We start from the raw sequence: 272,048 nt of genomic DNA on the forward strand, positions 1-272,048 counted from the left end.
CCATCACTGTAGTATAAGCAGTTGTTTGACTTGTTGTGGAGAGTTATTGGATTAAAAAATACCATAATCATCAACCTGGGGTGTCAATTTCAGCCCTCCTTTGGGGAAAGGGACTGCCTTGTTATTTCTTTTGTTATCTCCTTAATAGGTGACAGTGGGGTCCTCCATGCGTGGAAGCCTGTGAGTGGTTTGTAGAGCAGCTGCCTCTCACACAGGAAGGCCCAAGATTGTTGCAATATGGTGCAATTCTGGTAACCTCTGTGGATCTTTGTCACACACAAGATTCTGTCTAATAAACAGAAAGACATAGCCTGGATGTCCACTCGTATGTCTCCCCACTCGGGTTTTCATGTACAGACATGACCTGACTTTGAACTGAACGCTGCCCTCACGGATGCACTGACTCTGAACATATCCATCATTTGTTCTAGAAGTGCTTTGTAGCTAGACGGGTCTGGGGCCTTGTTGTTTTCTCTGTCTCCTTGAACAGGTTGCTGCCAAGATACTCCATGACTGTTGAAAGCATCCTCTACAGCCATCAGGAAACAGTTAAAACCATCAAGCTCCAGCGCCTGTGGAGGGTGATCAGTACCATCAAGTAGGTCCTGTGGGAGACCATGAACATCAAGGTCTAGCAAAAGTCATTGGTAGATATGATCACTCTCCAGAGGAGGATCCAGATGGTGTTTTGGTGGACATGCATTAAAAATAAAACCCTGGCGAAACAGAAATGGGGGGTGGACCACTGGAAAGAACTGATCTATTAGCCCATCCCCTTGAGAAGGACACCATTTCATTACCAGAACTTACCCAGCATACAGTGAATTTTTTTTACCTTGGATAGGGTTCTTTGTTTGGTTCCGCATTGGTTTTCGCTGTTCTTGTTGTTTTGTGAAAGTTTGTCATTTTAGATATGGTGAAGTTTTTAAAATGTGTGCTTTTCATGTCTATAACCTTGAACTTTTAAGGAGGATGTCTTTTATTGTTCTGAAACTTGTAACCAATAAAAACAGTGTATCTTTGCAAGCAAATACTGCACTTTATTGAGGCTAAAACAATGTCTTTCACTGAAAAAAAAAAACAAAACAAAAAAACAAACGGTAGTTCTAAACTGAAAGCTACAATAATTCAAATTCCATACTTTAACGTCTCAAATGTTGTCACTATATTTTTGTAAGGTGAAGTTCTGGCAACCACAGCAGCCAGTGTTTTACAGAATTATTATTATTATTATTATTATTATTATTATTTTACAGTGTAGATAAAACAATGTATTGTATTACAAGAAGCTGTAATACAACATATAAACATCTAAAACCTTGGTGTTGCATTTCCAAAAAATTTCCATTCAAAGTATCTGGGTTGTGCCCCAAAATGGATGTCTGATTGATATAGCTCATAAAAATAGGTGTTAAGATTACAAGCTATTCTCCAGTTCAATGAAAAATGTCTTTCTGATTGCTCCAAGTACTCAGGGTTAGGTAACTGATGAGATCTGTTAGGGCACACCAGATACTGGAAGGTTCATATTCAGTGCCCAGAGTGCCACATAGCTCGCTCTCTGATTCCAAAACTGAACCCAACCTTAAGGGACAGATTGCTGAAGGGCAGAATCACAAATCATTCCCCTGCCCTCGTAGTGTGGGCTCCATTGATAATACCGGTAGCCTTGACCTACATATACTTGCTTTTGTAAGTCACACAACCCTCATGAGAGCATCTGATGTCAGCGGACTGAGAAACTGAAACAACTTCTGATGGTTAACGCCACAATATGTATACACCGCAATGTTTTTACTCTTTTATTCAGATTATCCATGTTAGAGGTTGCAAAGCTATTTTAATGCCTCTGGATGAACTGGGATTGATTAAAAAAACTAGTAGTATTACTTAGTAGTATCTGTCGTAGAAGTAGTAATAGTAGCAGCAGCAGTACTGTTAGCACTGGAACGATTATGATTACAGATGCTCTGAATGGCCTGCTCTAATATTACGTTTTTCATATACAATAATATGTGTTCCAGGCTTTGAAGGTGAAAATACACCAAAAGACAGACAAGAAATGAACTCCTTCAGATGGTACTTCAACACTTTAACTTTATAAGAAAAGTAGAGTAAATAGTATAGCAGTTTTTTAAATGCAAAAAATAACAGTACACCGACGGCATCTGAACACTCAGTGATGCAGTTTTAGTTAATTCGCTGTATTTTATGTGAGAGGTCATATCACTTTCCTGCCTCCTTTCTACTTGTGTGCGGATACTCCAAGAGATTACCCTTGGCAAATGGTAAAATGTAAAATGAACCATAGTGCATTTTCAAAAATCATTTTGCTTATGCTTTGATTTGAGTCACGGTGTGTACAAGAGGCTGTTTGAAGTACTATAGAGAGCTTTCCCAAATACATTACATTACATTACAGGCATTTGGCAGACGCTCTTATCCAGAGCGACGTACAACAAAGTGTATAACCATAACCAGGAACAAATATGACGAAACCCCTAGAGAGAAGTACCGGTCCAAGTGCAGGGAACAACCGCATAGTTCAACTTGGACCCTGAAGGTTAAACTGATTAACACTAAACAACGAGAACGGCAACAACGCAGTCTATGGAAAAAATACAAGCAGTAGTTAAGACAGTTAATGCACCTAAGTCACCTACGAAACAGCTGCCTAGTTACAACCCTAAGCTTACAGTCATTTACAGGGGGGTAGGGAGGGATGGGGAGAGGTGCAGCCTGAAGAGGTGAGTCTTCAGTCGTCGTTTGAAATGGGTCAGTGTCTCAGCTGTTCTGACCTCCACAGGGAGGTCATTCCACCATCGTGGGGCCAGAACAGACAGGAGACGTGTTCTGGAAGTGCAGGTGCGAAGAGGGGGAGGTGCTAGGCGTCCTGAGGTAGCAGATCGGAGGGATCTGGCTGGCATGTAGGGTTTGAATATCTTGTGGAGGTATGCTGGGACTGATCCCTTGACTGCCTGGTATGCTAGGACCAATGTTTTAAATTTGAAGCGAGCTATAACAGGCAGCCAGTGGAGGGTAGTGAGCAGGGGAGTGACGTGGGAGTGTCTGGGGAGGTTGAAGACCAGACGAGCCGCAGCATTCTGAATGAGAATGCTGAAGTGCACCTATGGTTAAAAGATTTTACTGATAGGGTCACACAACTCTTGCATTGTGTTGTCCCTTCCTGACAATATAATGTAAACTATATTTTTGGTTAACTTGCATTAGACAAAATATGACCATTTTCTGCTCTGCGGTCTCTGTCCGTGGACTTGGAGTGTGAGAAAGGGGGTATGGGGCTCCCAGTACCCTAGATGCCTTGATTGACAGGGCAGTATGTCATTGACAGCTCTTGCCATCATGTGGTCAGTCTCCACAACTCCCCTTGGGTGAGATTCAAATACTCACTAGAAAAGAGTATGAGTTACCCTGCACACTCGAAAAAATCTGATTGGCTGGGTTAATCCCTTATATTCCTTGCCAACCTTCACTCTCCAGGTCATTGCTGCATAACCAGGAGTTCCCTTGGTAAAAATAAGGGTAATAATATGACAATTGAAATAAAATATAGTGCTTCATTTAGCTTCATTTTACTGTCTACATGAAAGGGAAAAATACACAGATATGCTTCAGAGGATTTAGTTTTCTTTCACAACATAGCAATAATGGTGAAATGCATGTATATACGTGATCCCCGAAAAGCTTAGATCAAGAATGTACCTATCACCATGTTTTATTAACCTAGATACAGCCTGAAGGTGGGCTGCTTGTATTTTACTGTATCCTTCATGCCACACATCAGATAAACAGCAATCTATGGACTATCAGAAATAAGCCCATAGGTCCATATTATGCATTTGCAGATTTGTAAAACAGCATTTTTCTATAATAAATGAACGGCACACTGTTATTCTTTGTTATTTACTAATATACTTCCTTTTGCCTGTGATCACTAGAAATGAGTAACAGTGAAAACTGCACTTTCATGTATTTCTTTATTTTCATGACAGGAGGAAATTTGGTGCCTGTCATTCTGCCTTAGGAGTGCATGTCTGTCATGCACTCCTAAAGCAGAATACTGGGCTTGGTTGGTTGCCACTGTAAAGAAGAAGCTTTTTTCTGTAATAAAAGAGGAGAGCTTGTGTCTCTTTGCATTTGTTTTATTCAAATTGTTCTCTGCAACCAGAATGACAATTTGACAAGCTAACTGGCAGTTTATAAAATCGCCTTCAGAGGAAAGGGACTAATCTCCCAGGTCTTTTATCTAAAACCATGCCTTTGTCATCTTTTTTATTTTTCATTCTCACAAGAAAAAAAAGTAAACAACGTATTGAAGTATCCATGGCAGTTACTCTGTCACAGTGGTACAGTACATAGAATCAATGATAAGCTGTTCTTTTTTCTGTACTAAATTGCAAGTTTCATTATCTGAAACCCATTTCACATCCTTTAATGTATGTATATTGTGATAAATAACACTTTGTCAGTGTAAGATTTAAAATGTTTCTCAAAATATTTTTGGTAGCTAACACAAAAATGTAAAATTTCAGGAAGGCATACTATGTAATTTAAGCAGCAAATACAATCAACATGATGTCAGCTTACCTTTTGGTGATGATGAGGCACTGTCAGTTCCAGCTAGGAACACTGAATTATATATTTGAAAAATAAAATTCTTAAAAGCCAAATACCAAGAGAGCTTTAACTATTTTTCAGCAGAATACTGGCTGCCTGTTATCATAACGCTCAATTGAGAGCACCATAAAAAATGCAAAGCTGGCAATTGCAAGAGAGCCAGGAGCAGGATTATCAATTCTCTTTATGGTGCTTTTGATTTGATTTTAATATTCATATCCACTTCTGAATATGTGCAGAGAAACACAAGCACAAGGGCTCAAATCCACAGCTAAGCTGGTGTTATTTCTAGATTTCTCTCGATGTTTACAGTGGTAACAGTATAAACAAGTGGGTTAGATCATTAAGGTAACTGGTATAACACAAAATGTAAGTGCCTTTCACACTTAGTATGTTAGTGAAATTTAAAATGGGGTTAAAAGCTAGCCATAATTTTTGCTCCCACAGTTCTCAAAATCATTCAAATGTCCTTGTTCATCTTTCTTACCATTTAATTCAACAAATGTTAAAAATGAAACCACAGATTTTATTGTTTAGTTGTGTCAAAGAACAAAGGAGTCTCATATAAAATGCAAAATTATTTGTAATATGGATACACATGAAGAATATGGTACAAATACATGAATGCATAAATGCTGCCGAAATGTTTTATTCAATAAGCCTTGAACGGTACAACAGTTCAGGGCATAATGCACCCAGCTGAATACAGTGGGTACATTCAGCTGGGTACATTATTCAAAGTGCTAGGAAATCAGGGTAGACAGAACACAACACACAGGTAGCCTAGGCCTAAGGAGCAGAGGATGTAACAAACTATATATATTTATGCAACTGATATAACTGACCAGAAGGCAGAATGATGAACAAACTACACTATGGGATGGTGAATCCCTTGGACCTAGAGCTGTAGCACCAATACTACAATAGCTTAGGAAGCACATCATACTAAAGTAACCCCTTCAACACCCCACAACTAAGAAACTGAAGATGTAAATGAACTAAGTAAAGCACTAAATGATTCCATAACCAAATTGTCAGGACCAGGAACAGTATAAAACATCCAGGAGGAATAAGGACAGAAAGATGTTGAGCCAAAAAATCCCATTCCTGTGGCACCCAGAAACTACAAAGGGACGGTAAGCTGAGCATAGCATTAAAAGAGTCATAATGCCAAATGGCTAAGGAGGTTTAAACAAATGATATCATTACCAAATGGTGAACTGACCAAAAGGCAAAACTATGAACACTAAGCAATGAGCCTTGAAGGACAATGGAACTAAGATGATGAACCATTCAAATCCGTAGCTGTTGCGCCATGTGCTATCGTGCTATCACAGCTGCTTAAACTGATCGATGCACACAATCAGCCTGGAGCATAGAAGCAAAGGAAGAAATGAGCCAGACAGTGGTTGTACAGATGCTGAACCGAGAACAGTGGACTAAGGTGTGAGAGTCACTCTCTGGACCGCTCTACCCCTGCTCTCAGGGGTGATGGAAGCAACCCAAATGGGCAGGCACACGCACAGCAGGGTCATCACATCTTTGCCTAAAGGTGCGTCGTCTCCTCCAGGGAGAAGAACAATGGTCACTCCTCTGAAGTGAAAAGATCAATTACTGCTGTTGCAAAACAATCCCAGATGGGCTGAACCACCTCCGGGTGAAACCATCACTCTCTGGTTCTGCCTGCCAGAAGTGCATAGCCTTTAGAAAATGTAAATGCAAGTGCGCACAGTCTAGTAAGTTGTAGGCAACCTTACAAAGAAGTGGGAAGCCCTGTGTGCCCAGTCTGTTCACATAAGCTACTTCCACTTTGCCGTCTGTTCTCACCAGCACATGGTGACTGCAGATGTGGAAGAAAACGACAGTGCCAGGTGGACAGTCTTCAAGCCTAGCATATTTATGAGCTGTGAAGCCCAGGGGCTCTGCCAGCGGCTGCTGACCCCCTGCCTTCCTGGACAGCACGCCAGCCTGCCAGAGACATCTGTGGTTATCAGTTGGTGTTGCAAAACTGAGCCAGGGGGCTTCGTGGAAAAATGTTCTTTTTGCATTCCCACCAGTGAATAGCTATAACAGCCTCCATGACAGCCCCACAAGTTCCAGGGTCCCTTATGGGCAAAGGCTCATGGAAAAGATGTTAGACTAGGCGCATGAACGGTAACCCCAAGGGAACCAGCTGCAGTCACGCAGCCAAGGAGGAAGACATCTGCTGCTGAATCTCTGCATCAGGGTGGAAATGGAACAGGCTAGGAGCCCCACTGAAGGCTGAGACATGGCTAATGTTCAAGAACCCAGGAGTAGGTCTTAAGTGCGCTCTCTGTAATGGAGGCAAATTGGCCTTCTCCACGTTCAGCTGCAGTCCTAGGTGCTGTAGGTTATCTGTGACCCAAGTGATGTGCAACTGACATACTGCCTCGAAGGGCACGCGTGTCAGCCAGCAGTTCATGGAATTGAGGACTCTCAGTTTAGATGTAGTGAGGACAGTGCCACCTCTATGCACTTGGTACATGGGTGAAAAGTTTTTTTAAAAAGTCCAGGGTATGGATAATTGCCAATTTTCATACTGATTTTTGAAATGCATAGATCTTGAGAAGTGCAACCGTCTAGAGGGATCCGGGGGCATACCCTTCTGGGAACACATTTTTTCAAAGAGCAGCTGTGAAATAGTCAGTTCTGGTTCATTTTAAGGGGAAAATGCTACAGATTACTGATCAATAACGCTGGGTGTCACCAAAAATATTGGTTGAAGTCACAGAGCAGTCATGGCGAAGTTGTTAAAAAAAAAAAACAGAAAACTTATTTTTGAAAAAATGTTAATATATTAAGATTTAATGTGCAGCAGTGGGAAATTATTTAAATGTTGTTATTTAATTATTGAAGTGTTTTAAAGTTTCAAAAAATCAATGAGTAGTTGACAGCTGCTGTGAACAGCCCGCAAGTGAAATAGGAGAGTCAGTATAAATGTAACAGTTTTGGATTTTGCTCATCTACTCTAAACTATTTAGCCAAGCACAATTAAATTTAATTACCACCTTGGGACAATATAGCCAAAACTCAAAGCAAACTTGATTATTATCAGGTCTTTTACCATGTCATATAGATTTAGTATCTCCTTCACTGTCAGTGATGCAAAACGAAGACAGATTCTTACAGCCTTATAAACAGTCATGGCTTCCAAATGACGAAAGGCTGTTTTGTCAGTGTGAGACCAGTGGGATGGAGACAAAGATGCATTTTCTCCTACATTGTGAAAAGCATAAAGAACTGAAAGAAAAATATTTTCTAAAATTTGAAATAGCTCTCTTTGAATTCATAGAAATGACTGACGTACAGAGATTATCAATCTAACGGGGGGAGGGAACCACAGCACCACTGACTGCACAGTATGTGGCAAGGTGCTGCTGTCGTTTCCTTACTGTCCATTTATAAAATAGGATAGTTCCCACCCTGGATGCTGAATGATCAATACAGGGTCCCAGCTGTGCTATAATGTACAATATAGTACCAGCCGTGATGCAACACACCTCACACACACCTTACACAACACAGCCTTGGGTTTATCATGCCGCTTCAAAACAGATCTCAGACTCTGGAAGACTCATTCTTAGAGACATCAGAGGCAAAACTGATTTTGGAGACAGCTCACTCCGTATCATATGAGATCTGTCTCCAAAATCAGTTTGTGTTGGTGTGGTCTGAAACCGCATGATAAACCCAAGGCTGTGTATGACCAAAAGATAACAAGCCTTCTGTGGCCACAGGCTTTTCATCTTGGGCTCCGAGATATTTGGACCAGGGACAGAAGAAAGATGAAGGGGTTTTCTCACTGTACACCATTTCATGTGCACATTTTCCCTAGCTTCTGTCTCAATCCATAAATTATTCTGCAACGCATCAAGCTAAATCTATGGCAACAAAGACATGAGCAGAGACAGCGGTAAAAGAATGCATTGAATGTGGTGAAAGGGGCAGAAAAACCAACATGAATTTGAAATTGGTGAATTTTCTTGCGTTATGCAACTTCATGCTTGACAACGGCACAATGACTGGCATGTACTCGCCAGTGGGAATAGGGGAGAATCATGTTTTTATTCCTGGAGTGCTGCTGAGGCTGTTCAAGGATTTATCGTATACGGAGAAAAAGCAATTTGTGAGGTTCAGGTGAGAGTGCCTCTCGGCATTGGTATCCAGGAAACTGAAGCAAGAATTTGGGATTGCAGTGGAATCGATGGGCGATGTGGGAAGAAACAAGTGCACTGTGCTCATCTTCCTAATCTATTAGAGCGAGACACAATGCACCTTTAAGATGGAAAGGGCATTAAGGAGATGAAGACTCAATGGAGCTGGAAATACCGAGACTCACACACTGATGTGGCATCCACTCCCACTGCATAAAATAAGAACACATACATATACTACAGGATTCTCTGTGGCAGTGTATTAATGTTTACAGAGTACTAATGTTCAGCATTCATTTATTCAATGTTTAGTAGCTAATACAAAACTCTCTCAAAAGGACAAAATGATTTAATCAAAGAAACCATTATTCACTAAGACTTTGATAATATGGTGTGACAATGAAAACATAATTCCAGCCAGATTTATTATGTGAGTATATTTTTATGTACCAAGCAGAGGCCTGAAGATGAATCGTACCACAAAAGGATGAAATAAATTATGTTAATCACAATGTATGTTTCTGATGCAGCTTTAATTGAACAAAAAAAAGCAGGAAAAAAAACTGCCCAAGGACAAAAGCCTGTTGCCACCATGATTGGTTCAACACAGTGTGTTTTAACTGGTGCTCAGGGAAAGGGTGTCTGTGTCATTTCAATCCTCAACAAAGTCTAAAGCCAGAGCTGCCAAAGCACTGGGGATTCTGAAGTTTCAGGCGCAAGCTCTGAACGCCAGGAAGGAACGAGAAAAGGCTTTTATCAAATGCATGCTAGAATAACGGTCAATTACATTTCTCTCAGTTTGTATGTCAGTAAAAATACTAAATACAGAAGTCAACAAATAAGACAGAATGCCAACTTCCCTATTACATGTCAAACAAAGAACCCCCACATACATTAGTTATACACTATTTCCAACATGTACAAAAACAACCATTCTATTAAAGTTTACAGTATCTGTGAACTACATACATCAAAGTGTGAAAATGCTAACATCTCAAAAAAGAAAATGGATCATGATTTTTGAGTGTGACATTTCTCAACTCCCTGTAGACTTAATTTAGCCAAGTTTGACAAATGAGAAAATTCTATAACTGCGTTTTTAGCTTCTTGGTGCCAAGGCGGTTCTATCCAATTGTGAAACTGCCAAAAGAAGTTCGAAACAATTGGGTGCAGAAAAATCAAGCATACGTGTCCGGTCTTTAAATGCAGAAGTTTATAAGTGGTTATTTATTTTTCAGTGAAATAGTCCTGTCTCCATTAATCAATGGTAACTTGTTTTTGCACGGTGAAGAGACTTTTATTGTCCAGTAAACAGCACTTGATTTATGCTGGCGTTTCTTTAAAAAGGTAATAACTTTGCTTGGTTTTGATCCACCAATTTACCATCTTTCCTTGCCAATGAGTGCGTGGGGAGCAAACAGGAAGATATTGTTTTTGTTTGTAACACAATTGGAATGCAAGTACACTGTGTAAATGCTGAACTGCTTTTCTTTGTCTGAGAAAAGCATGCTGCCCATTATTATTATTGTATCCCTTTGTTCACTCGAATGAGCAGCATGGAGACTAAACTCACTCCCGTTACTGTGATCATCATCACCTTCAGTGTGAGACTGTCTGGGACATGTTCTAAAGGAACGGCCATTTTAGGGTTTGGTAAGTCACTGATGGTAATAATGACTGAGGAGAGAGAGCCTGCTCCAAAATCTTTTAATTGCCGATACCTTTTTTAAAACAATAATTTTTTTCTCAGGGATGTATGCCACAGTGCCAGCCCTACTGACCTCACTTTTTTATAACATGACACTGCAGCAACACAACATGAAAAATCTGATACAAACAGTGTAGTAAGTGAATGACAGAGGATACGTGCACCTCGTGCAATAGCTCACATACACAGAGAACAAATTCAGCCCATGAATAATGGATCTGTGGGTATTTCTGTCATCTATACCATCCATCTACACTGGAAACATCTGATACACAAGAGAGCAGTGAGAGACAACAGCCCGTGCCGACAGTGAATTATTAAAATGTATTCACATCTCCTGTTGAATCAGATGGAAGCTGTCCGCGACACATCCATGATTTATAATAACGTGTCATGTTGCACAGAACAGTTCTTTACTCCGAATACTCGCCGGTGCCGCTGATCTTCTCAAAGCCTGACACTGAGTCAAAAAGAAATGTAATAAACAATAAGACAAAAAAAAGCAATAACCTCTCCCTGATTAAGTTCGCTTTGATAAGGGTCTATGGATCATTCGTTACGCGCTGCCTGTAGGAAGCTCTCTGAGATGGAGACGCGCGGAGCGTTGTTCTTCCGAGCGACGCTGATTGGGCGACTGCATATTCTCCAGCAGCGCTTCAGATTAAGATGAGGGGCGCAGACAAGCGCCTGAGGGAACATGTCAGTACGCGTGCAGAGGCATAAGGCCACACCTCTTTGCTTGTACAGGGACAGGGTGTGACATGTTCGCGCCGAGAAGCAAACACAGGCTCAGGGTTCACTATCAGACTACTGAGAGACAGTCATGACCCATTTCCTTCAGCCCCACCTTCCCCCAGCACTAGCAAGGTACTTACTGGCAAATCATCAATCTGATTTTAATTTTATTAAACAGACAAAGACGGGAATCCCAGAAACATCCTAAACTAAAAGTAGTATAGCTGGCCAGCCGATATTTTATTTTTAATAATTCTGCATTTTTATCATCTTACAATCAGGACATGTGACAAATCACACAGACCTTTACCACCCAAATATATAGTGAATGCATATTCCATCAATAAATTCCAAATATTGTATAGCCTATATAAAACAGGATGATAGTTATCCTTATAGTATTTTAAAACAACCAATTCAGAGAAAAATATAATCATGTCCTTTTTTGATAATGGTTTGTATCAAACTTTTGTCAACTCTTGACAACAGTTTGTTTCAAACTTTCTTGAAAGATTACCAGACATTGACCCACTATCTGTTACTTAGTTACAGTTTGCTAGAAATACGTTTTTTCTTTCCTTATTTGTTCACTCAGCATCGTACATTGTGTGCATCTCCTGAGCCTTATGACTGCAGAAGCTTTGGTGAAGCAGGTGCAAGAACACTGAAGCTGTTAAAAGAAATTCCACACATCAAAGCAATACGGAAGGACAGCAAATCTGAACACTTAAAGACCTGTGGAAGCCGCACAAAATGGCCTTCAAACAGAAACAGAAATATTACAGCATTCTCCAAATCACTTGCAACTATGCCACTTGACGTTCCACTCATCGTTTTAGCCATTTTATTTCACTTGTCATGTAATGCCTCCTGTCCAGCGGCACTCTGACACGTCTGCTGTCGCCCTCTGGTGGTGAGGCCCGGGGGTGAGCCCCGGGGGGGGGGGGGGGGTCAGGCCATGGTCTGGCGGCTGAAGAGGTCGAGGGTGACGGAGCTGAGGAAGGCAGGGATGCTGTTCTGGTGGAAAAGGTGCAGGTCCACCAGCTCCCGCAGGGTGCGCGAGAAGTCCGTCTCCAGGAGCTGCATGTTCCCCCCCGCCGGGCCGCTGGCCTGGGGAAAGACGCAGAGGCGTTATCTCCACACCCACACTCCCCGCGGCCGTGCTGCAGAAAAGCGCTTTCCTCTGAGCGCCAGTCCAGGGAGGCCTGGCAGCGAGAGATGGGCAGCTGCATGCACAACAGGCCCACTACGGGTGCATACAAACCCCAATACCCTATTCACAAATACACAGATAATGCACTGCAATATGCACACATACACACACACAACAGGCCCACTATGGGTGCATACAAACCCCAATACCCTATTTGCCAATACACAGATAATGCACTGCAATGCACCATACACCACCACAGGCCACTATGGTGCACAACCCCAATACCCTATTTGCCAATACACAGATAATGCACTGCAATGTGCACACACAATTTTTCTTCCTGAAGTTCAGAAACGACATTAGGAAGATATTAGGCAGAGATTAGTGGAAAAGTGAGCATCAGACAAAAAAAAGAAACAACGCTAATTTGTTGGCAGATGTGTTAGAAAGGATTTCTACATACACTGACAGATGCATGTACGAAATAAGCGGCAGACGAACAAACTCCACCCCCAACTCCCTGTTGACAGTTTGTCAGCACCTCAAACACCTCCATACCCCACCCCTCCCCAAACAACTAGTTCAATCACAGACAGAGATCAGTTTGTTGGCTGAACAGACACAGATAGAGATACAGATACAGATAGCGTAGCCTGCGCATCCCTAGCGCCCAATACAATGGTTCCATTGAGCTGAACAAGGCCACTGAAAGACTTGCTCTGCTGCTCAAGTTCCAGCCAACTTCATTTCTCCGGCCCGGCAAACGGATATATATGGCCTCGGAGCAAAAGGGAGAAAAGTTGAGCGGCGCAGCGGCCATGGGATCTATTGTTTGCTAAAGATTACGCCTTAAAGCTCAAACTAATCCGTGGGGTGAAAGAAGTCGAGTAAACAATTCAATGGCATTGATTTCAACCCTGCAACTACAAAGGCAATCGCACACGGTGTGGGTATCACACACCCTTAGTTACGCCATGCGATATATAAAACAAAATGCAACTGTTGATGAAGTATCTGCTGGGATATAAAAAGTAAACTGTCATGGAGAATAGAAGGTGAAGTGCTGGAACTACCGAAGGATAACAGCCACAATGCTATCCAAAATGCACTGAATATTCATTGCAGGATTAAAGTAGTAGCCTTGATTCAGGCTTTATATTGTTCTTTGGCAAATAACATTGATTGAGCTACTGGAGGTTTCTGTAAGCAAGAAATGCCCAGTGAATCTAAAGTCCGTGTTCAATTTCCAAAGTTTTACACTTTCCAAAAACTCCATCAAGGGAGGGGCAGAACAAACCCTGTTCGCTGCAGAATAGTTCGCAGTTTGACTACTGGAGCCGAATCTCAGAGAATAATGGCGACTTAAAAACAATTTTAGAGCTACAAACCCATAACTGGTTTTATGTCCCCACTAGTGTCAGCTAATCTGGGGATAATAAGCGGATTGGTATATAAACTCTGTGGTTTTCCATCCAGTTTTATTATAGTCCTTTTAAAAATAACATTACTGCAACACAGTGTAATGTGCAGCGCTGTAAAACACACAAAATACTCACAGAGCAATGTCGGCCGAAGAGCTCATTAGATGGTTGAAATTGCCAAGAATTCTATCACATCAATCTAGTCAATGTGCTACCACAAAACTCTGGAAAGCCAACCACAGATGGCGGTTAAACAGCAAATCAATTATTCAGAGACACCATTTTTTAACAGGAAGGAAACAGCCACTAGCTCGAACATAAAACAATACCCACGAGGGATACCTATTTTGACATTTGAGAATGACAGGTTGATATGATCCATATACCATACAGAAGCAGAACAACGTGATTTTGTCATCTCACAATCTGATAGACATTTGCCATTCAAATTACTCTAGGCCAGGGCATATTTACTGATGAAACCCTAATTTTTTCAATAAATCTTAACTGGGCAGCTTTGATAAAAATCCTGAAAGTCATAATATCAGTATGTGTTGCATAACATCCAAGTCAAAAAGCAAAAGGTGACAACCTAGAGAGGTTACGGTTTAGTAAATGTAGCAAAATCCAACTTTATTGGAACAGAAGATACTTTTCCTTCACGAAACAACAGCCTCATCATAAAAAGGCGAAGATTAAGAGAAACAGTGCACCCTTTTACTTAAAAAAAAATCACCACAGAATATAGATAATGGGCCTCACATACAACGGTGTATAAAATTGGAGCCAATGCTTTACAAATAACTTCAGAAATACAGACGGAAAGGAAAAAATTCAGCAAATGTAGCTTTGTTCTCCCGACTCTCACCGCCCTTTACACCAAGAATAAAAAAGCATTATCCATTTAAAAAGTGCTTTATATTTTTAGCCAGGACCTGCTAGTGGATCATTAGGGCTGCACGGAGGTTATGGTTGCACGGTATAATTTTTTCATACCCCAGCCCAGTGTGCGCCCTAAATAATACCCCGGTATGTGGTATTACTGGTATTTTTCATAAATCACAGGTTATGCTTGCGACGAATGGACGGCGGTTGGCTCTATTCGTGATGATGGTATCTTTTTCCATCACTAAGCAGTCCTCACAGCATAAAAAGGTAACTCCGCTGATCTCACTTACTCAAAGGCTTACCGGTACATCCTTTATCCAGGGAGCGCTCTTCAAGCAAGACAGAAAATTGCAATGTGAGCTCATAACATGCGGCCTATATCCCGTCTTGCTTGATAACACATCAGCACTCTTTAGAATGGATGGAGAGCTTCATCTAAATGCAAAATGGCTTAAAAATAATTAAATAAATAACCTGGGCTGCTTGGGTGATCGCCTCTTAGACAACAACCCTCGAGCCAGTTCGCCATTTTTCAGGCTACTGTATCACTTGCCGTGCGGAAGATGACACCGACATCTGAAATCCCACAAAACTTCCTGTATTGTTATTCTAATCATTAAGTTTTCATTCGATTGTGTTTTTCAATGGGGGAATGAATGCGGTACACCTGGTGTTGAAAATTCATATCATTAAAAAAACATATATGGCATACCATTTCTATACCGCTCAACCCTAATGGAGGAATGGAGTCTGCTGGGGTAAATCTCAGAGGATTAATTAACTGAGTGCAGTTGGCAAAGTGGAGAATTTTCCATGTGCTTATTAGAACATTGGCGGATGACGAGGGGAGCTGTCACTCGTTTGCAGGACTCCCAGACTTGCTTGGAGATTTAGACATCAGGGGCGTCGGGGGGGATCCTGACAGACAGGTGGTGATGGGAGCTCAGCTGGAGAGCTGGGATTGAATTCTACAGTGACTACCTGCCTCTTCCACTCCGCCGTGTCCGCTGGCTCCCCGCTGCATCGCTCAGCCACTCCTGACAGCTTGGTTGGGATTCGGCGGCAACACAGGAAGCGCTCGTTCCTCATTCAGAACATACAGCACTGTGTGCAACACGAGACGCGAAAATCCACAGGGCCCCATAACGGCTCTGCTTAAAAGAATGCTTCTTGTTTAATCAATACTTTGGGCAAATTGCTAGAGAGACCCACAATAACATAAATTTAAAAAAAAATCCAAAATGGCAACTAAAAACCTTTCTGAAGCAGAAAGTATTGCATCAAAACTCACGACTGCACAATTTTGGTAAAAGCTAATTTGTTGTTGGTAATAATGTCAGAAAGTTCCGGAGAAAAAGTCAAGTTCCCTTGCAGGTGCAGCCCTATACGGCCATGGCCTCATGGCGACTCTTCTGTGCCGAAAGACACCTTATCTGACAAATCGAGCTGCTCCAAGCCTGACGGTTAGGATAATATTCAGATATTTTAATTAGGTAAAAAATGCATTACACCATAATTGCACCTTAAATCTGAGAGTTAGCTTTCATCTCTCTTCTTATCTGAGCACAGTCACACTAGGTTCTAGGTTTATTTGCTGGCTTTCATTGGAAAAGGTACACCTCAAGGCATATGAGCATTTAGTGTAATAGGAAGGAGTGCCATCCTCACTAAATGAGATTCATTACTGAGAATTACCGCGATTGCTTTCCAGAGGACAACATTAATGCATTAATACCAGAACTTCCTGAGAAAGCGTAGATTTTACACTCGAAGCTATTTCTGATACGCGTTACACTCAGAACAAACACAGTCCTTCCCACACTGTAGTCATTTACTCTCTACACACTGGGATGCTGTGGCAGAGACCAATATGGCAGCATGCAACAGTCTCTTCAGCACAAAAGCATTAAGATCCACAACAAGCTAAGAGCCTGTTCAGATTTACCAACAGCATTTGGACGCCAATGTGAAAAAGAAGCAGATCTGAGGCATCTGAATTCTTGCCCCCTTTAGCGCACGCTCCTTGTGATAGTTACATTAGTGATATGTACCCAACGCTAGCATGCTGCTGCTAAAACATCAAATACTGTATCTGTAGAAACTGATTGCTCCAAAAAAAATGAGCTAATATCAAGGGAGGATGGGAACTCAGCAGGGGGTTCCATCAAACAGCAGCCATTAGATGCAGTATGCGCTTCAGAGGACACATGCTAGCCTGTGTACTCCACAAACTGAGGGAGGATGCTGAAATGATAAGACATGACAACACATGACCACTGGGCTTTCTAACTTGGGGAACAGAGGAAAAAATGGGGAAAAACACGGCTAATATACTACACTTTAACGGCTGTGCAATTGCCTCCAAGGAGTGACATATCACCATTGAGCCTGAAGTTGCCATCTCTGACATTTAGCCTTTCCTTTCTAGGAGTATAAAGTGATCAAGTAGTATCGCCTGGCCAAAAAAAAACATAAAGTGGAGCAAGCACACAAAATCATTTTGGCTGCAATTCCTCCATTCTTCGGGGTTTTGAAGGTCAATTTGTTAAGCGGACACTTCTTATTTAGCACTTTAACACGGCACAGAGTACAATAATCAACAAGTGCAAAGGGGCCAGGGGGAGGTTCTATATTCAGGAAAATCTCACAACACAACACGAAAATGGCTAACAACAAAATTAATTTCACCTGACCAGCTCTGCGGAATGGAGGCGCCTTTTCAATTCGGCAGTGTATTTGAGGGCGGATAACTGCAGGTCAAAACATAAACTATGTAATTATGTCTAGGGCAGCAAGCAAAGGCATTGCTGTGAGAATCAAAAACAGTTTCTTAACATTCTCCTGACCTAAGTCACGCACCATAAAACAACAGCCCAGAATTGTAATTCTAATGGTAAAAAACCTGTAAAAGAATATAGTCTAGTACTGCAGGTAGAATGTTTTTCCCTTTAAGGTATCTGGATATAATGTATTGGTCTGGTTTTTTCCACCAAGCCATTATCAACGTTTCCTTGAGAACGATATTTCTAATCATTCTAAAATCTAGATTCTAACAAAAGTGCATTTTAGGTGGGAAAATAGAAGCAAAAGGCCCAGCTATCGCAGGGGACTGGGGAGAGCTGATAAAGATGCAAACTCTGAATGCTTCTGGCCTTAAAGGAGAGATAAACCAAGCCCTTTCTGAAACCATCTCATGCATCAGCTTCATACAGAATTTAATCTATCCAGGCTCTGGTTTTCTGAAGGAATTCCAGCTGGAAGGTTCCCGATCTTTTGGGTGAGCCGGGGGCAAACGGCCTTTTACACAGCCTGTTCAGTGCACTGCAGATTTGACATGGCCGGTGACTGGGAAACCTCCAGCCCACCTCCGACCAAACAGCCTCTCCCGCTGAATGCCACTGCTCACACACCCACACAAAGCAGGCCGTGTGCTCTTTCAAAACCGGCGGAGTACGGTGAAAGGAAGTGGTCGTGCTCGCAAGCCGGTCAGCAGGCACGGCGGCCCGGGGAGGTTTTGATGTGTATGAATCATCAATCACAGAAAAACACTTTGATTAAAATGCCCACCGAGGGAGTCTGTAGGCACAGTCCGGCTCTCGGCGCTAATTTCCATTCGTTAGCACGGTTCCCTCAACACACAGGCCCTGCCAATAGCGTAGCATCGCAGGAGAGCGATACACCTCCAGCCACTGGCATCACAACTGCATCCGCTGGACTGATTTCACTTTGGCAGCGGTAATATGTGCATTTCTATCCTGTCTAATTCCTGGGGGTGAGTAATTCGGTGGCGGCGGCCATTTGACTCCATTAAGGCTGCGATTGGGTTTGATGCGCCGTTGTGAGCGCTAACGGGCTGCTAAAGACTGTCCTGGAGGAGGAGGAGGAGGAGGAGGAGGGTCTCCTGCTGTACTCCGACTCGTCGGTTTCCTGGGCTGAATTGTGCACGCATCCAACTCCATTACTCTCCATTTTATAGTGCTAACTGCATCCTCCAGCATTACCCATAAAAATCATAATAGTGATAATATGAATTCAACTTGCATTATCTTCAAATACCCCATTGTAAAAATGGAAAGTCAGTTGTTCAGTGTCCTTTGTTTGATACAAAGTTCCATGCAAAGTTTCAAGTACTTTTGAACATGACATGACTATTGAATCACTGAATATCCATTTCAAGCTGAGGATGCCTGGCAAGTGTTTTTTTTTTCTGGGATTGCCTTACCAAATTAACGGTCATTTACCTTATGGGCAACAGAATGTTGGTAGCCAAAGGGCTGCTATCTAACAAATATAAACAATTATAAAATCATCACTGACATGCTCAATTCTTTTTTTAGTCTGACCATTCAGTAGCTTTTACCCATCACAGCTACCCTGCGTTACCAGACATATCCTCACTGATCACATATTGGACCTGTATAAGTTAGTTAGCCATGGAATATGGAGTCCTGACCACAGTCCCTTTTTTGTACAAATATTTGTACTTGCCATCTCTCTCTGGTACACACATTACAGGTATATCATTACACAGAACTGTATCTAGTACACAGAACTGTGAAAATAAACATATTTTCATAGTTCTGCGTGACACCAAAACATAAACAGGATGTCTGGACTCTGTGTATTCTTACCAATATTTCACTGTGACAGCAAGAGATCCTGAGCAAGTTAACCCAGAACAGAGAAGAGCAAGTAAACCTGCAGTCTTTTTCATGGTCTTTTGAACCGGATAAGTGCAGTAGCAGTGGAAATGTCCAAGCATTCAGCTTCAGCACCAGCCTCTACACAGTGTCCCCACAGAGGCTCACCACCGTGGAGGGTTATGAGGTACAGCACACACACATCTGAGCACAAAGAGGACAAGCAGCCGCCAGGGGGGACAGGCCAAATACCCCCCCCCCCCCCCAGAACAGCAGGACCAGCGCAGGCAGCCCAAATCCAGTCCCCAGCAGAGACTGGAGTCCGTGATGACTTAGCGGAGCAGCTGCTGTGGGGACGGTGATCAGGCGGACCGCCCTTCTGGAGCGAGCGACAGAGCGCTCCACTGCATCCGTCCCCTCCAGACCCCGGCCCCCACGACGCGCTTCTAGACGGGCGACGCCACGAGAGACACGAGCTCTGCCAGTGTAACCCACTACCGACCCGGCCGTCACGCAGGAGCTACCAGCACACCCTTCTGCCCCTGCAGCTGCCAGTCTGTCCCGCCTCCACCGCCTGTCAGTCACGCACTTCACCTTACACCCTCAATACAAGCACTCAAGCACTAACCCCGGACTGCGCTCATGTTGTTGTGTGTGTCATTAGAATATAAACGGGATGTCTGGACCCTGTGTATTCTTACCAATACCCCACTGTGTCAGCAAGAGATCCTGAACCAGTGCAGGTTAACCCAGAATGGGGAACAGCAACTAAACCAACAGTCTTTTTTTTACAGACCATAATGTTTTAATCTCATGAAACATACATGTGTTGCAATAATATTATTGTTGTTCTTATTACACACAAGACACACATTTCCGTATTCACAACTGCAAAAACGAAATGACTGAAACAATCTACATCTACGCAAGACACCATGGAAAAGCAATGGCAGCATTAGCATAATGCATCTGGCTAAGGAAACGTCCAGAGGGAATGCCACTCCGCAGAAACGGATAGCTGCCTTGCCTTTTCCGACGCACGGACATGTCACGCGCGTGCAAGAGACGCAGGCGGGGCCTCACGCACAGCCACATGTCAATCGCAGCGTCCTCCGTCCGAAGAGATGACAGCGCCAACAGAACGTTTCGCCGCGTGATCATTCCTGATCCTCTCATAGCGGGGCCGCTGAGCAGTGCAATGCCAGCTTGAGTTAGGGCAGGGACGGCCCCAGACCTGTCCCTGGACATCTGCAGCATACCTGCTCTCCGCTCTGGCTTGGGGGAGATTCCAGCCTCACAAAGCATTCAAGCAATACCCAAAAAATACAGACATACCACAACATGCACACATATGTACGGTATTAATACATACGGAGGCCATTTTGTGAATAAGGGGATCCAGGATTCTTTTAATACCTGACATTTGTTTCACTACCAGTACATTATACTGTACAATGGCAGTGTAGCAGTCTGCTGCAATTTACATTAGCTTTCATTTATTTGTAAACCTGCAGGTTTTTAGCTGGCTTATCTGCCCACGATGGTACAAAAAAGCATGAGAGCACAAAAAATGGTAAAAAAAACTTCAATGTCCTTCATAAACTAGGGAAGAAGAAGTTAGCAAGATGGTATTTTAGTTGCCTTACATCTTAAATTTGTAACATATGATATGGTGGATGTTTAAAAATTCATATGTAATAAATTATATTCAATAATGCTTTTAAATACGTTTAATTAAAGTTGTTCATTTTGAAAGTGGTGAGAAGTCAGCATATTAAACTAATTACCACGCTGCATTCTAACAATATGCGCTACATATAAACAATATTACTCCAAGGAAGGCGATAGCAGAAGGCTTCAACTGGAGCCAATTCACCACCCTTAGGCAAGTGTGTATATTCAGAAAACTGCTTGCCATGATTATTTATGATACATACATAAATGCATACATAAATCCATACAAACAAACACACACACACACACACACACACACACACGCAGCAGACTGATACCCGACATCATCACGGGGGGACCAGTGTCCTAAGATCTCTTTTTGCCTGCAGTCACGTAACTCTGCAGGCTGGACTGATCTGAAAAATGCCTTTGGTCATAAGGTCTGCTGAGCAACAAATAATAAATCAGCCTTGCACTCAATCTTCTATAAAAAAAAAATAAAAAAAACACTCTTGTTCACAGCAAATATTTTACAATAGGACAAAAAATGACTTTTTGAATATCACCTAGCCATGAAAATTAAGCCTAGGGATATGGGATAAGTAATTATTGTCCAGCAATTTACAGTTAACTGTTTGTGTTAGGGAACTACGCTGCACTGTGAATCTATCGCTCAATCTACAATATCATTCATGTAAAAAGCACATATTGTATAGTGAAGGGCTCCCTTTATCCATGGGGTGGCAGTGCGAAGTGCTGGTGAAAAATAAAACAGAACACCTTCCAGGCCCCATTCTAGACTGTTTTTGGGGGGCAGTGACAAATTATGGTTTGTTTGCCGACTAATAGGCATAGTGTTTTCATGGGTGTTTTATAGGTCTAACTAGGCTATACAGCGTATACAAACACCATTGTTCCTCCTTTAAATGTGAAGCTAAGCTACTCTAAAGACACACAGATCTATCATTTTCTTTTTAGTTTTAACCTGATCTCCGCCCCCTCAGAAGACAGCTTTAAACAGTACAACAGTGTTACTCTCTATATACATGTGAAGATAAAGTACTAGGCAACACCATTTTATGTTTCAATTTCAAACCAACCTCCAGTCTTCTACCCCCGACACCATTTTGGAGGACAACTTTATTAATGTCAAATTATACCTATAACTATCAATTATCTTGCAGTGCCAAAACAGCCCGTGCCATGATGACCCTGTTTTTGTACATCTCTCTCTCTCTCTCTCTCTCAAAACCAGACAAAAGCACATAAATGTGGCATGGTTTGGCATGGCCACTCACACTGTAGCAGGCCAAGCCAAGTCTACAATGCAATTCATTCACAAAATGCCAGTGTGCTCCCAAAGAAAAAAGACTACAACAAGATCTGCAGTATGACACGAACAAACATAGAAAAGCTCCCATTTCAACTACACAAAGAAAAACACTGACGCATTTGTTAGAAAGTACCCTTTTCACAAGCTTCTACCTCAACACATTTTTTCACCCATGAGATGTGTTCCTCTCCAGCATTTCTCCTCCCTCACAGCAGGACCTCCAATCACTTACAGACCAGCGGTGAGAAGAACTCTTAGGCCTCAGACCAGAAGCATTAATCAACTTTCCTCACAGCTGGAACAGCACAGGAGGAGGAGGAGGAAGACAACAAGCAGAAAACCAGCCTGCGCTGAAACATTCCTCTCGCTCGAAAGCAACATCATATAACATTTGGTATCTCCTCCAGAACAGCAACATCTAACACAGATAAGAAGACTACGGCGACTGAAGTCGATTGAAGTCGGCAACAATTACACAGTTACAATTACTGTACGTACAGCTGAACAGCATGTGTTTTCCTCTGAAGATGAAAACGGTACTGCCAGCAAACAGGGATACGACGATGTAGGCACAGCAGTTCAAACAGACAGCAAACAAGACACGGTCACAATTTGTAGAATATAAGCAGCGACAGTGGAGACAAGTGATGCGTGACACTAACAACACACAAAAATCATTTCACATCGTTTGGTCAATGTATGCGCAGGGAACTGGAACAAACCCAGCTACAGACAGAGTCTCTAGGTAACGTCCTCAATGCCTCCATTAAACTGCAACCATGTACCAGGGGGCCATTAATTACCCCATTGTGGCCATTACCTAAAAACAATGTCCTCGCCTCAGGGCACCACTGCTTAATTAAACTCCTCAATATCCTCTGCTTGGCATTTATATTAGAATGGCCATTTCTGAAGGTTCTAATAAAATATTTTCTGTGGGAAGGGATGAAAACATTGTTATTGCCCCAGTCTGTTCTGTTCAAATTTAATCATTTGTTGGCCTTGGCTAAACTGAGATCAGCAGAGGTTTTGGAAAATGCTGCAGCCATCTACTGGTCATCTGAATTTCTGTTAACATGTTATACTGTTATATATTATGAATGGGTTTATTGGTGTTAGCACAACATCCAAGGTATTTTTAATGAAATAAAATAAAACAATTAAACATATAAATATAGAAAAAAAAGCTATTTCGACCAAGATTCACTGAATGAATATTCAACTTTTATTGAGATATACCCTAAGACATGGGAAGAACTTGGTAGCGTGACTTCTGAGAGATCAAAAAGGTTATCTTTGATTTGCATCAATTTATCATTCAGAAAGGTACACAATCAAATATTTTTAAAAAAGGTCAGCAAAGTTCTTTCAAGAGCATTTATTCAAAATATGACCTTATCAGTGCTTGTATGCATATTTTAGAGCAAAAATGTGTTATTAACAACTTTTGACCTTTGAAAAACAACAGGTTTCTTTTCCCGTGTAGTAAAATATTCTCCGCCTGTCAACAGAAAAACAGACATGGACGGGGGGGGGGGGGTTAACTGACAGCACCAAAGGCTCAACCGGGAGAGGGAAATTGCCACTGGCTTTACTTTGGCCACTGAGCTGTGAAATGTTTTCAAAGCTGCCACAGTTGAGGTGCCAGGGTGCTAAGAAGTCACCTGGAACCTTTCACAGATAATGCCGTATGGGAGGGCATGGCAACTCAGGGCGCTGACCCCCATCTGCTGACAGGTCTTACAGCAGGAAGCACACTCATCACCCAGACCCACTTCCTTACTGTACGTTTTATATGGAAAATACTCCGGCCATCAAGAACAGAAGACAAACAACACCTGCGCCAAATTGGAAATACCTCAAGGATGAAAATACAGTATCTGAAACTGTCAACAATTAATAAACAGTAATTATATTCTGAGGGGTTCAAAGTTCACATTTCAAATGGTGCAGGCTAAACTGTACGAAACACAAAACCCCTGAGAGGTACTGCAATCTCAATCTTGCAAATGAACACTTGGTGGGCTTCAAGGTGATAATACCTTTTTATTACAGAGTGCCCAATGACCCTGGTGAATTCCTCTTGTCTGGGAACTTTTCCCACAGTCTTAATGGGGATATGAAATAAAATCTCCTTGCGAGGTGACAGAGCTATCAGGTGAGTGGAGATGCAGGATTATGAGGGGTCAGAGTGCCGGCGTCCCGCACTAAGCACATCAAATTAATGAAAATCAATTCCACCTCTACAGCATTATAAAGGTCCAGGTCACCTCTGCAAGGTATTGAGACTGAATGGTGTTGTCCTGAATACAGACAAACTTTCTTTGAAATCATTCAGGAGACAGCTATTTTTTCCAGTCTTGGAACCAGAATAATTACCAAACAAGTTACCACTGTTTTATTTTAATCAGATATGTGAGGGTACACTGTTTTACCATAACACAATAATACTATTAAAATTCTGAATTTAGTTGGTGATAGTCAGGTGTAAAAAAAAATACACACTTTGCTTTACATGCCTCATTTGAGCCAGCAGGTATCGTAGTTGTGCTTTATGGACTGTCACCAAACTCTTTCTAATTTACTCCTTGATTATGAAAACTTTAAAAAAGCAAGTTGTGTGAAAAATAACTTCGCCCAACAGATGTTGAATAACAAGCAAAATAAACAGCCTGTATTTTCAAATAAGACACACTCTTTACTCGATACTCGATTGTTTTAATTGCACATGCAGAAAGTCTTCTGAAAACGGCAGCCTGTCTTTTGGCAGGTTCACTCCAATCTCTTCACAGACGGAAAACAGCACATTTATTTTAAAGAAGCTTGGATATTAAATGTGAACAACTATTCTTCTTCTTCATTGTTTCGTGTTATTGGAGTTAATAAATTTCATTTAATTTATAAACAGGATAGATAAGTCATGTGCAACAAACTAATAAACGGATAACGATAGCGCTTCTTCCCTAAGCTGGCATTAAGATTTCATTTAGCGGCAGGACCTTTTAAAATGCAAAAAGGTGAGCGACGCAGAGGAATCGATTGATCAAGGCAGAGCTGATTAGACATAGAAACACGGTGATGCTCAATATTACGCCTAGAGGGGAAAGATGGATTGTTAATCAGCACTCACTGAAAAATGCCGTTCTTATTGTATTTCTAAATGTCAGTGTTAAAGTTAGCCCCCGCAATCCTCAGCACAAGCTCTAATTACACGCCATGTTTATTTAAATGTCAGTTGTATCCATTAATCTCTATTCCCTTGCCGCCAAAAAAAATTCAATATTAAAAACACACACGAGCTGCAAGCTGAAAACAGGCAGAAATCGCGCGAGAGAAAAGAAATCGCAAGCGGAGCCGCTTCGACTCCTTGGGCTCCGGCCCTAACCGGTCAATCCGACAGCTCCCCCGGGCAATACGGGGAGCGGGGCTCCAGACGCCGCAGACGCCAAGACAAAGCCCGGTCTGGGGGAAGGCAGGCGAGCCTGTCTAATGACTGCGGCTGTCACGGTCCCACACTGGCGGACGGGGAAGACAGACGCTGACTGATTGGACGTGCCGCCAAGACACGCTTAAGAGATCCCCTCATTAAGACGCGAGCGCAGAGCCCGAGCCGGGCCCCCGGCAGGAGCAGGGGAGACGGGCGGGGCCACGCGGCCTGCCGGGCGCGGGCGGGAGCGCGAACACACAGCTAAACGCACGGCGAGCGGGAGCGGGCTCCAGCCACTCGCGCTCGTTAAGACACCAAAGAAGGAGCCAATCAAAGAGCCCGGACGCGACAGATAACGGGAAAATAGGAGGGGGACGTGCCCACGCAGGTCACGTGACTTTCAGCCTGGGAACTTTTCCTTCTGGCGATAACGAGGCCCCCTCCTTCTTCTTTCTCATTCTCCCTTTCATTTTTTCTCTCCGAGCAAAGACTCTTCTGATCACAGCTAAGGACAAAAACGTGTGGGGGGAAAAAACAATCAATCGTTCCATTCTCCAGGAAGATAAAAAGCTGTCGCGCTTTAATTATTTCTTCCTTGTAGCTGCATGAATTTGCTTACCACTTGATATAGAAGGAAGAGCTTCACTGTGAACACTTTGAACAGATAAACTGCTTTGATTTTCTAGCTCAACAAAATAACTTGGTGGCACCAGCAGCTTTGTTATACAGTCTGCATCCACGCATGAGTATGTGCTTTTGTTATTGTTATTGTGCTGTGCTGCAGAGGTTTGGAGTAACGCCTGACATAAACTCCCCATAAATACCGGGCATAAAAAAAAAAATCACTTGAACAGCTGGCATATAAATATAAAACACTGCAGCCTGAGAGGCAGAACGCGACGTCTGACAAGACCAGAGCCGGTGTGATAAACTACTGTGCAATTATGTGTGCTCCTGGTCACTCTCGCCACAAGATGCTCACACTGAACAATGCCAATCAGAACAAGGCATGGGGGAATTCATAAGTCAGTGCTTTCCCTGCTACTGCACTGTAGGTATATGTATGTGCACTTCTTCAGTGAATACAGCTCTCCATACTGTTACACCGCTTCCTGTGGAATATCGTCGACCTCAAAGCTAATAATTTGCACGTCATAAGGAAACAGAATCGTTATGCATTTCATTGCTAAGGCACAAATGTGATTTGTTTGTCCATTTTCATAACCCTTCTGGTTTGCTGGCATGGAGCCATCTTAGCGGAAGAGTAAAGAAACAGCTGAGGGGTCACAGAGCCCAGTGAAGAAGTCAATCGAGTCACCGTGATTGAGGAATGCACATCTGAACTTTATCTATGCCATTAATAAATCAGGCTTAATCGAAGTTTAGTAAATCATACTGTGTCACAGGTAATTACCACCGGCCAAGGTTGTTCGGCAATAAAAAATCCATTCTATTGCATTAGACTGGAGTAAAAACATATGAATAACATATGATGCACAGAAGAAGAAATTATGTGTGTAAATCATTTGAAAAAAAAAATGTAAAAAGAAAACATTTTCAAAATGTTTATTTAACCCTACCTTTACAGCTATGGGCAATGGGCAGGCAGTGTGTGGAAAATGATAGCCTTACCACTAGATTATTCTACCGTGCCGCAACAAATTGGACAGCAGCTCAGCTGCCCAAACTTCAGAATAGCAAATACCACAGCTCACGTTGCAGAGATTGGACTTGTGCTTGACCCTAGCTGATGCTTTTCAGATTCAACCTGAAAAAGAATGACAATCTGCTACCCAAGATTGCCTAGGCACCCTGTTACAGATTGTGTGTTTTCCAGCGTATGGACACTATACAGTAGACACAATTTAAATAGGCAGATGTACATCCTTTAACACAAACCACAAAACACGGTGCGATCAGAGGTCAGAGTGACGCCATCGTTCACAGACGTACAGGCCGCAGTGGACTGGTGCTCAGCGCGATTAGCAGTAGGCTGCAGCGTTCCCCAGACCTTGTGTGAGAGCAATCAGGGACGGCAGGCTTCATTACCATTTCCCCATCAGGCAGAAATCAATGATTTTGAGGATACTTCACCTGGAAAAGGACATTTTACCACTTTGGTGTGTTTTGTGATAATCGATCGAGCAGTGCTATCCCGCCCCTGATTTCTCCCTTCCCTGGAGGCCTGAGGTTCTGATCATGGATCTGCTTTATCTATGCAGCCAAGCCATCCCTCTCATCTACAAGTGCTCATCTTTCCTTTAATCGTCCTGCACATCCTAGACCTGCGTCAAATTTTTACAATGAGAGCTGGTTATGTGCATTGTCTACAGCAAGATTTAAAAAACTCCCAATGACGCACAATGCAGAATCACATTGGATGACATCACCCAATACCCAAGATTCCACATTAAGCAAGCTGCATGAAGAGTAATAAAAAAACTGTTCCTATAGGGGCAGTTGGTGCATGACCTTTGTCCAGAATTCTGCAGTTCAACAGGATATTGTTTTGAAGGCCCAATAAATTCCGCCCTAAAAACAGAATTGACTGGTCTAAGGACCGGAATGCCACTAAAGTAAGAAGTTTTGAATAATGAGAAGCAGATTGAGATCTACGACTGTGCGATGGAGAGCGGTCTCTGCTTCAGCAAGAGAAGGGCGTGGGGACTATGAAGGACCACACAAATGCACACGGACACGGAATCAACTAAGTAATCCCTCCTGCTGGCCAACTCTGTAGATGTGAGCGACTTTGCAAAACAAGTACTTCATTTTACCATGACAAATAAGCCAGCATATGGAAGCGGACAACTTCACGGAACAAAGACCACGAGAAATCGAGCCATTTCGACAAAAAGCACAATCCGTGAATCTATCATGGCGTGACTCATCATAAAGGCTGGCGTTCCACAGCTCCCCGACACTCAGAGCAGAACAGCCCGAGCAGGAAACCCATCACACAAGACATGTCTGGCGATGCCAATTTAGTCCTATTCAACGCTCATTTCGTGTTATTTGTTTTACCCTCTCCAGCTAAATTGATACTGAAGCGAATAGATCGACTGTTCTGTCAGATAAGGTGTTCTGTTTTGCAATGTGCAGTGACTGTTGCACAGCGCTAATCAACCTTAACACATCCATCACACAACACTGTTGTGAAAACAACCTGTCTCATAAATCAAGAGTATATTGGGAAATACAGAGTACTGGAGATTGCAAAAAAGGTTCCTAAAAGGTTGCATTTGAGATCATTTCTTTGTGTCTATAATGATATTGCTATCGACATGCAATGCTTGCATGTATTTTCTTTCACAACTGCAACGGAATTCATTATAAGACTAAATAAGCTTGTTGGCTGCTTGTGACAGTCACGCTAATGGGTGTTAAAAATGATACAAGTGCTTCATTACAATGCAAAGGGTAACAGCAAAGTGTCCATTTTTTCTCTGTAACTGTGTGATACACAATTACAGTATGATTTGCATTCAAAATCTTTGGTGGAGAATCTGACTGTTCAAGATCCAATAAGATGTTCCTCTGTCCATACCTATTTCCATAAGCACAGTGTGACCGGCTCCAGGTTTGCTCAAACTTACCATTGCCCTTCTCACAATTCGTTTTGTCAGGCGCTTTCTAAATTTGCTTTGTCATTGAGGGCCGAGGACTGGCAGTTGAGGTTTTCACCCAGGATGAGGTTTATCCCCCGGATGAATGGACAGGCAATCCTGCTCGTACCGCTGCTTTAAGTGTTCTTTCTGACCTTTTCGCCTGCTGCCTCTTAATCTTCCTCCGCTAAGGAATCCACCACATAAAACAGACGTTTTCAGTCACCCCGACCAAGTGAACCAATCGCACTCCTGTCTTCGCTCTGGGGGGGTGGTGTCACATTTCGTAACTGACTTTTATGCTCTTCTGAACTCCGTGACATTCCGGACAACATAAACTCCCTCAGAAACCCAAGCCTATTAATAAGACATTGGTCAACAGTAACTGAGTTTAATGCAATAGAAGAAAACAGTGTGGTCTCAGCGGAAACTCAAAGCCCGAAACAGCCACAAAGCACAATTCTGAACTGACGAGGCTAAACTGCACTCTTGCTAGCCGGAGGGTGACATTCTAACCCCGACTTAAGGGCTGATTTTACCTTCTAAAATGAACCCATATGCTGTTTTGATCTCTGCTGACCTCACAGTCATGTATCCTGTCAAAGTTTGCCTGGATACAGGTCCTTCGCCTGAGTTTGATTTTTGAAAATGACGTGTTTATGTATTTGTCTTTGCTTGGCAGGCAGCCTTTTCCTGGAAGACTTTCAGAGTGACTTACGGAGACGAAACATTTAATCTTCTCTCTGGCTCAGAAGCCACTGTCGCCGAAACAGTCCTCCATGCAAAGTTCCAAGCAAAATGCCAGGGGCAGACAGCGCCCAGCACAGAGCAGACGCCAAAAACAACTGGAGAAAGCCTTTTCAAGTTCACGCAAACCTCTTTAATGTCTTTGTGACCGCATATCTTTTCATTTCCAAGAGGAAATCAATCCATACCAGACCATGTGCATGTTTTGGTATAAAATGGCACTGCAATCATTTTTTATCTTAAAAGTGTTTTAAGCCCAAATTAATTGAGTCCCTAACTAAAAGCTAGGGACTCAATTTCAGAGATCCAAAACCATCTGCTGGTATCAGACGAGTGTTTGGGTAATCCGTAGAGATGACCATTGCCCATTTACTTTTCCATTGTTTCAAAAAAAGCAATATGCTCATAAACAATAAACAGATGTACCAACTTGAAATAATCTTGCAAGTAATGTTGTCTTTAAGGGATTAAGTGCTGCCAAAAAGGAATAATGGGCCACATTTGCCAAGAAACTGCCTGATGGTCACAGCTGCCCAGTCATTCTCCTGTCATAATTTTGCAATGCTCCAGAAAAATCCACTATTGCCATCGAATAATATCTACACTCAAAATAATACAATTTTAAATGAATCGTTATTTAGTGGAGTACTGCTTTGAATTTGAGTGGTCCTTCAAAGGAGCACAATGTTATTTGGGCGAACTGGCCCTTGAAGTCAGGGGATACATTTACAGGGGAAACACAGAACTCTCATCTCCCAGGAAATGACACTGTCATGCATTACAGAGCCCATCCAGATGATCAAAAACTTTATAAGAAACAAAAGGGCAACCTCTGCTCTATCCCTCCTGCCATGGGTAGTGACACTGGCCTGTCACATGGGTCAAAGGCTTTCGGACCTGGCCAATGCACCGCCCTCTTGCAAATGGGACAAACCAGCACAATGCCCAAACAAAGCCATCAAGGCACAGGGTCTGAAAAACTGTCATTGTGACTTACAATTTCAGTCTAGTGAGGGAAGCTTAAATATACTGCATTGCTATGACATACAGTGGAAATTAATGGGAATTAGCACGTGTTGCAGTTCCCATAGGCCCTCATTTTAAAATAGAAACACAGCGTGAAAAAGAAGTCATGAAAGAAGGCATGATCAGGATGAGTCAAATACTTTTTCTTGAAGAAGTTTGCTTGGGTAACTTGAGCAATTAAATTCAAATCAATAATAAAAAGCGTACTCTTTTCAGTTCTTCATTTGAATATATGCCCAAAGCCCCTTTACTCCCATGTGAGTGAACATATCTCCAAAACACAGAATAACTGCTACAGAATACAAAACATGTCTTTTATGCCTGCTACCTCAGGAACGTGGAAGGGCTGCCCAGCCTGAGCTGTTTAACACCACTCTACACTAAGCCAGGGTCTTCCTGGAGCGCGTATCATGGGGGGCACCCAACAACACACAGATTTCCACAGCGCTGCGATAAAAATGAAAACAAGAGAAAGAAACCCTGGGCAATAAGACTATCGGTTTTCCCCCACCCGCAGACAGACAACACAGGGCAGGAAGGAGGTAGCATTCAGGCGATCAAACGCGCTCCTCGTTCAGCCTGTTGGCTCCTCCGAGGGGAGACGCAGCCCCCCCCCCCCAGTGCTTGTGAGGAGCCCCGGCCCCCCAGGCACGCTTCACCTGGAGCACACGCAGCCAATGCCCCCCCGCCAGCCGTCTCTCTTTTCAGTCTGACAGTGAAATCCTCCCAGAATTTCGGGCGGGTAATGAAAGACAGAGCTTGAAACCAGAGCAGGATGAGAGAAGAAATTCTGCCATTTGAACAGCACCCTCGGACCAAGACAGTCCAAAAATTCTTAAGGGATATCTGCATGATATTTAATACTTTTTACATGCACTTTTTTCTGCATATTTCAACGTTTTTTTGTATTACACTGCAGGGAATGTTTACAGGGTCAACAACAGATCCAATAATTTTTCTGAAATAAAAATGTTTATGCATTTTCACTACACCCCAGAATGGAATTTCTACATATGAAATGGTACAGCAATATGGAATACAAAGGTGGTATTGTTTTTTTTTTTTAAACTGCATGATCTAGGAAAACAATTGAATGGAATGATTGCTGCTCCTAAACTCAATATGAACATTTGTTTATGAATATTAGTTTTGGTCCAACAAAACCGTACCAAAAACACCGTAGGCAGTGGCCTTTTTATGCTTTCCTATGCTTTACTTTTCCTCGAGACGCGAGATGACAGATTTTTTCTCTCTCCGGAAAAAGTTCTGCCATTTAGTCCTGCAAAATGTGGCCTGGGAGGACAATTGTAAATGCCAGTCGAGGCAATAAAACACTCAAACCAGAACTATAAAAAGAGGAAAACTTTATGCACTTCAACGCAATCCAAAATTTGGAGACATTTTAACCTTTACATTCGGCACTGGCTTTGCAGGGCACATCACATCAAATTTTTTGTCTTAAGTAATAAAGTATTCCTTATCCAAACCTCCAATTAACTTGGTTCTGACAGAACATTTTAATATAAGGTACCTGAAAAACATCTGTACACAGACACCTAAAGCTCTCAGTCAAAACTTAAGCACAGGTTCCAGAGTGTCTTCTACCTGCAAACGCATAACAACATTTTAACCCAGAGAAAGCTAGGAGTGAAAAAGAGAGAGCCACATCCTTCCATTACTGACACCTATAAACCGGATCTGCCGGATTACACCTCCTGTTTTATGCGTTCCCCTCTTCGGAATGACCAATCATATTTTATCCACTAGCGCTCATTACCGCAGCCCCCTGTGTTCTACTCCGAAGCGGGTGTTTCAGCCATTGCTTCTCATCACAGTGTTTCCAAGCCAGTCTCGCACAGACGTGAGTCAGAGGAAGACGCTTCACGGGCAGCTCAACGGAGGGCTTGCAGGCGACAAATTGGCCAGGGAGAGGGTGCTGGTATGTGATGAGACACTTTCATTCCAGCCAACTGAAACCCTCCCATCTCTGGGTGACACCCTTCCAGGCTGTTGGCCACAGTTGGGGCTGGCAAGGCATGGATTTTCCGCCTGGTCGCTGGGCCCATCCATACGCTAGAACAGCGCCCTTACAGGATAAGCTGCCCAGTGGCCTCAGCCGCCCTCTTAAAAGGCCTTTCAGTGAGACGGCCCACTTTATGGGATCATCAGGATGCCAGCACTGACTGCGGACGGCAGCTCCACAGGGAAGTGTGTAACTGAGCGTAGTTTCTCCTTCAGTTGCGCTGGCAGGCGTGCCCCTGTCTCGTCACACGGGCACAACTCCTCTGGTCGATAGGGCGCAGCATGCAGCCTAACCGTGCCAGCAGTGAGACGGGCGTGTGCGCACGACTGACCGCTACGTATCGAGAGAAATCTGGATTTAAAAAAACTACAGCCAAGGCCTAAGGTCAGAGTGGGGAAAATACCAAGGTATTACTCTGCTTGTTGCTGGAATCCTCTTGCAATGTCATGCAGACATTTGAAGCCCGAAGTATTAAACATTAACATGTGGCATTATTGACTTTCTGTACTATTCCACAAACTAAGCTTAATTTAAAAAAAAAGTGGGAACGCTATATGTCATAGAACAGATTAAGATTAAGATTTTGAAGAGATGTACTTAGCTGCCAACCGAGCATTGATTTGACATCCTGTGTGGAGCTTTAGATATAAAACGATGAAAATGCTACTGATAAATATCAACTGAGAATACAGAAAATATTACAGCTCTAGAGTCACTACAGCTGAAGTATTACAATGCTCTCTTTTGAGAAACTGAAAGCATTTGCAGCCCCATTGTGCCATTTCCTAACAAGGGGATCACAAGTGAGCTTCAGTAAAATGTGTACCAGTGGGCGAATTCTAGAGAGTAAAATGTGTTCCTGAGGATGTTGAAGATCACTGAATATTTAGTGATGAAATTTCTTTCAGTCTGGGCCTGCCTAGAATTTAGTACTGGACAATAAGCTGTCTGAATCTAAGCTATACTTGCAATACTAAATCTGCCTTGCATTATTAAGTATTCAATACTAAAACATTGTACTCTCTGTGAATGTGCAGTGGCACTCAATATTCACAAGAACAGAGGGAAAAATCTACAGTACATGTACAGCAAATACAGTTATGGCAAGATTATTGCCAAATCCTCCAAAAAATAAAGCTAAACATTAAAACTGAGAAAATTTCATTCTTTTCCCCACAAATCAGCACCTTAATATCCTGCCACATAAATTATTCTTTCAATAGTTGGCCTGTTATTAGACTCAGACTTTCATCTGTAGAGGATCTCCTGCAGTCATAAGAAATGAAAGCTCTTAGCACTCCAAAATTAAAGAATAAATCTGATCCTACTTTTAAAGGGTAGTTCACTTTCTGGGTTTAAAAAAATATTATATCGTATTTTTTTTATTGGCCCATACAGGTTCTATATGCATTGAAGGATATTTCACATATTTACAGAAGCTTCTGATGACCTGCTAGCTTTGCAGTGGCTGTTAGTGGGGCAATTGGAGGTTTGCGGTCTTAAGCAAGAAAACTTCAACTAACACCAAAACAGCTTGTACAGTTATGTAATGTTTCCAGAGACTGCACATATGAACACATTAATATTACAGCATTTATTCACAATTATAAACATAAATATCCGTTTTTATATTGTGCCGGTACTTCATTCCTTGAGTGCAGCAGTATCAGGTTGCATGCACTGTAGGGAATAGGTCCAACAGAAAATAAGATTGAGTAGAATTTCTTGCATTTAATCCCAGTACGAGCTGCTTTGGAGTTAATTGCAGTGTATTTTCTTACTTCAGACTACGAGCCCCCAAACGCACCTATGCCAGCCATTGTAAAGCAGGCAAGTTGTCAGAAACTACAGAACTTCCAGAAATATCTAAAATATCCTACATTGCACACAAAAACTGCCAATTGAAAACCCATACTAAAAACAAAAATTTTGTTATAAGAAAACTTACAAAAAACAGGCATATTTCTCGGTAGTTCCACCATTCACTCTCTTTTTTGTAAATGGATAGAAGCCATTATTACAAAATGGGAAAAAAAAAAATTTCATGCAGACTGTAAAAATGATGAAACGCTGAACACATTAGCAGCAGAAAGTGCTTCTGAGAGAAAGAACGTTCACATGCACACGAGGGTCCGCTGGGATTGTCGTTCAGAGGAAGAGCTGTGTCTGTTTCACACTGTGTACGATCTGAGACGCGCACTACAGCCTCATTTTATGCTCTTCCCAAGCAGCGTTATATTGTACCCGCTCACAAAATCCAAGAGCATGGGTCTGCTTTATGAGCCAAGGCTGTGTATGATGATCTTAGGAAGCGTACACTATAGCATGCACTTTGAATCACACATTCAAGCAAGCCTTAATTTGTTCTCTGCTCACTCATAAGCATGAGCACCGCTGCCAGCGTGAAGAAAGCAAAGCAGTTAAACAGGGGCATATAAACACGCGGGACTTGCTCATATTTTACCTCGGAGGCGAGGACGAAATGCCCCGGTAGTCTGACCAGTCCTCTGCCCCGCCCCACTGAACAACAGATGCCGGTGATTTCTTACTTAACCAAAGGTCCGCAAAGCAGCAGGTCCAGATTAAAACAACTTGTCATTCCAACGATCCTTAGAGCCCTGCCTACAGTGCCTACAGCTTAAGCAGTCCCGGGCAGGACTTAGTAAAGCACATCCCACAATTAACACCCGGCTCGCTCGACCGGCAGCACAACTCACTGCTGAGAAAGGGCCGCCTTCTATTGACTGGGAGGGAAAGCTAGAAGAATATATGAATAATCCGAGGAATGCAAATGAAAACGTTCCAATTTAAATGCAGATTTTGACATTTTGTTAAGGAATAAGCCGGCGATGCGCCAGGGGTGAACCGAGTCTTAATAACGGCGTTCGAGGAACTAGACACGTCCACCGGACTTTCATTCCACGTCGCCGTTTCATTTATTTATGTTTAGGGGGCCTTCAGAGACACGCGATGTGTGAAGCGCCGTCTTCCCACGCGGAGGGAAAATATCATGGGGAAGAGCAGAAAATAAACAAACACAGTCACTCTAAAGGTAGTCTTCTGAAGTGTTTTTGGAACAGATGGCATCGTTTGTAATGCATCATCACTATAACGAGAGAGGAAGAGTGTCAAATTCCCCAGCCCTGCGGTTACACTTCACAGAAACCTCCGGCTGAATGCTACTCAGTCAGCATTCACATAACTGCATTTCAATAATTCACAGATGGAATAAACACACAGATCAAAGATGACTTCAATGATAAAATAATTAAAAAAATATACTCAGATACATTGAATCATAAGTAGAACTTGAATGGTAATTTCTTTCAATTCAAATGTTTGCTGAACTCAGAAGATACTTCACAAGAATTACGGTGATTATTTCAAGCATCAGAACTGATTTTTTGCAGGGATAGTGGGAAAGTAAATTCCAGCCAGTCAATTCAACCCTATTTAACATTCTTTTTAATTTTTTAGCTGCGACCGCAGCTCTATAGCTCTGTCTGTCAGTCTGTTGGTCGGTTGGTCCACAAAAGTGTCCCACCTCGTAGCGGCCACAGTTTTCGCCCCAGGAGGCTGAAATTTGGCATGGACATCGGTCATGACCGAAGGTAGAGATGAGTAACTTTCAGGCCGATTGACCAAGAGGGGGCGTGGCAATGGGCGTGGCCTATCACAAAAAGGCGCATAACTCCCGAATGGATTCACAGGTTTGCACAAGATTTTGTGGAAAGGTTGGTCATGAGCCAAAGAAGAGGTCACGTGTTTGTGTGAGGGTGTGTGCGTGGATGCATGCACACATGGATGCATGCGCATGTGCATTTGCAGCTATTGCGGATTCGTGCTTGTTTAAATGCTCAGTTTCATCTCCGGAGAATAAGGCCCCCACAATCTAAATGGAAAAAGTATCTACATTCTCCATTTTAATTAAATGCTCCCAAAGGAAACATGATGGCACAGGTAATGGCTACACAGTAAGCTATAGTTAAATGTATTTTTTCTAATTGTTAATACTGTATGCAACATAAATATTCAATACAATTACTTCAAGCCCTCTTTGATCAGCTGGAAGACAAAGGGCAGATTCACACTGCATTCATAATGGAAGACCACTTTAAGACTGCTGAGGCTAATATGCATAAGCTGTCCTTACAAGGAGTCAGCCACTCAACATTTGCCCCGTGACTTACAGCTAAAAGCACTTAACAGCTCAACAAAGAAACGACAGCACCAAAATTATTAAACATTAAACAAGTGAAACATGGCCACAGACTGAACTTGGCTTCATCCATGGAGTTTCTAAGATTGTTATGGAGTCAAGATTCCACTGCCGCCACCTCACAACCGCTACCTCATAACCTTGTACAGCACATTTCCATTTGTCTGATCACGAGACACAAGTTATGAAGACTGAATAGACTGTCATTTCATTAAAATATTTATTAAGAGATTTTTTTTAAAAATGTTATAATGTACATTCTGTGCAAAGGACACTTCTGGGAACAGGGACTGAGAAGGCAAGACCAATGAACTCTGCTCTGAAGATAAACACTACTTTCAGTTACTCATAGCTTGTCCTGCTACACATGTGACTAGATGGGTGACGCAGATTAAGTTAAAATAAAAGACCAAAATATTCGAAAATATTACAATTTTGGCCCATTTAAAAAAAAAAATGTAACCAAGATGCTGACGCATTTTGAACACCAAGTCCTTTGTCGAAAGCATTACAGAGTTATCAACATGCGTTAAAGAAATTCATTTCAGTTCATTGCAAGGTGAAGCAACAATTGAATACCTGAGCTGCTTACGCATGAAACTTGTTCTAAAATTAATTTTTCAGTGGAAACATCTGCTTAACACCCACCACAGCTTAGAGTTGCTATGCATGTACGTATCACAAGTCAAGACTGTGATCTGATGCTAGCTAACAGTCAACTCAAGAAATGACTGGCATCTATTGTGAAAATGAGCAAAAATGCCATTAAAAAAAAACACATACGTGTCATATTTTGGGCTCAAACATATGGGGGAGCTGCATGCTGTTATTTTAATACAGTAACTTATAAAACATGTTTTATTGAGTAGTAGGCCTACACGTTTTCCTGTAAAACCTGGATTTCAAAATTATTGACACGCCTATGATTAATATTTGGTGAAGCCTCCCCTGAAGGGGATAACCCCACTGAGCCTCTTCCTGTAATGTCTGTCTGACAAGGGTGCAGAACACATTTCAAGATCCTTGATATTCTTAGGTTTGCGTTTGTGGACTGCCCCCTTCAATTCAGACTGCAGGTTTTCAATAGGGTTAAAGTCCAGAGACTTGACGGCCATTGCAAAAATATGTTTGATTTTATTTTGAATATTCTTTAGGGGTGCTAATAATATTAACCAGAACTTGTTCCTGAAAAAAGTACTATTACCAAAAATAAATAAAAAATTAAAAATATAAGAATAAATTAAATAGTTCCCCAAATGTCTGCACAGAAAGTTAGAATCATTATGTGTACTGTGTATTTTATACAATAATTACAAAACATTTTGCCCATTTTCATGAAGGATGCCACTAATTATTGAGTTGACAGTAACTGCATTTTAGAGTAATCACTCTCAGTCATCAAGGTAAGGTTTCATGCTCATTATGCAGCATATCTAAATGCAAACTGGAGGGCACGCTGTAGCGGTGCATGGAAAATTATGCCGTTATAAAAATAACATCTTCCTCCACATATCAGTTACCCTTGGCAACCACGGCTACATGGACGGTGCCGTACGTTACCTCAGAACTCAAATTAACCGCTGGCCAAATGAAGGATGCTCATTTTGAACGGCCTGTGGATACACTCTGAGAGTGAGGACGTAACCAATGTGTCCTCCGGCCAATCACAATACATCCCTGGTGTCTTTCTTTATTCCTGCTTGAGAAAACTGTCCTCTAAATATCCGTGGACAAAATCACAATTCTGAACAACAGACTCAAAAGGTATTGTTGGCTCCCGGAGTCTGTCCTTCTGAGACTCTTCGTAAACGGGGACTTCACAGTGAATGAGACAGCCGACCAGTTCACTTACAATACAGCCCCGAAGGCTGAATGATATCCAGTTCAGCTGCAATTACAGGCTAATCAGTTCAAGCATTAGGAGTGTCAATGACAAATAAACACGATGCAGATTCGTTCTTCGTTCCAACAGTCAGTAAATATCTCTGAGGGATTCAGTGGCCTGTATCATTGCTTAACTAGTTTTCGTTCTTAATCCTCAGAAATACAGCATATCATGCATTAAATGCACATTGGTTCAATCTAACCCTACCGAATGTGGACCGGGCAAGCTGACAGAAGTGAAATGGCAGTTAACATGTGTTGAGCTGGAAAAAGGCTAGGGATCGACAGCTCCTGCTGTGTAAACACTCCTTTCAGAAAAAGGAAACAGCTGTAATTCTCTGACTGCAAGCTTCAAAATACAAGCGAGGAAATGCCACCTCCGTGTGACGCTCAAATTGGGGGGCGGTGGGTGGGTTGGGACGGAGCTGCGCTACTGCATGCAAGATGAAACGGAGGGCAGCGGGGTCCGCAGTGATTGGTCAACCTCGCCTCTGCCCAAAGCAATGTGTGTAGGCCTTCTCTCAGTACCTGTCCTCATGCAAAACTGTGCGGTGTCAGAGAGGACAAAACTGAAGGAGGGGGGGGCACAACAAGTAGGACATCAGGGAGGAAACTTAAGAGCCACATGTCCTTATTTCCCCGGTCACTCTGCCACAAATAACACAAAATCCGACATATCAGGCTGTCACACGTGACACACACACAGCATCCGCAAATCATCAAGTTTTGCATGCTGAGGTGAACCCGTCAACAGCTGTGATTTAAGCCAGCTTTACTAACCACAGAGGCTAACACCCACAAATAGACCCGAGAGTGAGAGACTTGCATCTGTCACTTAGCACTCAGAAGATCAATACCAAGCACAGCATTTCACTCCGTTTTCAATACATCTGAGCTACTCTATTCATTTTTAATGCCTCAGACAAAAATCCTATTAGGAGCTGACATCCAGCGTGAAAACAAGGGACATTATTGATATGTTCATTGACAAAAAGCAAATCTACCCTCTGAGATGGTGGGGGGGGGAGGGAGGAGTATTGGTAGCAAAGATGATTGGTTTTCTTGCATTAAAAAACTGTGAGGCTCTAAACGAATCCATCAATTAGTAACAAGAGGGATAAGGACATGCCTGGACACCCACAGGAACGCAGAAACTGACCATTTGCATAAATCTTGAACCCTCTTCAGAGCTGGGGATCTAAATGCTTTCTGCCACAGATGAGATCTCTCAGAAACGCAGGCCGGCGAGATAATCCATCTGGCCGCGGTCCAGAAAGCGCCCCGTCTTAGCGAGGCGTTTCGGGGGGGTGGTGGGGGAGGGGGCGCAATTGCGGCTGGTGGCGGTAGTCGCACGGTTGCGTGCAAACGCATTTCCATACCGTAATGTACAATCACGTAACGGCCCATCGGCTGGCTTTAGGGCTTTACACTGCACCATACGCCTGGCCGTGGTGGAACGGTCAGCATGGAAAGGGCGCACGGATTTTATTACAACACACAATACGCTCGCACAAACACACATGGCTTCAAGTGCCAAGCGGCTCTTCTCTATTCCGGTCCCCTGCTTGGTGGTGCCGAGCAATCAGCCCTGTAGGCTACTGGGGGTGTGGTGCGGAATCTCTAATGAAAACGGACAGGTCCGAGGCGACATTCGCCACCGCCCGGACTCAAATCCCGTCGTTCATTCAGACTTCCTTCCCCTCCTCTGATGAGAGGGCAGCGGAGGGTGTTATTGTGGGAAGAGATGCAGATCTTTGTAATGGCTCCACGGCACCCTTGTGTGTGCCTTGTGAGTGGGAGTCGCTGATGTCAAAGATTTTCACTCCACAAATTTGCACTCATGGCAACATCCCAGCTGATCTCACATCAGTAATTTTCTGGGAATAATAACAGTGTTTGAGAGCCTGAACGGGGTTTTAAAGCCATGCTTTTCATGGGGATATCACAGCAATTCGCAACCCAATTGCCAGGGCTAGTGTCTCTCGCGCTGTTATTAGGGAAATGGTGTCGGCATTCTGTGTCTGAAGAATGCATTGTTGAGAATCAGGAACAAAGGAGAAAAAAACTAAACTTTTACAGGGGAATTAAGAGTTCCCTTCCTGAGTTTTTGGACACAGCCCCCCCCCCCCCCAAACACACACACACACACACACTCTCACACACACACACCTATTTCCCACCCACCTCTGTGGCATGTGTGTGAACAGACCCAACCCCTGTAGATATTCATGCAGTCAGAAGCCTTCACACTCCCTGCACACAGGACAGAGAATCATCTTACAAACAGCGGTTTGCAAATTCCTCAATGACCTCCTCCCCCACCAGACGATCTGTAACTTTCCCCCCTCTGGCTAATCTAACGTGCTCAGCCAACCTTGCTGTCTTCTACACTCACCGGCTTATTTACGGACTCATTTTCAGAGCACAATCCTCTGTGCGCCCTGCCTCCTTTTTGATGTGCAAGGGAAGACAAATGCCTAACAACACTGGCTTATCCTGACAAATGGTTCTCAAAGCACCACGTGTTGGACATACAGATCGGGAGGCAGGCGACTGCTCCTTAAACGCCAGCGCCGGTCGGTGACTGACAAAGCCGTTCCCCCGCGGTTTGGGAGCAGGGCTGGCGGATGATGGGGAGGCCACAGCTCACGTGTTTCGCACATACGCAAGAGAAATAAGCCCTGTGCCCTTTGAGGCTGGAGACTCGAAGGCTGTTGGAACAGCTGCTGCCATCTTGGCTCTGATCCACCTGCTTGAAGGGAACACTGGGCTCCAAAATGGGTGTGCTCTGGCCTCCCTATTGTATTCCCTGCACACAAATGACTGTATCTCTCACTACCAGTCTGTTAAGATGTTCAAGTTTGCTGATGACACCACATTAGTGGGTCTGATATCTAACAATGATGAAACAGCCTATAGGAGTGAGGTTTCATCCCTGGTGGACCGGTGTCAAACCAACAACTTTGAGTTAAATGTTTCCAAAATCAAGGAACTAGTAGTGGACTTCTGTAAGAGCCATAGTGTCCATCTACCCTTGGTCAATAACAGTCAGGAGATTCAACAGGTGGAGAACAACAAATTATTGGGTATGACAATCTCCTCCTCTTTGAAGTGGAAGGTCAAGACTACAATTACCCCTGAAGAAAGCTCAGCAGAGATTTTTTTTTCCCTGACAACTGACAAAGTTTTCATATCCAGAGAGGGTACGGTGCAATTTTATCAAGCAGGAATTGAGAGTATCCTTACCTTACCGCAATAACTGTGTGGTATGAAAACACTTCCACATGAGACAGAGCACAGTTGGACAAAGTGCCGCGTACTGAATCTAAAATCACAGGTTACAATCTTCCATCCCAGACCAAAAACTATTACATCAGGCTACAAAGCAGGGACGTTAGATTTTAAGGGATTAAGCTCACCTAGCTAATCTCCTTCTCTTAAAAGACCGAGAAGCACCCAGTCCAAAACATCCAGGTTCTGTAACAGCACCTATCCAAAATTTGTCCACTTTAATACCTAAATGCTAGAAGTGTTCATTATTTGATTAGAGGACTTGTGCACTGTATTCTAGTTATCTGATGCTGCAGACAGCACCCCAGGGGAACACAGGTCTTTTTATTCTAATTTATTTATTCAATCAGTTTCATGGTTACAGGGTTTTTATCATTTGTCTCTTATTTTGTGTGTTGCTGGGTTTACTGTTAGTGTATTGTTAATGAGCTCACCAAATCAAATTTCAGTCAACCTCGTTGGTATGGCAATAAAGTATTGCCATACCATACCAACTTGAAGGCTGCGCTCTCTATTCTCCGACCAAAGTACGACAGCTGCAGACACGATCGCCACTCGCAGTATCACAAGGATTGTGAACGTATAGCATGAGTTCACCATTTGGAAACTCGTAGTATTAAAATAATTTTTAACGCGCTTACACTCTTGGCAGGCCGTCCTCTGAACTAGCGGATTCATAACAGTCGGTTATTGGCGACGGCCTGATAAACCCTTGCTATATTTTGTGAGGTGTAAAATTTGTCAATCACTTGTGCCTCTGGATCACTGCAGGGTGATCTGGATGATCGGCCTTCTTACACTGTCGAAACTTTGTGGTTCAGCCTCTTGATAAAACAGACCCACACTGAACGGTGCTACACTTGCAGCTCAACGTGCTTGGCAGACAGAGCTTCATCATCTCCACCCACACTCACTTAGTGAAGCCTCTGCAGTGGGCTTTCTGAAGGACATCTGATGTGCTCAGGAGTGAGCTCAGCTGTGTCTGCTCTGCCCGTGTCTTACGATTTAAACAGCCAAAGGTGGGCTCTGCTTGTGCTTGTGCCCGTAAGTTCAGACCCTTCAAGACAGCCCAGCTTGCCTTTCACAGAATGCGTAAGACATGAAAACCCTGAGCTTAACTTTCTACATCAAAACGTTTTAAACATTAACGTGCGAAAAGAATGACTCAAAACAAATAATGATAATCACCTTGTATGTGCAATTTCATAATTATTCTAGTCCCAGTCAATGTTATGCTTTTGTTACATTTAATAAGCGCAATTTTTCTAACATTGTACTGCACATACGGATCAGCTGTAATGAGCTGGAAATAACGAGACCTGCAAGTTCAGATTACACAAGCACTTTCATTTGGAGCTTAATTAAAATTTTGTTCTGCATGTTATTATTCCTGCATTGTGTTGGATTACTACCCCCCGCTTATGTGACTGTGTTTCTTAGAGGAACATGAAGCACAGCTACCAGAATCAGGACCACTATCAAAATCAGCAGTTATGCTTGAGCCACCACTGGAAATCAGCCCAAGAAGATCTGACTGACTACATACAGACTCTGGGTAATTTTAGTACAATAAATGCCCCACATTAAATAGGTATTTCTTTTTTTGTGTGTGTCTGCAGAGCGAAGTTCTAATTAACACCTTTCGGTATTTTTGGGGGATCTGAGGCATTCCACTCATAAATATCCCGAAGGCTCTGACAGCACATTTGTCAGTTTCAAAAGCCTGCTCGGATTAAGACACTGTCTGGATGTCTCGTCTTCGTGAACCTCGGGGCCATCTCAAAGTGGTCTCCCTATTAATATTTACTGGTACAAAAAGACAAGGGCCCACACAAGGCTTTTCGACTGGTCCTCCAATGGGACGGCTGACATATGCTCAACACTGAGTCAAATGAGGGGTGGTATAAAAACTGTCACAAGGCATTAGACTCAAAGCCACTCTGCTTACTCCTGACAGTCCCACATGACAGTTTGCCAGGGTGGAAGATACTGACACTTATGGTGTAGTTCTGTGTTTGTTTATTTAAGTGGCAAAAGCTCTATTTTCAGCTGTGGGATATACCGAAGAGATATTGCATACAAGCTCTATCAAAGAATAATTTACTGCAATAGTGGCAGATAGAGTAAGTCTGTTGCCCCACAAAATCTGTCTAATGTACTACTCTGTCTAAGTGACTCTGCAGAGTATTGAAACGGCTTGCACCCCTCACACCAAAAAAATTGTTCTAGCAAACGGAGAAAAGCTCTGTCAGTACCCCACACACTCAGTAGCTACTTCATCAGCTACACCTATCTAGTACTGGGTAGGACTCCCTTTTGCACAGTCTACACTTTTTTAAATGGATAAAGCTATAAAATGACAATGGTTGAATGCACTATGCAGAAATTAAGATACAATGTACTAGTAGTACTACTACTACTACTAATACTGAAAACTCCACTGCTTTAGAGTCACAGCTGCTGATGCAATGCAGACTGGAGCAAGGGATTTACAATTATAAAACAACGAACTGCTAAAGCTGCAATGTAAAAAGAAATTATGAAACTAAAACAGTCAATAAACTTGCATTTTCTATCAAGTGGGCTATTTTATAGCCCATACAGAGCACTACATAGTGTTTGAGCAGTGTTCGTGGAGTACTCAATCAGTTGTACCCATCCCTACATTTCAGCTGGCTCGCCAATAAGATAAGCCACAAACACTTAGCAACATATTTATCGATAAATTGAACTTGGCACAAGACATGCACTCTGACTGGTTTCCTTTTGCTCCTGCTACTTATTGTGAATGCACATTTACAAATCTGACAAACTCTGAGACACTTTCATTTGTGAGATTTTAGCATATGACTTCACCATTGCCACAACGGAAAATGCAACAAAGCAACCCAACACAATTTCAAGCTTAAATACTTGAATCCAACAATAGCTTTCCAGTCACCTTGGGTTCCTGTGAGATGTGCAAGGCCATTTATTCCATATACCCTGCACTGAATCAGCATGAGACACATTTCTCTCAATTTTTTGCAGGTCTCCCGTTGTTCTGCAGTCTTATTATTCCACTTAGCCATTTATAACAATATCTCAAAATTTGTGTTTTTATGAAAGAGGGTAGACGGCTGTGAACAGCTCTGTGTATGAGGTGTCAGCAGACTGGTTGGGTGGGTTGTAGGTTCCTCGTACTTTGCTCCAGGGCAAACACCTCAGAAGCAGGGAGACCCTGCTTCTTCTGTACAGTAATTGCTTCAACACCCTCCACCCCCAAACAGACAACACCAGAAGGAGACTCACATCATCGCTGAGGAAAACTGCAGCCTCTGCTGGGACAAATCTAGCATCTGCACAAGCTAACAACCCACCTTTCTCTCCCACAGCCTGGCTCAGCACCACCACGCAATCACACAGCTGCAGCTAATGCAAACTCAAATCACTAACACTTCTCATTAGACAAGGACACTTCAGTGACACAACAGAATACTATTATGATGATTATAACGATAATAATCACAATAATTTATGTGGGTGCTCCTACCACCATTACTGGCCTTAAATAATGGCCATAACATCACTGTAAGCATAACAATTATGCTACACTTATAAAACTGATCAAATGCTGTTATGCAGGTCATACTGTAATGACAACAATGTCATAAAATAATACAGTTTGTCACTTTCCTATGAAAACCAAGCGCTGTTTACCATTAATAATTGAGTATGTATTCATATAACAATGGTTAATGCACTACGCAGCAATTCAGGTACTATGGGGCTACTACTACATTATACTACTACTACTACTAATAATAATAATAATAATGATAATAATAATAACGGAGTTTAACTCATTCTACATGTTTCAGGAGCTAATGAATATCAAATTTACTGATGAAACAATTAATTAGTATGAAAGAGACCACCATAAAAAAAGATCTTTTTTCTAAAGATCAAGTGAAGTACGAATAGTTCACGTCATACAGCAGCATGCAAGAAAGGTAAACAAGCTGTGGGTGCAGCTGACAGGCGATGCACTAACCCGTGCAGCCTAACTTCTGCTTTTAAAGAAACCTGAAGCGGGATTCCTCCTCATATTTCTCCCTGCCCTGACAGGACGGCGATATTACAAAGCTTCCACACAAAGCCTGCTATTAACGTCACACTAGAGGAGCAACGCACACAGACAGGAAAGGATGGTTTCCACCTTTCCACCTTTGCCATGCGTGTTCTCATCCTGCTTACAGAGCTACCGTAGCTTAAAAGCAGTAGGACGAGGCTGGATGACTTTCACTTGCTGTCATCGGCTGCAACGAGTGGAACTGCAAATGCAGCCGCAGGACGCCATCTTGTGCGATGTAGAGGTCTGCATCCTGACCCGAACCGGAAGGGGCCGGAAGGTATGCTGTGATTGGGCCGGGTATCGGGCCTTTGTTCTCGCTCTGTGATGTCGGGTCAGATGGGGCACGGGGTGAGGAACTGTACTTGCAACCTCAAGGTCACAAGATTGATTCTCGGGTAGGATGCTGCTGTTGTAGCCTAAAGCAAGGTACTTAACCTGCACTGCCAGTACTTAACCAGTAAATATCCTGCTGTATAAATGTAATGTAAATACTGTGTAAAAAAAGTTGTGCAAGTAAATAAGATCTGATAAATGCCTGTAATGTAAAGTACAAATAGTAGGGCAGCAACACTTCTGCCAACAACGATTGACAATAATGGCACAAAGCTTTCAGTTTTTGTAGTAAACAGTCATGTTCAACAAGCAAATTAAAATGGGCGCATTTGGCAGGACTAAAGCGAGCTGTTATGACTGCAACAAACATTAAAACATAAATTATTCTATTTTGAAAACATATTTCTTGCAAACACATACCCAAAAAAAGAGGACGTTGCTCCTGTGCAGTCTGGTGCAGAGGTGCAAGCGACAAACTTAACATCACGTTTAACAGAAGGAAGAACGTGTTGCAATATAAGCGCGGCAGCTGAAATACAGCTGCTTTAATTTGCTAGTTGAGCATAACGGCACACTACAAAAGGAGAAGCTTTGCTTTGCGCCACTGTTGTTAATTGATAACAGCTGGCGAAGTGTTGCTCTCTCCTAGCTCGGCGATAGCAAGCACCTTCACTTGCAGCTTTCCGGCGAGAGACACCGCGTTCTTCTCTACTGTGCTGTATGGTGCTGCTGGCATGTTCTCTCAGCCATTGGGCTCTATAAGGTTCAAGCGTCAAATCTGTATTTAAGTAGCCTATTTACTGAGACATGGAAGCCGTTCACATCCAGCGCAAATATAAAATCATTATTCAAGCCGAACAGTATATGTCCCTTTACATTTTACTGTATGAAACAATCACTCTTTCTTGAAGGAGCACTGGCTGTAAATCCATGATACCTATGGCAAAACCATCTGTGAAATGGAAATTCGCCAGCCTCTGACAATCCCTGCCAACTGAAGTATGTCGTCTGTGTCTGTGTGCATCTTTGCAACACACATCCAGTGTCCACACCACTTACCTTCAGAATATGCAATAGACGGGACCGCTGGAGTGAATCAGCCCACCTGTCCATCAGCAGGGCCTAGTGAAGAAATGGCTGACTGACACTTAGAACACAAGACATGTGTCTCAGTTGTGTTCCTAAAAATCCTTGGCTCCAAAAAACAAAATAAACATAGCTAAAAATGATAAGTGAAAGATATATCAGCACTGCAGTGCAAAAGACCTGGGCATTCTTTTGCTTACATACAATCTGGGAGGCGTGAGTTCTATAAATATTTTTAAAATCCCAAAATCAGGATGTGACACCTTAGTATATTATTGTTGCTGGCCTGCATGGATGTTTGTGAAGATGCATGCAGACCAACAACAATAACGTACCAGGCATTCACAACTTTATTTTGAGAGCTGTTAAAAAGCTTTACAAAACTCACCTCCCCAGGACTGTATGGTAAACAAATGAATGCGCAGTTCTTTCGTGCTGCAGTGCTAATAATATATAATAGCTTCCACATACCATTTTAGCTATGTTTACTATGCTATGTGGAAGCAGGAATTTTACAGTCTGCTACTGCATCCCCGCATTGCCAGAACCTGAACCTCAGAACCTGCAAATCATGCCACCCTTCCATCCACTACACACTTGTGTGTTAGGGTACTACTGACTATTTGCAAGTGAAATTTGAGAAGCTGTTAAACAAAGAGGGGAAAGATGACAATGCAAAGAAAATGAGATTGAAAATAATTTTCACAATGATTTCAGGTACTTGTAAAAACCCCCAGTGTATAAATGAATCATGCCCCCATAAAATACACAATTAATAATACACAATCTTAATCTTAAATCTACTCTTGTGTGGGTCAGGGGACAGGTAATTAAAATAGTTTACAGTAGGAAACAAGAGGATAATCTGGTAAAGCCATCACAAAAACATTGCAAGCTCACTGTTGTACTTACACTCATGTAATGCCTTTATTTAAATGAAGGTTAATGTATTAAATAAAATCAATTAAACTATCTTAGATTTGTACATTAACACTTTTTCCCGCAACTAAAAATGCAATTAACTGACATAAATCATCTATTAATCTGCCTGGGGCCATATATCCCAATGCATGCTGGGCCTTGGCATCAAGTACATTTTACAATTCCAGGCAAGACAGTATGCAAATGTAATATTCTCAGCCCAGTAATTACTGCACTAGATGTGTGTGTTTGCACACATGTACCATTGTGGGAAATTAAGGGAAACTCTCAGGATTAGCAACTGCGCTTTATGCAAGGGAGCACCAAATAAGTGGAACACTGAACTACCAGCTTTATTTCATTTGCATCCTCTAACCAACGGTAATTCTGTTTGCTGAAATGCACTAGTTACCATATACATGATCAAACTGCATAAATCAAATCCCCGTTGATTTTGGCTCGCAGCTTGATATTTACATACATCACTTTAAACTAAACAGGCAACCCCCTCCCCCCCCAATTCACAGCAGAAGAGGAAGTACTCACTTCACTCAAACGTCATGACATTCTGACAATCTCCTGCCCACCAAACACTTACAGTGACAAGACATAGCAGCATCACTATTTAAATATTTCATTATTTTTAACAATCATGTACATGCTCCAGCTGTGTTAAATAAAATACATGGTTGCAACATGTGAAGCCATACATATCTGGCTACCTCATCTTGAACTGACCCTGAACTACTGTGGGAGTGTGAGGACGAACACAACCTTGAAGACAGATTAGAGTTAGTGGTAAAATACTGCCCTTGTTACGTGAGCTAATCTGTCACTGTGAGGGTCATTTGGCCCCACGTACAACAAGCAGGGTAGGCTTCTAAAGCAGCAGTTTAAACAGCAGCTAAGCAGCAGTGTCTCTCACAACCAGCTAAACAGGCACAGATAAGCGGACCCATAAAAGTAGCCTCTGAACCATGCCTGTTTCTATTCATAAAGAACACTGCTGCTGGTCTTCACACCCCTAAATATGTCCATGTTGGGTCTGTCCAAGCCATCCTTCAACAGCTAACAACTAAGTCACTAAACGGATAGGAATACACTTGAAGGCACACTTTTTTGAAGATGTATGTTACCCTTTGTGTGATGCTGTATGTCACAATAGCATTCAAAGTTAAGGATATAAGTTGTGGTGATGTCACTTAACAGATTGGAATACACTTGAAGGCACACTTTTTGAAGATGAAGTATGTTATCTTTTATTGGCAGTGTGATGCTGTATGTCTTTACTGTATCTCATCACAACAGCATTTGAGGTTAAGAATATAAGTGACAATCAAAATAAAGAATAAAAAAAGATAAATAAATATCTATAAAAACTGCACAGAAAACTATTTCAGTTTCGATTTTTTTGAAATTCGTCCACTGCCTGGACCCATTTCAAGGCATCCGCTGATTTTGTGGTCCATTCGGCATACAGTCAAATTACAGACTTCAAGGCCAAAATTACTTTAAAAGCTGGGCATTGAATGCCCCATAAACAAACGCTGTAATGACTGGAGTAATAAACTCTTTCCCCTGTTTGTCTGCTCCAAGAAATCCAAGCTTAAAAAAAAAACCGCTGGAGAACAGAGCAATCCAAGAGAAGCCATAAATTCTGCAGCGCTACTTCCACTGGGCCACTGTAAAATTAAGCCTGTAAATCTCTCACTGAAAGCAGTTCATTTCAGCTAAATGACCACACCTTCTACAAAATTAATTTTTATCGCAGGGAAGCCTGTCTAGCTGGAAGTCTCTTTCATAAAAAATCCATGTCCCTTGTTTTAAACGCTGGCACGGGGATGACCCATAAGCGTGAAAGGGGGCCCTTTTATTTTTTCAAGCGTACGGTCAATAACCCACGACTGTCTCAAATGAGGGTGCTGGCGAGCCAAATTACAGATGTGAAACTATCGAGAGCCCAGGGGAAATGCACCCCTGATCAAACAGGCCTGCGTGCTGAGGAGAAAAGCTAGTGTGGAAACCCACCATCAGAGGCGAGCTCAGAAGCTTACACAGCTGCCAATGCTGTACAGTGCACCCGTTTCCAGTAATGTTCACTCAAACTGTGTGCTGAAACCTCCTTCTCATAGCATTCTGCTGGCAGCTGTAGCAGCTAGCTAAATGGCTTCAAATATTGTATTTCAGAATGCCTTCTGTACTACTGAAAATGTATTTTCTCAAGAACTGTGCAACAGTGGACCGTATGACAGAATTTTAACGTGAACGCTTTACTCAGGTTATAACCATCATTATAAGGGGCATGCTGTGGCCCAAGAAAGAGTCCCCCCGTGCCTTGGATCTCTCTGGCTTGTTTTCTCCACCCTGTACGAGCCTCCTGTTGCGTTGCACGGCCCTAATTGATGGCTCTTCGGGAGTGGGTGACAGGTAGCGCCGGAGTCGTCTCACTTTCGGAAGGCCCGGCCCCATTTGTTATGCCATTCCCGATCCTTGACTATCTGTCAGCGGGGACAGCTGTTTGTCTAGATCTGCCAAGCCTCATCAGTCAGTGCAGAAAAGTGGGGAAGACTAGATTTATCATGTAATCAATTCTATTTAAAGACTTTCACATCTGAGACGGTAACATTGCTTTATCAGAGCGCACACGATTACCTCCATTCATAATCATTATATTTGTGTGCAGTTCTAGGGTTGGATTCACACACTAATTCAGATTCCTGAAGGATAATTTAGATAATTGGGCTGATAAATGTATACATATAATGCAAGTATGGCAACTTACACAGGAGCTCATTTATAAAGATCTCCCTCCACCCGTTCTCCTCATGATCAGATTAGGTATCATGCACAAATATACTGTGGTACTACAGCTAGTTATTCCAGTGCCGCTGCAGCAAATAGTGAGAAAAGGGTAATATTAGAACTCTAGCAAGCTTCTCCTAGCAAACCATGCCAAACCAACACAAGAGAAGTAATGCGGTGTAGAAATTTGGTATGAAATAAACATGCTATTTCTTCTGCAATCAGTCTTTTTTTTTATAAAGTATTGTCCAATGCCGTTTTATGACAGAAAAAAAACCTACCGCAATACTACTAAATTGGCTGTCGTTCAATGGGGCCGCAAACCAGCAACCAGAGAGGGCTGTGACTTCCTTGAGGCATCATTTAAATTTCAAGATAAGACTTTCACAAGATATAATCCTTGTGAAAAAATTGGCATGTTACTTGCAGAATCCTGCATAACAGCACAATATGGCCACTGGATATATCTGCTTTGTTTTTATAGTGTATTTTGTGTCACCTTACAGGCTCCAGTGATCAAAAGGACAGGATGAATTAGACTACTGACTTTACAGCCATGGCACAAAGGACATCATGTGCTATGTGACAAAACTCATCAAGATTAAGTACTATAAAGCGGAAAAGCGAAATAGACCAAATAATTTAGAAGTACGCACAGTGAGGATTTACAATGAACCACAACAGTGACCACAGCAGTGATTTATTTTGTGTTCAGGGTACTGCAGACCTGGAGATCTTATCACTGCAGTCCATTAAATGCACTGAAGTACGGGCAATTAGTAAATTTCTCTGCAGACGGGAAACAGATTTTTCATTTGCAAAAGTCTCCTGGCAAGAATCGTCAATTTACGTGAAATCCCTGGATACGAAATTTACAATCAGGATTTACAGGAACCTAGACGACTACATTTGTCAAGTATCGACTACAGAGCAGAGTCTACACTTTAATAATGTCATTTCCGGAGTCGAAAATGTGTTCCATTGAATGGTCCACATTAACAGTGCCAGTGTGACACAGGCTCTGCTTAGTGCTCAACTGAACCATGCACCTCTATCTCAGTTCTCCAAGTGCAGGTACAATGGCAGCACACTTGAGGAACATCAGCTTACATCAGTACATTCACCTAAGCAACTGCAGCTAGATACCGAACGTGAAGTGTCATTCATTAAATCCATAACGTTAATAATTTTATTACACCTGGCAGGCACGAACGAAGTCGCACAAATGAAACCTCAGCCAAGAACATCAAAGCAAACATGTCAGCTGCTACTGTTGTGCAGATCAGAGAGTAGAGCTAAGAGAGGAAGCCTGGGTAGAGACACAGCTGGAGACACAGTAAAACACTACAGATAACCAGGCTACATGGAGGCATAGCAGGATCTGGGCTAAAGTAAACACAGCATTACTAAGACAAAGTGGATGTGAGACTTGTTAAAGCATTAAGAACTTTTACACCAGTACCAATGTCAGAGATCAACTAGACTATCCAAGTAAATGTGTCTACTTACATTTAAAAGGTTAATAAAAACAAAATACTGTTTTTTGAGGTCTAAAGCCAAGTATCTTGACTCCATTGAAAAAAACAGCCACATTTTCTTTAGCCCTGTGTGAACATGTAACCAATTCTTTTCTTTCCGGTAGTACTGCACAGCCTAAGAACTGCATTAAAACTGTGAAAGTTCCCTTCAGTGACTACATCTCTGACCTTGTGAACAATTTGTGGCAACCAGGGAATAATGGATTTCAATTTTCCTACGTCTATAACTGTCATCTTCCCCTTGACAAGCAATTAAAAAGATAAAACTAAAAGATCAAAAGTCGGCATGCCAAAGCTGCACATTAATTCAGCCAGCTAACAAGTTCCACAGGGGATTCATATCACATCGGTGTTAAATGGACATGTGATCTGGCCTGCCCAACACTATAGGAAAGAGAGGTGATCATATCGTGTAATTACAAGTGCTGGAAGGAAATATTTCTCCTCATGCTATGTATTCTGTGATAATCTCACAAAACACAAACCCCCAAACTAATAATGAACCATATATAAGCCAGCATCATCCGTCCCTCTGCAGTCATTATTCCTGCAATAAGGGCTGTGAGCTATGCTCGTGTTGAGGCAGGTGTGTGGCTTAATTTCATAGAGACGGGGTTCATTCTGCCTTTATTTACTTTATTCTGGATACATAAAAAACAAACACACACCGCCAGGTAAACACAAAATTATCAAAAAGCCTTTTTCCGGGAACACCTTTGGAGAACAGATCGATTATAATTGTGATTTTTTTCTGGTAAAAAAAACTAAAAGAACCTGGCCACGTGGAGATCAATCTGCAGCCTGAAACATCATCAAGCTATTCCAGGCTCTGAATCGATGCGTACATGACAGGGAGACTGGCTGGTGTTCCTGTGCAGAGGAAGAAGCCGGACGCTGGATTCTCATGACAAATGCTCGAGCTCCTCGCTAAAGAGGAGAAACAGCACAGGAAATGATTGCAGGTGCTTTTTTGTGCCCGATACGTCAGAGCCCGTCATCTCTCCAGACCTCAGGATGGAGAGAGGCGGTAGCGTCCATCAGCACAGCGGGTACTCACAGGCATTCACTGCTCAGCCCTATCGCTTCGCTTGTGCTGAAATGGATCAGACTCACACCCACTACCAAAGTTAATAAAACTTCCTCTCGCTGGGATATGAAGTTCAACTCCATTATTCGCTCCTTATGCTTCTTTTCAAGATGAAACAGAAATGTCCTTGCCAGTAACGCAGGAGACGTTTTAATACATTCTTTGGAAGCAGCTGGAGGAGGAGGAGAAGGAGTTTCTGCTTGACTACTGAAAAGATGGCCAGTTGTCAAATCAATCTCGCTGCAACACAACGCTTATCGGAACTGAATGTCAGCACAAAAACATCTTGTCTTCATGAGTCCATCACTGTTGAGTCAGTTGGTACCATGTCCTGTAGAGCTCCTCTCTCTCTCTCTCTCTCTCTCTCTCTCTCTCTCACTCTCTCTCTTTTTCTCTTAGTTTAGAAAGAGCCGAGGATCATTTACCAAAGGAGGCCTGTCCAAAGGTCACAGAGGGTTAACGGCTTCTTCCCTCACTGATGAGCAGTGAGGGATGTGCAGGCTGCTTTTAATGAAGGGCTGGCGTCTACGTCGCGTCTCCACGGAGCAGGCAGGAAACCCACTGCGCTACCCTGCCCTGACAGATTCCCTCCCCGGGACCCCCGAGCCGTCGGCCCGCAAACAACATTAAAACGAAACGCACGCCGACAATTAGCGCTTCCGCTCTAATGCGGAGTCGGAGGTCAAGCGGAGAGGTAAGGCTCAAGGTTCTGTTTTTTTTTCCCCACCCGCTTCATTACCGCGCTGTTTATTTTCTCCTTTCCGCACGCGGTAGTTTCTGGGGGGGTCGTAATCACAGGAACGCTCAGAGGAGAAGTACAGTCGGCTTCAGAACGCAAAAACGAAAATCTCAAGTCTACGGCTTCAAAGAGCATCACAGCAATGGCAAATACAGCGAAGGAGAATCTTGCGTTCCCTTCAGCGGAAAAAAAAAAAAACTAAGCGTTAGGAAATCTAAAGTTTCCTTCAAAAAAAACCCTTTCAAGTATTTCATTTATTGTATTTTAGAGCCGGAGACAGCTGTGGATATCTAAACAAAAGAACGTAATGGGTCCTCTTGTTGATTAGGGTATTGCAGCTCAGACAGTGTCTGTTCCCCGGAGGCACGAAATCAAACTAAAGTTGGACAAGTTGGGTGAGCTCACAGAGCTCCCTCTCTGTGTTTCGCTACAAGCAAAACAAGTCGTTCAAATGAAAGGGGGAAAAAGAACCTTACTCTGTCTGCTAGCTGTTACACAAGCACTTTGAGGTGGTTTAGCAGAACCCAACAACTCCCAGTGCTGTGGTCAACTGATTATAATAAGAAAAGCTTTTTCCTCCAAATCAGGACACCGCCTAGTTCAATTAAATATTTACATTCTAGTATATTGTAGTCAAGCAATTATGTCAATGCCAATTAAAGCCCATGGTGTTCTACTGTGGTAACATCCCTCCACTAGCTACCTATATCATCTTGCATCAAATTCAAGACTTTAGTGCTAGCCTACTGGACAGCTCCATTATATATTTAAAAGAACAACAGAGCCTCCACCCGGGCCAGGTCTCTCTGTTCAGCTACCTCGGGCCTCTTGCACCTTCTAGCCCCCCTCCCTTGCAGACCATGCCTCCAGTCTGTTCTGGCCCCCCATTGGTGGATGGAACATCCCACTGCTTCAGAACAGCAGGATTTCCTTTTGGATAATGTAACAGGTATGGCCGTGTAAAGATAGGCCTTCTGTCTAGTTGCATGTTCTTTTGAGAATTGTTGTTTGTTAGATTAATATTACATTCATTGATTATAAATGGGCCTCTGGTGATAGCGCATTTTTGTATTCCTGAGAGTAATAGAATGATGTTCTCCACTACTACACATTGCTCTAGGTGAGAGCCTCTGCCAAGCGATTGCAATGTACTGTAATTAAATGTAATAAGGATGGTACAAAAACCAAGTTGCACGTCATGTCTATACACAGCTATACGGCTTATTCTCTTTCAACCGAACGTGCTTAGCTGAACAGTGCTCCTTTACCTCAGTGCTACATGTTAGCCTTCTCTGAACAGCACTGAAAGGCACCCGCACGCTACCACCACAGCAAGGCGGTGCTCGAGAGACTTCCTGCGCAGGAACCAGCGCTGCCACTCCCTCAGTGAATTACTCCCTCAGGTCTTCCAGGAACAGTAAACCCTGGTTCTGCGCGGTGACCTTCCGCGCGGTCGTAAAGCCCACGCCGTGCCATAAACCCACCGGCGCGCTCAGATTGATTCGCACGGGATCTGGGCAGTAAACCTCTGCGGGGTGCACCGGGGCTCAGCGGCGCTCAGAACGCGGCGGCGCGGCGGCGCTCGTAAACCCCGGCGTAGCGTGGTGCCCTTTAAAAGCTCGAACGCAGGGGATCTGACTCGTCCGTGAGGCCGACGCGCCCGTCCCGGTGAGGGCGGGGAGCGGTCCTCTTCCTCCGCCTGGGAGCCCGGCGGTTAAACGGGAGCCGAAAGCCTGCTCGTGAACGAGGCGCGCGGGTTCCATACCGTCTTGCTCGGCGCTCAGGGCTGCGGGCCGATAAGTGGCTTCTGAATTAACAGCCGCGCCGTCTCCCAGAGCTCTCCCCCTCCGCACTGAAGAAGCGCCGAGCGCCCACGCTCGCCTCCGCTCGGCCGCCGCCGCACGCTCGCCCGCCCGCCCTCGTCTCCGGAACACGTCCGACGTGACAAGAGCGAAGAAGTTTAAGGTGAGCCGTCCTCTGATGACACATCAAACGCACAGCACTGAGAGGAGTAGCAGGGCCGTGTGCTAACTCCACAGCGAATATATCAGCGTTCACAGGGAGATAAAACCTGTAACTGGCTCAGAAGTGCTCACACCACCGAACTCCAGGAGCATAATAAACCGTTTAATTAACCAATTCAAAAATCACCGCAAACGAAGCAACTCGTTTCCTTGCTGTTGCTCTGTGATACTCGGTTGAGCATTAAAAACTCATTTTGACAAAAACAATCTGTTTGTAACTGGCTTACACACAGACACGCCACTGGCAAAACTTGTATGTTACGGGACATTGAGTGCGCTACACGGATAATTGTCAAATGTTTGTTTTATTCATTTTTTGCTCACGCTAGACATGGATACATGGTTCGTCCTAATTAAAGCCTTATAAAAATGCAATTTATCAATTTCACGTCTCACACAATTTGGCAACGCGCTACGCCCGCGACTTTGCCGAGCCGGGCGCCCGTCGCCGGGGCAGAGCCGGAGGAGGCCCCTCGCCCGAGCGTGACGCTCCGGCGGCTAACGAAGCCGGGCCTCACGGAAACGCCGCGCTGGCGTAACGAGCTGCTCTCCAACCGCCCCGTAATTGGCGTGAACAAGGAGAGGAGTGTGTCACGTTCATTAGGGCCGGGGAAGACGCAGCACGTCCGGACGGAAGCGGGAGAGGAGGGAGGGGGAGCGGGCGCTGCGCCCCCCCCCCCCACGACGCGCGGAAGGGGGTCCCGTCCGTGGCCCCCACCTGCAGCTGTTTGAGCGCTTCAGCTGCGCTCTAATGCACCCCTCACCAGCGGCGCCAGGCCTTTCTGCATGGGAAATCAAAGGCTGACAGTCTCCTCGTAGCAGGCACTCCAAACGTAGCCGCATTTCGGAGATGGCTGAGGGATGGGGACGGGGGGGTTTAGAGATGGTGGCGCTCGTCACGACTGAGGAGCCGGCGCTCGTCGGCGGGGCGGGCTCTGCGACCGGACGCTCTTCGCCTGCGCTTCACGTGCCCTGCTCCTCACTTCCTCCGTCCCTGTACGCAGTGTGTTAGGGCGCACGGCCATTACTGAGCAGGGATTCGTCAGTTATTTTCAGATTCAACATACATACAGCATTTTTTCAAACAGAAGGGAAATTGAGTTCTTCAGCTAAACAGGGTATGAATAACTAATCTTAGCAAAAAAATGTATGAATAAAAATCTACCTATGGAATGAGTCTCATGCAATTCAAAATGCTTGCATGCAAATTTTTGCCAAGAGGACTATATGTGGACGGTCATTACCTCAAACAGCAACGTGATCAGAGAGTTTCACGTCTCTTTAAAAACGTGGATGAACAGGCTAATATGCACATATGTGAGACTCTTTTCTGAAGGGTAATTAAAAAATATACATTAAATATCTATAAATATAATGCCAACAGCTTTCTGCAGAGAAACAGTAATAACCATAATGCTAATTATCACTGTAATAATCATGAAAAGTTACTATAAGACACAAACTAAGACAAAGAAAAAGAGAAGTTAGGTAAACTAGACTACAGAAGAACAGCCTGTTTCCTACAAGTCCAGGGCCCAGAAACCCAAATAAGCTCTTGTAAGAGAAAGTGCTTCCAATGGAGCGATATTGTTGTGAAGTTCTGAGCTCGGAAAGACATTCTGGAAATGGTTGCCTTAAAACATTTGTGGAACAACAGATTTTGAAGCCATACGTGGTATTTGACTGTGGGAGGCATTCTACTTCGCTAATCTCAGGTACACAAACCAGCAGCATGTACAAATGAAATTGCATGCATGTCTGAATAGCCTTAGAAGTAAAACTGCACACCTCAATTCAATAGAAAACCGCAGAAACTGAAATAAGTACACAATAAGTCCCTTACACGGATTCATGCAGCAATAAATGCTAACGTGTCTCACCATGGGATTTCTCTGGTTCAAAGATTTAACAACAGAGCCCCTTCATATTGCACAGTTTGACAGATGCCAACACGTAGGTAAATCTGCAAATTACATGAGAAATATTCCCGTACATAATTCTACTCAAACATTGCATGGGAATACGAGCTGTGTGCCTGTGTTGATCAGGCAGAATGCGAGCCGTCCAGACGTCCCTTCAGAACGTGCTACCTCACGGAGACAGCGGCGCTGCGGAGGAATGAGAAGCCCAGCGTTTAATCCGCTTCATTAAGGGGAGACGCGCCGCTGTTTGCTTTCCGGTCGACGTCCTCACATTCGGGAAACGGTTCTTCCGGGAGACAGTGATTCAAATGGAAGTCTGCAGCCTATTTCACAGGTATGAAACAACCTATCCAACCACCATCTTAGGTCATTTCCCATCAACCAGAAAAGGCCGGTTATATATTCAAGGTTAATTATTGTAAGGTCATCGTCTACAGGATGAAGGTGAAAAATTAAAACCCCCAAATAACCATTAACATTCAATTATCTTGCCACTTGTCTATTCTAATGTCTGTAACTGAGGACCTAGCCTGTCTCCCGAAGAAAGTCAATTGATTCATAATTGATCTTGGAATAAATTACACCCTTTCCTTCTAATATACAGCAGTTTCTTTTTACATTCATTGCCTTAAGTGATTGAGCACATCTTGCAAAATGTCACAGCCTCCACAAGCGCATTCATACTTTAAATCAGGTGTGCAATCTTATCAGAAAATGGCCAGTATGGGCGCAGGTTTTTGTGTGAGACCAGAACTAGCACACCTGATTCAACTAACTAATCTTGGTTTTCAATCAAGACCACGATAAGCAGAATCAGGTGTCTCAGCACGGAGATAAAACAAAAACAGGCACCCACATCGGTCCTTCACGGATAAGATTGGACACCCCTGCTTTAGACGGACCTGACCGCTTAAAACCACTTGAAATCTGATATCCCGCCCTGAGGTCCGCACCTCCAGCGTCACGGAGCGGCGTCTGAGCTCAGAGACCGCCGTCTCCGCGGCGACGCGTTCAGATTAAGGCCCGCGGTCGCCGGCGAACGTGCCGAAGCCGCGGGAGGGAGCGTGAATCAGCGGGGAGCCATTAGCGGCCACGGGGAACCGGTAAGCAATGACCCCGGCTTCTTCGGAGGGAGCCCAATAAATTTTCAAAACTCCCCCGTCCCCAGAGAACGGGGGCTGTCTTTAATTTGGCTTTTCTACAGCACATTACGACGGCCGCCTCCGAGGATAAATCACATTTTATTAACCCCGCGGATCGATGATCCTCACTTCGCCGCGCCCCCTCCGAGCCCGTGCGGCCGATCGTTGCCGCGGCGCTCCCTCTCCCTCGACGCCGCGGCGGTAAAGGATCGCGGGATGCGGACGAGGACAGGAACGGCGCGCCACTTTCGCTTGCTCACGCGCTCATCGCCGTGCGACCTGCCGGATCGGGAGGGGCCCATCCATTCCGCGGCAAACGGGTGCCACTTAACGGAGAGGAGCGCGCGTCGCCGGCATATGGCTCCGCTCAGCTGCCAGACTCGGCGGGGGCGCTCCCCGCCATCACTAATGCATCTCCAACGCAAATGGAGCCGCGCCGCTCCCCCGGTCGGACTACACCAGCGCCGGCGTGTTCATCATAGCTGCTCTGCGGCTCCGGCGCGGCCAGCCAGTTAGCTTAATCAGGGGGAGGCGAGCGCGGTCCTCCCTCACAGCCCCGCACCTCTCATCTGCTCTGGGCCTCCTCCGTCTCCGTCCGCAGCCCCGGCTCATCCATCCCTCACATCTACAAATCCCCGCGCGATCGCACGCTGTCGGACAGACTCGGCTGAGAAATTAACCCCGGGTCACATCGCGACCGTTTCCAAAAAGATAGGACGGCGGGAGTGGAAGGACGGCTAGCCGAGGAGGAGAGGAGACGCGGCCATCTACTCCGTAATGAGAGAGAAAGTTTTCGCCGCTCGAATACAAATAACCTTTCCTCACCTGTTGGAGAGCTCCCGCAGATGCTGCTAGGAACTGTGGCAGTCGATGGAGTAGCACAGTAAAGCAATACGCCACTCCAGCTGGCACGGCCACATTAGCAAGTTTATTAGATTGAAACACTGGTGCTCCCCCCTGTGTGTGAATGGTTACTTACTGTAAGCCAAACTTTAAAACCCAAGTGTCATGTCCACAGGGTATACCACTCCTGCTCAGTATTATATTCAGAGACCAATTATATTATTACAAATGAGTACATTCTACACCACTGCAATATATGCAAAATCATTAAATATAGTCATAAAAGTAAAAAAAAAAAAAAAAATTACAAATTACACAAGATTAAATGGTGCTTTAAAAGGTATTTACTCAAATCAAAGTAAAGAATATGAACATGCCAATAATAAAAAAATATGAATATGAACAATTCTATTAGGTTACAGCTTCAAAAGTCCACATAATACAACATACTCTGGTGGAATTACAGAAACTGTAGAAATGATTACATCTATTCATTTCCTTACTGTTTGCTGGCACAGATGGAAGAAGAAAAAAATGTGTCGTGTGAAATGAAGTCCACAAAGACTGGCTGTTGAGGACTTTTTGTACTGCGGCAGCGTGTACAAAGTGCTAAAAGCTCACCGGGGGGAAAAAAACTGTTTATGAGAGAACAACTGCCCAGCTCAACAGAGCAGCGTGCCATGGCAGGCCACCGGCCGCCCCGGCAGCTGACTCAGAGCTGAGGACATCACAGCTCCCTGCGTTACGACCTGCCTTGCCTAAACGCGCGCTCCGCTCGCTAATTTCATGGCTCTCTGTGCCGGCGAGCATTTACAAGTGCATTCTCCACCTGGTCCTCAGGAATTACTTACATCGGTTAGCCTCTAACCTCCCGGCTGACCAGCGGGCTAATTAGAATGCATTAGCTACAAGGAAAAGGGCCCCTTGTCCTTTTAAATCTAAATGCCACCCACAGAGAAGCAATGAAAAGAAACAAGATGTTTATCTGGCACGGAGTCACTTTGCTAAATCCAGTCTCCCTGCTGCAACTTCCGCAATGCAACACGGAGGTTACCGATAAACGCAGCTAGCACACAAAATGTGCCAAAATAACTTAACTTAAAATAAAAACTAGAAATGATGAATAAATACATATCAAATAATGTCATAGTTCTAAACATATTGTACAGTCTACACTCACAAGTATGCATGTTCAAAACTGTGACTTCCCGCATTCTCTAAACCTGGTGGCTTTAGATGATGAATTTAGCTTGTCGCTCACAAATTTAAGAATTTTTTGTGTTTTTAATTTTATTGTCAAGCTTAAGACAATGGTGGCCATACACACTGCCCGTAGACCTTGAATGTAGACATGGGAGAAAAAAAATCCTCAAGCATCAACATAACAACTTCTTTCCAATGACTTTCAGTTGAAACTTTCAAGCATTTGGAGAAATTGTTGCAACAACTTGGTAAGTTATTCACATTTTACTTCAATTTTCATAGAGTTGCCAGTATTGTTATATGAAGTACAACTCTCCATGGGTTCAAGTACAACAGCTAACCCTGAAGCTGCATCTGAGGTTTAAACACATCCAGGCATGAAAAGAAACTGCCCAGCATTAGACTGGAGTAGCAGAGTGAGAAGAATACTATCTCAGACAAATACTGAGATACTTAAATGAATAGTGCAGGTAAGTACAAAGCACTAAGGGGAAAGTAAAGGCGTAGGTAAGAGTTCTTACAGACCTTTCCAGAGATTAAAAATGTTTTTCTGAAAGGACAAACCTGCCACATTAGCCCTGCCACATTCTGACAGCAGCCAGACATGTTTACAGGGACAACAGATTTATTTATTCAATAAAGGATGCATGTCACCGAGATTTTCCAAGAATAATGACAAATTCAATTAATTTAATTAAATAAGATAGTATAAAATATTTGTTAATAGAGATTTAAAATGACAACAATTCTAGAATAAGCTTACACATTGCCTTTTGCATAGGTTACAAATTGCAGAATAAAAGTTAACTGTTACCCAATGTTGTTTCAAAATAAAAAATTAGCAATCTATAAGGGTGGTCAATTCTTGGTTCACCTCTGAATTTTCACACAATTCCTTTTTCAATTCTAACTGATAAAGTGAATTCATTGCTGTAAAATTAACCCTCGAATTATTGAAAGGATATGTTGAATAAACTAATACAGAGAACACAGAACTTTAATTATGTCCAAATACAAAAGTTTATGTTTATCTTGAGCCCAACAATGGTTCCATGATTAACCACAACATGCATTGGTGCAAATACTGAAAAAAGGACCAGGAGACATTTTTCAAATCTTCAATCACCCAATTTTGGTGGTCACGTGCCCATTGTAGTCTCATCTTCCCGTTTTAAGCTGAAAGGAGTGGAACCCGGTGTGGTCTTCACCTGCTTCAAGGTTCAAGCCCACGCCCTTCTGTCCACCACCGTTGCAAACAGCTGTTATTTCAGCATTAGTGACCTTTCTCTTCGCTTGAACGGGTCTGCCCATTCTCCTCTGACCTCTCTCATTAACAAGGTGTTCTCGCCAAAGAACTTCAGTCTACTAGATGTTTTTTATTTATAGCACCATTCTCACCATTCTGTAAACCCTAGAGACTGTAGTGTGTGAAATCCCAGTGTGTGTGTGTGTGTGTGTGTCTGGCATGAGAAATCATACCATGGTCAATGGCACTATTCACTTACATCACGCGTCTGGCCCGTCCTAATGATTAGTTGAATAACAGTTAAACCCCTTCCCCATGTCTCCATGCTTTATATATTGAGCTGCAGCCACATGATTCGCTGTTTGGATGAGCAGGCCATTTGCATTAATGGCCAGCTGTACCCAAATAAGTGGCCACTGAGTGTATATTTATTTATTTATTTCCTGTTGTGGTCTTGTCAGATTAATACCTCCGCTTCTGTTGTCTTTTCACATTTAATCTGAACGGCCTGTTAAAATGCAGTCACCCGAGAATGTCTTCCCGAGCTGTTAAAGCAATCTTTCACAAACTCATCTGCTCCAGATGAATGAGGGGCCATAGATATGTAGCTATTAAGGATTCATAATTCATGACCAGCAAACAGACAAATCAAAATTTGGGAGGAATATGAAGTAGCATATCAAATCATACAGCAAGCCCTATAAATGGATCAGCTGACAAAGTACGTTGAGCTCTCGGAGCAAAGTTTAAAATTTGAGAGTCAACACTGGAATTACAACCTGGGAAGTACTGATGCCTCAAGCAGGAGGATGAATCACGTGTAAAATGAAACTCAGAAAGGAACATGAACGTTTTTCATAAGCACGAATAAAGCGAATCTCTTTCGCATGAAGTCCTTATTAAACACGCTGCCATAAAAGAGGACTCTTGATAAAACAGCACAGCATGCACTAACGTGATGTCACAAGCCATCAAGCTTCAAAATTCAGACACATTACTGGACTCGCAAGCTTTCTTCAATATCAAGGCGTTTATGTAATATATGAGAAACACGCTCACATTTCGCCGGTGTTTCTTTCTGATTAATTCATCATCAGTGGAGTTTATCATTATTCCACATTCCATTGACATGCAATTTCCACCCTGATTGGTGATTAAATTCAGAATGAGATCATTATTTCAGTCCTCAGGATGCACAGTGCCTTACCACCTGCAGCTAAAATGATTATGACTTGACTAGATTAACAAATATCATTTCAGAGGAGTAAGTTCTCCTTCAGTAAATGTCTCACCTTTAAAATGAAAAGGCCAGGCCTTCCACGTACAAAGCTGTTTCACAGCAAAAGGCATGGAGCCTCACATATCTCCCAACGGTTTTATTCAAACGTGGGCTCAACCCAACAAATATATCATAATATGCAATTATTTTACTTAATGTAAATTGTAAATCAGAGGTATACAATCCTGACGCCTTCAGCTCCAGACCTAAAATAATTAGTCTGGTCTACTTCATATCCAGATTAAATTAAAAGGTTGGAGTTGACATAAGTAATGTGACTTTGGAGGAATGGTAATAAATCCAGGGCCATTGCGCAGAAAAGGGATCATGGTTTAATTTCGGGTGGTATGTTGCTTTTAAACAGCAGAAGAAGAAACTCAATGTTCCTTATTTTAGCCTTTACAAGCGCTCTCCTATAACAACAACACGCTACGGGCTATTTAGGACTTCTGTATTGATTTATGCAGCATGTCAACTGCCCATAGACAATCACTTAACCATAATTACATTTGCAGACACTGCAAATCTTTGTGACAAGCTAGACTGATAGTCAAAATGTCATGTTCCATGATACTAAGGATACTAAACACAGTGTGCATGCCTAGCTGAATTAGTCTGCTCATATTTAATGTACAACAGAACTGTGCTGTTGCTATGGAAACCCCCTTGATCTACACGTTCCAACTCTTTGAAACAATTTACAGAAAACTTTGAGAACACAGACGGATATACATGCACACGAATGTACACATGTACACGCACACACAAACACAGACACACACAAAAATAAATTTTAACAATTTACCAGGAAGTCAATTTTGGCCATATTGGAAAGCCAGGATTTTAAAAAATGGTATGAAACTGGAATTGATTTTTTTCCCCCATCAAAAAGGAAATTCACTGCTTGTCACTTCGATCTGTGTTTCAGCCCACCAACCCCCCCCCCCCCCCATCACGCACACACACACACACACACAAAAATCCAAGTTGCTGAAAGGTTGAGCCTGTGTTGACAGAAATCTAAGCACTCACTGCAGGTGAGGGGCCTCTTCCCTCACCTGTGCACTTTGCTCAGTCTGTCCACTGCTCTCCATAGGAACACTAAACACGAGCCAGCACAGCTTACCCGGGGGTCAAGTATACAAGCGAAGGGAAAGACAATCTTTGGCAGGGGAAGCAAACAGTCCCGCAAATGATGCAGCATTTGCCCACCTCAGCAAGCACCCTGCCACTCTGCAGTACTGGCTCCGACACAGAGGGCTGCATTTTTGGCACCGGTGCCCCTGAAGGGGAGCGAGAGCAAGGCCGAAACACACGTTCGCTGCAGGCCTCAGAACCGGCCTCACTTGTACTGTCCAAACCACCAACAGCTTGCTACATAAACTGGCTGCGAAGTGCCAAAGCCTGAAAGCTCCTCCAGCCCAGCCAAATCCTGCCTTATGGCATTTCTTACAAACAAAACCACACAAGTAAACAGACCAAACACTGTTCTTCTAAAGAGAAGACAGACTGCAATCCCTCTTCATGCCTGACACATACAGGTCCAGTGGCATCTTTGACATCCTGAACATTGCCCAGGTAATATGACACGCTTGGCAACTTGCTGCAAGCCAGGCAAATGCCGTTTTCCATGGAGACAATGTCAAGAACATGTTTAATGCAATATATCATAGATGATGCATAGCACTGAGGTACAGAGCACTTATGCTGTGTAACACAGCGCTCTTGTTTATAGGCAAGCTTTCTTTTAAGTGGAGCTACTTTCCCTGAAGCTTAACAAAAAGGACAATTTACAATCTGTAGGGAACATCAACCAAAGACAGTCTCAAAAATGAGAATATTCTCTTTGGTAATATATTTTAGAATGAACCTGTACAGTACTGAAGATAAATTTTCAGAGCATAAAAACAATGCAGTGATGTTTCTGATTTAAAAGGTCTGAACTCCCTCAGTGTCTTCTGTCTTGTAAATAGTAAACCATGACGCATGCTAGAAACATACTGTAATCTGAAGAGGAAAGGGCAGCTTCCTGTATTTATGATCAGTTCAAGTAGCAATCTGATGTGCAAATGAAAGCTTACAAGATCACAATATGGGTAAATATCAGCAACAGTGTAACATGTAAGAGTGTACATCTGAGGGAAATACTCTGTAGTATTTACAGTGTGTATAACTTGATTTAAAAATTCCATTAGCTATGAGATTAGGGCACATGAAAAGATGGCATTTCATGTGCATCCAATACTGTTTACAAAAGCTAACAAATTAGCAAATGACTGCATGTAAAGAGTAACTGACAGTCCAAGAAAAGAGAAACATCTGTAAATATAGGAGAAAAAATAAAAATTAAATAAATAAAAAAACCCCAGTCACAACATCAGTAGACAGCTGGCTCTGTGGACAGGTGTTTCTAGCATGCGTTATGGTATACTATTTACAAGACAGAAGACGCTCATCGTTTGGCCTGCTATGCACCCTGTGACAGATGCAGTCACCTTGAAGCTTCGTTTCAGATGCTCTTGCCTTTCTACGGTACGTCGTAGCAGCCTGCCTTTTGTAGCATTGGAAGGCAAATTTTCTCATAAAGGAGCTTATCTGAGGGCTGAAATGGCTGTAATTATGATGGCGGAGTCTTCTGAATGTGACCGGAAGGGCCCTGCATCTGGAGCAGAGGGGACTAATGGGAGCAGAGCAGTGCGTAGAGCGGTGCTCACACCAGGGCTTGGCTAGCCTATGAGGACACGGAGCTCCTCCTCCACTAAACCTCCATTAGCAGACACGCATCATCAGCGGGAGAGAGGAAGTATTTGGATGGCAAATAAAACAGCCTTGAGGTCCTATGAACCATGATAAATTGCACTTGTGTTAAAAGTTGCCCATGATGCAAATCGTGCTAGTCAAAATATAGAAGTATCATGCACAGCAAGGCAAACAAATAGAGATTAATTTAGGATTATGACAAAAAAAGGAGTTCATAGCCCAATGCACTAAGCAACACTGCGAGCCGAGCACACTGTTTGTACCCATTACAAACTCAATCATTTTTAAATGCTAAAGCTCTTCAGCATCTTCCATATTTACAATTTATGAATGAAATTCATATGAGTTTATCACTGCTTGCTTGCAGACTAGTGACTGAAAAACATTTGCAACAGAAGGTACACAATGATCCAACACAAAGAACATATCCAGCAGCTGTCTTGTACTGCATGTATATACACTACACCCCTTCTAATTAGAGGGTTTGGCTACTTCAGCCACTTCACTGAAAGGTGCATAAAATCAAGCGTACAGCCATGCAATCTCCATAGACAAACATTGGCAGTAGAATGGGTCGTATTGAAGAGCTCTGTGACTTTCAACGTGACACTGTCAGAGGATGCCACCTTTCCAACAAGTCAGTTTGTCAAAATTCTGCCCTGCTAGAGCTGCCCCGGTCAACTGTAAGTGTAGTTATTGTGACGTTGAAACGTCTAGGAGCAAGAACAGCTCAGCCACGTAGCAGTAGGCCACACAAGCTCACAGAACAGGACTGCTGAGTGCTGAAGCGTTTTGCGCTAGGTCTGAGTACAGTCACCAACCACCCCACTGAGTTGGGGCTAGCTCAGACAAGTTATTGCATCATCTTGGAAACAGTGCAGTATGGTTACAAGGAGGCCAGTGCTTTGAATCATACTCTATGAGTGAACACATACAGTAACTACTCCTGGTTCATACAACAAGTACAGAAAAAATAAAGATAAATTCCCGTGTGCACCACTTATTAATTTCTAAAAAAACGTTTCACCCAGTTTCACCACAGAGGACATAGCTTATGCTAATTGAATATGTTGAAAAGTTATTTATTATCTCCTCAATTCTCTGACCCGTTAACCTCAATGGAAAAGAGAAATTAGAGAAAAATCTAATTCTGGTCACAGTAGCTACTGAAACTGTTGTTTTACAGCAGTCCACCACATGTGACATTCTCCTGTTTATGGAGACCAGCACTTGCCAGCAAACTAATTCCAAAGTTCATTCATGGCTCCAGTGCTGCCCCAGAAAAAGCTCAGTACACAGTTTCATTTGCCAAAAACGTAAAACCATCCAAAAAAAAAAAAAGAGGATAGCAAACCAAAACAAGCTTAACCAGGGTTTGAAATACAATGTGAAAATCAACACGGTACTAACTTTGCAACAGCGATGAGAATTCTCCTTCCTCCCAAAAGGTTGCCAGACACCTAGTGTTAGAACAGAACACACACAAAACATGTTTCGATACAGGGCAGTTGTTCACGGCCTATTCTGTTGACTTTCTCATCAGCCCATGCCCATTAATCTCTCTGCCCTCTCTGAAAGTCATCTGTGAGACCTTTCTCACTGATGACTTTCAGAGAGGGCAGAGAGGGACTAAAAAGCCATGTGGAGGCCCAAATAGGTAATAAAATGTAAGGCATCCTGCTGTTCACCATGACTGGAAACATGCGTCACCTTTCTGTAGAAGCACCAAACCAATGATTCACATAAGGAGTGGCAATGACACCACAGGGCCACCACTACCATTCAGAGTTAGAATGCCCAAAGCTGCAGTAATAAAATAAAAGAACAATCTGTGGAATTCAACTGAAATTACCAAAGTATACATAAGACGCACAGGGATACTACAGTACCAAATGCAACACAAAACTGATTCAGTCCTACTGTGTTGATCAAATTGGACCTAGAAACCAACTACATATTGGCTATATACATGACTGAACCAATTCCCAACTCAAATTGTAAAATAAATTATCCCTGTGCTAGCCCTGTGCCAGTCCAGCGTGCATTCAAACCCATATTAGCACAATGTGTGTCTTTTCAAAGCGACTGTTATTAAGCCAACACATATGAAATTTAATCTTGATACTGATGACCTGAAAAGCTATAGACGCATCTCAAACCTCCCTTTGTAACAAGATTACTAGAAAAGGCTGTTGTTGGGCAAGCCCATTATAGTTCGGACCATATCCTTGAAACTTTCCAGCCAGGGTTTCGATCAAACCATTGCACTGAAACTGCACTTATCAAGGTCGTAAATTTTATACTAACGTCAACAGACCTCAACTCCATAACCACTGTATACTATTGCTTCTTGACACTGTTGATAATGAGTTCCTACTGGACAGACTCCAGAGCTGTATTGGACTTTGTGGACAGGCACTCTCCTGGTTTAAATCATACATATACAGTAAGACCCAGACTGATCAGCTATATGATGAATTTTCTAATCTCTCAAAGGTGAAATACGATGTTCCACAGGAGTCAGTGTTAGGACCACTTCTCTTTTCAATGTATATGCTGCCCGTTGGTAATATAATCTAGAAACATAGTGTGGCGTTTCAGTGCTATGTGGATGACACACAGTGACACACCTTAATGAATTTTATCAATAAATTCTGATTTTTTAAAAATCCTACTTGCCCCATAAGGAGATCAAATGAAAAGACAAATCCACAAATGTGCCAGTAAGCATCAGTTCCAATATCCACGTTTTTGTCTTTTACGGAACAGAAGCATCAAGACAAGGTTCTCAACAGCTGACAGAGCAATCGCTTTCCACCTCATGAAAGCAGAGGAAAAGGCAGCCACAGAAGCAAAATAAAGCATTCACACTTACAACCCTGTTCATGAATATCAATAAACTGCACGAGGCTGCACGAAAGAACTTCAGGTAAAAATCTTATTTTTCCTCATCCGTGTAATTGCAAAATACGTGAATACGCACAGGAATACGGAATGGAGAACCACAAACACACAGATCCATTTCCATAAAAAGGATCTCAGTGATGTCAGAAAACGGCTGTCCAATAATAGGCTGAAAGTTTATCACAGCTGAAAGTTTCAACCGAAGAACAGCAGGACGTAGCATCAAAATCTTCTCACGTACGGCAAATCTGTCAAACACAACTGCGTCTATTGTTTTCTCTTTTTCCACGGCAGAGGCAAACATAAATAAAGCAGGGTTATAATAACGCATTTAATTAGCAGTATTGATTGCTTATCTTGAGAAGTTCCTGAATTCCTGTAGAGATGTACACACTAGGAGGGTGGTTGGATTTGATATGCATGGAAAGTGAAATAAATTTAGAAATGAGGAAAAAATAACAATGAACTGAAACATAAAACAATGAACACATAATGCAGTGTATTTATCCACTTCATGGCAGGGTACATTAGGAGAGCCGGCTCTCCTGTTACTGCGAGTTAAAACAAATGTTTCAATAATGATTCTCAAATTATTATTAATCCTCCATTTGTGCTTGATGTTGCAGGAATCTGGATTTTTTCAAGCTCCAGTAAATCCAGCTCTCTGCTGAAGAGGTCCTTCTGCTGCACAGCAGGTTATATCCACCTGCTGGAGATTGGCTAGAAAACAGGGACAATTACCCATGCCTGACACATGCAGGTAGAGTACGACCTATTAATGACATGATAACATACAGAAGCAGCCACCCTGCATAGGATTACCTCACAATACCAGGCTAACGTGGGCTTTCAGATAAGAAATGAGAATCTCCTGGCCAGTGGTGAGAACACTTGCTCTTCACCCCAAGGCTCCATACTTTCACTGATCCTGACCTCTGTCCCTTCATCTCTACTGCGGATCAGGAGCATTAGTCTAGACTCCAGAAACAACACCTGCTAGTGACAAGCACTGTGCCCTACACTACAGGTTAAGTTGAGCTCTTAACATCTGGCACACTGTGGTCTTTGCCTTCTGCCTGGAATTAGTCGATCCAAAATCTAGGCCTACTGTATATGCATTAGCTGCATTACCAGTCTCCTGACTTGGAATCAAATGACTTGGCGTTCATTTTAACAAGATTTCTAAGCCACACTAAAGTGGATAATGTTTAATTCAAGTCATATAATTAAAGCTTTATCCCATGCGCATACTAAAGACTGGAAACTAAGCAAAAATAAGGATTACGAGCCACCATCTAAACATAAAGTTAAGTGCTCCAGTGTGAGGGCTAAAAAGAAAAAGTAAGAATCGCTTATGAAATATGAAGTGACAGCACACCAGTATGTAAGCCCTGGGGCTGCAGCGGAACGACATTAAACAGCTACATTTCAGAGGGCTGGTAATGACAGGCAAGTTCTATAACATAACTCAACTCGCGTGAACTACTGGCGGGTGGAGCGGTGGACAGTGGAGATATCAATCCAGCGCATCAACCCAAGCGTGTCACAGGCCTCCTGGGGAACGGACGCTGGAGCCGACCCTGCATTAAGGGCTCTTCCAGCGCCCCGCCCCCTCCCCTCCTCTCCTCTCCTCTCGTCTCCTCTCCGCGCGGGGAGACGGATTTGCATTTGGCCTTTTTTTTTTGCGCCAATCGTGATAAACGGGCCGACGGCGGGCCCCGTCGACGTGCGAGCGGGCTGCGAACCCGCACCTGCAGACCGGGCCCGTCCTGGGCAGGTGGCAGACGACAACCGCGGCCTCCGTTAATTAATGTGGGGAGAGCGGCCATCTGCTGCCAGGGAGGACGAGCGTCAGCGCGTGCGACTGTCGGGGGAAGACGTGCTCTCAGGCACGCGCCAGCGATACAGTAGGCGCTCTTAAAGACGCCCACTCAACATTTAGCCCGCTGTGACAGGGTGGCTTTCATTACCCAGAGAGGCTGCTGGACTAACCCCAGCTGCGGGCCAATTAATTCCTTTTACCACTTAACCCTTTATGGCCCACTCGCTCCTTCTTTTGGGATGCCCTCCTAGGCTCACGCCACACGTCAGCCTAGATCTGACAGTCCTCAGTATCTTGGCAATAAATATCAATTGACACAACAAAAGTAGGCAAAATATGTTTTTAACTACAGATAACTGAAGAGGATCACAGAGCTATGTTCAACAAATATCACTTTTCATGGGAAAATAAAGCTGCCGATTCAATATAGTAATATCTTCTGCCGCAGCGGTTTTATTTACACCAGGATAAGTCTGTGCACTGCCTTCATAACCCTTGGTCCAACAGCCCCGAGTGCTTTAACTGCGCTGCATCCTGTCATCCTCATTGGTTTGCTGGAGCAGAGAGTGCGGTACTTCTGCCTCAGGCACAGTTAAATCTTCAAATGAACATCTTGGGTCACCCTGAACTTATTTAGGTGGCGCACTTTAAATGGCTTCCAGCGCGCAGTAAATTAATTACCTACGAAACCGCCGTCTGATGCTAATGTTCTAACTGCATTATCTGTGCGAGAGTCGGCCCCGCTCCTCAGTCGCCACAATATGTCATTTTAAACGACTGAATATTCTCACCCCTGCGGCTGCTGTTCTGACATTTCCCAGCGACGGGGACGGGCCAAAGGATGAAGCTGAACTGCAGGTTGAGAAACTCCAGCAAGCCGTTATGTACTGAGTGGAGGTCTCGTGGACGTTTGTTACGAAACATTGCCCACCGTAAGCTGACATACCTACCGTTATGCTAAAAGCATCGACTGATTACTAAATAACCTGTTTTCTTCTTTTAATGACTGTAATTAAACTTGTCTGAAGATCAGGATCAATCAACAGCTAAAACAGAGACTTGGTTTTACCCCCCAATTGCATTGCAAAAGGATCCCCCCCCCATCAGCTTAATTTATTCACGTTCCAAGTGGCATTCATTCAAGTCAAAGGCTGATTATTTTGACACCCCCCGCTAGCCGTGATGAACCCTGCTTTTATGAGCCAGAACGGATGAACCGTGTTCCACAAACTCGCGTTATGAAAACTGAGTAAATAATGTTTCGCCATGGTTTACCAGTCATGGTTAGGCGAAAAATGAAAACTAAATGTGTTTTTCTGACTCACTGCGTTCCTTTTTAAGCACTTAACCTCTGAAACAAATAAAGCTTGTTATCGAGCCATCTTTATCAAGTAAACAGAACAGTACAGTTCTGTTTTAGCAGGGCACTGAAGTGAGGGAAGAGAAGAGTGGACTAATATGCTAAAATGCAAGCAAAGTTAACATCAAAAGCAAGTTTTTAAAGAGACATTTCCAGTCCTCTTGGCGGGAAATCAAACCAAAGGATCCTTTGTAAATTCTACAAGCAGCCCACTGTGTTTGTTTAATAATAATAATACATTCGTATATATTGTGAAGGCTACATTCATTTTTGAATTCATGTTTTAAGCAAAATCTCTTGTTCCTAACAGGATAAAATATGCTATAAGCACAGAAACTTGCTTATTAAAAAGCTCCTCTAGGCCAAAACCAAAAGCAGCTTCCAGCAAATTCATTATGCAGCATAGATGTTCTGAGATGGGAAAATCAGGTGATATCAGATGGCATACATTTCAAACTCCATTAAGAGACAAAAGGCACAGTCCTTTCCCCCGGACCGGTCCCTTTCAAACTACCATACTTTACTTTCATCCTTGACTTACAAGCCCATTTCCCTCACAACATTCAAAGAAACTGAAGAGAACAGGATCAAAACTACGCTGAATAAAAGCACTGTCTGACCAGTGACTGAGGCCTGACGGTGATCTAACACATGCACCTCACTCTTGCATCTCCAGTGGCTGACAGCGAAGTAAGACCCACCCCTCATCATGCAACAAGGCAACATGGAGAGTGCTGTTGCACAGACAGGCCCACTTGACTCCCTCCATTTTAATTTGTATTTGAAAGGTGCTTTTTTTTTTTTTAATGATCACAAAATGGCTTTTTCTCCGCAGAAGACACAAAGGCGCGGCGATCCCCCCCGCGGTGTTCTTCCCACGCGAATGGAGCGGCACGCCGGTTGCCGCTGCCCGTGCCGAGCGGATCGGCACGCCGTGCCGGGGACCATAATCGTTAAAGTGGATCTGTCTCCGGTTTTCCGAGGTCTTCTCTCTTGATAGTCCTAATCCCATAATCGGGTTCATCATCCTTTTCAGCGGCGTCACTGCAAACTGTGAGATTATTTGCATCTGCTCGCTGCAGATTCCGCCGTTCCCACGGCGCCCAATGTTACCATGGGGGCCATCTGTTTCGGGGCTCAAGCTATGAGCGCTTCAGCAAAGCTCTGCCAATTACCACCCCAGCAGCTGATCAACACACTAACCAGCACCTTACAGGAACACCCTAAACTTCCCTGCCAAGGTGGACATTTTCAATCTCTTTTTCAGGCAGATCTGAAGTCGGCCTGCATTCACCAAGGTACAAATCAATCTCACCTCACTTCCCCTTACATATGAAACGAACACTTACATTCCAAACTGAAAACAAAATAATCCACTGCAATAAAAAAGTCTAAAACTGATTAGAATACAGCATACTGACATGGATTTCCTAATAAGTACATTCGTTATGGCTTGTAATGCATCATTATGCATTACTATTATATCTCAAGCTGAATGTAATGGCAGAAGTAAAAGAAACAGTCCTGGTAACCCTAAAGAGGACTGAGCACAAAGCAACCATGCATGGAAAATCAGAGTGAGCATGCCCAAAAACAAAGTCTGACAGCCAACTGTGTTGGCTATTTTTGGTCCAGGAAAATTTTTAACCATGTCAAAATCCTCCATTTTGTAGGCCACAGACGTGCATGCCCTCACGCTCTCTCTTTGTGTGTCTCTCTCTCTCACACATACACAAAAACACAAACACCTACGTACACAATCACTTGCAGGCACACACACACACACACACACACACGCATATATAAAAAGGGAACTTGGCATATAAAATGGTGGACTGCAGAGGCGATAGTGTTAGAATGCTACCATCAGTCATCAGGCTGACCTGCGCTACGTTTGCTGGGCTGATCGCAGACCTGCGGCAACGCTGTTAATACATGTACTGAGCTGCAGGAATAGCCTACAGAAGAGCCATAGAGCTTTCTTTGCTTCTTTGTGTGTTTGTGTGTGTGTGTGCGTGTGTATATGCGTGCGTGTGCGATTCAATGCTGGTTTTCACACACACTCCGAGGTTGTCCCATTTCAAAGTAGATCACAGCTTGTTTGCCTTCTATTGGAGATGAGAGGAGGCCGAAAGCCAATCGGCCCGGCTGCCTGTTACTTCTCGCCGCTCGCTTCAGTTAGCAGGGCGTCCCTGGGCACTGCAGGACACAGGGAGGCATCAGCAATATGAGTTGCGTGCCTCTCTTTCGTTCCCGCTCCCGCTTTCCCTCTCTGCCGATATGCCTTAGGGATTCTCCGTACCTCTCAACCTTTAGAATTATGTCCTTACAGCAGCTGGTCAGAGCCTAACACAGATATTAAGCGATCACCTTCACACAACCACTGTTTTATCACATTCTCGTCAAAACAACCACAGCCGGGCTAGCAGGCTAACCCCAGGGACTCTGAGGGAAACAGCACAGTCTCCGAAGCGCTCCCTTTATTTCTCTCATAGATAAGACTCCTCTCTGCTGGCTTTGTCAGCATACTTTCCTGGAGTTAAACCAAAACAACTATTAAAATATTTATAATTACTTAATAAACGCATCCATCTCATTGGACAAAGCATTTTACTGCACCAGTGATTTAACGTTTTTTATATAGCTGCACTACAAGGTCATAAAAATAAATGGCACGTATATATGAAGCTAGTGTTAAAAACTAGTTAATGAATGATAAGAAATTGAGTCCTAAATAATAAATAGAAAGCAATGGCAATTTCTCCTGAAAAGGATTTAATATTAATTTTTTAATCGCAGGCAGAGACCATTTAAGCATTCCTTAAAAAAAATAAAATCAATGCTATTTATCTATAAAATAAATAGATTTTCAGTGTGTTCTGTCTTATATAGCTCTGGGGAGGACTGTGATTGCTGCTAATTTATGCCTGCAGACCTTTTAAAAACGTAAACGGGCAGCTCAGTTTAAAGAGCAGAAGGAAAACAATCCCACAACAGCAGTGAAGACATTACAGGCACTAAAGGGCTCCTGAAATTGGTGACAGGCGGCAAAATTTTGTTGCCTGTGAAGTTTTTACAGCCGGCCTGAGCGTAGCACTTTAATGGCTCAGAGCAGGAGCCGACGCGCGGACCAAAGAAAGCATGTGGCGTGCGCTGTCAAATTGTGAGTGACAGATGGTGTCACTTCCCTTTCAACCGAACCGTCTCGGCTACGATACTAATCGGCACTTCCAGCGACTTCCCGTATAGCTCTGCGCTTCCAGAAGTGGAGACAGAACAGAAGGTTCATTTACCCATCCAGTCTCTATGATGCAATGGCAGACTGTTGTGACATCTTTCCAAACAGGGCTTTTAGAACAACACTTCAGTAAGGAAAGTCTAAGACAAATTTATAGAGTCATTCTGCACTTTATGTGAGAGCTGACGCAGGGAGACATTCCAGAGATGGGGAGAAAGGAACGCTGAGGCGATGGGTGCTACTTCGCATCATGGAGCTCGCATGAATAGTCTGTCAGTACTCCAGACGTGGAAGTGGAACTTCAGTGTGAGGACCTCCAGCAGAACACCAGGAGTGGCACAGGGCAGCCAAACGATCACAGGTGGCAGACACGCAAGGTGAAAGTAAACGAGCGAAACCAAGCATTCAAGCTTAGGCGCTTCAAATATTGACCCCTTCAATCAAATTTGAAAATGTATTCCAACTTCACTAAAAAATGAACAATTACCCATGGTATGGCAGCTTTTTAAAAAAAAAAAATCTCCCTTAGATGAAAAGACAAAATTGAGGCATTACATTTTTAAGTTTAAGTCAACCCAACTATAAACTGCAGTTTGCTTATCCAATTAGATTCCAAGGATCCTGGGACATTATTGATGGACTTGGCTTTTCTGCAGGTGCCAGCGACCCATTTGTGTGATGATTCAGCTAAATCCATTACCCAGAATTCTCTGCACGGCCGAACATCTCATTCTGTGCAAATGGTCTGATATGAGCCCGGCAGGCAGTGCCCCACGCCCCATTCTGAGCCACTTTCCCGAGAGAGAAGGTGTCTGATTCAAAGGACAGACAGAGTGGCAGGGCGTGCGTCTGATGATGGGTGATGAGGGTAATGGATCATGGGGTTTATTTTTCGCCGTGAGTGGGGTTTCTATTTCACGGGCGACGTGTACAGAGCCGCTGTACACGCTGTGCTAAGGCAGTCCAGACAGAATATTCTGTTTCGATGATAACGCTCCAGGTAAACAAACGGCTCGGGACCAAGAGAGAGAGATGCAAAGAGAGAATGGTGAGGTATTAAAGGCGTAAGGTACAATTTTGTTCTAACCACCACGTTGCATCTGTGCCTCTTCACTTCGACTTTCATAATTCCACTGCTGCACACGGGTGGAGCCGTAAATACCACAGGCTGTAAACTGCTGCTGGAAGGACAATCAACATGGCTGCAGTCATCAGAACACAGGGCATCAACGCTGAGTAGTGCATACAGCACCTCTACATGGGATCCCTGGGTCATGGAACCTCAAGACAGGTTCCTGGAAGAGCCATAGCCATGGCCCAGGGACAAGATAATGGACTTAGACTTAAAAGAAATACAATACTTTGGGATAATATAATGAATGTAGGAGGAATTGAGGAAATGCAAATGCATGTGGACTCAATGAAATGAGAGGTATGTGAAAGTATAAGAGGGGGAAAAATAGATACTTATGGGAATGAAGAAAGAAAATTCTGAGTTATCAAGGATGTGCATCCCTACATAAGTGTCTGCAAAAATAAGTCATCGCCTTGGACCTCTAAAGGACCTAGAGAAATTATAATTACACTCTTAAGAACATATGTTGTCATACAACACATCTTATTCCTACACTGGATACTAGACAGTTTTTTTCTACCTGGGGGGGTGGGGTGATACAACCCTATTCCTGGCCAGATTTGAGCAAACTAAAAGGAATGTAGAAAGCTTGCTCAGGATGGCATTTAAGGGACATTCGGAGAGAAACCAATTAACAGGTCACCCAGTACCATAGTAATTTACACCCAGAATTATGTGGTTATGTATTTTGTTGGTAAACCTGTTTATGCTTATTAGCCTTAGACAGCATGTCATCTTGCATTATGCTACAGGTAGAGAATGCGTTCATATTTGCTCTTACAGACTTAAGTAAACATGTTATTTAAATAAACCATCATGTTCTCATCTCATCTGCATTTTCCAACTCTTGTCCAGCTTCCAGAATACTTACCCGGTTTATAAGAATGCACTAGAGCTGGTGCCAATGTTCTAAAGTGCAATGGTGTCTTGGGCAAATTGGGTCTTGGATTCAGAGCCCCTACACCTCGCTCGGAGTCCCAAGATACCTCTGAGTTTTAGCAGCCCAAGCCATCAGCCCTCTGAGTACCGAATAAGGTAACAGGTCCCAAGTACGCCGGATTTCAGGAATAGAATTCAAGTCCCAAGACCTCCGAGTACTGAGACATGTACCAGGTCCCAAGGCCTCTGAGACAAACTCAGAGGGGTGCTGGTGCCAGGCATGGACTCAAAGATGTAGGTATGCTGCCCAACAACAAAACATACGTATATGGCTATTTCTGGTTTCCACAGCATCTTTCACTCTTACTAACAAAACATTAGGTTTTGAAAATTAATGGAGATAAACTTGTCTTTTCTCCCAGTGACAAAATATTTGGATTTTACAAGAGACATTTCTTTCTCAATTTATTCACTGCATTGCTCTTCTGCATTCACAGTATACTGTGGACATGAGTGGCTCAACCCATTGCCCACGACCAAGGTAGGCCCATCATTTCTTATTTGCTTTTGTTAAGACAGTGATTCAGCCAGCTGGCCTTTGGGCCTTTGTTACATTCTTGAGTAAACACAAGTACTTGCTTTCTTATTGGCCAAGGATCTTTCCTGCATATTAGTGTTGTGAAATGGCTGTTATATACCAAATTTTTTGTGAAGGTACAAATTCCAAGTAAAACCAGAATAAATGTAATTGAATGTCTGGCGCAGTAGTTTAATAGTTTACTAAAATAAAAAATCCACATCCATTTTTGTATAAAGTAATAATAATAAGTAACAATAATAATATGAAGTTCATTCACAGGCTAAACATCTAACTTGATTAATTCCTGTACTCTTCTCATGGCAGCTGAAACAGCTGAAGCTCAGGGGGCATGGGTTTGGTGAGCATTTGAATGGGAGACCTCTGCTTTCCTCCTTCCTGAACCAAGTACAAATCCATTGTCCCAGTAGAGTGATGAGGGCAGTGAGCTGTAGAAGATGCGGGCCCCTCAGACGAAATGTTAAATCGAGGTCCTGACTCATCTTGGTCATTAAAGATTAAAGAGTAAGGGTGTTAACCCCTATATCCTGTCCAAACACACACACAAAGTGGCTCTATAGATCTAGCCACCTACTCGTCCCTCACATCTGATTGGCTCTCCCCTGCTTTCCCTGACCACTTTGATTCCCAAGTCATCACTTCAAAAGAAAACTGAGGTCTCAGTTGCCATTCAAAGGTTTCTTGTTTTAAAAAAAAGTAGAGATCGCACATAAGACAGAAGAGAGAGCAACTGTGATTTCATTCAAAACACGGGGAGCAACCTGAATGGTCACGGCTCAAACTTTCAAAATGGAAAAAAAATGGCTGCACATACAGCGGCACACACTTTGCTTTTGGGAAACAGAACTGAGTGTTAGGTACAGATGTAGCCTGCTGCGTTCTTGTATAGGGTAAAAAAACAGGCAAATCCAGGATTGTTCACAGTGAAATTCCTGTCCACATTTACCAAATGAACACGCCTGAATCTGGCATACCTCAAGTGCGACAAAAGCAAAGATAGCCTGAATAATGTTTATTTGGAGCCTAGAGGTGACACCGCACAAACTGTGAGGACAGTACGCAAATACTGCATTTGAACTACCTGTCCATGCTCTTTACCGCCATGGGAAAGATGCTCCTAACTTTCATTCAGGCACGAGAGGACTGCCCTGGCTAAGTGGGGGAGGCAGTTCCTATCTGAGCATCCCCCCCACAGGTGTCCAGGGGGCAAAAAAAGAAAACAAAAAGCATCAAAACCTATACACTGCCACGTCATGCAATACTAGAGCTATTTTGTGTGACAAATGATATCCTGGAGCCGCAAACACCAGCCATTTTTTCTGCATGGAAGTGTCTCCACTTCTTGCTTCTGGCTTACGGCTCATTTTAACCGACAAGTCACAGTCAGAATTCTGTCCACGGCTCTGAACACTACACATGGAAGTCAAGCTTCTAATACAGAAGCTACAGCAAATTACAATACTTTACTGCTGTGCCCATTTACAGAACAACTGTCAGTAAATTCCATACTAAATCAACAAGTAGCGGAGGGCAAATTTTCACAACACTTGTGATCAATAGCAGGAGCGATGATAATAATAAATAATTAAATTAATTTCAATAAAAAACATTATTCCATCACATTATGAACATCTTGAACAACAGCTTGAAGCCGGAACTACAAAGAATATGTAAAACGTATTCCATTTCACATATGTATTTTAAACTGTTCTGGATGCCTGCCAATGACATCACCAACAAACAAAACCTTAGTTACCAGTCTAGAGACGTGAGGGATAGCACCTCTCTCTGTGCAGAACCGTAACAAAAAACCCCTGTGAGGTGAACTCACTTCACAGCAACTTCCTTTTCATTCTTCACAGCATGAGAGCTTTACCAGGATTTCAATGGAAAAGTCCCCCCCCCCCTCCCCAGTGATCTGCTCAGACTGAGTTACTCTGTGCTTTCCAGGGCCTGGATCTGGCAGACCTGCACTGGCACCACCTGAAGGACCCGGCGCGTCCATGATGGGGTCATTTCATCACACTTCATTATTTATCTGTCTAACAGATGCCCTTATCCGAGGCCACCTACATCATTAACATATTGCCAATTCACAAAGATATTTATAGGGATGTTTACAGAGGAAATGCAGGGCGGGCGCCCAAGGGCGCGACAGACGCGCGCTAACTGGGGCTGGACAACCTTCGGCAACCTTCAGGTGACAAACGCTGTCCTCTGACTGATGCGCCACATCACTGCACACATGTTCTCCCACTGAAAACGGCCCACATACCTATTCTGTCAGCATAAAACACCGCAGCTGTCCAGGGCCTAATAACGCAGTTAAACTTGCTTAATTACAGCGTCTGATTAAACAGGGACTGCTTAGGTGGATTAGTACCATGTGGACACTAGATTGCTGACATTCATCAATTTTTCCTTACCTGAGTGTGAGGAAATGAACAATGGCAACAGCAGCAGCAGCAGCAACATGGAAAGGAAACAGAGAAAACAATTGGCTGTGAGCTCCAGTAAACAAGATACACGTAAACAGAGCACAGATCACACATTCCGAGCTTTATTTGAGCTTTGATTTCTGTAACTGGGTTATATACATTATGTATGCAGTGAATGCATACCATGGTTTGAATGATATACAGCCTAATGCTGAGTGTTGAAATTGGTGAAATAAAAGAGAGCCTGAAATGTGAATTTTCCAAAAGACGTAGCACCGTAAGACACAGTCCACACTGCTATAACCCATCTGTAGTTGACAAATGTTAGCAAATAACAATGCTACTGTCTTGTGTTTTCATAAATGAAAACCTTACACACGCATATATGTGTTGATTATAGAGAAACAGAAAACCTGTCACTGAAGGCAGAATGATACATGGCCCAGCCAGAACAAGCGGGGGACGAATCCACCAGTGTCATAAAGGGCGTGGCCTCAGTGAGGGAGCAGTGCGAACGGGGTCCGCCAAAGAGCACTTCTGCAATTCTATTTGCACACTTCCGAATGCTCAGCGGAACCTGAACTGCATGATCGTTAATGAATACTTTGCATCTGGCACTGTGTGGTGCAACACAATAAAAGGTGTGTTTTTACACAAGAAGGACCGTTGTTTATATTATCCCGCGGGACACTGCCCTCAACTTTCAATGGACCCAACATGCAATTATAGTGGGAGAGGTGTATTTTCAGGTTTTATGGTGTTACTCATTCTGGTTTAATAACCATACAAAGAGGATCTATGTACAGAATAATAAGCAGCTTGAGAAGCTGTAATTGCTTGCCCTACTTCAAGGTTCATACCCTGCTGGCTTGACCGGTCAGCATGCAACTCTGAGGTTGGTATGTTTGAGGTTGTGCTCTATATTTGTGTGTGTGTGTATGAGCGTTTGTGTGGGGAAAAAAGTGCTTAACTTGTGCAGATTTAAGCACGCCTATGTCAAGCCAGGATCGGGTCTAAGGAGAGGGAGACTACAGCACTTGTGGTATATGAAAACGGTGTTTAGAGATGCCATTTGTCAAGTCTTTACACAGATCAATAAATCTCTCATTGATTTTACATTCCTCTCCTTCCAGCCAGTGTCAGAAAAAAGGAGGAAACAGAACAACATTTTATGAGCCCGTCTCCGTGTATGCATTTCATTTAAATAAAAGATGACCAGTGCGTAACTTAATGACACTGGTGGTGAGATTAACAGAAATTTGTCATAAAACATTCAGAATAATGACCAACGGTATTTTGACAAGCCATGCTACCAAATGGTTTCTTCCTTTGTAAATTCTAAATTGACTGGAAAGAAAAAAAAGCTAAAACAAATTTCAATCTTATTATTTCACAATGAGCGCAGACAGCCCTTATGTATGACATATTTACTACCACAAAGAAAGGATTTTGGACAGGCAGTGAGATATTACTCTAATGTATTTAAAGGTCAAGGCTTTTGAGAAAGACAAATTACAAAAAATCAAGTCAAGTTCACTTTGATAGAATAAAATATTAAAATAAATTTTATCTGAGCCTGAACCAACACCTCCACTACACCTTACAATAACATAGCTAAAATACAGAATGCAGGCCTATGTATATAAGGGTTGGGAAGGTTATTGCTGCAGTGTAAACCATTACTGATTACTCTCTTAAAATTGCAATTAGTAATACAATCTTTTTGATTGTGTGATTTGTAACGTAGCCTAATTACTTTTGATTATTTTTAAACAACTGCTTTGAAAGTTAGTGTAAAAGATTTTTCCATTCAAAAATTATTTCAGTTAGACCAATATAAACAGGCAGATACAGACTTTCTATATCCAACAATATATAGGAAATAAAATAAATCTTTGTCCAGCCTTGAAAATTCTTTTTAACTTTATCTTGTTAAATACAGACCAACATAAAGAACAAGTAATGTTTGTTGTTGGAAATAAAACAAATCTATACCAAGTCTGGCAGTTACACTTTTTCACTTTAAGCTAAACCAACATAACAACAAACAAATACAGCCTTTTTACCTATAACAGTATGTTGAAAATACTATAAATCCATTTCCAGCCTTGAGGTTTTTAATCATAAAAAAATGTGTGTGGAAAAAAACTGCATCATGAAAGATTGACCATGAAACGCATGCAGGCACTGGCAAACAGCAGCCACGGGAGAAGGTACCAACCTGCGTATGTAACTACACAGACTCATGCTTTCCATTGCACTGGCGTTTACTGTAGGCTTGCAATGGACGACAAAAGTTCTGATGTAATGAATTATATTTCATAATTTGGATTTAACTGAATATTATATTTGATAATTTAGCTATAATCATTTACTTATTCATTAAAGTTGATCATCCATAATGTATTGCTAACAAACTAGCAATACATTGAATACATGATGCATGTATTTCAAAAAAAGCAGTTTCATTTTTATTCATATATGTTATTCTTTTTTAAACTTTATTTCACCAGGCAGGTCAATGGAAGATAAAATCTTATTTGCATTGACAGCCTGGCAATAGGCAGAAAAACCTCTTGGGGTTACATTATTACTGTAGCAATGTCTAGTTGCTGGGGCAAGCTAATTTTGATGAATCCCAGAGAGAATATATTGCATCTGGACACAAATGAGGATGGAGATAACAACATTTCTACATTGGATTAGGATTACCATCATGATCTTGCAATACCGTCCAGGCTAGCGTCTAATAAGCTAACTAGCAATGCTAACGAGAGACAGCGGCCAAAGGAGCGCTTGGCTGGAGAGAAGGCGCAGGAGAGGCTGGGTGAGCGAGTGAAATACAGAAACAGCCTTTGGCTCGCCTTCGCCTCGCACCCTCACACTCAGAGGGGACAGCTCAAACAGACAGACAACCTGCCCCCGAGCTCAGCTAAATGAAAAACCAGCAGTGATTAGCAACTAGCTACAGGCTGTGGCTTATCTGCAGAAGCTTCCTCAAATTGCATATGGAACCCGGCAGGCACACTCTTCATAGGACGCATATGTTCTTTGGCTTCTCAAAGTCAAGCAGCTGAATTTCCATCCAGTAAATGCATTTCTGTGGGACGACATGCTTGCACGATGCTTTCTGACCTGTTTGTCACCCTGAACACAGCTGGTCACACAACGCCACACCTCTGGTCTTTTAGCTGTGTCATAAATATGCTTGAATGTAACCTTCTGAAATCAGAGGAATTTTGACAAGTACTTGTAGTCCTAATTACCATTGTTTTTCTGTAACAAAATTGAATTACAGTTAGGCTACCATCTTTTCTAATTGAATTCCATAAAGCCATTACAAGTACTCCATTACTACCCAACCACATACATACATACATATTGTACATATCTACAAAAACAGCACCAAGTTCATTTTTACATTGCCAAGATGGCCATCAGCCACATAACCTCATTATGTAATCTCTAAGGAATTATTTTAAACCATAGCCTTTTTTCACTCAGTTCTAAACATCCAATATCTCAATATTAAGCAAAGACGCATTCGATCCTAACCGGAGGCACAATGTATATGGCGTAGATAGCAGAAGTCCCTGTGGAACAGAATGCTGCAGCTTGCACTGAAACACAATGATCAATATGGTCTTATCTTTGGACTGAGCGGGCAGATAGGCTACACAACATCACTCAAACAGCAAGTGAACGTAAAGCTTATTTTCATAAACTGCACGCATTAACATTCAAATCAATGATACTGCTCTTGTTTTTACATCTCACTGGAAATACCAAGGCAGAAAATGTAAATAATTGTAAAGGCATGTCAAACAATATGCCGTCCTTTGCTCTTTGGGTCAACTGATTTTCAGGATGCCAGCCCCGTACACACACGCATGTTAACCCAAAAATGTTCCAGGAATTTTCCGTGTAGGCGTCATGTGTGAACTGAGCTGGATTCGACTTTATGTGTAAGACGTTCCTCCAATTTGCTGGATCAGGACCTATTAAGATTTACGGGAATCTTCTGCTACAGCTTGTACGAACAAAAAGCAGCAACATTTCCCAATAGAGCAAGCAATAGGTTACTAAGTTCTTATACAAGACCATCTGTTTCTGGCACAATTTCTTTAATAAATACTTCATGGAATCTATCCTCTCAACAATGCTAGAACAAACAAGAGACGTTGGAAGGTATTGGAACTGCACTGTGTGATTGTTGTGAGAGAAATTTGAACATTTATTTTAGGAATGGAATAAACAGTTTCGCTGTTCATACCTTGCATGGCTTTCTTTATTGTAAGAAGACCGTAAAGAAATTGCAATACTTCTCTCAGGCAAGCATCTGTGTTAGACTCTGCCATTTTAAGTTGATTTGATATCCAATGTAGCAAGCAGGCTAGCGCCACATATCAATGGCAGGTATAGCCAGTTAGTTAACAGGCCAAACAGAATGATTTTTGTTGCATTTCACCGAAAACAACTCCACATATAAGTATCAGTATTTTTAAACCATGCTTACATTGTCTAAGGCTAGCTATTTGGGATCAAATAACTGAGCTATATTGCCTATTAACCTTATCATAAGTTATCTTATGGAACGGTCATGTCATGTGTGAACAGACTTGACACAGGCGTTTTCCATACAGGAGATTTGAATGGGGAAAAGAACTAGCTAAAAGGGATAATTGAACCCAGCAATGATGCAGATTCCATGAGTGAAAGAGGTTTAACTTTTAATCTGGTCTTAATCAAAGCTGACATATATATAACTGAAAGGTTAACTATGCAGACCACACCAGCGAGGTCATCTGTGCTCATCGTAAACTGACACATTCTCCTCATTAATTGCACATATTCATATGTGGAGACCTTAGCCCTTTCGAACACTAAAAAGAACTGAGGCTTTTTTTAAGCTTGGCTCTGCTATGAAGGATGTTGACGTTTATCTGTCCTTTAAAAAAATTAAATAAAATGTGAGTCACTAAAATAGAATGATAAAATAAAAATGGATTGTGACACTAGAAGCTATGGGAAAACTTTGCATTATAAACAACTCTATTTGAAGACTATTGAGAATAATTGAGAATGATAGGAGCTGGTCAGGTTGACAGGATTCAAAGCACCGGTTTAAACAGCCCTCCTGGACAAAGCGTTCCCTACTGTACATCACCATGTCCTCCTTTAGTGTTCCAGCAGGAGAGAGGCTACACAGACCCTCATTAAGAAACAGCGCTAGCCATATGGGCTCTCTATGAAACGCACCCGGCCTGAACGCACCCGGCTCCCGGTCTTCCTGGAGCCGCTGGCCTCGTCGCGCTCCGAGCGTAAAAACGCAGGCTGCCCGACGCCCGCGTGCGGAACCCCCAGCGCCCGCTCCATTACGGCGCATTGGCGTTTAGCGCCGCGCCGCTCCCCGCCCCCCCCCCCCCCCCCTTAATAAAGGCGCTAAACCTTCCAGCGCGTGGGGCCGCGCGCTCCACTCACAGCCCCGCCTCACGGGAAGCCTCCCTAACGGCTCGCGCTCGCGCTTCCTCAGCCCGAACCGGGAGGGCCGGCGCGGGCGGGGAGAGGGGCGGGGCCGAACCCCGGAGGCCCGCCGCGCGGCGCGAGGATCAGCTGCGGCTGATTGTCTAATATCGCGTCGCAAATGAAACGTGAGAGAGCTCCGGGCCGGCCTCGGATCCCTCGCAGGGGAGACGCCGGCGTGAAATCCAGCCACGCGTTTGCGGGAAGGGCCCCCAGGTTAATAAATATTGACAGTGAATTATCTACCCGGCAGGGTCGCAGGTGGGCTCTCCGGGCCAGATTTGACACACCGGAGCTGCCAAACACGGGCGGCGGGCGGAGGAGTGCTATTTACAGAGCCTCGCTGGGCGAGGAGGGAGGAAAACACACCGCACGCGCTCAGCCGGGGAGGAGAAGCCCGCCGCAGGTTCATTCCCATCCGCTTCCAGGGAAAATACATATTACAGGAAGAAAGAAATTAACTGAAATTAGGGGGGGGGGAATCATTTCAGGAAACTGTTTTGGTAAATCCAAGGACCGAAACCACTCTCTCCGCAAAACATCCCAGGTAATATAAACAGACAAGTGATAACTATACAAGCTTTTCAGAGATACATTGCACAAAATACCTCATACAAAATACCTCAACAAATACCTGTTTTGCCTCATGGGTCCACACTTAAATAACAACAGCAGAGAATTCGGCAATATTTAACTGTTGCTCTACACATTTTCATAATGGACAATAGCACGGAGGACCTGGCTGAGTTGAAGGCATGCAGGTAAAACAGTAACTTGCAGCAGAAATCAATCATATCACAAGATAAAAGGAGATCTTTGCAGATTACTGAAAGCAGTCTAAACAGATGCTAGCCTGCACACCATCAAACAGAGTAAGAGATACAGTATATCACACAAGCTAAATATACAATGCAAACCCAGAGAAGCCTCTGGCTAGGCCATCACTCTTCACACACGCAGCTGGAGACATTAAACACTTGGTTGATGGCTGCAGTGTGGGCACAGCCTGGTACAGCCCTTGCAGTGCAGCCCGTTTCGAGAATTCACCCTGAAATAGCAGAGCTGTGCGTTCAACCCCTATCCAAGATAAAAAACAGAATCTGCTGCTCCAATCAAAAGGATCACTGTAAAGTATGTCGCTGCGGCCCAGAGATCTCACCCCTGAAGCCATCCAGGCTTGAGCGCGCCTGCAATTATTTCAAAAGCATCGATTCAGCTTTAGACAGTGACCACTGACTAATGTCAAATAACTTTCAAGTTCTTTTCACACAGAACTACCACCATCTTTTGCCAACTTACAGTACAGATCATATAGACATGGGCAAAAAAGAACGACAATTCTATCTCATCGAAACAACTTTAAAAGCCAGTCAATATGGTAAAACAACATCAAAAAAATGAAGAAATTATAAAAACAAAAAACCTCACCGTACTGGATCAGGCCCTGGAAGTCACTCTCAGCCAGCAGCAGATTGGTTCAAACATGTTTTCATTAAATAATCTTTTTTTTTGTCTCCTATGCTTGAGCTGAATGCCAAGTAAAAGATCAGAAAACCACGAACTGCATCAGCTACACGACCGCTCAGGCCATTTCAGTGCAACTTTTCTCTTGGCCAGTACAGGTCAGCAAACTTCGACAGGTTATTTCAGGCTCACCGTGTTTTCGATCTGATGAGCACTGCTGCTTTTCACTGCCGTTAACCTTTACCACATCGCCGCTAGTTCACCATCTGTGGGCATCTATTTATCTGTGCTACTCAAATGAACGCTAATGAAAAATAACTGTGGCGGACATGCAACACGAAACTACTGAAATGCAACTGAAAGTCACGAGGACGAGAAACGTGACAAGGATTCGTGCAATTAATGTGAACGGCAATTAAACAAATGTGCTTCCCTATCAAAGGTGCACCTCAGGTGAATGTCCACAGTAAATTCAACGGCATTTTATTGCCTTGGAGGGAATCGCACTTTATTTCGCTCGGAGATAATTGAAAAAAAAAAAAATGACAGCGCTTCATTCGATTGTGTCCCGTCCTCTGTAACGGCATTTAATCCAACCAGCGTTTGATGGATAATTTAATTAATCTACCTCCATAATCAGTTAATATCATCAATTTGTTCGGTCATCAAACAGAGAGAAGAGAGGCGGAGGGAGGGGCAGTTTCAGGGCCAGCAGCATGGCTGCTGAGTGAGGGCACGTTTCACAGGCACGTGCAGACCAGTGGACTGATCTTTATTTTTCTCCTGATAGCTCCGTGTCAAAATGAACGCCGTGCTGCTGCGCTGTCTTCCCGACAAATTGCGTTTGCCGGCTGAAAACAAACAGCTGGGGCGACAGGCACTCAAGTTTTGCTTATGGCCCTTCACGCTCGTGGTGTTTTTCGCGGACGGGCGTGGGGGGGGAGAGGGGGGGGCGCATTACCGACGCCGCTTGTTCCGTCGCGTCCCGCTGAAGGCGGGCGTCGCTCCTGCGCATCCCCTACCATGAAACTCGCATTTGTCAAGAGCTTTGACAAGAGCCCAATTGAAACCAAGCAGTCAGTTAAACCCCCTGGGGCAGAAACCCAAAAGTGGAACGGACAACTGCCTAGATAAAACAGAGCGGTCCAGATACGTTCCGCGATGGCGATTTAAAACTTTCTGAGCGCGGCTGGGCAGGGGAGCGACGCAGACGGGGAAAAAGACAGCGACGCGACGCGGGACAGGCCGAAACAAGGGCCCGCCCAGCATCTGCACAGGTCAGCGCGCCCGCTTCAGACGCACAGCGGCGGCGGGTCTGAGGGAAACCGCAGCTGGTGCGTAAACGCTACCAATATGCCGGTAATTAATGCATTTCCAGTGGAGGGCGATCTCTGCTACGTAAATGAAGACCGTGAAGCGAGCGGGGGCCGGGTGCGAAGCCTCAGCCACGGGCAGCGGAGTCCCGTTCCAGCCCCACCTACAGCTGCCAGCGACGAGTCTCTGCTACGGGCAGACACAGGGCATCTAAACCCAGACCTCCCCGTCCCGTCCTCTAGAGCCCTTTCAAACAACGGCGGTCTGCATTAAATTCAAAATCACAACTGGAGCACACGTAGCAAAGGAAACGAGAAGCACGAAGCTTAACGGATGCGCGAACAATAAACGAGAGCTTCTCTCTGATCATAGCTCTGAGCACTCTAAAAAGGTCCAGGGTCAGAGAGCACGCACAGTTCTCCGTTTATTGGGAATACTTTGCACAATTAATTTCCATAAAAGCACAAACAGTGGTCTATTACTTGATTTTTATCATTTAGTAAAAGCAAAAAGGCATAGAAAGTAGATTCATGTGGAGGTCAAAATGGAAAATTAAAGTTTCCAGTGCGGACTGCCACCCCTGAATAAACAAGATTAATGATAATAATGAATACACTCCACTGATGTGTGTTGAGTGCTCTGCCACAAAATGGATGCCGTGCATCACCCAGGTGGTGCTGCAAGTTTCCCCCTCATCACTGTAAAATGCTCGGAGTGTGAGAAAAACACTATATAAATGCAATTAATTATCATCATTATCATTATTATTATTATTACTGTTATTGAATAAAAATGTCAAAACATGTACCTTTCAATATTTTTGAGAAATAATTTCAAAAGTTTAATCGATGCAGATTTAATTTCTGCATCTGAATCAAAGCCTTGTGTTCACACAGGAGAGGACAGCCTTCCAGCCTTACAGGACAGCCTGTAAATGCTGTTTGTGTCGCATCAAACTAAAACACTTCAAAATAAAAAACCACCCTTTTCTACAGTGCTAAAAGGAGAAGAGTCTATGGTGAAACTTTTCTCTTCGCTTTATCTTTACTTTCAAAGAACACCCATAAATAATGCATGAACATCTCCCGTATTTTATTAAGCACTGCAAGTCATTTTGAAAAAGGCTGAATGCCATTATTCACATCCCACAAGAGAGAGAGTGACACACGCACACGCAGACACACACACACACACACACACACAATCACAGAGACACACACATATAAAGTACATATTTAAAAAAACTGTAGAGTTCTGGAACAAAGGCTTATAGACACATGAGATAAGCATTAACCAGTACCAAAGCGATGGAAAAAGGAAAGTGTGGAGAAAGGAACTGCACATGATCCAAAGCACCTCCAAACCTCATCAGTGAAAAATGGACACGTATGGCTGCCAGTGGAACTGGCTCGCTTGTCTTCATTGATAATGTGACTGCTGATGGTAGCAGCAGGACACATTCAGAAGTGTACAGAATCTGCTTAGACTCAAACAAACGGCTCAAAACTCAGTGGGCGGCGACTCGCAGCAGGACAATTCCAAACATACTGTTAAAGCAACCAAGGAAATTATTGGAATGCTCTTGCCTGGCAAAGTTCTGAATCCAACTGAACATGTGTTTCACTAGCTGAAGAAGGCAAAATGCCCCAGAACAAACAGGAACTGAAGATGGCTGCAGTACAGGCCTGGCAGAGCATCACCAGGGAAGATACCCAGCGTCTGGTGATGTCTATCTGTTGCAGGCAGTCAGCAAATGCACAGGATTTCCAAACAAGCTCTAGCCTAAATACAATGGACTTCATTTCAGATTATGGATCAACTAATCTGGATGTAAATATTGTCTAATTAAAGCTGACAGTCTGAACTTTGTGGTGCAAAATAACAAAAAACCTGTCACTGTATATGTGCATAACATCCACATATAACAAAAAATGGGGAGAAGAGAAAACCATTTTATGACACCGATGCCACTTTTTCACTCCTGATAGTGATACATACGGAGAGCAGAACTTTGAGTGTCGGCCGATACCGACCCTGTCTGATATCTACTATCTCACAACAGATCATCCTTGTCCACGTAAAAATAATAAAAGAATAAAAACTAATGTGTTCAAGCTGGGAAACAATGACCCTTCCTCCATCACTTTACATAAAAAGCAGAAATATATACATAAATCATTTAAATAAATTATGCCTTCCAAAATTGTTTTATAAACAATATTTCCAACAGTCTTCACAGCCCAGAATAGAATATAAACATAAAATGTTTTAAAAACAGAGAAAGTAACTAACACGCTGTGGGATCGTTGGCTGACGTACAGTAATAAGAATCCTGAGAGAAGTGAAATAGGCTATTTTTAGATCACTTTAGAAGGGAACAGCAAATTGCTAGTTATGGTTGTATGTGGGGACAGCGTGTTAACCCTTTGAAGAGTAGGTTTTTTTTAATGTTTTTTCAAAATTCTAAGTCAGTGTTCTTGAGTTTTCTCCATTGCTTTCAATTAACAGTAGTGATTGTTAAATCAGCATTAGAATGTTCAGATAAGAGGATATCTTAAAGGATTAATGTACACATGCTCTCTGCTACTTTTAAGTCCGATGTACACTAGTTTGTTGCAGTTACAGGAAGTGTAAGTATTTCTATCATAAAATATATTTATGCCGCATATATCTGTATGCAAGCGAAATGTTTGGAGGAAATATTTGTATTATGCTATGTACCGAAAAAAGGGCAGGTGATTTCAAAATGAGAAAATGTAATAAGAATAGCAATATCCCAAGACAGAAAAGACATAAATGATGAATGTGCCCTATGTATTTTGTAATTACAGTCACTGAAGTAAACTTTACAAAACCTCTACACTCTTGTTAGTGGTCACATTCTTCAAGTGTGCTACGCTTTGTTGCCGTAGATTGCATCACACACATTTACGGCAAATTACATCTATGGAACAGATCAGATAAATACAGCCACAGTCACAGTCATCGATATCCGATCTAGCATTTTAGGCCCAATACAGACAACTAGTATCGGATTGGTGCATCCCTAGTAAAATAAACAGAACAATACAGAACAAAGCTTAATACAATGTTACATTCAAACCTGAAATATTAATAAACACCACCAAAAAAAAACAAAACAAAAGCATAAGATATTTTACAATGATATACGAAAATTCCTCCACTGAACTCAACATGCCAAGAATGGTAAAACACAATAACAGAAAGTCCCTCAACAGAACATTCAATTCTATCTTTAGAGCCATCCCTCTCAGTCAGTCAGATTTATTAAGCAGCGCAGGAAACCACACAGACACATCTATTACCCAATACAAAAGGGAACGTGAACACACCGCAACAATGCAAATTAGAGACCATTAACACCAAGCCCCCGGTTCCAGAACACAGTCAACACCCATTCGGAAAGCCAGACCTTCCAGCCACAGAGATTACAGTCCCAACGTGCACGATTCCATTGTGTTTGTAAACAAAGCCCTCAGCTTTTTACACATCAATGGCACCAAAATAAGCTCTTTTGATCCAGGAAAATGAAGATACAAGAAATAAGAGATATTCTTCATTCTTATTCTTATTCTTAATTTACCATTCACTGCTTCAAAGTTCCTGCTTTTTCCCCTCAGTAGAGGCCGCCTTTAACATGCAATAATTGCTTTGTTATAATACATGAATGAGAAAGTAAAGCATTTTAAAATATATATATAAATAAATAAATAAACACTTAAACACTCAAAAGAGCTAGAGGGAAAATGAATATCGAAGCCTGTGTAAACTTTGACTAAACAGCCATTTGTATATGGGTGCCTATAAAATGTTCCAGTTCATCACATTCTAGCTACTATAAGTGGCACTACAATAGTTGATACTGGCTAGGAAATGAGAAATTTGTTTTGTTGTGTCTTCTGGCGGTAAACTTTCAGTAGTGAGGCTGAGTCAAAATAAATTGAGTAGTAAAATGGAAGATGAAAACAACAGCTTGGATGTTGCATCAATGTAATTATTCTGTAATTACAGCCACTACTTCATTAACTTCTCTGTTAAGCTTGTTTTTATGAAGTTCAAGCATTTCAACACAGACCTAATCAGACAAACTGAACATTACTCAAAGGCCAAAGAGGAGATGCCAGCTTAATTAGAGTGAGAGAATCTTTTTGTTCCCAGCTAAATTATGAGTAAATACACCGTACTTGTTTAACATGTACATTTTCTTACTTGAGATGCACCGGGTACAGAAGAGTGTGCCATATATCTTAACCATGACAAAGGATTGCTGAAACACTTCATCATCGCACAACTTGCAATTTGAAGAAATAAAAACTAAACCCCTAGGAAATACATGCATGGGTAGACAGAGAAAGTTCATGTGCCCATATTGTTTTTGATTTCAGTATGTACCCTGAACAGAAAACATAAAGGAGCTCGCAGAAAGCAATCGTGTATCAATTCCATTTTTAATAAACACAAACTGTTTGGGAGACCTTAAAAAGAGCCTTTCTGCAGGACAGTGTGCTTTCTTTTCTCAAAGCCAATCTAGCCAATTCCACAGAAAGACAGGACTGACAAGAGGTTCAATTTGTGCTAAAATGAGTTTTGCAAAAACTGTTACCCATAATATTGTCACTGGCTTCAAACTATTTTAATTTATTTTTGCACTGAATTAAACTGGATTATACCTTTTACTCCAAAGATGTGGGATAATGGTGCATTATGTATTCTGTAAGGCTCTCTAGTCACCTCTGAACTGAACAGGCAGGCTCGCGATTGCCTGATGGGCAGCAGGGTTGCACTAGAGAGCAAGAGATCTCCGCCCATTGAAACTCTCCAATTCTCGAGTGGGGCTAAACCAGCTGTGCACTGTCACCCCTGCTGGCCACAGGCGGTATTGGCACAGACATAATTTTAGCCAAAGCAGGAAAATCAGGGTGCTACGCCACGCATGCTGGCAATGGAGTCCATCAGCTTTGACCCAGTTACCTTCAGTTTCCCTTTTGTGTCATTCATATGCTAATTAAGTGATGCAAAGACTCATATCACATTAAATGTGATAATCGCCGGTGGCAAGGATCATACGTTACCAAAATTGTAAACCGGCCTTCAGGCAGCAACAGAGTGCAATTACTGGCCACCACAATATCTTTTTTTAAGAAGTTATTTGAAGGATTTGGAAGTCATGGATTGCATATTTCAAGTTTATTGTTATTTTTTATTTACTTCTTGGGTGAATAAAACTAGGTGGATATATGGCTGAAAACATTTAATAGAAAAGGATAAATAAAGTGAGGATAAAGGATAGAGCTGGAGACAATGAACTACATTACCCACCAGCCCCTTTGTGGAGAATTTTATGCATTTTAAATGTGACCCATTTGTCAGGCTGCACCTCCACTACCCGGATTAACTAATGAGTAACACAAAATGTTAAACTGTCATATAACCTCTAGTACTCAGACTCGCGGGCACTTCATACAGACCAACAGCTGTGCAGACCATACTGAGGCAGCGAAGACCACTGAGGATGGATATAGCAAGGATTCTTTATGGTTGTACATTTTCACAAATTTACTTGAAATTAAGCATTTAAACCTTACTAGGATTTGACGTTAACGTTTATGAAACTTTTCAAGGCACTGAAGACAAGCTCACAAGAATAAATTTGCAGAAAAATGTATCATTTGTAGAAGTAATAATTGGATGATCATAATTACACAAAATGGTTCCATCAAACAGTTGCAAACTGTAAGTACATGACCTGCACAAAATCAAAAGGATGCATTAGTGCTATAATCATGCACTATAAACAAGGCCACAGACAAATGAATCCTCTCCATGGAACAGGAGCAGGTTTCAGCAGTGATGGAGCTCTCCAGGGGGCATTGCATTGCTCCTTAGTAAATACTGCACCTTTGATTTTCTATATTCAGCATGTTTGAAGCCTATTCTTACAAATAAAATGCACCACCATCAACTTTGCACCACAGACTAAATATTCTACTGGTATCTGTCACACTTAGAAGCGCAACTGTACATTTGAATGCACTTCCTTCACAACTGAAAAGGCTATGGAGCACAGCATACATGCCTTGATGCGTCTATGTATGTATCAATAAGCATTCACACTGACAATGGCCATTTATTAAAGAATGGCTCTGAAATGCTAGCAGTGATAGCACGTAATCAGACAACTTAATCTATATCTTTCCAGCTACATGCCCCTGGGGTTCGGATTACCTAAAAAAATGCTTAACAATGACGTGTTTGTGAATTTAAAAAAAGGTTCAGAGCATCATCAAATGTCCTTATACAACTCTCAAAGGAGGGACATTTTCAGTGCGAGTCAGCCTGACTTTTTGTAGCCTGTCTATTGCTCACTTCAGAGTAGGGTACAAGATGGTCCTGAATTTACTTTTCATATGAAATGGCTAATTCCCACAGAACAGACACATCTCGTGTAGACATTACAAGACGCACTTTCACCATCATCCCAGCAAATTGAGAATGACTAAGAGTACTTCACAAAAAAGATCTCTCCTGTTGCACAGGACATGCAAGCACCACTAAGCCAGAGCCACAAGCCTGCCTTTTCATTTCGCATGTAGTTATCTACCTTATAAATCGATGATGTGCAACTGTCAATTCCCCGTGTAATTAAGCAGAATGTAATAAGCCAGTTCTCTCTAATGCTCAAATCTTGGCTGACTGCTCAGGAGATGCGGAGGTATATGTTGTTCTGTGTTGCTGCTGCTTTATGCTCAATGATAGCCATAAGTACACTACTGTACAGTTCCCAGGGTGCAAGCCCCTGACACAGCCTGATACAGTATGTGCATTAGGCAGCAATGGGCAGATAACGATAACTTTACAGTCAGAAAAGAACGGCAAAGCCGATTGGCTAGCCTGAAAAGCATAATATCGTGCAGGTAAGAACAACATAAAAATAGTTTTTCATTAAGTACTCGCAGACTTTCTAAGCTCCCCGTAAGAATACGAGAGAGAACACAAAGAATTCTCAGAGGCATGCGTGAAAACTAATTTATTAGAATAAAACTAGCTATACCACAAGTCTGAAGTTTATCTACAGCAGAAATATCCACTTAATATTTTTCTAAAGCTCCAGCCAAAACCCCGTAACCGTGGATAAGTGAAAGCTGACAATCTGTCCATCAAATTTTACAAGCATGAAAAGAGTTGCCACGCTTTTGACTCGGGGTTACTCACTACTGGATTTAAGGATTTTCAGCCAAACACAGTTTAGTTTCGTCTTCCACTACCAAAGAAAATGTATTTCCAATACAACTGCTCTGTAACAAGGGACAGGCAAAGGATCTTTTCCAACCTCTAATGAATGAGATAACACACTTGTTCATAAGAGCCAGTCTAATCCATCCACATTAATCTGACCAGACAACAGCTGCCACCATGTCCATGTCGTTACATTTCCCTTCAGTTTACTTTCTATCGACTTTTTGCACAGGCTTACCTCGTTAATTTTCTTTGTGTAAACAGATCACACTTAAAAAGAGAAAGTGATCATTCATGACAGCAGAATAACTTAGTAACTTATCGCGTCTGTATTCACATTGAGGTATTTTAATGGCAAAATCAACATGAATAAGGCAGAATATGCATCGTCCATGTAACTTGAAATAACACAACGAGCACATCTGATTTCGGCTGACTTGAGTTTTTATAACTGAAATTTAATCCATATACCACGCAGTTTCAAATGTAATACTAAGAACACTGAAGTAGAGAATGCTCATCATGGTAATGAGGTATATGAAGTGCTACTTGGGTTCAGGCAACAGCTCGAAAAGTTCACATTTTCACATTAAATATTTACACTATGCAGAAGACCGACAACATACTCATAGCTGTGTCCACACTAACGTTTCAGACAAATATGCAATTTCACTTGCAGTTAGATTTGGGATGTCTGGTCAAACTAACTGTGGGTTCATTATAATTACAATGACTTATAGGCAAATTAGACCACAAACGAACAAGGAACTGTGTTCCCAAGCAACACAGACATGTGCTAAACAATATTAAGCAGTAGTGAAATAGTTTTATGAGGATGAAAAAACAGTAGCATCCATAGTGCTACTTCATTCCTCATTAAACTGATTTCACTGATTTATTTAAAATAAACCAGGTGTTTCCAATAGCATTTTGAATAATAATGTGGTAGATAAAACAAACATTCAGTGTTTTTCCATTACTACTGGAAAAAAAACAGCAGGATTACATTTCACAATTGGATGACACTTTAACATAGTTAGTTTTACCTGTACTAAAACAGAATTTAATTGCAGTCGACATTTATTATTCAGTGCAATTATGGTTTACTCACTAACCTCATTAATTTAATATTATCAACTGAAAGCTATGTGGAATAATTCATTATTGAAATATTGGATATCCCCTGCCATACAAACAATTAACAAATGTAATTGCAAATAAAAACGGAAGGGCAATGAGAATTATGTTTTGAACTACACTCACTGACATCCAGGTCTACATGCACTTATCGTCAGTTCTAAAAGCATAGTATTTATAGTGCTGAGTACATTACAAACTATTGCACCCACTGTATGCAGCCTAGACAAGGGATTATAATGGTATTCAGCAGACTGAACAACAAAGTAGTCAAAGTAGTCTTTCAACATACAAAACAGCCTTTTAAAAGGCCATGGGCATCTCAGAAGTACCAAATAAAAATGTACCATCATGACAAATTTGAGATGAATCAAGAAAAACTGAACCTCTAAATGTGTAAACCAAAGATTGGCTTGGTTAAAATTAAAAGGTACTTCTGCACACGTGTGGCCCAGTGACCTACGTATAAAAGCGAGAGGTATACGTGTGTTGTTATAGGAATGCAGTAAAAATCCCCGGTCAGCAGCGTCATTCAATTACTTCAAGAGCACTTCATTGCTATGCACACAAGCCTTGACACCAGTAAAGCCAGCTTCATGCGGCACAAGTATTTTTATGATAGCTCGGGCGATGTCGCACACTTTAGCAGTTCTTTCCCTGCTAACATGGCGGCTGCAGGTCTGCCCTCTGACAGCACCGTCAGCTGCGGCACCATGTCCACGGCCTATCGGCTGAAGCCATTGGTGTGAACGAGCTTTAAACACAGGACTAGTACGCCACACTAAGTCAATTTCAGAGACATTCCTTAAAATTATGATCTTGCTTTATGAGTCCATCACGACTGAACTCTGTTCTTTATTCATAATTCTGTCATGAACTGTGTTTTTGGGTTCGGTAGTGAAGTTTCCTCCACCTGACGGCTCAGCTGAAATAGGCTCTGCAGCACTTTAAAGCTGACCTCCGTTCTCACCGAATGAACTCACAGTGGAGCGGGGTGACGCATTGAAGACCACCCATCCATCACACTACCGTCACTGTCAAAGGATAATGCGATTATTAAAAAGGAACAGGATATGGATGGACACGACATCCTGCTCTGAATAAGATCAATACTGATTCAGACTGCTTTCATCACAGGAGAGCAAGGCCACCTTCTCTCTGTAGTCATGAGCACGTCACACAGAAGGGCGGGCCCTCTCCATGCAGTAGTGCGGCTCTGCATAGTGGTGGCACAGAGGACCTTTCTCATGAACAAATAGACATTGCCCTGGACACCAATTGCCTGGCTGTATACAAAGTCATCACATTCTATGTTCAATTATTCCACCAGCTGGGTTTGATTAAGTTGTTTGCAGTGCAAACCCACGTATGGGTTTAATATACACAGTCATGTATGTATATCTTCTCCTTTCATTCTGATTAACCAGCTGGGGAATTTAAATGATTAGGTGTAATAACAAACACTCATGGCAGTCAATATGAAGTCACCAGAGATGCACTTACACATACTGCAGGTAGCTCACAATCTAATAGCTCTAAATTACTAGAAGGGCCGGCTGCACAATCATCACCTTGCCATAATGACTGTGTGCGGTGGAGAGGTGTTTTTGTCTGTTAGTGCATTGAGCGGCTGTGTTCTGTTGATAAGTTGCACAATTCGGAGCTCACCGAGCACCGCTAGAAGAAAAGGACTGGCGTCAGGTGGGAGAGGACCGCAGACGCAAACAAACATACAACTTTCGCAAAACACGTTCACGTTTTAAACGATGAGCCCCTGAGCTCGGCTGAAATCCTTTACTGTGATGTGAACAGTGTTAGCATGACGTTTTGCTACTATGTCAAATTAATAGATAAATATTTGCACTTAAAATAAATTTGTTTAAATATTAGTTTAATGTTTTATCAGGCTAAATGGGAGGTCCTTTTGGCGAGCATTACAGAAGGCACTATGGCTGTAAGTAGTATCTTGCATTTTGTAGTAGATCATAGATTACGGACATGCAAAGAAGTTTCATATTACCTTATGACTGTTGTAGCATGCATGAATCAAAATACAGTATATGCTGCCTGGATAGGCACAGAATTTCATAATGCTTTGTATGAAAACAACCATTTCACAGATGGATATTTACTGAAGCAAAACAAGTTAAGCACCTCGCTCAAGGGCACCAGAACAGCACCCCATCTGGGAATCAAGCTCAAGCCCTGAGGGTTATAGGTTCTGCTCCTTAACCTCTACACCACACAGCCACTCCCCCCCTCCCCATTATGTCAGTTTAGTCCATAACCACAGGAGACATGGTATGGATACAGTAATTCATTTCAGTTACAAACACGCATCGCTCTGCTGGAAATGCTCATGACCTTCTGTATAGCAGGGTCATCATGCCTTTAATTATCGCGGCATGTTTGTGAAACTGAGGCCCATTAAAATGCATGAACAAAAATCCAACGGTATCTACTCTCTGAGCAGTTAAGGTCTCCCATCTCCTCACATTCAATCAAATCCATTTTGCATGCTGGGAGCCATTTGCTTGCTAGCTAGAGTGTTTCCACGTTTGAAGCGTGCCCCTCAGTGTCAAGGCGCTTCCTAGACTATTTCCTACACTATAATAGCTGTCTTTCCTCATAGAATATGCTCTGATTAGAAGCAGCTTTAAGAAACCACCATATACACACCTGCCTGACAAATAATGTCTGACATGAGGTTACAGCCTGCTGAGCAGGCACGCAATCACAACAGGAGAGAAACGAAGAAACGAAGAAAGAAGGTGCGAAAATGTTTTACTTCTGTCTAAAATATTGACTTTCTTATTATATCCAATCGTCCTCTCGATTAGGCTCTGCACATTTTTCCCTGAATATGGTCCATGTTTCTTTATACAGAGTTATACTGAAACTAAAATACAGAATAAAAGCTAAAATCACACTTGTCATGGCCTGCGGAACACAGGACTGCTCTTGAACAGAGTCCTTACTATGGAAGCATATACATGGGGGCAGAGTAGTACCATTACAGCAACAGCAAGGCCCAGTTATTGAGATATCAGATAGGACTGTTGCTGGCAATTCCATATATACATATGACAGCACGTTACATGTACATGGGCAAGCTAGTAAAACAGACTGACCTAGAAATAAGTGTTAAATCTAAGCATACACTAATTGTTATGTATTATGTACACACAGAACATAGTGTTTATCCTTTGGAGCACCCAGGGGCGGAGCTAAGGGGGTATAACAGGGGAGAGCTTTCCAAGTAGTGAGTCCAGGGGGCCGTTGGAGGTAATTTCTAGATCTGTCCCTGGGAGCAATATACCAAAATCAAACTGACACCTAATAGAGGTATTAATAGAGGTCTTTCATCTTAATGAGGTTCCAAACAGGTGATTTTGTTTAGTCTAAGGTTTGGCCTAAATCTCTGACTGTTTTTTTTTTTCTTATTTCACAGCCTCATAATGGTATCTTGGACTGTAATTGGCATAACTCCGGTCCTCCTGTTGACAAACGCCAATAACAGACTCCAAAGGCAATCAAAAGCCTAGAATCAAGACTAGATGCTGAAAGCTCTCTTATACTTACATTATGGAAGCAACTGAACACTCCAAACTAATATGAAACACATGCAAAGCCAAATATTAAGGTGTCATAAAATGGGGGCTATGTATAAAAAGTGCTGTCATTTCGACATGGTGAAACCGAAGCATATACCCTAAAATAAAATCCGGGAATGAGCACTTTAACCACATGTGAATTATTTGACAACAAATATAAAATTGAGGAGTACAGAGCCAAATAAATAAAAACATTTTCCCAAACATTATGGAGCTCACTGTATTTTATTCTTATATGGCAACTCAAACTATTTTCATGTATAGTACATCACATGAGGTTTATTAAAGCGTAATAACAAAACATGTGCCATATAGCCTAATGGTGCACTTCAGAAGTAGGACACTCATGCAACATGAAAACAGCTGCTTGAGTGCAAGAGTACTTGTAATTCATAAAATAACTCCCTAAGAACAGGTAATGGTGCCACATGTTTCCACATGCTTGTTACTGGTAATTCTTCATAATGAGATCTGTAATTCTAAAGCAAAAAAGTAAAACGGTAAAAAAAAAAAAAATAATACATTTTACAAAATTAAAAAAATAGCTCAGGGCCATTATAAACAAATGGATTTGTGCCTTCCCACTTTATGGAATTAAAAAGAGATTGTGAAGAAAACCGAAGGGAAATAAGCACACGATGCCCCAGATTGCTTCTTCTCTATTCAGGGGGGGAAACGTAGCAAAATCATTTAGTTAATAAATACATAAACCACATAAATTAATACATAGCAAATACCTGATGGAGAGAACAAAATGAACGCCACAGAGGAAACACACTTAGCGGCAATACTATCTCAAAAAATACGGTCATACATCTATCCTTTAAGAGTACTAGCTTAAAGAGCCTCAGCTATTGGGAATACTTCCACAGTACATCACATCAATTTCTGCTTGTTATTTTGATTACGGTAATCGTCATTCTTATTATTAGTATAAAAACAACAGAAATAACTTTTGAAGGAGCTCGCTTATTTTGAGAAGGAACGACATTTAGGTTTCAACAGAGTGTGGAGATGTTCTGAGGGAGGGAAGAGAGACGTTACCATTTTGTCAAATCGCATTTCATTTCCAAGATAATTAAATCACTCACTCCACACGTGTAATAAAAAGAGTGTCCTCTCAACCTACAGTGATAGTTGAAGGCACTTCAGCCGCCGCAGATATGACCATTTAAGAGGGTATTAAATTTACATCCAGGCCTCGGAACTGGGTCATTGAGATTCAATAAGCATTCATGAAGGCCATTTATCAGAGTCACCCCCTCTGAATCAATCATCTCAGACTTGTCTGAACAATCCGGAAATCATGACTCATGAAAATGGTGCCCGCTCCGCACTGTTAGTCCTATTTGCCATTTGATTTAGTTAATGGGATCAATGGTAAAAACAACCACAATTAATGACAACCACAAAGACTCGATCAACTAAATCCATAACCATTTTTTTTTTAACAACACATTTACTAAATGGTAGCAATGGGTCAAAATCACTATTAGGATGTGTTCTGTAGGGATTATGTCACTCTGCGACTTTTCTTTGGATGGCTAGTTAAATGTGTTCATGCATATGTATACCTGGAGTGAATGCGCAAAAAAAGCATGGAGGTCATATAAACTAGGTCAATTAATAGTCTAATCTACCAAAGCATGCATTAACTGCAACTCCACTCTTTGCATGACAATTTGTAGAGCTCCTGAAAGCAGGCAGTAATTTGTGCTGATACAGCTCATACACAGGACGCTGGAGAAGAGTGTCGGGCTGTACACACATCCTTGGCAGTCAAATCGGTTTCCCTTGTGGGCTGCATGGGGTGGAGATGAACGAATGCATCCTCCGAATGCATAACACTCCGGACAGGAGACGGGAAATAAAATGTGCAACTTGTGCATTGTTGTTCTGTATCCATTTCTAAGTGCTTTGTAATCTGGACGTGTAAGTATCCCATACTGTTTCTGACCCATTTTATAGGCGTCTCCTACCGCAGAATTGGGAATCGGGGCGTTAAATGTATTTGATTGCGTCAACAGAACAAGTCTTGGTGATGTGTTGGCATCTGCATCTGCAACAGAGCCGCAATATAGTCAATGTTTTGCACTGCCACTATTTCCTTAATAAATTTGGCCCTGTGTGTACACAGATTTAGTTGAAAAAAATCACAATTATCAGTGGAAAAAAGCAGAGAAAATATCTGTTGGATTTGTAGCCAAAGACTATTTCTAAGAACTGATTTCTCAAAAGCAGGAGTTGAGAAGTGTGTGTAAGGACTGCTCTGAAAGAATACCAACTTAAGTCTAACTCATAAACTATTAACTGGTCAGCAGGGTATTCATTAAAGGCAGACATGAGACATATTTACCACTCTATGATTAATAAACAAGTAATGATTAGGTGTCAGCTCAGAAACGGTCCAACACTCAATAATGCGCCTTCAATGCACCTTGGGCATTCTAAACTGGGAGGTTACAAGAAGCAATATCTATAAACATCACAAAGGATAAATTGAGGATAAACATTTGCTCGGGTCGGCTCGGGTTGAGCATGTGGATGGCTAAGCCTAATGACATGCTCTAATTGCATTCTATAGGAGTAATGATGTCTGAAAGATCACAAAATGAACCCTTCTGCTTGGTTCGGGTCAAATTGACCCTTCTAAAACTTTTTTTTAAAAAGAGGAATGAAACTTGAGTGACAAACCCAGTGTAAATTTGGTTGCTTTGTGTTTCTAGTTGTTATTCATCATCTGCATTTGATTTGTCTTTTTGCCCATTTGGTTTCTTTGAGTATTATAAAATTATGAAAGATTATTGTGGATGTCAGTTCAAAGCAATAAATATCAGTAATCTACTCCACAAAAACCTTGTTTCATTTTAGTTCACAGATAAAACATTTCAAATAAAAATGATTTATGCCCCCTTTATTTATGCTTTCATTATAGTGGATTTAAAAAATATAAATCACATCTTTATCACAAATGAACGACACTTTCATTGTTAAATGCGATCTAGCAGAGGTAAATAGCAACCATTAACCACCTATATTGTTTATAATGTGTAGAACTGAGAAAAATATATATTGAGCACTCAATAGCAAAAACTCAATATGTGTATTTCTGTATTACTCTAAAATGCCGTTAAAGTCCTGGGTATATCTGACTCAGGCTAACAGTTTCACAGGAGCTTGTAAGTACAGGGGAGCTCACTCCACGTTGACTAATTATCTGCTGTTTCGCACTTACGTCGTCCGGTTTTTGAGGATCGCCCTCGGTTTATGTCGAATCGGTCCCCGCACTTACGCCGTTTCGTCCCAAATGCAACCATGCAGCGCCTTTTTTTGGCGCGTCAACGGAATTCAGTCTCAGCACAATCTCGTGATAATGTGATGTTCGGTGTGGTGCGGTGCGCTTGCGTCTCCCTCTCACAGAATACGTGAGAACTCTCAGTGTTTCATTTCATAAAACAGTGCTGTAGTGGGTCGCATTGCAAGATGAGTGACAAATGCATGAGCGTTCAGGACGTGCCAGCACCCTACAGGAAGTGAGCCAATGTTTAAGAATAATTACTTATTGTTGCTTAATGTGCAAGAACCTAGTCCAGAATGCAAAAACATAATTTAAAAAAGTGATTATTTAAAAAAAGTAAATCCACAAAAGTTATCCACAAACAAATACAGGTGATTCCACAGGCACAAGGCGATGTCGATGTTGATTTTTTTGTGAATGTAAAAACATATTTGTGAAGCCATTATTTCTATTTGCGAACCTGTTACGTTGATGTGTGAACCAGTTACAATAATTTGAGAAAGAATTACATTTGTTTGTTTGGGAGAGATTTGTTTGTGAATACTATAGCATACAACCGATACTTTTTATTTGTGAACCAATTACGTCCAATGTAAGATGCAATACATATTTGTGAATCTCATTATTTCTGTGTTTGTATTTTTGTTTGTTTATTAGATAATGATACCACCATATACACAGAGACAGAGACTCAGTTGGAAATAAAGTGTGAAGGTAGATTAAACACCAGAGATAAATGAATAAACTCTGGACATTCTGAACTATTAACAGAGCTACTACTGTTTGCTGAGAGGAAAGCATAATCCTAGATCTGGGTGTTTTCTGAGAAAGTATTTTTTTCTTTTTCTTTGCATAGTATAAAGGGATCAAAGCTTAATATATTGATTCAGAGCTAAAAGTATCCATTAAAACCCATCCCCATGAGCGGTTCCATAATCATAATGGATTAGTTCCTGTTTTCATAGGAAAATGCCACACAGATCCATCCAAGAAATCTAAACCGTCCCTCATCTGACAGGCAGAAAAAACACCAGAGCTGTCTCCTCCCTTTAGAACTCTAAATGTTTGTGGTGGCGTGGCCTTTATAATGACTCTACTTATCTTTCAGTTCATACGCTGGATGACAATGACCAATATACAATTAACGTGCCTTGCCAAGAGAATGCCGCAGTCTGAATATGTACAGTGAGACAAAAGGGGGGGTGGGACTCGTTCATTGTAGTCTAGGCATTGTTATAAATGTGAAAAGCCAGCCACTGCTGACAAATTATTCCCTCATTTGATACAGAGTTTAAAGAAGTCGGGTAAAATCCTAATGAGGGGGCTACAGAGGCTAAGCTGAGCCTGGCGCATCCTCTCACTGCAGACAGTTAAATCGCAACATTAGAGGAAGACTCCTAATTAGTGCCAATGACTGTTCAAGCGTTGTAACCCTGTATATCTCGGTAAAATGACAGCTCTGGTTTTTTTTTTCCTTTTTCGGTGGGGTTTAATAAGCCTCAGTAGCCAGGCTAAAACTGCAGACACTCTGTGCAAGTCTAATTTCAGACGGAACTTCATTTCCCATAAGCGTGCTTTAGTTCCGTATTACGGTGCTAAGCCCCGCGCTGCGCCTCACTTATCTACTGTGGCCGTGAAATAAAGCTGTATTAGTTACAAGTGATTGTCCTTGGCAAGGTGTGCTCCTCTCCCCGTCAAATCAAACCAAAATGCAATTACTGCTCATCCGTCAATTAACATACAACTGTGGAAAAGATCTGTGGCGTTTTGAAAACAGAACAACTGAACACGTATAATCATGCTGACGGTTGAGCCGACTGTACAAAATGTACAGTGCACTGCATATAGAGGCTATATCAGAAAATGCATAGCTTTCTCAGCCAAAGTTAACTGGTAGTTGCGCTTTGCCGTTGGATAGGCAATGACAAGCGTAAAATAGCAATTGGTACATTGGTCCACAGACATGTTATGAACCATAGTTTGCTAAATTGCAATTACATTCAAAGTGTAAGTAATAAACAGCAAACAAATGCCCTAGCACATTTAATATACTCGCAAGCTCGTTTCCCATTCCAGCACATCCAATCTGCCCTTTCATTTAAGCAACAGCTCTGGGATAACCCAGCAGATCCAATCTGCCCTTTCATTTAAGCAACAGCTCTGGGATAACCCAGCACATCCAATCTGCCCTTTCATTTAAGCAACAGCTCTGGGATAACCCAGCAAATCCAATCTGCCCTTTCATTTAAGCAACAGCTCTGGGATAACCCAGCATATCCAATCTGCCCTTTCATTTAAGCAACAGCTCTGGGATAACCCAGCACATCCAATCTGCCCGTTCATTTAAGCAACAGCTCTGGGATAACCCAGCACATCCAATCTGCCCTTTCATTTAAGCAACAGCTCTGAGATAACCCAGCACATCCAATCTGCCCTTTCATTTAAGCAACAGCTCTGGGATAACCCAGCACATCCAATCTGCCCTTTCATTTAAGCAACAGCTCTGAGATAACCCAGCACATCCAATCTGCCCTTTCATTTAAGCAACAGCTCTGGGATAACCCAGCACATCCAATCTGCCCTTTCATTTAAGCAACAGCTCTGGGATAACCCAGCACATCCAATCTGCCCTTTCATTTAAGCAACAGCTCTGGGATAACCCAGCACATCCAATCTGCCCTTTCATTTAAGCAACAGCTCTGGGATAACCCAGCATATCCAATCTGCCCTTTCATTTAAGCAACAGCTCTGGGATAACCCAGCACATCCAATCTGCCCTTTCATTTAAGCAACAGCTCTGGGATAACCCAGCACATCCAATCTGCCCTTTCATTTAAGCAACAGCTCTGGGATAACCCAGCACATCCAATCTGCCCTTTCATTTAAGCAACAGCTCTGGGATAACCCAGCATATCCAATCTGCCCTTTCATTTAGGCAACAGCTCTGGGATAACCCAGCACATCCAATCTGCCCTTTCATATCAGAAACTATCCTGAATGAGCCCTGGGAATGCAACATTATGTGCTGCTGGGGTTTAAGGTTGGGAACCGCTGGAACCAGAACCAGAGGAAGAGGTGACCGGATGAATACACATTTCTCTTATTGGTTTGTCCTATCGACTCGAACAAGTCTTTTCATTGCAATGTACTTAGAATGATGTTAATTTAAAAAAAATCTATATTTCACTTTGTATTCTTCCTGTGTTTGTGGGGAGAACATGATCAGTATTTGAAAGGCCGAGCAATAATAACTTTTAACACATCAAATATGATTAAACACCTACTGATACACTGAGTTAATCTGAGGTAATATACCATATTCGACGTGTTCAAAAACAGGTTCAGAATCAGCAGTAAGGAACGGAGCAGGATGAAGGCACAGGGTCGTCCACTCAGGCAGTTTGTGAGGGAAAGGAAAACCCAAAGCCAGGTTAGAATAAAGATGGCCTGAATAAAGATCACAGGAACAACAGTGAGCCTGGTGAGCAATGGCAGTATCTGAGCTGAAAATTGACAGGGCGGAAAAATTCCCTTCAAATGATTATTAGTCTAGAACCAGTTTTCGGTCACTTTCCTTGATTAAACAATACAGAGATTAATTAACAAAATACTCAGTAGAATCAGATATAACCAGCCCTCTTCAATTAGTCTATTAGGCAAGTAGCCCAATAAAACTAGTTTTATTTGTATCGCAGAATTGTGCATGTTATTGATATTACTTAAAATTGTGGATATAAGTATGCAGCCATTCCATCACCCAATACAGATATATTCGGATAAACTAGGGCAAATTCTCAGGCAATCAGCATTTGGGTCACTGTGATACAGCTCGTCTTTTCTTACTGAGTGGTATTGACATGCCATCACAAGCTCAATAAAGTGGGAACACTTTCAAAAATAAGTTTTGGAAATTATAACTTCACCTTTTGGGTCAGTCTGACTTTAGCTATTAAAGGAAATATATCTTTCATTCAATGATCTCCTGTGACTTATCCCTTCCACTGTAATGCATTTGTGATATAGCTTCAAGAAATTTGGAACCATATTTCAGCTGGTTTACCATTTATTACCAGTAACCCAACCATCCAGAGTAGCCTTTTATAAAACTTCAGAGCTTTTATTCAGTCTAATGATTTGCAAACTGGTTACAACAGAGCAAAACTAATACACCGCATTTCTCTTCCAATCAGTGATGATTAAGGCTGGGTAAAATGTTGGCTAAAGTCACAAAGCAGTCACAGCAAAGTTGTTGAAAATCACAAAAAACTGAAATTGAATTAAATTGTTAAAATGTGCAGACCTATACAAGTAACACTGTAGGCTACATTAAGGTTGACAGTTGCCATCTAAAACTGCCAAAAAATCCCAGAAGAGTGGAGCATTCCAAAGGATTCAACTGGGCATATCTTCCTTGTTGGTGGCGCATAATGTTAGGTTAGTTAAAACACATACTTTTAAATCATTATTTTAGTTTCTGTCATTGCCCATGAGAAGTTTGTTGATTGTATATGAAATGGTTGTGACTGGAGGGGACACCAGTCATGGTTCATAGTAAGAAATGAACAGCTATTCCCGGTGCCCTGCAGCTCATACTGCACTTTGATGTGTATGATCTAATGTCCGCACGCTGCCTGTAGAAATATCAAGCAAAAGGTCTTGGTTATTTCTGCCAAGTTTTTTTACAGCATTGTAACAACGAACTCTGCATGATGATTCCTTTTCGGTAACATACAGTACCTTAGGATACACATCAGTATGGCTTTTATGTTGTGAATAGGTGGTGGCATCCAAATAACCCAAAACACATTACTTACTGAAAATGTAAGTGTATTTACAGAGAACACTGATTTCAGAAAACCCACAGAAGGGCAAATATGTTCAAGTTCCATCTGAAAATGAACTAAGCTTCATTCTCCATGCGCTATTATAGGGACACTAGCTTTTTAACTTTGGGTCACAGAACAGTGCAAAACTGGGCCATCACCACTTCCACCTCTGTGCAAATTATTTCTGAGCTCTCCAATACTGTGCTGCTATCACAGACAGAGGTAGACACTGTATCCGAAGGAAAAGGTACCCACATCAGGGGAACTCATCAAAAGAAAAGGTACCCACATCAGGGGAACTCATCAAAAGAAAAGGTACCCGCATCAGGAACTCATCAAAAGAAAAGGTACCTGCATCAGGAACTCATCAAAAGAAAAGGGATCCTCATCAGGAACTCATCACCCTCATTTACAGACATTAAATTATATCCAGACAAACTCCGCGTAAAGTAAATCACGGTCTGAATTTTTAATGGGCTGAAGCGTTTACGTTAAGCAGTCCCTCCTCGTATCCAACATCACATTTTTCAACGGAAGACATACCACAAAAACCAAAAAAAAAGAAGAAACCTATATTATATCAGCCCATCGAGGGCCCAAATCCATAAAATGAATTTAAAAAAGTGAAGTGCAGGAAAATCTCCTTAAGCAATCAAGGGAGATTCAAAACAGACTGCAGCACATATGAAATGTGACCTTGAAATAATGAAAGGGACCGTCTCAAGGGGGAGGGGGGGGGGGCTCCAAATATACTTTCATCAATCAGCAACAGCTTGAGGGACCGATATGCTTGTGCAGAAATGCATCATTACGATAATAATGGGGGGGAAAATGTGCATGTCAGGACTGTTAAACATGCAGACTCAGATGGTCTGCGTCTGAATGAAAGTGGTCTGATTAAACTACACTGAGAATGAACTGCCTGTGAAAAAGCATAGGCTACATCTCAAAGGGAGGCAAAGCCAACCCACCAACTCAACAAAAGTGCCAAAATTCCATTGACGTAAACACACAGAAATCAGTTCTGGGCATACACACAACCTGCTTAGTGGTAATAGCAGCTGTTAGCTTCTGTCTGTCTTACTTCAATTAATTGTTAAACAAAGATATAATTACTTCTGTTTGGTTAAGTTTCAAGAACAACTTCTATACAGGCATGACTTCACATGCACACCCAAAATGGCTCCTCTAACAGTTAAAATAAGTATAACATAAATAAATCTAAATAAAATGAATGTGCTGTTGGGGAATAATAAAACAATTTTTGTCTTCCATATTAATATGATGCATTTCAGATGGTTCCCATACTGTAATCACAAAAGTCAAACAGTACAAATAAATGAAAACAAAGTTGCAAAAAGAACACAAAGTTGCTCAAAGCATGAAACGCATTGTGATATCTTTCAATGTGTGATAGCTTCAATAAATGTAATGTTGTTCCACTAAATCCGGTTCATTCAAAACAGATAATGCCTAATGGGGTGGAAAAAACAGACAAAAGAAAAAACGTTTTTTTTCAAAATTCATGTTACAACCATATAATATATGGCTTAATGTAAAAGTTGCTGCTTCTTAAGCAACTTAGATACAAATAGCCCTTTTTAATGAATACGAGCGATTTTGCTTTTTTGCAAGTGCTTGTAGTCAAGCACAAAGGAGCTTCGTGTTATTAATGGAAAGTGTCAGTACTCTCAAACTAATTTCACACGTGCATTACAGGAAGCTTATTATTGAGGCTCAGGCTGGCTGCATTCCCAGTGCTGGTGCCCTCTGGCCGCCAGTAAAGTTTTCACTTTCCCCATGATCTCTGCAAAACTGCAATGAGACCAATCTGTTCCTCCGGACTGTTGGGTCCGTCTACCGTAACATTTAAAACGAATGCCAATAATTCGCTTTTCTCCTTTCAAAACAACAAGCCATTATTTCACACATGAACTTCATTTCAGCAATCCTCTCAAGTCAGTCTCCTAATCCTCTGAGCATTAATAAATTACTCTGTGCAGTGAAGTCACTCAAATTAATGTCTTAAATCAGACGATCAATCTCTCTTTCTCATTCAGCCAGGGTCCACACGACCTGCTGACTCATGGAGAAGGCTGCTTTCATGCTCTCCCCTGCTGGGGAGAGAAAGACATTCATTTTCTCATGTCAATTTTCTCTCTCATCAAACTGACGAGCGTTTTCCAGGCACTGTCTCGGTGTGCCGCCGAAACAGAGAGGAAAGATCTTTGATTACTACCTGATCTGACTAAAACCGTAAGCATGAAAAAGCCATCATGCCGTTTCCAAGAGGTTTTCCTTAGACATACAAAGCAGTGACACCGAATTTTGGAACACTTGCTGCTGCAGTTAAGCAAGGTGGACAGTTGTGGCAGCCATCACCATAACTTGGTAGTCTGGTAGTCATGTACCCCCCAAAAAAATGATATATTTAAGCAGAACGCACTCAATATGAATTTTAAAAAAACAGGCGACATTGTATTTATCTTCATAAAATCAAACAGTATAAAGTATACAGCGTTTAAACAGAGATAAATAATCCGACAGTTATAGTAAAGTCAAATTGGGGGCCAATTCATCATGGTGGCGACTCGTATGAGAGAGGCAAATGTGAGAAAGACCTATGTACGCAATTTGGGTGCGTAAATGTTTTGTAATGTGCGTCTACCATATTTTAACTGTAGCAAGAGTTCACCCACCTACAATAGCCTACCAAGTCTCATCGTGGGTGTACCAGCCATTTGCAATACAGGCAGAATAAAAATAAAAAAAAACATAACAATAGGGTTCCAGCACATGCTATGTTCACACACCTAATGAAAAATCTGGGTTGAATCACCTGTGGTGCTCAGCTGTGTGATAATAACAACGATAACGATTACAATCGGGTGCCTACACACCTGCAATAGAGGGCCCACTTAAAATAACAATGAAAACCTGGGCAAAAACATGAGGGTCCCAGCACCTGTGGTACTTAGCATGCTCATAAATAAATGAACACTAAAGTTATCTCATAACACAACACTTGACTGCTTAAAAGTGTATCTCCTTCACTTGAAGAGCAACATTAAGTATATGAATAATGAACATATTCCTTGATAGAACTGCACAGTTATATGCAATATCATGAAAAACCTCAAACTGTATTGAGTTTTGAGAAAAACTAAAAAAACAAAATAAACGTGAAGAATATGAAAAATATAAGCACAATATGTAGAGCACCAAAAATATAACTTCAAACAAATTACTATGTATTGCAGAGTTAATGCACTGTTCCAACTTGTGTAATAAAAGAAAAGCGTTATTTATAAATGTCTAAGAATCTTATGAGGTTTTCAGTCTGTCATTGCAAAGATCGCCTTTTCCGTCTAGTGAAATGCATTCTCTCAACCCAGAATCATGTTCTCGCTTGCTCTGAAATATGTACATGACAGATGAATATTTGCACACACAACAGCTAAGATAAAGTGAAATCATTTTCTGCTTTTCCAATTTCCTCACCAGCCACTGCTCTGATAATCGTTTTTTAATCAGTTTTGTAGAGTAGATAATCTTCAAAAATGCAATAATAAAAGAAAGAATGCAGCAAAGGCAATTCTCAATGTCCCAACTCTAATTAACCAGCCAGGAGGACCTGAAAATAAAATACAACTATTGTAAGCGCGCGGAACATATAATCCAATTACACTACTGGGAGGAGGAGGGAGGAGTGAGGCACAGGCTGCGGGCTTGATACAGGAGAATGAGACAAGAGTGGGCTGTGATCTGAGGTCTTCCAACTCAGAAAGCCCATTTCAAACATCACATCGCCCCGGTACATTTGCATTCTAATAGAATTACATAAGTAGGACATGCTCGGCACATGCTAATATGAAATCAAGCAGACGGAAGCACTCAAAGTCCACGCAGCACGTATTGTGCTCTCGTACTGAAAGGACCCTAATTATGCGCTGCTCGCGCGTCTACATCAGTCTTCCCGAGTGCATAAGTCCCCGTTCTTCCCGTATTAAATGTTACCTTGTACCACTGGCACTCCTTTTTAAAGATAATTTACCTCTGAGACTGTGGAATTTCCAAGAGTCAAAAGCCTGTCGTGTCACTCAGAAACATTACTGTAATCCGACTATAGATGTCCACGGTGCAAAGTAACAGGTAAAAAAGTGCCATGAAGCCACTGGCATGAGGAAAGTTAATATAAGGTATAGCATAACGTGCTATACAGATAACATTCGATATGCAAAATTTAATATATTAATCCAGGTACCAATATATAAACAGATAATTGCAATTGTGGAGGTGAAAAAATGGCAGGATATTTCATTCTATATATAGACAATGCAAATGCACAAAATTACTTTTAGCTGTGTGGGGATCTGATGCTATAGTTTGAGCAATAATTTTACCCAGGTGCAAGTAAGGTATAATCATCTTAGAAATGTAAATGAGCATTTAATCCATATCACCTTATTGATTGATTTATTTCTTGGGTGGGAGAAATGTTTACGCAATCTCAACCTGTCAAGCTTAATGGTTTGATGGATGTGCACTAATGCAATAAAAACACTAAATTGCTTCCGACTGTGGATTCTGATAAAGAACATGCTCCATTTTAAACTGATAAGCAAATTCATCATATTCATGAGCTTAATTATGAGTTTGCATCATTCGCCTCATTATCATTTTAAAAAGTTCCCCATTCCACAACAAAAGGAGGTGCACAGGAGTGTCAAAATACTGTAATTCCACAGCAGAGTTCTAGGGGGGAAACTCAGTCCCCCCCCCCCCCCATTGAGCTCAGGTGGCTCCAAGTCTTGCGGATTTAAAAAGTAAATATCAAAGGTAAAAAATGTAATTAAAATTAAAACTTCTAAATAAAAACTCACTTCTGTTTGTGATTTCAAATGGGAGAATTGGAGAGAGTTAAATATCTGTCAGTCCCAGTTCACATTATCCCACATTATTTGAAGCTCTAAAAATACCCTGTATGAAAACCACTCAATCTGTATGAAATTTAGCTACTGTATAACAATATCTAGCACACAAACTAGCAACAGCTAAAAAAGGTGTGCAGATAACGGATTCATTACTGGGTGACTAACAGACCAATGTCAGGTTGGCTAATTCAGATAGTAGTTTAGCTAGCAAGAAAAGTATGCCACCTTGTCCAACAAATTATTTATTCAGACAAAACAATGCTACCTGCTATTGTTTAGCCTACTTTTGTAGCGAATCTATTCATCCTAATCTAACTGAACGGCATCAAGCTACAGTTACCACATTGTACCACACCTCCAAAATAATGAACTAATAATACTTTATATGGGAAAGCTGTGTGAGCAGGCAGTTACAGAGCTAGGCCTCTCAAGCGGTTCAATTCCACAGCCATAAAAAAGTTTAGAATTATAATTCAATGATAAATATGTCATGACATATGCAAGACATGACAGCAGGTAGGCTGCACGATAGAAGCATTTCACATGACCACTGATGCTTAGCTGTTTAGTTTATCCCATAGCGGAAGTTATTTTTATTACACTTTAAAAAACCATGATTCGATATAGTGTGTAGGCCTAACAGCAGCTGGATACGACAGTACCAACCAAGGTATATACACTAGTAAAGTAAAATACTACAGTGTATAGACAGATGATTATTTATAATCCATTTATAAACAAGAGTCCACAAGAGGTAAAATCAAAGTAGAAACATAATTACCAAGGACATATGTGAAAAGACCATTATCGGAAAGATGTAAGTCTACTTAACAGATACATTTTGAAAAGGTTACAGAGAAATGTATACTTTCTAAGCTTATACTTTAGTAAAATAAGTCAAATACCCAATTAATCCTCCTCATACCCGAGTATCGCAAGCATATATTTATGAAGCGTGAGACTAAGTTGACAGTGATTCAGAATGAATTAGTATTCTTGACTGGAGCTTGGCTCATACCATCTGTTTACTTAAAATGAATAACTTTCCATGGGTTCAGATACCACACCTGAACTGCATTTATGTGGACACCAACGGCATAAGAGCTCTTGGCAATGATAGAAATAATTTCTGACAGTGGGATAGTCACATTTCAATCTGGCAATGTATATCTCCTAGGGATGTCATGAAATACTGATATATTGAATACTGATTGGCTCGTTGTCATATAGAAAATTATTTGAGGCATTAATGTATTAACATGACAGTAAACCCTAATTGTTTTGTGTTTCCATTCATTTTCTTTTGAAGTTTAATACAATGACCACACAGAGGCAACGTAACTCTCAGTCGCCACCTGCACACCCCTCCTCCTCTGCCCCACTTTAGTCGTCAGTTTGACAGTCATAGCAAAATGGGGAATCCCCAAATTGGAGAGTTTTGGAGGAAAGGAAAATGAAGAGATGTGCAGTCCTACTTTGGATTTTATATACATGTAAGTAGCCAATATGTCGACAAAACAAAACAATTTGCAAGCTTTGCAAGATTGAGGCTCCGCACCCGGGCAACACAACTAATCTCATCACACAATTAAACACATATCACTTTGAACAATGGCTGAAATGTGCAAAAGTCCATGGTACCCACAGGACCCAGCCTACAATCAGAGAAGCCTTGAACCGAAAACTCCGGCAAATGATTCTCCACAGGCCAAACAGGTAACCAATTGTGTCACAAAATTCATCATTGAAGACATGCAGCCACTGAGTTTAGTAGGGGGCTTATCCTGTAAAAAAAACCTGCCTGAATTCAAGGCAGAATACAAGGTGCCCAGCTGTCCACACATGACTAGCGTTGTCTTAAGATATATGTATGAGGAGACCAAGGCTAATGCGCGCGGAACTTGACAAGGGGGAGGGTAACGCTCTCACGACAGATGGCTGGACCTCTTGTGCTGCAGACGTGACTGTGACAGCACACACTATTGATTCAAACTATAAGATGAACAGCTTTGTGTGGCACACTGCTACTGAAGGATACAGTGGCACAGCACAATACTTACGTGACAGCCTTTCACAGATGGACGGTAAAAGGGGAAATTCCACATTCCGACCCACACCCCATTCATGTTAGAGACAATGCCTGAAAGATCACGAACGCCATGCGGCTGTTACAGCGTCAGCACACTCGGCGCACGGCAGACACGCTGAACCCGGCTGTGAAAAAAGGACTGGCTTCGTGAGCGGTGAGTGAAGATGTAGGAAAGTGCACTTGTATGGTCGGACATTTTAAGTGGAGAATCGTGTAATCAAAGGCCCTCGCTGGTAAACAGGCCCTGGTATAGCACCCACAGCACCGACTGGTACAGCGCCCTGAAGCCAGGCGGGATTCTGCACATGACACGATGAGCCGCGTCGCTGGGTAGGAGGCCGTTATCCGCAACGCTCTAATCGGGTCCGGAAAAGCAGACGACAGAGTCCGCGTCCTTGCGGAAGGCGAGCTTACCCAGATCCAAGACCGAATGATTGCGCTCTAGTGTTCGAAGAGGCCACGGTCAGATACTGAGCTCAGAATCACAGGCTACTTCTCTGATTCTACCAACGCTGAAAAAGCCATGTGCTGCAACAGCTCCCCACGTCCAGGATTCACCGGGATCTCAACACATGCAACAAGGCAGAAGCTGATATCCGTTTCACAGAAGCAGCAGCTTGATCCCAGATTTAAGGTGCCCTTGTTCATGGATGAGGAAAACAAGCATGCGGTCTTTGACAGACTCGAGGGCAAGCTTTATGCTTTAATTGAGATGGAGGACAAGTCAGATTCAACCGGGGAGGGGTGAGGCTTCGAGGTGCCAGCGAGAACAGACTGTCAGCGGCTCACTCCGCAGTTTCCTTAACAACTTCGTGCGTGACGAGGGACACAAGCCCGCACCGTGCAAAACTGTGCAGCATGAACTGTCCCAGGGCATGGAGGAGAAGCCCGTGGCTGTGGCAGAATCTGCCTGGGCATGGTAGAGCCAGCATACCACAGCCTATCCCACACTGAGCAGGCTAGCCAGGCGCCACCTTAATGAGCCCGCACTGTGTGCACACAGAGAAACAGTGTTCTCAGCCGCGGGCAACACTGCCAGTGCAAAGCGTTCATATTTGGCAGGGCTCTGTGCTAACAGCTTTCCTGAGAAGCGCACGTGCTCCAAAGTTGAAAAATTTAGGAGCACACAAATGTAACCCAATCACTATATTTACCTAAATTATTTTTCCAGTTAGCACACACCAATTTTCAGGAGCAAATGCTGCTAAAATAGGAGCACTGCAGAGCCCTGTTTTGATGCTGAAAATGTGGACTTGCTCATCTTTTGTGAAGTAAAACACAACGTAAGCACAGGAGATTTATCCACATTAGGAGATCTAAAGAATGTGATAGATACAATGCGCCACAGTCTGATTAAACTATGCTGCAAATCTTCTTTCTTGGCTTGCACAGTACTAGCCTATAATGGGCAATGGGCCTAACAAAAGTTGTATTTCAAAATCTAATTTTCTCAATCATTGATGTTTGAAAGAGGCATTTCTGCACTCTGCATGTCCAGTTCCTGCCCTCTTGACTCCACTCTTCCACGTGTCTCTGCACATTAAATCCATTATTCCTTTGGCTGTACAGTTTATTAGAATATAATACAATGCACAAAATGGCTGAACACCTCACCGTTCAACACCATAGAGAAATCTATCAAACAGGCGATTTCACAGCTAAAAATGATTTCAGCTCCAATTCAATTCACTTGAGGTTTTCAAGACAACAATCATTTTCAGCAGCCTTTCAGCTCTGTAACACTCAAGTACTCGCACCAGTCAAACCAGAGCATAAACAGGTCTGGACAAGCCGCCAAGTAGCAGCACACAATTTTCATTTGATATTTGTATAAAAAAAGATATACACATTACCAAAGTAGGTAGCTTATTTGACTTAAAATGCACTAAGGGCTGGTAATTAAGACAACCACAATTATCAACCTTTATTCAATTCTCGGAAGACACAATTATACAGAAGCATTGCGAGGTGGAAGGTATACAGTACCTCCATCACAGACCTGCACTCTATACGGCGCTCGCCAGGGACCTGTGGCAACAGCGCAGACCTCCACCAACATTCTAATTACTCTTCCCATCAGATCAAAGGCAATCTGTGGCCTGCCGAAAGGAGAGAGTGCTGCCTGCACAATGCTGTGCTACGCACTCGCCAGTCGATACTCCCCCTCCAGTCCTGCACATCCATCAATCCCAGCCAGGCAGCTCAAGCCCCCGCGCCGAGGCGGGGGGAAAACACGACCTGAATGCCATTAAAGGGGCGCTACCACCAGCCGGCTGCTAGCGAAGCCGCGGCTAGCTCTCCACAGAAGGCCCAGAGAACAGGGCTGGCGCTAAAAACACGCTGCACCAAAAAAATAATAAACAAGCAACTGCAAATGTGATGGGGATTGTGACGACTGCCCAGACACTTTAGTGTAGGGAGGGGAGATTTCAAAGGACTCCCTGGCTCGAGAGTGGGTTCAGCAACAACCCAAACGAAGACTCCTGCTTTATGACCCCCCCCTCCCCCCACCTGCCCCCCCCACCCAAGGGAGTGCGAATACATTCACCTTTCAGTATGATTTGGAGTTGCAGACAAACTAAGCTTCAAATTAACTGAGTGCAAATTTCTGACATAAAATAGGAAAGAGGTGAAGCCCATAAACCGTTCAGCCACTTTAACATTAATGAGAAATTATGCAGCAAGACAGCCCCTATTATCGTCTAATAAAGGAGTCGAAGACAAATCTTAGAAGTCAAATCCAAGTTATGAACTGTAACCAGGGCATTTTCTATTGCCAAACATCTATTACAAGGAAGGGTACATGTGAGAGGGCAGTTAGGGAGCTAAAAGTTTAAAAGGCTGCTACCAGTGTCTCACTGTGTGCAGTTTTATTTATGTATTTATTTATTTTAATCTGATGATTGCTTGACTAAATGACTGTTTGAATTAATATGACATATTTTCAAAGTTAAAAATGTACTTCTTGGCATTTCAGTCATTAAGTAGCTGAAACAAAAAGAATTACCATCTACAGATATTTTCCACCAGCTCAGACAAGAGAAAAAGCAATGTTGTTATGGCCTGGTTTATTAACCCTGCTAGAAACTCATTAGCTGTTTTTTATTTTTATTTTTTTAAATACTTCAGAACATATAATTATCAAATTCACTGAAAGTTTTTTAAACTGCGGTCCAACTATTTAATGAGATAAAAAAAAAACTGCTAAAAGCATAATTCATATTGGCTGTGAAGTTGAAACAAACAAGACAACATTTCCAAAAATTTCACCAAGCAATTTAAAATTGTAAGCCATTCTATAATATTGCACAAAAGTTCTAATTTACTGCGTATGCTGGTCCACAGTTCACTGACTCTTCTGAAGTTTTTAGCTTAAAATACACAACAAAAAAAAAGAAAAAGATTTGGGTGTTGGTTCCTGAAATACACATTTGGTTTGCATAATCAGGCATTTCTGTTTAGTGAAGATCAACCAGCACACAGAACCTGACACCATGTGCTTAGATAAGAAACAATAAAAAACTGAAAATAACATGGTGTGCAGAGCCATACTAGAAAGAATGTATTCAGTAGAGTACATTTCCACCAAAGCACAACAACATCCCCTCGCAAGAATGTGCACAGGAAATGTCTTGGTAGTCCAACAATTACTTTCTGAGATATGTCAATTATAAAATGAAAGTTTGGGCTGATGGTGGCGCGAGAAAAAAAAGGTCATGGGGTCATAAAATTCAATAAGTCTCTCCCTCTTGGGAACATGAATGTACACAGAAAATTTTATGGCAAACCGGTCATTGCTTTGCCAGATATCTGTCACGGACGGACGGACGGACGGACAAACAGATGAATGGACGTCATTACATCACGCCCTTGGTGGAGATAATAAGAACAGGAACCATGAGAGACCTGACTGCCTCTGTCTCTTTCCTAAAACAGCACGACAGACTTACTCTCTTCAAGGCAATTGCACAAGTCCACTGTAACTGATATGGGGCACGTGATGTACAAACGGACACAAAGACTAGACTGGCTAATACAGAACGGGCCCATTGTTTAAAAGCAAAAGCCCTTTCATCTGCATTTGAAACGCAGGATTCATGACACTAATGTGATTTCTAAGGGAGAAATAAAGTGCTGGCAGAACCTGACACTTTTAAATGATTGACTTTTCTTTTGAAGACTCTAATAAACCATTCAAACTTCAAGTCTCACCAGAGGCTGCAATAACCCTCTACGGTTTTCCAGCTTGTTAAGGAACAATTGTACATGACAGGTTGTTGCCCAGTCACTGCCAATACAGCGAGGAATGTCACAGTGGGACTGATACAGGGAAGCACATAACTGAAGTAAATGGATTACGCTTCAGCTGCTGGGTATGCCTTACTTTGAACACAATTTAAACCCACCACTTTTTGACATTTTCTCCCAATCTGGAATGTCAAATCACATTTGCTGGCCTGTCGCACTGCTGTAAGATACTTCTTCCCTCCAGGAAAGCACGGCCTAGCGTGCGCATCCACTGCAGTGCACCGACTGAACTGCGCAGTCATTCGCCACAGGACAGCACTACATTAGAGCTGAGAGGAGCAGACTGCAGGCACCCGACTGAACAGATCGGCTCTTGTGCAATCAGGCAGACAGGCAGCATCCAGCCAACTGAATCCCTCCCTCTATAACTTACCTTTGAGAAAAATGTATGTCCCAGACATTTCCTAATAGTAGGAGGAATTAAGTGAAAGAACATTACACAGTGGATAAACTGAGTGTGAAAATCGGTACCGATCCTAAGACATTCTAGAAGGGGCGCCCCAAAAAAATCTTTAGATTTAGATTTATGTTACACAATTCAGAGTAATACAGAAGTCCTATACGGATGCAATAAGTGGAGAACACCAACACAGCGCACAAGTTGCAAGAGTTGTAGTACCAACTGCACGTAAACAACAGCTGCAGGTCATCTCTGCCCTTTTCCTGGCCTGCTGTTTGTTAATAACTCAGGAGCATGAGTGGGGCTCAGTTCTCTGAGAAGAAGCCATTATCATCTGAAGAAGACACAAGGAAATGCTAGGTGGGCTATGAACCAGTTCTGTTAACAGAATTGAAGTTACGGGTGAGCAATGAATCTGGGCTCCACCAGCCAGGGAGGAAGAGTTCACAAAACAAAATGGCTCCATGAAAAGCACTAGGTTTCCAGAAGACAAGGATGCCCAGTCCTAACAGTTTCCTTCCTGCCGATGGAAGAGCTTAACAAAAGCATTTATTTAAGAGACTCATAAAACCGAATCACTAAAGAAGTACAAGACGGGTGCTTAGCCTTTAATATTGCCCTTGTAACACCTAACTGAAAATCGAAAGTAAAGGAAACCGCTTTAGGTGGGATTCAGAATTAACAGCCTGAATGGAAGACAGCCGGCAGTAAGTTTTTTTTTCCTTTAACTGATGCATTACGGCTTGTGTAATTGACATTAATTTCGATATACAGGGTTTCTATATACTAGACATATTTTTTTCTCTAAGCAATTCTACACAAAAAGGTGTGCAAATATCCATACTTCAAAAGGAGAGAAACTAAATGACATCTGGTTACAATGACATCAATCCTCATGTATTCATGATGCATTAATTTATGTTTTGTTGTAAAATATGCAGCCTACATATTTTACATTAACAAACACTGTAATATGAAATACTATTATGTAAGATTCTATGAATATATTATGAATGCATTATGTACACAGCATTCTTGTGTAATTGCAGATCCCAGGATGCATATACTGCATGCACATATAGTGTACATACATATCATTTGGAATGATTGTAATAAATGTATTGTGAAGAGTTCAATGTGCATTTATGAATATGCTCTGTGGTCCACAACACAGCAGCATCATGAGATGATATGCAAAACATATAATAAAGCATTATACACGCTCTAGTGCAACATAATGCTTTCGCGCATGAATGAATACCTCATGAAGATATTAGTTCATGTAAAGTGAATCCTTACCTGATATTGCAATCTACGCAAAGGACTTTCATTGTGATTAATTGTGTGGAGTTGCAACAAGAAAAAACGGCTAACATGTTCTAAGGCCTAATACATATTGACTGTTCCTAGTTTAATATGTCTGAATTTTTTCAAAGATCAATGGCTAAAAAACAATGTCCTGCATACTCAATGCACCTCAATGCATTAGAAGATCAGGTGGAACACAAGCTCCTTCAAACTAAGCGGACTGCATTTAGCTCTGAGTCCCAGACCCAAAGAAACCCAGAACAGGCCAGTGAAGAGACCGCAAGAACAGGCCCGGTTTTCAGATCAGCAGATTGAACCATTTGTTTAACCACATTTATGACTGGTGTACGTATAATGCTGTTGGCGCTCCAGGTGATGTGAATTTCCAGACAGACATGGGCAGAAAGCAGAGCCAGCAGAAATTGGATTTGAAGTGCATAACTTGAATTTGTATTTCACTATTTCAAACTGAATTAAATGGTCTGAAATTTAAGTCTCCATTGCATTCAATTTTCACTTTTAATTTCAAGTTAAAAGTTCAAATTCAGTTCTTACAGTTCAATTTCAGGTCACACATCCAGGTAAAAAAGCAAGCAGGAAAAGATTTAGTCAGATGGCAAATAGCTGTTAGCACCTTAAGCAGTGCCAACATTTTTTTTCTTTAGTCCTCTTTTGGTATTGTTGTGGCGCACAGAACACATAACAGAGCTTGACATCAGCCCTTTTTAACCATGGATGACCAAAGTGACAGGTAGGCTACCTAAAGCTCCATGAAGCTAGCCAGAGAAACCGTAAGACATCTGGTTTTATACTACTGCTTTGCATTTGTGAAATTTTTCTACCAAATTAAAAGCAAGTTCATGCTGTGCCGTTTATGAGATGAGACTGACCACAGCTCACGCCTCACATCGATGGAATTTTGAGTGTACACACGTGAGGTGTGATGCTACACACAAACTTTATTTGTAAAACTGTGGATTGCAGCTTGCTAAATGACTTAATACTGCTGCAGCCAGTGAAAATGTATGAGTTGCTAAAAGTAGGCAGGAAAAACAAATCATTTTTCAAACTTCATGAATATAATGAATTCAGGTTTTTTAAATATTTCTTTTTATAATTAACCATTCAAAAACATAAAATATTCTGAATAATTTACGTATGGTTCAAAGGCAGAAGAAAACCAGTGCAGCCTGTGGTAATAATTCTGCAAATACATAAACTACAGTAGAATAAAACAGGAACAGTACATTCTTAAATGATGCAGTCTGAACAAACATTGCTATAGTAAGTAAAGAAAAAAATCTCAGTAACAGTCTACGTCACACACAGGTTCTGACGCCTTATCTGACGTGCCAAAACACCTTTCTTACCTTAAAGAGCAGAGAATCGTCCATGTGCTCAGCATACACAGAGGTGAGGCGATACTGGTTCTCTGTTGTGATGTCAATCTGATAGCCCGTCAGCACGTAGCACACCGTGCGAAATTCTTGGATCTTCTTCTGAAAGACCTCTTTCAAACGCTGGTTTTTCAACTCTGCACTCTCCATCTGTTTGCGCAAATCTAAAAAGAGAGAAAAAATGAAAACACGTAAGATGACTGAAGCTATGACATTCTTTTTCCCTAATCTGCTGAATTGCACTGCCAGTTTGGTAGTTTTAAGTTAGATGTCTTTCAACAGGTCTCACTTATTGCAATAAAAATGATTTTTTTTTTTTCATTCTGTGGTGTAATATTTCCCTTATCAAATATTATGTTCCCTGTAAAGTTATCATCAACAAAACTTTAACAGCAGTTCAAAAGGAAGACAAATGCTCTCTAACATATAAGTTCAAGGGGGTGGGGGAGTATGCCTCAATGTGAACCACATTTACCCATATGACGATAATAACACCACACTGCCACTGGCACTCAAGAGTGTGTGGCACACGGACAACATCCCCCAACAAACGGCACCGCAGGGCCACGGTGCCTTTTTGCTGCTTTTCTCTGTAGCCATTTCTCCTGATCCAGTCATTTGAGAACTGCATGAAGCAAACTAGCAACGCATGGCGATGAGCGTAATGAAATATAGGCTATGAAGAAAGCAGCTAACAAAAAAATCGCTGCTCATTTGAGAGCTGCTTCGATAAACCAGTGCCCAGCGAGGTGTGATTGACAGCCCCTTCCTTACCTTCTCTAATCATGCAAATTGGTTTGATTAGCAAGGCACTGGGAGTTTGGTCTCTTGGTTAGCAAAGTAATGGGAGTTAAGCTCAGTAAACACTTGAATATTTATGAAAATCACCATCTTGCCACACCAAATACTGTTCAAATGTCACAGCTCGAACTGCTTTCGTGATTCAATTTAGTACTTAAAATTACTGGTACAGCCTAAATCAGAATTAAATTCATTTTTATTTTATCGCATACTTTCACTTCATAAATATTATTACATTAATCGGATGTATTTTTTAAATGCACGAGAGCAAAAAAAAAACTGCATTTAAGCTCAGAAGTACTTTAAACTTATCTTTAGGTGTTTACTCCACTGTGCAGATCATGCATTATGTAGAACATTCTCTGAGAAATGCTGTCATCATTTTTGGATAGAAAAAGTGCAACACACAATGTGTGCACATTTTTTCCCTGCTTGATAAGCAGAAACTGGAGTCTAACAACAAATTCATTTAATCCTCAAATCTGTGTTCTTCTACAAAGCATACTGACATTGGTTAAGTAAATATAATCTTTCTTTTTGATGAAAAAGAATCTAAGTGTTCTTACATGATACACATTTTACTCAAGCTGAAGACTAGAGAGCACCAGAGATATCTCATAATCCACACAGAATCTGTCTTCCCATCAGACATCACACATCAAAAACAGACATTGCCGACGAGGTTAAAATGACAAACACCATCCAGAGAGAATAGACGGGACTCAATTAACCTCTCTCTTTTTGACTGTCAAAATTCCTTTGCAGGAAGCTCACTAAGGATTAACGGGGAAAAGCAACCGCAACTAGACGCAATTAGCTGAAAACAAGAAAGTGGGGATAAATGAAATAATAGGGATTGTGAGGTACTGCTCGAGGTGAATGATGAATCAGGAAAGCTCCGATTTCCCATTTAGCAATTATAAAGGTTTTTCTCTCAGGTAACTGCCTGCTGTCATTGAGCAGTAGAGAAGAAGCTATTTTTCTAATTATTCTAATTATCTATTATTGCTCGCCAAAAGGGCATGGGATAAACTGTGGTAAGAAACAGAACTAGTACAAAAAACATCAGATTAGGTTTGAATACCCTATCTTAAAAAGCCTTAGATTTGTGATAGCTCAGTCAAATAAAGGCCCATGAAATAATGGAACGTCCATACATGGTGCTCTTTTATTTTCGTATTAATTGGATGTTTCAGAAAGTGTTCGTACAAAAAAGCAGACCAATAATAAAACTTCCCATCAGTAAGGATAAGGATGCAATTGAATTGTTCAATATGGATGCCGAGTCATAATAGTAATAGTAATAGTAATAATAGTAATAACTCCAGTCAGTAAGCCCAAACATGGAGGAGTTCATAGCTACTTACTCATGACATACAACTTGCACAACTTAAACGAAGCGTACTGTAATCACACACAAACTCACAGTTTGCAGGCACTTGTGTTAAGTAGAACATAGAAAGCAAAGATGCACGTTCACATAAGACGGATGAACCCTTGATTTCACAATTTGACACCAGATGGTAGAATAAAATGGTTTCAAGGATAAAGGAATGAGAAATTAGTTCAATTAGACTAAAATCAATTACGAATAATTGCACTCATTTAATGACTTCATCGGAAGAAAAAAAAAAGCTGACAAAATGCTCCTGACTTCTATTGAAATTGATAAATTATTCACACTACCATTTCCGACAAATTCTTGACAGATAAAGAGGAAAAATGAATTGCAAATCAAGCAAATAGAGAGATTATGTAAAGAAACTAAAAGATGTATCAAATAAGTTGAATGGGAAGACTTTCCAGGAGAATTCGCATAATAATGCCACCAACTTCTTTCGATATTTCAGTGTTTGAACAACCAAAAATATTTCATCGTTCGATTCTGTCTCTTCTTCTTCACCACAAAGATGGAGCCAATTCAAATTCATTCAATGGCGCACCATTCCAAAAAGAAAACTGATGGTAAATAGTATACATTTGACGAATCCACAGTAAAGGTTTCAGTAAGCAAAACTACATGATAAATTATCCAACATAAATATACTAACTTAGGATTTTAATGGTTTTTATAACTTTATTAATGCGCATTAACATTCCTTTGACTTAATGCGCAGTGTGACTCCTAGATATAAACACAGAAAATACTGAGCAAATAAATAAAATAAAAAACGGGTCTGCATAATTGAGCGTTATACACCTCTGAGTTGTACAATAGGACGATGCGATCCCTAATGTGGATGAGCGGTATAATGCTTCAACTGAAACAAACGCCCTGAAGGAGTGATCTGAAAATAATTTTGCACAGAAGTAGAGTGTGATAACAATCAAACTCAGGCTAGGCCACTGACTTGTCTCTGCTGTGACTCGTCCCTGCATGCAGCATCCACTTGATCTGAATGTAAATCATGTGAAGCCACAATGAGTATCATGACATAATTTTCTTTGTGAACCATTGTTTTTGTAAACAAATGTGTGCTGTTTTAATTCTTACTTTCTACGAGCCCTGGAAACAATTCTCAACTGAAATCTTGGTAAGAATTGTAAAAAAAAAACTGTTTTCTTTCCAAAGTGAAATTCAACAAAGGTATCGTCTTTGATAGGAAGATTTTAAGGAACGTTTATTGTATTGTATGCACCCCACCCGATTTTCTGAAGTTCACACAGTGGATCCATGACACAATAGCATTGTCTTGATCTATTATTACTGTGGAGGGCCAAGGGTGACTGAAATTACATGGTTTATTCATGAGGTGACGTGACAAACCTCAAATTATATGTAATTGAGAACCATTTATGTGTATTACACTACCAAGAAATCAATGTCATTGATAGGCAACAGTGTGTAATTTCTTCAAATTTCAAGCAAGAACTACGAACATACTGCTATTATATCACTCTCGTTTTCAGGTCTGTGTACACTCGGTCAAAGTAACAAGACACCAACAATTACAGCATTTCCATGATGTCTGCCAGAGAACACTGATTTGTGGAAGACGATGTTAATAAATTAAAGAACGCAAATATTTCAAGAGAGAAACTAAAATGCAAGGATGTGAATGCAGACTCCTCATTCGTCATTCACATGCTGATCACAGTGTTTTCCAAATCCGCTTGTGAAGAATCAATAATTACGTGACAATGAAATTAACTCCAGCTCCTGTCCGCCATTTTCCCTCCTCACTTGTATTCTCTCTATTATTATGTGCGCACTGTGATTATAGCAAAAATAACAAAACCTTTCATTTCATCAGACATTTTATTCACTGCCATGGATATAATGAACACGTGTTCACTTTCAGGATTTATTCTTCTTTCCACAAAACGCCACTGAATATCAATTCTTAACGACCTGAACCCTGCACACTATTAAATCTCACCTACTAATGGAACAAAATAAAAAATAAAAATGAGATTACCTTAATGGCCATAGGCAAATACCAGATTAAACATATCAGAATTAAGTTTTGCCAATTACAAAACTACAAAAATCGCAAGGAGCATATTACATAACAACTCTATTCTAAGAGTTTCATTTAAGACATTTGACATGTGCTCTCAAAAAGGAAACATACCTAACTCACTCACACAGTCAAATTCCACACTAAAAATATCAATCTTATGATAAGGGTGAAATAAAACTGCTTGGGACAGCTCCTAGTGGATTTGAAAGCTTTGCATGACGGCTAAAAAAGGGGGGAACCAGGTAATCCTCTGAAGGACATCATATCTTTGAGTTTAAGCTACAGTATTTCAGTATCTACCCTTGAGAAAGCTATTTTCTATGTTGGGAACAAGAACAATTTTTAAGGATAAGAAGTCATTTTCAGTACGCTTCAAGATACACAGCTCCTTCAGTATGGACAGCAAGGGATTTTAATCCACATTTATCATGTTTACCCTGTCGGACCAATCCCTTTTCCCTTTGCTCTATCAGAAATTAATTTCCATATGTATTCACATTCACAGAGAGAATACACCAAGGAGCATAAAAGACAAGTGTAACTTAATGGATTACAGAGATTAGAAAGCTATTATTTGAACATCTGAGACAGCATGTCCTTTCAGAAAAAGAGTGAAAATGGAAAAACATCAAGAGAGATACAGTACCATGAACATCTGTCTTATATTTGAAATAGGTGTCAGATCCTTTGGACAAGAATCTGTGAAACTGTTATGCATGACTTTGAAATTTTGATTCCATTTTTCCCATTAGCCAAGTGAGATGCTCTGTATGATCTCAATACAGACATCCTTTTTAACTATATAAACGTGTGAATCTTTTGATAGATTCAATTAGTTAGATTAATGATGGAGAAAAGTGAAAAATTATTTTTCAAAAAAAAAAAACATAAATTAACAAAGCAGTAAGTAAATTAGCAATTGGGGATTTTCGGTTAAATTCCCTTAACACTGATACTTTGGAATGTTGGGTTAATAACACTTTAAACATAGCATAGATAATTGATATTATGATTTTATCTGATGAGACCACAGCTACCGCTCCACTGGCTGGCCGCTCTGAGATGGCCATGAGTCCACCTGTGGGACGGGGGCAATGGGCCTGCAGCGGCCACTTCATTATTAATTATATGAAGTACTGGGTCTTTCCTGAACGCGGACGATTTGCTCTTTGGACCACAACTCGACTGAAGCCAGGGTCTGTGGTTGGATAGGAAGGAAGATGGTTAAGAATTATAAAGTTTTATTCAGTAATACTTTCAGCATTTACATTTCAACATCCCGGAGCAAAATAAAGGATCCTCCTTGGACACAGTGCTTTGTTTTTTCCTCATAATTCATAGAAACGGCTTGAACAGCTGAGGCAAACCAACCTTGTGACATCATAACCTAACTTGTTCTAAGATGGCTGCACCCTAGTGCTACTAGCTGCAAAAAAAAGCTTTATGAAAAATGAACTGAGCCTGGCCGCAAGCCTGGCCACGCAGCATCAGTGCCTGACCTCACTAATGCTCCTGTAGCTGAATGGAAGCGAATCCCCGCAGCCATGTTCCAAAATCTAGTGGAAAGACTGTTATAGCAGCAAAGGGGGAACCAACTTAATGCCCATGGTTTGGAATGAGTTCAACAAGCAGATATGGGTGTGATGTTCCTGTGTCCACATACTTTGGACCATGTAGTGTATGTTTGCATGTCATGACCCATCACAAGTCACGTAAACAGAAGCTATTGTTTTCATAGTGCTTCACAAATTACACTTCAATAACACTTAAACCTGGATATATCCACTTGAGCATACGTATATGAATTCCGTTATGCTCAGGAGAGTTTTCTTTGACTGGCTTGAAAAGTTCAACCTGACAGTTCTGCTCATTAAAACTGGGATGTTCTTTCCTGAAAATATTAATAAGCCACTTAGCTTTCAAAAGGTGCGCACACAGTGGTCTCCCCAACGCAGGCTCCATAAGGGAAAACACAAATGAATAATTAAGCCCAGAAAACAATGAAAGCAGGTAGTTCATTTACTACATTATTTATCATGATTGCCCTACACACAATCACAAACAACAAACTGTGGAAGACACCAAGATTCGTATCTATAAATGTCCCAGGATTAGACACGAAGTAATTAAAATCTGGAATAGCAAAGAAATAATTCTGTGAGCAAACAGTACTGAATGATACCAGATGTTTATGGAACATAGCATAAAATTGACAAAATACAGTGGAATTTGCAAACGATGCCGATTCTGATCTCAACGTGGATAATGTTGAGGTTACCATCCGTTTAGGTTCAAGTCGATTGTTGGACGTGACTTGTGCAGTTTATAAAGCCTGCAGTTCAATGACCTCTGTAGCTTCTAATACCCTACACCTTGTAAATACCTGGAGTTCAGCAGACCATTTGCTTGTGCTGCTGTGAGCAATCTGAGAGTTGTCTCTTCTGAGGGGATTTTTCTCTATGTCACAAGCGCGCGCACACACACACACACACACACACAGGATTTACCTCAGCCTATCCTCTTCTGTACACACTGGTTATGTGAGGGCAGCACCACCACCAGGTCAGACTCCCCTCATTAACCTCCCCCCTTTTCAGAGCTTCAGATGACCTTCAATGTGTTCTCACGGCACATTGGCATAATGCAGGTTAAGTCCTCCAGCCTGAGAGGTACTCAGGAGTTAAGTGCATGGACAAAGGGCAATGCTCCAGTTTTATCGGGTGACACTACTGTAAAAGAAATTGAGAAAGACTAGGTGTTGAACCACACAAACTGAATAATGCAAATCTATTAATTATCCTTAAATTAGACAAAAATACAGCTCTGATGAAGTGCAGGGTTGAGTTCACAGGGACGCCTATATGTCTAGACTCACTACCTGTCATATTCAACAAGTCACTCACAAATAGTGAAAAAAGTTGTTTTTTAATGTGAAACAAAGGGCAAGGGAATATCGTAAGAGAAAGATTATTCTATTCACAATTTAATACCCAATATTAAATAAATAAACAACATACTTCAGAAAAATCACAAATTTGAGTCCAAGTTCATGCAGATATCTTCTGCTTTAAATAGACATTGCCACATGTATAAGTGAGTCTATTAGCTAACTGAACCTATTTCTGCTTAGGCTACATTCTGGAAGCACTGGAGCTTTAGAACCAAATATTGTCCCACATAAGTGCCAAGAAATTAGTTTAACAACCGATTCCTTCTTTCTGAGTCTATTCATTTATTACTTGATGCATCTCAGATTAACACCTTTTATCTTCTGAGGTCTGATGGCACAAGATTTATTAATTACCTGATTTTCCTATATCATGTACTACTAATTCAAATATCCTAAAATTTAGAACAATGGAATTTACCTAACAAAGCACTACCCTTCTCAGTGGCTGAGATCCAGGGGTTAGCATTGGGTTTTTGGGCCTACACTGCATCACAATAACCACTTCAAGTTTCTATGATACATAATAGAAAGTATCTCGGCTATTCACCAAAACTCTCCTTCAAGATAATGTCACCATCCCTGAATGTTAGGGGAAAAATCATGCTTTTTGAAGCCTTCATTGAGCATTTAACAGTTTTCATTACTTTAAAATAAATTGTATGCCCTTTCCTGTCAAATGAAATCATGTAGTGGTTGAGAAACCTGAAAAGTTTTTCCACAGATAAAAAGAAGAGGACAACTTCTAATTTTCTAGGAAAATAGAGCCTGTCAAAACCAAAGGGAATACAGAAGGTGGGATTCAAACATTTTGACAGCTAACTTTCTCAGCGCTAAGTTTGATGAAGACGCATGTCAAAACACTTCCTGTAACTGTATTACAGAACAAATATGGCCAACATGACATCTTATGCCAAATCGAACTCCATCAGCAGAGGCAGAATTCAGAAGAAATCTCACAAGAATAGAATTGTCAATTTCTGTCAGAAATGTGAAATGTTCCCTTGATCCCTCAACTGGTTTCTGATGTCCAGTGCCATCATAATAAATCTGTCACATTGTGCAGACTATACTGTCATGAAACAGTCACCCTTAACGACTACATGGTTAAAAAAAAAAAAAAACATTCGATTCATAGGACACCTACTACCAAATATATTTTCTTCTTTCTTCAACTGTACAGGCTCCTACGGAAACAACTGGTATGTGTATCTGAGTGAGTGTATAGAAATGCACACATACAAACAGAGATGTGAGGATGAGGTATTCTTAAACCACTGGTCCACAAAGTTATGTATTAGCTTCTTAAGAGAAGTGTTCTTGGCAAAGGAAGGACTTGTCACAAACAATAATGTTAAACACCTAAAAAAGAAATTTCAGAATCACAGTGGAACCAGAATGATTGTGGAGGTAATTAAAAAGAAAGAGAGAATAAGGAAAGTAGAAAGTACACCTTAGTGTGCCTATTAAATCTTTAACAGGCTACAGTCATTTTCATATAATCGCTTGTCCATAGATATGAGGAAGGTGCTTTCTACTTGTGTGCAGTCCCTGGATAATGCGCTGTAAACTGTTCAAATTAATGCCAACCCAGTCTGGACGGTCACATAACAGAAAATGAAGACGCAGCAAGTAAATTAACTCAATCTCTTTTCCATTCATCTGTAAAGCAAACAAATGCCCCGTTATTATTAAAAGCAACATTGGGCAGTCGATTCTCCGTTCTGTTTTCAGTTGGTCTTAATTTACAGAAGAACATGTCAAGACTTGACTCCTGTCTTCTTGATGCTCCACGAGTCAAGGAGAGAGACATCAAAAGCATGATTGATAGGAGGGCAAAATAAGCAGTGCCAAAATATTCTCTGGCCATTAACAGGACATAGTATACTCGCCCACCTCTATAATAGCGATATAGATCTCATTTCTCTTTGATCAAGTACCTGTACAGATGTCCAGAAAAGGCACCAGCTTACATCAATGCAAACGTAGAGTGCATACAAGACAATCATGGGCTGTGTGGAAAGAGAGTTATACAGCTGCCTAGAGAGGCACAATTACTAATGAAACGCAACAAGGATAACCATGCTTTCGTGGGTAAAACATAAAAGTGGAAAACAAAAAAAACAGGCAAGGATTCAGAGCATTTTTAAAGTGCTTAATTAAAACCGCCGCAAATATTTGCATTGCCTGGAACAGCAGTCGCTGAAAAACAAAGATAAAAGCGAAGAAGAATGAGCGCAGAGCGCCAGATGACCACAAATTAATCCAGCACTGACAGCCAAGCAGCTAGTCAATTAGTCATAAAAGCTGAGGATCACCTCCACTTTAATTAGTGCATAATGTCTCAATAATGCCCCAATAAGCTGAATGCATAATGGAAACGCACACAGTATAATTATCTTCAATGTCACAGCTTACAGCACATCAAAAAGCGCTAGCATCTGTGAGCACGACGTCTGGGCTACCAGACAATGAAGAATCCTATCAAGTCACCCACTAAATCCCCGTATTAAAACACGCACTGTGAGGAACATGGGCCTTCACATCAGTTTAGTCTTGACAGTCCTGACTGTTGGAGGGAAATAAAAATGAAACGGAGAGAAAGAGACTGCCAATTACAAGCAAAAGCATTTGTTTGTTTATTCATGGCCCACTGATGTTAATGAGACACCAACCTGTCACAGCAAATATTACCCAAACTGCGGATGATAAATTACTCCTTAAGAAATGTGTAACGGCTACTGGCTCCGCTTCCAATTAAATATTTAGTTTTCTGTCGTACTGCTTGTATTAGCTTTCTGCGAGTAAAATATGAGGACGGATTCCAAGCTGGTTTGAAAAACGCAGAGACAGCCACTGGAGGCACTTACGCTATTACCGCTGGCATGCGGGGAACTATGAATGATATTGTATTGCTAAATCACAAAATTATAAAATAACGGAAAAGGTTTGTCAGACTATCAGGCATGATCTGGACTAAACCTCTCTGATTATAACTATATATCTCTTTGGTTTTTGAATATAAGGATCATACACCAAATTTGTTGAAAAAGTGTGGGACAGCTCTGCTCAGTTAACTTCATTAAGGTAACACTAATGACACTTTTCCTTGGCCACCGTCGCCTTAGCCTTGCTTTGTGGGGGTTTAGTCTGGGGCATACTGTGAAGCATATTGCGATGTACTTGTAAGAAGAGCCACATAAGTTAAATTTGATTTGATGTGTGGCATCAATGAATGTTATGGCCAGATTGCTCACATAAAAGACATTTTGGTCTCACAACTGGAACATTAACTCCCGGTGCATTCCACAGATTCAGCACACAAGTCTACGGCACTTGAAGCAGACAGCCATTGGAACAGGGAAACAAAGTCGTTATCTTAAAAGTTAAGACTAAATTTGCAAGATGAGCCACTCACTCACTCCCTCTCTCTCTCTCTCTCTCTAAGTCACATTTAAACAAATAAATTAATAATAAAAATAATGGGATCAATACAGGAATTGAATGCACACTGACTAGACTTACATAATTCAGAAATTCATCCTTTCGTGCCATAGCTTGATCAATTTTAGCCTGACTGGATGGCTAGGGACTGAAAATTGAGAATCATTTTCTAGCTTGATTAATTAGATAAAGCTCTCCTGCACTTTAGAATGGATAGAGGGTTTCATTTCCAGTCTATATGACAGAATAGCCCTAATAGACCATCTGGTCCCAGAGCTGTTGAAGTTAACGATTCCAATTAGGCAAGACACTTATTGAACAACGGCAGCCACAGGAAATCACCTGACAAATAAAAACCCACGCGTCAACAATCAGCGCTACAAGCTACAGCAAACATGCTCGAGCACACGGCCGCAGCATGAGGCACGGACGCATTACGGCATACGCGCGCAAACGCAAGCACCGCTTATCAATTAAACGCAGCGATAAAGGAACACCAAACACTTCACTTCTAAGCTCATTAAAACAGAGGGCAACCTGGCACTCTCCACAGCGTCGCGTGGCGGAAAAGCCGCCCACCTGCGGTCCAAAACGCAATTGCAATAGGGGGTCAGAGAGAGGCGCCGCTGTACACGTACCTAGGACTTCCTGAGAGGGCGGGAGGTTGAGGGCTCCTTCTTCGGCTGCCACAGCGCCCCCTGCCTGCAGCGTGCGGACGTGCTCCCGGAGGCGCCGGCACTCCTCCCGCAGCTGCTCGGCCTCGTCCTGCCGCTCCTGCTTGGCCAGGCTGGTGGGGTTCATCCGGAAATGGATCACCTTGGTCTTCAGCGGGTCGTAGTCGCCCTGAGGAGGACAAGGAGTCCACAAAAACCTGCGGTCAGACAGGCAGGCTTGTGTGCGCTTTCAGGGGAAACTTGGTCCAGAACAAGCTTTGGCTGCGCTGAAGAAAACAAGCACGGAACCGTCCAGACCCACGGCGCAACTCACTTCCGCAGACACATTTCAGCTGGCACCACCTGCCCATGCATCCTGCTAAACGAAGCACTACCTGCGCATGCGTCCCACAAAACCTCCCTCAAAGGTCGTCCGTGAGTGAGTGAGTGAGTGACCACAATTTGCCATGCATAACCCACAGCGCCAGGTCCTGCGCACCGTGGGGAAAAAAGGAGCTTATGCTCCATCTGTATTAATTTTGTTTTCCAGAATTAACCGGAAATAGTATGCTAACATTGTTTTCCCTTTCTGCATCAACACAAAGACCTCAGCAAATTTGGCACGATTAAAGATTAATTCATAGAAAGATAAGATTACTGTACAATCTCAAAAATTCAAATCCGACAGACATGCCAAATTGATATTCAAAGCAGTAACAATGTCATCGTGAACAGCTTGAAGTGGTGATAATGCAATGGTGAACAAATTTCAAGTATTTTCTTTTTTGAAGTTGCACAACACCATCGTCATCCAAATGACTGAAAGCTGCTGTGTTTGTTTCCTATCTGGCATCATCAATTGAGAGCCAGAGGTGGTGATTACAAATTCATACAACCAGTACACAGTGTGTGGCACGGTGTCCGCTGTCTGATTGCGGCCTTTACAATGTTGCGAAGGTGCCAATTGATTCTGTCGCTGCTCCTCTTTTCCTAAAGTGTAGTGTGATTGCAGAATTTCTCAAGATTGCATTTGTTCTTATTTGTCTGAGTATGAGCATTGCTTATTTATGCCATGTACCATTATTTTCATCTTTGACCTATCACATTTTTATAGGTTTATTATCAAGTAAGTGTTTTTTGTGTGTGTGTGCGTGTGTGTTGGTGTTTCGCAAATATTTCCCAGGACAGAACTCTCAAAGCTCCTCACTTTAAACTGGAAATTACTTTTCTAATTTCTGAGCTGTATTACTCTAGGTAATCCCTTTACTATCTGCAGTTATGAACAAAAATGTTTACAGCCAATGAATTTAGTAGTCAAACCACACTTCCCTGTTAATTAAGCCATGAGCAAAAGCAAATGTCTTCATTTTGGCTCCTGATTACACACCACATTAGATTACAGGTGGCCCAGAGCTACAAGATGAAAATGACAGCAGAAACTTGGAAGAAAGAGAGGACTAAGCAGAAAATCGATAATGTGAGATGAAACTAATGATACGACAGAGCAATTTGCTAATGAGAGGCAACACTGAGAAGGAAGCCCGGTATTCACTGCATATAAAACACAGAAACTCAATATAAGGCTTTAATATAAAGTAGCAATATAACGAGATAATCATATAAAGTAGTGACTAAGCGGCTGTGATGAACAATGTAAAAACATCTGATGAAATTAAAAGCACATAAATGACAACTAAATTGAAAAAAATCTGAGACACTAATATAAATCCATTTAACGGGGTGTTGGGTACGGGGTGGGATTCACAGAGTAACTCATGATACGGTACTATCATGATACACAGCCCACGATAATGATGGTATCACGATACAGGTGATTCTGCCATATACGATAAATTGCAAGACATTCATCTACAATACATCATAACATTGGAATGTGAAGAGGAAAAATACCTCTGAAAAAGCTAAATAACTTTTTCAAAAAGCAGGAATAAATAATATATTTATTCACTGCATTTTGAAGAGGTGTCCGTTTCACAGAATTTTCAACAACTGAGATGAAACAATGTAAAACAAAGTGCACAGCATTGTAACACACACAACATGTACACCTGTGCCATCAAATGTTAAACAACCATAAACTGGCAACAGGCCAAACTGCCAGAAAGCAGTGAACCTAGAATAGCGCTGCTTGCTGCTTGACTAGAAAGAGAAAGACTAGAATGAGTGTCTGGTATCTACAGTTTGGCATATATGCGAGAATCGTTAAGTAACATTTGTTTATTAGGGCACATCAGCAGTTGTTTTTCAGACATTAGTCTGACCCTAATGTGTTGCCAGCTATGTTAGCAGCTATGGTATCCATAATTATAGGCAACAAGACAGGTCCAGGATTTGGATGCGTAACCCAAGCACAAACTAGCCAGCCACAGTAAATTCACAAAACTAATTTAAGAAGAAAGCAAACACTAGCATTTATTTGTCCATGACAGAACCATATATAAAGTGTTCAGGCAGAAATGGCCTTATATATATATATATATATATTCAGGATGGTCACACATTACATATACACTGTGTTTAAAATTTAGTACTCTTAGAACATTTATCTGTGCCATTTCTTCAATTGTTGTCTCTCAGAGCCATTTTCATCTCTAAATTTGTATTATGTTGATCACGAGTGCTAATGATATTATGGGCCCATCAGTCATTTCAAATTCATGCAAAGGAAAAAAAAAAAAGTTTTGTTTGCAAAAATATTTTCACTTTATGTAGACAAATACCAGACAAAGAAATACATCCACAATCTGATAATAAATTTTCAAACAGTAAAATACATTAGATGGCTCAATTATGTACTATAGCTATGGACTAATACATAGAGTAAGGTGTTAATCAGTTGTTTAACACAAATGCTATTTCTTCATTTGTTTTATGTTGATATTACATGTATTACACATTACATTTACATTTGTGCCAATACTTTAAACACACACACACACACCACACATAAACACATGCATATATTTTTTAAACAACATTCAAAAAGAAGTTTCATTCCCAAATTCTGTAATGAGGCAGTATTTGTAAATAGCTAGAGTATGTACTCATCAGCAAGTGACAATAACTCACCTTGAACCGTATTTTCAACGTGAAACAAAGCAAAACATTTACATTGCTTCTGGGCATTTTTGGATTTTGGGAAGCAATGCAGACGCTACCGGTTGAGGTTATTTCCAAAACTTGTTTAGTGCTGCGAAAAAAGGAAATTGCTAATGAGGCAGCAATCTGAGACTGAGCAGCCTTAAGGTAATCAGGTAATGACAGTGCCGTGCAGGTCTTGATTACTCCACAAGATATAATTTCCTGTTCTGCATGATAAATTAGCATGAAGGTCCCCATAAAAATAGAAGATGATCTGTTTTAATGACTCGATGGAAAGTGGTTTGTACACATTCAAAGAAATATGCATTCACACAACATTAAAATGGCATATCAGTGCTTGTTTCAGACTAACCAGTTCACATAGAAGAGACTTAATCATAGCACACTGACAATCATTTAATCCAGAGAATCCTTTTAACAAAACTGCCCTTACAATTCAATGTTTGCATACATCTCAAATGAACGTGTTAGACAGCATGACTAGGACATAGACATAGTTATATGAGCACTGCACATGTCAATCATAGAGAATGTCAAATCAGCCACTTATAGCTAGTGAATGTGTGACCTTGAATCAGTTTAAATTGCAACAGCTTGTTCTGCATCATCTAAGCTGTCTTAGAGTTCTTGTTGTCTAGATGTTGGTGTCAACCCCAAGTGCACAAATAAGAGTAAAAGGCTGGTTTTGCTCACACCTATTCTTGAAGCGGAGCCAGGATTGATTCAGTAATACAAATAGGACACTTCTCAGTCATTTTACAAGGGGTTCATTTCAATTTCAGTAGTACAGGAATAATAATGGGAAATATTTAACCATAGGGAAGGTCAGTGAAACGACCAGCAAATGGACCACAGGCACGAATTTAAGAGGGGATGACGGGTACACATCCCACCGGTGTGTAGGGACCTTTACATTTTCCCCACCGCATATTTCCTTAAACGGAAACCGTTTCAGTCATTTTCAGCCTTGCCACAAAGGGTCAACTCTGTTTCATTAGCCACCAAGCTAATCTGATTGGTTTAACTTGGGAACTGGCTCATCTTGCGTTTGCTCTCAAAGGAAAAAAGTGATTGCTGTGGCAGCCTGAAGCATCTCTCACTGATGAAGCAAGGAGCCAGGAGAAGTATTTATAGACAGCAACAACTGAGCTTGAGTCAATAAAATACCGTGCTTTTACACGGTTTCACAGTTGTCGTGTTTGTACATTTTCCCCGCAATTTGTTTGTTTGTTTGCTAACAAGTCAGAATCTGAGGAGCATATTTACAGATATGTTCCAAGGACAGAATCAACTAACTAGCCAGCTAACATTGTAGCAAGCTCACTGCATACCCACATGAACAAGATAATCATTATGTTTGATGACATTCAACAGCCAAATTTTCATTTTGAGCTTATAGGAAACTAACCAACCCACCGTGCTATCAAAAAGAAATTAAATATATTTTATCAAATGGTCAAAGTGTAAGAATGTAGTTAGTGTCAAGTTAACTCACAGTTGTAGATGATTCTAATAGGTAACACTTTAAATGAAGTCAACAGAAAAATACAACATGCACAACCTAAGGCTGACTTGGACTACGATGGTCATGTTGGGCATACGTCATCGACCATTTTACATGGAACTCTGCATGTACTCTGCAGGTACTGTGTGTGTGCCTGTATGTTCATTGTGCATTTGGGCAGGGCGGGGGGGGGGGGGGGGGGGGTCTGCTCTCTTGCATGTCTATCATGTCTTTCCTTGTAACTATGACAGCTATCATGGTCATTGTCCAGTTAATACATTTCATGGCTTTTAAACAGATGGTGCCATATTACTGCCAGGTTTCAGGTCATCTTAAAAAATCCATGCTTACAAAAAGTGGTCATCTTTGCAAAGCACTAATCAACAGGAAGATGCTTCTCCAGAAATCTAAAATGTCATACAGAAAATTACAAAAAAAAAAAAACCAATATTAATAACCTACCCAAGAAAAATCATAAAAGAATGGGCTCTAGGAGTAGCCAATCCCTCATGATGTGTTGTGATCCCTCAATGTATTGGCCAACGGCACAGCCCGACCGCAAAAGCATCACAATCCTTTTGGGGATCTCCCCTCTCCCCAAGTCTTTATTTTAAGTGAAAAGTATTTTCGAAAGGTCCTCAAGATGATGAGATTTGGCCTTCTACTTCTATAAACAATAAATCAGGAAGACCAAACACAGGACAAAATCAAGCAATTTCAAATGTCTCCAAGGTCAATTCCCACACGATCTGAACGCTCAACTGCTGACACAGGAGTATAGCGGTCTCAACACCCAGAATGCGAAGCTGCTGAAAGCGGGACTGCTGTGCTGGCCACAGTGACTGCAGCATGACCCACACATAACAAAGGCACGACAGGCTGGGGAATATCATGAACACTACCATTACTGGAGAGATTATTAGCCACAAGGCGAAGCAGGTGACGTGACTGAAGTCACTGTGACACTGGATAAAACTTAAAGGCCAATTCCATTATATGTGCCTCAGTTTCCGCCATTAAACTCTATGTAGGTAAGCATTTTGAAGAGCTCCATTAAGGACTGAAGCCTTCAATTGCTTGTAAACGTTTAGACTGCCCTACTCAAAAATTACATTGCAAAATATGGCTTTTAAGTAACTTCAATAATCACAAGAAAAACTTCTTGAAACTTTTCTCTGAGACAGGATTCACATTTTGTTTGTCAAAATGGATTTTTCACACGAGGACAATTCTGAATAAAACAAATGACAGATCTCGTGAAAATGAAATCTCCTCAGTTGAGACACCTTGCGACGGTGTTCCTGTTTACGTGTCGCCCAGGTGTGAGAGCAATCAGCTTCCCTGTCAGCACAACGCTTTCTCATAAATAGGATGCCAAAAACTCTGATTCTAATTTCTTGCTTGATAAAACTTTGTGTGACGCGGTTGTATAGCCAATCTAATCTCCGGATTCCGTACCAGACATGAGGAAAGGTTTTTTTTTTTTTAACTAGCCCCCAATGTAAAACGCACATTAATGCCGCCGTTTTGCTCATTCAGCTGTTTGTTCCCACCTCGCGTGGTGCGGACGCTGTCGGCGCGCGTGACCTTTTCATTACGCGCCGTATAATAGGCCGCCTTTTCCTTGTGAAAAGTAAGGCCTTGGGGAGCCGGGCAGTGAATAATTCAAAGAAGTGTAGCGGTGATTTACAATGGTGCCACAATTCTGCATACCATTATTTGCAATAACTCGAGCTGTAGCTGTGTAACACAGAGGGCAGTGTTAATATCCTCAAATTTTATACTGCTATATGCGTTAGTGAAGCTTTTATATCATTACCTGCTTCAGACAGTAAAAAAAAGGCTATATTCTCTGGCAGGGTGATTAAGCAATTCAATTAAGCTGTAAGCACTAAAACGGGCATATGTACATGACAAATTCCTGAAGAGGGCGACTGCATCTCTGGTCTATTTTAAGAGAAGCAAAAAGGCTTCACATCACCATGGTTCCATACGTAAATTCTGCACTGATCCAAGTGGAGAGCCAGTCCATAAAGGGCTATAATGTGCAACACAGCACCACGTCAATAACAGATCTGAGCTCTTGCTCTCAGGTGTGAAAGAAGACTGCCAGCATGATGGGAAACCTTGACTTTTTCCTCTGAATAGTTTCCCTGGAGAATATACCTGTATGCAGCAGCTCGGCAGTAATTACAATACAAGTGCGAGCCGTGAAATGAAACGCCGCCTCCATCTTACGTCTTCTTCGGCTTTCATTAAGCTGCCGATCTTTGACAGAGAGAAAGCCATTGAGAGGTAAGGGTACTGTGGTGCAGCTTTCAGCAAACAAGTTGCCATTTCATTTGCGGTGTCAATTTGCGCAGTTAAATTACCCCGATATCCAACTAAACCAGAGGAAGAAAGGGACAAAAAAATATATGTTAGACTGCTGTCCAGCATACACCCAGAACAATGAAAGTGATCTAACAAGTATCAGTGAATAATAAAGTCTGTAAAATGGTAAAACATATATGCAGGTAAACACCATGAAATAAAAGCAGATTGCCTGTACATATGTCTCATTCATCTTTAGATCTCAAACCCAAATGTCTTAAGTATGCAGCAAAAATACAGTAATAATGACATGTTAGTTATAACTATGTGCACTTTTTACAAACATAACTAATCTGATTATTTGGTGAACTCACAAAGTAAACTAATCAATGAAATCCATAATTATTAGTGATTACTAATATAGCAGTTTAGTTAGAAGCCAAGGTGCGGTGAGGTTCTCACCAAGATTTCTCTTATTAATCTGACCGTACTAACTTTATTTGGGAATTAGTAAAACAGAAAGAGTGCTGATTTGCCAATGCTCAATGTAAAAATGCGTGAGATAAATACCCAGGGGGACTGCCCCGCCGAGGGGTTCTGGACATGGAACTTTTTGAGAGAACTGGCTCCTCTTCCGCAGAATGAAGAACATCTGCTGTACAATTTAAGCCTTGAACCTTTTCCAATCAACATTTGGAGTCTTACGATATAAACTCCGGAGATGATCTGCACAAACTAAATATAACCTATTAACATCTATCGAAACCCTGTAATGTGTAAGGCCATTTCAAATGGCATCCTGATCATCGTGGGAATGTTATCTTTAACACTATTACATCAGAATACATAGATACTCCAAAAATGTGCTTGAGGAATCAGCACAGGTACCTTTTCCTAAATACGTTGAGTAAAACAAGTGAGACCTTCAAACTATGTAACATGTAATTAGCAAGTTCAAGCACATGGCCCAGCGTATCAGTGACAAGGGATTCCTGTATGAATACCTACAAATGAAAAACAAAAAAATAAACAGTACTTAGAAATTAGAACTGTATGGCTTATTTCAATATATATTCTAAAGTGCACCATGCCAGTCAATCTCAACACTGAGACTTTCTGATACTACACAGCGAGTTTAAGGCCATTTCTTTTTCTGTTTATTGAACGTCAGGCTCCATTAAGTTAGACCTATGAATCCTCAGTTCTTAGTTTAATTATCCATGCAAGTCTGGCATCTCAAAAGAGGGGAATTTAATTAGAATTTTGATGTTTCTAAAACACAGTTTTGCAAATGCATAAATACTTTATGAAATGTAATAAACAAGCATCAACATCCTTTGAACTTGAATTTAAGTTTGGACATGAAGCAATGCTTATCTCCTTCCTCCAAGATGTACTCGGGCGGCTGTTTGTCTACACAACCAAACGTTCCATTTCAGCCTTTGACACTTCTTATATGGAGAACATTACATATAGCATTTTGATCTAAATAAAGTTTGTAAGAACTTCCACAGAACTCTAGTCCTCCAAACAAACATTCAACAACAACCCCAATAATATGAACATGATTTGCTTCCTGTCTGGACTGTGCAATGATGCACAGTCCTTTTATTATTTAAAAAAGAAGCTAAGCTACTAAACATGAAATTCAAAATATACATACATAAAAGGCAAACTTGTACACATTGATTTTACTTCCATTCTTACGTACTGCAGTACAAAAGCAAAGATGTACGCTTTTGTAGATAACCATTATTCAAGCTGAAGACATTTTTCTCCGCAACTTAATTCTCAGCTTTCTGAAACAATAAACTCTCATAATGCATTCATTTTCTCATGCTTTGAAGTAATAGATCACTTTTTGTCTTTTGTAATATTTTCTAAAATATTGACATTGTCATTGTCATTACCATTCTTCAGAACTTCCTGCAGAGAAGTTAAAAGTAGAACACCAATTGAAATCCTTATCTCCATGCTGGTATGAAGGGTAGTGAGGACACAGTGTACATCACACAACCTTTCAAGGCGTCGGATATAAAGATTTTATTTATTTTTTATTTTTTGCACATTTACATACTGTTGGTAGACAGGAATAAAATTGAAACAAGAGCGCAATCTTGGATAAATCAAAATTGTAACTTTGCAATTTGGGCAAATAGACTCAAACCAGTGACAATCACACTGAGAGACTGTGTCTGATTCTGTGTACTGTGTAGTGTGTGATATTACTGGAGCACACTAGCAGGTGTGCATTAAAGGCATGCATCTGTACACGGCCCCAGGTGCCATCTGCACTGGAGCGAGACCAACCTGTAGACCTGAACACTTCAAAAACAGAGAAGAAAATCAAAGTGCTTCCAAGCTAAAATTCCCAAAGCGAGTTCCAGGTAAAACCCCCAGGTGAGCTCTCCACACAAGTGGCTCCAACTGAAGATCCGAACCAGACCTGCACTGTATTCATCTTCCAGAGCCCTTCAGTGGAAAGGAACACACACTCAAATTAGTGCCCCGCAGTCTGAGCAGGAGAGCGGCGGGTCTGAGGCCCCAAGCTGAGCGCTTATGCTTCCTTCTTATCGGACCCAAAAGTACAGAGAACATTAAGACGGCAGGAGCCTGAAAGTTTGAGGAGCGCAAGGCCGTCTTCTGACAGCGCCTCTCCATAAGGGGCGAGTGGTGAGAGAGAAGGGGTCGGGCGAGCTCCCCTAAGGGCCCGCTCCTCTCTCCCGCCTCGCCTGGATGCCTTCTGAAAGGATTAAAGGAGGCCTGCGTGGAGGAGGCTCTGCGCTCAGCTCCCCGGTGGGGGGGGGGGGTGGAGGGGGGGTTCGTTTAAGGAGGGCAGGCGGGAGAGAGCTCACCTTCCCAGCAGACCCTGACTGAGGCTCGGAGAGGCCTTTCACGGCCGCTGAGCACACAGACGCTTCTCGAAACCCCGGTGGCCTTTTTTTAACAGCCAATTTGGGCAGCTTAACAAATGCATATTTTTTCATTTGCTCCACTTCAGAAATTTCTCGTTATGTGCCTTTATTTATTTATTTTGGGTCAGCGGAGTCTGCACTGACTGAAATGACGTAGGGTGGATAAGATCTTCGCTTTATCTCTTCGCAGAAACTGAGCTGAGCGATGTCACAAAGCTCACAGGATCATACAGTTATTTCATAATCATCTGTTTAATTGCTATGCCAGACATAGTATTCTGTAGAAGGACATCATTATAAAGTTACTCCTCCACAAGAATACTTAACATGGCTCGTCATGCTGGCATAAGACCCAATAGACACAATTTAACTTGTCCGTAATGAATCTGCATACACTGCTCCTAGTAAGGGGAGTGAAACCTAGAAAGGGAATACTACAAACTCAGAAAAAGACAGGAACATTTAGGAAGCACAACATTCAAGCCAAAGGACAGGATATCCCACCCAAAACTACAAGGGCTCCATTATGAAATGTGCCACCATATAAAGAGAGACAACTGTGATAGGATAATTTCATTTTTTTCAACATAATTAATGTCTTCTGGACCACAGACCTGTGATGTGCATTAGGGCGATGGAGTTAAAATACAGAAATGTCCTCTTTAAAAAATAATAAAAAATAGTAAGAAGACGGAGCGCGCTTCACGTGTAGCTCGGGCAGAATTCAGGCGGCTGTTTGAGCAGAGCTGTCCCTCTTGCAAAAGGAGACGAGAATGATCATGTAAAATGAAACCATCATGTCGCTGGTACCGTGCCATTACTGGTGCAGTTAGGACTCAATACCATAGATACCAGCTACAGGGTGTGTTGCAACAATGAAACCACTCAACAGGCCAGCAATATCATTTTGTGATATGGCTTCTACACTAAAACCAAAGAGCAAGTTTTAGTGGTACTACGGGACTAATCAACATTTTTTATACAGCGGCGTACATAAATATACTAGGACAGACAGGGCTGATGCATAATTTCACACACACACACACACACACACACACACACACACACACACACACACACACACACACACACACACACACACACACACACACACACACACACACACACACACACACACACACACATATTCAAGCAAGCTAATTTCCATTGATACAAAACCAACAAATTGCTAAAACAGAAATGCAATTAAAAATTGTTAAGACAAAAGCTCCGGTAACAAAAAGAACATATTTACATCTAAGTGAGCACATACTGCATACACTAGTGACAAAACTGCAAACGATGTGACATGACTTTGAACAGAAAATTGGATATATTCAGTAATACTGGGTAATCACTGTAATCACTGGAGAGATGCTATAAAAATGTGCATGTGATGTACCATGGATAGAAAAAAATTTTTTTTGGGGCCTCAACATCTGCTTCACGGTAAACAAAGCTAAGAATGCCATAATGATGTCTAACTGGCTCAGCTCTGACAGGATATTTGGATTTATTTACATCTAAATAGAAACAGACATATTTCGTGCTTGTGAATGTCTGTCTGCGTCATCTTTTTATGCAAAACAAAAGCTTTCCACACACAGAGAGACGAAAAAGAGGTCCAGGGAGCAAAAATTCTTCTGTTAGATAACAGACTCAAACGCATGTCTTAAAATGCATCTTCCAGGCATACGTGTGCAAGATAAAACCACACAAAACATATTACATTGTCTTTAAGGTGGCATAAGAGTGCCCTGAGAGCATATTAGAACGTATTAAAAACACAAAACAGACAACCACTAGTACTTTCACTCACTCACTCACTCACACAGTGCTAGTATGACAAGGGATTGTGTTCACTGTCGCTAAACAATGTTGTCAGTTCTTAACAGTACAAAATGATCAAAAACAGGCAGTCTTACAGTATAACTGGTGCATGGCTAACAAAAATCTATAATTGTTCCATAAACATATGGTTTCCACTGCTCCCAGGCAAACTAGTCTGAGGAGTAGAAATGTGATTATAGTAGCTATCTGATTAGATAGGCTATGCTGTTTCTGTAAAACTCATTCACATGCTAGCATCACGGACCCAATTTCAAATAAACAGTCAGTCAGGCATTGAGGCTACATTGGAGGTGACAGAACCATCACTTGAAAACCTGTAACTAAAATCTTGTTAGTTATCAGCAGGATCCTTAAAATAGATTCCCAAGCAGACCTTTTCTGTTCAGCATTGCCCTTGCAGAAAATAAAATAGAATACATTCTGTAAATGCCATTATCCTCCCTAAACACAATATTATCACTCTAGTTGATGGCAGTGTATGTGTGGAACACACCTGCTCTCTGGGTGTCTATTGTTCAAGGTGGCAGAGAACTTCATTAAACTGTCTGCGGCCATAAGAATTACAATTTCCCTTGGATCTGTGAGCCAGAGAGGTCTGGGGAATGAAGGCGCAAAGCCAGGATCCACACACTCTGTAAAAGCCGAGATCAATGAGAACAGGAAACTTATGGACCAAAATGACAAAAATAAATTCCACAAAAAGGTATTAAGTGAGCTAAAGTTTCCATGGACCCTGAAATATAAGGTCCAAAAAGAACTGTCACTGTAATGCCACAATCCATCCAAAGCTATTGGTAAAAAGCCCCAAAAAAAGAGTCTAATTCAGGTAAAGCTCAAGCCCACCTCCATTACTTAATTAAAGGAAAGAAGTCAACTAAATTGCCCCAGAAGGAATACGGTCTTCTAGCCCGTATACAGGACTGGGCAGTAAGAGATTCAGACAGCGGTAAAAGCTATTCAATGAAAAAGCCTGCAGCATCTTTTGATCTATTTTTATATAATGTTTGTCTCTAGGTTCCTTTTCTCTGAAAGGAACGTGACAAGAATAGCATGATACTTTCAAGGTGCATATTTATACATTTGTCATTTTATATAATTTACCCGCAGTTATACAGTATGACACCATCAAATATGGAAATGGTACAAATATACAATGCACAGCAATATAGTAAGTTAGAAATATGACTGCTTCAGAGGCAGACGGAAATTGGGGAAAAGGCACTTTCTAAAAGACAGGAGCTTAAAATACTTGGCTTTATCGCAAGACAGCTGTCCAAGTCGGCCAGTGCACATGGGTATTGCTGTTCGCGTGATAAGATCGCGAGATCCAGTTGCTGAACTACAAAGACATTTGGAATGTGTTTGGGTGTCAAACCGTCTTTTTAAAATGCCATGATACAGATAATCTTAACCTGAGGACAGAAAAAGTTTACATCCTCTCACCTTTTCGAAAGGTACTTCAGCTGCCACAGAAGCAAAAGTGTGCGCTGTGTTACTTTGATTTTTCAATGTACTGTAGGAAAGGAGGTGAGAAATATCTGAGGGCCAAACAGCTCTGTTCAATGCAGCCATCAACCAAAATAAGCTGACCTTAGAGATTCAATTAACCTTACTCAATACTGGTGTTGGTCCACATTCTGTGTTACTGTCTAATTTACTTTAACTGTCCAACAGCATCTCCCTCTCTCTACCACATACATGCAAGCACACACACACACACACACACACACACACAGACACACATAAACACACACGTCCGCACACGTACAGACACACAAGCACACAAGCACGCATGCACACAGACACACAGACAGAGAGAGAGAGAATGAGAGAGAGAGAGAGAGAGAGAGGGGGAGAGAGAGAGAGAGAGAGAGAGAGAGAGAGAGAGGAGAGAGAGAGAGAGAGAGAGAGGGGGAGAGAGAGAGAGAGAGAGAGAGATTTCCCATGACAGAAGCTACATGTTTTCGAGTTGCTCTTTTATGTGACCAATACCACTCCTACAGCTCTCACACAGCATTTAATGAAAATTCTCTGATATTATTGGAGGCGCATCTTCAAACAACAATAAAAGAAAACCTGTAGGTCTCGTTCTCTCAGGAGGAGCACAACGAAAGGCAAATGCTTATTGTTTCTGCACTTAATGAGGAAAAGTCTGTAAGCCATTAGACACCGAGATGAAGCTTCCCAATAACATCCCCAAAGCTCCGATTTTCTCCTGCAGCCAGGGCCCAATTAGGAGAGGTCTGTGACATATCTGATGCTGAAGTGAGCGGCGGAGGTGCTAAATGGCTCCTGAACTCCGTTTATCATGCTTGTCAGTTCCGGCGTTCCTGACACAATGTATTAAAAACTCATTTGATGCTCGGTAAGTAAGTGTCTAAACAAGGCCGTCCAATCAATGCTGGTTCAATGAGCATTAAAAAACGTGAGATGGGAATTTACTGGAATCTGAAGTTTCACAAACAAGCGCAAATTAAAACACGACTGGCCAGGCTACAGATTCATACAATCCGGTTGAAAAGAGGCAATTATTTTCAACAGTGAGGAGAACAGCTGTGTGAAAGAGAAGCTCAGGCTGTAAAAAAAAACCATACAGTCCATCTCTTCATGCCAACACCACATGCATTTTCACTATTTTAACATGCAAAGTAAGGAAAATGCTGCATTTGGAAACTCAATATTTCCCCAATTCCCAATTACTTGCACTGCCAACAGTCGATAACGCTGATTAGGAGGGGCACAATTTGACTGCTCTTCTAATCGGTCATTAGAATGCCTGCTGTAGCCGTTCACAAGCCAATGCCTATATAACCTAGTTTATTATCCCTACATTAATACGCCTTTCTTCCCAAAAGACCCCTGATAGCTCATTGATTTCTCAACTAAATTCCCAATTTTCTCTTAAGTTGCTATTCTAGAAGGGGCTTACACCCCTCCCTTTCTCTCAAAGTTTTAATCAGTGGCAAAAGTTGTGTTTTCTTAGCTGTAGAGACCCGATGCCAAAGGTTTGTCAGATGATTCAAACACTGTGCCTGTTCTGCGAGGAGGTGTTCTGAATAGCTTGATGTTTTTAATGGTTCTCCTACCAGGAGTAACGTATTTATATAAGAAACGGAGGCTCGGGTTTACTTAAGTTAGTAATAGTTGCAGTGTATGAAGATGCTGCTCCAATGTAGCTGCAGGAGCTTACAAGTTCACAAAAGAAATACCTCACAAGTGGATCGCATACGACACAAGCAGCAAGCTACCAAGTTCAAGTTGCAAGGACACATGAGAAAACACATTTCCCTAAAGTAAACAGAAAAGGTTATAAAATGCAAAAAAAATATGAAATATTAGAGCCAAACTTAGAATCTCATCAGTGAAATACCATTTAACCTCCAGAAGCATGGTTAAAGTTAATGACACAATAGCAGTAGAGGGTGAGATTAAATTTGGAATCAGTGAGCGAAACTCATTGAGCCGATTCTAGACAGGTCCTTCAGGGCAAAGGTTATTTCGCCGCTCATGCCCGCTGTGAAGGAACAGGGGAGGAAAAACACGGCGTTTGGCCTCATTAATTAGCCCCCGCACACGCTGTACCTGCAGGTTGTGTCTCTCCAGCCTCATCTCCAATGCATTATTCTGCTCTTCCAGGCGACTGCGCTCGGCCTCCAGCTCCTCAATCTTCTGTCTGCAAAGAAGAGCGGCGATGAATCAAACTTTCCGTCTCCAACTACAGAGCCCCTCTCTGCCGACTCAGGAGGCTTTCTCTATTTCAGCCGGGGGGGGGGGGGGCTAACAACTACATGTACTGAATAACATAAAGGACTGCTGTGTGCGGAACAGGATAGCGATTTGCCCACTCATTGATGAGTCGGTGTCAGTGCTTTAGGTGACGGGCCTCAGACGGTGCGGTTCTGTAGCGGACGAGAGAACGAGGAGTTGAGCTCGTGGGTGGTCACGGCGCACTTGGGAACACACTGCCCCCTTGTGAGGGAAAGACTGCAGACGTTTCCTTCCCCGCTGTTCTGTGGCCATGTGTTGCGGTGCGACGGCACTTCAGAATCAGCCGCAGGAACTTGAAAGATGCTTCACCAAACGGTGACAAAATGTGGCATTTGGAGGAAATGCCAGCCATGGCAGCTTTCCAGTCCCTGCTTACTAGTGTCTGGCCCTTCTGGTTTACGCTGGACTGTTCATCCAGTTCCGAAGAGGAGCACTTTCCTTCCACTTGCAATCAGTGTTGGACTCTCTAACACAAGTATGCACAGAACAGAGGCCGAAAACATGACATTTATTATGGAACTTCAACTGCCCACGCAATCAATCTTATTTGCTTTTTGGCACTGCATCCCCCCGTAAAAAAATAGCATATCCTTTTCTCAGCTGGAGTGCAGAAGTAAGGCATTTGATCACAATTCCTGGCCGGGGCACAGCTGCATTGGTAAGTCTCAGGACACCCTGCAGTACGGCAGGGTATCGTGTAGTGCTTCCCCCGGGGACACCTAACTGCTCAGGAACACTCTTCACAAACAACAAAGTGCCAAACTCGGCTCTTACGATCTCCGGAAATGCGGTAAACACTTTAAAAAAATAAGATAAAAAAATAAATAAACCGTGAGTTTGGACATGATCGGAAACTACAAAATCCTACAGTGTGTGTTCCCAGATGCCCCTCCAATGCTCCAGTCTTCAGCGCCTCATAGTCCTCTTCTATATGTACTTTAGTATGTGGTTTTCCTTCCATTTTTTTTTTCTTTTCTTAAATATTTAAAATTTAAATCAATTCCTTTTAAATCCACAAAGAAGCCTGTATTTTCTAAACTGCGACTTAATTATATGTTCATTACTGAAGTAATTTGTTCTTTAAAGCCACAAACATTATATTGGTCCCTTCCATTAAATTTATTACACCCCATTAAATGCAGCGCCATCAATTAAAAAGCTCTCAACAGCACATTATTCCTGCTTTACTTCCGAGTCCCAAATGAACCGTCAATTAATGACTTGAGATATCAAACAATACAACCAATTTATTCAATTACAAAAAAACTTTGGCATTGCACAATTAATCCGAAGCTGTTAATTAATGAGAGAAACAGGAAAGTCGTTCATAGTTAAGAAGAAGCGTCACTTCTCCGATAATTATGACAGAACATCAGCCCCATTACCGAGGACTTCAATCAATTCTTCTGAAGAGCTGCAGGACTGTCACGCTCGATAATGCCAGGCTGCCATGTTAAGGCAACGCAATTCAGCGTGGGACAACTGTGTGGATTCCCCCCACCGCCTCTGCTCATTTCCGCACAGACTATTTTATAACCACGAGCATGTCTAATATACTGTGCTGCTTTTACGCGATTACTTGTGTTAGCAGGCAGGCGCAACTCCGTGTGGAGTCCCAGGAAAGATGCTCAGTTCAGGTTCCTTTCATGCCAGACCCAAACTGTTCATCTATGGAGGCGCTCGCTCGCCCCAGTATTAACCTCAATCTCACAGACGCTCCTCATTTAGCCAAGAGGGAAAAAAAGGGTAGCGGGATCTGAGAGGCTGATTTCTTACCTGATTTAACATCTAAGCTTCACCGAAAGCCAATCAATGAATCGTCTGAGCAGGCAGACACATATCGCCGAGGCCTGTCTAGAGCTTCTGAGCTGCAGCAATCAGGCGAGCATTTCAAGCAAAGAGAAACAGCCTGTGGTGGGCGCCGGTCCAGCAAACGAGATCATTCTCCAATCAAGTAATTACACACATCAACTTCAGCGGCAATCAAGTGAACAGTGGCACACTCCTTTCATCCTCATCAGAGTGAGACTTAGTAAAGTAAAACTCGGTACAATATTATACACGAGTCCCAGGCCTGAGTGCCAACGAATAGTCGAACGAGAACGTAATTATATTGTAATAATACCTCTGCACTTTGCCATATTTGACACATTTATCGATAAGAATAGGCACCGTCCGAAATGCACTTCCACCGAACGTGACAAGCACTCAGGTCTGTTTGATAGCAGAGGAACACGCTAATGCTATTCATCGTTTAAGAGCTGTTCAATCTGTTAATTGCTTTGCTTCACAGGGGCCTTATGTCAGGGGCACTAGAAGAAAATACCCACCTACACAGGTATGGAAGAAAAGGGATCACATAGGCCACATACGCTTTCAATATCCTATTGTTTTTTTTGTTTTTTTTTTGTTTTTTCCCCAGTGAATGAGATATGACTTAATTTAGTGTTTTCATAAATTAATGCTCAAAGAAATCACCTCAGAGTCCATTTAATTTTAATCCAGAAGGGAAAATGTGGTACTTATGTGTATACACACTGTAGATGAAAGGTGAACAAAAATAAACATTTCTATATAAATAAGTCGGGTTTGGGCACAGGAAACGGCACGTTGCCACGGCACACACACCTATGCACTTGTAAGTGATCTCCCTTGTGCCTGGATTGTCCACCAGTGAATCTCAAGCATTTCTGAATGCACAAGTCTCATGCATCCCAAAGCTAATCATATCTTCCTTCATATGTACAGTAAAATGGCATCATGGCAAGGACCAATACATGTGGCTAGTAGAGGCTAATGGGCCTCTTCAAATTTGCCAGTGAGGCATCAGGCTTGAAAAGCAGTTATCAAGTCATCTTTTCGTCAAGGTCATAAAGTTCACTTCATTTCAATGTCTTGTTTGAGTTCACCTTTAATTTCATTGCTCGGGTCACACAGTGCATGCGGGCGTGCACACGAGGCATGCTCCACAGCTAGCTGATATCACACAGACATTAGGCCACACACAGCGCTCAGCATTCAAGACTGGATAGATATTCAACTGATAGATCAGTAAAGCAAGGATTCTCGAGTTGCGATTCCTCTTTTTTTTTATCCGGCATAGACAAATAACGGGTCAAAGCGATTAGATAGCTACATGACATCTTGCGTCATGCCCGCAGAATTCCCTGAAGTCAGGTCTCCCTCAGCATCGACTATATCATATACGAGCCTGCTTCATTCTGCATTACATGACAGCTGCAATCATGTAGCTAAAAGGGCATTTCTGTGCCCTGCTCATAAATCTGATCCTGAAAGCACACACTGAAGGTTGCGGTGATACCGCGCCTTCTATCCTCCATCATAAGACACACTGCTTTTCTACCAGCATCCGTGCAGCGAGCATATCGAGAGTCCTCCATACACCATCAGTCACTAGTGGGAAACGCAGTGCTTGCTTTCAGTGGAACATCTCCTCAATACCCTCTTTTTCAGAAACAGCACTGAAATTTTAGAGTATGGTACTTTGGCAGTGAGGTTTCAAAACATGTTGTTCGTACATGTTCTGAGCTACAGCTAACTGCACCTTTGCTTCAGCTAAACTCACCATATGTTTACAAAGTTGTTGCTCATTTCTGGAAATGAAAAAGTTGACGTTAACAAGCCCCTGGACGGTAATCAAAACCTGCTAAGCCGAATTACTTTTGCATGAAATAAATAACTGAAAAATTATCTTCCCAATGTTTATTGTTTGTTTGTTATTTTGCTGGAGGAATAAGGAGATTTACTGGCTGCACACAAGTTTTCAGCCGACAGCATGATTCTTTTCTACAGATGTTTGTGACGTATAAATGTCTGTAGAAGCGTTACGGAGGGGCACACAAGCAGAAGACGTCAGACTCGTGATGTATCGGGGCTTCACTCTCTGCCTCATGCACTGCGTACCCCTGCCAGCTGCCTGCCAGGAGTCTCCTGAGCAATCATAACCGCTGCAGCGAGACACACCGTTACATGCATTACTGGAGCAACAGGTGCGGATATTATGTGGCTATCAATGCGAATGTGAATATTAATGGACATGGCTGAATGTGCAGCCTAATTACAGTCTCACCAGAGAGACTCGGTCCTCACGGGTCTGCTACTTCAGTTCCTCCCGGTGAGTCCAACCAATATTTAGCATTTTGTTTTTTCCCCGCTGCATTAAGAAGGAATTGTCAAGGAGCTCTCTGTGCACACGAGCTAGGAGTTCACCGTTTTGGACGAAATGCACCCGGGGCAACAACACCTATGGGTGCTGACAGGGTAACTTTTTCCACATTATGCCGAAAAAACAAGGGAAAGTGAGAACCTAAAATGGCACACCATCTGCAAACTGCGTGCAGGCTGTCGTGATCACCTGACTGAAGCCTAATGAAATCAGCCGGCAATGAACACCTTGCCTTCCAGCCTCACTGGGGAGCCAAAGCCCAATGGGCCTTTTACGGACAGCCTGCGCATTCCTTCAGTCATTTAAGCTGAGAGAGGGCCCAGATGCATTCAACAATGATACGTCCTCAATGGTAAGAGAAAGCACTGGCGTTCTTCAGCGTTAAGTGCTCATTTACACCTGTCCTCTCCTCATTCCGGACTATTTAGACTAAGATATCACTGGATTCTCCATCTGGAGCATGAACTAACGGCTCTATATTTGCATGCAGATTGACTGGAGCACGAGAGCGCGCGGCGTTATGATTAAGTTATGCGTGTGTATGGCTCCCATGATGCAGCTGTGCGGCAGTGGCCCACCTGAGGGAATTGACCTCCTCCCCCACCACGAAGGAGCTGTTTTCCGCACTGGAGGCCTGCTTCTTCAGGACGTCGAGCTCCATTTCCGCCTGAAACACAAACGCAATTAAAAAATAAACTTCAGAACACCCCGGTGCCTGAGGGAAACCCAGCTGTTTCATATACTGCCATTGAAATGCAGGCAAGGTTGCTGTATAATACAGTCGGGGGGGAAGAGCTGATGCCCTGTAAATGTCACGACATACAAAAAAAAAAACAGTCTGGAGGTCTGTTTCCACAGCAGAGTTTGCTGTAGGTCTGTTTTTACAGCTATGCACAATACTGACACACCTGGAGGATCCAATTCACATCTCAAGACCGAATCAGATTATTATTTTTTTTGTTTCCCCTCGAATGCCCCCCAGGCCTCACAGTGCTTTGACTCAAATGTTGTGAAGTCGCACTGCGGAGGGGAACTCCCCAAAGAGGAAGGAGTAAAGGCTTCATAGAGGCTTCATAGGAGCTTCAGGCACTCCAACACCGCACTTGTCACAAACCGAGTTTGATATTACAATCATTCAGGTAATAAAGGCTTTGCATAGAAAAAGACTTCACTTTTTATCGAACATGATTTCTGCAGATAGTCAGCAGGAATACCAGTAATTTGGGCATATATATATGGTAACACGATATATATGGTGTCACCATATAAATGCAAGACATTTGTGAAGTCTTACATTTACACAGTATGGAACCAGCATTGTCATCTATAATAAGCACATCTGCATTAATATCTAACCAGTATGTGCTCTCAACACATGGACTGTTTAGTGTGGGCTCCTCTAGGTAGTAATGAATGCCACTAGCTAAGGTTTGTTTGACACTTGGGTCCAATTTGTTCGGGTCTACACAAGCAATCTCTCGGTCTGATAACATGACATTGAAATATTTGGACATGGAGGATAACGTTAAACCCCAGTAATCCAGAAAGTCTACACTGCAAAAAGACAGGTGAATGCCCGACTCCGGAAATCCAACAACACATTAAGTTAATACTGACTAAACAGGCAAAGTGAGAACTACAAGGTTCAGCCAGAAACACAGGACACAGTGAAGGCGCTAATGAGGGTGTCTAAGGCCACCAACCTCAAACAAGGTCCTAAAATTACACTAACTGTGAAACTGCTCAAATGAAATGAGGAAAGAAAACATTAATAAGAAACCACACCGGCCTCCAAACACTCGAAATATGGTACAATAGCCCAGCCCAATATCGCTTTAACAAGCCCCGTCTAATTCTCTCTCAACGATCCTTTCCATCATAATATCAAGTGCGCTAAAAAGAGAGGACATATAAATTCAATTAATGAGATAGCATCAGGGCTCCTTTCAGAGGCGATGAGTCCCATTAACCGCGGAATGCGTCTGAGGCCGCGCGCGGAATCCGCGGAACGGCCAGGGAATGAGGCGGCCTCCCCGGCTGCGGGTCGCCAAGGAGATAAACGCGCCGTGAGGACGCGTGGCCCATCGCGCCGCGGGGGACGCACGCCGTTGGCTCGTTCATCACGGCGGTCGCGAGGGGGGGGGGGGGGGGGGTTGGGGGGCGCCTGCTCGCGACGCCGCGAGATGAATGGACACGAGGCGGAGGTCTCGCTGGACCACCTGCGCGCCAAGCGCAGCGCACGCTTGTTTCTGACTGGCAGTGAAGACGCGGGGGGAGGGGTCACATGGCGTGATGGATTAATAAGACATTTGGCTTCTCTGTTTTTTTTGGTCTAGTTTTTTTCTTTTTAAAGGGGGGGGGAGCATAAACGTTGCCACGCCACATGACTATTTCACAAAAATGGAAGGAGGAAGAGGGAAGGAGGGGAAGAAATGAATAAATAAAACAAAACGTCAGGGCGCATCATGTCAGAACAGCCCTGCTGCTGATTTAAACAGGCTCTTTCTGTTACGGTCAGGCGACTGACACAGGGCGAAGCTCGAAGAGACCATCGGAGGGGCGAATGTCTTTGATTCTGCACGGATCGCGGTGAAAATGATACACTCATCTGTTCTCTCTTTGTGCCATTCCTTTCGCCCAATGGCTACGGCAAAGAAAATGACCAGCCCCAGAAATGGGAGAATTTCACAGCGTGTCACATTTCATCAGAATGACATTAGCAAGAGGGCTGCGGGGAGGAGGATCAGAGAACAGAGTTAAAGCGCTCTAAGATGTAAGGGCGCAGCAGCCGCTGCTACAGCTGTGATCACTATCACAGACACGCATCCATGTGCACGGCTCCAGGCAGGCCTACCAAAGAACTGAAGCTTGTTTCCAGGCAGCGTATGAGACTAAATATACTGAAAACGAACAAATGAAAAATAAGACGATGGACACTCACACAGGCAAAAGCAAGTAAGGACCATACTGGCGCCGAGCAGAAGACACTCACTGGCTCACATGCTGCAAAGCTGGTCAGATCTGAACGCCCATTAAGGGTTATTCACATTCACCTTTCCACTGCACATTAATCCCCAACTCTTTTCAACCATACAGGACTCTCCTGCGTTTACCCATCTAGCCTTAAACACCCAAACAATTTGGATTTGTTGGAAAACATTGCAGCATGCGAACTTTTGACTTCCAGCTGTGGCCCAACAGTATCGCTCCTCAGGATTTATACATGCGGCAGCCTCTATCTCCTGATGCACGAGCCATAATCACTCTGGACCCAGTGGGCAGTGAAGGCGTGCGCTAGCAGCTCACTGCCTCGAAGGACGCCCCGGTTATGGGCTTGGCAGCCAGGCAGCCATTATACCCAGACATGTTTAGTATTTCAGCTGTGACGAGCTTCAGGACCTTGACTGCCCACAGAGGAAATTAAAAGAAAAGAGAAGGGACTCTACTTCACAAAGTGCACACAGGTGTTTTGGATATAATAAATTGTCGGATGAAGCAGGTCTGTAACAGTATCATGGCTGCACTCAAATTAGATACCTTTTAACAATATTTATGCTTTTTTAAAATCTTGTGGTCATGTGCACTACATCTGCTATTATTATAAAAGATCATCAGCCATTCTACTGCCACATACTACAAGAGACTTCCACCAGAGAAAACATTTCACAGCCGTCTTGATTTTACCATCTTACAGACATTGAAATAAAATCTGATGAGTTCCCCACTGATAAAAACACATTTCTGCAAAAACCGCACTTCGGTCCCATGATATCTCCGTTCCTGCAAGTGAACGAATCACATCAAAGGAAGAGCAGATTGATGCGTAAGTGGTTTACGGTTCTGAACTTCAAAGCAGCGGCTCGATGCTGTACGAGAAAATGAGGCCATGTTGTCTTCTTTTTATTGACGTTTCGAGGAGCACCTGTGCTAAAGTTCAGCATGCTTTAACTGCTTCCACTGGAGCTGGCGTTCTCAACAGGTTTCTCTTCCCTTAACTGCGGACCGATTCATGCAACAGATATTATTACACCAAAGATAAAATGCCAACCGACACGGAGTAAAACACAACAACCGTTCCTGTATTTTACGATTTCCCACAGAAGGCTCACAGCGGAGCTTTCTATAGCCAGATAGCATCTAACCCCAAAACTGCTCCAAGGCAAGCACATCAATAAGACTGGTTTGGATTTAAGACGCTGGGCTCCCCCTCACCACTGCGCTCAAAACCAGCACGACAGCTTTTCCCACCCGTAACAAAAAGACACGGACGTTTTCTGTCCTGTGCCAGTTTTTTTTACTAACGTCTAAACTCCAGCATCAGAAAACATTCACTGTTTCTAACGGAAATCCAGGGCTGGCTGCCTGGCCCTTTCCCCAAAAGCTAATTCTCTATTTTGTATGCATCTCACAAGCCAGGTACTGCATACTTGTTAATGTATTAGTCTGCCAGCCTCAATAACACGGGAGACGTGAGCCATTTAACAGGACGGCAGGCTTCATTCTTACACTGACAAGATGCCTTTGGGCAAGCGGGTAACTTCATCAAACCCAAAAGGATTAATTAATGCTTTTCTGACCTACCATGATAAAATTACTTTTTTCTTTCATCAAAATTAGTTTTCAAAATCCCAATTCCTGTAATACCTTTTTTCCCCTTAAAAGTAAACAAATGAAAGATCAAGAGTAACATTTGGACACCTTTGAAGATATCCCTAACCTTACACAGCTTCTTGGTATCCATCCCATCCATTTCAGTCAGTGTATGATGATAACGTACAACAGAAGAAGATAAATCAATTACAAAAAGCTACTTCAACTGAATATTTTTTCCTAAAGATAAAGATTCAGAAAATAAAAGACTGAGGGGCAAAATATAAATACAAACTGACCCAGTAGCAGATCTTAGATGGTGGAATGTGAGTATAAATCCCAGTCCCATGCTGGGATAGTGACGGGTATGGCTGGAAAGTACATGGTGCGGCTGATGAAGAAGAAGACAGCAAAGCAATGCTTTCACAAGCAATTAGTGAAATCAGTGGTGTGTGTGCGTGTGTGTGTGTGTGTGTGTGTGTGTATGCATGTGTGCGTGTCTATGTGTGTGTGTATGTGTATGCATGTGTGTCTCTATGTGTATGTGTGTGTGTGTGTGCATGTGTGTGTGTCTATGTGTATGTGTGTGTGTGTGTGTATGCATGTGTGCGTGTCTATGTGTGTGTGTATGTGTATGCATGTGTGTCTCTATGTGTATGTGTGTGTGTGTGTGTGTGTGCATGTGTGTGTGTCTATGTGTGTGTGTATGTATGTATGTGTGTGTGTGTATGCATGTGTGTGTCTCTATGTGTATGTGTGTGTATGTGTGTGTGTATGTGTATGCATGTGTGTGTGTATGTGTGTGTGTGTGTGTGTGTGTGTGTGTGTGTGTGTGTGTGCATGTGTGTGCGTGTATGCATGTGTGTGTCTCTATGTGCATGTGTGTGTGTGTATGTGTGTGTGTACGTGCGCGCGCGAGACCCTGCCTGGTCTCTGCATGCCATCTCAGAAGCCAGTCCTGAGAAGATGACACTGAAGATTCCATTCTCAGGTAGACTTTTCAGCAGGTTATTAACAATTCAAATTGGACACATACAAACAGCAATGCCAGAATGTTCCTACATGAGATATGGGTTACAGCATCTTGGGATGTCCAAATAAATAAATATATAATAATATAATAAAGGGAAAAAGAAAGAAGGAAGAGTTAAAAGCAGCAGAGCGTAAAATGCAAGGAATAAATTATTGTTTCCCCACAGACCAGGGGAGATTGTTCCCTACACATTGTGATTAATAGCACTGAGATGCCTTGCCAGCAGGCTCAACCACAGCAAAGGTATTCTAAATGCCGAAAAAGCTCATCTAACTACAACCAGCCCAATAATGAGGTAAAACCTGGATCTGGATGCAATTGGCTTTGGGGTGAAGTAATTGATATGAGTTGCTTTTAAACCAAGTGTGCGAATAGTGGAATATAATCACAGGGGAGTAACTCGGTAACGCAGACAATCTTTAATCTTGAAGCGTTTTGAAAGTGTCACACCACATAATCAGCTTACCCTGGAGATGCATCTAAACAACACTCCCCGAATAACGCGCAACTCTTTTGTTATGTCTCACTTACGAGACGCATCAGTCTTCTTCACGCCGACAATCAAAAATGCCTCTCTCCCTGAAGTTCTAATTACGCCAAAGTTTTTAATGGGGTGGCGGCTACGTTCGGCGCTGCCTCTTTGGTGAGGAATTAATTACATTTTGGAAAGTGATTGAGGGCCACAGCAGGGAAATGGGCCCACCAGTCCTCATTCTACCAATTAATGCAGGATTGCCAAAGTGTAGCTCACACCTTCTCTTCAGTAATCAACTAATGAGGTTTGACTTTCCTTTAAGACAAATCATTAAGCGGCTGCAACCATTCTCTAACATTCAGAAAGGTCACTTAATCACATTCTAATAGAATAGGAGGGCTTCGGTATCCTGGCAGGACTGTGCGCAGTCTGGGAACCATATTTCGCTTTTGATAACTTCAAAATATTTGGTTTAGAAAATGTGAAAATACGAAAATCCCTGTGCTGCACTAATACAGCGACAAATGGCGCATTTCAACATAGCTTAAGCACATTAAGCCAAAAATCTTTAGAAGGCAAATATGATCAAGTTAATTAAAAAGCAAAGGAACAGACATTACTTGGGGGATGCCACCGGTCTATGAAAAATGGATGGCTTTTCAATAAACATGTTGAGGAATGTACATTAGATGGAAAAGTGCTTGTAATTCCTGCTACTTTTAAATTCTGCTCCATGTTGCTTTTTTGATACTGAAAACCAATGTTGAGGAGAAGCCAAACAGCAAAAGGGCGAGCACTGGAGGGAGGCTTACTGCTCAGAGATCAATGTGTTGATACATGTTTCACAATTTCTTTCAATATTCTTAATGCACGTAACCCGGATAACTTCAGCTGATAATGCCAGCCTTCCGAGCAACAGGCTGCAGTTAACATTGATATTTAAGCCTTAGATAAAGAAACGCTTGATCCAGTTCTGATCCATTTTCTTTATCGAGGAGAATCGCCAGCCAACAGATCTGTGCAGCCGTTTAATGACGGACAGAAGACGAATACTATATTTGCCTTCAAATTAAGAGTAAGAATTGATATTTTTATGCAAGTTCCTTCAAACATCCCCATACAGGCCTGAACATTCTTCTGCTTCTTTTTTTTTTTACTGCAAAAAAGGAGAAAATCCTGACTGCTTTTACATTTTCCTGGTTCACTCCACAGAGGAGAGGATTCTGCAGCCACCTCTGGCTGCTATCATCTCCCCGACATTGTGACTGCACCACATGGGACAGCTCTGCACACGTGCATTTTAGGGTGGTGGCTGGAAGAAGAGATTGAGAACTGAGCATACCCAACGGAAGATCACACAGTATTTTTAACTTATTTTATTTGATTCAGGTCATTTATTCATTTGATTAGGTTTTTTTTTTTTTGCAATGCAAATAGAGAGGTGCTGAACAGGCATGGCCATATAAAAAATGAAAAAACACCCGAGGTCTCTAATCAATTGATCACAAGCATCTGATCTTAAAGTCAGATATCAAACTTTCGTCCCCATAATTCCCTTTAGCTTAGCAGTGCCAAGCTCCTCTTAGAACCAACATTTGACACCAGATGTGTACTCTGCATATGGCAGTACTACAGTGGGTTACACTCATGCTCACTACTGCAACCTCCTCTGATAATTAAGGAGAGTGCAAACGAGCATTTCTGAACCCGGCATCAAGGGAGCATTCAAAACATTTCTGGCAAGGCCTTTAAAATCTCACGTTTGATCCAACGGTAGAGAGGGGACGTTGATTACATTCAACCTCCTTTGTTCTCCTAATTTACTGCACCTACTCTTGGATCAGGTAACTACAGTGTGAAGCCATTGTCTTTGAGAGGCCTCGTATCTTACAGGCACTTAGCTGTTTTACAACTGAATGATTCCCGTAACAGATTGAACAAAAGGGACGCAGTTTTCAATTTAAAAGTGGCGCTGAGGCATGAATAATGTACTTCCGCAGGTAGCGCCGCTCTTCAGCGATGCCATGCTGTACTGACTGGGCATTCTCCACCAACGGCCTCCAGCTCGTTCAAAGACGATTATAATTCTCCTCCTATCAGATGGAAATACTGCAAAGGCGGGAGGTGTCTCGTAGGATCCCAGAAGTAGGCATGCATCATAATTTATGGTACTATACCTGATCACTTAATCTTAATCGAAGTGTTGAAAATCAAAGCTATAAATCGTACAGCCAAGATTCAAGGCACAAAGAACTACAAGGTTTATACTGTTTATGGTGCAAGAAATTGTTCTCATTCTAAATCATGGTGAAGTGCAGCAACACTGCATCAAAATTTCTAAGCAGAACATTAACACCACATACTAAATTGAGAAGTAGGAGACTGGATGCAGTGGGAGGAAAAAAATGCAAAACTGATCAATGGCCGACACCACACAAAAAGTGGAGGAGAAGTGACGGTGGGGGTGGTCTGTACTTACTGTCTGAGCCTGGAGCTTATAGGAGCCGGCCTCCTCCTGAGCCTTGTAGAGCTGAGCCTGCAGAAAAAAACAAAGCAAATCTTTTCACTGAAGAGTCTGAGAGCACGGGAAGTGTGCGTGCAGGCGTGAGGATGGTAAGACACAGCAAAGCACCCAGTTTAACAGTGGCCAGTGAGCAGTGTCCAGTTCAACAGTGACAGAGCCTGTTCTCACAGGGCCCAGGGATCCCCGTTTTGGACTTGGTTCTGTGCAACTTCGGTTCGCAGCGCTAGCAAAAAACTACAGCTGAAGTGACCCTGAAAGAACAGCTGCCAGGAAGAAGGAATCTTCATAGGAGATGCACTGCAAACACTCTGTAAAGACTACTGGCAGTAAGAGAATCCCTGAATCCATTTTACAGAAATAATATAAATTTTAAGAGTTGTGTCACGCAATTCAGAAACAAAATGGGCTGAAACACAGGTCAAGGCCCCCGTAACTCAATCTACCACACACACTTCACTACATGAAGCAGGGCCACGCACTTTTGCGAAAAGCAGTGCTCCATTTTAACAACTGCGATAAAATAATCTCATTACTGAGCAGAACTGCCACTAGACCATGTAAGCCGCTCTGTACAACACTGCATTACGTATCCAGGCCTGTATTCTTTTAAGTATTTATACTGAACCTGAGCAGACGCATCTGAGCACATTTCAGCTTTAAAAAATTAAATTGCATCTTCTATTGAAGGGGAGCCCATCGAGGCGTGTTCAGCCTGTTCCTTGCTACTGCTACACAGAACAAGAATATTGAGGTCTGGAGTTCACACAGCATTCAACTCAGAATGACAGAAGCAGTGCGGACAACAGGAGATCATTTTAAACAAATGGGGCTGGGGACCAGTGCTTACACAGACACAAAGACAAGAACGACAATGAGAAAGTACATATTTAACAACAATAATTCTTATTGGGAAGCTAAATAATTGCCACTCATTGTAAAAAGGGTGCATTCGAAATTAAAGCATTTGCATATTTATGCTTTCAGAAAAAAACCCATGTCTCTCATATTTACTACTATTTCCTCCAAGAATTATGCAAACATTCACATCAGCTTAACAATAAGGACTGAGCAAGTAATGAGCAAACCAATGCGCACAAAAAATGATCAGATCATTTCATAATACAGAGCAAATGGTTCAGCTAATAGCCATCATCAGTGCTCTAATAAATAATAAACAATGTAGACCACTGTGCAGGCATTCAGTGGCAAAAAAGCAAGGAAATCAGCGGGGCAATAATATAAAAAATAATAAAATATTTTGAGCATTAGCGTGATTTGTGTTTTTGGATTACCTTTTTAAAAACTATTTACAACACCAAATACCATAGTTGGAAATAATGGCACTTACCGGCACTATATATGTATACAGCATAAACACACACACACAAAAAAAACACATTTTGGCATTGCACATTTGTACAGACGGCAAGTCATTTAGCACATCAGATGGCATGCTACAATGTTATCAGTGGTGAAAAGAGGAAAAGCAAGGATGTATGAAGACGTTTGTTGCTAGTAAACCAAAGGTGTTAAAACACATTTCAGCAATAGCTGTTATTTCAGTTTCGCCAATCACACCTTTCAAAATTGGAGTTGGGTTTTTTGGCTCACATTTATTCAGGAAAGTCAATGCCACTTTGCACTTGGGGCCTACTTTAACGTTCTTCCATAAAAATGTGCTCACAAGCAATGCCAGTCCTTCACCAAGATGGGACTTATGGGTGGGTGAACTTCCATGGCTTTCGAAATAACACACAGCGAGGCCCTCGTTCTGTCTTTACAAGGTGTGCATCTTGAGAAGGTGTGCATTTCATGTAGATATATCTGTTTGCAAAGCTGAAAAAGCAAGGAAGAGAGATTACAGTAGCGCGGTGTACCTACTTGACCCGAGTTATGACAGTATTTTACAACACACGCTGGCATTTCATAACGGCACCTGGCGCTGGACACGGACATTCATTACACTCGGCACTCAAAAATCAATGGAATGGGCTGCTATGCGTTCGAACATTCTCTCACGTAGACTCAAATGTGACCTTACTTTCCTTCCTGCTTTTACAAGGGGTAATACCGCGAGAGCCATTTGTAAGCATATGGCAGATAGGAATAACTGGTATCTAGTGAAGAAAAACTGCTCCTCTGAGAATCATTTTTCCTTCCAGGCCAAACCTTGAAAAACAAATGTACATACATTAAGAACCATGGCCTTGGACTGAGGGGGAAGTGCTTCTCAGGACTGTTGCAGGGAAGCTGTCTTGAGGGTTCCTCTCAAATTTCATACAATTTGGGCTTCTGAGGTCATATAAGTATATAGCAAAAACGGTGCCCCCTATAGGTCATATTGCACTATAAAAGAAGAAGAGGAGTACGTAGAACCCTAGCAAAAACAAGAGAGGACGAACCCACCCTTGGTGCTGGGGCCCACAAGAAGCATGGCATTGCTCACTGATAAAAGCCATGTTTGTTCATCTGAAAATGAGATTTTCTATGCCCGAAATTCACTGATTCAAGCAATGAGACCACACTCCACGTAATACTATACATCTTGTAAAAATCATCTGGAATGGACACTATTCTTACAAGCAGGGAGCACTGTACTGTACATATATACAAGCCACAATACCTACTGCACACTAAAACACAAACGGATAATATATTTTTCAATATCCACGAAGTGACATATGAGTGTCAAGAGGCTTTATCTGGATCCCTCATTTAATAATGAAAATGTCTTGCCCAGGGACAACGCATTTGCAAATTGGTTGTGTTTGGTGGGAAAGAGGTTGGTGACTATCAATTACTTTGTGCTGTTGATATTTTAATTCACCACCAAAGGTACTGGCTGGAGAAAACAGTTTATAATGTTTTGTGGATATATGACTCCCAGGCGATGAAATTAATTGTCATTCTGTTCTGTTGTTAATTGTGTTTGTGTTGTACCCATCGCTTGTGGTTCAACTGGAACTCCCACTTTCAAATCAAACCATTAATTTGAGTCACAAAGTCTGGAAACATTGTAAGTGATACATGGTCAGGGATGGGTTAGCGGTATCGCTGCCATTCTCAAGCTTGGAGGTCGGCGTTCAGCTTCGTTTTTGGGGTTGTGGAAGCATCCTTTCACATGCCTCATTTACTTTACACATAAAGCGTCCTCTTTGTGTTTGCGAGCTCTGAAACAGAAGTAAACAAGATGAAAGGAAAGCAGCGCCTGTTTGAAGTGGGCCTGAAGATCGAGATGGCTGTGGGGGTAAGCACCTCAACAGATTTGGGCCATTGGGTCCAATTTTACTGCCTGTCACCATGAGTGGTAGAAGTGTCTCATCTTTAAAGTGGCACTTCTTTTTTTTTTGCTGAATATATAAAAACACCTCTACAGTACGTTTGGCCTCATCTGTTTCAGGGCTATAGATACTACAGCACTTCTGCACTCAGGGGATGGGCTAGCAAGCTATAACAGCTAATATAGACGCATAATAAGACTTTTGCTCATATATGTATTGTGGGCGTAACAGCTAACATAATCTAGTCGTTTACCAACATACTGAGGTCATTTCTGAGTGCAGCAGGCATAGATACTTTTATCTTTGGGTAATTGTCCCAATGCCTAATTAAATTATCACAAGGTTTTATCAAGCTTCCATTTGACAGTGGATGTTTTTTCTGTTCCATGCCACATGCCTACATTTTGGTTTAACATATTTTTCCATGCAAGGTTATTTTAAAAAAGCATAATCTGCAAGTGACATTTATGGCCTTACAATAAATACATATGCGTATTACTAGAACAAACAGAATTATTTTAAACGAAAAAAGTACAAGACCTATAATATACATACTACGTAGTACTGTTTGAAATGTTAATGCATTGCAATGCCCTAGAGCCACACTTAGAGAACAATAGTTTTTTTTTCTAAAGTGACAGGGACATTTGCATCTGTACGATGCGAACAGTTTAAGGCTTATTTTCAAGTGGGAAGTAGGAATCTCATTGTTTGAGGTTTTGACAGGATGACAGCTGCTTCAAAAATACAACCATATTATCGAAATTTCACAGTATGACACAATTTTTCAAAAGCATTAATTTACAAATGCTTAAAGAGAGTTCTGCTGCAAGTCACTGTGGTCTATTGAAGAACTTATGTAAACTCAGGGACAACTGCTAGAATATACAGCCTGCATAATGAAGCAAATTACTGACAACAGGCACAGTATGTATAGCATGCATATAAGATCACATAAGTATGCAATGAAAATGATGTAGTTAATATGAGCAATGCACAGCACTGAAATTCTAAAAGGGCACTGCATTTTGAGGATGGTCACTAATATTCGCTAATATTTGTTTCATTACACAAATGATATCGTGCATTAGTCTCCTCTGAATGACATTTAGTGTAATAAAAAGTGTGATGGCCTTTCCCCCTGTAAATGTCGGAAAATCCAAGATGGTCACCATTTTCTATGAGGTGCATTGTTGCCAGTATATTTGAAATTCATAGCACATAATAGGTAATATTGGAAATATGTAAGCCTGACAAGGACAGCAAAGCATACTGTAGCATACTTTCAGCTTACAGAAAACAGACTAAAATAGGTTTGCTGAAGGGGCCCATTGACTCTTTCCATTTCCTGCAGATAATGCATCTTTTCTGTTGACAGGATATGCGCGGTACTTACAGCTGCAGCGTGCAAAGCAGCTGAGTCAACGGCGATCACATCCGCAGCCTCCACAGCATTCAGCACTGCACCCCACAATCCCTACGCATTCGGCAGCTTTCTGCACTTTGGCTGCATTGCGGCCAAATCGTTTTTCTACTGATGCAACGCTAATGAGCGGGATTCAGACGCGATGCTGCTGGCTGATTCCATCAACAGCCTGCTCTGAAATCAGCATGGTTTCTGTCCAGGATAAGGGCATCCTGGATTGGCAGAATTGATTGATGTGACCCCTCTGCCTTTAGGCAAAGATCTAGCAATACATCAACAACATCGGCAGCTGACCCGGAGCCGCCTTAGATGACCGAACGTGTCCACAACATTCATCACATCCTTCTCAAAGCTAGGTGGATATCAGCTGCGCTTCGAGTGGCCTCAGAACAAAGATTCTATGAATACAAAACTGATATGTGGCCTCTGACCCAAAGAGCACACATAATAACACAACCAGCATACCTATAGGCATGAAGGACTGCATTTCTCTTTGCACTAACAGCAGGACGGACAACTACTACAGATCAGCTAACCAAACAAAGTACCAGCATTGGTGAGACAATAACCACAGCGGCTGCCCTAAATAAAGAGATTCTTGAATTTCAGTACCTGGCTTTAAGTGCAGTAAATTAAAATGAAGCGGCCGCTTACAACTTTTTTTGAACAGTGGCTTTAGTACTATATTTTAAGGGATGCTTTGATGGCATAAGGAAAACACAAAGTTAACATATAGAGTAAAAGGATGTTTTCCAGTGAGGAACTAGAGATCCAAGAGGCTACGTGTGGTCAAGGTCAATTCACCACCAAAAAATCAGCCCAATCAACAAAGGCGTTTTCTGTTAAATGAGTGGAAACCAAATTGCTGATGGACGACGGACGGACTGACGACGGACGGGGCATCGACATAATGCCCCTCCTGCCTCCTACGGAGGGCGGGGGCATAAAAATGTTTTGCATTTACTCAGTTACCCTTTGACTGATATTATGTTTTGTCAAAAGATCTGAAACCATTCAGTATGACAGATATGCAATAATAGAGGAAATAAAGAAGGGGGCAAATACTTTTTCACAGTACTGTATCTTTATAATCATAATTTCCTTATTGTTATTGTTATTCATGCAGAGAACTCTTTCTTATTGCAGCCATAGCAGCAAAAGCAGGTGATTTCTCGCCCTAATGCCGATAACAGCTGCGAAGTCAGTGTGCTTAAATGAAGCTACACCTGCTTTCTCCAGGCGTTAAATAATAGGTGCAATCAATTACACTGCAATTATTACATCTAATGGGTCATATGCAGATTTATCATACTCTACCTCATTTTTACAGTTCTACTTTTGGAACTCAAATTACAGACACATTGTTACAAATGTGCAGAAATAATTACACACGTTTTTACAAACGTGCAGAGATAATTACACGCATTGTTACAAATCTGCAGGAATGAGCATTCCCATTTTCACCACCTCACCACATTTCACGACCTCACAAGGTACTTATGCCACCTCAGTAGATCCCAAATTTCTCAGAGCTCCGGGGCCCAGCAAGGCTTTATCTCGCCTTTTATTAGTAATGGAAAGACTGTAGGCATCCTGAATGAAAAATCAAGACTGTCGCTTCACTGATGGCATCCCTCTGTCAATTAAGTATCACCTCAAGTGCAACTTAGGCACACATCTACCATGACCAGACCCTAAATAAAATTACAATGGAGGGAAAAAGCCTGCAACTAACTATGAGAAGTGAGAGATGCAGTAGGGGCTGAAAAGCAGTTCAGACACGAAGGTGGAAAAGTGAGTGCACCTGCTAAATTGACGTATGCGTTCCAACTCTGAAGAAACTGTAGGGAGATAATGTCTGGAGCAGGGTTTATATTTCACATGCAGGGATTTCCTCCTGCAGGAATGGGCTTTTCATATACCGATGCTGTGCAATACAGTTTCTCAACCATCAAAAAGCAGCATGTGGGAGAAAACAAAATCTGTGGAAAGCAGAATTACACAGAATAAGAGATGCGATGGGTGAAAGACATGCCTGAGAGGGATTTATAAAAACAAGCGGATTTAAAGCGACTTTACACAGTGTTACAGCACAGTAAGAGATTGTATTTTATTCAATAACACATGGCAGATTTAACACTTTCTGCAGAATTGGAATGCATTTCGAATAAACATGCAGTTGTTCTTGTTTTTTTTTTGGTTTGTGTTTACATTCTGCGTATACCTAAAAATGTATGCTAAAACTTTATCAAAAAAATAAAGCACACAATTGCTGTTGAACAGCTGAAAAGTTTTTGAAGTCTCACTTTTGACCCCTCCCAAGAAAAAAAAGTATTGTCTTTCTATCTCTTCCACTGGGCAGTTTTATTACCCAGCCAGACTCTTCTGTATGATACCTGACACCTTGTCTTCCGGAAGGTGGGAACCCTCCTCTGACCTCTGAGGAAGACTAATCTAAAGTCCTGTGACATCAGATGTGATGAGAGGGACTTCCTGCCCAAAGAGATTCAGCACTTATTGATCAGGCGGCACCCTATGCCTTCTTCCTGCCTCCCATTCCTCCAAGCCTAACGCTTGTGATGAGATGTAAAACTACCTTGGTGCCAGTGTCTCCACCCCCTATACAGTAACTCTTACAGGTGGGTACAAGTCAAATAATGGATCTTTTGTTGAGGTAGGTCCCATAATTGGCTGGGACAGACCAGGCCACACAAGAGACTCGTTACCTGGGCCAAGAAGAGGAATCTATAATGTAGTCAGCATAGACTGCGCCTGCCAGACAACTTGTGCCTTTGTACAACGCGTCTGCCTTGCAGTTGTGTGGGGGGAGGGAGGGCAGCGAGCACTGCTCCTCCTCTTTGGCTGCTGTCAGACTGTCCTGCTGTCTCGTACGGCTGGAAGGCCTTCAGGACTCTTCAGCAAAGGCTCTCACAGCTGAGGATGATGGGTAATTAGGCCAGCTGTTGCCGATTGCCTTCAACAGGTATATTTATATATGGAATATCCTTCCGGAGTCTGTCCACATGTTCAGTTTTGTCTCTCAGAGCAGGCGAATGGCCTAATGATCTCTAAGCCGGGATATTGCTACAGCTGTCTTGTTTGGGCCTAGTTTTCTTTTTGCTTTGTCACACTACAGTCAAAGGAGCCACTTGCCTGCCTTTTTGCTTACCCAATCACCACCCAGCAAGGTGACCGCACCTGTCACCATGTCGCAGTGTCCCCACGCGCAAACCAGCAAGGATGAGTCTCGCCAGTCTGCACCTGAACAGCCAGGCTAATGAACAGTGAGGGAAGGAGACTGATCTCACCTCCATCTCAGAGCTGTGGGCCTGGGCCTTCTGCAGCAGGTCCTCGGCCTCCCTCACGCGACGGGTCAGCTGGGGGGAGTACTCGCTGGCGGCCAGCTCGTTGTCGTACGATTCGAGGATGGCCCTCATCCCGTCACGCTCCTGGGGAGAGAACACAGCGGGTTACCTGAGAGGAAGGAGCCCCAGTCTGAGAGCACCAGCCCCCTTTCACACACGCAGCAAGAACAAACCCACACTATTAACATTCCATTACCTCACATGATAAATATGCATCTAGCATATCTAGGAATGGAGGTCGGCTTTAAAATCTGATTTTTTTTCAAGACTTACTACGATGTTAATGTGCCATATTTTGTTCAAGATTAAATTATGGCCAGTTCTACACCGTTTACATTTTGTTGATAAATAAAAAGCATTTTTATATTCTGCATTTCATTTTTGCTGCACCAAGAATATACCGAACCGTTAAGTCAAAACCGAGATTTACTTAGCTACTTAGCTTAGCTAACCAAGATTGGGTAGTGGGTAGTGAACCACTGGTGCTGATGGACACATCTGAGAATTCAAGTTTTTTTTTAAATGCTTGAATGGTCTTCAGATTGCTAAATATGAAGTAAGTTACACATCTCAAGCAGAACTGATACACTTACACATCTGAGAAAACGTAAAAGAAAGAACAATATCTGGTATTTATAGGGGCATGAACTGTACTCCAACACTGTACCAGGAGAATTACATTAAAGGAGAATTTACCCAAATTTTATGGAAGTATGAAAGTATAAGCCTGCATATGTTTTAGTAGAAAAATTAATTATTCAAACCAAAACAAACAAAAAGACAAATTTCTCAACAACTTTCAGTTCATCTTAGTGAAACTATAATCTCCCATAATTTCTCTCATTCTCCCGCACAGCAATATAAAATCCATGTGCTGCAGCAAGGGGAAATGAGGTAGCGGGAACAGAGAATAATGGATACTTTTTGTCTTGGGTAAATGTAGCAAACATTGCTGCTGTGATTGCAATGTAAAGTACTAAACACATCCATAAGAACCCTGCACACACGCCCTGAGACAGCACATTAGAACAAACGCCATACCAATGGCTATATGCACATTTTCCCTTCTCTTGCCTGCCTTGCCTTCCTAAATGACCCACTTAATTTACACAATGAGATGCCAATTGCCACAACAATGCTTCTAGTGATTTTTTTTGATTATGTACGCCTCAATTACCATTATAGGGCTCAGCTTCCAAAAATGCGTCAGGAAACATATTTTGTTGTCAAATAACACTGAAGCTGATGATTGGGCCACCAATTAAAATGGCGTGGTGATAAAGGTGTTACACACCGGTGTTACACCCCGGGGAGGGAGATGCGGCAGTTCCGGGTGCACACCGTTTGCCGCATGAGAGAGAGAGAGTGCACCCACACTTACACGAAGTCAAATAAAAACACCTTCACCCTTCCCCCTCATATGCTCCAGGCAAAAACAACAAACTAAAACAACAAAGACATAAGAAAGTAAAATCCAGCTACAGCTTTTCAGCTCGCCGCTGGTCTCAGCTGGCCAACTTTTCAGCTGTTTCTATGTCGTTCAGTGCGCTGACAAACAAAACTCAAACTCGCCCTCTAGGTGTGTACCCCTAGTCTCAGCCCTGAGGAGAGCAGCACACCTTTAAGAACCTGAGCTGATTAGTTAACGCAGCCCAGGTGCACGTGCTCTCTCCACTAGTTGGCGTGGCCGAGAAAAATCTGCTTCTCCAGTGGACCAAGTATCACAAAAGGTATTTATTCAAATGGAAAAAAAATTACTAAAATCACATGCACAGCTGAAATGTATGGCTTACAGCAATACAGGAGTAATGTACATGCACTATATACTTAACTCTAGCGATACATGTACTCCAGCTCAATTCATCATGCTCATCAATTTAGAGGAAGGGATGCTTCTCTTGGCCACTACCTTTCAATCAATTCATAAACTGAATGACAAGTGAGAATGTTATTCATGCAATGTATCTTAATCTGCTCAAAAACCTGTCAGTCACACAGGAATATGCCAAATCCAGTGACGATTCAGATGAATGACTTTGTGATACTTCAAATTCATGGTATAGAATAAAACAGGACCCTTAATGATAAAGATAAAATACCTTATGACTATAAACAGCTGTTTTTCTCTAAGAAAAAACATATAGGTATTATACTCCACACCATAATTGCATGATACATACTTTCTCAGAGAAAAGAGGCTATTTATTGAGTACTGTGTGCATGCATGCGTGCGCACATACAAGAAAAAAATTAAATTTGCTCTGGTTTTTACAGTTCTATTTTACCTTTGAACATCAAGACAATTATATTAACAATCGAGTGCCTCTGTACTGGTGACTGGTGGTAAATATCTGATTTTAAGTGAATTAAACCAAAAAAGGTCTATCCTACCCATTTTAAACTGAACAGATCAATATAGCTTTTGGGACCATTATCTTGGTAACACAGAAATAAAAGATAAGAATCATTTACTGATTGAAGTCTAATGATCCATGAGAACAATTTTCTCAGCCTGCATTCTTAACCCCTGCACAAATCATGAAATCAATTTTTAATCAATCTGTTTGAACTAATTGTCCTCAAGTCCAGGTGCCTGCAAGGCACACAGATTAAGATATCTGGGATTACAGATATGAAATGTAACTAAAAATTTCATACATAATGAATAATGGATTAGGCAGTGGTGACCATCAAACGTTATCTTTACTTTTTTAATGGATATAATTAAGCTTACTGAATTTACCCAAAACGAAATCTGTTTTCAGATTGCCTTTTAAATAACAACAGGTTGAGTAAATTAGCAGGGCAAACTGAATCTGGCTTTTGAACCATGTGAACCTTCTTACAGACCAGACTGCCAGCATTAGTATCAGCAACTCCTACTCTCATGTCAGACCACAAATAAACCAGTTTCTCTGTGATGTTATACTTGTTATAACTGGAGAGTAGACAAACGTGACCTGTCTCTAAAAATACCTTTTAATAGTTAATTTCCTGTTATGTAACACTATGATTAGCAGAAATATAAGCATTCTGATGCAACAAATGAAGATGAAAGGAAGAGACAACAAAGAGTCTATCCTGAAGTATTTGGAGTTTTTTTTTCCTTCCATAATTCCCCAACGAGTGGGCATGCTACCCCAAAGGGTGCTGACTATGGTCTTCTCCGTTTGTTTTATTTTACCAATTAAACCAAACTGCAATAACACAATACAGACAGAAGACTTGGAATCATGCGTGTTAAAGAAATATAAAGCATTGGAAAACATGGGAACATGGGAAAAGGAAAATGCCTTCCCACATAGAACATGGTAGTGAGAAGACTGCATCAAAATTCAACGAAATATTTCAATTTAACACCATTCCAGAAGAGTTCTAACTCAGCGCCTATTTAGCCACAGGCCTCCATCGGTTGGGCACAAACTGCTGCTTTCATTCTCCATTACACTGGGATGCCTTTTAATGACCCATTAGGAACACCTGAAGTCTTTTTTTACGGCCGTGGCCCGCGCACAAAAGCTGTATGCTGCAGCGTTACAGACTGAGCACTGAGTGACGGGCATAAAAGCCCAATGAAGCGGGATGTCTGGCCTCCGCGCGGCCAGCCGAGGACTCGGGCGATGGATAACGGGCCTTCATTAGAGCCATTAGCACACTTCAGCTTTCTCAAGCCAAAGAACACACTCTTCAGGCACTGGGCATAAAGGGGCTATTCAGAGCCACACAACAAAAACATGCTGTTAGCCAGCTATGCAATCACAGAGACCAAAGCCTATTATATACAAAACTTTTCAGATTTGATTAAAAGTCCAATTCTAACTTAAAAAGAGGGGTCAGCTTTATACCACAGTGGCACGAGGCCAATAAAAACACTGCTTTTCAAGCTCCAAGGTTCCAATCAGAGGAAAAATAACAGAAAAAAAAAAGTATAACCGAATCACCTTCAGGTTAGAAATAACCAATCCCGCAACAATATTAATCTCAAATTTTACAAAAGCAAAACTCTAAAAACCACACTACTCATTGTAGTGTTATCGTTATTTAAAGCAAGTACTTTTAAAACATCAAAAAAACACAATGTTCTTCACAGATTCTGTCAGTACAGAAAAAGCATATGGCAATTTCAATGCTGCATTTAGAAGCCAACAAAATGAGAATTAAAACTGTAAGCATTAACACAGCTGATCTACAGAGGCATGCTGCGACCTCTGAAATATGAACTTATGAAGCACGTTCCAGAAAGAGTCCCCCCATAAAGAGTCCCCCCACAATAATTCATCATTTTACAGACAAAATAACGACACTAAGTTCAGTTCCTTCCTTCAGATGACCAATGTGCACACATTTTTTACATTTCATTTTGAGATTGATTTCACGTGGAATTATCATTTTTATTTTCTCTAAAACATCAAGTAAACATCAGTATAACAAACCTCTAGTGCCAGCTGTTGCACTTTGCCAAACACAAATAACAAACTTCAGACCGCCAGACACCGTAAAAGGTGTGTCACTGATATCACTCCCCCAATTCACCCCCAAGCAGCCCTAAGGAAAAGCAGTCAAATGTCACTGCTCAAATCAACAGCGGCACGGTCCTATTAATGTCACCGCTTGTTTACTCGCTATTTTAACCCCTGCAATACACGTCAATAGCATGTCACCGTAATCATTAGTTCACTGGGTTAACCTATGTTTCTGTTTTCCTTTTTAATTATGGGCTCATTTTTTTTCTACGCACCGCACACACCAGAGTGTATTACTGCCTTTGTTATGACACTATCAGTGAGAATTCCCAGAGGAAGTTGGATCAATCTAGTAGAACAGCTCATTTATTTCTGGAGTGTCCTTCCATTCCACTGTCCCTTTGGCGGCAGTTAAAGCACATATTTGCATATTCCATTTGCGAACCAGAATTACTCAATTAGCTTCTCTTTGTCTCAGTGTCCCTCTCCATGTGCCCGTGTGAATGACAGCACATCATTAGCACCAATGGGGAGGCTGGACTGGAAGTGGACTTTGGCACCAGGCTGCTGGAAGCCCAGGAGAGGCAGGGATATATATATATTTTTTTTTTTTTATAGCCAACTGGACTTGCATAACGGCATTGTGTGACTGAGAATTAAACTGATAATCTTCAAGGGAGTAGACCCTCAGTATCCATCCAATCAAAAATAGTGAGGAAGGTATTTTGTACAGTAAGTAATAAATATGTGCGTTATTTGGTGCATTACTCTTAAAAGGGTAATTTGTTGCAAAAGGAATGTTGTCGGCATATCATCAAAGATAAAAAAGAACGTTTGAACAAGAAGATGAAGCCTAATGGCTCACTTACAGACATGACCTGACAAATCAGTGGAAAAACCCTCACATATTATAGAACACACATTTTTTTTATGGTTCTTGATTCTTTTCATAAAGAGAATAGGGCACAGTTACCACAGAAAATCAATCCAAATGAAGCTCTAACAAATCCCCACTTTATTTCCCCATTGGAAACAATACTGTATAAAGGTTTGCAATGAAATCAGATTGAAATTGAATCATTGAAATTGATAGAAACTGTGCACTAGTAAATGCTACTGCTACCAGTTACACACTGGCTTACCACTGTTGCTTCCACAGCCAGCATCAAAATAAGATGCAAATCATGACTTGGAGTGGTGGCAAATTCAACAATATTGCTTTGCGCTTTCATGACACTCCAACGAATGAGGGGGAAGGAACACAACGAATCCGACAGCTCGGTTAAGTATTCATTGTCCAGTACTTCTAGGTTTTTAAAAATAGTTGTAAAAATGTTGCTGCATATTTGAAGAGGCAGGTTGAACCCGAGCACCTTCAAAACTAGGGTAATGTAGCTCCTTCTGTGGCACAGAACAACAAAATATAAATCAAGACAGGTGGTTCCACAAGCCATCATAACTGGCATAGAAAATACCTACTGACTGACCAAAGTATCTCCCAACTCCACAATAGCAGCAATTTAAACAAACCAATAGCCACTCGAAATAGTCATTCAGCGTGACTGAAGTCAGACTCAGTGTTCATCCTGATGTCATGTGGAAGTATGGAACTTTATATTACCCCTGATAGCTGTGGAACAAAATGTGAAATAAACTGGACATCACTAATAAAAGGGAACAGAACAGCAGCCACAGACATTTTCCTTTGGCGCTAATCTTAAAATATAGAAACAACTATCACACATCAAGGAACAAAAAGTATGAGATTGCACACATTAAGTAAGAGCCTTTGCTACAAAGCAGTTAGCGTGTTCACCAAAAGCTACCATCAACCATCAAATAAACAAATCAAGCTGAACTAAGCACCTTGCAGGAGACCACATGCGGGTCCTCAACTACAAAACAATCAACAGCACACGCCAGTCCCATTTCCAACCTAAATGTATGATCGTTCAACAAGGGAAAAAAGTGGGATTTGCCTTTCGCACGGAGCGAAAAAAAAAAACCTTATCAGCAGCTTAAAATATGCAAAGCACTGCCGCAAATTTTCAATTTCAGCTACACGTGTAAACTGCTTATGCTGCCATATTGTACAAGGCTTTCTAATAACCAACGGTACGCTGAAATTCCCTGCGCTTTATCACACAGATGGAAAAAGAGAGGCATTGTAGAGAAACACTGTGTATGTTCAGTTTGATACATTCTCAAATTGCTCATCTTATTATACCGCGCGGGTCTCTATTATTATAATACATGGGAGCTGTCACCCTCCTCGTCTTCTCTGGCACCGCCGCCGCATTAGCATGTAAATAGCGAGCGGATCCAAGGGTCTGACAGGGAGGTACATCCCTTTAATTAACTCTAATCCGCTTTTAACCTGCAATGCAATCTGTTTTCACAGTCAGCTACATGCAGCTCCGCAGACCTTTCACAGAGACTTAAAACTCTCATGCCAGGTGGAAACTTCCAAAAAAAAAAAAAAGAGACCACTTTAGGTGCATCGAGGTTCTGTGGAACAGGAAGCTCTCAGGAGCCTGTAGACTGCATGTGTGTACCGTGTACGACGGAAGGGTAGAAGTGCTGGTGCACTAGAAGCAGAAGTGGGTGGTCACAATGAAGAGTTGAGAACAGGAACACTTAAAAGTAATGAGCGTTCTTCAACTCCATCGTGAAATTGTTTACTCAAGGATCTCCAATTCTGGCCACTCAACCTTTAACAACATGCACCAATCACAGTCAAATATCGCACCATAGAAAGCACTGCTGTATTTTAGTATCTGCTGCTTGTTAGCTTACAGCATATTTCATTCACATCTGCTAACACAAAACCAGGGAATTCTAAACAGTAAAAAACTAACTGTATGTTTAGTACCGATAAATCTACAAACCATGAGTGCTTATAGAAATGCTCAAGGCCCTGGCCAACATATAAATCAGGGCTGTCCAACCCTATTCCCATAGATCTGCCATCCTCTAGGTTTCCACTCCAACACTAATTTGGAGGGGAAACCTACAGGACTCTACTATTTAGCAGCTTAACAAGATCTCTAACTGTCCCATGAGTTGTGCTTTTTTAAGGCTGGAGTGAAAACCAACAGGATGATATTTCTCCAGAAACAGAGTTGGACAGCCCTGATCTAAATAAAGGTAGTTTAACTGTTTTGGCAAAATGCTTATTTAAAATGCATCTTGTATTTCAGAAATTCAAATGGCACAGGGTCAGTTTTAAGTCACTCAAAGTGGTGAAACAACAAACAACAATAACAACAAATAATTTCCGCAGTCATATAACAGGCTACTTATTACACCCACGTCCCTTAAAATACCTGCCAACAGCCAATCCTTTGCAAGAGTTACACTTCATGCCCAGCAGGTTTTTCCCTTTAAGAGATCACAAAAGTGTGTGTGTGTTTTCTGTGTCTATTTTTGCCACTCCAAAAAGCGCCACTCATGTGATAGTTAAACATGAATGAATTTCAGACCAAGGTTATCTTAATAAAAATCTCAGAATTTACGTCAGATAAAAGTTTCATTCTGTTTCCATTATTTCTCAACAAAATTGCTTTAAGGTCAATTCCACCAGCTCTTTAGAAGATAATGGTGTTTCCATCAGGTCCACACTACCTTTAAAAAATAATTCTGATTGTTTGAAAAAGCAGGAGTGTGAAACAAGTTTAAACACTGCCATGTCTTACTTTGTGGACTCCACAATATTATCCATTGCAACATTACTGGGGGCAAATATTCATGGCTACTTAAATATGCATTAAGCAGTAGGACAGCTTACTTATACTGAAACGCATAGCAGCAGAATGCAGATCTATGACAGAAGAAAACATTTTTCAATGTGACAGTTCATGTGGTCTTTCTAAGTAAGACACAAATAAGTACCCTTCACATGTGATTTGTAGATGCTTATACAAGTACTGTAACTAGAAAATACATTGTGTCACTCAGGTAAAGCTCAATAAATCATGTTGCTTTACAGATGCATGATCGTAAGAGATTTGTGATCCCTGTCAGAAGAATGAACAGTGCTCAGTTTGCATGAGCCTTCAGTATGTTCCAGTATGTTCACAGCAGACTTTGACTTCAGGAGCAACAGCACGCCACACTACTGTAAGACCAAACCAGGAGGAAACCGATTCCACCAAAAAGGGAGGACAGACACACGTCCAGCACAGTCCACCAAAAAGCGTGGGGGGGGGACGTCACGCTTGATGACCACAGAGTTACTTCCAGTTAGCGAGAGATAACAGCGCTCAGTTTCAATGAAAGCCTGCAATGGCTGAACACGGCCTTGTGCTGGAAGAATGTGTTGGCGCCACTTCAGTTTGCACCGTAAGATCCAACAGGTATCCAACGGCCTCAGTGCGTCTCACGTCGCTGCAGACAGCATCTTCTTCACACATAAACACACTCCTTCATCCCCGCGCTTCTCATCTGTGGTTCGGGATAACTAAAATGCTGCCAATTATTCCTGTTCTTCATTCCTGTCCAACATTTTTCAAAGCTGCAAAGAAAATGCAGTAAAATGCAGTTTCCATTACTCCTTATCGTTCACAATTCAAATCCCCCGGACCTCAGTCAACTGAGAAATGAGGGAAAAAAGTATGTATTCTGAACGGGTGGTAATATCCGGAGAGAACTGCACTCAAACCAGAACGAAATCAATCGGATAAATCAGCGCAGTTAAAGGGAAGAACGCTGCAGAGTATCCCAAAGGTAAAAAGAGGGAATAATTAAAATGGCTGCATCATCCCGGCTCCCCACGAAGCGGCCGTATCGCTTTTCTATAGAGCGGGGACGGAGCCTGTAAATGATCCGCCTCCCCCTGCCGTGCGGGAAACCCCGCAGACGGGAATCAAACTCCGTTCCGCACCTCGCCTGCTCGCCGCTTTCCTCCTGCCATTAGTCCACCGGCCGGCCCTCGCCTCCCGCCTGGCCATCGACTGCCCGCGCTCCGCGCGACGTGCCGCCCATTAATCCTGCGGCCCGGGGTCAGCGCTGCGGGGACCCCACCCAACCCCCCCCCAACCCACCGCCCCCACAACCGCTGAAAGAGACAAACATTTCTGCGGCCCGGAAGATTACAGCCATCAGAACACGAGAGGCATCCAGCACAGCGTTCCCCTCAGAGATTTACATTTTTAAAAAATCAACACGTTTAATTAGAGGGGAATGGGCTTAAGTCAGGGGGTGAAGGTGTGTATAATTGTTTTGTTTTTTCTCAATTATATCCTTCAACAACTCGATGCCTCCGCAGAAGCTTTAATTGCAGATAGTAATTAAAGCGTTGCTGCCGCAATCAGGACCTTTTTCGCGAAGGAAGCCATTAAGGTCTGCTGAAGCATAATTGGGGGGAAGATGCGCGCACCCTCGATGCAACCTGTTTAAAAGAACAGATTTCCTGCCAGACAGAACATCCATCACCAGCCTGATGGCTGGAACACGTCCTTTTCATAGCAGCCAAAACATTCGTCACTCAGTGACAAAATATTGGGCCTACCACTTTTCCAAAAGGCCTCAGAAATGTAAAAAGAACATGATGGTGAAGTTTGACTCAAAATATGAGTTTGGGGGGGGGGGGGGGAGGTGAGCCGTAAAAACCGACTATTTGTCAGGGATCGGTCCTCAATACAACATCTCTGCTTGTAAAAAAACATCATAATTCACAGGAGAAAGCAGGCTACAGTCACTGAAAACTCCCACAGGCCACTGAACTCCAGACTTTGTGTGATAGTCAGAGCCTCCCACATTTGCTTGACCAGTTGACAACAGAAAGGTCGATTGGCGCTGCCTACGTTGGAGATGGTTCACGGCACGGGAGGGAAAAAAAATCTCCCTGAAGTCAGATGATTGACTGTGCCTGTGACTCCTGACAGTGAAATTGATTTGGAGAGAGGAACAGGTGATGCACTTTGGTTCTGAACTCTATCACAGTTTGGAATAACAAAAAGAATGAGACAAAATCAAAACATTCTTCATTCCCACAGCCCATAAAAAGGCGCAGCAGGATGGCGCACGCTGTCTCCTAGATATCTTAAGTTAAAATTACAGATTTGTAAACACCTCACAGCTAGACCAATGAGGGTTTGTAGCTGGAGGGGAAGGCACCGCGTGTTTTCCCTTGGCTGGTGTGATTCAAAACCGGAGATGTTAGTTATTTTTCCTCTGTTCGTAAGAACAGGGCACAATTATAATTAAGAATGCACTGGTTCCGTTGCCACGGGTCAGATATGAAGGCGTTGCTTCATATCCCGCTTAAAACTGGCCTGAAACGGACCAGTAACATTCTTGTTACTCTCCGTTCGTAAACAGGGTTATGTTGTCATCAGAGCTATATCTGACTTGTCACCAGACTGTCAATATTCCAATGGGAGCATCAGAATACTCACAAATGCGCGGAACAACACATCAAATATATCCGTGACCACAGCAAGTAAGCGTAACAGTTACTAGGTTTTACTCTCGTAATAATCTGACTCCAAATGAAATTATAATTTAAAATTTGGTTTTAACTATACGTGGAACTTGGAGTGGTTACACTCGACTCTATCTTGTGCCATCATTCCTCAATATATGCTCCCGGGTTTAGCACTATTGTTAAATCTCAGTTCGGTGAAGCCCCCAGAGGGTAGGAGGCTGACCACCATAATAAATGCCTTCCTTTGTGCATAGATAGTTATGAGCCCAGGACAGTGTGTATCTATCGGGCGCCTTAAGGCGAATTTGACAAGAACCGGCGTATAACGCCCATGGGTCCTCTTAAGCCAAAACAGCAGAACCAATACAACACCAATCCCGTTAGCGGGCAGATCGTGGTCGCCTATCTAACCTCACTAAAGACGTTCGCTGTACTAGACCCCTGATCAGTAGGTCCTAGTCATAATTGTCCCCCTGAGTATTTAATCGGAATTTCGGCTGAAAAGAAGATAAAATGGATTAGAGTCATGAAGACCACGCAAGTTAAAAATAAGAAGAATTTATTTAACAGGCAGGTAGGTCATTAGCTTCAAATTCACAATCAATTTAAAATATGGAAGGTTTTAAAACATAAATATAGAGTAAAAATTCTTACCCAGCCTGTTCAGCTACACACAGAACACAGAGTAGGCTATGTGCAGTGTGGGAAGTCGATTACGATCTTCCTTGTCTAGCTACACACAGAGCAGAGTATGTGCAATGTGGGAAGTCGATTACGATCTTCCTCGATTGCTTTGTCTCCCTTCCTTTTAAGCCAAATCCCGCGTTTGGTCTAGGCGGCATTGCCATAAATTAACCTGGCCGAATCAAATCTGGAATTTCGGCCCCCACCATTTGGAGGCTGCTGTTAAAACAATTAGTGGGGAAATTGGGAAAAGGAGATGATTACCAGAGAGGACATTCCATTGTGATAATTTTTCCCTGAGTTTCTGAAACTATGTTTTATTAAATTTTATTTGGTATGAAACATATTTCATTCAATTTCTTGTATTTCCCTGAATACGTCCATACCAAACATGTCAAGGGGATGTAATATTATGGTGCAGTTGTCATGAAAATACCCTTTTGTTGAACCATTTTACATGCAATCCATGCTATTACTACATAAGGCATAATACAGTAATATAATGAAAACATGTGCAAGGTTTGTAAGGTTTAACGGGGTTTTTGAATATGATAAACAGATGGTTTAGAGTCCAGATCCAGAAAAGAAATAAAAAGTGTAATGGCAGAGGGGCCCACATAAGGGCACTGTGGTACTGTCCCGCGCAGTTGCCCCACCATTTGGCCAGAGGCCTGATGATCTTTTCACCCTTAATGGTCCCAACACACACACACCCACAACCCTAGACAAAGAGACTAGTTCCCCTTATCTTAATTGTGTCCAGATGGAAACATTCCAGAGAGCCAATGGCTTGCTCACACAACTATAAAAAACCAGTCCAGTTCCCCTTATCTCAGTCTTGCCCAGAGGGTAACAGTCCAGAGAGCCAAATGGCCTGCTCATCCAGAGGAAGTCCGAGTAACCTATTGTTTTATCACAAGGCTCTCGGGTCCTTTGAAGTACAGGATGAGTCCCAGCGTGCAGGCTCGTTCAAATGCCAGCCTTTTCTGGGTCCCAGTTTGACTCCCCTCTTACAGATTTATTTCTAACATGAGATGTGCACACAGAGCTCTGGTCCAAGATGTAAAATGTTTAACTTCCATTCCTTCATGGCAATTTCACATTAATGGTAATGCAAGACATTCAAATAAAATCAAGACGTTCCAGTTCTCCAACTTCCTGCTGTACAGCACTGACAGTGGACTCCCTTCACACAATGTGCGTTCCCCACTGTGTAAGTCAACAGGCTGAACACTCAATATTCAGAGCAGGGGAGATGATTCAGTAAAGGTGGGCACAAAAACATATGTGCACAAATAATGATATCACAATGCACTTAACAGGCTGGCTGTATAATAAGCTCTCAATGCAGATCTCTGGCTCTGCACAGGACCATCCATATCTGCAGAGAGGTGTCTGAGCCAAGAAAGAACCCATGAACAATGAATGAATCCAATGACGGTTTGGAGTAGGTTCCTCTAAAAAGGCACATGTATCATATTCCCTTCTCAACCTTTGCTGGGATAGTAAAGCAAAGTAAAGACAGCCACAAACATTAAACTACCCCAATGCAACAGGCCAACTAACCCAGGTCATATGGAGAACTCAGAAACCATTTAAACCACAAGCAAACAAAACTACAGCACTCTTCGACCAATAGTGCTGGCCTTTTTCAGCAAAAAAGTGAAACGTGTGGCCATACTTGATAAATCAGCCAGTCCACAGTAAAACTAGTACATCTCAGCTTGAAATCAATGTCCTATTGAAATTAGTTTTACAGCTTCCATTGAGAGGATGAATGTTACTTACCTTGAAAGGAATAGACTTAAACAAACGCTCTATAAGAGGACTCATTTTCATTAAGATTTACATAGCAATACCACACAAGCACCAAATACTAACAGTAAGACAGGGAATGGCTTGCTCGACAGCATGATTCTGGTGAAGTAGATTTCATTGCTGCAAAGGTCTTTAGCAAAAAAATTATAACACAAGTTTTGGACATGTTAATCAGATTACATATTATAGTCAGCCATAGTAATTCCAAAGACAGAGTCTTTAAAACTCAAGCCTAATACAGACAGTGACATCATGCAAACCTACAGAGATGAAAAATAAAACTCTGAGAACGTCTGAGAATCTGTGACTATAGAAAGGTGTTGTGGAACAACATTGAGTGGGAGGTGTTGCTGGCACTGCGGCAGCCTTGAGAAACGAGAGCTCAGACACCAGAAGCCGGAACCGCTCGGGAGAGCAGGAGCGTTACTCTTCTGTCCAAGGCATGCCATGCGAAGGCCTGCACCGCTGATTCCATCTATCCCCCCACCCTTCTGACTTCCGCCTACGCTCCCAAAAACCTGGCAGCTTCCTCCTTACGGCCAGCCAATCGCAGACCCCACGGCAAGGCCGCTTCCGTCCTGCGGGACGAGCGAGGGACGCGACAGGAACGGAGCGCGCGTAGCGGCGGCGGTGGTGACGGGGTGGGGGCCCACCTTGGTGAGGAGCAGGACCCTCTTCTGCAGGCGGCGGACCAGGCCGTCCTGCTGCTCCCTCTTCTTCTGCTCCTCCAGGACCTTGGAGCGCAGCTGCAGCAGCTCGTCCTGCAGCTGAGCGCGGGCCTTCTCCAGAGCGCGGGCGCTGCGGGGGCAGAAAGGGCGCGGTGAGAGGAGCGCACAGCTGCACGCGCTCAGGCGCCACGCTCACAGGGCGCCCGCGAGGACTGCACGCGGGGGGGGGGGGGTACTGAACGCTTTACGCTCTGCAGTTCATGAGTCAAACTGTAATTCAAGCCAGGCAATCAGAGTTATGATTTGGTAGATTCTACATTTCATTTATTTCTATGAGTGAAGCCATCTAGCCAAAGCTAAAAAAAAAAAAATATGCAATAAAAATGAATTACTGTAAACAAAATGAACCCCTTTAATCTGGCAGCTAGAAGGCCTGCACTCTGCTATGAGATAGGTAGCTGATTTCCTGCAGAAAAAGATTCCAATAAATTCAAAATGGGGGCCAGATCAGCAGATTATGACTCTGGATGAGGCTAACACAGTGACTAATAAAGACATTTGGTACAATCAGTGTAGAGCACCAACAGACTTTTACTAATGCAGTGTAAAGAAGGTACATCCCTAGCAATGTAGCACTCATTTGAATTCAACAAAAGGTAGAGAATGAAATGTTCAAATACATTCCAATTTAAACAAGAGGAGGCCTTTAAAGGCCTTTACAAAAAAATTAAAATGTAAAAGTTGAATAAAAGTATGATATGCACAGCATATTGGAATCAGGGGAGGATTTTCAAATGTAACATTTAAAAAATCAGCACCCAAAATATACACAAAAGACACAAAGGTCATGTTGGTGTCTAAACATCCTCACGTGTCATTCTGACTGACACAAAAACATGTTTATATGACCTTGTTTGTCATATAAATCAATTTTGAACTAGATACCGTGAAAGTTGCATTATCAAAAATAAACATGCACACGATCAGCAAATTAATGAGCAATTCTTTATAAATACATTCAGGGTTTCCCCCAGAGAAGTTGTTAGGCCCGGTGGCAAGCATCTTTTGACGGGGGCTGGCGGCCCAGCGCGGGCCAGCGGCCAAGTGTCTTTTTTGACGGGGGCCCGGCGCGGGCCAGCGACAGACTGATGGCAGCATTAAGGTAGGGCCCTATAGTTTCTGTGATAACAGAATCACAGACGTCATCGCGGAATTGCAATACACTGGCGGAAACCGTAACATTTTAGAAAGTAGCAACCTCAGATACAACCTAACAACAGATGGCTGTTCTTTGCACATCTTTCCTATTATCATGTACATAGAGAAAATACCTAAAGAGCATGAAAGCTCTTGCTTTGCTTCCAATATTAGCTCCAGTATATCTCCAATATTACCCTTTCTGGACCTGCTGTTCACACAGAGAACCACATCGTCTCTGCCAACATCGATGCCATTTCAACAGTGAGCTTTATGTTCATTTATGTTCATGTTAAAAGACACAGTCGAAAGAGATTTATTTAAAATATGCATTGTATTTGCTCAGGAGCTCAGTGGTTTGCATACAGTGTAAAAAACACTTTTATCACATAAGACGTGTTTGCTGTTTGTTTTGTAATGACTCTGTCAAGTGCAGTTGTATCAAACAGCTAAGAAATGTCACTGAAGATAAAGCTGGGAACCAACGAGAGAAAAGTACAAATCGGGCACAGGCTCATTCCTGGAGTACTGCCGCAGCGTCCTCTGTACTGAAATGCACGAGGCCACTTGGCAGTGGACTGGAGAACGGAAGCTCTTTCACAGCTGGTCCAGGTCACATGCACAGATTAGCATGAAACAAAGAAGAGCACAAAAAAGCAAGTTAAGTCTGCACAGTGCTGTAATGTCCACAAAATTATTTTTATTGGTGCCCCCTCCCCACCACAACCAACCTATCCATGGGGACTGGCTGGACTGCTTGACATAAGGTACATCCTTCCTACAACGTGTTTATTATTCACCTTTTTTTATTACATGCTAGTACAGTTCCGCTTATTAGTTACATCTACGTGCCACTTGACCCACCAGTTTGAAATGAACTACAAAGCAAATAAACATACCTGCCAACTCTTGGAACAAGAAGCGTATCAGGCAGCCAAGGCCTCACACTCAAAGAAACACAAATATATCTTTGAAGCACAATTTTTTAACAGTTTGAAGCAGAAAGTGTAACCGTATTCTGGTAATAAGATATTTGGCTTTAAACAAAAACCTTATTTGTTTATTAATTGCCTCCCTGACAATTCATCCCTAAGGGACTGCGAAAAAAAAGCAATTCTCTCTTCCACAATAAAACATTTTCCCCAAAAGGTTTTAAGACAATATATTTTTTTAAAGAATAAGCATCTGTCAACTTAGTAAATAATTGAGCACATGTACAATTACAGCTAAATTCTGGGTATTGGTCAGTAGAAAGGGAAAAAATGAAAGAAAAGGGTCATAGACATGCCTGCTCTTAAACACACTAGCACATGGGCAAATATGAGACACTCAAGCACAGTTCACCAAGAGTACACTCATTTGCTTAGGTAATCCGAAGACCATTTGCTTATTTTAATTTAGGCTCATTCAGAAACTAAATTAAAAGTGGACAAGCTATTACTTTGTCTGTGAACTTCAAACAAAGCAAGTTGGCATGTTAATCCGCTATGATCTGGGACAGACAGGGCCTGAGTTTTAGGATAGAGACGATGGTCTACACAGTTCTATTGGGGTACACTACACACACAAGCAGTTCAAATGTAATGGCCAATATCCAAGACAGCTACAAGATTTACAAGGATTGATATAGCAGAAAGTTAACCTCTTAAGATGCACAGGAGTGGGTTTATTTATTTGTATTTGGTTAAAACAGCAATGGACCTCAATCAATGGATTAGTTAACTTTATAGCTAATGTTGTTATTTTCTTCCAGACCTGCTGTGGAGACCAAGGAGGGTGGAGAAGGAGGAGGGAGGGAGATGGTGACAGGCAGGGGGAAAGGGAGCTAATTTCAGCACACTTCTTCCACGAGCAAATAGTATATAACAAAATAGTACTTAACACCTCTAAAGACCATAATGTCATTTGGTTACAAAGTGTCCTTTCAGAGTCTCTAAATGGCCCTTTTGGAAACCAAGCCTAGACATAGCTTAAAAAAACAATGCACAATTCTCCTTTTTGGTGGCATTGTCATCAAATATGGACCAGGATTATGTACCTCCATTGCATTTCTATGACCAGGTATAGCCACAACCTCTATACACTCAAAAAAAATATTTTAGATGAGAAAAAACTTTCACTTCCACTGTATTTCTTTTACATTGTTTTAGTAATATTTAGAGTAATTCTGACTCTTGGAAAACAAACAAGCAATGGTTAAATGTCTAAAGAAATCAGGATTATGTCTATAGTCAAAAGGGTTCAGAAATAGTAACCAATTTATTTTGCGTAAGTACTTTTCAGGCTTGTGTTAAAGAAAAGGGGGCGCTACATAAGGGATTAACTGCAAAAGTATTTAATTAGACTGAGAATCCCCAGTGATTAAAGAATAGTTCTTTTAAACAAACCACTGTACTGATACCCGTTGCGTCTCTCCTTGCATAACCTTGAGAGGAACCCCTGTTATTCTGTGCCCATCAATGCAAATCAGTCCATTCTATTTGCATTTGGAGATAAATAGATACTGACTGAAGAGAATCGTCTACCACTTGACCTTGGGAAGTGAGAATGAAATTACTTGCGGCAGAAGTTCAATTCGATCAAATGCTGAGAAAGGAGGGGTTGAGGGGGAAGTAAAAAAAAATAATCAGGCCCTCACAAGATTCATTTACCCTTTCATCAGCGTTGTTTAGAATGGCCGCATCCTTCCACACAACAAAACTGGCAAGCAAACCGCTCTGCAGTCTGTGCTCCATTCCTTTACCACAAAGAATATGCCGCAATAGCCCAAATGAGGATACAACCATGATTTTTAAATTGGTGACCCTACATGCGAAATAATAAATAAAAGGAGAGAAGATAAACATCAATTAAACAGGCTATAATTGGTGTTTTGATGCCAATTCACAGTAAAAACGAGGACTCAACACAGGAACATTCGGCCAGTACTTGTTACATACTGAGGTAATTATGGGAATGAAGACAAATGATAATCTCCTGTGAATCACAAGAAATATCGATAATGCAGGATATTTATTTGTAAAAAGGCCAGAAATCTCTCTGTATTTGGCCAGATAGGCCCCCTGGAACAAGCCATAAAACTGACCTTTAATTTTAGTTTACAACAACTGCTAGGGCAAGTCTCTCAATGAGACACTTTAATTCAGCACTGTGCTTATAAAACTCAGCCATTAAAAAAAGACGTTTCGTATCATGTTATTTGCAACAGAGATTCTGGCGTGATATACAGCTGTGCAGTGCTGGGCAGAATGTCGAGAGAAAATGCAAACAGAGGGTTTTCAGGGGACATACACAGCGATGGATCAGGCTGGATTCTCTGGCTTCCTCCTGTCTACCTCTCCACACCCAGGATCATAACGTTGGCCGAGTTTATTTCTGAGCTCATATTGTCCAGCTGACAGTTGTTTAATGATGCATTATCTTCTGCAGCTTTTCATCTAATCAGAACAGTGCACAGGAGTCCAGTCCTGTTAATCAATGCACACAACAAAATAATAACAGATCAGGCCTTTAGAAATAATTGCGTATTTTAAAAAAATGAAACATAATTTTCGCTGGTCATTTTTACTTCACTCTTCACGTACTGCCATGGAAGTTATTTGACTGTGTACATGCATGGAATGCTAGCAATGTTCCACATAAATTAAACTCCATTTTTACACAGATGATCTTGATTGCTCTTGACATTTCATTCCATTTTTCAGATTACTGTCATAATTGTAGCATTTCAGCCCAAGTAAACAATTGCGTAAAAAAAAAACACTAAAGAAGGGAAAAAGACTCTAAACAGTCATTCTCTAAACAGCTGCCAAGAATACACTAGTGAAGTTACCACAGTGGTTACATATAGATTAAATTGCAAAAAATGCAGGCCTGTGTGCATAAAAAAACCCTAATTAAATCATAGCTTATACTTACACTAGTAGTCTTATACTGCCTTAATCCATTGATAAAAAAATACAAAAAATACTACAAGCAGGATGTGAAAACTAAAAGAAGAATAAATAAAGCAGAAGATTTCACAATATGTTGCCTGAAGATGAGCTGAGCTGATCCGTCCATGTGCAGAGAAACAGAAGACACAGTGGTGGGCAGGGGATAAGGGGGTAATTCACTTTTCACAAGTACACGTGTCCACAGAACCACCGCACCAAATAACTTCACTGCGCTCCCCATCGTGTACTCCCAAACTTAAGCATGTAAGTCTTCATTAGCATATCAACATATACCAAACTTGAATAAATCTCAAGCTAAAATGCCCTTCAATTCAAATGACAATGACGCCATTCACAGATATAGAAATTGAAAACTACAACAAGCCTTTTTCCCTTGTTGCATTGGCGCGCATCCTTTTCTTGGTTTAGCCATTAATGTGGAATTTTCAAAAATGACAATTAACTACACTAATCCACAGGAAACAAAAAACAATCTGATGATAATGGGCACGTCAACAAGAACTATGTTTGACTATTTTTGTCATTATACCATGGCAGGTGTTAAAACAGATAAGGAAGCTAAAGTTAATGCTTCTCATTCAGTAGAGCTGTATTGTCTTTCGCAATGAATGTTTTGTGTTTTCATTTATTGTAATTACAGTCTAAAAACACAGGAAATTAAAATGTGTTGAGACATTAATCCAGAGCAATGTGGATTCGCGGTCAGTTGCTGGCTGAGATAAGGGACTCCGTGGTTACCATCTTCAGGAAGCAGCTCAGTACTGGCATGCAAATAAAAGCACTCCAGCTGGCTTCACCTTGTGTTCTTTTTCCATACTGCAGGACTGGTCCAAATGAGCGGTTTTGTCTCCACTTTTTACAACTTCATTTCAACATCCACCAGAGACTAAGAAGTTAATGTTTTTCTAGCTACATAAATCATGAGACCCAATCCATGTTGTGGATTAAGGCTTTATTAACACTATGCATCTAAAATATCTTACGTAAATGCTTACATAATAACTAAATTCCTGCACAGAGATTAAAATACAATGAATCTTCTACTCACATGACATGTTATGTCCTTGTGATGAAACTATCAGTAGTAGTGCACCAAATCCATCTTCTAAGGAACAGAATAAAAATCTAATTTGCTTGTTCTGCAAGAGACCACCCTACACCAAATATTGATTGTTGATCCCTTCCCAAGCTAAGAAATTGCTATTTTGATTATTATTTATAGATATCTAGTTTAGTCTGCATTATTCAATGTGTAAAAACACTGTATTTTTAGTATTTTGACCAGTCTTGAATGACAATACTTTTTCTTGGAAAAGCAAATGGGGTCAATAGTTCATGAAAAAACAACAAAAGTTCTAAAGATTTTACACAGACACGTGCCAATACATTGTGAAACTGAAAATCTCATTTCATCTGTTCCCACATGAGATTTTTTCCAGAGATGTAACAAATTCCAAATCTCATGCATTAGGCCTCCACATCCATGTCTTTTATAGCTCCATTCTGAGAACAAGCCAAAAGAACCTAAGGTTTTTGTTTGTTTGTTTGTTTTCTCACACCAGGTTATCTAGCAGATTCACCACAACTATGACAGAAAGCCTGCAATAGCACCAATGACTGAAATCCGCGGTGCGGCTAGAAGCACGGTCAGGTCGGCCAGAGCATCGCTGCTCACAGAAGCAGTGCTTTACACGGAGGCACCACCTGAGACCCTCAAGAGCTTTCTGGAGTTCTGAAAGCTTGGAACATGCAATAAATACAACAGAGAATTTTTTTAAGAACACACAAAAAACAGAAAGCATTTTCCAATGGCGCTGGATGCAAAGGAAATGAGCCTTTTTGTGGATGCGGAAAGGGGCCAATGAGAGCTGACAGAACAGGTTAGCATTGAGATGGCTTTCCACCGGGCTGCTGTGCTGCAGATTGGCCATCTCCCCTCACCCCCGAGCGCTTTGAGGAATGCGATTCGTACTGATTAAGATTTATGTTTCCACCATATTGTCACACGTAGACGGACCAGCAGGGGAAGAATAAAGCGCATTTTCAATCTGGCATCTATTTAACCCATCAAAAATCTCAGCAGTCAAGCTCTGATTAATCAGCAGCTTAACAACCCTTAATTGTATTTCATTTCACTTTGGAAAATTCCAACTCATAATTTATTCCTATAATCAGCTGCATAACTGGTGCCACACAGGTATAGCCAGGTCTTCATTTATGGATAATAATCATATCTGGCAATATCAATACGGTATCAAACACAGGCAATATTAAAGGAGAAAAACACTATCCACAAGGAAGCAAGCACACCAGCCATTCTTTTCATTGGATTGGAAAGGCAATTTAGACAGAGTTAAGCTTTCGAGGTGGGATTTAATTACCTACAGTATCTATGTGTGGTGTAACTCTTCAAATATTAAATGTGTTTAAATATTAAATATGTAAAACATGTTAAATGCTTTGCAGATGATCATCCAGTTGCATCCTATCCCTGTCTCAAAATCTAATTTAAGCGGTTAACCAAAAATTGATGCAAACATTACTACTATAATTACTACTGAATTACTACCGGCTGGTTTAAATAAGGAATAAAAATTGCATTTAATATTATGGATGGCTTTTAGACAGCTTTATTGGATAAAGCAAAGTTAACTGCCCATTAGCCTACAGATGGATGATAGGTCTGCTATGGCATGCTGCTATACAGCATAAGACTGACTTTGCATGTGGACAAAATTAAAATATCACCGGTTATCCTTCCAATGTTTTACTGATAAGAACTGGCCCCAATAAATGATAAGTGCATCTGAGCGCAAATAACATCCCGAGTCATTATGTTCCTAAGGACCCAGGGACTTTTATCCTGTAAAATAAAAACTGCAATAAAATAAATGGCCGTCTATGAAAAAAGGAAAATTCTATAATTAGATTTTGGGGATACTACAAAAACATTTTTCAGCACAGGAGATACATGCACATCCAGTCTTTCAAGTGCAAGGTTTTCTTTCTGCATTTAAGAATACCTTCTGTCGGGTTCATATACACAAAAACCAAAGCCGGTATTGTATTTTACTTCCGTTGATACAAATACCTTATACTGTTAAAATTAGCAGCATGTTCATTATCTTTAATATATTTGAAGAGCATGATATCGTGGATTGGAGGTATCATCTCACCCAGTGTGTTGTGTGAGAAAAACCTTCCATTTCCACAGCTGTCAGTCTAATCAAGAATAATGTTGTTCCACCACTTTGTCACAACAGATAATCTCAGAGCCAGAATACTGCCACACCAGAAAATATGAGCCATGAACCAGATCTTCCTTCACCGGTGATCCACTGTGGTTATGGTATTTCACATTCAAGTTGTATGAGCAATATTTTGCAAACTAAAAAGACAAAAAAGGAGACAGACTTGGTTGCTGTTTTTTTGGAAATACTTTCTTTTGCTTTTCATAGAGTTCCTCTGCACATGCAAGGCTTATTTCCTCAGTTCAAAAGCCTGTATGGCATGTCTGTCTTGACCCAGGTAGGCTGAGGCATGAATCACAAGGCACGTTATACCAACCGCGTATTGTGGCGATGTCACCTATTGACTGCCAATGTCTACTGGCACGCAGCAATGCAAAAACACACCCTTCACACAGAGAAATAGGACTGCAGTCCAACCCTGGGATTATTCTAATAAGGCAAAGCTCTGCCTTAATGTAAGCATTAATTAATGAAGCACACCTGGGCTCATCCCAGTGACAAGCTCTGCTTGGTTAAGACCTGTGATGAGGCTCTTTATTAACTCATCATTACGACCCGGCAGACCGGAGTTATTTTCAGCCTGACCTTACTCTCTACTACACACACAGCAATTAGACTACTATAAAATTTAATTTGGCATGTGCACGCAGGTTTCTTTACTTCAAAGTCTGTCAGGGATAATTACCGTTTTCGCCCACCTCCCTCCTTTTCCCAGAAGAAAAGCTGACAGGGCTTTTCGGAAGGGTTAGAAACAAAGGCGGTTAACCCATCTCAAGCACTATGGATTATCCAGTTAATCTTTAAGTTTAGCAAATAACTACAAACATAATTAAAGCTTAAAGCTGAACTCACATTACGCTGTCTTTACAAATACGAGCATAGCGTATGGAGCACACGTCTGAAAATGTGGTAGGACAATAGGTTCACGAGAATGGAAATAAAAGACCAAACATAAAATGAGCTTTTTTTTGCTCCAGTGAATGTTAACCCACCTTTCTTGACAAACTGCCCACTTGGCCAAAAGCATTTCTGCTCAGAGCCATTTCAAATGGATATCCGAGTTATTGCCGAGTTTATACATATGTATGCAGCTCAACATCGCATCTAGAAACATTAGAGGTCAACTCTCCATCTACATCCCGAGTAACCTCTGCACATGGTACGGAGCTGCCTTCGAGATCTATAGAAACATGGAAACTGCAATAGATTGCATGATTGTGCTATAGCATTACACACAATGGACATTCAAAGGTAGAAACAAAGTTATTTTTACACTTTTTAAATTTCTGCTCCTTTGAGGAAGTGTTAGACATTTAATGTTAGATAATCAGCAACAGCAATATACAGCACTAAACTGCACAGCCAGCAGCTCCACACCTGTAGCTGAATCAGCACCTCCAATTTACACAGATGTTCAGATGAACACAGATCCCATGCACAGAACAGCCCATAATAACTAACTAAAATAACTGCTAATTCTGAAAACGGCTCATTATTCTTCTTCAACCCACATGATTATTCAGCGACTTCGCATTCTTATGTAGACACTGGGAAGTAAGCACACAGGTGGCATTCCAGATAAGGACCAGCGCCCAATCTGGAACGCACACTCATCGTCCTGTTCCCATCCCGTCGCTGCACCGTCCACTATTAACGAACAGAGAGCTCAGGCCAGAGCGCATCCTCTGAAGGTGCACGCTGCTGGAAACTGCCTCTCTAAACACCGCTTTCATCAGCCCAGCTCAACAGTCATGGGACTGGAGTACAATTTATGTACAGCTGGCAGATACGAAAGGTAGCCACTGGACCAGAGAAGCCGCTCTAGTGCCATCGGGCAGGGAGAAGCTCTGCCCAGTGAACCCGTCCCTCCCTTGGTGACACTTGGACACAATTTTGTCCTGGTGTTGTTCATTTCATTCAGCTTTCTTTGCCAATTTATAACAAGGGAGTGAGCAATTTTGGAGAGAGGGACTCCAGCAGCCTAACATATTTAATTGCCACGTATGAGCGGCACCAGCAAGGGGTAGTTATATTTCACAACAGCATAATTAATTCTGCTTTCAGCAACACGCGTATATATCCTTTGTTTATATTACATGGCTGTTTGGAGAAGTCTCATTCCGTGAAAGAAAACTGATATTTGTTAATTGAAAAGTTAAACATATTCATGAGCCAGCGTTTATAATGCTATTCTTACCCTGGGGGACTTCAGGAAGTCTCATCCAATTAAGACAGGATCAATTTGCCAGCATCTGTATTAGTACATAATGAATAAGCAGCTCATAAAATATAAAGATAGATAACACCTGCACACAGGACTTTCATTAATCTACTTTAATTACGAACAAACCGTTTTCACTCTTAAACGGCAATATTGAATGAAACCAGTGGGTTTTACTAGGCACCTTTCTAATTTGTTACCACATTTAACACAAACCTGATTAATTCCTTCCATGGTATTTTAACAGCCACGTATCAGTTCTAAATATAACAGAAATGTATAAAATAAAGCCAGCTACTGCATCTGTGTACATAGAAGATAAAGAAAGCAGAATTGTTGTTCATAACCTGGAGACAGCTGGGATATATTTCATTTGAAGAGAATCTGACATATTGAATGGAATGGCATCAATACTGTTATTATCCCCTAAAAAATTTCATTTTACTAAATAAAAGCGATATTTTGCTCTTCAGTAATGAGGCATGTAACAGGCCTGAAGCTAGTATGTTTATTCACAGACAGCACTGTCAGAGCCAGAGGGCATACTGTAATTGTAAACTTTGCATTGAGCATTATAAAAGCACATTTGCATTTATGTATTTCAACAGTAATCACTAGCTTGCATTTTTTGGTCTCAGCTGCATCTTTTTGGCGTGCATAAAAAGGCCGTGAAACAGTTACACACTTCACATATCTGTGTGTAAACCAAGTGGTGATACTTAAGGATATTTACACCCTAATTTAGTTAATTAGCTTGTTCTGCAGAGTGATTTTATTTTGGTCAAGTTCTATAAAAAGTATACTTAAACGGCAATCAAAACAGCCGAGCGAGATCTTTAAGGATTGTACCAATCAAGCTAATGTGCACACTAATGCGCAAGTGCGCAGGTTATCAATTAACAGAGTACCCGTACGAGTGTCATCCACTGTACGCACCTAACAACAGCTACTTGACTGCAGGCATGTTAATTAGGTCAGAAGAAATTTTGAATTCATTTCACAGAACAACAATTAAAGCCTTTAGTTACTACTATGTAATTACCACACAATCAAACATGTAAATGGTGTGCAGTGAAAGAAGGGAGTCTGTTGCATGGTTGGCTTCAACACTTAATATCTTAAATATTCCCTGAACGAGGCTGAATAAATAAGGTGATAAGCCTTTGAAAGATATGCTGAAATATGTTACATCATTTTAATATACATTTGGCGGGTGAGCTTGGATTTTCTAAGGCAAAGCAAAACTGTTGGTTCAATTCAGAGAGTACTTTTACTCTGACAGAGGGCATTTGATTCAATTTGGACTCATATAAACTCTGTTACAGTTACAGTTGAATTAACTCAAAACACTTGGTGTCATAATTTATTTAGCTAGCATGAAGCAGCATTCAGGAAGCAAAGTAATGTCCGTGAAAAAGATGCGCCTGCAATTGTAACCCCAGAAAAGTCTAGAAATGCCTTCAGCACCTCAGAGAGAAGTAACGCACTAGCACATAAAAGAGCAGACGCGTGCACACCTTTTTGCAAGAAAAATGGCTGACTAGGACACCCGCTTTTAGACAGAAACTCTTCTAACCACAATCAAAACAAAAAGTCCTGAAGCTTTCACAGCATTTAATGTGGTGCCAGCAGAAAACAGAAAGAATAAATTTATCATATCAGATCAGCCAGGCTGAATTCAGACTCAAAAACAGCTATGTGGCGGGCAGCAGGGCATGATTAGTCTATCTTTGCCTGGGGATAGTGGGTTTCCATCAGCCAAACTACCCATATCATCAGAGGTTTACCCATAACAAACCTGGCCCTCTCTCTAGTGTCCACCTTTTAGAAGCATAATATTATGTATTTCTTGTAAAATTCATTCATGATGAACAGTTTGCTTAATCATAAGAACAGGGGGGGGGAGGGGGAGCAGATGCCAGAGAGATTTGTGTCTCTACCTGAATCTCCAAAAAAGTGATTTACATTCAGCTTGGCAGGAGTCCCAGCCTTATCCTCATTAATTTCACAGGGTCCTACATTTGCAGAATTTGGCACATTTACAGTATCATTATTCCAAGGGAAACAGTCAGTGATTCAGTAATAATCTCAATTTGTCTTGTAGTAGAGGACAAAACACAAATCTGCAGTTTTTCCCGTATGAACAATTTCTCTATCAAAATTCTGAACTCATTCTTTGCTGCTTGAATTGAATTAGGCAAAGGTAGATTTCAAATTACAAAGGCTATAGAACCTAATTATTTAAGGACCCTTCCAATAAAGAAAAGGTCACCCTTAAGACTGAAAATAAGTTTTAATATGCAACCGACGACTCCCTCTTTGGAATGAATATGTGCAGGGCCTTAATCTGGACGAGGACATTTTCTCATCCAGTCACAGGTTGGCCAGGGTCCATTCACCATCCAACTGCATCACAGGCACACTCAGGCAATCCACTGTTGTCAATGAGGAACAGAGTAAGAGGGAAATCTTTTCCAATAGATGCCAGCCCTCCTGTCGGGCTATGTGATTGGTAATGCCACTGAATCATCGGACTGCATGTTTCAGCAGGTGACATACAGTACTATTAAAAAAACTGAGAAATGTTTTAAGAGCCTTTTGCTTTGTATTATAGCAACAACAAAAAAATCAGCAATTCTATGCTAGATATGATCATCATCCATACAAACACACAATCTTTTGGGGGTTCTGAAGTCCTACTGGCTTCTTTTCATATTCTTGTAAATTGTAACTGTAAATTGATGCCCCAGGAGTGTCAGATTTGTCCAGCATTAAAGTATCAATTTCTGCACCAACAACAATCTAATTTCATAAAGACTGCGAAACAATTTTCTTGAAATAAAGGACACAACTGAATCAATTTCAAAAGCTGTATTTCTAAATAGTAGTGGTTTTGTTTATAGGCTAAGGAAAAAATGGTCAAGGCAAATTACAGGCACACTGAGAAAAGCACTAACATATTTAAAACAAGACAAAACACAAAATGGAAAAAGTAGTTAAAGAAATACAAATACACCAAACCAGTAGTCTCCTCTTACTCATCAATTCCACAGACAACACACTGGTTTGGTGGTTGTGTGTGAACAGGGACCACACACACATCGGTTACGTTTCAAGCAGTTGTCATGTAGGCTAGTCAATTCAGTTCATTCAATGTCTCAGGTTCAATGGAAAAACTGAAAATATGTCCGAGGCATGGAGTTCTAAACCATTTCTATATTATTATTATAACTACAACATTCACAATTATTCATCGTCATCCTAAAGTCTTTATCAAATTCATCACACGATTGCAAAGAATGCATTTTGAATGATTACATTAGCAAAATTAGCTTTGATAGCGATTGAGCAAACAATTCGTATCAAGGCATTGGTCACTCAGTTGCTGAACAGTGTGCAATTCTGGTGATACCCTGTTCAGGCAGGCTACGGTAGCCACAAAACAGGAACATCCTCATTATGACGGTATACTCCACAACCCTACCGACACGCAACATCCACTAATCCGTTTTTTCCAAACAGAATATCGATGGTACCACACACCAGGAAGCATCAACTGTACTAACGCCCTTATTAAAGTTCAAATCGGGTCGGACTTACAAAATGCTCCAACATGCAGCCCTGGGTTGGACTTGAGCTGAAAAGAATGCGGGCTCAGATCGGGTTGGGCTTCGGCCCATTTCAAGCTCTATTCCAAATTAGGTGGCCTTTTGCCAAAAGTAAACCATGGAATGACTTGTCTTATGTGACAGAACCAGAGTCTTGCTACTTAGCAAAGTAAAGAAAAAAAAAATTTCAAAAGCTTGAAAATCTCCTTCTGATGCTGTGTACTGAATTTATCCATAACTGAGCTAGCACAGTTTAGCTGATGTAAGAGCTCCTACTTATCTCGGTGTGGGCTGAAATATGACACTGTGATGCTATCACACCTCCACTATCAATCACTTGCCACACAGACAGGGGAGTCTTCCTGAGGACTATTCCCTTGGTTTATCTTCCCTATGACAGCAGCTGTACGCTGTCAGGGGCTTGCATCCACTTAAACACCTTTTACTTCAGATGCATTCAAGGCAGTTCAAACTGCGGTGCTCTAGACCCAGGGTTTTCCACAGGGAGTCCACTGAGAGTCCTTCAATCCTCCCCCCTGCCCTGGTCTGGTCTGCTCTTGACCACAGCAAAGCACTGCAATCTAACATGTCGGAGAGGGGGGAAACCAATTCTCTCAGGTAGCTTGATTTCCTGTTTGATGACATCGTTTTATGGACCCTGTAGGCCTAATCCTTTTTTTTCCAGTTCTGCTGTTAATAACTGATACTGTGATATTACATATATATAGATATATATATACATATACACACACACGTGCGTATTTTGGTAATATACAGCCGCTTTATTAGGTACACCTGGTCGTTAACACAAATAGCCTGCTCCTTTAAACAGCAAATCATTTGGTTGCAACTCAATATATAAAGCATGCAGATCCGATAAAGAGGTTTAGTTTTTTGAATGGGAAAGATGCCTGATCCAAGCAACTTTGGTCATGGGGTGACTGTCGGTGCCAGATGGGGAAGTTATCAGTGACTCAAAAACAGCTGCCCTTCAGGAATTTTCACACACAAAAGTCTGTAGAGTTTACAGAGAATGCCGTGATTAACAAAAACATCCAGTGACAGCTGTTCTATGGGGGGTAAACATCTAGTTAAAGAGCTTTGGCCTGTGGCCTCTCTCTTCAACATCTAGTTAAAGAGAGAGGCCACAGGAGAATGGGCAGATTCGTTCAAGCCAACAGAAAGGCCAGGCATGCTCAAACAACAGCTACGAACAGGAAGATGAGGCTAACAAAGGGCACATAACCAAAACTGGATGACTGAAGACTGGAGAAACGTGGCATGGTCTGACCATCTCGATATCTGCTGCATTATGCAGATAGAAAGGACAGAATTTGGCGTAAACAGCATGGATCCATCTTGTGTAAGCTGTGCAGGCTGGTGGTGACTGCTGTGAGCAATGTTTTCTTGGCACACATTAGGCCCCTTTATACCTATGGAGCATCACTGGAATGCCGCATCACTGGAAAGCCACAGCACAACGAAGCATTGTTGGTAACCATGTGCATCCCTTTATATCCACAGTCCACCCTTTTTCATACAGATACTTCCAGCAGGATAATGCACCATGTCACAAAGCACACATCTCAAGCTGGTTCCACGAACATGACAGCGATCCAAAGGCCTTGAGGCAGAATGGGAGGGTTGCAGAATGTGTGGCTGAAAAATCTGCAGGAACTGCATGCTGCTATTGAGTCATAATGGACCAAAATCCACAAGGAAATATTTCCAGCACCTTGTCGAATCTATGCCCCGAAGAATTAAGGCTGTTCAAAAGGGGGTTCTACCTGGTGGCCACTGAGTGGGTGCACGTGTGTACGGCGTGCATGCGTTTGCAAAATGATTGGATCATTATCCAATAATTGGTTAAGCTGCAATTAAAGCCAAAGGAGGTTGTTTTGAGGAAAGTTGTGGCTAAGATCATTCTGAAGTAAAACTCATCATTTTGTGTTATTGTAGGCAGATAATATAAAAAATGTTTGTAATTTTGTTTGTTATTCAATAAATGCACATAAATTAACGGAATTCTTGTCAACCTACAGTTTTTTTATTGTTTTTTTTTTAAAACCACAACTCTTAGCCACAACTTTCCTCAAAACAGCCTCCTTTGGCAAAATGTTTTGGCCAGTAATGCACACACACACACACAATCTCATGTCATCAATGTATATTGTAACCTCAATTTTCTCAATCTCACCATCTCCTAAATTCCATATTTAAACAAACGTATGAATGTCAAGTAAAAACCATCCACTTGCAACGGCACAAGCCACCCAATGCCCTGTTTCAAAGCATATCCGTTTGGCACCAGACAAATTTCCTTCGAAAATGATCTGATCCTGTAATCTTAAGTAAAGCTCACAGCACTGAGATACACCTTTAATCTGAAAGATTTAGAACATCCACCGGTGGATTTAAATTTAATTAATTTTAATACAACGCCAGCTCAGTGTACACATAATACGCTGATAAAACATACTGATCTCTAGAAGGATTGAATATTGAGCCAAGTCACACAGCGCAAAATTTCAACACAACAACATCCTTGTTCCACTTATCCGTTAAATCCAAATGTGGAGATAGCGGACTATTAGTAATACAAGGCTCACTGCCACTTCAGCGGTTTGTTTATAGGAGATCCATCATGACAAGGTCCAGTGAAGCTGGGTCTGATCCCAGACAGTCAGGGTTGAGTGCTAGCTGCAGCCCTGTAAGACATAACTGACCATAGTGTAGACCGGGGTGTGGTTCAGACAGCAGAGCACAGCGCACCCCTTCACTACGATGACTCCCCAGCTCAACTCATAGAGCACAGAGCAGACAGAAGCAGCCGCTGATAGCACACACTTGTCTGCGCTCTCTCTAATTGACAGGGGCGTCTTAGTGTGGAGACAAGCCAGAGAGTGCAACTGGGCACTCCATATTGGGAGAAAGGAGGATAGAAATTGTGTTGTGCAGTCCATAGAGCAGCCAAATCTCAAGAAATGAGATTCCCCCCACCCCCCATGATGGTGCGGGTTCAATCCCGATATGGCACTCTCTCAGCTGTGGTCCCTTCTCTACTTGTTACCCCCTGTGCTTTATATATGTGAATAAAGCAAAAACAAAGAGCAAGCATTCTTTTGTTACAAATAGATTCAATTAAAAAAGACCAAGATAGTTGGTTGCTTGCACACAATGGTCGCCTACCACATTGTTAAAAGGAATCCAAGTACTTGAGATCAATAACAGAATGAATGAACCTTTCTGAAAAATGATTGACATGCAGTGTGACATAAACATACTGTAAGTAGACGTGCGGCTGTCAAAACAAATCTCAGACGCCTCTGAATTTTATTTGTGGAAGTGTGAGAAAAAAAACAAAACAAAAAACCAACCGTTTCTGATGCCAGAGACACAACACCATCTACTCATAATGCACATGTGAAATGTAAATATTAGAATCTGGGCTCAAACTTTACTTCCTACTATAACCCAAAGCCCCCACATCATTCTCATTTCTCCATTAGCGCAAAGGAACATGGAGAGCCAAGCAAAGACGACGTGTGAAATGCATGATGGGGGCCCCAGTTCTCGTACATTCAGGTCAGATTCTCAAAGCCCTGACGGCACCGAGCGACAGGCCGCAGTGGAAACTCATTGGCTTTTTCCTGTGAGCTCCAATGTCGGTTCTACGGGACTGGCGGCAGTGTCATTTTCTCACACAAGCCCTCAGTCAGCAGTCAACGGGGAAAGCCATCAGCGGCAGGTACACCGGGGAAGGACGACCCTCCTTAGCCCATCTGCAAAAGGTCCTCACAGAGGTGTCAAATACACAGAGAGGAAGAGAGAGCGAAAATGGCTCGCCTGAAGCGGAGATAAAAAAAAAAAACATCTCTGCTCCCTTTTGTTTACTAAATCAGCTTCGCTGGCAAACGGTTAGCCGTCGCTCAGCCAACTTGCTACGCAAACCACAGACTCTGCATCCTCACAGACTGAGGAAGATGTAAGTGTGACAATGTTTCTGCAAACACTGCCAAAAGCACAGAGTTTGTCACTGCTAATTCTGTAGCACATGGCGTCATCAGATGAATAATGTCATAATTTCAAGCACGCAAGACGCTATGCTACACTAAAAGAAAAGAAAGTGCATTAATGGACGCTATAAGCGAACACTCATGGTTTGGACCGCACTGAAAAGCAGCCCCTCAGTATTTTTATGTGCCCCACTATATTAATCCAGCCTTATAGCAGACGTCGTGTCCAGGCAGCCATATAGATCACACCGTGCTCATCACTGTGGGTAAAACAGCGTCGTTGTTGGTACTCACAGGGTCTTAGCCGACAACAAAAAATCAAAAATCTACAAGTTAAATTATCACAGTTTGAAAAAAGCAATGCAAGACGCTCAGACTAAATAACCAGAAATGAAATGGTGAAGCACGGAGGGTAATTGCAGTCCTTTTAACAAAGGTTCATACAAAGAGTATGGGCAAAACTGAGTGCACATTGAAGGAAATTATCCAACAGAATATTCCAATTAAAGTGACTAGCATAAAAGCTGGCATCTGGGAAGCATTAAATACAATCAATTTTTTTTTCAGTGGAAAAGTAATACATGATTCACAGTATGAAACAGTCAGCCGAAACATTAGGCTAAAGGGAATTGAAATGACACATTTCTGCAATCTGCAGAGCAATGACTTTGGTCGCTGCGGTTGGACCTGGTCCCACCTTTCATTAGCATTTGTGATGAGCGCTAAGGGCTCCCCTCTGGACTATTTGCCACTCTGCCACTGAGGGGGGAGCAGGAGCAGGGGGCGGAGAGTCGATGTTGCGCTGCATGATGCAGGAAGACATGAGCCATTAAGCTTCCATCAGTGGCACAGCCATGATAACAGAAAACATTTCAAAACTGTGCAAGTTCATTAACTGCAGATCAACAAGTCCAACTCACATTCACTTTCCCTCTCGCTGATGCATGCACATGCGTGCGCGCCCGCCCGCACGCACACACGCACACACGCACACACGCACACACACACACACACACACACACACACACAAACCATTTTTAATAGCAGACAATAAAATAGAGTCTACGTTTAACACACGAACAGACGCAAAATGAAAATTGTAATTGTTTCGGATACTCTATATAGTGACAAATGTACCCAATTAAAAATATTTTAAAGATAATGACATGCCGACAACTGGTTATAATCATAAATAACAAACAACAAACAGATCGGCTGTTTAATCCAAAACCACAAATGCAATTTAAGCATTGAGCCTCTTATGAATAGTTTCGCTTTAAATGGGAACGCAGTTGCTTGCAATGCAGATGAAAAAAAACAAGAAACAGAAAAAATGACATGTTGAAATGTAAATGTTTCCCTTTGAATTTAGGATTTAGTAAGGCAAGTGTGATAATGAAAGTCACATAAAATGCTACTCATTATACAGCATCAGAAACTTAAAAAAGAACTTGCATCATATTTTATAATTAGCATGTCACAAAATTCTTGAAAGCATGAGCTTGTCAACTGAAGCTATCGGCACGGAGATTTGTGTTTGAAAATTAGTTGGCTTCTCAAGATATCTTGCATTTAACTGTGTACCTCAGCTCAAATCACGGAGATGGGACCTAATTGCTGTCCCACAATTAGAAATTGCTCTGATCATCAACTCCACTTGAAACACAATCTGCAAAGGAGATACATAAAGAAAGGTAGCTCATAAAGAAGTTTCTCTGAAAATGCCAATTACTGGAGCTGAAGAACTTGCTTTATCAGGGAAAGCCTCCCAACAGACACCTCTCACGATGAATAACTCAAGGCAAAAGCTCCACAGCTGAAGAACACAGACAGTAATTGTACCCCCTGGGTTCAGACAACTGCAGGAACTATAAATAGATATAAATATATGCATACACATACAGCGCATATATAAGAGACAAACAGATACATACAAGTTGGAGTTCATCAAAAAAAAAAAAAATTCTGTTCTGTCGATATTGTTGAACAGTAGCCTATTTATTGTGTTTACTGAGTGCATTGATACAACACTCAAACACTTTAAAAACAGATGGTTTCTAAAATAATAAGAAGAAATACGGTTGCGAAGTGTGCATATAATGCCATAACTGTTATCACCCTCTTCCCAGCTTCTTTTCCACACTTCAAAGTCAGCCAGCGCCTGGGTCCAAGCCTCCTGATTTAGAGCACGGGCAGACTGGAGCAGACGGCTGTTCAAGACAGTTGGACCCGTCAAGAACGTGTTCCATACTACAGCCAATTATACAAGGCGAACACCACAGTCACATTTGCAAACCTGTCAGTTGAAGCATTGTGCACTGTGAACAGCTAAGGTTCGAGTAAGATTTATGTGGGGCAATATTGACCATTCTGATACTGCGGTGTGCTCACTAACAAATCAGATTTCCTTAAAAGGTGGAAGTGCGGGTGGCACTGAAGAAGCTGAAAGGTGAGATGGTTCTCTTCGAATGATGCGGTATCACTGCTCTAAAAACACACATTATGCATTTATTATCAAATTCATGGACACAGAAATTACTGAGCAACACACATGACATCTGAAATAATTTGAGAGCATAACAGTGCTGGCTAGCATCATACATTGCGCCATAAATCACTAGTGTTGTTTATTCTGCTCTCCTCTAGGCAAAGCATTTTTCGCTTTTCTGTTTTGTTTTGTCTTTTTCTTTCACTTTTTGGAGGGCATTCCAGTTCCAGGAGCCATCTCCTAGAGCTGTGCTGTGCTGTCAATGTCATCTGTCTGTCCAGAACACAATAGTGAGACAGCTTCCTTTTAAAGTGTAATATTATCTCCGGCTTCGGTACACCGGTTTCAGGACCACCGATAAAACTGGAACCCGCACCAGTTAACAGTCAGTCTTAATAGACAAATGAAACGTCTATGTGGGCCCCTTACATGTCTGCGTGCCTGTGTGTGTGAAAAAAAACTGCTGAACTGTTCACATTACACATTCTTTCTTGTACTCTGTTGTCTTGTCGACACAATGGTGCACACACTACACAATCAGACAAGGTTCACAAATTACAAGAACGTTCATGTCGGGGATCCCGAAATTTCTCACAAAAACACGGAAGTCTTTTCATGCGCTCATCTGTGCCGAAAAACGGCAGGGAACAAAACGGAAAATGTGGAGGAGACGATGTTTGGGGAGACGCGGGCAGCAAGGATCGTCTGTTCACAAATTTCTACACCATTCGTATTCGCGTACATTACATATCCACAGAAACGATGCAAAGTAATTTGCAAAATCTTCCAATGTGTTCATCCGCTTAATGGCTAAACAGCTCAGTTTGGTAGTTTCTCACGACTGCTGCATTCAAAGCTTCAAAGAGCATCAAGTAGAGCACATTTGGTTGGCCTGCGGGTTTTTTGTTGCAGATTCCGAAAATTAGTCTTGGACAGGAAAATCGGGGCAAAATTTGTGTAGTGTGAGTCTGGCATAACATTCGAACAAGCAACAATCCAAACACACCATAGCAGCCATGCAGATTTCTTTGTCATATGCACATAAAAGGTCTACAGGAGATATTTCTGATGAGATTAGACATAATTCAACTGTACAAGGAATTTGAAAGTCAAAGGGAAAGTGAATAAACTGGCCTGCAAAATATTATTGCAAGATAGAGAAAACGGGACTCCTAACAGCCATGCAAGAACCACAAATACAATCACCACCCCCAAAGACAATACTCAAAGATTTTATCTTTGAGAGAAGAGGGAAAAAAAGCAAGCTCCTCTCTCGCTTCAGATCTGAAGAAATCCACAGGTGTTTCTGTCAATCCTTCGACTGTGAGAAGACAACTCAATGCCATTGGTCTGAAAGGATGTGTAGCTGTCAAAAAGTCACTACTGAGAAAAGGAAATAAACAAAAGAGAAGAAAAGTTGCAGCAGTACTTCAAAACTGGACACCTGAGGTGTGGTGTGGAAAAGGTTTTATGGACCGATGAGGCTGAATTTGGTATTTTTGGAAGGAAGAGAAGGCAATATCTATGCAGCTGAAGCAATGAAAGACTCTCAGAACTATGTCTAAAACCATCAGTTAAGCATAGTGGAGGATGAGTGCAATGTTGGGGTAGTGTAACAGCATCTGAAGTCGAATCGGTTTTGATTAAAAGCATCAAGAACGCTGATAATTAAAAACAAACCTTAACATATCATGCAATTCCTGCTGTATAATAATTGGTTGGGAGAAAATTCATTCTATAGCAAGATAATGACCCCAAGCACACAGCTAAGAAGATGCTGGAGTTCTCAGAACAATAGACTGGTCACCCCAGAGCCAGACCTCAACATCACTGAATGTGTTTGGGATTTGGGATTCTCTTTTGTAAACTTGAGACGTGCAGCAATGTTTTTTTGAAGAGAAGTAGTTTCTTCCTTTGTTCCCTCCCATGAATACCATTCTTGTTCAGTTTTTTTATTTATAGTGGACACACGAACAGAGAATTTAGCAAGGTCAAGAGATTTCTTCAAGTCCTGTACCATTACTCGAGGGTTCTTCTTTTACCTGCTTGAACACTGCACTCTCGCTTTGATCTTTGCAGGATGCCCACTCCGAGGGGGACTAGTAACAGCACTGAATCTCCTCCATTTGTAGACAACTTGTCTTATTATGGATTGTTGAACACCCAGGCCTTTAGCTTCCAGCTTCATTCATCTCTACAATTCTTCAAAGGTCCTCTGAAAATTGTTTTGTTCAGGACACGGTTCACATGAACAGATGTTTTTTTGAGAAGAGCAGACTCTGTCAGAAACCAAACTTTGCGTGCCTTTCTGAAAGGGCAGGGAACCTCCAACACAGACATCCAATCTCATCTAACTGATTAGAACACCTGACTCCGATTAGCTTTTTGAGAAGCTATTAGCCTAGAGGTTCATATACTTTTTCCAACCTAGATTGTGAATGTTTAAATGATGCATTCAGTATTGACAAGTAGAATTGTTTGTTTGTTATTAGTTTAAGCAGATTGTGTTAGTAGTCCATTAAAACTTAATCTCAACTTCAAATTACATAAAAAAAAATGTATCAAAGTAGCGTGTCATGAAAACTAGATCATTAATTTACCACAAATCAGGCGCACATCTCTATTTTCATTCCATTTAAATCAAATATGACATACAGTAGGACTAATTAACTAACATTTCTCATAATTATTAAATGAAATAAACAGTTTTGCAGAAAGCATGATGTAATTTTTAAGGAAATGAAAACACATAAACTAACATCAAAGCCAAACGAGGAGCTTACTTTGTTAGCTCCTGTGGCGGTTGTTATTCCTCATATAAATACACTCTGGGATTACAGTCTTATTAAACACCAGTTGATCATTTGCCCTTGGGAAACAATCAGGTTTGAATGCATCTCACGGTAGGCACAGCTGTGGAATCTGGAGAAAGGCTTTATACCTTACATAGAGTGTGACATACATAATAAACCAGAATTCCACACCATACATTGTAATGTGTGCATTTTCATTCTCTGACATGCATAAACAGGTCATTGTGATGCAGAGCAGGGGATTCTAATAAAACCCTGATGGCTACAGAAGAGCAGTGACCGAGGGAGATTGAATGGGTCAAAAAGTTTATTAAGCAGCACTAGAAACTTTTCTAATTTGGTGTGCAGACTTTTACTGTACAGACTGGGCCTACAGTCCTGATAAGTCCTGCCCCTGCCAGTGGCTACAAGTCCCGGCTGGGGGCACAGGTTTTTGTCGGAAGGGGCTCCCCCACCTCAGTGCCACACAACAGGTGCCCGTCGAGGAACATCGCAAAATTTAGCAAAAAAAACTGCTCAGGGAATGTCATTTTAAAGTTTAAAACAGCGTAAAAGGGGAAATAAAATGCTTGCGAGCTTAGCTTGTATCTTTCTGCACAACAAAAAAATCTATGAGGAAAAATGGCAAATCACACTAACATGGCGTACAAACACTGCGATTGTACAATGAGCTAGACTAAAGTATCTGCAATATACACATTAAAGAGGATTAATGAGGTTTACTGCCACTTTTCAGATGCCAACTTAAAAAGAGCTCACGCATGAAAAAGCAATTTATCTAAGAAAGCTCAAGAAAATAAACACCGAAAAACATGCGACTAAATTAAATATTACTCTGAGGGGATGCCACCGTGAGCAAAAACAGTGAGGAGGGGAAAAAACAAAAGCAGTTCAGCAGTGTTTTCTTTTTAAATCAAGCACAAACATAAGGTGGACTAAGGCTAAAGTCAATGCACAAATACTAAACCTCAAAAACTAATTAACTTGGGAAGCGAACAAAAGCTGCTGCAAAAACATATCACTTATTTAAACCTACAGTTTTACGGGGGTGTTGGGCGGTCCATGCCATTAAAGCTCTGACCAACGGCCTGGTATGGAATCCTGACTGTGGCTGGCAGCCCCGCGGAACTGGCGGTGGCGTCGCCCAGGGCTAAGCTCAGTCAGCCAGGTCCACTTCCCATCGCTCTCTAGCGACCCCCTCTGGGTAAATGGACACCCAGCGTTCGGCTCGCAGACTCAAGTCTGCGCGAGGCTGGCTTGCGGCCTGCGGTGTGAAAAGAAGCAGCTGGCACCATCGCGTGCTTCAGAGGAGAGCGCATGCTCATCTCTGCACTCGCGCATTGGCTGCGTATTGGCTTGACAACTGTAGCATGAGCTCGGCTACATTGGGGAGTAAATAAAGGGGACATAAATAAAACTTACAGTTTAAATGACTCAAAAACTGCTTTATAAAGAGTCCAAGGTGGCACTCCAGGGCGGCACAGTGTTAGTGTTCGTCTTAAAAGAGGATGCCCCAGCATCCAAACAAGCCTACAACCTAAGAATGGGCATTCCAAATTGTGGAATAATCACACCACATTTTTTGTTCATTGATAATGAGCTTCCTAACACGCAGTTACTAACAGGAACGTGCAATTTACTCCTGCTTTCATAACCCCTTTGGTTGACTGGTCTGCGTGAGGTCCTGCTGTGGGCATGCATCTTCTACGTGAGAGTTGTTTTTAGTCACTCACTGCATAAGGGCGTGCTGTTCAGCAGGTTCAGACTGCCTGTACTTGCACAACGCAGAAACCCCACGTTCCTGCCTCCTATTCTACCCCTCGACACAGTCAGTGTTCAAAGCACTCAAATTAGCAGAGCGTGTCAGGTCCAACCATAATAATTCTCCATCTGTGAAATATACGAGGTGTGGAAAAGGAATATAAAGCCAGACAATGTTCAAACTCCTGCATTCAGTAGGTGGGAAAAGTCATACTAATGACTGATCCTCAACGTTCGGCTGATTCGTCTTTGGAGCTGAAAATTAATGAGTATGTCTCCAAGTTTGAAGATTGAATACAGCACGCTGAATATTTCAACATCTGAACCCCATTTAAAACACAGCACCATCTCTGATTGGCCCAGTACAGGCATTTGTTTGTTTCAGCTATTCAGAAATACATCTTTCATATCCCCAGGGCTCCTATGGAAAAACACACAATGAACTAAAAATACAGCAAATGTCTTCTCTACTGAGAGGTATCTGTGCATAGCAGTAACAACCTTTTTTTTCTTGTTAACATGTATAAAACAGGATTAGTTGAGAAATTCCAATTAACAAACCAAAATTCTGTGAGTCCCCACGACCTAAAACAAAAACCTTAAAAGCATTTAAAAAGAGGGAGCGTGCTCCATTCAGAACTGGAAGGCTTCTCGCACTGGGGCTTCTAGCCTCCTGAGCTCCCATGTCTTACCAACGAATTTGGTTTGATCACCATGTTGAGGACACAGAATAGGAGTATGCCTCACGAAACCCCAACAGGCCTTACAGGGCACTGCTAACCTACCTGCTTCTGCTACACAACCTGCTTCTGTTACACAACCTGCTTCTGCTACACAACCTGCTTCTGCTACACAACCTGCTTCTGCTACACAACCTGCTTCTGCTACACAACCTGCTTCTGCTACACAACCTGCTTCTGCTACACAACCTGCTTCTGTTACACAACCTGATTCAACAAAAAGGAAAAAAAAGTAGGGGCAGAGGCTGCTGTGAATACAAGCACCCCTACGGAACAGGCTACATCCATGTGTCAACTTCAGCCTCCGGCAGAGTAGAGACCATGATTCTGAAAGGATGAGATTAATGGTCCCAGACACCCCAAAAGTCCCGCCTGCTGAAGTTACATGTTTAAGCCAAAAGCTAGCCCAAGCCTGCAGTGCTGTTACTCATTCCGAGCGCCTTTCTCACGCTTCACAAATAACCCTTCCGTGGAACGTTCACCGTGTACACTGCAGTCACAAACTGTCTGTCTTCCGAATGAAAAACTCTAGTTTACTTTAAGTTTTGATGAAATTCTGAAAAAAGGACACGCTAAAAGGCCTTGCTAGGTAATTCAACACAAAAGAAAAAAGGGCCAAAATAAGGTGCCCTGTGTCAGAATGCCGAATAGCCCAGCCTATTAAACCACCTGCCATGTAATTCCAACAGTGTGACGCGTAAAAACAAATCAAGCACTGCTTCCATTTCCCCATCTTTAAAGTAAGTGCAAACTAGCAAATCTAAAGTGACTGCATAAATAACCGAGGCATCTAAAACACAGCCTGGCTGAATATTAACTTTCCCCTCGAGATTGGCATGCCAAGTCCAGGAAGGGCTCGGCAAGAGGCTGCAGCACTCAGAATCAAACGGCAGGGATTCCGCCATCGTTATACCGTTCGGAATTCAATCTTCCCGGGTACAAACACGTCCAGCAGGCAGAACGGCGGACTTTTCATGGTTCTTATTTTCGCACTGTCCTTAGCGTTTTCCAGCAGAGTGGCATCACAAAGCGTGGATAATGCACGTAAATGCAAAGAAAACTAGGTTACCGCGGGAATGCTCACAACCCTGCAGACTACAGTGTGGCTCTGCATTTGGGCTGCTGAGCGCAATCACAAATGACAGGCTGAACAAAGCGCAGTCCACGTAATGTGGGAGATTATGTGATGGGCTCAGGAAGCCTGTACGCAGGGCAATGTCAGGTAATGTAACATTACCACAAACAGCAAACAAAGGTAATTTACCCCAAAAGCAAAATGCTACCATGGCTTATGCAGATCTGAGGTGAAGCTTTTAGACTGCACTATGCTATACCATTCTCCAACACCACTACATATTCCAGATCCATTCTTAGGGTGTTCTGATATGAATATGAAATACTAAATATTCAACATGTATTTCTATAAAAAAATAATTTCATAATATGAGAAAGCTTCCTAAACAGAATAAAATAAATGTGGTCTGTATTCAAAGTGACAGAGAAGAACCCAAGATGTAACGTCCAGAGCAGATTTAACAAAAAAATTGACTTGCAGCTAACATTAGAAAACAAAAACCTCACACGTCCTGGGTGGCTAGCGCCAAATTCTAACAGTAGAAATTGAACAATCCAAGTATGTCATTTTTTTTGCAGTTCAAACTATTCTACTGTCATCATAGTATGCATAGTATGACTACAACCTACGTATTTACCCAGTAAATACCAAAAAGTATGTACAGAAAGCACCTTATTAAGCACCTTAGTCTTATTATGGCCATAAAGCCTGCACTGTGGCCTTTGACTGGGCTCCATAATACAGCAACTTTTCTCAGCTATGAGCAGCCTTTTTGTGTTCTTGCATTTTTTGTTTATTTTATTTGAGGAAAGTCTAAGAACATGCATGTCTGAAAGCATATCGGATAAAGGCAGTTCAGTACAGAACACTTCCAACTGACACTTGTGGTTTTTGTGATGCTCCTGGCTCCCTGCTACAGTATGCAATGGCTTTTTTCCAGATTTTCTTTATATTTATCTTTTATTTTACCAGGGAAACCCCGCTGAGACGGATTTCTCTTTTTCAAGGGGGACCTGACGTATACGCACAGTTACAAAGACAGTATCGCACCAAGAAGACACATAAATAGGAGATAAGACAGGTTGTGGCGATGCAGTCTGCCTTTTTCAAGAGTTTCCACTGCTACAGGGTTTCTGTCGCAGCCATTTGATCTGCAGAATTAAACAAAGCCCGCGATAAAAGCCATTAAATTATATGAAACGTCACCCACTTTTGATTAACTGCCCCGTCCCCCACATCAGAGGGGGAGAATATTTCTTTTCTCAGCTATCAATTTGGCTAGCCTCCATTAAGTGCATTCTCCCACTGCCTTATTTCAAACCACACATTTCATTCTATCCTACACAGCAGGTGCCAGAAATGCAGGCTAACTTTCCACAATGGCCATTACCAGCCATGCTGAGGTTCATAGCGTATCAGAGATATCCTGGGTGAACTGCCCAGGATAAAAACATCCAACACCTGGGTTTACAAAACATGCTTTCAAGTGCATGGATTTGTGCTGAGAAGTATAGGAGCTCCCAACACTTTTAAAAACAACACAGACATGCTTACACATTCATCCCCCCCTTCACATTCACATTTAGTAGCAGACTTCCAAGCTGGTGTCACAACGGTGCTACTCGCCGGTACCGGTAGGCCCTCAAATCAGAGAATTAATGTAATGACCCCACTCCGATGGCCTGACACATAAACATAAGCAATGCAGGGAACTCAGCCTGCAGCTGCACACTATTTCCTGCAGCTTTCAGGAAAGCTGTTAATGTGGTCACGTATTATGGATGAAGGCAGGAACAAGATGACGAGCTACACAGCAGAAAGCGCTCCAACCGCTCATATTCTCACAGATGGAATGAGCGGACATTGACAGCGCATGATTCCAGACATCAATTTCATGTATTTTTGACCCATTTGGCCTTCCATACTAGGAGGGGAGACAAGGAAAGGCAAAGAGGTAAAAAAAAAAAAAAAAACAAACAAGCGGCTGAAACGGACCCTATTTCAACAACCGTTCACTTGCTTTCAAATGAAGCTAGCAAATGTACCTTTAGCTAATTCTAAAGCAGGTTCCAAAATGAACCATTAATGACAGTGTTGAAAAATAGTAGTAACAATACAATTGTTGCATTTTCAAATATTTTTTTCACTGTTTTATTTAATCTTGTTTTATGCAACAGAAAATGGGAATTTTACATTATCAATAGCTGAGTTACTTAGCTTAAAATATGTGTTGTGGTTAGATAATCAATTAGGTGGCAGTTAAGCACAGAGTAACTGTATCAGTATGCTATGCTATGCTATGAAATTAGCATAGGACTAATACACCAACTCTTACGTAATTCCTTAAAAACACCCACTGGTGTCACTGCTGGCCGAATATAACCCCTTCATGCAAGCCCCCTAACGACCAGGACAGATGTGAGGATACATATGAACATGGCAAATATGTATGTATCGCCGCTAGTAATAACATTTCAATTATTTTACAGTGTATCATATTTTTTGATAGCAACATTTGTAAAATGTCGTCCCACCCCCTGGCAACAAAATATTACATACAGTAGAGTGTAAAAAACCACACTGTGTCACATTATTTGTGCATTATGTGCATTATAATGTGATATCAGTTTGAAAAATAATTTTCATCTTAAACCATCATAAGGGGCAAATTTATATGCCTTATAGTGGACAAAAGGCATTTTATACATTTTTTGGAGAGGATTTGGATATGTTTTTGGACCACTAGATATCTCAAAGGTAGTTTATTAAGGCAAATGGTACCAGTTTCTAGCTTCATTTAAGCCATTTTCCTAGCCTGAAACAGAACACTACCTAAATGGGCGAGGACTGGCGAGGTCTGGCATCTGTGCGAAGAGGTTAAGACAGCGTTCGGCTGGGATCGATCAAGCCAAAATTGTATCAGTGCAACATTACATCAAGCTCCAAAACATAAAGCTTTTGTGGCCACAAAACACTGTAGGGATATATGGAAAAATATTGGCAACAAGTAATTGTAGCATAAAGAGAAGTGTGTTTCTAGAGCCGAAGACCTTCACTGCAGCAGAGCAAACACGCTTGAGAGCCTGAAAGGTCTTGGCTGGAGAACAAACATATTCCTGCAGGCCTATGAACAGCTTTCGCTTGGCTGATAGGAAAAGATCAGCTGCTGCAGAGTAGACCGCAGCGATACAGGCACTATACATGAACATTTTGTTTTTCTCCAAGGCCCTTGGATTTTAATTCTGCAGTTAATAGTTTGTAAATTTGAATGGTCTTTTGGACTGTTTCATTCTATCTGCCAAGCTAAAACAAGAAAGAACAACAAACAGTGCTGACAGAGCAGTTCAGCGAATAAATAAAAATAGCAAAAGTAATTAATAGCAATGAGGAGCAATGTACCTCGCACGGATGTGTTTATCTTTTAATCTTCGACTTGGCCAATAAGAATATAAAAACAAATATTCTAGACTGCACAGGAACTTTAAGATCAAATCATTTTCATACAAAAAAAAACAACAAAAACAAAACTGGTTGGTGAGTGGGAGGGTGGGTCAGGGGAGGCTTTGTCTTCCCAGTGTGCAATACCAGGCTAGGGCTGTGTGACGATTACCGCAATACCGCGGTCATGTGATGGCTACCGCGGGGATGAGCTCAGTACCGTCATCACCGCAATTTTTTTTTGCTGGTTAAAGTTACAGGAGTGCATATGGTATGTGATATGAGATTTAAGCTTATCATATAAACACAATAATCATTGTTTAGTTATCATCATTGACTGTCTTCCATCCTATGTTCAAGGGTTTTGGGGGAGACACAAAACTTTTCAGTCGCTTGTCACTTCAGCTGCGGGCGAGGGGGAGGGACAGTCAGTCCATTAAACTTATGGGGGATTACTTTTGTGTGTGTCCGATTATTATTAATTATTTCTAGGCTTGAGTACTTGAGATATAACATTCAATTGAATATATACACACACAGTACGTAAGGAATAAACCACGACGGGCTGTCCCGTTATTGGAAAATAATGTACGACAGGGGGTGGTGATGCGGCCGAGGCGAAGAAATTTTTATTAAACCCGTGGGGTTTAAAGATGTGGACGTTAGCGCAGCACGCTGGCTGCCGCGTGACGAGCGTGTGATGTGAGCGAGCCTTTGAGCCGGTGAGAGAGGCAGGTGCGCTGTGCGCTGTTCTGGTCCCACGCTGCGAAGCAGAGAGCATCCAGCGGGGAGTGAGGCGGACCTGCTGGTGGCAGGCAGCCCAGATGGGTTTATTCCACTTATGCAACGGGTTACCAACAACGACTATGGCTATATGGTTACTTTTATATTTATGGATTTTTATAGATTTAATCACCTGAAAGCTAAATATTCTTCCGTGGGCGTTTGGGCATATTATTTTACCGTTGTCAAGCAAAACTCTGGTTGGCAGTTCTATTTGGACCGTTGTTATGCAAAAACTGTAGTTTGTTAGTTCTATTTGCACCATTGCTAAGCAAAAAACCTCTGGTCGTTAATTCTGTGAAAACGATTCTATCAAGAAAAAATTGTTCCTTCTGTTTTATACCATACAATTAGCACCAATTTTGGTCATTTTTGTCATTACATTATTTAAGAAAACTACATGAAAACATAACTCAATCAAATTAATCTCCTTAGCTCTGTCTTGCTTTTAAAATGTTGCGGTCTCGCAGTGTAGACATTGCGTTTTTCCAAGACACTCTGAAACTGGGTTTGAATACCAGTTAGCTTTATGATTGGTTCCCCGTCACATGTCACCTAGCCAATATTAAAATTCTGGGTTTTAGGTCAGAATGGTCTCACAGCATGCTTGTTACTATTGAATTGTATTCAAAACAGCGGTTACTACAAACGGAATCGTTCACAAATATACGGATGAAAATGCATCCCGTAGCCATGAGTTAAATACGGAACGCCTATTCTACTTTCCAAATAAGGGACGATTCCGTATTTTGCGGGATGGTTGGCATCCCTAAATGAAGCCAGTAACTAGAATCGTGATTCAATGTTGCCATCTATTGCGAAATTGGACACTGAAAAGGGGAGGGGACGTAACAACAATTCAAAATCGAAAGAATAATGTTGCTGTTTTAACTGCGTTAGAATGCTGTATTTTGTAGCGCATTGATTTTAGAACTGTTAAAAAGCCGAGGTGTCCCTTAAAGGGGGAGGTAGTTTTTCCTACTTTTCTGGAATACCATTGATTCAAAACACATCAATCAAAGAGTAGATTGTAGAATGGGCATTTCCTGGAGAATGAGCACACAAACATGCTTGTCTGGCTCCTAACAAGGGATGAATGGTCCCTGATGTTAGCCAAGCGGCGTGTAGGCTACGGAACATAGTTAGTCTACATTAATTAATTCTTTTTTTTTTTTTTGGTGGTAAACTGCCGAACCATGGGGATACGTTGCGTTTTCACCGCGGCAAGATAAAATCCACACTGCTAGCTTTATACAAAATCTGAATGAACAATGAAATGGCTGCAATCTCTCATGCAACGGTTATGTGTTTGTCCTTTTTCATAGAAAACCTAGAGAGACCACAGCATACCCTACGTGAGTGCACCTGCTGTCCAAAATAGCCACGGGATGTGACAGTCCAGCGCCCCCTACCTGCTGGTGATGGAGCTGTTCTGCTGCTTCAGGTCGATCTCTCGCTGCTGAATCTGAATGATTTCTCTTGACAAGTCTTCCGGTTTCCTGCCGGAGAGAAACAGTTGGACACTGAACAACAATGCCTTTGGGATGCTCCACAGGGAAAGCAATGTGACGTGTCCAAATCGTGCATCAAGCTGTGCCTGTATGAGATTTGGCTCAGAGAAACTAAAAAACCTTCCAAAACCACAGAAGGGCTGAGAACAGGTTTAGCACTGGCACAGAGAAAAGCTTAATTTAATATAGATAAATATTGACACACAGAGAAACAGTCACTGAAAAGGAAAACACTGGAAATTTCCAATCATGTCATTGTGCTCTTAAACCAAGATCTTGATCACTTAAGAAACTGTACAATATCAAGAGAAAATAACAGGAGGAACACAAGCCATGAAGAACAATGATATTATACCTTAGTGTGGAGCCATTAAAGATTATAGCTACCCTATTAAGGCAACAGAGACCGAAGAAATAAAACCTCTCCACCCTGTGTTAGCAAAACTGTTAAAGTACGCATTGTCCACCAGACTACACGTCCCTGGAATGAATTAAAAGCGAGGACCCAAACTGCACGGTAGACCTCGGTTACCCTGCTCACACCCAGCGCAGCCAGGGAGAAGGCTCTAATGAAGGCGATGTGGGAGAGGGCACGGCCAGGCAGAGCACAAATGAAGAGCGTTGTTATGAAGCCCGCTGAGCCTCCACAGGGGATAATGCGGCAGCCACTTGGACCGACTCATGGTCTCCGGGAATCACAATTAAAGATGCAAGGAGGAACTAAACGCTACATGTAATGTTTCATTTCACCGTATCCAGTGGCCAGCTCCCGCCTAAGTAGTGATTTCCCTTTGTGCTTCTACAAAAAAAAATACTTGTTTCTTTTCCATTTATTTTCTCTCTGAAGATCTAACTATAAGAACCAAAAAATTGAAACAAAATTTCAGATAAGCTTTAAAACGCATCCTTTAATGACATAAAAAAGGAAAAAAGTTAATTAACTTGTTATAATTGAGCAGGATACATTATTTACTTTAATATCTTCAGTGAAGATACAACTGGCAAATTATTGTGAATCCTCTTCTTTTAATACAGACTGCCACCTAACTGCCAATATTGGCTTCTAAAACATCGTTCCAAACAGCTACTGCTGCTCCATGCCCAATCTCTGCATGTCCTCTCTGTACATTTTTAAAACATGGCACCCCCGGAGCACAACTTTTCTGCCCTCCAGCCTTGCCCACGGCTAAACTTCAGCATGCACAAAAGGCACACACAACAGGCACTGACTGCCTTTTCCGGGAAAGAGCGATGTGAGACACCCCGGCGGCTCTCTGGGCTGAGAAGGGGTTCTTGGTGTTTTTTGGTTTCCGTCTCAGGGCGGCTGTGTAACATTTGTGAGGTGTGATCAAAGGCCGGTTTTGCTCTCCATGCCACACTCTCTTCCAAGGGCCTCGGGAAGCACCAGCGCCGCAGGTGTGACTCGGGGGGTGGGGGGGGGGGGGCAGCTAACAAACCGCTCCCCAACGTCCGCCTGTACCTTTTCCCCTTTTGCGGGTTACAAATCATTTCCCCGAGCTGACAGGTGCTGAGTTTAATAAAGCGAGGGGTCTCTTAGAATTAGCCGCCGCGCCATCTGTCTCGGGCCCTGCGCTCAATCACTGCCGCGGCTTTTCATTCGCCTGCCTGCGCCGCGGCGGCGGCGGCCTGGCCTAATGGCCTTCGCAAACGAATTACCCACCTGTCCCTCCGCACGGGTAAATAAAAGCAGGGGACGGGGGGGGAGCCGCCGGTTCGGGCGCCCGTCCATCCGGACCGCTCCTCCCGCGCTCGGACTTGGCTAAAAGAGCGGCGCGCGGAGGAGGAGGAGGAGGAGGACTGTGCTAAAAAAGCGAAGGACAAAACAAGCCCCTGGGGAGGAGCGGTTAAATACCCCGTGATTAGAATAAGTAAGGCATTATCTCCAAGGTTAATAAATTTACCAAAGGAGGCATTAGTGATTCAGCAATTAGAACGCCTTTTCTCATCCTTCTGTGCAAATAGGGACGCGCGCGATTTCCTCTTCAACGCGCTCGTTTGAAAGAAAAGTGAATTTCCCGCCGCAGAACGAATAGCGGCTCTTCCCCCCTTCTGAGGGAGCGGGACCTTCGGAGCGTGCGTGGAACACGGCGGCCGCGCCGCTTCCGCTCGTCTGAAGGAGCGAACGGCGGTGAACCCGGCCTCACAACCGCGGTGTTTAAAATTCCAGCCCCGCCGCGGGACTCCGCATTACATACGGGAGAGGCGCGCGGGGTCCCGGCAGGGGGCGGGGCTCTCAAATCACTCTGACACCGCCGGAAAATCTAATAAATTGCCGTTATTAAAACCAGAAGCGGGGAGGTAACGCTCCCTGACCTGGCCGACCTGGAAGATAAAACACAATCTATCACAAACAAACTGCTGTTTTTTTCCAGATTTCGCCAGCGACACTTCAATAGCAAAGGGACACAGGTACCTGGGATGGATACTATGGAAATATATGTGAAGTAACAGGGGTATGGGGCAGAACCACCTTCTCCCGCTGATGCAAGCAGTTCCTTACACACCAGCCATGAATACAAACGCAAGTAGCTGTTGCTTGAGGTACCACTGGCCTTACGGGGACAGATTTGCAACTTGCTTTCCACAGAGATCTCGAGAGGTTCAATTAATTTTCGGTTAACCGTTTTTTTTCTACCGAAACTGAAATAAGTTAAGCCGTGATATGTAAGGATCTGCATACCTCAGCGGAAACAAGATCACAAGTGCATCATAGTGGAAGACTCCGTTCACACAGAAAACTGTACCAAGTGAACTACCTTAGTGTCTAAAAGCCAGCCTCCAGCCCGGAGAACTCTAAACTTGCCCTTAGCCAAAGTCATTCTGGGACACAGCACCGTCACTGGCTCAACAGGTGCTGCTGGCTCCAGTCCACAAAGAAATCATTAAATCGATGCTGAGGGGATTTAAGCATGTAATGAGAAAGAATTATTTCTGGTGCAAAGTTCAAACCAACTGTTAGCCAATCCAATCTCAATGAAGCTACGCACAGTTATGAAGGGGCCTGTGTCGATACGAATAAGAAACGCTCACATGACCCTGACCGGGTTTCATTCCACTAAAGCATTTTATCAATGCAATAAACATGAATGATGAAACAGTATCCCGTATTGTTTTCTAGGTTCTTAGTCACATAAAGTATTCATCAGTGAGAGATCTTTAAAAGTCCTACCTGAAACCTCTGCCATCATGATAAAACATACTGACAGCACAGAGACGATAAAACTGCTTTATGCTCTTTTTAAATCCGTTATGCAGCAGATGACATTACGGATGGGCATGCATACTTGGAAGAGAACAACTTGATGGTATATGGTTGTTTGGTTATTTCCTCCATTGGATCGCTTGTAATAACCGACAGGTTCCTCCCCTTGTTGTTGCTGCAATAACACAGCTAGGGAGAAAGTCACCTGGAGAGAGTCAGGGCAGTGTACCAATGAGCACAAGCTAACAAACGCTAGCTTGGTGTGTAATGCAGGGAGGGAGGATTACACCGTCCTGATTCCACAGCATCAGGCAAGGCACCAGACTCCCTCAGGGGTCTTTGGCATCATGCAGATCAGAACAAGCACAGCTCTGTTTATGCTGTTAAAAATCACGGGCCAACAAGCCAGCGAACACGCAAGAGAAGATATTAACACTTCCTGGACAGTTTGTGTGCTATATTCTGTCAATAAGTACAACAGGTCAGAAAGTGTCCTTATTACAAATCTCATGTATTTTGAAAATAGTTGTTGCATAATTTAGATTCAACAAAAAGACACATTCCACTAATGTTTTTTAAAAATATATAATCCAAGAAGAAACTCTCTCGTTAGATGGGGATTTAGCAAGAGAATTTCACGCTCTGTGTGAAGGTAGCGCACAACAAATCTGGGACACTGTAAGACATCAGTGAGTGGTCCCTGATGATACTCTAAAGAAAAATCCACTTATTGACAACTGTCACTGCAAACAATCTCTAAATCTGGAATAGTCATTCACTGGTGATTTAGTCTTTCTTTACATCAGAAATGAGGCAGCATTTTCTACTGTGCAATGATTTATTTGAACTTAAAAAAGTTAAATAAATATACTGTACTCAATGCCCAAATTCCAAATAGACTGACAAACTAAAGATTCATTCATATGTTCTGCACATCATGAGAACAAACCAAAATGTGTATAATAGGTTTGGCTTATTCTTGGAAATGGTTTGATTTTACTGAATTGAACCTGAAGAAGAGAAATCAACTGCTAAGTGTTAGACGAGGAAAATATGGGATTACATGCCAATACATGTATTACTTGATAATTATTGTGCTTAAGCAAAATAAATGAAGTTCCAATGGTTTTTGTGTGCCTCTCACAGACCATATGAATATGCACAGCTGGAGCGGAATGGAATGTCGTCACTGGAAATGGATGCATGCTAAATCTGATGATAATGCAAAAAGAAATGTAGCTTGAAAGTGCCCCTAGTTCAAAGATGCACATAGATGTAGAGGATTACAAACACAAACAAGCCGAAGTAAACTGCACCCTTTTCACGAGGAAAAAAAAATTACGTGCAAATCCCAGAAGAACAGAGCTAATTGCAGAATGTGAAGAGAATGGGAATGGGGCAGAGAGCGAGAGAGAAGGGGATTGGATTGGATTGTATCTATCGGCAACCAGAAAGGCCTGAGCAATTCCACACATAAACACGAAAGGCATGGAGAGGTCATCGAGTCTGAGCCTTTTCATTCCACCAAGTTCAGGGTCTGATATCAGCAGTGAATCAATTTGCCTATTAGATAATACACCACTGCTTTGTCCCTAGCAACTCTTTTCAGCATGTCCCGAGCTGAGTTTCAATGCCATTAACACCAGTGCCCAGTGAGCAAACCGGTACTTTATTTCATACAAATCAAAACATAAAAATTCTGGGACTTATCGTGTCCATATTTCTAAGACAGCACTAAAATTCAACCCTGGCATTTCACAATTCATTCTGAGGCGTTTTAAAGGAATTCATGAATTTTACAGCGCTGCTGACACCCAGCACTTCAGCACATCACAATAAACAGGGCCACTGAAAGATCTAATACCGTCTCTTATTAAAGGTATTCCCCTCACATTAGGCCAGCGACAGAGAATTTCAGAAATGCGTTTTCACCTTGCCAATCCTGCCTCCAAAACAGATGGAACATTACAGGGAGAATGCATAAACAAGACCCAACATGGACACCGACTTGTTTTCCTGTTTCTAACTGCTCTGTACATTAATTTCAGAAAGACCAGATATATAATCTCTATTACACCATCCAGACTACTCGGGATTATGGATGCAACAGTATACCAGCTTCCTAATATACCACAAAATATAAAAACGGGCAACATTTTGTTATTTTCACCATGTCATCAATGCTACTTATGCCAGCCTCCCTTGTCAGGCCCATAACATATGTGCCCGCCTAACTTCACACTCCAACATTAACATTTACCATTTACCATTAACTCCACCTATCTCGAGGCAGTACTTGCTTAAGGACCCGAAGGACAGTTACTACTTTTTCCATTAACATTTAGGCACTCGGCAGACATGTCCAGCGCTACTTACACAATTAGCATTTTTACAGACAGTCCATGTAAGCAGTGGGATGTTCTTGTGAAGAAATTCGGGTTGAGCACCCTGCTGAAGGGTCGAACAGCACTGCCCCACCTGGCAATCGATCCTGCAGCCTGCCAGTTGAAAGCCCCGCGGATGGGAGGGGGTCATGCACTGGGGTTGAACCCACTGAATTCTGGGCAGAATAAGCAGGTCAGCATCGACGTGTGCATTGTAACTGTACTACAGCCTGGGGTTAGAGAGCAGTCTGGGGAAATGCTCACTGTACAGATTTTCTTTATTTGAGTTGTTAGGAGATGACCTCTCCAAAGAAACATTTAACCTTGGCCCCATCCAAAACCGCACAGGCGAGAACTTTTGGATTCAAAGCGGCAGTATTCAAACGGTCCCTGAACAGGATTCAGATGTCATTAAAAAAAGCCTTGAAGGGCACACTAGCGTTCAATGTCAGCACTCCCCATTCAAAACTCCACTGACATCGAGTATGCTTGCAGGACATAATGCACTATGAAATAAACAAGAAGCATTTGTTCAATGAAAAACTTGAAAGACTTGTTATAAAAGACATTATATAATCAGTTCTGAACAATACCGTGAATCATCTGTATTTTCTGGATGGTTGTCATACCATGAAAATATATCGATGCATCCCTACAAAGGACCACTTGTAATGGCCTTCCATGTGTACTTAATCACTTGTGCATACCCAGTAAAAGCATATAAGCACAACACCTAAACAGGTATAAAATTCTAATGCTGTACATGAAATATAGTCTTACATGTCTGATAATGCACCCAGCTATTTACATATCAGTGCATCCGTTTATTTGGTATAGTGAAATCGCAGTAGAATACAGGCCCATGTTTAAGTGTGCATTTTAAAACAAGCGAGTAAGCAAATGAGGTACATTTACAGGGGAATTCCACTCTAAATTGTTCTTTAATTTGTAGAACAGTAGCTGTGCTCCTGATTAAAAAATGAGCTCTTAGCCAACTATCTACCTGAACTGGGTGTATAGATATAGCCCCAAACTACCACGCACGCTGCAGGTACCTGCTTTACTAAAGACTAAAATGGACGGGGGTTTACTGTCTATGGGCAGGCATCAGACAACACCAAGCACAGGTTGCCACTCCTGAATACAAAGTAAGGTTACAACTTGGCCTGGAAGCCATTCTTCTTCGAGAGGCTAATTTTACTTGCTAGCAAGCTAGCCACTAAAGAAAATCTAGGTTTAAGTGTTCAGTTTACTTTCCTGCTTAAGTTCAATTAAAAAGAAAACGGGGCTTCGCTGTAGTGTGGGAAATTGCAAGGGTTTAACGTAACTACGATTTGAGTAACTGATTCATGCAGGTGACTCGTAGCAAGCCATTTCAGACACGGTCACGACATGTGCAATATTTGGTTGTCATAATAAATATGGCAAAACCAGACAATTTTGTAGAATACAGGTGGTGAGAGAGAATGGGGGAGAGGAGACGATGGAGAAATGTATGGCTGACGTCACGTGCATTTCCTCACAGGAGAGTTGATACGGAAATTCTCCATTTCTACATGAACACATTTCAATAAATTATCTGACAAAAATATCAGGCTCGTCTCTTGTCCATTCATTGCAGTTTCTCCTTGCTTTTCTAAATGATACATCAATAGCAAAATGCACACAGCCTGCTTGACTTGTCATTTTAGTGTAAAAAAAAAAAAAACACGAAAGTAGCCTATGTTGGTCTGAGAAATCAATATGCAGAATTACCAGTTCTACTTCAAGTTAAAAATGAAATTTATTCAATGAAGGGTTTTTAGTCACTTCACGTGTAGTTACACTGTCTACAACGTTGGGTCAATTTCCTCACTTTGTATCGTCATTCTTCCGCAAGCATGGACGTAAATGTTTTCAGTAAACAGTTTGTTAGTTAAGCCTCTGTGCTTTTCTTTTTTGAGCACATGCTGATGCTTGAGTAGCCATCACACCAAAGCCTATAAATTGCCCAACACTTATTTTATGCATGAGTGGTTATGGACGAAGGGAGATTTCATTAGCTGAAATCGCTGTTCCGTGCTGTCTTTTATAGAACCAAATTCCACTTGCAAGTAGGTTTACAGTCTCTGGATGAGATTCTTAAGTGTTTATCAGATGTAATTAATAGTCGTGCATGTATTCAGCTAGACTAGTGCAGTTAGCCTACAGAAAAATGCACTTCAAATGTATTTTACTGCCAGTAACAAATATATAATTTGTTACTGGCAGTAATATGCCTACCTGTGGCCATATAAGGTGTGTTTGGTAGATATGGCAATTAACATGATTCTAACTTTGAACTCCCTGCTATCACAATGGGAGTCGCCTGAAAATAAATACATATATAAATACCAAGAGCTAGTAAACACCTGTGATAGAATTTCAAAAAATATGTGTGAAATTTTATAGGACTCATCCTTGGTTGCATGTTCACTTAGCATTTTCTAAACCGTGAGTATTAGCACTTCTAGATTTGTTTTCCTTTCTTAAAGGAGGAAACCATACTGTATATTTTTGGGCTTCCTTTGTAGGGACAAGTTCATTTTAATTGGTATGGTAAAATATCCCACATGCTTAGAAAAATATTTGCTAATAACCCAATAACACAGCACAAGAGCTGAAGCTTGGAATACTTCTTGAAAGTGACTTTTAAAGTTCTCAAATTCATCTAGGCCTACATTGCATACATACAGCAGAATGGTGCACAGCTAATAAATTTAGTCTCAAAAGGGTGCCATGCGCGTGAACTTCAACCATGAAGTCCCATTTCCCTGTAATGTCTCTTCTAAAGCGAGAGTCACGGAGAGGCTAACTGCTGCGAACAACCACCAGCTGTTATACAAATAAGCTTCACTGCTGAATCACCACAGCACACATTGCATTCGACGGCTTCCCAGCACAAGGCAATAAACAAAGAGCTTTCATGGCATTTTGGCGAAGAGGGTGAAAGTATAAAACCACACGTCAGCTTGGAATCGTGTTCATTCCAAATTCATCCAAACCAGGAGGTGTACAAACTTCTAAAAGAGTCCAAACAGGGGGAGCCCAGATAGAAGCTGCAGCGTGCTATCATTTTAAAATTGGTTTCAGAAAATGTATGTCATGCTCAACAAACACAATTTTCGGGTAATAATCTTCCCTATTTCTCTCTCCTGAGTATAATCCATAAAATGTCAGTCAAGTCAGAGAACAGGACATGTCACTCTGTATTAGTCCCCATTCACACCCAATGCTGACTTAACCACAGGCAGAGGGCTAATCTCCAGCCCCCAGACATTTAGCAAAGATAAGCTCATTCATTCAACTCTGAAGGAAGCAGGTAATCTATCCATTAACAGAATTTAAGCAAAAAAAATGCACATTTGTACACAAACTCATTTAATTTCACCCAAGCCAACGCTACCAAAAATAAAGTGGCCGACTTCCTCGTTTGAAAGGACGTGCCTGCAGTTCCTCCTTAAAACTGTACAAAAGGCTTAACTTCGACAAGTTAACTCGACAGCCCCGCAGAAGCAGGACAGGGGCCTCGCGCAGCAGTGAGAAGATAGACAGGATTACTGCATTACACATTCCCGCAAAGAGCAGGCTCGTTTAGCCTCTTCAAACGAGCCGACTGGCGGCGTACCTGCATGCAAGTCAAGCAGATGTCCCTGCAGAGGACAGCAGATAGGCTGCACAAGATGGCTCCCATGTGCAACATATTCATTCTGCCCCGTAATGTATTCATCAGCATGAGTGCACTGAGGGAATCGCACAGTGGTGCACTCTAAATATAAATGCAGAGGGTGCTCAACAGGTGTAAAGCGGGGAAAATAGGTCAGCTGCGCTTCCCAAGAAAATTCTCACGTACTTGTTTAAGGGAGAACGCTATACATGCGCCAAAGTGCACATGCTAATTACCCTCTGCCCCAAGGAAATCATGCGGGCTCCTTTCAGACTCGCATGTTGTAATTTTTCTCCAGTGCCGTAAACGTATTCAAATCCAGACACAATTAAGTTCAGAAATTTCATTTCATGGTATAATCAAGGTAAAAACAAAACACTTGTGTTCTAATCAGATCAAATATGGATATTAACTCGATAAAAATGCACACTCCGATACCGCCGTTCAGTAAGCCAGTGAACGGCATTTTCTGAAGGAATATTCAAGCTAATGAGCCTTAGGAGATAATTAATTTTATAAAATTAAATCGTGTTCCAACACCATAAGCCAATGTAATAGACAACACTAATTTATTATCAAATATCTGAGCTTCCATTGTTACTACTGGAGATGTGAAGGGCTTTCAAAGGGAACCATCCAGTCAGCTGCAGCAATGGATGCAAAGGGTCTGAGCACAGCCCAGTCCATTTCACTAGAGTGCCTGGCCTCTCAGATAGCATTGCAAACACTCCACTCAGTACATGCATTTGTACAGCCGGAGAAACTCCATGTTTCCTTTGTGGGACACAAGACTCATCCACAGCTCATTTCATTTTGCACAGAACTGTCCTTTGCAACCAACTCTGATTGATATGCGATCTGATAAGCTCAGATAGACCTGAACGTCGCGTTCATAATATTCTGGAGCGAGATTGCTACGCTGCAACTGCCAAGCGCCACCTGGTCTGAGGGGAGAAGCATGACAGAGAGAGGAACCCTGGGGGGGGGAACGGGGATAAAGCAGCCAAAGATTAATTAACGAACCGGGCAGCTCAAACACTCCTAGATACATCTCAAATGTTCAATCCAACAAATCCCTTTCACCCCCTGTTTCCATTACAGTTTTCTGTCCCTTTAATGAACAACAGGAGGCATTCTATCAAGTTTTAAGACGGCTCCATTCAACTCAATTTATTTGGGGTCACTGGTGGGTAATGTTTCCATTAAGTCACGGGCCATAATTCAGGCCCGATGTGGGGTAAGTGGGCTTGGCATTCTTCTCCCCTTACATTTCCATGGACACGAGAGTAGCGGGAGAGCGCCTGTCCGCCAGACTGACAGAGGTGACCGGGCATCTGCGGGGGAAGGCTCTGCCCAGAGGTGCAAACACCTGCAGACCAGCACAGCTGAACGTGCACCGAAGGGCCTTGGAAATATCCACTGCCCCACCTTAGCAGCACAGATCAGCAAACATGGCTTCCAAACAAGAATGGTAAATGGTAAATGGACTGCATTTGTATAGCGCTTTTATCCAAAGCACTTTACAATTGATGCCTCTCACTCACCCATTCACACACACACACACACTCACACACCAACGGTGAAAGGCTGCCACGCAAGGTACCAATCAGCTCGTTGGGAGCAATTAGGGGTTAGGTCTTGCTCAGGGACACTTCAACACGCTCAGGGCGGGGGATCGAACCAGCAACCCTCCGACTGCCAGACAACCGCTCTTACCTCCTGAGCTATCACTTGCTCTTGGTGCCGCAATTTTTTAAGTTCATTCACTTTTCAGAGGCAGTTTTTTTTCTCAAGGATTATTGCGAAGAGATAATTTAGCTAGCTGCTTTTTTGACTGAAGAGCCCCAAAGAAACCTATAACACAATACCACAAGAAATTTTTCTTGAAAGCAAACCGAGCACTGATGTAAAAAATGGGCTTTATTTGTAACAATAATAACAACTCATATCCACTTTGCACACGGTGTGTGTGCGTATAGTGAGGTTTCATGAGCTACAATGAGTTGTCAAGCAATGACTTGTCTGAACCAAAACATTTTGCTCTCTGCAGTAAAACACATGATTGTTTTGAATTAGTGAGTCACTGATAATAGTTTGATGGTTTGAGTCATCTGTTTCAGGATCCCCATTCTTCCATTATAACTGCACTCACATACGTACTTGTTGTACGTCGCTCTGGATAAGAGCGTCTGCTAAATGCCTGTAATGTAATGTAATGTAATGTAATACTCGTACTGACAACAGAAACTGTTTTTATTTTTGAACGAATACTGCTCATCTCCTCAATTAAGACCCTGCATGGCTGAAAATTCAATTCATACATAACAGCACCTGCGCTATGATACTATTTATACAATATTCTTTCTATACAGTTCAGTATGGTTGTAATTATTAGAAGAGTGAATTCCAAAACACAATTCAGTAAGGTATTGTTCATGGGTAAGTGTAAATAAAAAAAGCTTCCATACAAAGTGCATGGACACTAACGAGGTTTGTCTGAGTCGGCAGTTGTAATTAAATAAAGGTTCTTAGGCTAGGTTAGTCTCCTTAATCCTACTTTCGCCGTAGTGCTTGGAACAGTTGTTCTTCCTTTCCACAGTTTAACACTAGGCATACGGAGCCTCTTTTTTCTACTTCCTGTGTGAAAACGAATGAAAAGGCTGTTGAATGCCTTCACCACAGTGAGAAACGGAAAAAAGGTATACTGTATCACGGCAAAACCTGGCACAAAAATTCTCCGCTCAGTGAGGCTGAGCAATGATGATCAATAATCAAACCACCTGCACATGCTCAAACTCTAAACCTACTGCTCAACTGTGGAAAATTGCCATATTAATTACAAGCTTCCCACGTAACTGTTGCGTCTGTTGAACCAGTTACAGAACCCTGTTTGTGAAATCTATAAACGGGTAACAACACAACACTGATACCCGAGGTGGGCACATCAGAATGGAAGCAACAGTGTGTCTAAATCTGGATTATCAGGGGGCTATTAGTCAGCACACCAAGGTATAGCTACCTAAAAACAATCACCAGTTCATTCCAGCTATTATGCAATTGCCAACCCAGGATCATCTTAAAAACTGGTCTTTAACATTATCTCCATGAGCACAAAGGCACCAATATCCTGTGTAACTTCTCCAGTGACACAGCTTTTTTTGGTTTCTGTAAGTAGACTATACCTATTAAATTATTATTCAATGAATTACTCATACATTTTTCTGTTTCACGCACCTTAAATATACAATAATGAATATCTATTAGTTGACTTATGATTACACATAGAAGACTATTATTAATGTAAAACATACAGTTTAATTCCTGATCAGATAAAATGTTATAATGTAAAGTTGTGTTTAAAGAAACATTAACATGATGTCTGCATACCACAGTAGAACATGAAACATGTTTACCACGGATTTTGGTCACAGACCCGAAAATATTTTATATATCTTTTACTTTGCCAGAAATAGCCAAGGGTGACCAGACATAAAGCACAAAGTTACAAAGGCAATAGCACGGAGGGAGCCGTGCACACAGAAAAATGAACAGCAGGTATTAGAAGCAGGAGTATATTTCAGTCACCGTGTCATGAATTTGGTGCTAAAAACCAACAACTGGAATTAGCATGTCAAGCGTAAGGCCTTTTTGCAGACTGTTTCAAATGCATTGCGGAAAGCCATCTCTCAGAATGTTCAGAATGTCTTGTAATGATCGCTCAAGTGACCTGTGCGTGTTCTCTGTCTGGGATAAGGGGAATAAAATGGTTTGTAACGGCCAGCGATATCTGCTTTGGAGAAAACCTGACATTTGGGCTCTGAGCAGCAGGTTCTGTTGACTACCACCGAGCTCCATTCCACAGTGATCATTCAAACAGGAGCACACGCAATCAGAAGGGTCATATCGCACATTCCGTATCTAAAGCTTTCGGGAACTCACGAGCACTCATTAATCATTCAGCCCGTGGCTGAATTATCCACCCAGTCTTCCTTTTATAAACCCTTAATGAGAGAATGATTGCATATTTCCACATGAGCAGTAAAGCGGATCAAAGACATAACAAATACTCTTCCACTTCTAGCTCTACCAGACAGGAACAAAAACAAAAAAAGAAAACATTATTCGAAGCTCATTCAAACCCTCAGTCAACAAGAGGAGTTGATAGACGATATAAATGTGTGAAACTTTTCACTTTTCTGCAAATTAGTCAAAGAAAAAGAGGACGGGCACCGTGTACGCGCTAAGCACAAGTGGCATACGGACACATGTTCAGGTCTGAAGTGTAGCGGCAGCATTTGTAACACTTGTGGAAATCAGAGCGGCTCGGTGGGGGATCCACGGCGACTCAAGAGCTCCATCTAGTGCTGAGCGCTTCCGTGGCGCGCCGTTTTTTTCCCCCCCAATCATTATGTATGCCTCCCTATTACCCTGAGCAGGAGCCCCGACCACCGATGATGCCTAAGTACAGGTGCGGAATTACTGTCTCATGAAATTGCTTCACGCTAGAAAAGACGTCGGGATGAATGCTAAATTAAATCATGCAAATGAAACTCTCATTAAAGATATACGCATTTCTCCCGTACGAGGGCAAATCCTGAGATCTGAAACATAAATGCATACTGCTGCGCGCAAGTTCCCAGTGAAAATGAATCCAGTCTATAAGGCTCCCTTTCTTTTGAGACTGACACTCATCTTTTTCATTGTTGACATCCGCTAAAAATGATACCAATACACAAATATATAAATGTACAGATCTGCGCCACATGGAAAGCTGTTATTGGTACAGCCCCTGACAGGAGTCAAAACTGAATGTATGCAAACATCTTATTGCCATGGCAATAGGTGGTAAATCACAATCATAAATCAGCAAATCTAGCTTGCAATTTTTCATAGGAAAATGCTTCCGTTAAATTTGCCAAGCAACATCAGGGGGAAGGCAGACACACATTTGTCATGTTTACAAGTGTAATGCCTGAAATTCTTGCAAACTATTGAACTGATGATGAACACTATGTGAGGTCTGTTGCTGGACAAAAGAAGGCCAAGGCAGTTTCGATGCAGCAAGAATGTTGGATTGTGGATGATTATAGAAATAAATGAATGCTGGAGTATAATGATGGTAAAACATAAACTACAAGAATTTCCTTGTTTACTCCCCACTCCCCCCCTTACCTGATGTTCAGTCCAGTCGTCTGACTTAAATTCTCCCAGGCTTGGAGCTTCGTTCCAAGTTTCTGTAAAAGGTAAGACAACATATAAATTGTGGATAAAATGACCACCCCCAAAAGTTTTTGTCACTCAACTTTTCCCCTTTGTGTATTCTGGATTGTAAAAGTTGCATTTCAAACACCAAAACTGAAAATGAAAGGCATTCTGAATAAGATACCTCCAATCTGACTTGGTAAAAGGCAAAACAAGCAAACCCACACGTGTAATTTCCCATTATTATTCAGGGCCAAAAACTAATGAGCGCAAATCTACAGCTTGTGTTTCCTATTCCAGCGTAGCAGTGTGGAAGTGAATGCATGAAGAGGCCTAACCTTCACTTCATTTCATTCTCTTTGCCAATCAACAGGAAAACAAAATGTTTTCACAGAGTTCACCATAGCTTTTAAGCGAGTGAAAAAAAAATATATATATTTTTTAACCAACACCAATATCCACCAGCATTTTTGAATAAATAGCCTCCATAAAAAATATATTTGCTCATTTCAAATGCGCCCTCATTAAGACTTACTGCCATTCCAATTGCCCCAGATCATTATATTTTCCTAATTAACTCATTTTGCTGGTTTAAGTTCCTCGCCTTGCGTGAGAATGAGAGCTAATTAAAAAGCTGAATAGATTATAGGGACTTGCTTCTTCCCTCTCTCTCTCTCTCTCTCTCTCTCTCTCATTCTGTGGGCCTGAAAAGGGAAGTTAATGAGGAAGAATCCTGTCAGTGCTCCCGGAGACCTGTAAACAGCTTGGCAGAGGGCTCACCTTTTTTTCTTTCTCCGCTCACAGACGCAGCCTCCTCAGAGGAAGAGCGCAGCCACGCTCTTCCTCGGCCGTTTGACAGCGCATCAGAAAGCGGCCGTGACATCATCACGTTAAAAAAAGCGCCCGACGCTGTCAGATAACGGCCGGGAGGGCAGCGGGTCAGACCGGAGGCCGACTCGAGCGTTAGAGTGAACTCGTCACAGCCTCGACGCGCCGTACGCAGCGTTAAGGTTTTCTATGGGAGGATGCTCGCATATTATCTGAGGAAGCAATCCTATTAGGACGCCCCAACAACCTGCGCCATTTTGACAGCGCGGTGCGCAAAACAAGTTTTGTTCGAAACTCGGAGGAGCAGAGGAGAGCCTCCGACTGCCTCCCGTTTTACCCCGATATCCACCCTGAACCAGGGGACGTAGGGTCAAAGGGCGCGGGCGGAGAATTAAAATGAAAGGCGTGCCGCCAGATGGTTCCCCACGCCGCGGCCTTAACGAGGAGTGGTGGAGCAGACGCGCGGGACGGAGCCCCGTCTGGCAGCCCTCACCTCCTTCTCCAGCTCCAAACTGACCATGTCCTCTTTCATCTTCTCCAGGCGCTCCACCTTCCTCCGCAGGCCCTCGGCCTCTTCCTTCAGCAAGCTGCTGTTCTCCCTGGTTTCTCTGCGAGAGCGGGAGTGCGAACAGAAACCAGCTTCAAACGCAAATTCAAAGCACTTTTCTAATTATTTTTTTTTTTGGTTCTTTCAGTTTCTAGGTGGTCTTGGAACTTTCATCGGCACATCTCAAATGCAGCTGACATTTTTTTTTTTTTATATCATCCGGATAAGATAGTAAGTCTTTTTTCCCCCAACACAAATGATCTAATAGGGTGACAAGATTTTCTCTTCTATGGCAAGTATAATTTTTCTTTCAGAGATAAGAGTCAGGGGGTTCATGAAATGAAAGCCTATAAATCACCAGTCACAGTGACGATGATCACAAGTTAAGCCTGATGGAAATAGCCGGTAGTTTTTGTTTGTTTGGTTTTTTTTTTAAACTCACAATTGAGGGAAAACCTCATTTTCAGGAAAAAATATAAAATGGCACATCGATCAGAATGAGAAGATTATGTCAGAATGACAGTATCCCAACAGGGTGATATGTCAGAGTTATCGACCCAGCAAAACATGTACACACGCACATAAGCATCGTCACCCCGCCGAGCACAAAAACCAGAACAAAATGTGCTGAAGTAATTGTGGGGAACAGCTGTAGAATTCACGCAGCTCATTAATCTCAGTCAAATCTGGGGCTGGAAAGTTGTTGCGTGTTTACAAATCGTCCATTTTTATCTTTTTTGATCTCCGCAATTAGATATGGGGGCTGCTGGAGAAAGTGCTTTGTTTTTAGCTGTAGGCTCCTGTCAGCGCATCATAAATGTGTGAGTATAATGGTTCAGTGGCGGTTTATCCGCTGACAGGCCACAGGCTTGAGGCTCGTGGCGAGTGAAGCTGGCGAGTTGAGCGTTGAGCCGGCAGGCCCCAGCACCTCAGGTAGCTGTTCTCCTCCCGGAGACGCTTCAGCTCCCTCTCCATGTCGGGGACGCGCGCGAGCTCCGCCCTCATGTTCCGCACGATCACAGAGTCCTGCTCCTGCAGAGTCAAGCGCCTCTCCAGCTCCTGCAGGGAGGGAGGGAGGCAGGAAGAGAGAGAGAGAGAGAGAGAGGGAGAGAGGGAGAAGGAGAAGGAGGCAGGCAGGGAGGCAGGGAGGGAGAGAGAGAGAGAGAGAGAGAGAGAGAGAGAGAGAGAGAGAGAGAGAGAGAGAGACAGAGAGAGAGAGGGGGAGAGAGAGAGAGAGAGAGAGAGAGAGAGAGAGAGAGGGGGAGAGAGAGAGATCCTCTTAAATACAGCGCAGGTAATGAGCCATTAACTCTGACACCGCACTCTCCCCCTGCCCTGGCGACTGGTTGCGTATCAGCCGACCGTCCTGTCAGCGGCAGGGAGATTAAAAATGCCCTGGGACTGCAGTCAAAACAGTACTTTAACCCTGCCAAAAGCAGCCTCCCCGAAACGTCCCCGGCTTAATACATCAAAGCGCGCCTCGTTAATGCAGTCAAACACTGCTGGGCGGCTGCATTACGGGCTCGGCTGGAGGAAGAGCAGAAGCGTGCGAAACTCCGGCAGCGACGCTGAGCGGCGGGACTGGGGCGTGAAAGCCAAGTTTGCATCATTAAAACTTTTCCCCGTTTGACGTCTCCCGTAGAAACGCGCGTCTGGCCGGCGTCCCGACTCCCGAGGGAAGGCCGTTTGCCGCTTGTCAACAGCGGGGGGTGAAGCAGCCATTACAGCGACAGTGCCAAAGGGAAATCCAGCGGCGGATGATAGATGGGTGAGGCACCGTGAAGAGATTGAGCGCATCTCACTACATTGTACAATCACCGCAATTCCTTCAACATCGTGATATAATGAGCAGCTATTCACACATAATACACTGTAGAATCTAACAAGTACAGACTTATCACAATAAAACAGATGTTCGCACGGACATCCAAAGGGAGAGCAAACAGCTTGACAAGGAAATATCATGGTTCTAGACATCTGAATTGCAAAGACCAATAAAAGCGTCATTTCACAATTTATGTATATATACATACAATTTCAGTGTTTCTAACACTAATCCAAACGCAGTATATGTAATTCTGTATTACATCACGGTATTAACAAGACTACAGTGAGATGTATTACAATTGTCAGCACATCATCCAAATCACCTGTTCTCATTCAGCCAAGTATCCTATCAAAACAATATAACAGCCAAATACTGAGTAACTGAAATAATTGGCTACAGCAGACAGATGCCCTTTAACAAGGATATGGATTTCATCAGTCGATAAGTGCTGCTTTTGACTCATTCATCTCATTCTGAGGTATTACATTCTGGGAATTTCAGATTGATACATGTGTCTGACTCACTCAGCCAATAGGTGTAAAGAACTTGCATTCGGTCCCAATTATCATGTTGTTAATAATGTTCAACTTCGAGACTGTGGTGAGGCGGACATCGTTCGATATGAAAACCAATGCTTCACATCTTTTGTAATGTATTGACTGTTGCTATACACACTTTTTCAGGTCTGTTAGCCTGCCCTGTAAAACTGAGCGGTAAATATTGCCTTTGGAATAATTAGGGCCAATCTTACTTCATAATAATAAGCCTTCTCGAATTGCACCTGTGTGTGGCTGTTCTGTGAAAAAGACAGAAATGCTCGTTTGAACACATTTTTCTACATCCTCACAGCAATCCAGCGCTGTGTAATGAAGTAAGCCTACTCAAAACTCTCATTAATAAAACAAGCCTTCGGTAATTGCTGAGCTCGTGAAGCTGAACGCTATCACCACTGAGCTAAAATGTTTCTAAACAGAAAACACGGCTAGCCAATTTTACAGAAAGGCTTCAGTGAATACGTGCAGCCAAAGCACCGGGTTTCAGAGCAGTGACGTTCGCCATGAATCTTTATCATGGCAGTGCTGACTGTGGGGCAAGGCATAGCAGCCGTAGTTTAGCTCAGTTGGGCCCCTCTGCCATTCTGCCACCACAGAACATGGGCACATGGGCACCAAACATTTTACAATAAAAGAAAAATGCATAGTAATCTTAAATGTAAGTTTCAAAATGCAAAAAACACCCCCTCGACCTACTCTGGGAGTGAAGCTGCCCTTTATACCACATGCACAATCTTTGAAGGACTTTACAGAACATTACTTTTTGTTAGAGTAGTTCACAAAATCCTCCTTCCACAACAATTTCAAAGACACTTGGCAAGAAGGTAAGGCTTCCATAGACATTAAAATAGATGCTTTCATTCGCAGACCTATAAAACATTACAATGGCTGTACCTCATACAGTGCAGAGGGGCAGCCAATTGGCCAGGGGAGTCACTACTGTGCAACAAAGCAAGGAATACTCACCCACTCACCATGGGCAATGCTATGGCCGATTATGAAGCACTCTGGGGGACTTAGCGCCACAGTCCATTTCACTCCAGGCCATGGGGCACATAACTGCTAGGAGCTAGTGCTTTATCTCAATGTGCCAACCCCTCAAAAGAGTCATTTTTAACCATTTAACAGTCAGGCTGCCATATAGCCACTATAAATCCGGGACAGAAGAGTTTTTTTCCTACAAATGAGATCCTATACATAGTTAGATACATGGTAACGGCAATTGTGTGGAAGATGGATAATAGAGGAACTAATAACTCGGTGGAACTAATAAGTCATCATTTCTACAATACGTCCCATCAGAAAAGAATTCAGTTAGCTCTGTCCATCAGTCTCCACAATTCACATCCTGTAAAATCTGCAAAAGAACAGAGAAGCACATACCTTTATCTTGAGCTCATTTTCAGAGTTCAGACACTCAGACGTCTGCAGAGCCTGATACTTCTGACTGGCCTCCAGATACTTCCTGCAGGGTCACAGTGAAAAATACAGTACGCACGTTTACGCTCCCTCAACATTCATCCCAAGTGTGCTGCTGAATTTAAAATGGAACATCAAACAGCTACAGCATAGATGGCTAGGCTAACATAAAACTCGAATGCAAAGGCGGTGCTGGGAGAGGCAGGCGGAATCATACTTGTGCTGGAGCTGCACTTGCTCCTGAAGGCCCTCGTTCTCGGTGGCCTGGGCGGTGAGCTGCATCTCCTGGTTCTTAATCCTGTGATTGAGCTCCCGGATCTCATCTCGCAGAGCGCACAGCGTCTGCGTTGAATTAATAAGACGACACTTGTTACTCGCTAATTAGGGGAAGGAAATTGAAGGCAGATGTATAAACAAGGACCGAACATCCACCAAACTTGTGTAATGGAATCCCCGCGCCCGTAGGAGCACTGGGATTAACAACTTTGCTCAAGCTGACTTAATCTATTTTTTCTAACGCTCGATACACTTGACACTGAATTTAGTGTGGCAGCCGCCGTGTATTGCCTCCTAAAGCGCTTCTCAATCATGATTCACGAGATCCAGTGGGCCTGCAGTTTTCATGTTGCCATTTAACTGCTTTTTGCTGATGCAGGTTCTCAATTACTTCAAGTCATGCTTGATAGAAATCAGGGCTCTTATTTTTGTAACTTTTTAAAAACACATCTCTGGTAACTGTGTTCTTCCCCCTCAAAACATTTTGTTAACATTTTCCCCTCGGTTAAGCTAAAGTAGTTGTTCAATTAATTGTTCTCAGCCGTAAAACAGTTAATTGCACAACTAAATAACCATAGTCAATTAAGTTCCACACAAGTCTGCGCTTCCAATTTAAGGGAAACAAATCAGCAGAACTGCCTTGAATACATTAATGGGTACCTGTCAGTTAAAACACCCTTCTAAAAAAACATTTCAGGATTTAATGGACAGGTCAACCAAACTTCATTAACTAAAACCATTAAAATATAAAAACATCCCCATCTATTTTCTCAAAGACAAACATGCACTTTACTGCACTGGTATCTGCTGAAAACCAGGGGAAAACAGCACAGATTGATAAATAACCGAGCACCAGCTATTCTACCTCAGCGCTGTCATTCATGTGTGAAATTCCAGTACCTCATTGGCATTAGATATCTTGGAGTCCTTCTCTTCTAGCCTCTTGTTCTGTGCCTCGATGCTCTTCTTCAGCGTCTTGTTCATTTCAGTTTGCTCAGCAAGAACCTTTTCAGCCTGAGCTGCCTTTTCCTCAATCTTTTTGATGCGAGTGTGCAAGTCTTGGTTGCGGTCCACCTCACGCTGAATATGGAGAAGGGAAAGTGTGTATGTTGGACCAACCCTGAGTTACATTGCTTGGGCAACCAAACCAAGGCTAGGAGAATGCCAGCCAAACAACAAATAAGCAATGAAGACCTTCTACAAAAGCGTTCAGCAGGGTGACAGATTTGCACATACATATGAGCACACAAAACGCTAAGGTGTTTCGTTATCATTGTGAACTTCATTTAAACAAAGTAAAGTAAGGCACAATAGGCCTCATCAAACACAAGGACTGGTGAAATTACTGAACAGGCATCTGCCCTGGTATTTATTTTTTTGGTTGAATCATGACTGTTTTGACACAGCTGTCAAGGATCCTAAAGCCAATCAGTATTTTAAGGGGTTTAAAAAAATAAAAAATAAAAACAGAAGCCAGTTGGGCTTTTTTTTTTTGGCTTTTTCCAGAACACATGGCATTGAGGGCTTTGCCTTTTCCTTTGCCCATGTCAACACAGTGATTTTCAGTTTTTTTGGCCGACATGCTGGGTCACTTGGCTTATGACTTTAGGAAACAGCCAGAAACCCCAATCTGTGTGTGTAAAAGCCATGATGTGCAGCTTGAGTACTAGCCATCACCTCGAAGTCCCGGGCGCTGATGTGAGCGGCCTTCTCAAGCTCAATACGGGCACGCTTATGACTCAGCTCCATCTGCTTCTTCTCCTGGGCCATTTGCAGGAGGTTCGTTTTTGAGTGGATCTTTTCTGCAGCTCCCTCCAACTACAGAAAATGCATTAGAGTGAGAATCACTGGAAATATGACAACTGCGCACTGATTATTTGTTACTCTGTAAAGTGTCTTTGTGACAGTTCTCTGTAAAAAGCATTATACAAATAAAAGTGAATTGAACTGAATAATAACTGTGTATTTCTCCATAATTCACCAGATTTTATATTTCCACTGGCCATTCTCTGGAAATATGTTAAATAGATAGATAAATAAATAAATAAATAAATAAATAAATAAATAAATAAATAAATAAATAAATAAAACTTTGCTAACCAACACTATTGCAAGTAAAAGTAAGATTATAATCATTAAAACATGCAAGATATCACATACCTCAATCCTTTGTATGTACTGCCTTTGCAGGTCACCCTTTGCTATACTGGTCTCAGCCAGATGCTGCGATGTCTCAGGTTGAGAAATGAAGCTTTTAAACGACTTTAAAGTTGTAAAGACAGTGGTGTCATCATCCATGCCATCCATTTTCAGAAAAAAATATCAGCCTCGTGATACACGTCCCTGGCTCTGCAAACAGAAGTATTCAAAAAACACTGCTGAATGCGGCCATACTCCCTATAAATCTAAAATCTCCATATAATACACAATTACATGCATTTTGGCCTGGCCCTCAGTTGCACAGGTCAACTTGCTTGAGATCTGACACATAGGCCTACACTAAAAACTTAATGCTAATACTCAAACCAAAAAAACACACAGCTATTCTAGAAAAGACTTTTCGTGCTTTGGCAACAGTTGCAAATAGTACATTGGCAGCAGTTTTCAATCAAAGCTGAAGAGTTCCTTGTCAAGCAAGCATGAAGTGGATACAAACTCTCTGGAACTCTAGACAGCCCTTCACCCAACAGGAACCCCTAACCTGTTTCTAAAAATGCTATTGAATGTATAGCCTTTTTCAAGACGTTACAAACTGCACATGAACTAGTGTGGCCTCACAGTTAGCGACCATTAGGTAGCTGACTCTCGCAAAATATATTCTGGTTTACCTTGCCAACTAGGATGGAATTTCCATTAGTTTAATCCTCTCTTAGTAGTAACATTACTGTGCAAAGTAAGCTTGTCGCGTAAGCTGTCATACAGTCCTGACACAGAAATACTGCCGACTGTGCTCGTTAGCAAGGTACCAAGTCATCACACTTTTATTAGTAGCAAAAAACGATGTTTTTTTTTTAAAGACACTTATAACTTACAGTATTCCCTATGTCGTAGTCTAATTATACGACTAGTCACTTAACATTCATTGTCTCAAAGCAAACTTAAATGCAGGTAAACAGTGAGTTCTTGATGTCGCCTGCTCCAAACGTGCAACACTTATGGAAACTGCAAAGTGCATATCATAGACTAGATGGCTTAGCTTTATTGCTAACGTTAGCGTAGGTCGCTAGTAAATAGCTAGCGTTAGCCATTTAGCCCATCACTATTAGTTACGTAGAAAGCAAGCTATGTGGTTGTCATACACACCAGGTACTATTTATACAGCGTCTCAGTTAAATTAATTTTAAGATATATTTCTAAGACGTGTTCTACATACACAATCGAAATTTTACCGTGGCACTTCACCGAATTCAAGTCCACAACTTGGATCTCCCTCCTCTCTGGAAACAGGCTATGAAGTTATCGCGAGATTACAGACTAGTTGTCTTTCTACCGTATATAACGTAATATTTAATCTAAAGTAATACATGTTTTCAATTTAGAAATAAGTTACTCACACACACAAAGCATAGTCTATAAGTAATTAACTCATACCCACCTCCACCCCGGCCTTTCTGTTGTGTGAATGATTGTACGTTTCGTAATATAAATGTTAGTTGAGAAATGTGAATGTTATATGCTGCTAGGGAAATGTTTTTATTGGCCTATGTACCTAAATGCCCTATGGGGAGATGTATTGTGGGCCTGGAGTATTTGTGATGATGTAATTGTCATGAAAAAGAAGGAATAAACACAAATCCCCTAAGTTTGGGTTTTGTTGTGTGGGCATGTGAAGTTGTTTGTGAATTCTTTCCGTTGAAATGAGCTCAGAAGGTACAATAATTAATGTTTTCAAAGGCTGAGAGTCTGTGGTCATTGTGGTTATTTCTGTAGGGAACCCTGAAAAGTGCCAAACTTTCAGCATTGTATAGGTATGGGGCATGCCACCCCAGCAAGGATGGCATACCTGCCATTCCAATGTTCCTTACAGCACTGAATTATTCAGCAGAATACGTAATAAAATATTTTTGAGGTTTCTTTGTCCATAATCCCATTTTCCTACGGCCACAACTACCCTATTTAAACAGCTTGCACATTTCTGTTTACAAATTGTACAATACTAAAGGGAGGGTAATGCTTCTAAGAGAGATTTTAATTTCAACCATGATAAAACAAGTAAAAATAATTTTTCAAGTATACCTTTTATGGTAAGGTGACTGCATGGTTTTATTCAAAAAAAAGCAAGTGGTCAGGAAGTAGTTGTGATTGAAAAACAAGTTTAATTATTGAACTCAGAATTTTAATATACCACATTTGTTCTTTTTTAGGTTAATCCATCATCCTCGGAGGCCCACTTGTTTTCAGGTTAATACAACTCCTGCCTTTCTGATCCAGTATTTTGAAATGTATGCCTTACGCTCCGAGACAGAAAAACCCGATACCAAGAAATGGAGTTAGCAATTTTACAGAAAATTTAATTATTTGAGTGTGTTCTGAAGTCTTAGTGTCATAGAATGCTAATCATTCTGGAATTCATTTCTAGTTGGAATGCTGTGAATTTAAAATTTCATGAAGATTAATGACAATCATATCAATAACTTTCCAGAGTTCACACAATAACCAAGTAGCACGTACAATTTATTAGTTATTAATACAAAGATATGATTTGAGTTTTATCAACACCTCTTTCTAAGACATTTTACTTGATGGGAATATCAAGATACAACTGAGACAGATCATTTACTCAACCATGGTCCATGACACTTATCTACTGTGCATTGATCCAGGTCATACTTTCACTTTGCTTAAACTGAAAACACAAAGACTTCTATTATCTGTCATATATATATAATCTTTATATATTTTATGCATCAAAAAATAACCTACAGATTTCATGACACATGGCATATACATCAATGGTAAAATGCATTATTACGTGCACACCTTTTTCTACATGTTGGTCCTTGAACACAGTGGAATGTAAATATACCTTGTCATAAAATATGTCTCTCTATTTCACATACCAAAGGCATGTTCCCCAAAATACCCACTTCAAATATTAAAAGGAATGATACTACCTTACTGAGGAGATCTAGGACAATTAAACTAAACTGAATTTGTGCAGTATCTATGTTAGTTTAAATAAATGGTTGTTAGTGTTTTAACTAAATAATAATATGTGCATTGTGCTTATTACACCAACAGAGGGTGTACTTGAGCTTAGGCCAAAAAAAAAACTTTCATCAGGCGTGTGAAGAAAAACAAGATCTAGAATTGCAGATTATTTTCAAAGGTAAGTAAGAGGCAGTAAATTAAAAATGGCAAAATATTGTAATTAAATTGCTCAAAGCTGAAGTACAGGATTTTAAAGAATGTTTTATCACCAATATATTATGAACAACTTCATAAGGCAAAGATCTGTCATATACCTTTAAAGAGGCATACTAAAAGAATCCTGAACACAAAAACTGCACATCCCTGACAATGACCACATTCTTTTCACTTCTAAATAAGGCAAAATGAATAAAGAATGTAACTAAAAAACACTTTCAAAGTATGGAATAACTATAGAATTGTGAAACCAACAACTTGACAAAGCTGCAAACGGGCACACCATATGGATAAGTATATATCTTTTCACAAGTTCAACAGAAATTTAATGACTGGAAAATTCAGTAAAGAATGTGCACATTATCAAATGATTTGATTAATGTCTCACTGGGCTAGTGACATTCTCCTTATTCATTTAGCAACAATACATCTTTTCCTGGATTAATTTCCTTCAACTCCAACAATAAGAAGATATGCTGCTGATGTATACCTTCCACACGAATTAGGAATTAAACACTGTATGCAGAACTGCTAATTAAATGTACAGTTTCTTTGGCATTTTGACATTTAGCTTTCTGCCACAAACTGACAACAGTTTAATATTCTTCCCTCTAAACCCACAAAATCCCAGATATTATGAGTGAAATTTACACTATAAATGCTCTCTTAAACAAATGGTTTCTATTCAGCTGAGTCTCATATGAATTATTGGCTCACCAAAAAAAAAAACAAGGCTCTTCACAGTTACAAAGATGAGAAAATCAATGGCACACAATTATAATGAAACACTGAAAACAATTCCAATGGTCCCAAAGGTTTTGACCATCAAAAAGTCATTTCCCTTCCAAATCAAACATAACTGTAAATGGACTAAAATGAGCATTCAAACTGATTAACATTAAACTGGGGACACTGCAGCTGTGCAAAATATAATGTACAATTCAGAGTATAAAAGTATTCGATTGCACTTCAAATGGGTCATTACATCTTGATGGGTTTGTTGAAACTATTAAAGAAAAAAATATTTCCAAATCTACACTATATATACAAAAATATATCTCGTATTTACTATGGTACAAACAAAAAACAGAAAATCTTTCTACACTGATTTATACCCTGAACTTATTTTTTTTAAAGGGCCTATTTGACTGCCTCTGCCAGCAAAACAGTGCCATCCTCTGGCTTTTGGCAGTCTTCCTTCAACTTTTTAAAAATGTATTTATAAATCATGGGACAAGGCTCCAACCGTTCTCTCAGTTCCTCAAATGGAATTGAGTTAGACTGTGCAAAAGTGCAATTTGTGCACAGAACGTATGTGGAGAAGTATGGTTATCCATGATTTACTTCAAAATAGCTTTTTTGCTGAAGCAGCACTGAGCCACAACTGTGTTGGGGCTGACTGTGTTTAAAGATTGTGATGTGCCTAAACACAAACATGCATGGGCAATCGATTCAGCCAGAAACCTCCTGAGCAAATTCAACTGTTGTATCGGCTGTAATGTTGTGTTAACACTGCAATGTATAACAATACAGCAAGATCGTCGTCTTGTCCATGTTCAAAACAGTTTGTATACTGGCAGCACAAGCGGCATAGCTACCACAAGACATTCAAGGAAATATATACTTGAAAATGCTAAAGCAAAAAAGTGTATGGTACTGATAATGCCCAGCAAATCCCCAGTTCTCTTTTTAGGGTTTATTACAATGAGATTAGTCCTCACAATAACAACACTTAATCTGTGAGATAATCTAGTTTGTAGAGGACAATGCAAATCCTCTATATATTCAATGAGCTATATACATTCTACTGCCTTCAAATAACCAAAGTACACATGTCAAAAGAACAGCAAGATAAAACTCTATATAAACACTCCATGTCATGTGCTTTTTTTTTCTTTTTTTAGTATTTGTGACACACAAACATGCCCAGATAGCTTGAAGTATTGCAAAACTGAACATTTACTTGTTTTATGAAAGACACTCTGTAGAGCACATCCATTGTTTGTGTTCGCCAAAAGGGACAAGGCATCATTAGTAGTGCAGCTGTCACATATGGCCCCGAGCCATCCATCTCCCACCCCCTCCTCCCTCCCTCCCCACTCCCAGCAACACGCGTGTGGCTCCTATGACTGGCCCACATAAAACTGAAACAGCGCTCTGCACCCGAGGACATCCCCCATCTCACAAACTCAGCACTGTAACAGCGGGGCATATCCACTACTCTATGTTGTATGGCAGACGTGTGATAAAACTGGGACCGGTGTAGCATTCTAGCCCGAGCCGCTTATTTCAAGGTTGGAGGTGGAAGCAGCCGTTCCGGAAGACGTGGAGTCTGGTGCACATGAGGCTTCTCCTCCTGTCGTTACCAGCTTAGTTAGGAGAAAAGGCGACAGCGGTCTGAGGCGTGAGGAGAGGAGAGGGTATGCCGTTCTTGCCCCCAAAAAGACAACTCAGCTTCGGGTGAAGATCGTTCCACACCGCACCCATCTATGGGGAAAAAACAGGCACGACATCTGGTTACCAAACTTTGTTGCACATTGCTGGTTCACACTAAGGCCAGAAACTACTTAGGTTAACACCTAAAATTTTAGGATAAACCACATTATATGAAGATTCCAAACAGATTCACTAAAGAAATGACGAATGCTCCAGTAGGGCAGGGAGAGTTTCATTATATATTTTAAACAATCAAGAAAAATCACTTTTTTTTGGAAGCCATGTGTTCTATACAATCCCCAGCACTAAAAATAGGTCGGTTTGAATGTTGACTTGGGGAAATCAATGCCTGTCTGGAGTCTCAAAGGTCTCTGGGTGACCAGGGAGATGAACAGTATGACTCCGCAGACCTCTTTGTGTCCTTGGATCTGGGAGTTCACAAAGGCACCAAGTATGTGGGAGGTGATGGGCAGGTAGGTGAAGATGAGCTGGGTCTCCTGGTGGAGGCAGAACAGGGAGAAATAGTTGCGCAGCTCCATGGTCAGGATGGCGTTCTCCTGCTGTAAGACACAGAGTGTGACATCAGAGAGTGAACTGCAGAGCTTCTGACACATGAAGGTGGACAAAGGGACAGGAAGTTGTGGTCCTGGATGGGTTTGCCCAGGGGTTTTAGTGCTGAGCGCGCACCGGAAGCGAGCCCCGCCCCGTGTGTTACCTGCACTATGCGGGACTCCAGCTGCTCCACAGACACCTGCTCCTTGGGCTGCACGGTGGCGCTCATCATCTGCCTCTTCATCACGCTGTACTTCTGCAGCGCTCGCTGGTGCTCGTGCAGCACGCCCTTCTCATGGCGCTCGCACAGGTCCTGCACAGTGCGCACACAGGCCAGAGGCTACCAGTCAGCACAGGCAGGCCCCGCCCCCTCCACACAGTGTACAGGCAGGCCCCACCCCCTCCACACAGTGTACAGGCAGGCCCCACCCCCTCCACATTCAGCACAGGCAGGCCCCACCCCCTCCACACAGTGTACAGGCAGGCCCCACCCCCTCTGCATTCAGCACAGGCAGGCCCTGCCCCCTTTCTTCTTTTACTATATTTCTCCCGATTCACACATCATTGTTACTTTGTTATTCTCCCAAGATGAAACATATACAAGAGTACGCATAACCGTTTCCTGTTTTACAGACTCACTTTGTATGACTGCAGCAGGTCCAAGAAAAGATTCAGTTTTTCCACCACATCATCTTCCTCTCGTCTCCCCTTAAAAAAAGTCGATGAAAAGGTAGAAGCATGTCAACAGTGGGCAAAATGGCATTGAAATGTGGCTCAGTGGGGAACTGTGTGCGGGGGTGTGTACCTGTTCAGCTGCCTTGTCAGCCAGCAAGGCGAACTCCACGGACAAGCCCTTCAGAGACTGCCGCAGTGTTCCCCAGGTGCAGTTTGCTGAGGCCATGGCAGGGACCGGGGATGGATCTGTACCCACAGTGCTGCCATAAACACAAATATGAACACCTCTGTAACACCAGTGGATTGCGCTCAGCACTGTTTCTGTGAGAAGATACACTGGAGAAACCACAAACAATTTTACGACTTTAAAGCTTTGGAAAGGTTGTTTAGAACATTATAATCATCTTATTTAGACAAGCATATTTGCAAGCACATTTCTCAAATCCAATTGGCCAGGCCAAAAACCAGAAGGAGTTACAGTATACATGCTAAACAATGTATTGTGGACTACCAAATATGCCAGACTCGTTTCTAGAACACTTCTGCAGGCACTGAGCTTTAAGCACTTTGAACTGGCAGAAAAACAAAAGCCACGCTGGAAAATTGGGCCATCTGATAGAAGAGGGAGGGAGGGAGGGAGGGAGGGAGGAAGGGAGGGAGGGAGGGAAAGAGAGAGACTAACTCGTGAGCCATATTGTAACCGTACCTCAGCTCCCTCCCAAACATGAGAAGGTCTGTGGCATTCTCCTTGGAGCGTTCGGCCATTTTCTCCGCTCTGTCCCGCAGTTTTTGGAAGCTATTGTGAATGTTCCGGATCAGCTCCCTGCTGGAGGAAAACTGTGCCTGGATATCTGCTGGGAGGTACTCCTGTAACAAGGCAAGAACAAATAATACACACTGGAAGACAATCCTCAAGTCCTGTACCACAGAGCCATGCAGAATGGCAAATAAAGCCAAGTCTATTTAATATTCATTCAAATATTTATTTCTCAGGGTTAGGAAAATGCACAATCATTTGGTATCAGAGAATACATCCAAATAAACTGCTCACCTTAGCTTGCGTGGCAATTTTACATGTCATAAACTCATCCCCTGCTTTCTTAAATGCCTCTCTCAGTTTGTTTTGAACATCCTGTGAGGGGGGGAAAAGGGAAAAGTGTAATTACAAATTTGACTCCTCACAAGTGGGGCAGATTTCAGACACACCAGCAAAGAAAACAGTCCTTCTTTCCTGCTCCAAACCTACAAATTCACCCGGGGAGGGCAAGCACAATTCTAAGCACAAACCTCCACTAATCTGTATGCAGCACAAGCGAGCCCTTTAGTGAAAACAGAACATAGAGCGCAGTGAATATGGAGCAGTCCTATAGCATGAAGCCTACGGTTGCCGGGGGAACTGCACAAGTGGAGTACGATCATGGAAAACAAAATTCCGACCCTCTCTGTCAGCGGTGCATTTGTAGCTTCGGCTCCAATTTTTCTTTAGCTGGTGATAGAGCCGGAGAGCCCATGAAAGGGTCGGACACTGTGGATCCGACCTCATTAACCTCCCCTCTGTTCATTATGCCCACTGGCAGCTCTCAGCTTGCAGGTCTCCCTCCCCCCTCCGCTCGGCATCCCACCGCACAGCATTAATGAGCCCGCCGCATCTTAATAAAAACATCAACGCACAGAAATTTAATTATCCTCTAGTGCAATGTTTCAGTTCAGGTTGGCAATCTTTTTTTTTTTTCTTTTTTATTTTGCTCAAGCTATTGGGCCAACGTCTTGGTTCCATGATTGATTACAGCTGTTATTGTTTTAAAGTTAAAGTACTCATATGCATGCTTTCTGAGTGTGAAAAAGCAGTCACAGGAAAAAACTTATACTCAGTCTGTCTATAGTGATTAATGTTTTTGATAAGAGATGACCTAAATAAATGTTTGGCACTTTGTTTGGGTAGAGGCGAAAATGGACAAATGTGTTCGTCAACAGGTAAAGGTTGGGACAGACACAGAATTGTTTTCATCTTAACTGGCTCCACCTACATCCCGTCTATGATGTGTTGCTGACTGTATCTATGCACACACTAAACGATAAATGGTAAGGCAGTGGGAATGTCAAACAATGAACTGACAGAGCAGCGGCGGTGGACGATAAAAAAGGAGCATTTTCGTTTGTAAAATCAAACAGATTAATCAAATCGTTTAGGATTTTATCACCTGCAGTTCTCTCATCTCATTTGTTTATCATTTAACAGCATTTATCAACTCGCTTGCACTTTCATCAATTTTTATTTGAGGAATTCTTGTTCTTTTTTAACAGACCAATGTTAATCTCCTACACAGACTTTATTGTTGGGAAGTCTGGTTACCGTTAGATGCAACAGTACATACTTACTTATTTTATGCCAGTGTTAGGTGTGCGTGAGTCTCTATTGTCCTTTATTCTCTTTCCCCTTTGGTGGCATAAGAAGGTTTTAAATAATACATTTGCATACATCTGATCAGCTCAGCAAGCTGGTGGATGGCAGAGGGCCATAATATAATATAGCAGAAGAGAAACAGAATGGTAGCCTCCAGGAGGACGATGGTACGCCAGGAATTGAGGGCGGTAAGCGTGGGTGGTGGTATGGGGTGGGGGGGGCAGTACAACCTATATTTAACTTGGCACATAGCCACAAAAGACACATATTCCTGTTTATGGCCACACATTTCAAGAGACCAAAGTGAATTTCTTGAAAATAGCAGAAGGCTTACAGGAAAATTAGTTAAAAGAGGGCCCATAAAAATTGACAAGACCTGTAAAATATCAGCTGGGTGGCAATCCCGTGCATAAGCACCACTTCATGATCACATGGGTGGATAATGATTAAAAGAAGAAGTGCAGTTTCAGTGTGAGACTTTTGACTATCACAATCAGACTTCATATTCTGACTGGCAAGTACCTATTTTCTTAAAGATTTTTAATGTCTGATTTAAATTAGGTATGGATCCAAATCTCTTGTGTAGGATTTTACAAACTGACTCAGTACATCCCTGATGTTTCCTGACTGACTGCACAGATGCTTTCAAGAAAAACAAGACAAAAATAAAATGGCACATTCAGCAGTGAAAAGGCTGATGTGGCAGGGAATCAAGAACAAGCCCGGAAACCACACAGAAAAAATCAGCGCGGGATGTAGAAAGCCTGGATCAAAAAGCAGCCATTTCAGAGAAAACAGAATGAGCCCCGTGGAATTCTGAGAAGAACACCTTGAATATGCTGACTGCACTTGCCATCTCTTCGTCCGCAAGCAATGTGTGCCCTCAAATGGGACATTCTGATTGGACAAGGCCACTCACCGAGCCGTTGAAGGTCAGGAAGGTCTTCACCAGCTCGTCCCCTGAGAATAAGGGATGGCGAGCCACCAGGTTAATGAACCTGCGCAGGGCACGCCTCCGCCCCTCGATGAACTCTCGCTCGGAGGTGGAAGTCAGGACTGCGGACATGACAGAGGGAAAGGCAAGGCAAGCTCATCTACATGGCTTACAGAGGGAAGTAACTTCCCAACAACAGAAGCCTATTGTAGTACATTCACCACAGTGCAGGGAGGAAAGACCCTCCTTAGTCCCTCATGTTTACAGTTCAGGCACATTGCATGCTGGGAAAATTATCTTCTTCATTTGCAACTGAACTTGCATACCTCCTTTCAGCATTCTTTTTGGCGGGAGAGCTGGCACCATTCTGTAGGCAAACCGCTGCAGCAGAAGCTCATGAAACAGATCAAAATCACTGTATCTGCGATAGACGGATATTTTGAAACGCTGCAGAAAGAAAAAAAGAAACCATGCATAAGCCAGGGAGATAAAAATTGTGTGGTCATAGTTTCTCTAAAAATACCCTGATGAATGAAACTAGGACACAAAAAAGAATTTTCTCTTTGCAGATTTGGCAATCATCTGAGTTGATTTATACTCCCCAGTCACTTTTCCCAATTCCAAAAGAAAACTGCAAGACACTTTAAAATGGCCCCATTTATTTCTGCAATCTCACTGCACAGAAACACCACCTCTCAGCTGTGGCCTTTTCACCAGAGAGGGCCCAAAGTGACCTCATTTTCTACAGTCATTCTTGGAGTGCTCATGTACAGTAATTAAACACAGAATCACTGAGGAAAAGAACATTGCTTTTTTTCATATAGTGCAGACTTAACAAGCCCAAGATTCAGCAAACAAACATTTCTCTCTCCTGTACATTGCCCAGGAACAAAGTATGAAAAATTACATTAATTTCAAAGACACACCCAGGCAAAAACCTGCCCCCTGAGAAATCGCCAATTCAGGTAACTCCAAGTTGGTTCCCAATTTAATGCGCCCAGATGTGGTGTAATTCATGTACACACAAGCCCTATGCCAGTAGATGAAAACTGCAGCATCAGTAATGGAGCATTCAAAGTGGAACAGTGGTCAACCACTGAGCAGGCTGTTTCTGCCTACACAGTTAAATTTAACAGTGCTTTGAGCACTGTCTATGAATAACTGCATCCATTAATGTGTCAAATAACAAAAAAAATATTTTCTGTAGACAAACAGATCCTGTTGTTTTTGTTTCATTATACTGTGCCATTCATGTGAAAACGTAGCCCCCTCAAAAAGTAACCAATTGAAATGGACCGTGATATACACTGATCTATGGAGTGGGGAGCTGTATATTTAATTTAGCGCAGTATCTTATTGCCATTACAAGGAACTAATAATAATCTTGAGTGCAAAATCAGTTAAATATACTGATTGTCACAAAAATGTGAAAACATAGTGCTGTGCTATAGAATGTTTCAACAGTACTATCTGCAGCGCTTAAATTGTGAAACTAAACAGACCTGCAATAAACTGTTATATGACCTCTTCCCCATTTAAACCTCTCCATGGCTTCTCACAGAGTCCAGTGGCTGTGCGTCACTCACCTGACTGGTAATCTGGTACTCCACGTGCTTCAGGAAGAGGCCCTTCTTCTCAGGGATAAGTTCCACCTGCACAGCGTCCCGCCCCAGCAGCTGTGCCAGGGTCTGTCTCACCACTAGGGGGCTCTCCTGAGCGGGCTGCATCCTCAAGGCCTGCAGGTCCTTGAACTCTCCTAGCTGGGGCTTGGGAAACTCTTTCAAAACACCCAAAAGTGCACAATGTCAAAACACATGAGCTGCAGATGAGCCACATTTACTGTCACTCCAGACGTCCAATCAAAATATTTAAAGTAGGGGGGGGACACGTTTCAGAATGCCAAAAACCCCCACGGCCCGAGCGCTGGATTTGGACCAAACAGGTTACGCAGTCAGACCAACAGAACAACGGAGCACAGCTGCATTATCACTGGACATAAGGCAGCAAAGAGAGAGAGGACCCCAGGTGGGTCCACAGCACATATGTTTGCACTCAACGTGCTATACGCTGCACATGTAACTTACATAACTGCAAGCCCTGGCTGCGTTCGGACTTGGCGTGCTTTCAGCTTCACTCAAAAGGCCGCAAAGCCAGCCTTGCCAGGGAAAGTCCCGTAAACACAGCGTGCGAAACAAATCTGACCAAGACTGATGTCACTTTCGAATCGTGAGCTGAAGACAGTAGTGCAACTCTTAAAGAAGCACTCATGTTTGACCAGCTCTTCAACTTCATGTTGGACTGGCCCATCCAGAACTGTAAGCCCACTTTAATGCAGCACAAGAAAAGGCAGGCACTAATCCCTTAACACAGGACAGGCAATACTCCAAAGTGTCGGACAGCCGTGTCCACTTACTGGTCACTCTCGCACAAACAGATTCACTTACATGACACATGGCTTTTATAACAATAACTCACTAGATTAAATAGTATCTAAAGGTCACAGTACAAAAATAGTAGAAAACAGAAAGAATGCTTTGTTTCATCCAAAATTTTGCCTTTCCAATACATTCTTCAGGCTCCAGAAGCGATTGTGTGAAAGTCCCTAACTGAGGGAAAAGGCATTCATACTGAAAACCACAGACCCCAGGCTGAAAAACGGCACTCCAGGGAGTTTCACAACACACATGAGGCTGGCATATTGAAAGCACCTGTAATAACACAGGTCCTGGATAATGATATGGGAATTAGGGAACAGGAGTTCTTTCTTGAGCCTGTCTGAAAACACAGCAATCAGAGATTTTCCTCTTAGCATTCATGGACTTTCTCATTGTTGCCCTCCTGCTCTGAACAGGCCTCATTGCCTGCCAATGAGGTGCTTTTCTAGTCTATCAAATGATCTTAGGTTTCACTTTGATGTCCAAACACACAGTAAGAATTAAATTACTGCTTTATAAAGATTAATAACCGTCATGTACTTATCTTAATGAAAAAAGTCTTGAGAACACTGGTGTGCCTGGAAATGGAGCTGTTGCTTTGCAACTATCAATGCTATGCAAAAAAAATGTCACTCTGGGGAAAGGCTGTGTCAGAACAGAAGACACGCAGAAAATGTGCTGACCAGCCTTTTCTTTTTTCGTAAGGGAGTATGGTTGTGGAGGCCGGATACAAAACACAGGGTATTTTGGACACGGGCCAGGAAAGACAAAGAGTCTGTAGAGGAATAATACAGTTCCTGTCTTTACTGATTTCATTATAACACTTCCTGTAAGTGACTAAACAAAAAAACACCACAGTAATAAATCAGATAACACTAATGTTGTTCTACCAGTTATGCTGAGCATTTGTATTACAAAACTCTCATCTCACGTAAACTCAGGTTTTTGATTGAGAAAACTATAACAACTTCAAGGTACACATTTTTGCCATGTCATATTTGCATAAGAAAACACACATAAAAAAGCATGATGTATGTTACCTTGTATGTAGTTTTCCAGAAGCTTGGAGCTAGGCTGCTTTCCCTGTTGAGCAAGTGCAATCAGTGCCAGGGCTTTATACAGGGACAACTTGGAGAGGGACCCATCCTTATGTTCCACATGTTCTGCAATCTACAGAGAGAGAAGAATGTCAGCTCTACAGTTACTACATATCTACCATTACGTTTTTCATATACACATCAACAATACCCCAGCAGTACACTCAGAACGATCCAGGATAGGGGTCTGCAAGTCATTGAATTCTAGTTTTAAAAAAAGCAAAAACAACCTAATAATTATGGGGGAAGAAGAAGTCAAACAAATGTGCTGTTGGATGGCCATGGCAGGATCAGCAAGTTACTGTGGGTCTTCCTTCAAGAAAAGAGCTGGTATCAGTTCCATGGTTGACTTCATAGTTATTTTTTTGCCCCAGTATACCATAATACTACCCCACCATGCCAATGTGTAATGATGACTGGCATATCAACATTATCACTATATGAAAGACCTATCTGGACACTAGATCGCTTCTAAACAGTAGACATGTGTTAAAGAAATATTAAAGTGTTATTTTCATTCAAATAATATGCAGCGGACTCAGACTGATACTATTTTAAGGACATAAACTAATAAGTTAATTCTGGGATTGTAATGGTGCCGGAACCCATGGTCCAAGGTGGAGGATGGCTGGTACCACCACAGTAATGTTAACGGTGTAGCAAGGGCGTGCTTGTGCACTGGCCAATCAGCAAACTTGCGCTCCACGTTGGACAACATGTGGATGTCATCAGTGACATGTTTAGTTCATTATGGCAAGCGAGTGTTACATAATACATGGAAATATACTTGGTTGCCTTTGAGTTATCTGTGCTTCTGTGACAAGGAAGCATAGGAAGACTGTATAGACCTGCCTATTTTCACCTTGCATGTGTACCACAGTGTTTGCCATCTGCTGTATAGGAAACTGTACCAATATCTAATATCCAGCCAATATCCTTTTTTACATGGTTGCAAATCTACATCATTTAACAAAAAACAGTTGTAGAACAATTATATTGTTTTTAATTCATTGTGTCGAGATAGATTTATAAACAGTATCATTTTACTGCCTAGGTATACATCTACTGTTCTGTGTGTAGCAGTACTTATCCCCAATATATAAATATTTTTTACACAATCACTCCATAAAATGCAAATCTACATTTTGCATGTCTTGACCAGTCCCCAGTATACACACATATACATGCACACACACACACACACACACACACACATTCACACTCCAACAATGCCAAAGAAATACAGTATATATATAAATTATTGATCTTAATGAGATTCAGGGCATTTCGAAAGGAATTTAAGATATGAAAACTTTTTAAATGACAACAAATGTATCAAAATACACACGTTTTCAATACATATATACATTTTGTCACTACAATAATATACTTTGTAAGTCAAGAGAAGGCATTTCATTTCCACAAACACCTGCCAGGTCACAAATTACAACCTGTTTTTCAGCTTTTCCTTCCACTTCCTATTCAGTTGGTGCATTGTCTGCTTTCCTCTTTTTCCCTTTTAAAAGGAGAGGATTTCCTGTGCTATGACCCTTGATTAAGCAGCACTTTTTATCTAAGAAAAGTTTAAGCTGGAATGAAGCAAATAATGTGTGTTTGTACTATTTTAACACTATGAAAGCTCAAACAAACTCAAGAACAAACAGACAAGGGGACACTTTGTCCCCTTGCACTATTGTTTATTGTTTACTGTTTACTGTTTACACTATGTTTATTTTATTTCATTTCATTTTATTTATTTTATTTTATGTTCACTGTTATGTATCACCAGACCAAAACAAATTCCTTGTATGTGAAAACCTACTTGGCAATAAACCTGATTCTGATTCTGACTAAGATACATATATATATATTTTAATATAAGGAAATTTTAAGATACATTAACATGAACCAGACTGACACAAGCCTGCTGAAATAACCACTAAGCACAAGATCCACTGAATTCCTTAGGACTTACCTGGTTTTGCATAGAATTTGGAAGATCAGTACTTCTGAGCAACCTTTGAAAAACCTCTAACTGCACCCGTTCATCTTTTTTACTGCACAGTGCTTCATAAACCTCTCTGTAGTAGGGAGGAACTGACCCTGTATTGAGAAAGCAAAGAACTGGATCATAAACAGCACTGTGAGATGTAACATATTAGTTTTAATGCCTGGTTCAAAACTAGCTTAATGGCCTCTGTGATCTCACACTTGGAGATTTACAAATGAGGAAAAAAAGGACTTTGGTCCAGGTAAAGTCATAGCTTGTTTTACACCTGATCATGTCTGATTTGAGTTATGTATGTTTTTGTAGGAATATTTTGTAAGATAGTGAAGTCCAAACAAGGCCACTTTTTTTAAAAAAAGGACTTTGTTTTAAAAAGTGGCCTTGTTTGGACTTCACTATCTTACAGAATATTCCTACAAAAACATACATAACTCAAATCAGACATGATCAGGTGTAAAACAAGCTATGACTTTACCTGCAATACCTGCGGTAATGCCTAGAGTTAATAATTACAAACAACAGACTAAAAAACAGTTAAGAAAGACATGTACTTTCAAAAAGAAATTCAAGTCTGACTTCCAGATATTATACCAGACAACACTTTCAATTCAAAGCATAAATCTCCCATGTCACGCTCACATTCTCCATTATAAGTTAATGTATTATGTTGCACTGTAAAAAGTTGGAGTAAAGTACATCAGCTGAATTGTTTAAGCATATATCCACAGCTGTAAAAGTGAGATAAGCTTCCACGTATAAGGGTGCCCATTGAAAGGAATTCATGAAATACGAATATATACATTATTAACACCTTTTTTCTACTGTAGCGATTGCCCAGCTTCCTTCAGTCTAGCCCAATTATTTTCACAAAAACAAAAAGATCTCTGGATGTTCTCTTGGTACAAGGAAACAACTGAGGCCTGCACGGGGTCACTATGGAAACCTTGATAGAAGCGTATCCGGTGAATGGACAGACCATCCTAACAGGATGGCACATTGCCCATTTACTGTGCAACAACAGTGCATCACTTCACGAAACCCAGTGCTGCTCTCTGACTTCTAAGTGCACTGTTATGTTCACATAGCACAGTAGGCTAAGTTATATATCAAAAGTTAACAATCCACTTAATTTAACTGGAATGACACGAATAGCCTACTGTGAGGTGCATACTTATCTCGGCGTTTACATTTACGTGTAGGCATTTCCCATAATTGCATTACACAGCAGGAGTAACCTGTACAACTGGCATCTGAACAGGCACGAATAGAGCATGCACTTCTAAATCACATGGTAGGGCAAAGAATACTTCGCCAGAAGAATGTTTACGTCAACATATGGTGTATGCGATCACAATAAAAACATTTTTAAAAAGAAAATAAGCATTTCGCGAAATTATATCTTTTTAAAATACGATGATAGTTGAACTTCTAAGAAATGTCGAGTTATCGATCTCAAATTTCAATTCGTTGTTTTTCGTGTTTAGATTCTGCATAGCCTATAACGTAAAGCAGCAGTTGGCTAACTGAATGCAACGCGGGTCCTCTGACAGGCCACATCGAAACCAATGAAATAATTCAAAAACTGATACTTCTCATGAAGTAGGATACTTACTAATACAGAAGCTAGTTTGCTTTCTAGAATTATCAAGATAACCTAGTTACAGTTAATTACAAATGAGCTGGAAACACAAGTAGCCTAAACGAACTATTAAGAAACAAAATTAAGATGGCGAATAGAAACAAGTAACCAAAAGACAACCATTTCTTTTGGCCGTGCATAAAATACATAAAAGAATGAAGCTGACACATATTATTCGGTTTTGCGTTAGCTACCTTCATTGATGTCTCCTTCCATAGTTCAGATTGTCATGTGAGGGCGACAGCACCTCCATGTGATTTCCTAAAGAGAAAATTCCCCAATTGTAAGGTTGGCCAAGAGGAAGGTACCCTGAGTTGAAACGCATGAATGATATTTCGGTTAACTAAGAATAGCCTTCTGTAAACATTTTCGTCGCTGAACAAGGAAATGTGTTTCAGTTAAGATTTAATTTACATTTATACAGTATCTAAACTCAATTCATAATATTCCCACCATATGCTCAGTAATGTTTCTCATGTATGCTACACACATAAAATGCACTTTAAAAATCTTTTTTTCTCTTTTTTTTGCTTATTGTGCTTATCTTTGATCTATTGCGATTGTGATTATCTTATTTATAACATTTCGCTGAATCTGTTTAATGTGTTAAATGTATATGCTGTAATTACACAAAGGCTTAACGAGCATTTGTTGTGATTGTTAACTGTTTCAAATATAGCGCGTAGTTTTCCAAAAAAAAATAAATAAATAAATTCCGAGTTAGCACGCAAGAGTCCATAGAGCTCGCAGCTACACTGTTTCTGGTTGCTAGACGACTGCAGTCAGTGTAACATTGATGCCATAGCTTGAGTAAGGGACACTTACAAAGCTGTGTACATTAAGCGATTGTAAAATGAGCTGTCGTGTAGGCCTATTTCTGCCTAGTATAGTTAAAAGACTTGATCTCAACGAAAGCATTTGAATTGGGAAAAGCGGAGAACTTCTGCAACGCTGTCACAACCAGGCAGAGAAGCCATAACTAGCTGGCTAATTATTTCTGTGGCTAGCTACCGAGCGAACAATCGGCTTGTTAGCTAGTGTTAACATTCGCTTGCTATTCTCGGAGAAGGGGCTGTAGCATTTCGCGGAGTGCATTGTTCCTCGTCGTTTTTGGAAATTGGAATATTTTATTTGTGCATGTGTTTTTATCTTTAAGCTACCAGAGTTAGCGAAGTTAGCAAATGTCATGTCAACATTTTTTTTCTTCGATGACAAGCTACAAATCAATAGGCTGATGTGGATAACCGCAGTATCAGCAGTCAGGCTACTTAGGTGGTTGACACAAGTTAACTAAATGCAATTTAGTTAGGTGGCACGTTTAGTTCACGTTCGATAGCAAGCTGGTGAGCTTGCAAAAATAAACGACTTAACATGAAGTCGAATAACTTATTTAGGCAAAAGAACAGCTAACTAGTCTATGGGAAGGTTGAGTTTGTAACACAACAGACCTAGGATGGTCATGTGTATTATTCTGACAAATTAAATGATTAGGTTATTGTAGTCTATAATTATTAGACTGCTAAGTAAGCTAACGTTATGTCGGTTGTCGCAGCCAGTGATTTCCTGACGGATGAAGAGTTGGAAGATCTGGTAAGTTCAGTATAGCAAGACCATCAAATATTGCAAGCGCCTTGATGAATATCAAGTTTAGTAAAACAGCTCTAAAGTATTTCACTGCTCATTAAGTATGATAGTTGTTGGCTTGACTCTTTACCTAGCTGTTTGTAGGTTCCAGGATCTTCTTAATGTCAAATGTAGTCAATGCTTTCTGTGGACTAACTGGTTTGGTTGTGTCATTAAGGGTGAAGATGGACTTTCAGTTGTCACCTATATGTCAGAAACCGAGAAGGTATATTTTTGCATTTTCTTTATCATTTCAAATCATGCAGATAAGTACAACATAGCCCATTTTATCAATGATTTTGTTCACAAAGACACTGGCTAAAAGTATCGCATCAATTCCTATATCTGAAGGCAATATGTAACATTTTAGATATGCTAAAGTATACCTAATGAAATGAGGTTGAGAAACAATATTTTTAGAATGCAGATGATAAATTGGTCATTGGATTTGCCCTTTTTTTCTCAGCAACCTAGAAAAAAGAAAACATCAAGTAAACCGCCTCCATCACCTAGTAAGGCATTCCTTAATGTAACTTTTTATCAGTATATTTTTGTTTCTTTTCATGTCTGCTCTGTCTGATCTATGTGAAGCATTTATATTTTTGTAAACTTGCCTTTTTAGAATCACCTTATTTGTCTAGCACAAACCTGCACTCGAAGAAGGCAGCAGTGTGGCGCTCTCTGAAAGGGACTGGGATGATGCATAGTGAGAACCCGACAGCACGTGCACCTCGGGAGTTTTGGCTGGCATCCCTCAAAAGTGGACTTGGTCTGTGCCTGCATGCATTCTCTCTTGTCTGTTCGGCAGTTGCCAGTCTTATGATGATGAACAATTGGGTGTTCTTTGAGTTCAGCTGATCAACTTCTCCCTGCAGCCCTGTCCCAGCCTTTGAAAGCGGACTGTGATGTAACGTCGGCTAGGATGTCTACTTCCACAAGCACACCTGAGTACCTGAAGGAGGCCTTTGGCATGAAGAAACCGAAGCACTCTCGTACCTCCAGCAACGGTGAGGAGAGGTTAATGCAGCTGGAGAGAGAGTACAGCTGCGTTGTTACTGAAACTCCATGAGCTTGTAGTGCTAGTTTTGACTTCTTGTTGTGTTTTCCTTTCTCCCAGGTTACATTCCAGGAACTCCAGACTTTAAAGAGAAAGAAGACATGTATGATGAGATCATTGATCTGAAGAAGGTAAATTAAAGAAAAGGAATTACAGAAAGGCCATCATTCAAGAGTGTGATAAGAAGTGTGTAGTGATAAGAGGGGCATGTTTGAGTCATATTATTGCTGCCTTTGTTTAATTATCTTGCCAGTGATTTGGGTATAGGAAAATATGGGCCCTTTTTCCTCTGTATTTACAGTCATTTAGATTGTGGTTCTTTGAGTGGCCCATTTTGAAGTATGACATTATGCAGTCTATGCTGTCAGTTTGCCCTTGGAACACAGACAAAATAACTTCTTAGTAATGGGTGAGTTTGGATTCGTATTTGAAGGGCCTTTTTTACCCTCTTGTTCAGTGTCTGCAGGTGCAGAAATCAGAAAATGATTTGATGAAGACAAAACTGCGTAGACTGGAGGAGGATAACAGCAAAAAAGAAAAACAAATTGAGCAGCTGCTTAACCCCACCAAGGTAAACCATTGAATGATAACTAGATATTTCTATTTTGATTTTCAGAAAATCATTCAATTGAGTTCCCAATATAATTCGTTCAAAGCAATGCTTTCAAGGGAAACGGTCCATTGGTTATTCTGCAGGATTCGTTGATTTCCACATTTTTCATCTTCAGGGCTCTGAATACACACGGGCATTTGTTGATAAAAGGAATGATGGAAGTGCAGTGAGTATCTTAAAATTCTGCTGTACATTGTGTGATTCTGCAGTGACAGATCCTGGAATTTCTAAGCTGATACTCCCTTAAACAGTCTGTTCATTATGACTTAAGCTTATAATCAAGAACTGGAACTCAAGGTACTGGGGGCACAGTATTAATTCTGTGGGGTGTCTTAGTGCACATTATTTTAAAAAATTAAAAAACGTGTCAAGTCAAGGGTTATTCAAACAAAGTAATTTTATAGAGAAATCATTATGGCCAGCAGCTGAATTTGATGTTTCATACCTGTCTAATCGGTTCCACATTTTAAATTGAATTTGAAATGATGTACTCCATTTTTACTCTCTGGTAGGTCACGAATAGCCTGAAACAGAAGATTCTAAAGCTGGAGCAACAGTGCAAAGAAAAGGACAGCGCATTAATGTAAGAGCAGTTCATTTTAAATACGTGCGTCTGAGAACTTGCAGTATGATTCAGCATTAGGTGACAAAGGCAGAAATGTCCAAAAGCATAAGATATGTGCATGAGGAATAAATAATACTAAGGTCATTATGTCAAGTCTGTACAACTGAAATATCAGTGATGATAATCATTGAATGTTTTTTTTCAGCAAACTGCAGAGTGATTTGAAGACCACCAATATGGAGGAAATGAAGATTGCACTGGAGACGTACTTTGAGGAAGTATGTCATAGCAATTAATTTTTTATTATGAAAATAAGCCCTTTAAATTAGTTTCCTTTTATGAAGCATAGCTATGTTATGTTACGTTTCCACATTTAGCAGACACTTATCTAGAGTGAGTTGCACACATTACATCTTTAAATGGAATTAATATATACAGTTGGATATATTCATGGAAGCAATTCAGATTAAGTACCTTGCTTGTTCAAAAGTACATTGGCAGTGCCCCAGCTGTGAATCGGACCTATGACATATGAGTTACAAGCCCTTTTCCCTAACCATTATACACGTAGTTCATTCCCACCCAATATATATCCACAACGTGCAAGCTATATATTTGTATAAATGCTATATTTTTCCCAGTGAATTAATGTTATAATAAATATGTGAATCCTGTATTTCATAATCCCATAGTACTTCAAACATATGCGGTTATCTTTTCAGATTCAGAGGCTAAAGGTGTTACTTGTCAGTGCAGAGACTGCAGAGAGAAGGTACTGTACAGCATTAACAAATCTGAAATGTATCCACTGTTTTCTGGTGGCCTGAAAGGAAGCAGTAGCAAATATCTTGGTCTCTTCACAGCAACCGAGCTGAGAGAAAAGAATCCCTGAAGCAGCAAAAAGTCCTCAACTCAACCATCCTGAGACTGTCGAAAAATAGCAAACAGTTGCAAGAGGAGAATCAGTCTCTCAGGGAAGAACTTGAGAGAGCAACAGAAAACCCCTCGAGCACTGCCAGAGGTTAACCCAATTCACTCTCACACTTTTTTAATGCCATTGCTCGTAACGCTGTTGAACGTTTTTCCCTACGGCTGCTTGTACTTCAGCAGTACTTTGAAAAGACACAATATTGACATGACATAGGATCTCTGCATTTTACAGTGCCTGAAATTAACTTTGAGTTTGAGTCTACGCTATGCTGCAGCCATGTTAATGCACAGTTACTGTATATTTTCTTTGCTTCAGGTTACAGTGAATGGAGCAAGCAAAGGCTGGTGAGGCGCATCACTGAGCTTGAGAAGGTGAGCTCATATTCTTCTGGATGGGTTTGCACCCGATTTGTATGCGTGTGTTTGTGTGGGGAAGTTCTGTTACTGTAACAAGTTGAGTCTCCCTAGTACCCATTGTTGGTTGAATGGTATTAGTACTTACGTGCTTGACAGTGTTATGCACATTGTGCAAGTTTTGATTCACTTCAGAATCCTTCTAAAGTAACAATATCTTTGGCAGAAAACGGAGGACTCCGGACGTGCGCAGTCGTCCAAGGAGGCGGATGTGGCGGGCGGTGCCAGGGCCACTCACGTGAGCACGGCGGCGGTGACGAGCGCGGACCCGGCCGTGCAGGGAGTCGCCGCGACCCCCTCGGGGAGCGACCAGCAGGAGTGCGCGCGCCTGCGGGGGCTGCTCAGGAAGCTGCGGGAGGAGAGGGCGGGGCTGCAGGCGTCCCTCGCTGAGAGAACGTAAGACTGCGCTCTTCAGCTCACTCCAAACCTGGCTTCCCACTGTAAAAATCCCTCCTGCCTGCCTGTGCTCTGAGGTCTTACTGTTTACAGTCTCCACTGTAAAATCTGCAGCACTGCTCTGTTGAGGCCACTGCTTTGATACTAGAGGGCCTTTTGAAGCCTTGTGATGGTAATGATGGTGTGACACTGCTCTCACTTTCAAAGGCTGTAATTAGGAATCTTGCTTAGGCTGTGAGAGGTTGCATATGAATTAAAGAGACGTACAGTATTTGGTTTGAATAAAACTTTTTACTGAAATCCTCACTCCTCAAGGTCCTGCCAACTGTTTCAGTAATGTCAGATTACTGTTCCCTCGATGTGCTATGGACAACTGTTGCAACGTGACTCAAAATTGTGATAATATGAATTCAATTGGTCTATTACATTTTGAGTCATATCCTCTGCATATGACTAAATTATGCCATGAAGTTTGCCTAAGGGGATTGAAACATAACTGTTAACAGTAATACACACAACATAATGCATCCTAACATTTTAAAATGTTTGAAGATAGCTTATTAAACAACATTAAAGAGCCTAACTCTAGAATGATAGACTATGTAGCTGCAGTGAGCACTAATTTCATTTATGAAACAACCCAAATGTATTATTCGTTGATCAGACAACAAATGAGCATTTACTGTGAGTTATCTAATATAAGTCACTGATGTTCTTTTTCCTCACTTCAACCTCTCCCAGTGCTGAGATGAAGCTGTTATCCAATGAGAAAGCTGAAGCTGCTGAAGAAGTGAAGAGATTGAAGACATTTGAACAAGAGGCATCTCACCACAAGTAAGAGTTACTTTCTCAAACATCATCAGATTCTGTTATCTGTTGTTTGGCTTGTACAGCAGCTCTCTAAAAGCATTGGGTCCGCCCCAGTGCCACCGCGGATTGTAAATGAAGTGCATGTTGGGCAGTCCTTCTCTTATTCCACAGAGAGGAGATTGAGAAACTGACAGGAAGAGTCACAAGTTTGGAAAAGGAACTGGAGGAGGAGAGGCGTCTCAGGGCAGAGGTAGAGCAGAACTATCAGGTAAAAGGAAATCACTCCTCATTGTCAAATAGATTTAAAAAAACATGTTAATACATTTCATGTCTCGATAATTTCTTTGTCATTTTTTTTTGTATGTTCTAATTTAGTTTTAAAGTGTAATTTTGGAGATTTATGTAGATAATTAAAGTTGAACATGCTGTTCCACATATTTTTAATGGAAAACAATTGGTAACCGAGATCTGCGCACATTCCCTTGTTCCATCTTTCCCTGTTTAAACATTGTCTCATCGTGCATGCTAATGGATGGTGTGTATTTTCACCAGGGTCTGAAGGTAGCCTCTTCTGGCGATGTTGCGAGCCAGTTTCAGGGCAGTCTGGGGCACACTCCCGAAAGCTCTGCACCCATCGCTCTATCACCACCAGGTCGCCACCGAGTAGCGAGGGAGACGGAGGACAGCGCAGCAAGGACCATACAGAGACACTGGCATCAGTATAAAAGCACGGTAATATTAACCTTCTGTTAAACTATATGTGTACTCGTGTAATATGTCCAGAATTAATGTCTTCTTGTGTTTGACCCTGGAAATTTTCCTTTATACCTGGATAAGGGCAAATTTTAGGATATAACATTTTTTCTGTTTTTCAGAATGAGAACAAAGCCGAATATTCTGAGGAGGTGGGTACATTTAATATTTTAAGGGTCTTGTTTCAGTAGCATATGCTCGTGGATATTTACAAAAGATGTTTGAGCTGCTGCACACTCTTTGTCATGTGCTCTGTCTTTGCAGGACTTGGTCATAATTCAGTCAGCAATAAGGGGACATTTGACCAGGCAAAAACAATTGACATACTTTAAAGACCACTGTCAGAACAGAATTCAAAAGGTGAAGTATTTAATTTTTGTTTTGTGGTGGAATTCATATTTATAAACATGTATCATTCTTGATAACAAGTAAAATTAAAAATGATGTTTTTACAGTGTTCTCTTAATTTCCTAGTTACCCAGAGCTGGTTTGTAGGCTTTGCAGTAACATACTATGGCCAGAAGGTGGCTTTGAAGGTTGCTTGTTACCTTACTGAACTGTTGCCTTTGCACAGATACCATACAAATTGATGGATGCATTTTTAGCTTGTGCTAATTAATGCTTGTGGAGAACAGTTATAAATTGTGTGTTTTAGCATATTGATGGTTGTAGAGGGGGGTTTTGTTGCATGGATGGTTTGCACGTTTAACGTTGAAAGTCATCAAATACAAAAGTGGCCCTCTGGGCACCAGATGCAGATAACGGCTCGTCCCACGTAATCATGTGATCCAGAGCTTAGAAGTAAATACGATATAACTGCGCGGGTAAATGCGCACAGTGTGAATCTCACCACCGCCCCCAGTCCATGTGTATGTTGGCCGTGAAGCAGTTTTCTTTCTGCGTATTGAGTTCCAGGGCAGAAGCTGTGGTGCGTTGTTTGCTGTTCGTTCTGATGCTGGATACGCATGCGGGCCAGCTGATGCTTATCTGAGTGGAAGCGCTGCTGCTGTTTCAGGGCCAGCAGAGGGAGCCCACAGGGAGCAGTGGTGTTCAGGGAGGTCAGGATGAGGATGATCACGCGGTGACACTCCTGCAAGCCGCGTTCAGAGGGCACCTGGCACGCTGCCGATTCATTACCAACAGGTGATGGACCAGAGTGTGCGCGTGTGCATGCCAAATTGTGCGTGCATGTACTGCATGTGCGTGCATGCCAGTATGTGCATGTGCGTGCATGCCAGTATGTGCATGTGTGTTTGCATGCACTCGGTCGTTTGTGTGTGTGTGTGTGTTTGCATGCACTCAGTTGTGTGTGCATGTGTGCGTGTGCTGGCATGTGCGTGTGTTCACATGCACCCAGTCGTGTGTTTGCGCGTGAATGTGTATGCATCTTTGTGCCAAAAGCCTGTGAATGACTGCGCAAAAGCAATCCTTCTGCTTCATTTTGTGCACGAGGTCAGCATGCTTCTGCTCGTGTGTGAAATTATTCGCTGGCATGGGGACTGTGAAATTTTCCTGAGTGAATAAACCGCTATTCTGCAGTTTACTGAGCCAAATACAGGGATACAAGACCTGGGGATATAAACACATGCTATCTTTGTCTTAATAATGTAAAACACAAGGACATGTCTGTCTCAACCACCTAATAAAATCTGAGAGAAAAGCATGAGCATTTTGGTGTTGGCTTGTCAATTCATGGTCTGTGGGCACTCATTTGTGACTGACGGAAGCAGTGCCCTACTGTGACTCTCCTGGTCCTGTTTCTGAATACAGTGTTTCTTCTGGGCCCGAGTCACAGATCTCTGCTCCCAGGATAGTGAGCTCTATACCTACACCAGCGCCACGAAGGCTCACCTCAGCCATCCCGAGCTACCAGATAAGCACCCAAGGTAACGGAGGTAACTGTAACAGAGGTGCTGTAACATGATTTGCAACTGTGAGATCACAGGTTTGATTCCCAGGAGGTTAAGCACCTTGGCCCCGGTACCCTTGGGCCAAGGTGCTTAACCTTCAGTAAATACAGAAATGGATTGTATGTTCCGGATGCTAAATATAGTGAGGGCCTTTGTTAGCATTAGTGGTATGAAATTAATGACTCAGAGCTGCTTTGTGTTAGGAGGTAGCAATGCTACTGGGAGCGAAGAGGAGGAGATTGAGGAGGACATCCTGGATGTGACTGAAATGGACACTGATGAAAACTGTAACAGTGTGGACTCCAAACTGCACAGCGCTGTCAGACAGAAAGCAGTTCCAGGTGTGTAAATGTGGTCCATCAAATTCATGATGGAGATGATTCGTTGAAATGCTTCAACTCTTTAGATGTTGGTAAAATTGCATCACTCACCTGCAGATCCTTTAGAATTTCCAATGAAACGTGCAATCAACTTAAGATGAAGGAAGTATTTTTTCCGAATTTAAGCCTATTGGGGGAAATGGGTGTCACCTTAACATGTACCAGTAAGGTGCAGAGGTTTTACTGGTGTCTGGAACCTTAAAACATTTAAAATGATCAAAATGACTTGACCTGACTTGATTTGACCCAGGTTAGCAAACATGAGTTCAATCACCTTTAGGATTCAGTGGCTATTTTCTATAAATCAACATTATTTTTCAGTGCAAAGGTTTATCTTAGTTAAGCATTCCTGGGATTTCAGGAACATATCAGAACCTTTTTTATTGTTGTGTACTCTACAAGCTCAAAAATATGCACTGAGCATGTTTGCTGGCGAATTGACCAGTTGTAATATTTTGTTTAGCCATGTAATACTGTATGATCCTTGAAATATTTGTTAAAATAAGTAATTGAGTAAAATGCTTTGTAATATTAAAAGCTGCAGTATTTTTACATGCAAAGACCTCTTTTAAAAAGTGTGTTTGGAAAAGTAACAGGCAAACTTGCAGATGTGAAAAAAAGAATTAATACTTCAAGTAGAATTGGAAAAAGTAAAGGTTTGTAACAATGCCGTGTTCTTTTTCTAACAGCACAGTTAAAACTCCATCAGCCCACAGACACCGAAGCTGCCAAAGCAGGTGACTCTGATGACTCCGATGACATCATAGTCTCTCCATCAAGGCCTGTGAGGGGAAAGGACTCCTACTTCTAGCGTTCGTTAGGTTTCATTGTGCACTTAATTTAATGTAGATTTTGGTCAAAATGAACACATCATATCCATGCTTGCATACATCTTGAAAATCATTTTTGCTAATCAAAATCCAGCCGAGGTGTTTGAATTTTACTTTGGCTCAGCATTAATTGCATGAGTACTTTCAGAATGAACTATGAAAATGGTGCCCCTAAATTATGCAGTAGAATCAGTCATGCATTTGCAGACTCTTTACAAAATGTAAAAAATGTGATTACAAGCATCGGTTTAATTTGCTGCAGTCTGTGTAATCATGAATAATCTGTATGGGTTATACTGTCCTTTTATTTGCGTTAAGCTTGTGTAAAGTGATTTCATATTTGTCAAGGTTCCACATGAAGTGCCTTCTGTCACCGGGAAGATTTTGATTGATTTAATGATGATAAAAATATCATGAACATACAAGATGTATGGATTTTTACAGGGTTATTGTATTAAAGGTATGCTGTGATGTGCCTTCACACTGTGATAACCACCCCTTCATGACCCCATTACATTTCAGCATCTGTTGCTTTTTTCTTCTAATCTGCTTTATCAAAAAACCAGAGGCTGGCGACTTGTTCTGCAGTGCAGTAAAGTAATACAGAGACACTGCAACATTTGGATCAGACTGTGACTTTCCCCTAATGATGTAATGCATCCTTGCAGTAGTGCACCATTACCCAACCCATATACATTTTTTTCAAAATCCTCAAAGAGTGCATTGTTAATCAGTGATAAGTATAATGCATTCTTGCTTTTAAGTGAGTCTTGTCTGCATGGAATGCTATTTTTTTGATGCAGTGCCTTGTGTAATAAAAAAAAGTTTTTAATTTTTTTAATCTATTTATAAAATTTTGCTTTTTTTTGTTATTAAACGTGTATTGAATGCAGCTGTTGTGTAGTTTTTCCTTTTTGTGACTGAGATACAGTGTTGCAATTGGTGAAAGTTATTCCATCACAAGCATCCACATTACTAAAGTACATGTTTAATATATTGTATATATCCATTATTAGTGTCCGGCAGTGGTTTCGACACTGGACCAATAGCAAGATTTTTAAATCCGATATACATTCATTCATTTACCTCTTAACAGGGACAAGAGAACTAAATTGCTAAATTTCCTAAGCTGTCACCAACTGCACGCAAGGAGAAAGGGATGTTTAGAGCGTTTGATCATAATACCCGAAAGGCATGACTGTCACCCAGGCAGTTTGTCAGTTAAAGTACCGTCCAACATATTTTTTTAAGAAGCTGGCCCCTTCATTATTTTGTTCTCACATTCATTTAATTTCATCAGAGGAGGATGAATATATTTGTCAAAACAATAACAATATCAAAGCAACACCGTCGTTGCTGAATAACTGCCACTCAATGTGATCACACAGATTTTTGGTGAGTTCTGAGAAAGCACTGATATTTTCTGTTTTAATTGGTTCTACCCCTGTGAAATGGCAAGGGCACTTACATGATTCCACCATGGAGCTATATTTACCGTGCCCATCTCATTTCAACCTAAAGTATGTTTCCAGTATTGTCTTCTGATACAGTTATAGCCCTTGTTTTTAAGATTTTTGGTTTGGTTGGACATTACCTAGGTGCAGGTGCTAGCCTGGAGAGGATTTAACGCAGCAGAATCCCAATGGTGATATCACTACAGACTAATCCACGTTGATGACATGGCACTCCATCAATCCCTGACACGCCGACAGTTACATTGTACTAGTATTATGAAGTCCTCTTTTCCCTACGGTGCGCAGGAACTAGCGCCGTGGGCTATGCATGCCAAATTGTGGTCACTCAGTCACTCACGGACGACCTTTGAGGGACGTTTTGTGGGACGCATGCGCAGGTGGTGCTTCGTTTAGTAGGACGCATGTGCAGGTGGTGCCAGCCAAAATGTGTCTGTGGAAGTGAGATGCGCTGTGGGTCTAGATGGTTCCGTGCTTGTTATAATACAAGGGAGTATGGTCCGTTTCCATTCTAGGGAGGCTTGGTTACTCTTATTTTTGTTAGATTTCTCTTTTGTATTACCGTTGTTCAGACCAGCCTTGGAAAAACTGTTGTCACGCCTTATTCAATTAAAATTTGAATTCATAATAAACACCTTTGATAATGTTATCTTGCGCGGGACAGTTTATACATACATGTTTCTTAACCTGGTTAATTCTTCGTTTCTGTGTTGTTTCTGTGGTTAATGCAACCTAGAGGATTTAGGGATGTAACAGTTCAAATGAATCGTTACAAAATGTGTTACAAAAACAAATATTTGACCTCCTTGTTCAGCATTTCACATCTTGAAAGACCTGCAATTTGGTTTTTGCTCCAGCTGATCATCCAATTAAGTTTTATACATCTGTTATTTAAATACTGGTCTGAATTTGACATTATTCTGCACATGATGTTATTTCTTCGTTATAGATAGGAGTCGTTGGTAGGAAATATCTGTTTCTTTTTTATTAGAAGGATATAAGTGAAGGGGTTTCTGTAATTTAATTTGATTCGTTTAACTGAAAATGATTCATACAGATATTCAGTTTTCTTAAAATAATAATTAGCTTTCCGTGACGTGTGGCAAAATTCGTCAATAAATTAAGATTAATTGTGACAGATGTCCCAAATGACAAATATCATGTGTAAATGACCGCACGTTTCTTCCACAACAGCTTTAATGTAGAAAATTCAGTTATTAGCAGGGATATTCAGTTTTGAATTAAAGCATGTAGAGGGCGATAATGGAAAGTATTCCGTTAAGTGAGTAAAAAACAGAATTGGTTACTATAGGCCAAGGTTATGCGTAAATATATCCATTGTTATAAAC

The 272,048-nt window shown here is 41.7% G+C and overlaps 3 protein-coding genes and 1 long non-coding RNA gene across 14 annotated transcripts; 2 read left to right on the plus strand and 2 right to left on the minus strand.

Moving 5' to 3' along the window:
* Positions 1-9,327: 9,327 nt before the first annotated feature.
* On the minus strand, positions 9,328-242,877 carry mad1l1 (mitotic arrest deficient 1 like 1). Of its 4 annotated transcripts, none has more exons than XM_064322506.1 (18): positions 242,773-242,861; positions 241,560-241,748; positions 241,077-241,217; positions 240,300-240,479; positions 239,341-239,465; positions 239,088-239,169; positions 236,251-236,381; positions 235,269-235,383; positions 233,918-233,979; positions 219,355-219,441; positions 186,581-186,725; positions 172,479-172,619; positions 164,419-164,475; positions 156,420-156,508; positions 151,470-151,560; positions 136,167-136,371; positions 124,846-125,036; positions 9,328-12,366 (listed from the first exon to the last, which is right to left on the minus strand). In XM_064322506.1, the coding sequence occupies exons 2-18, from the start codon at positions 241,704-241,706 to the stop codon at positions 12,208-12,210; spliced, it is 2,148 nt and encodes a 715-aa protein (XP_064178576.1). In that variant the 5' UTR covers positions 241,707-241,748; positions 242,773-242,861; the 3' UTR covers positions 9,328-12,207. The 4 variants fall into 4 exon arrangements, with proteins under 4 accessions (XP_064178576.1, XP_064178574.1, XP_064178573.1 ...); XM_064322504.1 differs by lacking the exon at positions 9,328-12,366 and adding an exon at positions 79,802-79,993 and having other exon boundaries at positions 242,789-242,877; XM_064322503.1 differs by lacking the exon at positions 9,328-12,366 and adding an exon at positions 79,802-79,993.
* LOC135248178 (uncharacterized) lies at positions 58,791-82,663 on the plus strand. 4 transcript variants are annotated; one of them, XR_010328378.1, is made up of 6 exons: positions 58,791-59,490; positions 70,399-70,558; positions 71,160-78,385; positions 78,944-79,265; positions 79,465-81,765; positions 81,997-82,663. It is a non-coding gene; the product is annotated as an uncharacterized LOC135248178 (long non-coding RNA). The 4 variants fall into 4 exon arrangements; XR_010328379.1 differs by having other exon boundaries at positions 79,465-79,508; positions 79,872-82,663; XR_010328377.1 differs by having other exon boundaries at positions 79,465-79,508; positions 81,516-82,663.
* Positions 242,878-244,052: 1,175 nt separating the features above from the next.
* snx8b (sorting nexin 8b) lies at positions 244,053-259,281 on the minus strand. The gene is made up of 13 exons (XM_064322511.1): positions 259,141-259,281; positions 257,275-257,402; positions 255,243-255,372; positions 253,354-253,544; positions 252,094-252,214; positions 251,753-251,889; positions 249,481-249,561; positions 249,136-249,296; positions 248,560-248,689; positions 248,394-248,462; positions 247,918-248,067; positions 247,613-247,762; positions 244,053-247,253 (listed from the first exon to the last, which is right to left on the minus strand). The coding sequence occupies exons 1-13, from the start codon at positions 259,160-259,162 to the stop codon at positions 247,137-247,139; spliced, it is 1,587 nt and encodes a 528-aa protein (XP_064178581.1). The 5' UTR covers positions 259,163-259,281; the 3' UTR covers positions 244,053-247,136.
* A 389-nt stretch (positions 259,282-259,670) lies between these two features.
* iqce (IQ motif containing E) lies at positions 259,671-270,119 on the plus strand. Of its 5 annotated transcripts, XM_064322510.1 has the most exons (24): positions 259,682-259,756; positions 260,499-260,536; positions 260,748-260,795; positions 261,036-261,081; positions 261,192-261,338; positions 261,445-261,576; positions 261,687-261,757; positions 262,084-262,197; positions 262,355-262,405; positions 262,752-262,822; positions 263,010-263,082; positions 263,527-263,576; positions 263,668-263,825; positions 264,051-264,106; positions 264,315-264,544; positions 265,286-265,378; positions 265,526-265,622; positions 265,907-266,086; positions 266,230-266,259; positions 266,372-266,467; positions 267,123-267,250; positions 267,878-268,002; positions 268,221-268,358; positions 269,087-270,119. In XM_064322510.1, exons 3-24 carry the CDS (start codon positions 260,778-260,780, stop codon positions 269,206-269,208), a joined length of 2,226 nt encoding a protein of 741 aa, XP_064178580.1. In that variant the 5' UTR covers positions 259,682-259,756; positions 260,499-260,536; positions 260,748-260,777; the 3' UTR covers positions 269,209-270,119. The 5 variants fall into 5 exon arrangements, 3 of the variants coding, with proteins under 3 accessions (XP_064178578.1, XP_064178579.1, XP_064178580.1); XM_064322508.1 differs by having other exon boundaries at positions 259,672-260,536; XM_064322509.1 differs by having other exon boundaries at positions 259,673-260,536; positions 267,878-267,993.
* The last annotated feature ends 1,929 nt before the right edge of the window (positions 270,120-272,048 follow it).

This window comes from Anguilla rostrata, chromosome 2 (genome assembly GCF_018555375.3).
Source record: "Anguilla rostrata isolate EN2019 chromosome 2, ASM1855537v3, whole genome shotgun sequence".
Taxonomy (NCBI): Eukaryota; Metazoa; Chordata; class Actinopteri; order Anguilliformes; family Anguillidae; genus Anguilla; species Anguilla rostrata.

Coding starts and splice junctions, on each gene's coding strand:
- mad1l1 (XM_064322504.1), bottom strand. CDS start 241,706: ATGGATGGCATGGATGATGACACCACTGTCTTTACAACTTTAAAGTCG. Junction 239,170..239,340: donor CAAGTGCAGCTCCAGCACAA/GTATGATTCCGC, acceptor GTGACCCTGCAG/GAAGTATCTGGAGGCCAGTC. Junction 156,509..164,418: donor ATAAGCTCCAGGCTCAGACA/GTAAGTACAGAC, acceptor TTTGTGTTTCAG/GCGGAAATGGAGCTCGACGT.
- snx8b (XM_064322511.1), bottom strand. CDS start 259,162: ATGGAAGGAGACATCAATGAAG. Junction 257,403..259,140: donor GGAAGGAGACATCAATGAAG/GTAGCTAACGCA, acceptor TTCTCAATACAG/GGTCAGTTCCTCCCTACTAC. Junction 252,215..253,353: donor AGTACCAGATTACCAGTCAG/GTGAGTGACGCA, acceptor TTCTTTCTGCAG/CGTTTCAAAATATCCGTCTA.
- iqce (XM_064322508.1), top strand. CDS start 260,483: ATGTCGGTTGTCGCAGCCAGTGATTTCCTGACGGATGAAGAGTTGGAA. Junction 266,468..267,122: donor GTCAGAACAGAATTCAAAAG/GTGAAGTATTTA, acceptor CTGCTGTTTCAG/GGCCAGCAGAGGGAGCCCAC. Junction 268,359..269,086: donor CAGACAGAAAGCAGTTCCAG/GTGTGTAAATGT, acceptor TTTTTCTAACAG/CACAGTTAAAACTCCATCAG.